At 44.3% G+C, this 285,528-nt stretch overlaps 8 protein-coding genes and 1 long non-coding RNA gene across 22 annotated transcripts in view; 3 read left to right on the forward strand and 6 right to left on the reverse strand.

Moving 5' to 3' along the window:
• Positions 1-1,425: 1,425 nt before the first annotated feature.
• NMNAT2 (nicotinamide nucleotide adenylyltransferase 2) lies at positions 1,426-32,615 on the reverse strand. The gene is made up of 11 exons (XM_005531298.3): positions 32,448-32,615; positions 8,602-8,690; positions 7,850-7,917; positions 7,071-7,149; positions 5,986-6,112; positions 5,281-5,361; positions 5,131-5,175; positions 4,268-4,344; positions 2,911-3,012; positions 2,619-2,686; positions 1,426-2,489 (listed from the first exon to the last, which is right to left on the reverse strand). The coding sequence occupies exons 1-11, from the start codon at positions 32,530-32,532 to the stop codon at positions 2,387-2,389; spliced, it is 924 nt and encodes a 307-aa protein (XP_005531355.1). The 5' UTR covers positions 32,533-32,615; the 3' UTR covers positions 1,426-2,386.
• Positions 32,616-44,213: 11,598 nt separating this feature from the next.
• On the forward strand, positions 44,214-103,456 carry SMG7 (SMG7 nonsense mediated mRNA decay factor). 6 transcript variants are annotated; one of them, XM_088060166.1, is made up of 24 exons: positions 44,214-44,527; positions 71,765-71,796; positions 73,068-73,185; positions 75,007-75,139; positions 77,900-78,071; positions 78,918-78,989; positions 79,910-80,060; positions 80,362-80,497; positions 82,566-82,728; positions 83,831-83,984; positions 86,207-86,277; positions 86,591-86,651; positions 87,049-87,168; positions 87,408-87,429; positions 87,514-87,843; positions 91,456-91,600; positions 92,829-93,211; positions 93,956-94,321; positions 95,785-95,934; positions 98,310-98,390; positions 98,955-99,114; positions 100,358-100,528; positions 100,641-100,792; positions 101,305-103,456. In XM_088060166.1, the coding sequence occupies exons 1-24, from the start codon at positions 44,499-44,501 to the stop codon at positions 101,416-101,418; spliced, it is 3,486 nt and encodes a 1,161-aa protein (XP_087916292.1). In that variant the 5' UTR covers positions 44,214-44,498; the 3' UTR covers positions 101,419-103,456. The 6 variants fall into 6 exon arrangements, with proteins under 6 accessions (XP_087916292.1, XP_014115507.1, XP_087916290.1 ...); XM_014260033.2 differs by having other exon boundaries at positions 44,216-44,527; positions 87,408-87,843; positions 92,829-92,969; positions 93,087-93,211; XM_014260032.2 differs by having other exon boundaries at positions 83,831-83,981; positions 87,408-87,843.
• A 1,047-nt stretch (positions 103,457-104,503) lies between these two features.
• On the reverse strand, positions 104,504-113,237 carry NCF2 (neutrophil cytosolic factor 2). Of its 3 annotated transcripts, none has more exons than XM_014260018.2 (15): positions 112,961-113,237; positions 112,431-112,513; positions 112,015-112,123; positions 111,670-111,804; positions 111,254-111,361; positions 110,230-110,289; positions 109,414-109,457; positions 109,086-109,227; positions 108,738-108,800; positions 108,305-108,383; positions 107,152-107,195; positions 106,482-106,633; positions 106,298-106,409; positions 105,914-106,076; positions 104,504-104,741 (listed from the first exon to the last, which is right to left on the reverse strand). In XM_014260018.2, the coding sequence occupies exons 1-15, from the start codon at positions 113,132-113,134 to the stop codon at positions 104,671-104,673; spliced, it is 1,539 nt and encodes a 512-aa protein (XP_014115493.1). In that variant the 5' UTR covers positions 113,135-113,237; the 3' UTR covers positions 104,504-104,670. The 3 variants fall into 3 exon arrangements, with proteins under 3 accessions (XP_014115493.1, XP_005531360.2, XP_014115494.1); XM_005531303.3 differs by having other exon boundaries at positions 111,670-111,807; XM_014260019.2 differs by lacking the exon at positions 108,738-108,800 and having other exon boundaries at positions 111,670-111,807.
• A 2,662-nt stretch (positions 113,238-115,899) lies between these two features.
• ARPC5 (actin related protein 2/3 complex subunit 5) lies at positions 115,900-120,820 on the reverse strand. Its single transcript, XM_088060298.1, has 4 exons — positions 120,645-120,820; positions 119,815-119,886; positions 117,934-118,110; positions 115,900-117,136 (listed from the first exon to the last, which is right to left on the reverse strand). The coding sequence occupies exons 1-4, from the start codon at positions 120,786-120,788 to the stop codon at positions 117,074-117,076; spliced, it is 456 nt and encodes a 151-aa protein (XP_087916424.1). The 5' UTR covers positions 120,789-120,820; the 3' UTR covers positions 115,900-117,073.
• A 2,666-nt stretch (positions 120,821-123,486) lies between these two features.
• On the reverse strand, positions 123,487-132,362 carry APOBEC4 (apolipoprotein B mRNA editing enzyme catalytic polypeptide like 4). Its single transcript, XM_088060487.1, is given in 4 exon segments — positions 123,487-123,962; positions 123,965-124,382; positions 131,804-131,956; positions 132,309-132,362. Coding segments are annotated over 4 exon segments (1,101 nt in total).
• A 25,624-nt stretch (positions 132,363-157,986) lies between these two features.
• RGL1 (ral guanine nucleotide dissociation stimulator like 1) lies at positions 157,987-212,659 on the forward strand. 2 transcript variants are annotated; one of them, XM_014260034.2, is made up of 18 exons: positions 157,987-158,224; positions 159,094-159,204; positions 177,855-178,063; positions 184,889-184,966; positions 194,636-194,820; positions 197,922-198,043; positions 198,621-198,836; positions 201,433-201,536; positions 202,598-202,682; positions 204,509-204,598; positions 205,754-205,840; positions 206,072-206,104; positions 206,809-206,930; positions 207,261-207,350; positions 208,572-208,755; positions 209,419-209,784; positions 210,861-210,975; positions 211,469-212,659. In XM_014260034.2, the coding sequence occupies exons 1-18, from the start codon at positions 158,198-158,200 to the stop codon at positions 211,564-211,566; spliced, it is 2,322 nt and encodes a 773-aa protein (XP_014115509.1). In that variant the 5' UTR covers positions 157,987-158,197; the 3' UTR covers positions 211,567-212,659. The 2 variants fall into 2 exon arrangements, with proteins under 2 accessions (XP_014115509.1, XP_087916858.1); XM_088060732.1 differs by having other exon boundaries at positions 209,509-209,784.
• On the reverse strand, positions 205,803-260,623 carry COLGALT2 (collagen beta(1-O)galactosyltransferase 2). 5 transcript variants are annotated; one of them, XR_001332029.2, is made up of 16 exons: positions 260,330-260,623; positions 231,364-231,474; positions 229,840-229,957; positions 228,483-228,617; positions 225,675-225,879; positions 222,556-222,675; positions 222,015-222,091; positions 220,500-220,606; positions 219,199-219,331; positions 218,239-218,366; positions 217,542-217,748; positions 215,698-217,156; positions 215,069-215,167; positions 209,066-209,185; positions 206,062-206,362; positions 205,803-205,937 (listed from the first exon to the last, which is right to left on the reverse strand). XR_001332029.2 is itself a non-coding variant. In XM_005531320.3 (12 exons), the coding sequence occupies exons 1-12, from the start codon at positions 260,563-260,565 to the stop codon at positions 216,880-216,882; spliced, it is 1,854 nt and encodes a 617-aa protein (XP_005531377.3). In that variant the 5' UTR covers positions 260,566-260,623; the 3' UTR covers positions 215,561-216,879. The 5 variants fall into 5 exon arrangements, 2 of the variants coding, with proteins under 2 accessions (XP_005531377.3, XP_014115511.1); XR_015773400.1 differs by lacking the exon at positions 209,066-209,185; XR_015773399.1 differs by lacking the exons at positions 205,803-205,937; positions 206,062-206,362 and having other exon boundaries at positions 208,780-209,185.
• Positions 260,624-264,643: 4,020 nt separating this feature from the next.
• The window catches only part of TSEN15 (tRNA splicing endonuclease subunit 15), a 46,900-nt gene continuing 26,015 nt past the window's right edge, over positions 264,644-285,528 (forward strand). Inside the window, exons 1-4 of one of the 2 annotated variants that reach the window (XM_005531306.3) lie at positions 264,644-264,914; positions 265,554-265,635; positions 266,967-267,102; positions 276,497-276,940. In XM_005531306.3, coding sequence (XP_005531363.1) covers positions 264,750-264,914; positions 265,554-265,635; positions 266,967-267,102; positions 276,497-276,701 — 588 coding nt within the window. In that variant the 5' untranslated portion in view covers positions 264,644-264,749 and the 3' untranslated portion in view covers positions 276,702-276,940. Of the gene's footprint in view, positions 264,915-265,553; positions 265,636-266,966; positions 267,103-276,496; positions 276,941-285,528 lie in introns of those variants that run through there. The other variant, XM_088060619.1, reaches the window with a different exon arrangement.
• Positions 278,531-284,200, reverse strand: LOC106628616 (uncharacterized). Its single transcript, XR_015773376.1, has 2 exons — positions 283,881-284,200; positions 278,531-281,403 (listed from the first exon to the last, which is right to left on the reverse strand). It is a non-coding gene; the product is annotated as an uncharacterized LOC106628616 (long non-coding RNA).

The following is a 285,528-nucleotide window of genomic DNA, read 5'->3' on the forward strand; positions in this document are numbered from 1 at the left end:
TCCCTTTTCCTTTTTCCCTTTTCCCTTTTCTTTTTCCTTTTTCCTTTTCCCTTTTTCCTTTTTCCTTTTTCCTTTTTCCTTTTTCCTTTTTCCTTTTTCCTTTTTCCTTTTTCCTTTTTCCTTTTTCCTTTTTCCTTTTTCCTTTTTCCTTTTTCCTTTTTCCTTTTTCCTTTTCCCTTCCCTTCCCTTCCCTTCCCTTCCCTTCCCTTCCCTTCCCTTCCCTTTCTTTTCCTTCCCTTTTCTTTCTTCCCTTTTCTTTCCTTGGGGAAAACCCACTGTCTTTGCTACCACTTCAGAGATGTCACTCCCCAGGAGATTCAGTCCCACTGTTTTGGAGGCTGGTTGCCCCCATTGCTGTTTCTCTGGCTTGGAGCTAAGAAACACAGGGCACAACTGACAAGGGGCGGGGGCTGCTGTCTGGGATAACTTGTGTGTTGGGGTAGAGGGGGAAGGGAAACTGACAAACAGAACATGTGAGAACAGCAGGCAGAGAGGAGTCCAGCGAGTGGCTGCCATACACTGGGTGTCTCAGAATGAGGTGTCACCATTAAGGGAGCTCAGTGGGGTGGTGGTGGTGACTAGCTCAGACTGGCTGAAGGCCTCCCTGGGGCAGAGTCCCCACACACACTCACCACCTTCTCTGTTTTGGCATATCCGTATCTTCTCATCCAATGGGATACATACTCAACCACCTGGAGATACCAGAGCTGATGCTGCCAAATGGGGTGACACTGCCAAATGTAGAACAGTTCCCAAACAAATCTCTCCATGCAGAGGGAAATCCCTGACAAGGAAAGACCTCTTCTGGCCTTTGGGTCAGTTGCATCACTTCTGTCCTTCTGGGAAGGGCTGTGCTTCTGCTCCTTGAACTAGTGTTCTTAAAATCCTGTCTGCTGCAAGGACCCTGTGGCTGTGGGTTTCCTTGTTCGTCCAAAGCAGCTTGCTGTTCCAGGGATGCCAGCAGCACCCAGCAGGTCACCAAATTTAGCACAAAGTATCACCTTTGGAGCTTGCCTGAGAGCTACTTGTGACCCTTTATAGGCTTTTAAGGGACAAAATAAATGTCACATATTCCCTTGAAAGGCCGTGGAGGACTCTCAGCCACAGGCAGAAGGACTCTACCCAAAGTGATACAAGTTTACAGGGAGGAAAGGAGAGAAGGTGAGGGCTAAACCTTCCTCATGGCTGTGACTTTCCCCATCAGCTGTTCAGGGTTCTTGTGCCCTAGGGGTGATCAGCAGGACAAGGCCTTGTTCCAGCAACCCTCCTCTCCACAAGACTTCAATAACTGCTCCACACCACATTACCTGTCCTGCTTTTACTGTAAGCATCTCCACTAGGGTTCATCCCTCACATCAGGGGGCATCACAGGCAGGAGCAGGAGTCTGGCTTGTCCCAAGAAATGTGCAAAGTAGCCATGGCTGGTTTGGGAGGGGGAGGTTATCATGCATTTAATGAACTCTTCAAGGAGAGGAAGAGAGTGGGAGTGGTGGGAGAAGATGGATGGAGCAGAAATGGAGATCTGGAAGGTAGAGGATGGATATGGACATGTCCGGGTTTGGGGCAAACTCTCACCAGAGGCTTTGGCTCACCACCTGCTTCTTCTATCCAATTTCTTGTCCCCATAAACGGCAGATCCCTTTCTAGGTGGTGTGGGATGCCTCTGACACTGGGTAAGAATAGAACATCACACCAACTTCACTTGCCTAGGGAGTGGCTTGAGTTCTTGCAGCTAAGGGAAGGTGAGACATGACATTCTCCCCATAATGCTTTGGCAGCACTGCTTACCAAGGTCTCTTCTCCCCTTCAGAAATGCCCTCTCCATGACTTTTCAGGGACAGGAGGATTTTGTTAGCTGGGTTTTCTCATGGCTGGCCCGAGGAGGTTCCCCTGCTGTTGGGCACCAAGCTGGTTGTGTTGTAACTGCCTGCTGCCAACCAGGGTTTGGTTGGTCACTGTATTGAGAGGCCCAAAGGGCTCACACTAAAGCTACTTAATAAAAAAAATCCACCCAGATTTATTGAGCTTAAGTTGTGTTAGATGATGCAGAACAGGCAGCCCCTGCTCTGAGCATGCTGGGAAGATGGACTAAGGGGACCATTTCCCAGGGACATGCTGGAGCACACGGAGCATGTCGCTCCCTGACCAGCCCTTCCTCCCTCCCCATGCACACAGGGCAGGGCAGTACCCCAGAAAAAGAGACCAAACCGTTCCCTGGACATGGCTGCACAACAGAGCATTGGTGCTGGGGGTGAGAGGCAGACATGGGCAGGAGGCCATGGGATGGGGAGAGAGATGGAGACAAGGACTGAGAGAGAGAAAAGAGTGATGGAGAGCTGTAGGCAGGCGGGACATGAGAGCTGTCTCGCTGCAAGATCTCGGGCACTTAGCCAGAGGCATTGATGTAGAGCTGGCTCTTGAGGATGTAGTCAATGACAGGCTGGCAGAGGTAATCCACGACATGTCCATCCCCATGCTGCAGGGCCAGTCTGAGGGCATGGAGAGAGAGAAAGTTGTCAGAGCCCATTTGGGTGGGTCAGGTGCCCCTGCAAATGGAGAGGCTGGCTGGGGGCACCCTGCTCCCCACTCTGTAGTGGGAGTAGCCCTGCTTCACCCACCTGCTTTTGGTGGAGCTGACAACTGACATGGGGTGGTTTGAGTCGTCCTTCACCACCAGGATGTTGTTCTGCAGAGGAACACAGGCGTGAAGGGATGGCCTGAAAGCAGATATCTTTCCCTCCAGCCTCCCCACTCTGCTGTGTGGTGACCCATTGCTCATCCCACCCATCAGCTGAGAGCACCTGACCCCAAGATGCATTGTGTCCCACGACAAAATTGTCCCCCTGGGAGAAGAGAGACTGTGAGTCCTCTCAAAGCCTTCGCATGCCACAGGTGCATCCACCCACTCACTTTGTACTTGCGCAGTATGGAGGAGTGGTTCATGATTTGCTCAGGGTCTGCTCCATCCCGGGGCACCACCACGATCCCAAACTCCCCAACAATCACCTCCATCTGGGAGCAAAACAAAGTGTGGAGAGCTTTATAGCCACCCCATGCAAAACCTGCCACTGTCTGCCAACCCCACCCTGCCCCATGAAAGCTGGACCATAGTCTGGAGGGAGATGGCAAGGGATTTTGAGGCTATGTCAACAGCCTTTGGCAGAAACATGGAATTAGGCAGGCAAGTGGTTGGCAGTAGATCAAATAAAAGGCACAGGGTTAAATCCTATTAGATGTTGAGGTCAGGCTTTGAGGAGAACTTGTGGTAGAAGAGGTTGCCCAAGGTGAATGTGACCTCTGCCTCGCTGGAAGGGTTCACGAGCAGGATGAATGTATTAGTCCTGACAGAGGTCTGGGAGGATGGTTCTTCCAAGGTGGTTTGGCCAAATTTGCTAAAGCATGGGGACCAGTCATAGTGCTCACACCATTCTCAGGTGAGACAAATCAGATTCATCCAAAAGAGCTTTGTGTCAGCAAATTTGGGCAGTAGGAGCCCATGAGGAGGTGCTGCTGCAGAACGCATCTTCTGCCTGTGCTTTGATGTCATTTCTGCATCCTTTGTGCTAGGCTCCAGGGCTTGTCTCATTTCAGTTTTTCCAGCCCTTTAAAGGAGATACCTTTGATGCCTTCAAAGTTAAGGACTGAAGATATGGTAACTGACTTTTGAAGGCTACGAAGTTCAAGGAGGGAGGTTTGTGTTGACTGACTGATTTCAGTGAGGAACCAGGGGAGGCCTCATGGCCAGCATGGCTCCAACTGCCAGGAGCAGCTGGTGGGTCAGTAGCCCAGCCCCTCTCCAAAGCTGGTGTTTTCCCATGAAAATATGACTTCTTCCAGCAAGGGCCAACAGTGAAAGATGTTGATTTGGCTATAATATGTTTAATTCCCACCATCTGGACCACTCCTATAAATACCTTATTTCCTACTTGCATACCTCACTCTGCTGGAGCTGGCATCTAGTTGATACTGGCTCCTTCCAAGGGACAAGGAGTGGAGCAGAGCCTTTGGAAATGCCTTAGGATGGGCCTACCCTGCCACCCCAGATGACATCCTTTGCATGAACAGTAAACAGGCTATAGGGCTTGGGACCGTAGAAGCCCTGTGGAAATGTGTAGGGGAGACGACAGTCAGGGTTGGGATGGAGGAGGCAGTGGAGATGGTGGGCGCTGCTCCTGTCATCCCAAGGGACCTAGTGACTCCCAGGAGCACTGGCTGTGGGAAGCAGAGAAGGAGGAGCATGGACGGGTGCCTGACACTGGTGACTCACATCTGCCTCATTCCAGAGGCCAGGGATGCAGAAGGACTCCAGCAGGTCGCTGCCACAAAGCAGCAAGATACGAAGCTCTGGAAAAGAGAGGAGAAAAGCTCAGAGGTGGGAGCACAAGGGGCTGAGCAGGGACCACCTCCCTCCCCCAACTTTGAGGGTTGGCTTTGCAGCTCAGCAAGAAAATTGTGCTGTGGGAAGGAGTCTTCTGCTCTGACAGGCCCATAAAGATTATTTGCACAGCTGCCAGACAAAAGCTATAAAACTCCCGGAGGAGTGAGAAGAAGTGGCTGCATGGGAAAATGCCTCCCTGTTTGGCATTCCCAGGTGGCCAAAACCTTTAGGCTCTGCATGGTGTTAGTGCCAGGATGACTGTAGTGCCAGGCTTTACATGAAAAGAGTCTCAAAACCACCAGCAAGCTCCCCATGCAGAGCTCTGGATGATGTCCGGTGGGGCTAAAACCCTTAAAAGTCTTTAGAACAAGGAACACCATGGCCGGTAAGGCAGGCAAAATCTCTCCTGCTGTGTGAGGCTCTGCAGGGAATGCGGGGATGGGGTGATACCACCATGGGAGGCCAATTTTGATGGCACCTGAGGGGACTCTCAGGACAGGATACCATGGCAGGTCTGTGTCAGTGCCAGGAGCTGTGTCCCCATTGCATGGTCCCTTATTTCAGGCAGTTGTCTGTCAACAGGATTAGGCTCAGCCCAGTTAGAGGTGTTTCTGTTGCATTCCTGAGCCCCAGTAGCTGGCACCAAGTTGAGATGATCCTGTATCAGCCAGAGATGTCATGCAGATGCTCCCAAGTCATGCAGTGCTGGCCCAAAGGAATGGGAGCAATGTGGATAGGGGCTGTGTACTCACCAATTTCTTCATATCTCATCACTGTCCCCAAGTTGGCATTTTCATCTGAGAAAGGGTAGCAAAAGAGAGGTGCTGATGCTCAGATTCGAAGAGGGAGGAAGGGTGGGGAGCAGATCTCTAGAGGTGAAGCTGGACCTTTCCTCTACATACCCACAAAGGTGAAGCTCTCCATGGGTGGGCGAACACAGCAAATCCGGCTCAGGCTTTCTCCCACTTTCCCCAAGATTTTTGCTAAAGGGGAAGAAGGAAAATTAATGGGAGAGAGAGGTTGTGCAATTAACCCATCCAAGGCTTCAGGCTTCAGCCACCCTGGTTCTGCAAAATGCTCTTGTGCCTGGGTGTGCATCTCCCAACACCTCTTCTTACGGTCTTAACTCCCAAGAGCGCTCCCCTGTGTCTTGAAGGGACCAGCTAAAATCATGAAGAAAATCATGAGATACCCATTTTAATGGGATTTAAGTAATGTTCCCTCTTTTCAGCTAATACCTTTATGGTTCACATCCCTCTGTCTTATAGGGAATCCCACTACATCATCTCTCCTGCCAGTTCATCCCTTGGTACCAGGTAGCCTTTCCTTTTGCTGGTCTCACTGCCTAGACATCATCCAGCTGAAGTCCAGGGAGATTTCATAGCCATCTTAAGCTGTTCTTGGCTTCTGCCCTTGCTGTGCTGGATGCTGACTCTTGCATCACACCCTTGCCCCATCCTAGACCTGGTGCACCAAGACTGGTAAGACACCTGTCCAAAAATAAGGTGATGGATCACCTTATTCTAATGTTCTAATATTTGGCAGCCCTGACTGGGAGGTAGTCGGTAAGTAGTCATCCCTCTCTTCCCTACAGCACTGCCACCTACCTGCGGTGGGCTTGCTTGAGATGTTGTTGTTCTGGTAGATGCTTTGTGGGGACTCATTCTGGGGCTGGCCAATCACAGGGGTGATGGAGGGTGTGTTGACATTGGAGAGGATGCAGCCAGTCACTCTCTGTAATCAGGGAAGGATGTAGTTGGAACAGTGTCTTCACCTCAGCACCCTCGCAAAATCTTTCTGACCCTGTAACAAGCCTCTGCACCCCTGGTTCAAGGTCATCTTTCATGACAGGTATGTCCCAGCTCACTTCAGGGTCCCCAGTCCCATCTGACCTCACCAAATGGGCCTGGGGCTTTCAGGACCCTGTGGATAATGACTCGTGTTTAAGGTGGTATCACCTTTTTTGTGTGGGCTAGCAAAGAGCAAACATGTCCTCTTCTCTTCCACCCATCCCTGCACGAGAAGGAAGGTATCACCAATAACTCCCTGGCTTCAACACCACAGTCCCAGGATGCACTGAACATCCTGCTGGCTAATGCTACTCCTGTGCCTCCTGTCTGGGCTGTCCATGAGCTTGTACAATGCTCTTTCATCCATTTCCTATCTTTAATTTTCTTCCTATATCTGAGTGTACCAGCAGCTCTGCTATCTGTGTAGGTCACCCAAGGGCACCTTCCTCCTTGGCTTTCAGGCCTGCCTCTAACTTTTCCTCCTGGGGTTGTGTTCCCTGGGGACTTCCCAGATGCTGAATTTTCCTGTAAAATCTCTCTGTCAGGTTCATACAGTAGTTCTGGCTCAGCTGGTGAACTGGGAGGCCCATCCACTCCTCCCTCCCTCTGGGAGGAGTAAGGGGGGTGTAATTACGTGGTTTATGCCCACCCTTGCTTTGACTCTGCCTTAAGCCCTGCTGCCCTCCTGGTGTTCCTGGGTCCAGGATGGCTGCTGGCTCCAGCTGGAGGGCTCCATTTCCTTCCACCACCAGGGCCCAGACCTCAAAGCAGCTGTGACAAGGTCTAACCCCTTCACTGTGTTCCTCTAAATTTTCTCACTGTCAATCTGTTGTATTTTGATTGGGTGCACTCCCACCCCTACATTCTCCCCATGCCCTCACCCTGTTGCACCCACGCCTCACCTTCATCAGGTCACGGTGGTGCTCCAACACACTGCAGGTGGTCTGCCAGGTGTCCTGGTAGCACTCCCAGGGATCAACCCTGCCGGAAGAACAACAAGGCAACAGTGTCGCTCATGGCCACTTCTGCCCGTGCTACTTCCTCCCCACTTGGTTGGCCAGCAGTGCCATGAGCAGCCATTACTGATGCCTCAGCCCTAGCATGGACCACATCCTTCCTCCAGCTCTTCTACACAGCATCCCTAACAGCTCTGGAGACCTGAATGTGTGTCTGGGCATCTCTCCATGCTTGGCACCCACCTAACCAGCTTTTGTTTGGCTTGGATGCAACTATGTGTGTCATAACCCTCTTTCTGAGGGCAGCCCAAGATGCTTCTGGTGTCACTTCAACCACCATGTGCCACATGGCAGTGCTGGGAAGGTGAAAATCTGCAGGCTGGTGCTACATGTGTGGACAGAGAAGGTGCACAAGGCTGGAGTGAGCAAAGTGACTTTGGGTATCACCCAGACACCACAGGCTTAGTGAGGGGCTCAAACGACTTCCCAGATCTTGAGGGCTCCCTTGAAGGGTAGTGTAACCCTCCTTGTCTGTTCTCTGCCAGACTGGGAGGGGAAGGTCTCTTATTTTTAGTCAAGCTTGGGCTGGAAGAAAATTCATCCTGGAGCTCTACCAGATGGTGGCATCTCTACGCTGCATGCAGGACTTTTCCCCCATGGTGCAGGGAAAGGGCAGGGGCTGCTGGTGCCATGGCAGGGGTGCTGGTGCCAGCTCTGCCACCCACCTGATCCAGTCGGAGGACTGCACAGCCAGCTGGCACATGGTCAAGCGGTGCCGGCTAGAAACTAGCCCCTGCATGAGAAGGTAAAGGAAGAACAGTTATGAAGCCTTGTGCTCTGGTCAGCCTGGGCTTGCAAACCTTTCTGAGGAAGAACATCATGTGAGACAGACCAGAAGGATTCCTTCCACAGAAGTTTATTAAAGCTCCTGTTTGCTGGAGGGGAGGAGGTTCTGTTGGGCTCAACTCTGGCTACATTCTTGGGTGGAGAGCTCAGCACTACCGCTCCCAGACCTGTGCTCCAACGGGGCCAATCTGAGGGGGTGGTTTCTTGATGAAATTCCTCCAGCTTTCAGGAGATAAGTGAGCTCACCACATCTAATTTGACAAGTGACTCTAAAGGTCACTTATTTGCATAATTTCAATATCCTCCAGAAAAACTCAATTGTTTTTGAAATAATTCAACCCCCCCACCAACCCTCACTTAAGGTATCACCACCACTGTTTTGGGTGGGAATGTTTCTCTTTGCTGTCTAGTACTTTGGCTCAGTTTAGGGTCTCACTGCAGTGTTTATCTGAAGAGCAAGAGGTTTCATCTTCTCCCCTCTCTCCAAGACTTTCCCAAGGTCAGGAGCTGCCCCAGGCAGAAGAGGGCTATGAAGGAACCACAGGTCAGGCAGTGCTGCCCAGTGCTCAGCCCTAATTTCAGAGATGCCATCTCACACAGGAGGCAGAAAGAGGAAATGGCAACGACCCACCGTTTTCCCATAGGAGTCGTGCACAGGCGAGACGATGCCACCAATGACAATGAAGCGTCCAGTCTTGTGCAGGTAATCCCGGGCTCGTTCTGGAGGGAGAGGACAAGGAAAAGGGTGAAGGGGAATTTAGCAGGACCTACTGAGCCCTGCAACACCACGGCAGAAACCAGCCATGGGCCAACCAGTCCCTCCACAGCTGCACAGCTATTACACCCCTCCCTGGCCTGTGTCAACACCATGTGCCACCTATGTCCCAACTAATGCTAAGAGATGTTCTGTTTCGGGCAGGTATTTCCTAAAGGTGGCATTTGAGGATAAAAATGCTGGTGACAAATTGCCCAACCCACCTTGTCTCCTACATATCTACCCCAGCTATTGAGACAGTAGCAAGGGAAAAGAAGATAGGGAAGGTAAAAGCAAAAAGGCAGATAAGATTGACAAGCCTTTAGAAAGATCATTTTTTCTTCAACTGGAGGATCTGTAAAATATTTTTTATTTGTAAATAAAAGGAGCATTTCTGAAACTTAGGTGGTGATTTCAGGATCCATCAGGCATCCCAAGATGTCACTGCATCACATCCTTCAGCACTGAATTCAGTGTCCAGCACTGCCCTGGGGAATGGTGAGAGGTCCTTCCTGAAGGGCAAGTGTTCCCAGTGGGGCAGTGGCTGCCACATCCCTGGAAGTGTACAAGGCCAGGTTAGATGGGGCTTGAAGCGACCTGGGTTAGTGGAACATTTCCCTTCCCGTGGCAGGAGCTGGAACAGGATGAGCCTTAAGGTCCCTTTGAACCCAAACCATTCCAGGATTCTAAGTCACTTGGGCAAAAATTTTCTTTTCTCCAAATTTTGAAATTTCTTCTAGGGAATATTATCCATTACTGTCAGTTAAAATAAATTAAGGATATAATAATATAATAATAATATAATTGCCATGGACCTTTTTTCCCCCCCAAGGGCATAGAGCAGCCTCAGGTCTCTGTGACAACTTGTGGGAAATTTGCCAGCCTCAATACAGCCTCTTCCTCAGACTCACCTGAAATCCTCACTCTGGCTGCCTTCCCAGCTCTTCTGCCTTGGACACACAAGCCTCCAGAGAAGGAAAAGTGGGCTTAAGTAATTTGATTGGTGCAGGGAGTAAAATGTGATTGCCTGAATTGGATGCACCAAAATTATCCTTCCTGCCCTCAAAATTCCATGAGAGCACATGCAGCAAAACACAGCATGCTTGGGTTTGGCTTTTTTGCACAGGCAGGGAGAAGTGAAGATCGATGGATCGCTGTTTACCTTTATGTCATAATGCAATTTAAAATGAGAATTAAAATAAAAAGGAAATTCCTTAACAAAAAAGATGACATTGCATTTTAAATGAACACATCCTTTCATTATTTCTTATTTTTCCCTGACTTGATTTTCCTTGTCAAAAGAAGATTAAAAACACTGATCTGTCTATCTTCACATATGGCCCCCTTATAAAGTTCATCTTTCAGAGGACATGAACTCTTTGCATGTAAGCTCTGCTTCAAGCTCTCAAGAATGGCTGATGGTATTAATTTGCCTTGAGTTCTTGATGGCAAAAGCCAAAGGTTTTTCCTGGCTACCAGTATCTCAAGGTCTGTATTTAAACAGCCTGGCACCATCTCCACACCTTCAAGCAATGTGACCCATGCTGCCGGCATATCATCTCAGCTCCAGCTTCCAAGAGATCACACCAAATATCCACCACTACCTCCTGCCTTAATAAAACATTTCCTCTGCAGAAAACAGGCACTGGCACAGGATGCTCAGAGTTTTGGATACCTCATCCTTGGAAATGTCTAAGGCCAGGTAGGCTGACGCTTGGAGTAATCTTCTTTAGCAGAAGGTGTCACTGCTCATGGCATGGAACCGAGAGGTTGCTGATGGCCTTGCAGCACTCAGGGAAGGCTCTGCTGCTGGCAGGAGAAGGGTGCTGCTGTCACTCTATTAGGACCAGCTGGGTAGAGACGACACAGACTCTCATGGAGTCAGAACAGGAGAATTCTTTTAGTTTATTACTTCAGGCTTGTTTTATAGACTGGTTCATGGAAAGTACAGAAAGGAAACTTATTGGTTAGTAAACCACTATATCACCATCATTGGTCAGTGGTGCACACCACCCCCTGACTTTCTCCTGCAAAGAAAACAAAGGACAGACAAACATCACCTGGCATGGCTGTTTTCTGTCTCTGAGGATTGTTTTCAAATCCTCCCGTGAATTTCTCAGGCTAGCTCTCAGGCAGGACTGAGCTATGTGGCCTGCAATAACTACAGACACTCTGGTTCAGATTTAGCATCCATAGTGCTGCTGCTCTGTATTGCCATCAAAACTGCTCATTCGGGTTTTAACCTGCACAATCTTTAGAGAAATCTATAAAAATGAGGCTGCTTTCTAAGTTGGGATCTGCATTTCCAAGAGCTTGTTGTCTACCTCAGAAACACCACATTTCATTTAAATATACATGGAAAAAATAGCACATTTATTGACAAGTAGATCCCTGCAAGGAAAGTATTTGAGTAAATGTAGGCTAAGACGCAGCAGTACAGTGTAGGGAATGGGAAGACCTGCCTCCTGGTTCCGTCTTGCCCACGACTTGCAGAGCACCCTTTCACATCCCATACTGGTCTGTTCTCACTTGGTTTTGGTGAAGAGCACATTGTTTGCCTGTAGGGTTGTGCCGATCAGGAAACTCTACAGTCTTGCTTTTTCGTACAACCATCAGCTAAGCCAGTCCTTCACACCTATCCACTTCAAAACAAAAGCCTTTAAAATCATTGCATTTTCTTAAATAACACATCAAATCCTGTTGGGAGAGGAGCTGTGTCACTGGTAGGGCTGGCATAGTGACAGGAGCACCTGCCCTTACTGCTGGGATGGTGGCAGAGGATTTGGGACAGGGGGCACCATGGCTTCAGGATGGCACAAGAAAGACACTGAGCTGCTGTAGCGGGTCCAGAGAAGAGAACAGCGCTGGGGAAGGGTCTGGAGCACCAGGAGTGGCTGAGGGAGCTGGGTGGGGGCTCAACCTGTAGAAAAGAAGTTTCTGGATGACAAGAGCCTTGCTGTGTTGGGGAGGGAAGGGACAGGGGTGACACCTGGACTCATCCCAAGCATTCGTCCCACACTCTCACTTTCCTAACCCAGCATTGCTCGCCTGCCATGAAAATGCACTTTAAGTATTTTCATCTCTGCTGCTTTCCTAAGAGATGATGATACAGAAAGACCAATCAGAGGATATGCTCCAGGGCTACAAAACTGAAAAGTGATGGTTTTGTCCAGTTTGAGTGAAAAAATAGCATCTCACTTCCCCAATAAGAAATCAGTCCTTATTTAAGAGATGTTTCTTTTTGGAAGTTCTCACTGAGTATATTTAATCACAATGTTTGGGCTCCTCTGGCACTACTCCATCACCTAAATTCGTGTTAATGAAATCTTTGATATTCCTCATGTTCAGTTTTTCAAGGTGTAATTACAAATTGTATTTTCTTTGCCTTTGTACCTGGTTCATTGGCACACTTAAGACTTCATTTTTTTCTATTTTCTTTTTTTCTTACAGAATAAAGCCACAGACCAGCTCTGATTTATGCCCTTCTCCCCACTGGGGACTGCTCACACTGTGCCAGCTCTCCGAAAACACACACAAGATAGCAGGGAGGCAAGAAAGCTTTGCACAGCCTTCATTGCACGTCCCTGAGAGTTGTGACAGTGAAGCCACAGGTGATGGAGAAGGCAAAACCATTTCCCAAGTGTCTCATTTTTATTTTGAGCAATTTGGCCTCTGACATTCTTGGACAGGAGGTGGGACATGGCCAGTTAGGTGCCAAGGGCAAGGGAGGCACTTTCTCACTGTCTAAAATCCCTTCTGCAGGACAGTGACCTAGATTTGCCAGCACACTTTGCTTTATTCTTAAGCTAGCAGCACTTGCAGGACCTAAATGGTCCAGAGCTCAGTGTGGGCAAGGACCCAGCAGTTACTCTCAGTCTAATTGAATGATGTATATGGATATAGATAGATATAGATAGATTAGATATAGATATAGATATAGATATAGATATAGATATAGATATAGATATAGATATAGATATAGATATAGATATAGATATAGATATAGATATAGATATAGATATAGATATAGATATATTTTTTGAAAGTACTCTGAATGCCAAATCAGGGATGAACTCATCACAGGTGTCCTTCTCCCAGAGCCCAGCTCTCCTGCTTACCCCAGAGCCTCGTTCTGGGTCCCAACCAGTATCTTCACCCACAGTCAGATCTTGGTTAGAGGTGAGGGAACTATTGGCATCTCCTCTCCCTGGGCTCCCAGAAGAAACATTTCTACTAGAGCAAGCCCTGGCTGCTCTTCAAGAGAAGTCTCTTCTTTGGGAAGAAGCAGGAGACTAATTCTTTACCATGGGATTGACCCTTCCCAAGGCAAGCCTGGGGAGATCCCAGTGACTCAAATAGCCTGTCCTACCTCATGATCAGTGCCTCTTAGACAATTTCAGTCAGATTCCCAGGAAACTTTTGGTTGGTAGAAAAATCCCATTAAGATTTTAATCTCTGAGGTAATTGCTCTGTTACAATTTCCCCCACCCCACTAGTCCATAGCTGTACCCAGGAACAGTGGAAATAACAAATATTGGAAGGGCTTCAGGTGTTGCTGCACATTAGTTTCATCCACTTTTCATAAATGCAGAAAAAGCACTGGCCACCAAGTGCCTCAAGATTTGTGGTGGAAGTGGAGGCTGTGTAAGCCACCCTGAGAGGTGATTCTGCAGGATTTGGCCCTGCCAGCCCACTCAGGTTCCCACTAGTGTCCAACTCAAAGCCACACAAGGGATGACTAATGATACTCATGCTGCCACCATCTGTTGACCACGCCTGGCTTCAAGCAGAAAGGTGAAACTAGTTGTTTAAAACAAACAGACTAACTAAGAATAATAAAAGTAGGAGACTGAGTCACAGTAAGATGACCTAAAAATAGCAGAGCACTTCCTGGAGCCCCAGTTAGATGGGGCCTAGGCAGGGGACCTGGCTGGTCCCAGGGAATCTGGGTTTCTTCCATGAAGCTGTAGAGGGACAACCTATTTGATATAATTGAAACTGAAGACATCCTATTTTTCCCTCTTTTATTAGGAGTGAAGTATTGCAAGGGTCTGAGAAGTTACACAGGAGTCCAGGAGGAAGAGCTCCCAAGTCCTAGACCTTGAAAAGGAGTGTTGGGGGTTAGGTGTCCTTTTAGTTCTGACTCACCCGTGGAATTTTTACCCATTAGTTGCGGGGAAAACCTGACTGCTGGTACTCGGTGGGTGCTCGAGAAACACAGAGTCCGGCTGGGCCCAGGGGGGAAAGGGGCAAGAAAATGGGAGGGCGGGGACAGTTTTGCTGGCTTCTTCAGCTTCAGAGAAGCACACTTTGCTGGGAGCTGTTGCTGCAGAGAGAAGGGAATTCGCCATCACCCAGACGGAGCTGCTGCTTCTTCTTCTCCTTCTTGTTGGTGTGTCTCGCACCCCCTGTCCTGCTGGCATGTGTGGCAATGCCGGCTACTGCTGCAGAGCTGCTGATACACCTCAGCCACCGGCCCAGGATCTCTGCTCATCCCTGCTGTTCCAGCTGAGTGTTCCTCAGAGCCCTGCAGGAGCACCGGGACTGCCCACCTGAGGGGGTTTGTGAAGCAAAGCCTCTACTCCATCCTTTCCAGTCTTGGCCGAGAGGACTGTCACAGGGTCCCTGGTTCTGTTTTGTTGTTAATGCTGTGGTTATTGTTGTTTGAGTGCCTCATTATACATACTAGTAAAGAACTGTTATTCCTATCCCCAGATCTCTGCTTGAGAGCCCCTTGATTTCAAAATTTTCATTCCAAGGGAGGCTCCTGCGCTCCCTAGCAGACACCTGTTTTCCAAAACTGAGGTGAGGAGCATCTGAGGAAAAGCATGGCAAAACAACCCAGGCCAAGATGCTTTTCCCTCCTGTAGCTGCTAATCCTGCTACAATGGAGTGGGAGGGAGCATGGAATGCTTCTTGCTGGTGAGCAACGTGAGAAGTACAGGGAGTTGCTTCTTGAGTTGAAGTGCCACCAGCTCCTCCAGGCAGGGACTGAACCTACTTTTCTGTCAGACGGGTGATCAGTACAGTGCTGCCACTCTCTCCACTTCTACAGAGAAGCAATATAACTTACTGCTTGGACATCTCTACTGTGGTATTGCAGGGAAAGTAGAAACATTCTCAACACCATGCTGGATCTCACCTGAGGTGTGGGCAGCTGAGTGGGTGGACATGTTAAATGCCTCCACAAGGTTTTCAACACCCAGGGCTACTACCTGGGTATCATAGAGGTCTTTGGGCTAAAGAGGTAAGGGAAAGCATCTAATGAGGTAAAAACAACTCTTATCAGGTAGTTGGATGGGGCTTGGAGCAACCTGCTCTAGGCAATGGTATCCCTGCCCAAGGCAGGGAGTTGTAACAAGACAATCTTTACGGTCTCTTCCAAATCATTTTGTGATTCTGAAAATGGATGAAGAAGAGGTCTTCACCTAAAGAAGGTTTTTTGAGCTCTCTTCTGCAGAAGAGCACTGAAACAACTTGCTTAGAAGCCCTTGGAGAAGGATTCAGCATCTCTAGGTAAGATGATTTTCTGTATGTGTGATATTGAAGTGGAAAGTGAAAGGTCATGTACCTTTCCCTGTCAGGTGCATTAACTGTCACCCCACAAATCAGCAAGAGCTGTCCATGTGTATTATGGTCGAGGGGGGAGAGTTTTTCTCTTCCAGTGTAGTATTTTCCTTGTTTTTAGGGAGAAATGTGACAAAATGTGTATTTGCCAGCGCTCAGTGTAAAATGCCCCTCTGAATGTCAGGATCTATTTAAGCACAAACTAGGGCAGTTAACATCTCTGTTGATGAGCTGGGAGAAAACAGTCAGAGCTACTTTGGCTGAAATCTGCCTCTCCTCTGGGATTTTTGAGGCTAATAGCTTTCCAGCTGGTGTAAGGTGAATGTAACATGCCACTCACAGTAAAGCAACATCAATTTGTGGTGTGAATCTGGCACATATCTGGCATTTTGTGGTTGTATATCAACTTTGATGAGAGTCTAAATATCCAGAGCAAAAATGTTTGGTAAACAAATAAGAGGGTATTCCATATAGTCCAAACTGCTCCAATTTGAAGTGATTTTTGTTATCCTGGGCCCATGGACAGAGTCACACAGCAAAAGGGTAGCAGAAAAAGACAAGATTTTCACTATTCTGCCATGGTTTTATATGTCACTTTCATCAAAATGTGGATAGAACATCCAAAATAGGACAGGCACCTTAATGTACATCGCTGGAGAGGTCCCAGTCCCCATCTCAGTCAGCAAATGGTGTCACACATTGCCTTTAAAAAAAAAAAAATGAAGGGGAAATAAAACTCGAACAGATTTCCACATTTGTTTTCCAGTGCCCTAATTTCCCTGTGGAAGCACTCTATTTGTTTTTATTTCCAAGCTGCGTAGTTGTCCTGGGGTGACTTTATGATACTGGTATCCCCAGTTGCCTTGTTTATGTTATATATTAAGTTCCGCACCTTTAAGACTGGCTCTGAGAGCAAAAAGGGGGAAAGAAGAAGCGTGCAGTTTGTGTTGAAAGAAAACCACTCCCCCACATCCTGCTCCTGGACTGTGGTGTCTGTCCGTTCTGCCCTAAACTAGGACAGTAGTGCATCAAAAGCAGTGCTTTTTACGTCCTGGCATGTGTTGTGCTGCTCCTTTGGGCTGACACGTGGCAAGACCGCAATCCTACCGGGAGCAGAGGATTTATGGTTCTCAATTCCCCACATAGCAAAAATGAGGAGCCTTTGCTCAGCAGCTCTTTGCTGCTCTTAGGCTGCCTTCACATGGAGCTGACCCGTGTGTGACCTGTGGCTTGCCTTTGCTGGCAAAGTAGACGCTGACCTTGTCTGGGATCTGTGTTGGCTGAACCAGGACTGTGCAGGCAGAAAACATCCCACCTACAGAGAGGCAGAAAGGTTGGGGGCATGCTGGTGAGGGCAGGGGTTGACAGAACCATGGTAAGATTTCAGACTCAAGGTGACACCAGAAGGATGTCACATTTCCCATTACTGCAGCTGTGTATCAGGGAAAACCACCCTCTTTGCAGACCCATTCTCAAGACCCCATTTTCCACAAAAAGAAACATGAACCATGTCTGTGCACAAAGGAAAGGCACCAGAAGCATAGTTATGTGTTTAAGTGTTGTAGTGCATCTAAAAATCTTGGTACCTCCCAAGGGTAAAACTCACCTCTGGTTTGTGTAATGTGAGTTCCTACCTGAAAACCTTCTTTTCCTTCCCCCTTCCCATTGGCTGTGACCTCCCTGCATCCCCTAATCACCCCTGCCCCCTGGTATAAGAGATGAGACCCAGAGCATTTCGCTCTCTCTCTTGCCCCGGATGGACGACAGACAATAAACCCGGGATTACTCCAGCAAGTTTGAGCCTCCTGTGTCTAGATACTTTGAGTCCGTGTTGTATCCACTCCAGGACCCCCTCCGCTGCCTGTGCCTTGAGACGAGCAGGCTCTCACCATGGGGGGTGAAGGATTACAACAGAGTGGCGCCCGACGGTAGGGGCTGTACAAGCCCACGTTTAAAGGCTTATTTGAGCCAGGGTGAGCCGTTCTTTGGAGACTTTGGATGCAGTTTAAAAAAATACAGCAAAAAAAGTTTCTGAAAAGGAGTCGAAAATCCTCCAGCACCAGAGGACCGATTCCAGGGCAACAAGTATCTTTCCACCGCCAGAAAACGACAGAAAAAGGTAAGATTGAACTCCGACACCGGGCTGGGAGGGGTGGAGAGTGAAACAGGCCCCGGGGGACTGCGTTCTGTGTAACTCCTTCCCAGCGGCAGCAGCCCCGAGTGTGTGGGGTTCCCCCAGCCGTGGGCAGAGACAGAGGGGGGGGAGAGGGAATTCTCCCTGCTGTCTGTAGAGTGTGAGTTTAATTGTAATCCTTTTGGTGCAACTTTGTTTTCTGTGGTAGGGAAAATAGACAGATTGTGTGCAGAGCTGCTGTGACCTCCAAAATGGGAGCCCGGCTCTGCACACAAGAAAGGAGTCATACACAAAAAATACAGAATTTTTTAAAAACCACAAACGTAAAAATTTCAAAACATAAGATAAAACAGTTTGTATCATATTTGACTCAGCAAAGTAAACAGATCGAATTGTTGAAATTAGATTCAGTAACTGCCTGGGATGAAATTGGAAATTTATTAACCTTAAAAATAGAAGGAGGAGACAAATCGGCCCTGAAATGCCTCCCGGTTTTTCTTTTAATTCGAAAAGAATTAGTTAACAGAGAAATAAAAACGGAAGACAAACAAGCACCACAGTATCCACCTAACTATCCTAACTTTTCCCCCAAAACCTCTGTTCCCCCAATGAAAAAGATACCCGAGACAAACAATACAAGTTCTAGTCCGGTGTGTCTGTTTCAGTCACCCAGTCCTGCCTCACAAGCCATAAAGGCTCCCTCCCTATACCCCTGCAGTGTTAAAGAAAATGTATCTTCCTATCCCCACATGGCTGAGAGCCAAGATGGCACTGGCCACGTGTTACCTGGCCACATGGCGAATTCCCCTGTGTATCCCCTTTCTCCCACCCATGATCCCTCCCACCCACCGGTTCCCACCCATAACCCTTATCACAACCCCTTTGTTCCCCCTGATGTTCCACCCTGCACCACCCCCCAGCCCTGCCTGGCCCCACCCTATGACCCTGTCCCCCGAGGCTGTAACCCTATCCCCTATCCCTCCGGCCCCTGTCCCACGGGGAGGAGGTGCGGGGAGGGAGATAGTTACACCCTTTGCTCCTGCAGAGGGGCAGGGGGAGGGGTGTCCCGGCCCTGCCCCCCGATGGGGGGGTGCCTGCCTACCGGGCCTGGAGTGGTGGGGCGTGGGCCCTCTCCCGGCTCCTACGGGGGTGGGGCTGGGTCTCTCCACAAGCCCGCTGAGGGAATGGGAACCCCGGGGCCTGGCGTGAGGGGGGGCCGCCCCCTGCCCGGCTCCTGCGGGGGAACAGGCACCCCGGGACCCAGCGTGGGGAGGGGCGGCCCACCGCCCGGCTCCTGCGGGGCAGGAGCTGTGTCTCTCCACAGGTGCGGGGAAGGAACGGGCACCCCGGAGCCCGGCATGGGTGGGGGCGGGCTGAGGAGCCCAGGGAATGCCAGCCCTGGAGAAGATGAAGTTATGCTAACAGCAGCCCCTGTAGTATACATTAACAGCAGAGGAGCAATACGATTATAACATCAGCCTTTCAATTATCAAGTAATCAAAGATATTTGTAAAATTAAAAATTATTTTGGTCATGATAGTGAAGTCTTAAGGGGAATAATAAGAACTACATTGAAATCACAGGATTTAATTCCTGCAGATATTAAAGATTTATTTCGGTGTTTGCTAACTCCCTCTGAATGTGATCTTTGGGAAAGCTTATGGAAAAGATCGTTAACAAAACTCCTAGCTGAACTCAAACAAAGTAATCAAAATGCACATGATACAGAGAACAATGAAATCACTTTAGAACATTTATGTGGGGAGGGAAATTGGATTAATCCTGCTGATCAAGTGAGAGTATTAACAAAGTTTGTTGCAGATAAAGTTTGTGATGTGGCTGAAAACATTTTTAACCAATTAGCAACAGCTGATATTCAAGTCAGTTATGTTAATATTAACCAGTTTCCATGTGAGAGTTTCTTACAGTTTGTAGATCGTCTGAGACTACAGATACAGAGACAAGTTAAAGAACCTGTGGCCCAGACGGAACTGCTTAAAGAAATGGCCCAAAGAAATGCCAACAAGGCTTGTTGTAGAATAATTCTGAGTCTTCCTATCAACCCTCCACCCACCATAGCAGATATGACTGAAGCGTGTGCCCAGAAAGCAGACTTGTACAGTGTACACGACAAGAAACCAGACAACCCAAGGACAGTAGCAGCAGTGACACCAGGAATGAACAAGCCACAGATGTCACCAGGACAGCTGCAGCACATTGTCTGTTTCCAGTGCAAGAGGCCAGGACATTTTGCAAGGAACTGTCCTCAAACCCAGCAACAAGGGAAACAGCAGAAAAAGGACTCTGTTTTAATGGGAAAAGGGGAGGAAAGGGAGCGGGGTGAGAGACTGCAAAAATATAATTGTGAGGAATGTTTGCCTAATAAGGTCTGGCAACCGCAAAAGCGATTCAGACTTGTAACTTCTAAAGCTTTTTGTTTCAGATCTGACCGCTGGACTGTCGTGGGAGTAGATTTGCAGGATAATTCACAAGACCTGGCTGGACTGGATAGTAGGTATTTTGTTATTGGAGACACAGCACACACACCAATAGAGATTGAGGTGGCTCCCATGACAATCACGGGAGACCTAACACACCTCATTCTCTTAGCTAGGTGCCCCCAACCACCTTTCTATGTAGATAAAGGGCAAGTAATAGCCCAGGTAATCCTTGTTCCAACAGAAGTCCCAGTAGATGACAAAGCACCGGGAGTCTACTGGGCAGAAGTAGTGGGTGAAAACAAACCCATTATGGGATGCAATTTAACACATAAATCAGAACATCTCAATGTAGAAGGGTTAATTGACACTGGGGCAGACGTGACCATCATACCGGAAAAGGTGTGGCCCTCACATTGGGACCTACAACCAGTGGCAGGAAAAATACAGGGTGTTGGAGGGATGAAACTGGCAAAAATTGCTAAAGATATCGTCCAGATCGAAGGTCCGGATGTTAGGATAGTTAGTGTCCGACCTTTTGTTGTTGACTACAAGTGCCCCTTGTGGGGGAGAGATGCCATGTCCCAGTGGGGGGTAAAACTAACAATCCCTGAGACACCTCAGGATTTTTGATAGAGGCCACTGTAGAGCGTCCTGACCAAAAATTATCTTGGCTAGATAATGATCCAATTTGGATGAACCAGTGGCCTCTCAGCAAACAAAAACTTGGGGCGCTAGAAAAATTAGTGGAAGAAGAATTGGCTAAAGGACACATAGTAGAAACAACCAGCCCTTGGAATTCCCCGGTGTTTGTAAAAAAAAAGCCAGGGAAAGATAAATGGCGTCTCCTTCAAGATTTAAGAGAAATAAACAAAAAAATACAGGACATGGGATCTCTCCAAACAGGAATGCCATCTCCAACCATGCTACCTCAAGATTGGCTACTAGCAGTAGTAGATATTAAAGATTGCTTTTTTCAAATTCCCCTGCATCCAGAGGATGCACCAAGGTTTGCCTTTTCCATTCCCACAATTAACCGGGAAGCTCCAATGAAACGGTACCACTGGACAGTTCTACCTCAGGGGATGAAAGCCAGCCCCTTCATCTGCCAGTGGTATGTGGGGTCTTTGCTGTCCTCAGTGCGTGCTGAAAAGAGAGAGGCTATCATTTTGCATTATATGGACGATATTTTAATATGCTGTCCCAATAACAACATACTGAAAGACACCCTTGACCTAGTGGTTAAAGTTTTAACCTCTGCTGGATTCCAGTTGCAGGAAGACAAAGTTCAAAGGATGCCACCTTGGAAATACCTGGGCCTGGAAATTACTGCACGGACTGTTCCACAAAAATTGGAAATTATTGGTAATCCTAAAACTCTAGCAGACCTTCATTCTCTATGCGGGTCACTAAACTGGGTCAGACCATGGCTAGGTCTCACAAATGAGGACCTGAGCCCCCTACTCAATTTATTGAAAGGGGAGAGAGAATTACTATCTCCCAGGGAACTGACTCCAGAAGCAAAAACTGTAATTGAAAAGGCACAAAAGGCCTTGACAGAAAGACAGGCACACCGCTTCAAACCTGAGCTGCCTTTCAAATTTATTGTCCTGGGGAAATTGCCACACCTGCATGGGTTAATAGTCCAATGGGCCGAGGGGCAGAGAGATGCACTCTTAATCATAGAGTGGGTCTTCCTCTCCCATCAAAGGCCCAGAACTATCACCAAGCCACAAGAGCTGATGGCTCAGCTGGTTCAAAAGGCCAGGGTAAGGCTGCGGGAACTGGCAGGTTGTGATTTTATGTGTATTCACCTCCCAGTCAGGCTCTCTGGAGAAGGCAAAAACTCCCCTGAGAGACTGACCAAAGAGATGTTTGAGCATCTGCTGCAGAGCAATGCTAACCTCCAGTTAGCTCTGGACAGCTATAGTGGGCAAATTTCAGTTCATGCACCATCACACAAATTGTTTTAAGAGGAATTCCATCTCATTCCTCGTGAGAAAAGGAGCCGGAGGCCACTCAAAGTGCTCACAGTGTTCACTGATGCATCTGGGACATCCCACAAGTCGGTGATGACTTGGAGAAATCCACAGACTCAGCTTTGGGAAGCTGATGTTGAGTTTGTGGAGGGGTCACCCCAGATAGCTGAACTAGCTGCGGTCGTGAGAGCCTTTGAGAAATTTTCAGAACCAATTAATTTAGTTACTGACTCAGCCTACGTAGCAGGAGTGGTGTCCAGAGCGGAACAGGCAGTTCTCAAGGACATTGAGAACAAGCATCTCTTTAGATTGCTTTCAAAACTGATTTATTTGGTTTCAAATCGAGAACAACCTTTCTATGTGATGCACATAAGATCGCACACCCCGTTGCCAGGTGAAATCGCTGAGGGGAACCGGAAGGCGGATTCCCTTGCTGCCCCAGCTGAAAAGGTATGTCTCCCAGATGTGTTTCAGCAGGCAAAAATAAGTCACCAGCAATACCATCAAAATATGCCAGGACTGATTCGTCAGTTCCAGCTGACATGAGATCAGGCTAAAGCCATCGTGGCCACCTGTCCCAATTGTCAGCTCCAGGCAGTGCCATCATTAGGCATCAGGGTTAATCCCCGAGGCCTTAAGAGCTGTGAGGTGTGGCAAACAGATATCACTCACATTCCCAGTTTTGGCCGCCTTAAGTATGTACACGTGAGCATTGATACATACTCAGGAGCGGTGTATGCCTCTGCTCATGCAGGAGAAAAGTCTGTGCATGCTAAACAACATTTAGTACAGGCCTTTTCCGTATTGGGAATCCCTAAAGAAATTAAAACAGATAATGGCCCAGCATATAAATCCAAGGAGCTCCTGGAATTTGTCCAGCAGTGGGGAGTGGAACATAAAACTGGCATCCCCCACTCCCCCACAGGTCAGGCTGTAATCGAGCGTACACACCAGACGCTCAAACAAGTCCTAGCCCGGCAAGGTGTAGCGAGGCAGTGTGGATGTCTCCACAACAGAAACTCTGTAAAGCTCTGTTTACCATTAACTTCCTAAATTGCTCATTTGAAAACATGAATCCTCCTGTAACTCGGCATTTTAACAGTGGTAATCAGTTTAAATTGTCACAGCATCCACCGGTGTTAATCAGGGACCCTGAAACTTGGCAAACCAAGGGTCCCTATGAACTTGTCACCTGGGGGCGAGGTTACACGTGTGTATCCACCCCTTCAGGCCCCAGATGGATTCCTCAGAAATGGGTAAAACCTTTTGTTCCAAAGAATCCAGCACCAGCAAGAAGAGAAGCAAGTGGCTGTTGCTTCCAAGAGAAGACGCCGCTGAAGAGAGCAAGAAGAAACCTCTCTAGCCTCTGACCTGCATACTGTAACTGTGAATATGTTTTTAAAAAATTTTCTGTTTCCTTTTTTTAGAAATAACCTACCTCTTACTCAAATCCATGTTTCTCATTTTTGTATAACAGAAAAGGGTGAGGTGTTGTAGTGCATCTAAAAATCTTGGTACCTCCCAAGGGTAAAACTCACCTCTGGTTTGCGTAATGTGAGTTCCTACCTGAAAACCTTCTTTCCCTTCCCCCTTCCCATTGGCTGTGACCTCCCTGTATCCCCTAATCACCCCTGCCCCCTGGTATAAGAGATGAGACCCAGAGCATTTCGCTCTCTCTCTTGCCCCGGATGGACGACAGACAATAAACCCGGGATTACTCCAGCAAGTTTGAGCCTCCTGTGTCTAGATACTTTGAGTCCGTGTTGTATCCACTCCAGGACCCCCTCCGCTGCCTGTGCCTTGAGACGAGCAGGCTCTCACCACGGGGGGTGGGACAGAGGGGTCCCATCGGGGAGAAGGATTACAACATTTAAGCATCCCCAACCCAGCTTGTCCTGGGAAAAGTGGATTTTCTGCTTTCCCTTGCCAATGAACTACAGAGAAATGTCATCTCCTCAGGGAAGGCTTAAAATCAGTTTGGGGCTGTTGGATTTTCAGTGAAAATAGAAACCGTTGTGTAGCAGGGGCTGTGCAAGTTCTTCCTTGCCTGGCTCAGAGATGGGTTCTCCACCCACCCCACGGGGACCTCCTCTGCCTGTGCTCAGTATTTCAGCCCTGAAACAGACTTATCTCAGTTAATCTCCTGAGGCAAGCCCTACAGTGGCTTTTGAAAATGCATATTTCCAAAGAACCTATGCTTTTCTTTTCCCAAATACTGATTTAGCAAATTTCTGCTACTATAACCAAGATACATCCAGTGGCTCAGGCTTACTGAAGAAAACTAGTTGATGCTTAAAAGGGAGAGGAAAAAAAGTGTTTCTGAGCCAGGTTGCTTTTTCTAACAACAACGGTGTTTCAGTGGAATGAGAGCTTGTGCCTTGGCCCTGGTTTATTTTCAAGGTTGTGATGGGCACTATTGACTTTCTCCACACGGCATCCTAAAAATCTATCCCTGCTTGGCTGGGAATTGATGGAATCATGGAAGTGCTTGGATTGAGGGCTTATTAATACCAGAGAGGGCATGTTCATGTCAAAATCCAGAGGTGCCCTGGCTTTGTCTCTATCTTATGCTGATTTTTCAGTCTTTAGAGATTTTTTGGGTCTTCCCATAGGTGGCTCCCTGGTCCCAGGTATAGGTTGAGGTTAGGGTTGAGGTTGGAGGTACTTGTGTTACACTTCAACACAGGTGGACTCCTTGGCTCAAAGGACCTCTTGCAGACCCCCAGCCTTGCTGCCAGAAGGGATTTTGGAAACCAAGGTGTTGCAGAGGTGAGGATGCCTATTTTGGGCCGGTTGCTGCTCAGATGCACAAAGATCAGCATAGTCATGACCCACTTCTACCCTTGGCTCCCATCACTGTGGTACTAAACCCACAGCAGCCTGGCAGCAAAAGGATGTGGCTCCCCCACTGCACCACTCAAACAGTTAAATGAGCTGCCCAAGGTTATGTGAGAAGTGTGGGCTGCAGGTGTTCAGCATGCAGCTAATTGATACCCTTGGCATTGTACAGGCTGAAGCTAAAGAGCATTAGAGAAGACAGTGAGGAAGGTGAGAGCATCACAGTGAGTGCAAATGGTTTTTAAATAGAAGCAGAGCTTCTGTTTCTTTCTTGAATAAGGTTGTAGGACTGTATTTCTCACTGACAAGTTTGTTTATAGTCAGTGGAAGAAGGTACGTGGCACATTTTGGGAGGTGGCATTATCATAGAACCAATGTGATGTCTCAGAGACCGTAATAAATACTGTCAAATATTTAAGAGCTTATAAATGTTTTAAAAGAATTCCTGAATAGTTATTGATGGAGTTTAGTCTCGGTTTTGTGCTCAGGAAAACTCCTCCTCACTCTGGGTCATGAAGAGAAGATGCTTAAGATGCAGGAAGCTGATGAAAAGGCTGTGAAAAACGAGTCTGTATGGGGTGCAGTGACATCAACTAACATGTAACAGTCCCCAGAAGAGCCATGGGTGCTGCAGTCCTGCCAGTGCTGCTTTGTCTTCCCAGCACACCACCCAAGTATCTGCAGTTTCAGTGTGTTTGGGGCAAGTGCTAGGCGTGGAGGTGTGTTGGTGACCCAGCCAGCATGGCACCAGGGCTGGGCTGGCAGGCGTCGCTGCCACACTGAGCCAGGGGCACTTGGCGCTAGGCACAACTTACCTTCCTAGACCCCTTATACCGAGAAAACCTTTCAGCTGTTTGCTGTGATTTCAGCAGCTTGGATGTCAGTAGAAGTTCCTCTGCTGTGTTACAGAGGGATGAGTAGGGATGCCGCAGTTCCCTGTGTCCAGTACATCACCTCGAGTGTTTTAAGCAATATCTGTCCTGGCTCTTTCCCGGTCAAGTCATTCCCACTATGCTCTGATGGTGCTGCTGAGCTCCAATGCTGTACAGAGCCAGGCCAGAGCTCAGCCATCCTCTCCCTGTCCAACAAGTCCTCCGAGAGCCCATTACACCACCCGCTCCTTCAATCGATCCCTCCAGCTAATTATGCATTCAGATTTCAGCTGAGGATGAAATGGAACCAGGAGGCAGCCTCACAGGGGCCTGAACTTCTTACTGCTGTTGCACACAGCAGAGCAAAGTCTCTCTCAAGCTCCTGACAAGCTTTTGTTAGATGGAGGGGGAATAAATTTTGCTTCTGGACATTTGCCAGTATATTCCTATTTAAGCAAAGGGGAAAGGGTGATGCTGTCATGCTACTCAAGCATTTCTCCCAGCTCTGTCCCAGGCAGCGATGCTCTCATTAAACTGCTCTGCAGTTCAGTCATCTCAGTAAAATAAGAAAAAGTGATTCTTGAACTTCAGGATATTAAAACAATACATCGTTAACAAAAGCCTCAGCTCCTGCCTTTTCATCCCTCTTTACTTAGTCAACTCCATCCTTTCATCTCAAATCCCTTGCTATGGGATCCAGCAGCCTTCACTGCTGCTCCTCTACAAGTATTGCAGTGGATAATGAAAGAGCAGCCTGCTGAGATTTTTAATTGCTCAAGTTTTCCTAAGAACCAAGCAAGAGGGTTTTATGTTTGATAGCAGTCCCCTTTCATTGTTTTCCACCAGAAATGGTTTTTACCCAGCTGTCAGTTGGGATATTAACTCTCTTCAATAACTGATGCACACAGGACTGAAGGAAAATTTAATTAGACAAAATGGGAAGGATAGTGGAGATTTGCTGATTTTCAGGATTCAGGCTATTTACAGGCAGTGACAAGTCCAAGTCCTGGGCACTGTTTGAAATGAGGTAAGTGGGGAAACTCCACAGTCAAACAGGTTTATAATATCTGAGGAACCAAAACTCCCTATGAGAGGGCCACATCTAAATGACATCTCACAAATCTCATCCTCCCAAAGAAGCTGACCTGGAGGAACCCATCACCCCATAAATCCCCATGCAGCAGATGAGGCAGTCTGAATAGATGCAGATGATAAAGATTTGATTAGAATCATCTGTTTGCCTTCAGGTGCTTCATAATACCCAAAAATAGTTGTAAAAGAAACCAAGTACCTGTGACTGAGTCAGATTACTGTCCCATTTTTGGGAGGGGGTTACTCAACCTGCTGCCTCTGAGACCAGCTCTGAACATCCCTATGGACCCCAGACTCCACATTGCTGGACCTGTGGGCACTGTGCATCCAGAAGGGTGGAAGGAAGGCTGAAATCTTCCTTTGCAAGAGCAGGGAGGCCCCAGTGAAGCTCTGTTTTCTGCAGGCTTATAAGCAGAGGTGGAAAGGGGAATTGAAGGGTCATCCAATCCCTAGAGATGAAGCTGTTCTTAGACCTGGGCAGAAATAAACTGTGGTTGATGAGCAAGGCTTTGTGAAGGAAGCTAGAAGTTTGCACATGAAAATAATGGATTATGAATAATTTGAGAACCTTAAAAGGCAAGAAAAATAAAAGTGTAAAATGCAAAAATAGGGGGTGTGGGCAATTCCAGAGGGGCCTTTTCTTTTACATTTGAAGAAAAATGAGTAAAAGAAAATAGAAAAAAATCAATATCAAAATACAGCACACTGATCAACCAGATATCATTTCACCCCACCAAAATCCTCATTTCAGTTTGAAGAAATCATCAGAACAATCCTCCAATTCTCACATATCCACAGGACAGTAAAAGCCCTTTCCACTGCAGAACCTACAAAGAAACTACTCTCAGCACCTTCCTTCCAAATCCAGCTATTTGTTGGCTCTGTCTCCAACCCTGAAATACCATGACAGAGAACTTGGATCCTCTGATCTGGTTCATCTGGTGCATCTGGTGATGCCTTTAGTCCCAGAATTTTACCCAAGACCATCTTCAAAACAAACTATATTTTTTTGATTGAAAATATTTGCTTTCTACCTTGCTCTACAGAGCTGCCTTTTGATTTTCAATCTCTGGACACAGTTGTAATTAGGGCTCCCTGAGCTGGGGCCACATAAGGAAGTGATTTAATTGTCAAAGCAAGCACAAGCTTGTTGTCTGGGGAAGTGCCAGCATGGGCTTTGGGGTGTTAGCAGAGCTGCATGGATTAGGTTTTGCTTTTGACATTGGTGCCTTGGCTTTTGTCCTGTGGATGGCATTGCTTGCATGGGAAGGAAGGAGGAGGCAAACTGTAAGGAAGCCAAGATGGAGAAGATACACTTTAGACAGTAGATCCCACTGCTGGGTGTCTGTGCCACTCAGCGTGTCCCAGTGCTTTGTCCTGAGATCCAAAGTGAGCGCGGGGAGGTCTCAGAGGTTGCCCTCCTGAGCTGGCTGCAGGGCAGGAGGGTTAAGCAGCGGCCCATGATCAGTGCTGCACTGAGTGGTGGCAAGAAATGAAAGTGAACTGCTTGGGGTGTTGGGGAGGATGAAACAGGGAAACTTTATGAATATGATTGTTTAGCAAAAGATTCTGAAAATATGAAGCCTAGAATCGAAATAGAAATGAGGGCTAGCTTTGAGTCATGGGATACTGAGTGCTAGTTAATAAATATCCGAAGAACAATAGCCTAGCCAGCTAAAGGAGAATCCCTGTTGATGAAACAATGTCCTTCTGCTGATAGAGAATCCAAAGGTCAAGCAGCAAGAGAGGAATTTGTAAAGCTTTTAGAGTTTGGAATGTAACACTGTATGGTAATACACCACCCTTTAGTGGGTGTATCTCGTAGTGATTGGTTACTGGGAATTAGAATATTCACTATAGAAAGACATATATTGAATTGTAACAGGAACTTCACTCTCTTACTCTTACTCTTACTCTTACTATGGTGTTTCTCCCTCGCTCCCCTACTCTCTCTCCCCCCACCCCCCTCTCTCTCTCTCCCCACTCTCTTGTTCCCCCTCTCGCCTAAGCCTCTTTTGCTCTTGATTCCTCCCTCTCCCGTCTTTAACCTCTCTTCTCCTGCTCTCCCCGCTCCACTGTCCCCCGCCACAACCGCATGTTCGCTAAGGCTGGTGGTGGACACGGGTCTCTCCTTCTCTTTACCCATATAATAAACTGCTTATACCTGAACAGCTTGACCCTGGAGAAGTCTCTCACCGTAAGCGAGTGTTTTGTACATCAATATTGGGGTTTGGTGTGTGTTGGCCAAGGTGAGCTGGTGGACTGCCTGCATCGAACAGTGGTAGGGGTTTCATGTGGCTTTAATGCAGAACTTTGTTCTGAATCTTATTTTTCTTCAATTATTAAGACTTTTTGCTTGGGCTCTGCTTTATCTTCTCAATACCTTCTTAGGCTAATAGATAGAGTTTCATTTTGGGTTAAAGGCCACCAATATTTTTGTCAAGCTTTGGAAACAACCTTTGCCCTCTCTGTCCTTCCATCTTTTCACCCTACCACAGTAACATCCCAAACTTTTTCTCATAGCCACATAAAGCTTGAGAATTGTGAAACTGAAATTTCACAACTGAAATTTGTGATTCAGAACACCTCTCAAAGTACAGCTGATACCACAAATAACTTGGAGTGTTTTCAGGACTATGTGTGGGTGTTTGCCTCAACCCCTTGGTAGGGATGGCTGTACATGACTGTGTCTCACCTACTTTTTTGTTATACCCTATATATCTTAGGCAAAGTATTAATTTATATATATGATATTCATTTTGTATACACAGACATGATTCAGCCTCGTTTGGGGAGCCCTAGTGATCCAGAATTATAACTGGCAGATAAAGCGGGGAGCTCTATTGAAGTAAGTTCAGCTACTCACAAGGTTCAGTGCTGGAATGCAGTTGCAGATTTGGGGTTGTAAGAAAAATCCCAGCTTTCTGGAATCCCAATGATAGTGATGAGTCTTAAATTCATATGACTGATGGAAAGAATAACTCAATGGGAATCTTTCCCCCACTAGAAGAGACTTCCACATAATTAACCAATCTCCTATTCAGGCAAAAATTCTATGGGAAAAAGTTGGGTTTTGGTTTGAATAAAACATGGCAAAATCTACACTGAGAAAAATGATGGTTGACATACAATGGTGTGTTAACAATGACATATGTGAGCAAATATTGTACTTCCTTTTGATTTAGTGCTGTATGTTAAAGAGATAAATTGTCTCTCTCTAAGTTAAGCAGAAAATCCTCATATTAGCTGCTCAAAGCCCAAATATTTTTCTGAATGATGAAGACAATATTTTTTTCCAAATTCAGGTGTTTGAAACGCATCATTTACAGGATAGATTACTGTTTTGTTTGGACTCTATAGTGCAAAGCTAGAAGAGTACCACAGATTTTGGTTGAGATTCCTATGGCTTCACAGGGTTACACTTTTAGACTTGGGGAGAAGTGTTCCTCAAACAAAAATGATGAGGGATTTAGAAACTAAATTCTGTGTCCTTTCCTCATGGAAGTCTCATTTGTTCCTATCAGGTATCTCAAGTTTTATATATTCCAGGAGCTCTAGGATGCATGCATAGAAAATTTCCACACCAAGCCACCCTATTTGAGCTAAAAGCTGTCTTCCTGAAAGATGTCTTAGTGTTCATTTACAGCCTTCATGTGACAGAGAATCCATCAGGCACCCAGGTACTTTCTCATATTACTTGATTACCTTCACTCAAACCTACACAACAGATTTGTAGTTTGAAGTGGTGCAGGATCCACTCTTGGCATCTCACCAGTACTTACTCTGCTGAATAAAGTTTCCCACTTTCATCACATATCACATATCCCTTCCCCAAGAAGAACAAGATGCCTCTTAACATATTTAAGGATGGATCTAAACTGAGCCCACTTAGTCTCCTGCCACAAAGCCTGGCTTCCAAACCTAATGTAATTCTTGTCACTGTTCCTCAGAGAAGGGGTTTGCTAGTGCTGTACACGAAAATAATACATCCTTTCTTCTTCTGCTTGATATTCCCCAGCTCATATCTACAAGAATCACATTTGCTGCTTTATTTACAGGACCATACAGAGTTTGCATTCAGTGGGTTGTGCACAATCCCCCCACAGTCCTTGACACCACTGCTCTTTGGCAGAAGACATTTGCCTTTTGTTTATATTTGACATGTGTTCTTCCTCTCTGGACATATGACTTTGCATTTGACTTTGCTTTTGAACAAGCCCTTTTTATCAAACAACCAAATCAGGCAGCACAACTGACTCATTACCAGCAGGAATTGCTGTTCTGCTCACTTTGGGGTCATAGCCACTTTTTACTGTCAGGGATTTTCTTTCACATCTTTTCACATCTTTGATAAAGATACTAAAGAATACTGAGCAAAAAGAAAATCTTATTGAGAGTGTGTAAGAACACACACTGCATACTAATATCTCAGTGATCCTTATTTTATAAAATATATTTTGTTACTTGTTGTTAGTCCACTGAATAAGGGCTGCATGGATACCTTTAGTGTTACTTAATCAAAATGAGACTAAATGTGAATTACAGAAGTCTTTTTCATCAGTGGTTGCTTCCATCAACAAAGTCTCTGTAATTTAATTTAGTAATTGTTTTTATTTTTAAATAGTTCATCTTGATCCTTGTTGGCAAGATCTTTTTACTTAGGGAATAGGATTTTTTTTTTAAATTTCAAGCATATTGATATCCAGGCCTACATTTTGCTGGCATTTATTAAATGGAATAACAATGTGATCCTTTGCATCTAGAAAACCATAATTTTCTAACCTGATGTGCAATTCATTATGTTCTACAAAAACAGGTCTGATGCAGAAGTACCCCAAGCTGATTTCAATTATTTTTATATAGTTTATGTATTTAGAAACTTATATACAGCTTTTAGAAACCCCAGGGATGCTTCCCCACTGGTAGCACAAAACCTTCAGTATCTGCTTCCCAGCCTTAAATCTCCTATCAGACATAAAGAATGAATCCTGTCTCTGCACTCCAAGGTGGTCTGCAGTGGACATTTCACCCTCACAGGACTCCTCCCCAGGCAAGTGAGACACTGTTTGCATAGGGATTTTCCAGGCATTTTGAGCTTTACCCAAACAGTATTTATGGCATGTCAGACTGCCTTTGATGGAGACTTCCCTTTCTCTCTCCCTCCTTCCCTCCCTCTTGTCTTGCCTAAGCAGGCTGTAGCAGTGATTTTAGCATCCCCATCATCCGTATCATTACGGATCATCAAGGGACGCTTGGTAATATGCATCATCTCACACAAACGTTTCCCATTCCTTCGACCTAGTATCAATCTAATGGTTGACTACTCCAATATCTCCATTAAGTGTCTGTATTTTTGTTGACTTTTGTACCTGGCTGTGGCTGCTTGGCTCTATCTCCTCCCTGGCTAGAGGAAATGGAAGTGCTGCAGCGGCTGCAGTCTCGCAGACCGAGGACGAATACCAGCGGACAAACAGCGCCAGGACCAACCCCGGAGACTGCGGGGGCGGGAGCATGAGAACGTGAGTGCAGAGCGGGGAACCCAGCCATCCGAGGGGGACAGCCCTAAAGGACTGGGGACAGCTGCCAGGGATGGGGAACAGGTTCGGGAGGCCCGGGCGGTCCCCGCCCGCGGAGCCTTCAGCACCACTCGCCGGGGACAGCGTCCGGCCCCGCCGCGGTCCCCGATAGCGGAGCGGCGCCCCTAAACATTCCCCGAACGTCCCCACCCCGGGGTGCAGCCCCAGGAGCCCTCCCAGGGCTCCCCCCGTCTCCCCCGGCCCGCCCCTCTGCCGTGAACACTAACCGAACATCTGGATGTGCCCCTTGGTGATGGGGTTGAAGCTGCCGCAGGCCAGCAGGATAACGTGGGTCTTGGTGGTCTCGGTCATGGTGCGGCCCTGCCTGGCCCCACCGCGGTCTGTGGCTCGGTGCGGCTGCGGGAGAGAGGAGGGCGGAGGGATGGAGCGGGGCCGGGCGGGAGCGGGGGTGGCGCCGCGGCTGCGGGAGCCGGGCCGGGGCCGCCCCTCTCCAGCACGGCCCGGGGCGCGGCCTCCGTGGAGTCCTACACACGCGTGTGTGTGTACATTCATGTGCACACCCACGGATACACATCCATCCCAGCGTCATGGAGAGGGGCACACGCCCTGGCACAGATGTGCCCATGCACACACACACAGATGGGCACACAGCCGCATCTGCTCTATGTACACTCATACTCATAGAGGTGCAGCAGAGACACACTGGCATCCCCGGGACTGAGGAGATGTAACAGGAGGTTTAATCTGCACATGAGGAGGCTGAAGGATAACTTTATTATGCCCTACAACTCTCTGAAAGGAGGGTAACCAGGTGGGGACACAGTATTTTCTCCCAGGCAAACAGCAAAAGGACAAGGAGACACAGTCTTAGGAGAGACTTCAGGAGGAATTTCTTCACAGAAAGGGTGATTAGACATTGGAATGGGCTGCCCAGAGAGGCAGTGGAGTCACCGTCCCTGGAGGTGTTCAAGGAAAGACTAGATGTGACACTTAATGCCATGATGTAGTTGGCAAGGTGGTAATCAGTCATAGATTGGACTTGATGACCTCAGAGGTCTTTTCCAGCCTAAGCAATTTTGTAATCTGCACAACTCAGTGCTCATGGGCAGCTATGTGTGTTTCCCCTGTGCTGCTCAGGTGGTCCCAGCCTAGGACCTGCATAGGTATCCCAGCTCCTCCAGTCCCAGCACAATATTGCTGCAGCGCCTGGGGTTCTATGGGGAAATTAACTTCAGCTTCACCCGTTGCCTGAAACACATACATTGCCTGAAAGAGACCAACATCAGATAGATGCTATGCATTTACCAAAAACCAGCCTTTACTGCAAGGTAAACTTGCAGACTACCAGACTACCCAACTGTCTAATTGTCTAAATTTCTCATTTTTAGGACTGCAGCATTGCTGTTCTCCACTAAAGATGCTCCTTGACCTGAACAAGGGCCAGCAGAGCCCTCTCTGCTTACAGCCACTGAAGAGGAGCTGCATGCAGCTCACTTCAGCCCCTTCCCAATGAACCTGAACAAGGTTCATTGACCTGAACAAGGGCCAGCAGATCCCTCTGCTTACAGCCACTGAAGAGGAGCTGCATGCAGCTCACTTCAGCCCCTTCCCAATGGCTGTCCTGGCCTTATCTCTGGCTCCCACACACAGATTTTCCTCTCAGCAGGGAGTTATTTGCCACCAACAGGTCTCCCTTGCTACCTTCATCTGTCTTCCTCCTCTGTCCTTAAGAGGATACTCCCTAGACACTCATTTCTGCCTTCTTATGGCAGAGGTTTTTAGCCCTACCCTAGCAGTGTGCTGTGTTTCTCCTTGTCCTGCTAAGATTAATTATTCACAGTCCTTTGCTTGAAAACTTTTTCCCTCACAGCTCAGTCAGGTGCTGGGATATTCATCAGCCTGGGTGATATGAAGGAGCAAGATCACTAGGGAATGAACCCAAGACGATGCTGAGTATGTTTGTTCAGGGAACACTTAAATGCTTGTTGTGGAGGCCCTGGCTGCACTCTCAGGAGAAACACTGATAGCAAGGGGTGGTCTGTCTCACTGGATAGGGGTGTGGTAACATCCAGGGTTATATTTCTATCCTGATTTTTAATTTGGACTAAGCTGGTGTTGAGGGAGAGATGCTGAGACAGGTGGTGTGCTCTGTCCTTTGTTCCCTGCTCTATCTTCTGACTGGCTCTGTATGGACATATGATGATTCAGTGGGATTAGATTTTGGGGATGTGTTGGGCTTTTTCCTGTGCTGCTCCTCCAAGCTTACCCTGACAAGGAGAGACTCACAACCTTAGGAGAAGAAGCATCTCGGCAGTTTACCCTTCTGTAGCTTTTACAACCTGCAGCTGTAGGAGCATTAAGTGCTGCTGCTGCAGAAGGCACAAATGAACTAAACTGCCTTTGGCCTAGTTCTCCCACTGCCTGGTGATGCCAAACACATCCCGCTGGTCCTGACAGCTCCTGCCATCCAGATGAATCTCTCTGCCTGCTTTGTTTCACACCAGGGTTTGACCTTAAACACCAGTGAAAGATCAAGATCACCAGTCCAGATATAGGTTATGCACTGTCTGACCATGGTGGGGTCAAGGTCTGGCCAGAACTGCCAGGCAATCATGAGGATGAGATCTGGGCAGCCCTGTCTGTAGCTCTCCCCTGGCTTTCCTGCTGCCTTCTGGATGGTGAGTGATGTGGTAAATCATCTGTCACTTAGCAACGCTGCTGGCTGGGGAGCAGCAGCAGGTTTTGGTGCAGGAGTGATGCCTGCAAGGCTGTGCAGTGGTTATTTCACCTTTTTTCCCCTCAGTGTTTTCCAACCCAGCATGTATTTTCTTTTACTTGCTGCTTTTTCCTGAACATGTGGGTTCAGACAACAGCCCCAGCTGCAGGAGCCAGATGCTCTCTGCCAGCCCTCCCTGTGATCGTTGTGCAGCACTAGAGCACCCCAAGACTCCCAGCAGATTTGAGGTCCAACCCAGCCCATGGTTGCAAGCAGCCATCTGCCACATGCAGAGCTGTTACAGTAGGGCACAGAGAGGACAGAAGGATGATTAGCTGGGGTTTATTCTCTGAGGAAGAAAGCAGCATGGAGAAACACAGGGATCTGCCTACACAGGCAGCTCATATCAGCACTGCAAAATCGTTGCCAGTGGGACTTCAGACTGGTCAAGCACACCTGAAACATGGCCTGTGGCTCACACCAAGGGTATTTCTGCACATGGATTTGTCCAGCTCTTCACCATCTGCACAGACAGACCCTCAGAGCAGGGGACCATGCAGCAGAAGGCAGGAAGATCATGGCTGTGTTCACTGGGGTGAGGGATGGGGACCCTTAGTTCTCCCAGGACTGCCTCTCACCTTGTCCCTCATCTTGGGCTAGGGAGGAGGAAGAGAAACCTTCCAGCTTTAGGCTTTTAAGCTGTCAGTCTGCAAACTCTTTGAAAGAACCCAAACCTATCAGAGAAAAGGACAATTAAAAGGGCTTAAACCATTTATTAATCCATCCTGGCACATTCTGGAGCCTTTTCTGACAAGGGCTAAGAAGCAGATTCAGTTCTGCTCCACATATGCCAGCCCTATGACTCTAAGAAATTTTTGTAAAGCAACAATGCACTTTAAAAGAAAGAAAGAAAAAAAAAAAAAAAAAAAGGATCTTGAATAAGGGAGTTGATCACTTGGTGGCCCAGTTGGATTAAAACCCCTGGTTCCCACAAAAGCAGGTTTTAAATTTACACCAGTTTTTGAGATACAATCTGAATTTATCTAGCCAAAGCTCAGGCTTGCAAACCTAGCCCATGGGAGGGAAAGGATTTGCAAATATAAGGAAGCCGGACTGAACTGGCAGATTGGGGCAGGCTAGATAGGCCAAGCTGAACTATGTGCTCATGGAACAGCATAGGAAAATAAATGGAAGCAATCGGCAGTAGCAGCTATGGTGGGAGCCCAGTTGATATGGAGGGAACTGCCAAACCCATGGCAACCAGGTCTGAGGCCACATTGGGTGGGACAGCCTGGCTCAAAGGGAGAAATCTTCCATTTTGGATGACCTGTTGTAGGAGGAGACATTCAAACAAGGAAGGCTGAAAAGCCTTCAGTGAAAGATATGACTTATAACTGAGGTTTGAAAATTTATGAGTAGCCTGGGGAGCTCTTCTCAGGGCTTGGTTCATCATGCACTGGGAGAAGATACCAAAGGGTGCCATGAGATAAAGCTGGGTATCTATCAAGGTTGAGGACTTAACACCCTGGTTGTGGCCTCTGAACTGACCCCAAGTGCTGTGCAGTGTTTCTGGGGCACTGGACTGACATTTGAGGCAATCTCCTGGGGAAGGTCAGTCTGGGAACCAATTTCTCTCTTGCCCACATTCAGTAAGACCAGCTGAACACTGGCCACAGATGCAATTAGCCTGGCAGCCTATTTAAAGTCTCTGTTTCTGAGGTTACAGCTTGATTTGATCTGCACTGGCAGGATTGTAGCTGGGCTCCTTGGATGGGGAGTGAAGCTGAGGCACGCAGCATGGCTCCACAGGAATGGCTGCTTGCTCTCTCCCTTCCAAAAGTGAGTTAGCTTTCAGTTAGCATGAAAGGATACTTCTGCCCTGAATGCACAGCACTTAATCTCAAAAATTTAAAAGGAAATCCATTACTTTACAAATTACAAGGATTGGGAGAAATTTCTCTAAGAAATTAGGCCTATTTTATAATTTTTTCTTCTGGGTGATATTTGCAAGGGAATAATGAAGGCTTAACAAAACCCTACACAGTTGAAATTCCTGAAGTTTTGCATACAGGCTATATTTGGGGGAAAGAGGCTATTATTAGATGAGGCTTTTGTCACTAACAATTCAAAATCTAAGTAGGATAATCTGGGATGACAACAAATACACTTTAATTATGATAACATAATTACTGATCAGGAAGAATAGAGGACAAAATTAGGATTGTTTAGGTATCTTCATTCTTTGTTTCTTCCTTCAAACGCTGTTGAGTGCTAATTTCCCACATCACAACATTCAGATTGAAATAAACACCAAACCTGCAGAGAATTTGATGTTTCATCATTCAGGTGTTGAATTGTTCACTCATCTTTCCTTGATCACAGGTTTTCATCCCAAGCAGCAGAAGAATGTGATGTCTCAAAGACATAAAAGCCGAAGTTTGGCACAGAGACAGAGGCCTGTCCAGTGCCACATCTGTGCATGAAAACAGGGGCAGAGTATCTGCACACAAAGGGGAGACTTTGGACTCAGCATGTCTTACAGGACAATTAAAGATGCTGATGTTAATGAAGAAAGATGGAAGCAGGTTCCACATGGTCCACCTCTCCATTGCTGTTTTAAATGACCTTGACAAAATTTCTTCTGTTCCCCTATCTGTTAAGTGGGGGTGGTCTTTGCTTGCCTCTTAGAGCATGTTTTGAGGATAAACACATCCAAGGTCTGTGAAATGCTGAGCTGGTGCTGTGACAGAGGCAGTTGAAGACGTTAAATGGATTCACTTTTGGAAGGCTTTCCCTCTGGAGAGCAGAGCAGCTTCACTCCTGGGCATTTTTGCTGCATTGTGGCTGAGGGCTGGTTTTTTGCAATGGGTTCACAGTGTCTGTGGTCTACCCTCCTTCTCTGAGGACCGGTGGTGGTTTGGCATTTAGGGAAAGAAGTGGGAAACACTCACGGAAGTGATTTCTCTGGGAGCTTCCTCTGGGTCTGAGACAGGCCAATGGCTGGCCAGTTCCGAGAACTGTCAGCATTTTGAACCATTGAAAATTAGGCCCACCTCTGTGAATACCACCTTTTAAAAACCACAAGCCTCGGAACTTCTGTTTCTTAGCTTCTGGCCTTGAACAGGTAACTGGGGGCCGGCTGCCCGCCTGGCCCGCGCGGCCTGCTGCGGTACTGGCCCCTCCCGGGAAGTCTGCCGGGTCCTGTTCTGGTCCTCTTCTGCTAGGGCCCCTTCCCAGGGGGCCGAGCCCTTCACCGAGCCCTTTGCAGTGGCACCGCCGGGCCAGGCCGGTCCCTGGCTCGGCTGAAATTCTGCTGCGGCTGAGTTTCACCAGAAACTGCCGGGCAGGGGGAGGGGAAGCTATGGACCGTGCTGCCTTTGAGTGTTAGCCTGGTTGCTGAGATCCTAGCTGTCCTTCCCCAGTGCAGCCACCGAAAATCCTCCGTAAACAGTCCCTGGCAGAGACCACGTGACCATCCACAGGCCCGGGCAATATTTAACCCTTTCACTACACAGATGAGACCTGCAGACCATGTCCCTCTCTCCAGGGAAAAAAAGGACAGAGTGATGACACATAGAAAGACAACATGAAGACATGTTGGTCAGTAAAGAAACAGTCAAGCCCCAGATGAAAGAGGGATAAGGAGATGCTGGATGGGGCTGAAATATTCTTTTGATGGGGCTATGGAGATGAACAATGAATCTCCTTTAATTAATGAAAGAGTATTGGGGGATGAAGTGTTGAAACTGTAGATCTGACCAGTGGTATCCATTGATGAAGCTAAGCAGATGTTGGAGTAGCTGTGATCCCATGAGATGCTTTGAACAGAGAGAGACAGAGAGGAGATGAGAGCTGATGAAGACCCTTTGCCCCCAGGGAGAGAAGAAAACCTCTTCCCAGAGATGATCACAGAGACAGATGAAGAGAACCTTTGCCTTTGAATAACTCATCCTTAAAATAATACCCCATGACTTCATAGCCCATGGACACACCTCTAGGAGGGCTGCGAAAATGGGAGGAAATGTCACAATGGCAGAATTTTTGCCTGGACAGCTGCTATTTGTAGAAATGAAAAGCCAGAGAAATCTGTTTCTTGTGGAGAAGTCTCCATGGCATGACAAAAGAAAACTCATCTCCCTACAAGGACTGATGAAAAGACTAATGTATGGTTGGTACTGTTTTAACATCCCAGGTTTTGTCTCTACATTGTCAGTTGGAAAAGGAAAAAATTGGGTAGGGGGAGGAAAGGTTTCTGGTGGTTTTATTCTGGTTTCTTATTCTTGTAGTCCTGTTAATAAAGTTTCTTTATTCCTTTTAAGTTCTGAGCCTGTTTTGCCCTTCTCCTAACCCATATCTCACAGCAAGAAATGATTAAGTACCCTGGTGATTTTAGCTAGCACTAAAACCTACCACAGGACCAAATTCTTTCCCATGCTGTGATATTAATAAAATTATAAGCTACAGTTATTGACCCATAGATAACAAAGACAATAATACAAGTTGACCTCTATGAGAAATCTGTTTCTTTTATCACAAATCTCTTGAAACAAAACTGAGGGGAGATTGACTTCGGGATTCCCCTTAAATAGAAGGAAAATATCCCCTTGCTGTGTGCAACAAAAGGTTTGAATTAGAATTTCATCAGAAATAGAGCAGAGCCATCAGCAGCAATGTCAAGCCCTCAAAAATATTATGTGGGACAATCTGACAACAAATCTGAAATTATGAAAGAGCCTTCTGAGAGTCAAGAAGAGAAGGTGTGGGAGAGAAACTCATGAACACACTGTTCTAGTGGACAGATCTATTTCAACAGTGCAGAAACTCAGAGGGAAGCAAAAGACCCCAGAATTCAGAGGAAAAAGCTTTAAAAATAAGGAAAAGTCTGCAAATATTGTGACATTCTTTGCTTCTTTGTCTGGAAGGTGTTAAAGAAGAGTGAGAAAAGGTGAAGGGAGACTTTGCGACTGGACAGGTTGTCCTGATGGACCACAGGTTTCCTCATGCAGCTGCCATTAGGTGTGGCTCTGCTTGGCAACTTATATTGGCATTAAAAAGTTAAATAGCACTGGCAATGACCAGATTCTCTCAACCAACAGATTCTCTTGAAAATATCCAGGGCTGCCTGTTCCTACTGCCCAAGACTCAGAAGTCAGTTCTGCCCCATGGGAACCTCTCTGGTCTTTTGAGGCGGCTCTGAAGTGGTTGGACTCAGACAAGACTAAACAAGACAGCCGCTGAGCTGATGCTTCCACTCTTTGTTTGTGTCTGACACAGCACTCCAGGGAGGCATCTTTGTGGTCTCCTGGATGAGAACTGTGCTCATCAAGAACAGATACAGGAATTGGAATTCTTCACCTGGAGAAGAGAAGGTTTTGGGGTGACCTAATTGTGACCTCCCAGTAGCTGAAGGGAACTGACTGGAAAGATGGAGAGGGATGGAATGGAAAGAGGGGAGAGATTTGGACAGGGGTCTGGAGCACCAGAGCAAGGGAGAATGCTTTTATTCATACTGACAGATGTTAGATGGGCTATGGGGAAGAAATTCTTTCCTGTGAGGGTGGTGTGACACTGGTGCAGGTTTCCCACAGGGGTTGTGGCTTCCCCATCCCTGGAAGTGTTCCAGGCCATGCTGGATGGGACTTGGAGCAAAATGGAATAGTGGAAGGTGTCACTGCCCATGGCAGGGGAGTTGGAATGAGGTGAGCTCTAGCAGTTTGAAGCCATCCCCCCTGTCACTCCAGGCCCTTGTCCAGGACCCCTCTCCATCTTTCCCTTCAGGTACTGGAAGGCCACAATCAGGTGCAAGATGCCCTGAGCATGCTGGATCAGGAGCAGAAGGATAAAGCTCCAAATCACACAGACAGTGTGAATGGTCTGGGGAGAGTCCTGGACAATGTGCCCTGCGAGATGCAGTTTCTAAGAGCTGCATTTGTACATTGACCCAGGAGATAAAATCCCAGAGTACAAACTCAGCCTGGTTTAGCACAGGACAGGCTCCAGGCAGGCAGGAGTAGCCCCAGTTTGCTCAGTGCTGAACCAGTTTGCTCCTGCTCTTCAGCTGAGAGGCTGGAAGGATGGAGTTGAGCCCCAGGCCCTGCTACAGGACCTGCCTGAGGGGCTGCACAGGATTCCATGGGAGGTTTGCCCATGGCTTGCTTCCCAGCCCTGGTTGCACTGAAACCAGGAAAACCATTCTGCAGCCTTGCAAGGCTCCCATTTGAACATTTGGGGCCCTGAAAATTATTTCCTTAAACACATTCCTTTTTTCAACCTGAAAAAATGCAGGGGATTTATTTTTGAAACATGATCTTTCATTTTGTCCTCAGGTCACTTACAGACTCAAAGGACTGTGGGTGCGGAGGAACCCACCGAGCCCGAGATCCTAGCTCTCCCCTGGAGGCAAGATACTAAGCTGTGAGAGACACAATGTATCGCTCCCAGGGGTCTTTGAGTTAGATATGTTAAATTGTTGTGCCCCATTGGTGTTCCCCCCTGCTGTCCCACCCCGATACAGGTATCTCGGGCTTCCCCCCGCCCCTCTCCTTCCCCATAAATACCCCGGGTTTTCCCCTGTTCGGCAGATTCGCTGTTGCTAGCTCCCTTCGCTGAAGCTCTGCCTGAATAAAGGTTTGTGCTTGGTGGAACGCTGGACCAGCTTTCTCGTCCCTGCTCCCTGTGTTGCCTGCCTGCCGCCGCCGAGCTGAGCTGAAATCACTCAACTGCTGCTGAGCCGAGCTGCAATCACTCAACTGCTTGAAGCTGCTCACACGCTTCGGCCCAGCCCTTCTCAGGGTTGTTTCTCTAGAGAAGTCGCGGTGCTCCGGGCTTTCCGTCGCCGCGGCAACGGACAACTTGTATTAGCCACCCACCTTGTGCTCATCTGATCCCAAATTTTCCTCTGCCTCATTTCTTCAGGCTGGCTCATGTGCTTGAATGGACACTGAACTCAGTGGGATTTTTCCTGCCATAAAAAGACAAATTGGAGTACAAAACAAGTCACCATGTGGTGACTTGTCCCACAGGAGGTGGGACCACATGGTATAAATACTGGAAAAACTGAAAATACTGGGAAAAAAATATTGAGCTGTGATAGAATGTTGTACCCAGGTGCAAGGTCACATGAGCCTGATGTGCCCATGTCCTGACTCCACGCTGAGGTGATCCTACCTGGAGCACTATGTCCAGCTCCAGAGTCCCCAGCACAAGGACATGGAGCTGTTGGAGCAAGTCCCAGACAAGGCTACCAAGATGATGAGAGGGATGGACCAGCTTTGTTATGAGGAAAGGCTGGGAGAATTGGGGTTGTTCAGCCTGGAGAAAAAAAGCTTCAGTGTGACCTTGCAGTACCTGAGAGGAGCCTACAGCAAAGATGGAGAGAGAATATTTAAAAGGGATGGAGTGACAGACAAGGGAGAATGGCTTCCCACTGCCTGAGGGCAGGGTTGGATGGGATATTGAGCAGAAATTCCTGTAAGAGTGGTAAGGCACAGGTTGCCAAGAGCAGCTGTGGCTGCCCTATCCCTGGAAGTATTCCAGGCCAGGCTGCATGGAGCTCAGAGCAATCTGGTCTACTGGAAAGTGTCTAATGGAAGGGGGCTTAAAAAGAGATAATCTTCAATGTCTCTTCCAACCCAAACCATGCTGGGATTCTATGTGTCAACTCCAAGGCCATGGGCCACATTGCTGGTGTGGAACCCATCCTGTGCCTGACCTTGCTGCCTCCCAGGCAGTGGGGGCTTGTAGTGTCAGAAGCTTTGGGGTAATGGAGGGACTCTTAGATGAGACACATTTGGGACATTTTGAAGTGATCCTTGGGGCCAGGCACCCAAGCTGGCAAACCTTGGGAATCCCCAGTGTGGCAAGCAGGCAGGGAACAGGAGGTCTGGTTTGTGACTCCCTCTTATTTTCTTCTCTTGCCTAAGGAGGTGATTGAGACACCATCTCTGGAGGTGTTCAAGAGGTATCTGGATGTGGCACTGGGTGATGTGTTTAGTTGTGTAGGGGTTACCATGGCAGTGCTGGGTTGATGGTTGGACTTGATCCTAAAAGTCTCTTCTAACCTTCATGCTTCTATTCTGTAATTGCAAAATGAGTGTGATTCCCATTCATGCCTTTATTCCTTACCAATGTATTTTTGCTCCCACTCTCTTTGCAATGCTAACTTCAGCTTGTAAGTTATGAAGAATAAGAGTCAGTTAGTGATAATGGCCTTAATAAAAACAAGTTTCCTTTCTTTCCTTTTCCCCCCTCATTTGGTATGTGCTTTAGCAACAGTGTTGATGACTGACTTGATGACCTTAAAGGCCTCTTCCAAGGCTGATAGTTCTATGATTCTGTGTGGGAAGTCCAAGGCTACATGCACTTTTTCTGCTGAAACTTTTCTTGTCACAAAAGTGCAAGGCCACTACCACGCTTGCGCTGAGGGCCTGAGCCAGCAGTGTGCCCTTATTGGCCAAGAAGGCAAACAATCCTGGTGTGCATCAGGAAGAGCATTCCTGGTGGTCAGAGAGGTGATCCTGCCCCTCTGCTCAGCCCTAGTGAGGTATATCTAGAGTGCTGTGTCCAGGTCTGGGCTCCTCAGGACAAGAGAGACTTGGAGCTCCTGGAGCAGGTCTAGTGGATGCCGTGCAGATGAGGAAGGGCATGAAGCAGCCCTCTCACAAGGAAAAGTTGAGGGATCTGCAGCTGTTTAGCCTCGAGAGGAGGCGCAGCTGAGAAGGGCCGTCATCCCTCTCTGTCCCTGTTTGCAGTGAGGGTTCAGAACAGGGACCAAGCTCTGCTCCCTGGGGCCCAGCAATGCCCAACCATAGGCAGAAATGGATGCCTAGGAAGTTCCAGCTGAACATGATGAACTTCTTTCTTGTGCAATGACCGAGCACTGGAACAGAGACGAGAAAGGGTGTGGAGTCTTTCTCACCGGGGATACTTCAGACCTGCCTGGACACAATCCTGTGCCATGTGCTCTGGGATGACCAGGCTTGAGCAGGGAAGTGGGACCGAGTGACCCACTGTAGTCCCTTCCAACCTGCCCTGTTCTGTGTTTCTGTGACTGGGGCTCCCGCCAGCGCCATGGGCCTCTCGGCAAGCCGCCCCTCCGAGAGGGCCGAGAGGGGAAATGTGATAAAGACGGCTGTCGCTGTGCGGGTTCGCGCGGGTTAGGACGCGGATGCAGGTCCCGGGATGCGCCGAGGTTACCATGGGGACGCCCCACCGCCCCCTCGGTTGCCGTAGGGGCGGGGGAAGGGTTTGCCGGTGGCGCCGCCGGAAGTGCCGGTGGGGGCGGGGTCCGGCCCGGAAGCGCAGCCGGCGCGGCGGGAGGGCCTCGGCGCCTCAGCGGGGCGGGAGAGCGGCGAGCGGACGCTGCCGGTGCCGGAGCAGCGAAGCCGGGGCTGCCTGGGCCACCAAGAGGCCGGACCGGCGGGGCGCGGACTGTCCTGCCCGACTTGTGCGCAGAGCGGAGACACCCCGCCCCTTCCTCTCCCGCGGGCCCTGCACGGGAAGATGGCGGCGGCGGCGGGAGGTGGCGGCGGCGGTGGCGCGGGGGCGGCGGGCCGGCCCGGGCTGTGAGAGCCGCGGCGGGACGGCAGGTGAGCGGCGGAGGATGAGCCTGCTGTGCGCGCAGTATCTCCGGTGAGTATCTCCGGAGCGCGGCGAGCAGGCGAGGCCGCGGCCGGACGGTTCGGGGACGGCGGGGAACGGGCGGACTTCGAGCCCTAAGGCCTCGGAGCGGCAGTGAGGGCTGCTGGGCGGTGAGCGGGCCGTGCCCGGGGCGGTGTGGGGGACCCAGCCTCCGAGCTCCCGAGCCCTGCGGGCGGGTGGGCTTGGCTGCCGCATGGCTCAGGGCTCCCCAGCAAGGTCACGCCGGTACCTTGGAGCTTCGGGGAGGGTAGGAGAGTCCACCGTCTTCCCTGCCGGAATTCTGTATTGCTTCCCAAGGAAGTGGAAGGGTAACCCGCCGCTGCGGAGCGACCGCGAAGTTTGACGCCGGCTGTGGAGCGGGACCAGTGCTCGCAGCCCCGGGAGGTGCTCTGGGAGAACGGGAGTAGCAGGACTCGTGTTTCAGCCCTCGCCATCAGCTGGAAGTCCTCAGTCACGGCTGACACAGGCGGTCGGTGCTGGTGACGGTCAGCTGAGGGGTTGGGAGGGGAGTGAGGCTGCCAGGGCTGTGCTTTGAGACAGAACCATTCTCGCGTCCCTCAAGTCGAGAGCAGGAGATACCTCACATTGATACGAGCAGAACTTTGATAGGCTTTGGGGTGAACTTATACCCAAATGCTCGTTCTCTAGTGGTTTTGGAAAACAGCGTCTACAAATGGCTTTTCAGTAGCTGTAAAGTACTAAACGTCCAGGTTAATTGTGTTGTGTCACCCCTGACTCTTTGAGAACACCTCATGGAAAAGAAGTAGGTATGCAAAAAGGGCATGCACATTCTTTCTGAGGAGTTCATGGCTTGGGAAGGATTTAGAAGGAGTGAATTTAATGAGGATTTTACATTTTGAAAGCACTTTCTATACAAAGTTCTGAAACACTTCATTGGTCTCTCCTTGCTGTTTCTCCAAATTCCTCCCTTCTTCCTTGTCTTGTCATTTATTTCTGCTTCCTTGTATTATCCCAGATCTTACCTCAAGTTTATATCTTCAAAAAAGAAAAAAAAAGTAATCTTTTTATCTAATAGTGAGTTTATGAGCCTTTTTCTCTTCCAGGTGAGTAGACCTATGCTGTCATAAAACTTCATTCTTTCTTTCCTCTTATATTATGACAGATGCTTAAATGCTTTTTTATCAGCAATCTTCTACCAGTAAAAGACTTGCTTTTTTATTCTACGATGCGTCTTTATAATCTTGTAACCTCTGGCTCCCTGTTCCTTTTTGTGACTGCACATGTCCTTTGACTGCTTTGGATTGTGGGATGCTGTACCATTGAAGTCACACATGTCCCTGCTTCTGTAACCCTCCTGCACCACCAGGCTCTTCATTAAGCATTTTGCTGTGCCAGGCTGGAAATCCTGCCTGCAATCTGTGGACAGGAATCACCTGTTTCTCCTCTCTTTGTTCCTCCCACACTTCAGCTCATCCTGGGTTGTTCTTGCATTTTCCTGACTGCTTTGTTTATATCGTGCTAAAGGAACTGGACTGAAGCGTGCCTGTGTAACAGGCAGTGTCTCTGTCACCAAGAATCTTCTCGTCCTAAAACAACAGGACAGTCCTCCTAAACTTTTTAAGCTCTCTGTAGTCCATCATCTTCTTTCTGCCTCTAAAGACCATTTAGGTTTGTTCTCTGTGTAGAAGGTATGGATGGGAGAGGTTTGCTTGAAAAGCTGTGAAATGCTTTTTGCAGCCACAGAACATACATTTAAATTGATTTGCATAGGGCAGAAATGCAGTTGCAAGTTACTGCAGCCCAAGCTCATAAAGGGAACTGGGAATAAAACCTTAAGACTCTCAGAGCCAGTTCTGTTAGTCCTCTGTCTTAAGTAATAGGACATCCTCCTTTTTACTGTGGCAGGACAGGTTCAATCCAACTAAAATGAAGAAGGAATAGACCAAAGTGTAACAAGGTGAGAGGGCAGCTTAATAAAACATTGTACCAAATGAAGACATGAGACAATTAGTCTCTGCTGTTCTTCATTGTATTAACACTAAGGATGGATAGAAAATTTCTGCAAGAAATCATTTTTCTGGATATTTGAATTTTAGACAGAAGTGAGACAGATTTCTAAGGTGAACATGTAATGGTTGAATATCTAGTGAAATAATGACTCTGCAAGATTGAGCTACTGAAAAGATGAGCAGGGAAGAAGGGACTTTTACCTGGACTTCCTTAACTCTTTTACTTCTAGGTTCTTGCTTTCTGTATGTGTGTGAATAAGCTATTTTAAAATGCTGTCCTTGAAGAACTGTGCCCCTTTAATCAACCTGTGAGAACGGAGGAACACATGAGCCTCCTACAGAAGTCTTCCAGGAAGAGCAAATAAGGTCAGGCTTCATGTACTGAGTCTTTGAAAAGTTGCAGGAGAGTCTGTTTTTAAGTCATCTTTCTATGTTGCAATAGATTTTGGGGATTTTTGCTTTCCCAGTCTTATCCTTTTCAAAGTCACCTGTCAAGAGTATTGGAGTGTATTCTTTCCCATCTAATTTCCTACATTTCTCTCTGGAATCATTGTTTGAGTCACTTCTCAAAGATTTGCACTGCATCTGGTAAGGTGAGTAGACTTTTCAGAGGGTTCTTTTGGGAGATAAGATCCTAAATGATATTTTAAGAAATGGGCACTGTTAAGTCTCCCTGTTCAGGTGAATCTGTTCATTGTGTCTGTCTGAAAATTTGTATCCATGCTATTTGTGCTACTTGGGGAATCTACAAGTACTCCCCATAAATCAAATTAATCTCACAAGCCACTTGTCTTGAAAGTAGGCATTTCATGTATCCTGCTAGATATAAAAGAAGTCACTTTAAAGCAAACTGTCACTGATAGGATTTCTGACACAATAGCACAGAAACTTCAGAGCACATCCATTTTATAAGCCAGTGTTGAGCTTTAGTCCATATTTGTTCACTTCAGAGAAATTATCTTAAATGCCAATCTTATATGTGTTCAAAATGGAGTTAACTAGGATTCAGAAGTTTAGCAGTTTGACCTATGACTGTCTCAATTGCATTTCAAAAACATGTGAGCTCAGTTACCAGTTAAATGTGACATTCTCTGGTAAACTGTGGCTTTTAGCACAAGCACAAATGTAGAATAAAAAGTGCTTGAATTACAGGGCTTGAACATTGCTTAGAAATTCCAGTGCTGATGAACCAGTAGGTAGTTTTCTATAGCCTTATGATGCGGCTATAACCAACTTTATTAAAGGTTTGGCTGCTTTAATAATTCAAATTGTGGGTGTCTTTTCAAAGACTCATCAGTAGCTCCATTAACTTCTGCCTCTGCTGTGTCTCTTCATTGTTGCTCCTTTGCTGTCTGCTGGCCTGTGACGTATCTGTTGCAGTGTTTCTTCACTGTTAAACGGAGGAGGGTAGAGCAGAGGTAATTGCAGTCTGTGTGTGAGCATGTTCTGGTACTGATTCCTAGTCAGGATGATGTAGAGGTGATGCTTGTCTGTGCTGGCAAGACAGCAACCAGAATACTGTTTGAATGAGTCTCAGCAAGACTAAGTTAGTTATTTTAATTATCTTGAGAGTATATGAAGGAAAAAGTTTGTAAATGTAACCTCTTAATAGAGAAGCCTGTGTCCCTGCAGTGGGCTTCCTGGAGATGGCAAGATCACAAGGCTGGAGGAGAGGCCTCAGGAGTCTCCTGTCCAGTGTCCTGCTCACAGCAGGGTCAACTCTGGGGTCAGACCAAGTGCCCAGGGCTTGAAAGCCTCCAGGGATGGAGACATCTCAGCCTTTTGGGGCAGTTTGAATGTCTTCGTGGTGGAAAAGATTTTCTGTACATCCAGTTGGAACCTCTCCTGTTTTAACTTAATGCCTGTTGTCTCTTGTCCTCCCACCACATGGAGAACCTGGATCCATCTTCTCAATCCCTTCCCTGGAAGCATGTGGCAGCAGTGAGTGCCCTGGAGCCTTCCTTACCTCAGGCTGACCTAGCCTGTCTCCCACAGCCTCTTTTCCAGTCCTAAATGCAAGTGCTCCAGCCCTGACTGCTCTGGAGGCCTTGCTCCAGTTGTTTCACAGCTTTCTTGATTTGTCTTGGTATCTGAACAAGACCGAGTCAGTCTTGAAAAGTACTCTGTCCAGCTTTTTGTTTTCTGATATGCTTAATGCTACTTTCATACAGTGTTTACTCTTGAATTTTAAACGGAAAATGTAGTGGGGCCTGCTTTGGCCTTCCAGGAGAGACACCTCAAAACATCACCTGATGTTTTCTTTGGGGGAGCATAGTGTCTCCCTTCTAGTTTTGTCTTTTTTTTTTCCCTCTATACAAGATGTTTCCACCATTTGATAACTAGAATTTCTGCCAATATTTAATATGAGCAACACTTCTTATTCTTCATTGCGGGTAAGAGTAATGATTTAAAAAGGCAAAGATTGATGATGGCTACTATTTACTTAGGATCAGCAAGCTTTTTGTGGTGACCTATGAAGTAAAAAGAATCACAATAAAAAATGTATTGAGCAATTCCCCACTGAGCTTTCTGCTGAAGGAAGTGCGTCTTGCTGAGAGCCCCAAGACACATACCGTACTCCTCAGGTGTCTGGTCAGCAATTTCTTGTTCCTGTTTTCCTATCATGGGCTTCCAAATTATTGAGCATCCTCCTGTCACTCCGGGACAACTTGTGCTAAAGTCACTGTCAAACCTGTGATACTTTTTGTTTTTCAAACCTAGATTCCCAAGGAAATAAGGCTTGTTCAAGTGTGCTGAAATTGGTTGCTGCCATTATAACTTAGTGAAAGTTGTCTGGTTGGGTGATCATGTTTGGGTGATCCAAATGAGTGCGCTGGTGAGAGAGAAGCAGGCAGAGCCCAACTGGGGTAAAGCAGCACTTTGTTTCTGTGCTGGGGTTTGAGCATGCTCCTCTGTAGGGAGGTAACAGCAGGGATGGGAGTGCCTGTGAAGGTTAGCAGATGCTGGGCATATTTTCCTTCTGGAAGGACTGGCAGGACTGGCAAGAGGAGCAGAGAAGAGGGCTGCAGTAACCAGAGAATGTGACTTGCTTAGCACTTGGCAAAAGCTTGACCATACGGACTTAGGGTGGTTTTAAAACTTGAACGGAAGTTTCTCACTGTCCCTCACCCTCGACCCTGATGTGATGGCATACATTTATGGCCAATTCTAAAGTAAGCTGAACTGGGGAACCACACTAGGTTGAAACTGCTTTAGTTTTGTTTTTTACCTGTGGGGTTTGGTCCGAGTTGGTTTCCTGATCCCATTCATTGTTAATACAGATGTGCTGATGAAATGGTAAAGCTGTGTGCAGCAGGATTGAAGTACTAATGGTTAAAAGCAGGGTGGGACTGCTGCTTGGAGTGATAGTGGTCGTTATCATTAAAGTGCTCACTGACCCAGAACCCTAGTAGTGTCCTCTTTCCTAGAATATGGCTGTAGCTATAAATAGAATATAATTCTTATAGAATGTACCTGGTATCACTGTCAACAAACCGTACCCCTCTTTACAGTCTGGACTGAGAATCTTCTCTTGCTGCAGAACACAGCTTGAGTGCTGTTACTGCGCTTTCTTTGTGCTGTGCTATGAGGTTACTTGCACAACAGTGTTCCAGTGACCTAGAAGTGCAGGTTAGTGTAAGTAAAGTTACAGCTGTATGTATGTATTTATTTATTTATTATGGCAGGGATGATTCCGGTAGCAATTAGTTCTTGTTCTAACCTGCATATTCCTATGTAGCTTGATCTTTATTGGAAAAGAGAAAGTTCTGTTGTGGCAGTAAAACCAGGTGATACTTGTCTGAAATTTTAATGAGGGAGTGCACCAAAGCATTTTGAGAAGGCTGCCCCCATCCCAGGGTGTTGGAGGGGTTTTTTCCTGTTTCTTCATTTCAGCGCATGGTAAGAAGGTACATTTTCTTGGTGAATTAGCTATATTTAGTGTGAAGTACACTGTGATATTCTGGCTACTTCTAAAATCTGTTTCTTCTATCCTAAGAAATTGTAACAAGTAACCATAGTGTGGTTCAGTGAGGTGATTTTGGCCTGTTAAGAAGTTGATCAGGGCACAGAATTGTATCACAAACTTTTAGGTTAAGCAACTTAAAGCTGTGCTTAAATCAGTCTATCTGGAAACTTTAGCTGCCCTGCTGTTGTGGGCATTTTCAGATGTCTTGGTGCTTCCTATTGGAGAAAGAAAGGTTGGGTTAATAGGAGGAGACAGTGACTTGATGGATAAATGCCTTGGCATCTTCCCTGCCCTACTCAGCCAGCAAAAATGAGTGTAGGAATGAAGAGGAGTAATTGCAGTTCAAGTACGTGGTGGCTGGGGAGGGAAGAGAGGATAATTTGCTGTAGGAACTGATTTTGTTGGATGAGGAGCTGCTGGAGATTGTAGAGGTTTAAGGGTTCTTCATCACTGCTGTTAGGTCTTCACAACAGCAGCAGAGATTCACTCATAGCGGCAGGCTGGTAGAAGAGCAGTTAAAGAATGCAGCTATAATTTGTAAGGAATATATGTGGGAGGACATTAGTTACTGCTTTCATTACTTTGAACCTGAGGATTGTCCTCGTTTTACTGGAAAAACTGCACAGCTGCTGTCAGGCAGGAGGGGAATAAACCCACAGATTTTTTTTCCTTAAAATCACTAGCAGAGATGCATACTTTGATTCTGTACTTTTTAATGTATTATGAGGGAGGTCATAAATTTCAGTGGTGTTTTGGAAAACAGGTTTTCCTGTGCTCAGGGAGGGATATGGTATCTTATTTCTCCATCTTACTGCTGTGGACAGAATAGAGGAATAACAGATTGTTTGTTGTGAAGTGACATGAGGAGTCTGGTCCATCATTTCTCATGATTCCATACAGGGTGGAGGGCTGGTTGCTTTGTTTATTTGTGCCTTCTGAGCCACTTGAGTTACTGCATTGGACAAAGTATTGCTGGAAGTGTTGCAGCTGTACTGGAGTCATCACCAGCTGCCACTTGTGCAGCCCTGCTCCAAGTCCTGCTTTTGGGCCATGTTTCTAGACTTGTCTGCCTGCTGCTGCTCTTCCCATTTGAACTTAAGACAAATTTTTGATTGCAAACTTGGGGACTTCCCAGATAACCGAATGGGGGGGGAATGGCTTAAACAGTGTTCTGAAGCTGAATATTTAAATTCCTCTGAGTTAAATCAGCATGTACTTGTTCAGATCAATGTAGTCCTGTGAGCTGCGGTGGAATAAACTTTTTTGAGTGACATTAGGCATGCTTTCTCTTCTTTCTGTATTCCAGTCGGACTTCTCTTGGATTATTCACACTGGCTTCTACACTCAAGGGATTATCATCAAGAACCAGAAGGCTGATGAGTCTTTGAATCTCTTGAGATTGTTACAGAGCTGTAGGTGACAGACTGAATTTCACTGATGAAACTCAAATCAGAGATACCCTTGAGGTACTTAGGAGTCCTGCTGGAGTTAATATGCTCTTCCATCTTCAGGGAAAAGAAAGTTAATGCTTGTGAAAGTACTTACGATGTCCTGAATACATCAGCAGTCTATTTCTTGTCTTTTAATTTCACTGTTTTTGGTGATAAAATTGTCCTCTAGTGCTCAGCTTGATTGAACAGTTTTCTGCTTCATCTAATGGTGGTATGGGTAAAGATGATTTTTATTTTATTTCTTCCCCTTCTCTCCTCTGAAACATTGTCTGTTTTGAGTCTGTGGGCCCTGCTTGTTGTACAGCAAATTTATCTGAGAGCTACTCTCTAGCTGTTAGAAAATGAGAAATTAATTCTGAGTGTGGAACCTTTAAAGTCTTGAGGCTGATTCTGCCAAAATAGTTAGGGGAACATTTCTTGACCTACTTAAAGGAAACTACTTTTTTGTTTGGAAAACAAAAAAACAGACCTTTTGGGCATTAAGCATTTTTATTTCAGACTTTGGTGTCTGGACCCCCCTGTGGTCTGTGCTGTGTTATTTACCACATCTTAACTTCCCTACACTCGAAGAATAAATGTATTTTTGATAAATCTGTTGGGAAGACCATTTTCTTCCTTTCTTTTATGATAGTCCTGTAAATTGTGCTACTGTCTGTTGCACTGAAATTTTCCTGGTATTTGATTTGCCATGTCCTTTGTTGGTCTCATTGTGATATGAGGAAAGAACGTGGATATTGCTATGTGTCTAACAGCTGTGACTGTGATGATATTTTTTTTAATCCAAACAGCCTTTGAATAGCTTTGGTTCTTTCTCCAGACAGTACTGGTTTTGGCAGGGCCTTTGGACATTCCTGCTCTTAATTCATGGTATACTTGAGCTATTATGAGGGCTCTTTAGGGCAGATTTTCCAAACTAGCCTAATAATAACTGAAAATGGAAATGCTAATCCTCTATACCTATGGAGAAGGAAGGATAGGACAAGACTTCTGGCTGTTGAAGTTGACTGTCTTGAAGTAGTGTAAATACTTGTTGACAATTCCATGACCAAACTTCTGAGCACAGAGACTTGATCCAGCCAGATATTCTCAGGAAAAAGCCAATCTGTTGGTAAGAATAGTGTTCAAAGGATTTAAGCCACATTTATAAGTAGTAAAGAAAGACCCAGAACCAACAAAAGTGTATAAAGACATGAAAATTGTAGAAGCTCTTAGAGCTCAAACATGCTGCTTCAGTTACTAGTAAAATAAAGGCAATATTATTTCAATTTTAAGAAAAAGGTTAGATTTCTTTATTCTGATTGATTGTAATTAAATTGTTTAATGATTGCAAATTAAATTATTAAAATATGCAGAGTAAACTTGCAGTAAAAATGTAGAAGGTGTTTCAGTTTGTCTTAATACCATTGATAGATATAATGTTGAACATATATGTGAAATCTTTAAGTAGGAAAGAAGTGATAAAATCCTTAATATGCATTGTCAACATGCATTTGAATTATTACAGCAGGCCTTAATTTATGAGCATGTCAGCTAGATTTTGCCAGGGCATGAATGTCTGGCTTGTTTTCCACCCAGCTTGAACATACCATGACTATTTAATTTAGAGATTTATTTTGTTTTGAGGTAAATGGTAGGAGATGTGGAGCTTGGGGCAAAGACATCTATAGGGGATTGTATCTTGCTCTGATTTCAGCTGACGTACTCATTTTCTGGTTTTGATATCAAAGACTGAAATAATCTAATGCTTGAAAGTACCCAGAAAAATATTTTCAGTGTGTTTCTAATGAAGATGTCAACTGCTTTCTGATGCTGCTTGTGCAACTACAGACTATTTTGGTTGCTTCCATCATAGGTGGCCAGTCAGAAGTCAGAACTAAAAAAAGTGGTGTGTCTGCCTGTAACATTACTTTACGTGGTACGAATTTGGGCTACTTATTCAAGATCAGTTAAAATTCTGTACTCTTTGATTAAAGATGGTTACAAAAATGTATCTTCTGTCCTGCATAACTGATTTTGTTAATTCCTGAAATAATTCTTTGAGAACAGCTATGCTGGAGCATTTGGTGATGTGGGTCAAGAGTATTTTGTCTTCAGGAAGGACAGATCCAAAAGACATGAAGATCTTTGAGCCTTTAAGGACTCAGGTGCAGAAATTTTTTTGTGTATAATAGGAAATGCTGTTGAACATACAGATTTCAGATTTTGGTAGTAAAGTAGCATGATTCACCTGGTTTCCCTGCTTTATTGTCAAATGCTGAAGCACAGTGCCAAAATGATTCTATTTTCAAACTTCTTTTGGACATACTGGTATACTACATGAAACAGGGGACTATGAAATCCAGCCTATAGTTGATTGCCAAGTGGAATGTAGGGGATGCATTGGCTTGTGCAGCCTGAGAACCACACAAATGTTAATAACTGGTAACTGTGTAGTCACATGTCAAAACTTTTGATCGCATTGTCTCTTCTTGCTTAATATACCTCAAAGATTCAGAAAATGTCTTCTCTGAGTGAGGACAGTCACTACCCTTCCCCACCTTCAAAAAGTAGCAGTGGGTTGAGCAAGGCTGTTGATTTTTGCTGCAGGATTTGGTGGGAGGAGGGAGCTGGGGTGGGTGAACCCGAGGTATACAGCAATTCCTGAAGGCAAGACATAATGCAGTGTGGGAACGGTTTGTCAGAGTGTTCGGGATGCAGCTTTGGGCTATAAAATGTATCAAAATGTAGCCTGAAAAGGCTACATAACCTTTTGAGGTCCTTTCTAGCCTTACGATTTGGTCTTCCATTGATATGGAGCCTTTTCCTCAGCCTTTGCAGCAGATAATGAGGTCTGGTCTGACTGCAGAAAGGGAGACTGCAGTCTGGAAAACTGCATTCACATTATTCTTTTCTACAGTTTATGTTTAGTAAAGGCCTGCTAAACCACCACATTTTTCCGTATATGATTCATGAAGCAGATACTGATTTGTAGTCAGCTAAATGTCATGTTGACTTTTCTGACACAGAACTAGAAAGAGCTCTGTCTTTAGGTACTGGGATTTAAATTTGAAATCAAACTGCTTTTTATAAAATAAAAATATTTAGGCCTCACAAGTAGATTTAATCTTGAGAGTTAAAAATTTTCTCAGATGCTTGCTCCTAACCAATGCATAGTCTTCAAAATGGGAGAGGTTACTGGTTAACTGGGAGTACCTTGGAGCACTCATTGGGGCAATGGTGGCAGATCTGTCTGGAGGCAGTTTGGGCAGAGCTGCATAGGTCAGCTGGACTTGGGCCACGGAGATGCATCTCTTCAACTGGGCTAGATTTCCTTCAGACCTGCTGGTGTTTGATGGGCCTTAGAACTTCAAGATGCACCTTTCCTGGAGAGGACAGTTCTTACAGTAGTGTATCCATCTGCTTCCCTTCTTCTGTGCTAGTAACATTTGCTAGATCTGAGCTGGTTGGATTAGTCATAGGTTTCTCCTTCAGCTGAACACAGAACAGAGTCACTTCCCATATTCCAGGAGTACCATGTGTTTTGGTGATGGACTTGGGTATTGTAGTCAACAGCCCTTCTGGATGAACCACTCCTGAACTGAGGGAGAACCAACAGCAGATGATTGCGGGAGAGTTCTGTGTTGCTAAGCCAGAAAATATTAAAATATTCTCTAGCGGGAAAGTAAGTTTATCTCAGAACAGTATTGCCTGTGTGTTTCTGATAGAGAATGGGGAGCAGCTAATGAAACTCCTGTAAATGATTGACAGTGATGTACTGAATACCCATTTAATTATTGTAAATGGAGGATCTAATTCTTCCTCACTGGTGTTCAGCCTTCTGCTGTCACTGTGCTTTCAGAGCACGGTTTGCATGCAATTTCAAGATGAAGAATTGAAAATAATTTCTAAGATGCAGCTTGAAATTAGGATCATACCCACATGTAATCTGAGTGTTTTTGTCAAGGCGTGTCTGTACCATGTGATGTCCTTTCAAACCTCTTAATAATGAAAAGCTGTTTAAAACTTTTGGGTATGTCATGTTTGTGCATAGATGTTTGTTTTGTGTGACGTTGATGTGATTGGGAGTTCATAAAATGAATGGGATTGGCAAAAAACATTTTACAGTTACTGAATGACCACAATATTTAAATATCAGTAATTTTGTTTTAAGGCTTGACTGTCTGGGCATAGATCTTTGTATTAGGACTTGGAGAGTGCATGTTTAAAACACTGAACTCCACTGTATCTGTTATAGCTAGGTTGCTATAAACACAGTATGAGGGATTACTTGTGCTTTATTTCTGTCACCTCTGATGGTACTGTCTAATGAATTTGCTCTCTATCCATCTGCTGCTTAGCAATGAGGACAGTATCTCAAATTCCCAGTAACTGACTCCTCTTAAACGATCATTTCCTCTATGGTGGAGTCATTCCAGCCTTACTGAGCATAAAGGTGAGCATTTGCCACTGTGCAGGGGGCAATTTGAGGCAGGAATTGAGAGGAAGGGGTTCTCTAGGGAACACCAAAAATGAGCAAGAGTTAGGAGTTTTATGTCCCATGCTGTTAGTGGAGGTTGGAGGCAGCAGGAAACTTGTAAAACTGAAAGTCAGAATTTAGATGCTGTAGTTATTGCCCTCTTGATGCAAAGTGTAGTGGCCTTCCCAGAGGGAAATGTGTGTCACTGTTCTCCAGCTCTGCAGGCAGGTGAGAGGGCACATTTTGTCCGCATTGCAAGTGTGGCACTGAACTGACTGTGACTTTCTTCCTTTGAAATGGATTCTCTATGCTTGTCTGGGATATCCCATGCAGTGTCCAGGGAGGGCTGGTATCCGTTGCGTGACCTCATCAGGCTTCTGCAGGGCTGACTTGAAGAGCAGAACCTTCTGAAGCTGATTTGATGATACCCATCTGAAACTGATCTCAGTGCTCAGATGTCTGCATTTTCTGTAATTGTAATTCTTGAAATGGTTTTCATTGTGCAAAAGCTGTTAAAAGAAGTAATGTTCACTTGTTCTAACATCTGTTGCCTGCAGTTTCCAGCCCCCCTTTCACTTAAAAAGTGAACGTTTTACCAAGTCAAGAACGGTAAAATACAAATTACTGCTGTTATTACTATACATTTATATGTCACCACTGACACCTGATAGTGTATGCTCTCATCAGGGTGAGTTTGAAAGAGAAAAAAAGGGTGTGAGAAATAACACCTCACTTCTTAAAATTTTAAAAGGTTTATTGAACCACAAAATGGGATTGAATAAGAAAAAAGGGACAGTGATAGGTGCTTAGCTGCAGCCAGAGGCACGGCACCCACACGTGTAACAATCCTTATAAGTGCCAACCCCCAGCAAGACAACCCTCCCCACATGTGCACATGTCACTCTTCTGACCCAGCTCCTCCTTTGTCCCACCTCTTGGAGTCTGTGCAGTCCTTCCTGCTTTGACTTTCCCAATTGTCAGAGATCAACTTCCAGCATCACAAAATTTATATAAAAAAACCATGACATCTTAACAGAACTTATTTTAACCTTGTACATTAAATATTTGCGAGAGCCAGCATCACACTATCAATTTATTACAAGGGCATAGTTCAGGGGGATTTTGTTGTTGTTCAGAAAATAACTCTGTTGCTTCTCCTTGCTCGGTCTCAAAACCTTGTGGGAATTACCATGGCAAGTCCAGCTGTAAACCTCTCACATTCCTCTTAGGGATGTAGTCCTAAGAATTGGTAGTCCTTCTGTGTGCTTCCCCATAGTTCCTTATTGTGGGTAGTGAGGGAGCAGAGCTTTGTTTCGTGTCAATCTTCCTGTAAGGGAGAGGGGCTGTCAATGGCTGAGAGGATTAGAGGGCAGTCTTGAAGTTTTTGTGCACTTGTACCTTTAAGATTGCCTTAGTTTTCAAAAATCTGCTTGTCCAAGGGATGGTGTAAAGATTGGAGGGGATATACAGATGGATTATATATTTGATCTTAAATGGTTTGCCTTTCACTTTGTCCTGGGGTGACTTTATGATACTGGTATCCCCAATCGTCTGGTTTATGTTATATATTAAGTTCTGCACCTTTAAGACTGGCTTTGGGAGCAAGAGAGGGGGAAGAAGAAGCGCGCAGTTTGTGTTAAGGAAAAACATCACTCCCACACATCCCGCTCCTGGACTGTGGTGTCTGCAGCACGGACAGACAGCGGGACAGAGCTTCTCTCTGGCTTTTAGTTAGTTTTAGCTAGCTGAGGCAGAGGAGTTCCCTGGACCTTTGTTTGGTTTTTTTTCCCAATTTTCTTGGATCTGTGCAAGCCTGCTCTGGACTGAACACCCAGCCAAACCCCGGGAGCTCACGCCTGTGGCCCACCGGGGCCTGGGCCTCGTCACTTTCCAGCGCCGGAGGGACTGATAAGAACCTGAGCGAGCTGAGCTACACCACATGAAAAGGACTTTTCTTCCTAGACTTGCCATCCCATCGAACAGCAAGAGGTTTTATTATTTAATATTACTCAATTTCTGTTAAATAAACAGCTTTTTCCACTTCTCTCTAAGGAATTTTTTTCTTTTCCCGGACCAGTTAGTGGGGAGGGGCATTTCCCTGGGGAAATCCCCATTTGGAGTTTTCCTTCCTAATTTGCCCTAAACTAAGACAAATACAGTTTTTTTTTGGCGCCCGAACAGGGACGAGAGAAAGTGGAAAAACCTGTACTGAGTGTTGGTTGTATTTATTCTGTATTGGGATAAAGCAGTCAGTAGCCATGTTGTTTGGATACATAATGTCTCTTGGGGTGGAGGCCTTCATGTGGACCTGGTCCCTAAAAGTTTTTGAGGTTTTAATACCTGTCTTTGCCCTCTTTCACAGTAGAGGGGCACGGATTAGAATGGTTATTGTGCTGGGCTCGGTGATAATGATTTATAGGAAGTTTATAGAACTACTGAAGTTTCTGTCAGGTATGTTTGGTTTATGGTTTCTTCGCCCGACCCTGCCTCCCAGTCCCAGTAGCACATTTTGGGAGTTTATTGGTAATTGCACACAGTTTGTTAGAGGAAGACCAGGGGATGAGGCTTTTCAGCCTTTTCTTTCCTTCTTCTCCTTTGAATCTGTTATGTCCCTCTTTGAGAATATCCAGTTTCCCCTGAGTGTTAAGGATACCACATTCCTGGTCACTTTCCTGGTAGTTCAGCTGTTGAGCTTCCTCTATATGGTCTGCAACTTCTCTAGAGTGAGGGCTGAGATATCCAGAGGAGCCAACGAGACCCCTGCCCCAGAAGTAGACTCAGGTGTGGGAAATCCTGAGTGGTGTAGAGAATGGGAGAGAATGGGCCGGACTCTGAAGGAATTTTCTGATCCCCCAGCCTGGGAATTTTCACGTGAACAAATTCAGAACCCAGATGAAGTAGGGAAATATCTGGAAGAGAATTGCTGTGATGATTCTAAGAAGAAAAATATCATTGCAATAAGCTGGGCCCTAGCGTATGCTTATCGCACGCTGCTAGATACTGTAGGGCAGGCAGATAAATCAGCAGCTACCCCAGTCACTCAGGCTGCAGCCAAGCCAGCAGCCAAACCAGACAGTGAGCCTAAGCCAGTGTCTGTTGCTCCTGCCACGAGAGGCAAGAAATTCAAAACCAAAACCAATCGGCCAGTAGATGATGATAATGGTGATGCGGGGGAAGGACCCTCAAGACCAGCAACTGATCAAAAATCAGAAGGCACTGGTGAACCTTTCTCCCTGAAGGACCTTCGTGGCCTGAGAAAAGATTACACTCGACGAGCTGATGAATCTATAATTAGTTGGTTAGTCCGTCTGTGGGATACTGCAGGTGAGGCTACAGTTCTGGATGGCACTGAAGCGAGGCATCTGGGGTCCCTGTCACATGATCCGGTTATTGACCAGGAGATGATGAGGGGGGCTGACCCTTATAGTCGCTGGGAACGGGTCCTAAGAAGCGTGGCACAAAGATATCTGTGTGCAGACGATCTCTATATACAGCAAACTCGTTGGAAAACCATAGAACAAGGCATTCAGCGTTTGAGAGAAATGGCAATAGTAGAGATTGTCTTTGTTGGTGACTTAGGTACTAGAAATCCAGACTTGGTGCCATGTACATCTGTGATGTGGCGAAAACTTGTTCGACTTGGGCCACAAGAATACGCTTCTGCTTTAGCAACAATGAAGCGGGATGACCGGGAGGAGACCGTGCTGGATATGGCGAAGAAGCTTCGAGCATATGCAGATACCGTGCATGGCCCCATGCAGGCAACAATTGCAACTGTGAGAACAGATATGCAAAACTTCCAAAACAAAATAGAGGAGAATCTCAAGAAACTCAGGGAGGACCTTCTTCCAGTCTCGGCAGTACAGACCAGGAGCCCTGGTACTCAACGCAGAAGTTCCCCAGATAGAGAGAAAAAGCTACGAGCTGAGCTATGGTTTTTCCTACGTGACTGTGGAGAAAACATGAAAAGATGGGATGGAAAATCTACTGCTGCTCTGGCAAAACGGATGCTTGAATTGGAAGACAGCAAGACTCAGGGGGGATACTCTACCAAAAAGAAAGCCGCTCCAGTAGCCTGTAGTCAAACTGACAAGTATGATGATGACATGTCTGACTCCCTTGAAGGAACCTCCAAGACATATACCCAAGAAAAGAAGGATAACCAGGCTTAGAGGGGCCCTGCCTCTAGCCAGGTAGAGGCTAGGGAAAACCGTGTCTTTTGGACTGTGTGGATTCGTTGGCCTGGCACATCAGAACCACGAAAATATGAGGCCTTGGTTGACACTGGTGCACAGTGCACCCTAATCCCATCAAGATATGTAGGGGCAGAATCTGTTTCTATTGCTGGTGTGACAGGGGGATCACAGGACTTTACTTTAGTGGAAGCTGATGTGAGCCTGACTGGGAATGAGTGGAAGAAACACCCCATTGTGACTGGCCCAGAGGCCCCATGCATTTTGGGCATAGACTACCTCCGAAGTGGGTATTTTAAGGACCCAAAGGGGCTTAGGTGGGCATTTGGGATAGCAGCTGTAGAGACAGAGGGCATCAAGCAATTGAACACTTTGCCTGGACTGTCAGAGAACCCATCTGCAGTAGGACTCCTAAAAGTGGAAGAACAGCGAGTACCAATTGCCATCTCAACGGTGCACCGCCGACAATATAGAACAACTCGAGATGCTGTGATTCCCGTCCACAAGATGATCCGAGAGCTGGAGAGCCAAGGGGTGGTCAGCAAAACCCACTCACCCTTCAACAGCCCCATCTGGCCTGTGCGTAAATCTGAAGGAGAATGGAGATTGACTGTGGACTATCGTGCATTAAATGAAGTGACTCCACCGCTGAGCGCTGCCGTGCCGGACATGCTGGAGCTCCAGTACGAGCTGGAGTCCAAGGCAGCGAAGTGGTACGCCACTATTGACATTGCCAATGCATTTTTCTCCATTCCTCTGGCAGCAGAATGCAGGCCTCAGTTTGCCTTCACGTGGAGGGGAGTGCAGTACACCTGGAACCGACTGCCCCAGGGGTGGAAGCACAGCCCCACCATCTGCCATGGACTGATCCAGGCTGCCCTGGAAAAGGGTGAGGCTCCAGAACATCTGCAGTACATTGATGACATCATTGTCTGGGGAAAGACGGCTGAAGAGGTCTTTGAGAAAGGAGAGAAAATCATCCAGGTTCTCCTGAAAGCTGGTTTTGCCATCAAGAAGAGCAAAGTTAAGGGACCAGCTCGTGAAATTCAGTTCCTGGGGGTAAAGTGGCAAGATGGACGGCGTCAGATTCCTACTGATGTCATCAACAAGATCACAGCAATGTCTCCACCAGCCAACAAGAAGGAAACGCAAGCTTTCCTAGGTGCCATAGGTTTTTGGAGGATGCACATTCCTGAGTACAGCCAGATTGTGAGCCCTCTTTACCTGGTCACCCGCAAAAAGAACACTTTCCAGTGGGGCCCTGAACAACAACAAGCCTTTGCTCAGATCAAACAGGAGATCGCCCATGCAGTAGCCCTTGGCCCAGTCAGAACAGGACCAGACGTGAAGAACGTGCTCTACTCTGCAGCCGGGAGCCACGGTCTGTCCTGGAGCCTTTGGCAGAAAGTGCCTGGAGAGACTCGAGGCCGACCACTGGGATTCTGGAGCCGAAGCTACAGAGGGTCCGAAGCCAACTACACTCCCACAGAGAAGGAAATCTTAGCTGCCTATGAAGGAGTTCAAGCCGCCTCAGAAGTGATTGGCACAGAAGCACAACTCCTCCTGACACCCCGACTGCCAGTGCTGGGGTGGATGTTCAAAGCAAAGGTTCCCTCTACCCACCACGCCACCGACGCTACATGGAGCAAGTGGATCGCCCTCATCACGCAGCGTGCCCGTATAGGAAACCCAAATCGCCCTGGGATTTTGGAGATAATTACAAACTGGCCGGAAGGTGAAAACTTTGGTCTCATTGATGAAGAGGAGCAGGAACAAGTGACACGAGCTGAAGAAGCTCCACCGTACAACCAACTGCCAGCAGAAGAAACACGCTATGCTCTGTTCACTGATGGTTCCTGTCGCGTCGTAGGGATGAACCGGAAGTGGAAAGCAGCCGTATGGAGCCCCACACGACAGGTCGCAGAGGCCACTGAAGGAGAAGGTGGATCAAGCCAACTTGCTGAACTCAAAGCTGTTCAACTGGCCCTGGACATTGCTGAAAGAGAGAAGTGGCCAAAACTCTACCTCTACACTGATTCATGGATGGTAGCCAATGCTCTGTGGGGATGGCTGGAAAGGTGGAAAAGGGCCGACTGGCAACGCAGAGGAAAGCCAATCTGGGCTGCTGATGAGTGGAAGGACATCGCCACCAGGGTAGAGAAACTGTCTGTGAGGGTCCGTCATGTAGATGCCCATGTCCCCAAGAGTAGGGCTAATGAAGAGCACCGAAACAATGAGCAGGTGGATGAGGCTGCAAAGATAGAGGTGTCAAAGATAGACTTAGATTGGCAACACAAGGGAGAGTTGTTCCTAGCTCAATGGGCCCATAATGCCTCAGGCCATCAGGGTAGAGATGCCACCTATAAGTGGGCACGAGACCGAGGGGTGGATCTAACTATGGACAGTATTTCCCAGGTTATCCATGACTGTGAGACGTGTGCCACGATCAAGCAGGCCAAGCGGTTGAAGCCGCTATGGTACGGTGGGCGTTGGTCCAAATATAGATATGGGGAAGCCTGGCAGATTGACTACATAACACTGCCCCAAACCCGCCAAGGCAAGCGCTACGTGCTCACAATGGTAGAAGCCACCACTGGATGGTTGGAAACCTACCCTGTGCCTCATGCCACTGCCCGGAACACCATCCTGGGACTTGAAAAGCAGGTCCTTTGGAGGCATGGCACCCCTGAGAGGATTGAGTCAGACAATGGGACTCATTTCAAGAATAACCTTATAAACAGCTGGGCTAGGGAACATGGCATTGAGTGGGTGTACCATATCCCCTACCATGCACCTGCTGCGGGAAAAGTGGAGAGGTACAATGGACTGTTAAAGACTACCTTGAAAGTGTTGGGTGGGGGATCTTTCAAAAATTGGGAGCAACATCTAGCAAAGGCCACCTGGATAGTTAATACCCGAGGTTCCACCAATCGAGCAGGCCCAGCCCAATCCGAGCCCCTGCATAAAGTAGACAGAGACAAAGTCCCAGCAGTACATCTCAGAGGTTTGTTAGGAAAGACAGTTTGGATCAATTCTACTTCAAGTACAGACAAACCCATTCGTGGAGTTGTTTTTGCTCAAGGACCGGGTTGCACATGGTGGATAATGCGGAAAGATGGAACAACACAATGTGTACCTCAGGGAGATCTGATGGTTAGGTGAAAATCATGAATAAATGCCCTTGTCTGTATATAATGTATGTGTTGTAGGGTTAAAATATATATATATTAATTTTGATAATAAGTTGACGATATGGGGATAAGGGGTGGAATGTCCTGGGGTGACTTTATGATACTGGTATCCCCAATCGTCTGGTTTATGTTATATATTAAGTTCTGCACCTTTAAGACTGGCTTTGGGAGCAAGAGAGGGGGAAGAAGAATGCGCAGTTTGTGTTAAGGAAAAACATCACTCCCACACATCCCGCTCCTGGACTGTGGTGTCTGCAGCACGGACAGACAGCGGGACAGAGCTTCTCTCTGGCTTTTAGTTAGTTTTAGCTAGCTGAGGCAGAGGAGTTCCCTGGACCTTTGTTTGGTTTTTTTTCCCAATTTTCTTGGATCTGTGCAAGCCTGCTCTGGACTGAACACCCAGCCAAACCCCGGGAGCTCACGCCTGTGGCCCACCGGGGCCTGGGCCTCGTCACTTTCCAGCGCCGGAGGGACTGATAAGAACCTAAGCGAGCCGAGCTACACCACATGAAAAGGACTTTTCTTCCTAGACTTGCCATCCCATCGAACAGCAAGAGGTTTTATTATTTAATATTACTCAATTTCTGTTAAATAAACAGCTTTTTCCACTTCTCTCTAAGGAATTTTTTTCTTTTCCCGGACCAGTTAGTGGGGAGGGGCATTTCCCTGGGGAAATCCCCATTTGGAGTTTTCCTTCCTAATTTGCCCTAAACTAAGACACACTTGTTCTCAGGTCAGCTGCAAAGCTGACATATAGTCAGCCAGTGCAGTAAATGCGGTACTGTATGGATGTGCCATAATGGTATTCCAAAAAAGTATTACTTTTTTACTGTTTGCTATTAGAAATTTTCTTTTGAAGGTATTCCTTCAAAAATGTGTCTTGAATCGCCACACATATTAAGTATCTGGTTATTATTTCCTGAGCATGCCTCTTTTATAATTAATAAATTCTTTTTACTGTTACTAAACCAGAATTTTTCTATACTGAAAATAGTGTCAGGTTACCTATGGAGCTGTACTGTCAGGTCCTGGAAGGTAAAAAAGGTAAAGGTGACTGGAGTTTTTGTGCTTTTCCTTGTTTGGGCAGCATCCATTTAGAGGTTATTTTTATCCTTGATGGCTGTAGTAAAATTCCACATAACTAGTAGGCCAATATGATGAGTTAAAGAACAGCATAGTCAGTATTTTTAAAAAAATTGCTATGGAAATACAGCTGAGCTTTCCTGAGCTAGTCCTAACACTGTATATTTATTGCCAGCTATTCTTGCTTGAATTGGAAAATACAGGTTGTTGGGTATATAGTTTTCAGGTTACTCTCCAGGCTTAAATTTTGGAGTTCTATGGAACAGATCCAGGCATATTGCTGATCCTGAATGGCTGGACTCTGAGGCATTTAGCTCACGCTCTGACTCCAGGTTGTAAGGAGAGGGAGAGCGGAGTGTCCAGTGGAGGCAGTGGAATGTCAGAAGCCCGAGCAGTGTAGGAAGTTTGTATTTCCCTCTCTGTAGATTAAATCAGAGATTAAGAACACATTAACTTCCCTTAGGAGTTTTTTTACCTTTGGGGCACATAATTTTAAAATCTGGGGACAAAGAAGCTGATTTCCATGAAACTGGACGAAGAAAATGAGTTTGAATGAAGCTGACTGCAAGGGTACTTCTACCCTTATCCAAGGAGGAGGATTGTCAGCTCTGATCAAACTGGGAAAGAGTTGCTTTTGGTGGTTGTGTTTTGAGGCTGGCTATTATGAATTGCTTCTAATAGAGAAGGAGGGAAGATGAGATTAAGAAAAACTGTTCTGTGTCCCCATCTCTCAACATCCTTCTCAGCTATGGTGAGAACACAAAAGGAATAGAGCAGGATTCCCTGTGGAGGAGATTTGTATTCAGGTGGTGCTTTGCTTTAATATCTGCTTGCAGAAGTGTAGTTTTGGGGTTTTTTTTTACTGGTGATGAAATACTTGTTTCTGTGGCTTTGATCTACAGCTATAATCTGATTAAACTGGAGGTCAAGGAAATTAGCTGTCCCCTGACTTCAGCTGCCTGTAAGAGGAACAATAAGGTGTAAACTACTAAGCACATAAAATTGACAATAAGATGATTCTGTTAAAGGTGTTTTTCATTGGCTATTTCTTTTATTTCTTTTTCATTGGTATGCTAGCAGTGTTCTTCCAAGGCACATGGAACATTTAATTCCATGACCCACATCCTGAAGATCTCTTGCTACCTTCAGTAAGAGCTGACATCACCCAAACCTGCCAGCTGCCAAAGCAAGCGATTCCAGAACTTTATGCAAACTATGGTGATTTAAATTAGATAGCAACATTTGAAAGTTTGGAACACTACAAACTTGTTCTATAGAGGTAAAACTTCAAAGTTGTTTAACAGTACACATCCAATGCGCAAACAGGTAGAGTCTGTACACAAATTAATAAGTAAAATCTTTGTTGGATGCTATATACCCCTGTAAAATCCTGATTCCATCCATTTGCCCTTTCAGGGAAAGGTGTGTGAAGCTGTTGTCTGGAGCCTGTTGTATTCAGGTCATGTTGAATGAATGGGTGGAATCAAAATGAAAGATGACATTTACCCACAAGTTTGATACTACTGTTATTCAGGCATAACCATCTAGGTTTATGCCCAATCCTAAAATTGCTGTAAAAATATTCCCTTTTGACAGGTCACAGAGATACAGTTACTGTCTACTGTACAGTACAGTACTGTACAGTTCAGGGAAATCAAAGTTATGTTTCAGAATCCAACCTCTAGCGAAGTGTACCAGCTGTAAAGGATTAGTAAGCAGAAAGCCTCTAAAAACTATAAAGAAAGCTTTCAGTTTTAGCAAGTGTTAGTGGTAACTCTTAGGAATTGAAGCAAAAGTACTTCTTTTCCAAAAAACTGTTAACCACTTGTATCAGCAAGTTTTTCTCACATCTGAAGTGCTAAACTCCAGATGTGAATAATGTCTTGGATACAGTGGTTGGAGGCTTCTGACCAACCAATCTCCCCTAAATATGGTGTGCAATATTCAGTGTCCATGCTGTTAGTGCTTCCTATTGCTTCCACCTGCCCTGAATCAGCACAAGTATGCTTACAGACAAATAAAGAAAAGAAACCCCACTGAGTATTAAGCCCATTATAAAATTTTGTTGAAGATAACTGTTACTTTGAGAAAAATCTAAAATGCTAGTTGCAGGTTGTTGATTTGAAGTTCCTTCTGGGTGTGAGCTTTGCCAAATATTGAAATTATGAAATTATTGATTTAAATGTGTTTGACTTTTAGTATGCTAATATAGAAAATCTACCTTTTCAACCCAAAATGAAAGATTTCCCGCATTTATTCTATATATTCTCAGTATTTTTCTGTTCCCTTTCAGAAGAATGAAAACTTTCTGGCAGTGCCCTTGGTGAGCCTTGGGATCAGTCACCTCCTGCGAAGGCACATTAGGCTGCAGGTGCTTTTTATTGTGGTACAGTTTTTGCACACACTTCCAGGAAATAGAAATGCAGGAGTATGATTTTTTGCTTGGAGTGAAACTCCTGGCTATTTAATGTTTTTTGGTTTTTAGAATCACAGAACATGTGATTGGAATCTGATGGCTTTAATAATCCCAGCTGCCTGGATTCATTGCCCATTTTAGTCATGTGAATCCTCAATTCCTTATCGGAGGATTGTGTTGCTGAGATTTCATGAGGGAACCGATAGGGTTACTGATGCTTAGGGGAAAACTAGGTGGAATTCCCCTTCAGGAACAGCTGTGTTATGTGTTGGCTTTGTGAGGTCTGGGGTTTTCCATGTATTTTGTAGAACTTGTCATGCTACAGCAGATCATGTCTGGCACATCCTGACTGTGAGAATAAGAGAGGTGTGGTGTGAGGCTTGACTTCCAGAAACAGAGGATGTTAGCTGGGTAACACAAAACGTCTGCTTTGAGAAGTTTGGCTTAATTTTATTGGCTTGTCTGTGCTTCATAATGAAGGGGGAACAATGTCTTGTTAGCAGACCCCTGCTTCTGTAGAATGGATATGGTCCTATTAGAGATGCAAGGTGGTGTATGTGGAACTGAAAATTCATGATTGAATGCTTTGAATTATAGCAGAACTCAAGACAGATGTTGGAACAGAAATTAGTTCTTTTGTGGACAGTTGTAAAATAGATCCATTTGTTCAGTGATATGCAAATAGAGCTGGAAGCCAGATGGCAACAAGAGGAAAACTTGAATAGAATAGTTAGCCAAAGAGGTTGTATGATCTTTTCTGATATGATTTTAACACCAAATTAAGCAAACTTGCTCTAATGTTAAAGAGTAGGTGCAACTGCATGATCTTTTGATGTATCTTTCAGTGTGATGGGGTAAACTCTTCAAAATATATATACAGGAGAGACATCCCAATATTTGTGGGATTTTCTTACTGTAGTGCTTACCAGGTTAAGGGAAACAGCTTGTTCTCTTACTCTGCTTTGGGAAAACTTAATTAACCAAGAATGGTAAAAACTTGGAAGAGGGAAAATGAAATGTGTCTTTCTTGTCTTCCTTTGCCAAGTCCACTGGTTCATTCTAGATTAAATGTAGCTGCTGAGTTCCAGCAAAACAGAACTTTATATACAGTCAGGTTCTTAAGAAAAGTTTCTTTTGTCTCCTGTGGGGACTTAAATTTTTATTTATCCTATACCTTTAGAACATGGAGAGATGGTCCTGACTACTGTATTTTAAAGTTTTAAAGCTTTTCAATTTTATTAATAAAATGAACATTCCTTTATTTATAAAATGTTTTTACTGAATTGGATGGGAGCCTGTTGTATTTCAGTTTAAAGTTTGACTAAAGCACAGAGCTGAATCTATGTATTTGGTTATGAAATGATAACGAGTAGCTATTATGATATATCAAGGTGGTATATGGAAATACTTGATATATAATTTTTTGAACTATGGTTTGTCCTTATTTGGTTTTGGACCAAAAAGAACTTAAGGAAGCTTGACTGAACTGCTGAGTCCAACTGGGCAAGGAGGTACTTCAGAATATTCTTGAAATGATACAATGTGTAAACAAGCCCAACCAGCTTTTCTGGCAGGCAACCTTCTTTGCCACAGAATGAGTAATTCTATTGTAAATTCAGTATGAGGTGATGCAATAAAAGATATGGCCAGAAAAGTTTCTTAACAATGTTGGATGATAAAAGGAACCATTGGCACTGAGAAACTCCTCAGTCGTTACCAGTGAACTGCAGTTGGTGTCCACTAGGAGTCCTTGAGCACCAGCAAAGGCCCATTGTGAAGTTTGTTTAAGGAATGGGCAGTGCACCCCTCTCGGCCCCTCTCTCTCTCTTGGCCCCTCTCTCTCTCTCGCCCCTAATACTTCGCCATGATGCAGAACAAGTTTTGTACCCAGTTTTGCCCCCTATTATCCTGGCTTAGAATGCAGCTATTTGAAATAAATTGTTTCTAGGTGGAAATGAAAAGCAGCATACTAATGTTAGATCGACTTTCCTAATTCCTTTGACCTCTAGGAAGTACTGAAATAATTTCTATACATATAATTAAAAGTTACAGAGACAATCCCTTCAGTATTGTTTATTGCAATTTTATAAATTACACAAGACAGTGTGTGTTATGGCTGTGAAGCGACTGGTGCTAAAGGCTCTTGTTCTGTGAGCCCATGAGTCTTGTCTTCCAAAAAAAAGTGTTTTTAAATAAGTATTTTCGGTAGAAGCTCTGGTCTAGTCATATGATTGGGTCTGTGCATTTACGAAAAGTCTCTTGGCACTTGCACTGATACAGAGTCTGAGACTTTCTTCATGTGAATTCTCTAGGCAACAGTGAGGGCAAACTTTCGGGGGAAAAAAAACCCCACTTTTATATTTCCCCTTTTAAGGATTATACTTGGTGGAAGGTAGTTCTGCACAAGTAGTTTCCAGAGGAGCAGTTCTTGGCTTTTAAGGGGCAGAGCCTTTGTGCCTGTAAGAGAATTCTGGGCTCTTGTCTGTGGGCGCAGTCCTGCATATCCTGCTGGGGCTGAGCCTCTGCATTCATGGCTTTGGCAGCACAGATTGTGTTCTCAGCTCAGAGGAGACCTTCACAGCACTGGAAGATGTTTGAAGCATGAGCCAGACTGTAGGAACTTGGCTGGCTGTTTTGAAAAGCGATATTCCAGCACCTGAGCAAGTCAGCTTTTCCTTGGGAGCAGTGGCATTGCTGGCTGCCAAGTCCCAGTGCCACAGATCTGGCTCAGCTCTGTGCCCAATTGGATTTGTGCCTCAGCAGCGCAGGGGCTGCTGAGGCACAGCACACAGAGGAGATTCCTGTCCCTTCTTGGCTCTGTGAGGGCAGGATCTGTTCATTCCCATCCTGCTGGCTGCAGCTACAGAGCCGCCGTCACTTAGGTGCCTTCACTTGATGCCTTTTGTTACCTTGTTACCTCTGTGTGGATGAGGAAGAAATGTTTCTTGGGCTTTCAGCTTTCGCCTGACACAGTAGCTAAAATTTGCACTGCTTGTCTCTGTTATCTCTTCTTCCAGTGTTCCCCGCTCTTAGGAGTTAAAACATATTAACACCTTCTTGAAATAAATAAACTGAACAAAGTTGTCTTAAAGGCATTAAATTTGGATCAGGTGAGGAACATACAAATTCACTTGTGATACCAGTTAAGATGTACTTGTCTTTGACTTTTGTTCTTGACAATTAAAGCTCTTGGGGGATCCCATTGCTTCTTGGGTGGAGGTGGCTATGGTGAGCTGCTTTAGATAACGCTTGCATTTAGTAAACAGAAATTCTGTGTAGGGACCTACCAATTTACATCTTCCTAGTAATGTATATCCTATTCTGATACCTTCTTAATTCTTGTGTGGACCTCAAAACCTTCCCTATAATTTGTAGCTAGTAGGTAGATCCCAGAACAAACTGGAAAACTGTTTACAGTCACCACAATTTCACATTGGCAAGAGAAAGTAAATGCTGGTTTCTGCAGCCCCTTTAGGGATTAGGTGGTGCTTTCTTCTGGCTCTCCATTCTTTTCCAAGCTGGCATCTGACCTTCATGTTATGCACAATGTGTCTTCCATCTGTGGTTTTTGGTGGGTTTTTTGTTTTTTTTTTTTTCTGAGGCAGGTGAAGGGAGCATTTCATATGCTGGGAGGATTCCATGTCCAGTGTGGAAAGCTTGCACTCTCCAAATCTACATCATCACTTGAATGCAGCAAGAGCAGAGGGACATGTCCCAGCCAAACCAGGCAGCCTCATGTCTGCTCTGCCAACCCTAGGCTAATTGTGTCCATCAGACAGGCCAGCAGTGCTGCTCCTTGAAGCTTTATGTACTGCTGACACAGTGCTTAAATGTAGCACCTCCATTGCCTGCTCCAGCCAGACACTGACCATTCAGTCAGGAATGTTTATATATTGAGGACTGTCCCAGTGTTTCTCTTTTTGGGAAGCTATTTGCCAACCTCCACCAGTAGTGGGGATTTGCAGAGGATGGTCAGTGCAGGAGTTATAGATAGTCACCTATAGTTGCCATTCTTTCTGTGTGTACTGTGGGTTTTTTTTCCTTGAAAACCTGATCAAAGCATTACTTTAGGGATGCAGTTCAAGGAAGAGAGGTTATTGGGGAGGCCATAGTCTTATCCCTTCTCTCTATGAAAACTTGTCCAGCATGGGGACAGGAGGGCTGTACTAGGGTGCTGACAGACACTGATGAGAGTTCATGTTGCTCTGACCCTCTTGGCTCCTGCCAAGTTGGACACTGCTGCCACATAAAGCTTTATTTATAAAATATAAACCGTAATGTAAGCATTTTTAGTTTGTTCAGAAAGAGGCATAAGCAGGGAAAATTGAACAGTTGACTACTCTTATGGGATGAAATAAAAGTAGTCATGCTGTTGAACAACAGTAGCTCAAATCCTGCACAGGGTGAGTTGTAAGCAGATTCACCATCTCATGAAAGTGTTATGGCATAATTCAGTTATTTTGATCTGTTTCTAATTTATTGTCTTACTATTTTCTTACAGGCAGGCAGAAGTCCTGAAGGCTGACATGACAGGTAATTGCCTTTATTATACAGTTGATATAGCTTATTAATATTTGATTCCTGTTTTTGTTTTCCTTTTGTGTTCCTTTTGCTTATCATTCTTAAGAATTTTCTGGAAAGTGTGTGACCTTATGTTAAAGGCTTGTCCTCTGTATATAAATAAATAAATAGTATTTTAACAACTGTTTGTCTGTATCAACCCTTTTGTCTGTATCTAATACATATTTTTGAAGTTGACTTTGGATGTTATAAATATTTGGCGATGAAGGTCCTGTCTATGCTTGTCTCTGTGACTCCTGCCCAGACTGGCACAGGAATTCTGCACTTGGGATTAGCCATGATAAGGGTGGATTTAATGAACCTGGGTGAGGAAATGCTGATCTGAACATTATTATGTGTTGTGGATGTAGTAAGTTCATAATAAGCACAACATAAAGTGCAGCCCTAGAAATGCTATGAGCTGGGATTTAAGCTATATATATTAATAGGAAATGGAAATGGTTTCTATTAATGAATCAGCCCTGCTTCCCTCATGAACCTTTGCTCAACTGTGCTTGTCACGTTGGTATAGTGAAAGTAGTAGGCTGGTGTAGTCCCCATAGGAATATTAAAACCGCCTGGATCCACCTAATCCAACAGGAATGGCTCCACCATCAGCATCAGGGTGGTTTCTCTGGGGTGAGGCCCATCCCTTGTGTTCCTGCAGCCCCAGCTCAGGTGGTTGTAGAAGGCACAGGAAATTGGACTCAATAGCAGGGGGCAGTGTTTGCACTCACCCTCTGGGATGGGGAGCAGATGACTACTGAAGAGATGGAAAATGGCAAGCATGCAGCAGTACTTGCCCACAGTGTTCTCTAAATATCAACAGTGTAGGTCCATGCACTGTCCTATTTAGCATCCCTCCATGGATTTATTGTCTGCTAATTATTTTCAGGCTACACTGGAAATTTTAGTAAATTCATCCAGTGGCAAGAAATTCTGCAGCTTACAGAGGATCACATACCTCTTACTTGTTTTGTTTTTTAACTTGCCATCTGCAAACTTTGTTCACATCTAGTTCTGGTGTTGTAGAAGAGTCATCAGTTAATCAGTGAGCACACAATCCTCAACCTCTCTGTAGTTCTTGTATTTCACTATTCTGAGGAAACTGACAAAAGCAGATATTTGGTGGTGTGTATCTTACACTGAGCTCTATTCTTTCATTTTGTAAATGAGTGAAAAATCAGATTAACTCCATAGATTTGTGTGTATTTGTTTTGTGTTTTTTCTTTCTTGTTGCACAGATTCAAAGCTGGGTCCAGCAGAAGTCTGGACATCCAGACAGGCTCTACAGGACTTATATCAAAAAATGCTAGTGACTGATTTGGAATATGCTTTAGATAAAAAGGTGGAGCAGGACCTGTAAGTACCTCATTGAATTTGTGTGTGTGTATGTATGTAGTATGGGCTGGGGAGCAGGGAACCGTGAGACTTTGAGAAAAGCAATTGTATCCTATGGAATGATTGTTTTATTTCCTTTAAAATGAGAGCTATGTAATGGGTGAAACATGAGAATGCACTGCAGAGCTGATGAAGAGCATTCAGTAGGTTAGTGTTTTACCTCTAGCAGTTCAGAAGCAGCCATGTCATGCAGGAATGGGTTTTAGAGAACCAGATGGGGGCAGAGGAGCTAAGGAGCACCAGTCTGCTCTGCTGTCAGGGAAGGGCAGAAGGGCTGAAGTCTGCACTTTCCACAAAGGAGGAAATATGCCTGGTGCAATCACCTGGAGCTTTGAGCAAGGTCTTGACACGAGCCAGGGAGCCCGGCTAGCTTAGATGGTTTTTGTTTTCTCTCCGGCTCAGTGCCAAGGAGGGGTCCTTGGCTGGGCTGCTGTTTGAGTCCTGACCTGGATTAGAGCTCACAGCTCCACTTTGAACACGCGTGCATGGATCGGGCAAAGAAGCAGAGGAGGACTTTCTTCCGTTTTGCAATTCACAGATTTATTCTGCAAGGGTAAAGTCGGAAGAAAAGACAAAGCTCAGGGGTTTGACTGTCTCCTTTTAAAGGGTTAACGCCTCGGGCATTTGGAAGTCAGGAGGACAAGTTAGGAAATAGAGCCGGTGGGCATACAAACTTTCTACAAATCAGGTACAGACAGGTTAAGATAAGCGGTAACAGACATGGGAATTTTCTAATGAACTTCCGAGGATTAGGGGATATCCAACGGCGGGACAAGGACGGGGTGGAGCAGCGAAGGGGAACGCAGGGCGAGACAGAGTTACCTGAGCCGCTTTGGTTGGGACACAGGCAAAGCGGAAATGCACGGCGGGGAACTGCGGTGGCACCGGCTCGGGTATTTCCCGAAGGAAAAACGGAGCCGAATACGGCTCTACAGAGGAGCGGGTGTCCCGTGGCGGCGCGGGGGGGACACAGTGGCGCCGGGCCCGGTGGAGGCGCGGGGCCGGGGCGGACCCGGCGGGAACGGCAAGCACAGCCGTGGCGGGGGGGGAGGGTGGAAGGCTGGGGCCGCGGGCGGCCCGAGCCCCGAAGGGGAAAAGCAAACACAAAAACCTCTAATTTTGCTAGCAACTGAACACTCGCCGCAACAAGGTCTAACAGGAGCTGAGTAGCTGCTGAAGAGCTGTGTTTTAAGCCTGGTGAGATAGAGCTGGGCAGAGGGAAGAATAATCAGGGGAGAACTTAATAGGTTGCTTATGACACCTTACGAATTCAGCTGGGTTTTCTCTATGCCCTGAATCCATTCCCTGTTATTTAAGGTGCGGACATGGGTTGTAATAAGTTTAGTTAACAGAAGCATGTGGTTCTTTGAGTGTTGAGGGAAGCCAGATGAGTAAGCTGTCTGAGTTGTCCTCTCCACACTTCCAGTTACAGAATGACTTTTAACCCTCATTTCTGTACCCCACATCTTGTTTTAGGGAGGTACTTCTATGCTGCTTAAAATAGAACAATTGCAAGCAATATTAATGATGTGTTAGCCATATGCATCTATACAGGTATATGTTAGCTATATATATATATATTTCAGGATCTGTTTACCTGGATATGAGAGGTGAGGAAAAGTGGTTATTCCATATTTAACATTTGTTCTCATCTGAATGTTGTCTGAATTTGAATAGTCTTCATGTCTGATGCTATATAATTAAACAGTTCTTTCCTGTTGCTTATGCCATCTGCACAAGACACTTCCAAAGTAAAAACATAAATGCTTCTTTTATTTTCAGTTGGAATCATGCCTTTAAAAATCAGATCACAACACTCCAGGGTCAGGCGAAAAACAGAGCAAATCCGAATCGGAGTGAAGTTCAGGCGAACCTTTCTCTGTTTTTAGAGGCAGCTAGTGGCTTCTACACACAGGTGAGTTGCACAAAGTAGAGGATGGATGGAGGATCAGTTTTAAGGGGGGAAAATCTGTTCTTTGCCCTTAGCTTGCTGCTGTATTGGATTGAGCAGTACACCTTGCTGTGTTGTTCTCAGTAGGAGATATCTGTAGAGCTGATGATGGGCTTTCTTTTGAATTATCTTGAGCTGAAATTTCTGTTTATCTGGTAGTTGTTTTGGTGCAGTTTAGGTTTTGTTATAATAGAATATGCTTTAAAGCCTAAACCCCACTCTTTTGGGTAAGGTCAGAGGGTCCATTTCTTACTGTACTCTACTGTGACTGCTCAAAGCAAACATGAAGCAGCAGGAAAGGGTAGAATGGTACTGCTTTGCACTGTCTCTTGCCTTCTCGATGTGCATCTGTTGCCTTCTTGAATTACTGCCTGTGTGAATCCTCTATTAGGTCTAGCCTTCACTGGCTCTCCAGTCCCTCTTAAAGCCACTTACTCTATCTCTGCAGTGACCTGTGGTGAGGAATTTCAACTTTTAATTGTAATGTCTTGCAGAAATGACGATACAAAAAACCTCAAGCTCAGCAGATGAGTTAACTGATGATTGCATTGTACTCTTAGTTCTTTTTCTGTCATTTCTCTAAAAATTCCCATTTGGCTTCTCATCCCTATGTATGTGTTTGTGGGCCATTGCCTTCATTCCTTTTCATTCACTGTAAAGTGAAGGATAAGCAAGGATAGTCAGTTTGTTCTTGGATGAAGTTATTCAGGAACAGAAATATGCGCAGAAAACACAGATGCACAGGATGTGTGTGATGACCTAATGTTTTGTTCTTTGCCCCTTCCTTGTGATTCCTAAAACTGATGATGAACATTGAGATACAAGTCTTTATTTTTGACAACAATTAGTTCACTTCTTGGAACTTTCCTTCCCCTAGAGCAAAACTATATTGTTGAGTGCTCTTGGGCTAAGAATCTTTTGCAAGGTTTTCAGTTAATTGCCAAAGGAGTGTTATTCCTATTCATGTATTTATTTCTTACTGACATATTTTTGCCTACACTCTTTCCTACATTAGATTTCATTAGATTTCAGCTTTAAATTATGGAGAATAAGAGTCAGTGAATGATAATGGACTTAGAGATAACTTGCCTTTCTTCTCTTTTTTCCCCTCATTTGGTGTCTGCTTCAACAGCATTGTGGTTGCTGAATCCTCTCTGTGTTCAGAGTAAACTTCATCATGGCTAATTTACACTGTCTTCAGCTAACAGCACTCACAGTAGGTATTCATACTGTATCATTTCCTAGCTGGATTCCAGACATCTGCAATGCCAACCCTAGGGTACCCTTTTGGCTACCCAATTTTTTCCCTTCTGCATTTTTTTTTTTAATTTTTTTTTTTTTTCTTTTTGAAAGCTGCTTGTTGGAAGCAGACATTTTGACAGGCTGTCATGGTTGCCACAGGTATTCTGCTATCTACACTGTTTGTCTTGCAGAAGCCTTGTTCTTTCTGGCAGTGGGTCAGTTACTTCTTTCTGAGTTTGACACTACAGACTGGGTCATCTTTCTGTTTGCTGTGATGTTAATCACATTTTCAGTCTAAAGCCTTGGCTCAGTCAAGGTACACGTTCTCCAGCTGTGAGGCCTTCACAAGTGACATCTTTGAACAAGAGCGTGAATTTTCTTAATTTGGTGTCTTTGAAGGTGTCAAGTTGCTCTCTTTTATCCAGCTTTCATCTGCGAGATCTCTCTTTTTTGCTTACTGTATAAAGACAGACCCAAAGGGGAGAGAGGTGTGACACAAGTCTCTTTCTGCAGCAAGCAAAAGCATTGCGTCACATCTTGTTGACAGAGTGTGTGTCTCTGTCAGCCATGGGCTTTCTCCATGCCTTTATCTGGAAGTGCAACCCTCCCGTAGATCTGTTTTATTTGGAGACTGAGCATGTTCCCAGCGGGGAGAAAGTCTGTTACTTCTTAACTGCACTTTTTAACCTAGAACTCAGTCCAGTACTCTTCGCTCTCTGGTTGCCATTACTCTGCTGAGTATTTGCTGGAGACTGTTAGGAAAAACTTCAAAAGTGCTTATTAGAATGGCAGAGTTGAAGTTTTCTTTCAATCATCTTTTGAAATACTTGATCAAGTAGCTGATGCCTTGTTCTTGAAAGAGTCTCAGTGTTGGATTAGCACGAATATTTACTGACACCTCAGCCACTGAACTGTTAGTATTGCCTTGCGTTGCTCACAAACTTGCATGGTTATGTTCCAGCTTCTTTCTGAAGTTTAAGTTGGGATTGTGCAGTTTTTTATGTTGGAACAAACTGCCTCAGAGGGTGAGGGATGTTCCTTTCTATTATTTTTAGAGAACAGTGTTGCTTCATCAAGGTATAAAACCCACTGTGTTCCTCTTGGCTGTCTTACTGAAAAACTAAAGCAAAAAGACAAAGCAAAACCATAAAACCTAACTATCTGTAGACCTCCCATACTCAGTCTCCACTGATAAATCTTAGTGATTTAAATATCATGAGGATTGAGTTGTTTACTGGTCTGGGATGCAGAGCTTTTCTTTACGGGGCAGATGAACAGTGGACACAATGGAAATCAATGAATTCCATATGGAGAATGTATTTTAAAATCTCACTTTCAGTAACTTGAGGTTTTTCACCTCAAATATGTTTAGCTCATCTGTGGTGACTACACCTCCAAGTGGTGCTGTTAGTTTTGTGACTTGGTTTTATGTCTTTCCAATGCCTGTCTTGAACTGCTGCTGACCCAGCCCCATGCTTGCAGTTATTACAGGAATTGTGCACAGTTTTTAATGTAGACCTGCCGTGCCGTGTGAAATCTTCCCAGCTGGGGATCATTAGCAATAAACAGACGCACACCAGCGCCATTGTAAAGCCGCAGTCCAGCTCCTGCTCCTACATCTGCCAGCACTGCCTTGTCCACCTGGGAGATATTGGTGAGTTTCAGAAGGAAAGGGCTGGGACATGAAGTTCTGTCTGTGTTCAGCTTCTAGAGATCTGCTACTGTGGCAACTTCTGGAACAAGTGTGCTACACTTTACTACTACTTTACTACTAGTACTACTACTTTAGTAGCTTATTGTGCCTCTGGTGGTTGCTGCAGGGGGAAAGATCTGGAAAGAAACTGTTCAGATTTATCTAGTGCATGTTACACATTGATACATGGAGACAGTTAATCACTGGCTTTCTAGTAATCTGCTAGAGTCTGTCTCCTAGCATTCTAATCATGTTCTAGCTGGTAGGCACAGGGAAATGCTGAAATACTACAAAAGCTTGTTGCAGCATGCTAGCACACTTCTCCATTCCAGAACACTAACATCTTTTGTACAAGGGCACCAGTTAGAAATACAGTCTTTCATAAATGGGGTTTCTTTTTTACATTAAGTTCAGCAGGTTTCTTTCTTTTTTGATTTAAGTAAAACTTTGTGTTGTAGAAAGTTCTCTTTTCACAGAGAACAACCTAAAAATAGATCTAGTTGGTGATTGTGCAAAGAAGGATGAAAAATACTTTTTTAGCTCTCTGTGTGTGGTGTTCTTGGCACTATGTCCGTAAGACAGTCTTAGGTCTGAGGCAAAACGGGCACCTCAGAATTGAATGTGTCAAATCTTGGTGCTGTGTGGTGTGATTGCACATTCTTCTCATGCTTGTTCCTGAAATACTAGTGAAATGCTCTTCAGGTAAGTTTTTTTGAAACTTTTTGAAATTTTGAAAATTTTTTTGAAAGTAACTGCGGGGGAATGGAATTTTGGTCCTCAACTTGGGTTTTTTTGCTGTTTTCTTAGCTCGCTATAGGAATCAGACCAGCCAGGCAGAGTCTTACTATAGACATGCAGCTCAGCTTGTCCCTTCTAATGGTGAGTCTGGGATACCTTTTCAGTTCATAATTCCAAAGGAAGATTTGGGGTATTGTTTTCTTCTGTGGCAGTTGAAAACCTAGGCTTTTATATATAAATATCCCTCCCCATATTCTCCACACAGCCATACAATAAAGCCTTACATGTCAGTAAGTCATTTAGGTAATGATTATTTGCTTGATCTGTGTTGCTTCCTTTTTGTGCAGATTTAGAAACAAGGAGAGTAACACACAGCTTTACTCCAAGGCTTTGCTACTGCTGTACTCTGTTACATTTATACATTATAAAGAACAATTAATGAAAACTTGTTTTACACCAGCATTGGTTTTTATCTTTTATTGTTTATTCCCATGCCAATTTATAAAGTTTAGTAGCTAAAATGGGATTTTTCAAGTTGCTGATAGGAGTTAATGAGTTCTTTAGTTCAGGGATCTAGCTTTTTAGCTACTGTCTTCCAGTGGCCCAAAATGTAGGGATGGTGATAGAAGTATAAGTCACTTTTGAGCTGGGCTATTCAAACCAGTAATTCAGTTTTTTAACCAGTAGCATTCTAACCGAACAAAATGAAAACTTAACCCTCTGAAACAAACAAGCAAACAAAATCAGAGACCTCCCAAAATGAAAAACCACACAAACCCCAAACAAAACAAACAAACAAAAAACCACAAAAACAAAGCAAAACCAAAAAAACACACACACAAAAAACCCAAATAGCTGATGCACCACAAATTTAGAAGCTTTTTCACTGAAGTGGTACAGATCCAAGGCTGGAGTGAAAGGATCAGCAGATGGATCTGAGCCTTGTCTGTTGAAGAGCTGAGGACTTCATGCTCGCTTTCCGAGTGACAACACATACTCTGAAATCTAGCATGTTTTCCACCAGGACAACTTGTTGGATAACTTGTCTTTTTCTCTCTTAGGTCAGCCTTATAATCAGTTGGCTATCCTAGCTTCCTCCAAAGGAGACCACTTGACCACAATTTTCTACTACTGCAGAAGCATCGCTGTGAAGTTTCCTTTCCCAGCTGCCTCCACTAACCTACAAAAAGCACTTTCTAAAGCACTGGAAAGGTGAGACTAAGTAAATTATTGTCACTCAGATAAGCTGAAAGATATTTCTTCTAAAAGTACCTGCCTAGTCTGAGCATCCTCACAGGTGTATGGAACAAAGAATAATTTATGATGCTCCTGACTGTGATTAGTGAATGCAGGAAATAAGCACATTATGCCAACACAAAAGGTAGCTTTGCTTCATGTGTCATCACAAAAAGTAGCTTTTTTCCCCTCCCTCATTTTGGAGTAATTCTATAGTGTTACGTGCAGGTGTGTGTAATTCCAAAGACTGAATGAGGTGTTTCTATTCTAAATGCAGTCGTGATGAGGTGAAGACTCAATGGAGTGTGTCTGACTTCATCAAGGCCTTTATTAAATTTCATGGCCATGTGTACCTGAGTAAGAGCTTGGAGAAACTGAGCCCTCTTCGAGAAAAGCTGGAAGAACAGTTCAAGGTTAGTTCTAACAACATATTAATTAGTATATTGACAATATTTTTAACAGCTAAGTTCTGTAATTACAGCCCAGTAATCATTCTTTCACATGATGAAATACAGGAAGCTCAAGTAGCCAGTTGGGGAAGGTTTGCATTGCAGCTGACATTGGATAGTTCTGGTAACTTCTGCCAAGATTAGGGATTTTTCCTATTTGACACATGGTCTATTGTTGGTAGAGATACAGGGGAAATCATTGACCACTGTTGATTCTCTGCTCTTTAACCTAGATGATTCTTGGATACCTGTGAAAAGGACTTGATTCATCTGTCAAGTCTGGGCTTGGTGGCCTGAGGATTTCTGAGAGCTTAATTTTTTGATGGCTTTCATTCACTCCCAGTGGTTATTAAAGCAGCTTTTAATCTGCTTCAGAAAACTTGCCTCTCCTGTTAACAGTTTGACCTTGAAAAGTGTCCCATACAACCTGAATCTGTGCAGAGTAGAACTAGGCAGAACATGTGTTCCATGGAAAATACAGGTGTCCCATTGATTATATACCTAGTTCATTTATGTTGGACAATACAGCAAAGATCAAAACAAAAGGATTTTAAAAGGAAGGTATTTATGCAAAGTAGTAGTTTCAGAGAGGACATAATGTTGACTGGTAAGTGCCTTTTGGAAACTGCTCTGCTTCAGCTTCCTAACTTGTGGAAAGAAGCAGGGAGGATGGGTATGTTCAGTGGAGCTAGTGGATGCTTTTCAAAAATAGGAAAGGGTAATGTGGTCTGACAATATAAAAAAATCACAAATGTTCTTTACATTTACATACACAGTGTGCTTTTACACTTCTTTGTCTTAAATTGTGCTGCTACAGCTAGGTTCACACTGTCTTTAAAATAAATTTCAAAAACCACAGAACTTGCTATGAATTTACTTTCAGTGTGGGCTGCTCCAACCCTGGCAGTTTGTTGTTTCAAAATGAACTAATTGTATCTCTCTTTCCATATGTGATGCTGGCTGTTGAACAAGTACTGTTTTTTCCAGAGTGCTTATAATCAATAATTATGAGCATTGCTCAGACATATGGAACAGTCTTCATTTTCTGGACTGATCCAGAGTGTTAAAACAGCTAATTGAACCCTGCTTTTGTTGTTCAGGTTACTTTTTTTGTTGTTGTTTATATTATGCAACATAAAGCCTAATCTATCAGAGAGCAACTTTTCTGGCTTTAGTAAGTTGAATGTGGATATGAAGTTTGCTGTATGGTAGTGAATCAGTCTAACTTTGTGACTCATTTGAACTAAGGAGAGCAGTTGGAGGGTTGGGAGCAATCAATCAGGCCCTGGGTGGTTCTGCTGGCAGCTCTGCCTGTCTGAGTTGTCAGCTGTACAGTGCTTCATGCCCTAAATGAGAGAGCCAAGGGTGAACGTGCAGCTTAAACCTTTTCCTGATGCTTACACTAGTTAATCCACCTGATTCCCTGATTGTTGTGTCTGGAGATACATAGGCTGAAATTTAGGATAGCTCCTTTGTTCCCCAAAAAAAGCCTTGAAGTCTCTTTTCCTGTCCTGAGAAAGGTGTCTTTTCTGGCATAGTTACTGAAAGGCATTTTTAAATAGCTCTCACTAATTTAGCAGGCATTCCGTGACCCATGAAGTCAGATACGGAATTAGTCTTTTATGCATAACCACGCAGTAGTTAAATTTTCCTGGGGTGTTTTTTAAAAATGTCACCTTCATGCTGGTTCTTTGAAAGGCAGACAAACCCAGTGGATCTACAGCCCTTTGCAGTGCTGTCAGTGCACATTCAAAGTTGCATTTGCTCTGGAAGAGAACCATATGCAAAGGGGATGTTGATTTCTTGTGTGTCTGTGCTGGTGTACAAGCAAAAACCTTGTGCTTAACAGTGGGGTCCTCCTGGGAAGCCCAGTGCTGTGCTGGAAGGGATGGCCAGCATATAAAAATAAAATCCAGAATGAATGTTGCCTAAGGGCAGAAACATTAGTCAAGCAGTGAAGGAGCAACTGCCAATCCTTTCAAGCATGTGCTTTGCCATCTAAAAATACATACACCCTGTGTCTTTGCTGCAGAAGCTGTTGTTCCAGAAGGCCTTCAACTCTCAGCAGTTAGTCCATATTACTGTGATCAACCTATTCCAACTCCACCACCTGCGAGACTTCAGCAACGAAACAGAGCAACACAGCTACAGCCAGGATGAGCAGCTCTGCTGGACACAGCTCCTGTCTCTCTTCAGTAAGTGTGGGAGCTAATTGATTTTTGTAATTCTCTTGATTTCAATGTGGAATCCATTAGTAATTTCCTGTTATGATGTAGCTTAATGGCTCTGTGAGGTAAGTGCTGAGAATAGACATTAGGGAGAAAGTTGTGAGAGATGATGGTCACACAGGATCATTTATGTCAGCAGTGCTGACTAATACTGGATTTCTGTGTCCAGCCTTACTCTGTTTGAAGCTTTACAGAATTCTGCATCATTTTCCTGGTTCTGAAAGAACATTTTAACTTGGGTACAAAACTGGATCCAGCTTGGCGGTGAGTAGTACCCCTCTTGAGGGGCTGCTCCCCAGTTGGCTGCATACAGTTGGGAGTTGCTTTGAATGTAACTGGTTCTGATTCAACAGGACTGAAGTTGAAGTTGAGTCAGCAGGACCTCAGCTACTTCTTTGCCTTTGGGTAATATCAACCAGGAGATAAGTGAGAGTCCAGAGCATTTTAGACTCTAGCCACATAATGCTGATTTGCTTAACCTGACTGAGCCTGTTGTCAGCTTGGCCTTGTTTGTCAACACCTAAGTTTCTGACTAGCTGGATTTCTCCAAATTCCAGCCTGGAGTTGATTCTGAAGGCACCATGGTCACACTGGTATGGTTAGTCTTTCTAGCTTCTGTGCTTTCTAGCTTCTGTGCCCTAAGGGGTCTGGGCTGGGTGCCTGCCTGCAGAGCTCCAGTACATTTGTGTGCGTGCTGGTTGAAGTGAATAAAGTGCAGGTAGGTAGTTGAGTTGATAATTTCTAATAAATAAGTGAGTGAATATTTTTGCACTGGGCTTATCTCACCTGATTTTTTAAACTTATCAAAATTACTTGCCATGACAGTTGAAGGGATATAAACATCAAGACTCTGCTGCATAGTAAAAAACTATTAAAACCCTGTGTTGTGACCTATTGGTGGATTGATTAAGATGAGGTAGCTGGGCTGCCTTGTTCTAAAAAACTAGCTCTTAGAATAGGGGTTTATGGGGTGGATATATTTGATTAGGTTATTTGGTCAACATTGAAGCGTCATTCCCACATCATGGAGTTTTTTTTCTTTTGCTTTTTCCTCTTACTCTGTTTGTAGTGTCATTTCTTGGAGTTCTGTGCAAGTGTCCTTTACAAAATGACTACCAGGACTCTGGGGCTTCATATCCTCTTCCAGCTGTGAAGGTTTCGATGGACTGGCTGAAACTTAGGCCCAGTGTTTTCCAGGAGGCAGTGGTTGATGAAAGACGGTAGTGAGTGTTAATCTTTCTCTTGTTACATTTTCTTGAATGACCGTCCTAATTACTGTTGATCCACAAATTGTGGCAAAAGTGATCATACAACTCATCATTATGGATACCAAAAGGATAGAAGGTTTATGTGCCAAAAAGTTAATGGAGCAAAACATGAGACTTGTTGGTTACATGAGCAGATTGATTCTTTTAATTGTCATTAGGTTTGCTGTAAGTTTTTTACAATCAGGGGGATCTATTTTATAATGTCCAATTTGAGCATAACTACTGAATGTTCCTGTAGTCTTATCTAGTATAATGATTTCTCAGATTACTGGGGGAAGTAGCAGGAGAATACTCGCCTTCATTTCGTGCCCTAATCCATCACTTGGGCAATGCTGGAATGTAGTCACCTAGGAATTAAATTCAGTTTAGTAGAGGGGCTCTTTAAATGTCAGTGCAGGCATTACTGTTCCGGACTGTTGCTCTGATTTTTCACTTTTGCCACTAATCTCATAAATTAAGGCTTAAATTGCTCAGAACTCACCTTTTTTTTAATAGTCTGTTAACTTTTCTTGAATTACTGTTATTCAATAAAGTGTTTCTGCAAGGTGATTTCTTAGGATCAGAGTGACTGTTACTGGTGCATCTGGATGAGTATTGTTCCTAAGATGGGTACTCCGAGGAAAGCAGTGTGATGCATGGGGAACAGGGGTGCCTGTAACTTTGGTTTGTTAAATAAGAAACAAAAAACCCCGTGGAGTTTTGGGAGCTTAAACCACAGAATTCCTAAAGGCAAGATTAAGGAAAAGAGTTCAGATACGGTTTTGAGGTGGTGGTAACAATTGCCATTCACACATCCTGAAAGAAGACTTATGCCTGTATTTTAATAGGCAATATACCTACTTGATATCAGGTAGTCCCTGCAGAGTGGACATGCACATAGTAATTCATGGAGTAAATGACTTTAAGCTGAAAGAGTGCAGATTTAGATTGGTTGGAAAGAAATCCTTCGCTGCGTGGGCAGTTAGGCCCTGGCCCGGCTTGCCCAGAGAAGCTGTGGCTGGCCCGTACCTAGAAGTGTGCAAAGCCAGGTTGGATGGAGCTTGGAGCAACCTTGGGGTAGTGGAAGGTGTCCCTGCCCGTGGCACAGGGTGGGAGGTTCCTTCCAGGCCAAACCATTCTGGAATTCTCTGAAGGAGGCCATTTTCTGGACAACATATTGGCTTTACTTGCCTCATTGAAAACCTCTGGGGTATTTTTCCTTCTTTTGCTCCTTGTCAGTGATGGGAAGGAGATGTTGCTCAGTGTAATGTGGAGAATAATCATGAAGATCATGCTGTCTGTGCCTGCAGCCATATGGGAAAGCATCTGAGGGTGTACAGTGCTGTTGGGGGCACAGTGCATTCTCCAGGCTATGTGCTGGATGATGCTGGAAGCCTTGCTGAGGAGGACACATTCATTTCTCCTACACTGAGCACAGTGGGCATCCTCAAATAGTTTTCTGTTGTTTCCATGGTGCCCATCAGTAAAGCAGAAGGATTTTTGGACTTTTGGGTGGGAGCTTTTAGCAAACAGGAGCAAGCAGCCTGGTGGTAGGAGTTAAATGTTAACCACCTATGCAGTGATCAGTGTGATTTTAAAATTGCTTGCTCCGGGGCCTTTGGGAAGAGTTTCCAGTCATTGCTTGTTACTGGTATTGTGAGGGCAAGGCAGGGGACTGCAAGTTCCCCTCTAGTTTAATGATCTTTCTCAGTGCAGCTCTTACTTAGAGTCTCTTCCCTTGGTGGTAAATGCTCCAGCACTACAGTGCAGTGTTCTTGTTCATGGAGCAGAAGTACTTCTGCACAATTGTGTTGTTTTTGCTGCCCAAACTGATTCATTGACTGTGCCTTGAAAGCCATCAGCTTTGGACTGGAAAGCATGAATTTCAGACAGGTGCTCACAGAACTGGCTCATGCTCTAGGTTTATCTGGTTAAATTCATAGCAGGCTCTCTGGCCTGTTGGATAATGAACACTGTGCTGTGGGCTGGTTTCCTTAGGAACTTTAGGTTGGCTTTTTAGTCGTAGTAATTCTTTCAAGAAAGTGGTCTTTTCACTGACACTGTGAGAAACTTTTCTTGGGAATCAGAGGATTAATGTAAACTGTGGTGGTAAGAGCATTCAGTGTTTTTTTGGTAAAGCAAACACATCCCATGTTTTGCAGTTTTCACTTAGGGTTGTCCTATTTTCTAATTTTTAGCATATGGCCCTGGCTGATCTCTCTTCTAAATAGTTTCCAACCTCATGAAGAAGATCTATCCAATAATAATGGTAAGGACGCTTGTAAAATGTGCTGTAGAGAACTGCGAAAGCCAATGTTTATCCTGCTTATGTGAGAAGTTACAGTTGAAGAGCAAATAAGGAACCAAGTTGTCTTGTACTAGTTCATGTGAATACTTTGCAAATGATTTTTCTTGTTCTGAGCAGACTGCTCTGCTTTATCATTCCTGAATTCCTCAGATTGCGGGGTGGACCGGTTAATAGGCGGCTTTAGTATGTATAGAGACTGTGCTGTGGTATCTGTTGTGATACCATGCTCAATGCTTTCATACTTTCCTTACGCTGTTTACTGTCTGTTTGTCAGCAACTCCCCTTCCAGAAGAATTTGAGTTGCAAGGATTCCTGGCTCTGAGGCCCTCATTCAGGTGGGTTGCAGTTTAAGGATCCTGCATTCTTGCTGATGTCACAACTTCTACAGACATTGGCCTGTTCCCTACAATATCTTATTTATGTATGTTTACTGCTGTATGGATTGATACTGGTCTCTTCAAAACAACTGCAATGGACAGTGTAGCCCTAAGAAATTCTTGAGGTTATAATACTGCTCATGTTCCTGCTGAACCTCTTTAATGGAGATGAATCTTACCAGATGAGAATTACATATGTAAATCAGACATCTCTTAACAGCTATGTTTTGAATAATATCTGGTAAAAGTTCACAGCTTTTAACAGAGCAATGCTGACACATTATATTTCTAGAAAAATAGGATATTGCAGATGGTAATTGTGTAATTAATATTCCCTCTTCTGTGTCAATACTAGGAACTTGGATTTTTCCAAAGGCCACCAGGCAATTACAGGGGATAAAGAAGGGCAGCAATGTCGGATACGTCAGCAGCGCCTGATCTTCACAGGCAAATGGATTGCTGATAACCAGCCAAGGTAATTGCAAATACTTTGTGTTTCCCATGCTACTGGAAGCTGAGGTGAGACAGGTGCCAGTATGGAATGTTATTTTTCTCTCTGTTCAACACAGCAATTAGCTGTAATGTGAGCAGAAGATGCTGACAGCACTAAAAATATGTTCTGTTGGTCAGCATACTATTCCTTCACAGACTGATCATGATAAGTAATGTAGTTTATGATGTACTTGCTTTTTAATTCCTTCCTGTCTTTTTCAGGTTGATTCAATGTGAAAATGAGGTAGGAAAGCTCTTGTTTGTGACCGAAATCCCAGAGCTCTTACTAGAGGACCCTAGTGAAGCCAAAGAGAGTCTCGCCTTACAGGAGACATCCATGACAGAGCTGCTGTGTGCTGATGGGAGCCCTGGACTTAAATCAGTGCTGTCCTCTGGCAGAAGCCTGAGCAACAGCTGTGATGCAGGCGAAAAACCAATGGTCACCTTCAAAGAGAATATCAAGCCCCGGGAGATGAACAGAGAACAAGGGCGGATCTACCCCCCAAAGGACATGGCGAGGGAGAGACGGGACTTTAGCAAAGGAATAGTAGCAAATAAGAATGATGGGAAGAAGGATAACAATAAAAGAAAGAATGAGACCAAGAAATGTGGCCTGGATAAGATGCAGGAAGCAGGAAAGCAGAATGTGGCAGTTCAGGTAAGCCTTTAGCTGAGAGGGATACTGTTCCTGAGGCAGTGTCATGTTGTCAGGGCAGTCACTGCTTTTGGAGAGTATGGTAGAGCTGAGGTCTTGCTTTGGACCGTGCAGCTAATGCTCAATAATATAAAATATTTCTACCTCAAAGACCAGGTGATGGTGATCTTGGGATCTCTTTGCTTTTCCTTGATGCTATCTCAAAAAGAGAGCGAGGGTGAAAGAGTGTAATGAGAGGTGCTGTATGTCTTTAATAACAGATTTCTACCCATTCCACAAATTATTTAGGCCACCAGCGCAGTTCATGTGGCTAGGTTGTAGTCATGCTCTTGCCATTCTGGGGACTGTTGTGAAGGAACTGGGTACTCTGCATTTTCACTTCAGTTGACTGGTGCACATTCAACAAACTGAACATGTCACAAAACCACCAAATTGTATATATGGGGAGTAAGATCCTCTGTAGTCTGGGGATAATCAGCTGTCTCTCTGTTGAAGTAAGGAAAGCTACTATGCTCTTAAATCATCAATCTGTGCTCAGGCACTTGGCCAAAATGGTTTGTTTTCACATTGGCTGCTGTTTTACCAGTTGTATTTTTTAGGGACATGTTTTTTTATCTATTTCTTTGAGCATTACAAATGAAATATATCAAGTAAACACTGAATTTGCTAGTCTGCCTTCCACTGAGTCATAGTAAATGATGGTAGAGAGTTTCAGGGCTGATCTGATCTGTACCTGGACAATTTGGCTGTATCTCTCAGTCATTCCCTGATAATGACTGGAACCATTCAGTGATAGTGGTGGAGATTTCTGTTATTTCCCTAGAGAAACTGTGTTAGTTCTTCACTGTTCTTGCAAATGGAAATTATTTGCTAATGCACTTTATGTCCCTTGTCTCTTTGTAAGCCCATTACTGCTGCCTAGGACAGGTCTGCAGAGTAACTCTTCCTCTTTGCAGCTGTTCCAAAGGCCTGTGCAATTGAGATATTGTCCCCAAGCTTGACAAACCATCTCTTTCAGTTTTTCCAGCTTGTGTTGTTTAGGAGCCTTGGATTATTCTCCCTGTTTTCCTTCTGATGATTTGCTGTTAAACATCATGGTTGTGAAATGTAATGTCTGAACTGGCAGCATATTATTCAGTTGGTTTTGCAGGGGAACCATACCTTGGGGTACAAAGAGTTTCTGTAAAGGCTACAGAAACCAGGGGGCAATCATTTTTGAGTTGTGGAACACTATTCTGGTACCTGAAAACCAGTGTAGGTGAGTTAGAATAGCAAGCTTCTTATTTATTTGTCAAATGCATCTGGAATGTCATTGCAGGTCTGAATGTAACTCCCAGTTTTGATCTTTGTGCCCCTTTCTTGCAAAATAAGGACTTCAGGTGGATAAAAACCAACCAGATCTGAGGACTATGTGTAGCTTTCTGGATAGGGATGATAGCTTATTTGCTTGATTTACTCAGCTGTAGCAGAATTTTCTCTGATGTTGTTTGTTATTGTTTGTCTCTTCTTGAATAGAAACTAATGTTGGCTTTTTAATGCCATCAGCTGTATTTATGGCAACAAATCCAGTGAAATGCCTTTTATTTTGCATAATTTGGTGGACTTGCTTATCCAGACTTGCTCCAGAATAAAGGGAGGGCTTGCTTCCCCCTACACTGAGAAACCAGAGTAGGTTTCATACCAGTTGGTGGGCTGTTTGCATTCTGCTTTGGCACTCCTGGCAATTTCACGCTTTATATCCTACATAGTTCATTGCCTTCAAAAGCTTAAATGCTGCAATTCCTACTTGGCAGAAATGTGAAGAATATAGTAGAGAAGTGATCAGTCCTGCTTTGTATTTACTTGGGAAACTTGCATGCTCAGGCAGGACGTGATCTGGGTTGAATTTCTGCTCTCTAGGGAGGATAATGGTAGGAGCCAAGGAAGTTGAATGCAGACTAACTCAAAATGTAGCACACTCTTAAGAGGTCCCTGTGATAAAATGGTGCCTCTCTCAAGCCTCAAGCATTGCCTAGGAGCATTTAGGACTATTGTGAGGGTCAATATTGGGTAGCATTGACACTTTTGAGGTGATAACAAATAGAAGCAAGGAAGGAGCTTAAATTTGTCTTGATTAATCTATTTTAGTGATTCAGGTTTTTATAAAGTTAACTATAAATCATGCAATGGGGAGTTTTGAAAGCCATCCTCTGGAAATATGTTCTAGCATACTTGAGTTTTTGATGGATAGAGCTCGAGTTGTAAAATGCCATGGCAGTAAATGTGTCTTTGAATTCTCCAGCATTTCCGTAAAAGAATGCATTGTGCTTGATAGGGGTTATAAAAATATTTGGCTTATTGTGGAAGGAAAAGGGACAGCACAATGTAAGTTAAATATTCTGAATGTGATGGAGGGTGAAGAGATGTGTCATGAGCAAGGGCCTGCATTGTTCGTGGCGTTTAGCATCAGCCAGAACCTTGAGGTAGAGTTCCGTCCAGACTTTTTCTATTGGGAAATGAAAAATCCACCCAAATCTCCCAATTTTACAAATGCAGAAAGAACTCCCTTAATTTCTAAATGGGGAAATTCAATTTGAAAAAGAACTTAGGAAAGGATTTGAATGCATATATCCCTTTACTACTGTAATTTGGCAGAAAACAACTGCCCTGTATCTCCTTTCAACTCAGCAGCACTAAATGTCTAAATAACCTCACACAGTTATGGTGTGGGGATTATTGTTATTGTTTGGTTTGGATTTTTTTAATTTGATCCCTGACACAACCCCTTCTTTCACTCACATTTGAGGCTTGGTGTCAGGTTTGCTCCTGGGCCCTTTCTGTATTGCCCGGGTTCCTTGCTTGCTGTCTTTTTTCCTGCCTGCTCCATCTTGCATTCCAGGCAGTTCTGCTGAGCTGAACAGAAAGGGAAAGTAGTCTTCCCCTCTGTCTTCCTCCCCAGGAAGACCCAGACTGCGGGAGACTCAGAATAAGGTAAACATTACATTACATTCTTCTCTCTGCCTTTAACTGGTGCAGCTCTTTTAACAGAACGCCCCGCAGTTACACAGTAAACTGAATGAGGTGAAGCACTTCTGCTGTTTGTCTTATATGCTCTGGGTCAAAAGAATTCCATAGTGTGGAGGAGCATGTGCATATGCATCACCATATGGATTAGGCTGAGAGAACTCCCTAGGAAGAATGTGCCAGTGTTTGTTTTTTAAGGTGCTGCAGGTAAGTAGCATGACTTTGGTTGAAGCAGTGCCCTAGGAGAAGCATAGTAGCATCTGGACTTTCTATTTTTAAACACTGCAGGTGAGCAGCATGGTAAGTTCCTTGGACGGTGTGAGATACTATGTCTGCTTCTCACTCTCATGCTAGAGGAGGAGCCCCTTGCATCTTCTGAGTAAATATCCTTGAGTGCTTTTGTGAGGGGAGAAGTGCCTGAGGACATGCTGGGTAATCTGCCTGAGGTCAGTGAGGAGGACTCTGTGTTCCAAACTTCTCTCAGTTACTTAGGGAAAAGAAAATAATCGCTTAGACAATCTGAGAGTTTAGTTTTTGGCTTGAGACATGATATGGTTAATGTGGAAATTTAGGAAAAATGTTTTAATTTCTTCATACTTTCTTTCGCATCAGGTGAAATCCCAGACAGAGATGAGGAAGACTCCAGTATCTGAAGCCAGGAAAACACCTGTAACTCAGACTCCAAGTCAAGCCAGCAGTTCCCAGTTCATCCCTATTCATCACCCAGGAGCCTTCCCTCCCCTTCCTAGCCGGCCAGGTAATTTGCATCATTCTTTTGAACTGTCAGCTATTGTTGACTGAAGAAAATCCTGTAATTCTGGTTGGTACAGCCTCTGGAAGTTGGGGCTCTGTTAATGTACATGGATTTTCCTGTTGAACATCTTATCAAGTAGTAAAAAGGGGCATAGCAGAACTGAAATGAGCTAAATAAGATTCCTTATGCTTTGGAATCAAAGTTTGTCATGAAATCTGCCACCTGCCTTCTAGTTTAGTGGGTGTGAGATCAAGGAGCTTCACACTAGGCTCTTCCTGTAGTTAGTCTGAACATGACAAAGCTTTCTGCTAGCACTGCTTCTGAAGCATTCCCTGTGCTTCAGACTCCATTGCAAAAGATCAATCACACTGCTTGCTTTAAAACTCACTCTTTTTATGTAGTGGTGCTCTTGCTTCAATTTGAAGCTGTAATTTGTGTGGTCCTGCTTGCTGCTGTTGCTGCACTGCATGTCCCATTTTGCTGTGGTGTCTGCCTGTCATGCCTTGCTATCCCTCTTTGCTTATGGAATAACTGGAAGCTGTATCTTCCCTGCACCTGTTACATGGAGCTCCACTATAAGACAGATGGGCATGTTCCCCGTCCCAAAGTCGGCATAAAATCTGTCCTGTGAGACATAGAATTAAAGCGTGCCTTCCAAACCTGGCTTTTCAGTGTAAACTGCTGGGAAGGAATTGATCTTACAGATACGAGGATTCATTTGGTTATCCTCTATTTCTCTCTAAATTGATCCAGGGACTGGTGATCTTCTGAGAGGAGGTAGTGCACTTACTGTCTTGATTGCTTCTGTTTGTTCCTACAGAAGTTTAGTCCCTGAAAATTTATTCGAAGGGGAGGAATCTTTGGGGGTAAAGCATAAAAGACCCAAGAGCAATGAAAGAAAAAGGTAGTGGGGGGTCAAAAAAAGCATGGAGGCTGGGGGGGCAGGGAACACAGGGATGTGGAAGCATATGACCCTCAGATGCTGCCATGGTTGACTGTTATCAGTGCCTGAAATATTGCAAGGAAACTCCAAAACAGACTCGGAATCCTTGTGTGATCACAGCTATGCACATGCCAAGGTGAGGAAGGACATTGTAGTGCATGTGTGTAGACTCGTGCCTCCTTTCTTAAATGAACAGCATGGGAAGAGAAACCCCCACTAAAAATTTTCTGGAGGGACTTGTATACTCTGACAAATTGTGATTAAAGGTGTTTTTTTCATCTTTTCCAGGATTTCCTCCTCCAGCCTATGTTGTCCCCCCTCCTGTGGCTTTCTCCATGAGCACGGGGTACACCTTCCCAAGCGGTGTTTCTGTCCCAGGAACCTTCCTCCAGCCCACAGCTCACTCACCTACAGGAAACCAGGTGCAAGGTGGGAAACAGTCCCACATTCCTTACAGCCAGCAACGGCCCTCTGGACCAGGGCCAATGACCCAGGGACCTCAGCAAACACCACCTCCTTCCCAGCAACCCCTCTCATCTTTACCAGCTCAGGCAGCAGCACAGTCCGCAAGCCAGTTACAGGTCCAAGCTCTGGCTCAACAGCAGCAGTCCCCCACGAAAGTTGTCCAGGGCCTGGGGAAGAGCCCACCACACCACTCTGGATTCCAGCAGGTAAACTTGGCCTGTGCTACATGCTGGGCTTTATTTAAAAATAAGTGGCAACATTCAAGATTTGTCTTCCTGGATTACCTTTCAAAATGGTCATTAAAGAATTTTTTTGATTGTGAACTTCTGGGCAAATTTGAAAATGAGCTGAAGTTTGGTGGGTGTGAACATATGATGCTGTAACTGAAAGGAAGGTATGTACTGGAATGGAATGTCTTTTCTGTCATCTGTTTGCTGTGTGTTTCTGATATAGACAAGCTATTGATGTGGTATGTCTGTCTCAGACCTTTCTAGTTTTCTTGTGTGATGAGGACAGAGTGTGAACCTCCATCTGCACTCTCATTTTGGCTAACTGGTTGCAGTGTTAGTTCCCTTACAGCTCTTAGTTCCTTTGCTCACATTGTGCTGGAGAAAATCTCCCTTCTGGCAAATCTGGACCCAATGGTGAGATCCTGTTTATGTTCTGGGCAGCAAAATGCTGGCTCAGTACCTTACTAAAGGTTTAGTTTTTAGGCTTTTGGGTTAAAAGGTACTAGATAGAGTAAGGATTATACTTGGCTGTTAGTTTAAAGCTTGACTAGAGAGCATTAGATGCCTATGGAAATTGCTTTTGATGAATAACACAGACATTCCACAGACATTCTGATTTGCTGTCACAAATAAGCTAGGCTGACAGCTTGGATTGAGTTGGGCATTCAGGTAACCTGAATTTTTCCTCTCTGCTGCTGAAATCCTGTGTCTTTGCCTCAGTATCCACAGACAGATTCATCGAAGCAGCTCTGGAACCCCCCTCAAGTCCAAAGCTCCCTGGGGAAGATCATGTCTGTAAAGCAGCCCTATTACCTGCAGGCCCAGGACCCTCTCAAACTCTTTGAACAGTCTTTACAGCCTCCTGTGATGCAGCAGCAGCCTCTGGAGAAAAAAATGAAGCCTTTCCCAATGGAGCCATATAACCAGAACCCCTCAGAAGTCAAGGTGCCAGAGTATTACTGGGACTCTTCCTATGGCATGACTGACAACAGGGTGATGACCCAGCAGTCGAATATGGACCGCAGGGGGAAGCGGCAGGGAGTCTTCTGCTCTGAGCAGGATGCTGTCTCCAGGATGACCTTTGAGGTAAGATCCACACTACAAGTGGGAAAAACTAAGGCTCTGGTATTCCCGACAACTCTTGGCATTTCCCTGTTTCAGGAATGCCTTGTGGTCCCAAGTAGGTCAATGTGAACTTTAGAAGAGACCTGAGCATCAGTACCTGGGGTTCCAGCACAAAGTAATGAATTCTCCATTTTAGTAGGCTGTGTGTAGGATCACTCTTTTGAAGATTTGGTTTCAAGTAGATGTAAGTCTTGTTCAGTGTGGATGTGACATCCATCTCTGCGCTGTGTCTGCCAGGTGGAGAAACATGGCAGCTGATAGTTTTGGGGAAGATTCTTGTCTGGCAACTGATGAAAACCATAAAAGCCACCCAAATAATTGCAGTTGGATTATTATACTTTAGGTGAACTCCGAACACTGCTATAGTCAATTGAATGGCTGAGACTGCAGTAGGTTGAGCAATAAAGGATGGTAGCAGTGGTCTTGTCTTGGATTTTTTGTTTGTTTGTTCTTCCTGAAAACACCACCGCACTAAAAGAGCTAAATGGTTTCCTTAGCCCCCAGTTGCAGTAATGGAATACTTCACTTCTGTTTATGTACTTATGCTTCATGTTGCTGTTTATAAACCCACCAGTCTGTCTTACTTATTAACAGCCCTGGAGTCTGAGTGCTTTTGGTGATGTTTATAAGAAGGCTTAAACAAAGGCCTTTTAAACCTGGTTGGGTGTGCCTCTGTAAATGCACTCAGGACATGGAGAAGGTCAGCTGATAGCACTTGGCTCATCCTTCCAAGAGAAAAGCCAGACAATGTACAGGAGTCTGCTCCTACCCTGATGTCAGGTTGTGTTTTTTAGATGGAGAGAGGGTCAAAGCCTTGTTCTTATTCCTAAAAAGGAAAGCTTGCCAAGGTGCCAGCACATTGTGCTATAGAGAGAAGCTATGCCTGTGATGCTTGTGCTTTAAGCATCCTTCAAAAAAGTAAATATGTCCAGTCTGACCAGCACTGAGCAGATTTTACTGGCCCAGGGGGCTGGTCAGCTGTGTGTTGGTCAGCAGCTATCACCAGTGGAAAGAAATTTCATGGGATTTAAACTTCACAAGCAGAGAAAATAACAAGATGTAACGTAATTCTACTTGAAACCTAAATTACTCACAGGTCAGCTGTAGAAGAATGATTATAAGATTTTGTTTGTTGTCCTTGCACATGGTAATAGGTTTAGTATGTAGCATGGAAGCAAGGGGAAGCATATGCTCTGCTAATTAAAACTCCCTGCTGTCACTTTGGTGCGTGATCCTCTCCCCATGTGCATTTGGCCGTGTGGCTACTGGTTGTTTCTGCTCCAAGTTCTCTCAGTCTGTGCCTCAGCACCATTCTCACCTCGCCCTCTGCATGCTGCTTTCTGCCCTCCTCTTGCTGTTCTCTCTCCTGCTCTGGGTGTTCTTTCTGCCTTCTGTTGTCTCACTGTGCTCATTTCTGTCACTAGGACCCCAAGAGCTCCCCTCTGCTTCCTCCGGACCTGTTAAAGAGTCTGGCTGCCTTGGAGGAGGAGGAAGAGCTGATTTTCTCTAATCCTCCTGATCTTTACCCAGCTCTGCTGGGGCCTCTCGCCTCTCTTCCTGGACGAAGCCTCTTTGTATGTATTTGATGTAATACTGCTGCTTCTCACTCTTAACTGGCATCTCTTTCTTCTGTGAAATTATAAGAAATATGAAATTCCTTTCTCTCCCCCATCCCTCCTGTCCACTTCCCTGCCTCACCTTAGAGCTAGTTTTCACAGGGGTGAAAACTACAGCTTTTTGGCTGGATCCTGCTAATTTGTTCAGAAATCAGAATAACTGGGGTTTTTGTAAGTACAGTCCGCAGGACTGTACATCATGATACATCATTAACTGCACTTGCTCTTCCGCAGTTGGATGGATTTAGTAATAAAGGGCAGGGGGGGCACTGATGGGGCTGTGGAGAGCCATCAGAACAAGGGTGTAGTGACAGGATAAGGGGGAATGGCTTCAAACTGACAGAGAATAGGTTTAGATTAAATACTAGGAAGAAATTCTTCCCTGTGAGGTTGGGGAGAAGCTGTGGTTGCACCATCCCTGGAAATGTCCAGTGCCAGGTTGGATGGGGCTTGGAGCAACCTGGGATAGTGGAAGGTGTCCCTGGGCAGTGGGGTGGAATGAGATGAGTTTTAAGATCCCTTCCAACCTAAGCCTGTGCTTCTGTGATACGATTCTATGATTATAATCTGCATATTAAAATTCCATAGAGGCAGGGGGATGCTGCCCTATTCAATGCAGAAAAGATTGCAAAAAGAGAAAGATGGATTTGGAAGAAATTAACTGGATAAATACACAATAACTCTCATAGAAACACAGTCATTTTTGACAGAAGGATTTCTTTTCCTACATTTTTTTGTATTAAAACCTTCCTAGTTCACTAGCTTGGGGGAGGTCTCAGAGCCGTTCAATTCTTTAATCACCTCTGAAAGTGCAGCGTGCCTTTCTGCTATGTTCATTAAATCATACTCATTCAGATAAGTAGCTGTAACAAAGAGCTATTTGTGACTACTCAAAATCTCTGGTTCCGTATCTTCCTCAGTTATTTTACCTGCCATCCCAAGGAGCCAGTTGCAAAACAGACACTCATTTCTGTCTCATTAGATAATTTTGCTAAGAAACTAATAGCTGCTGCTTTAGCAGCTTCCTTTGAAGCTCCTACTGTTGTGTCTGCTGACAAATGAAGGAAATCCTTTGCTGTGCAAGCTGTGTGGTTATTCAGAGTGGGAATTTTGTCTGTCTTTAAAAATGTGCTTTCAAAGTGATGAGCTGTCACTTTGAAAAATGTAACAAGCTAGGGACCACTTGCTAAGAAAATTAGGCTGTTTGTCTTAAGTTTACAGGATGAAAATAAAAATATTCCAGGTACTGTGGCTATGTTAAAGACAGAGGGACGCTAGTTCTCGTTTTTGTGGTTTGAATAATAAATTTAAAAACATCTGACATGCTGAGCTGGTGAAAGAGCAAGAGGGGGTTTATTTGTAACAAGACTACAGCTTTTATTTTGGTTCACACGTGTTTTTACTTGTGGTTTTACTAATTCTGTGGCTTGGTGATCCAGATCCTGGATTTGGTGATGTTCATCGTCTACCAGCCAAGCTTGGTAATTTTTTTTTTTTTTGTTTCTGTCAGTGATAACTTAGCTATTTCTTCTCTGAATAGGCTCTTTTCAGAGACACTGTTTTTCACTCCTTCATCATAGTAAGAACCAAACAGAAAGACAAGAAATATGCTGGAAATAACAACTGTGTGAGAGGGAGGTGGCATGATAATGGAAAAAAGGTCATGGTCCATAATGTCTTTACATGGAAATAAAAAGTCGTGGAGAGTTTTGGAACCTTTCTTTTAGACATTTGGGTTGGGTTTTTTCCTTCTTCTCTACAAGTAATTTGTAATGGAAATGAGGGAGTGCTAAATGACACTTGGGCTACTAAACTTAATTTAAAAAGTACTTAGCTGCTCTAACTAAGAACATCCCTACAGCAGAGATGTTCACAGAACTGAAAAAATACTCTGTCCATAGCCACATACAAGAGTCTAATCTTGTCTGATGGAGTCCTCATGTCACTGGGAGAGATCCTGTCTCACTTGTACAAGGCTTTCTCACTTGTACAAGGTTTTACACAACCATAAGGTATTTTTGGCAGGAGTCTCCTCTTTAGATGTATCAGAGTATTAGACTTTGCATTTGAAAACCTGTTCTAGCACTGGGGTTTGTCTGAGTCTCTCAGCTATCATGTTTGTTGATTGGTAGATTATTAATTACAGGTAGTAGGAAAACTACTGATTTTTTGCACTTGTTAGCTCGCCTCCCCAGTCCTCCAAGGTGCTGGAGCAAATTCAAGACACATTGTAAATGTGACCAAAAGCACTTTGGCAGTTTCTGATTACACACTTTCCCCCTGGTCCCTACACTGAGTACTAACTGCGCTTTTCCCCTTTTTGGTTTCTGAAGAAGTCCCTGCTGGAAAAACCATCAGAATTGATGTCTCAGTCATCATCTTTCCTGTCCCTCAGTGGCTTTTCTCTAAATCAGGTGAGTGACAACCAGAGTCCAATACCTTTTTCTGCTTCAGCTTGTGGTTAAGCCAGTGGGAAACATGAAAGAAATCAACATGGATGTGTGATTTCACTCTGTATCAAGCTTAATCTTTGCCTTTATCAGTTTTCTTCCCAAATTCATCTTAACTATATCTCTGCAGATGTACTCTTGAATCTTGCTGAGTTCATGAACCCTTTGCTCTCAGTGAAGTCATGAAATAGACTGAAAAGGTGCATCTCAGGGTGCTGTAGTGTGTAGGTTTTTATTTCCAGAGCAATTAATTATCTGTTCTCTTCCAGAGAATTGAGCAGGGTCTTGATACAACTTTTCTGAGTACTGGGAATCTGAAGATTTTGTGAAGACTTTGCAATCCAGCCAGGAGAAATCTGTCCTGATTCAGAATGTGGTGGATTTAATGTTAAATGGTCAAAGAAGATGGGGCTGGGAAGTGAAAAAGAAATTAGGAAATATTTTGAACTATAATTTTTTCCTTTGTACAGTCTCAGTATTTGAAATAAGTATAACACATAAGCTCTTACATTTTTTGCTTTTTTTCAGGAAAGATATCCAAACAACAGCATGTTTAATGAGGTATATGGAAAAAACATGAATACCAGCACAAAAGCAGAAGTCACCCCTTCAGCTGCGCATCAGGAGACTTCACTGTATTCTCTCTTCGAAGGGACTCCATGGTCTCCATCCATTCCAGCCAGCTCAGGTAATCCTGGTACGGCATTTCTTGTGTCTAGCAATTTAAGAGGATTTGAATTAATTCTAAACCAATTGCAAGTTATGGGTAACTGGAAATTAAAAAAAAAAAAACCCAAACTTACTTGACAAGGTCTCTGAAGGTTACTGTTTTACTTTGTGTCTTCAGAAATACAAGGGGATTGTGTAATTAATATAGTGTAAAAAGTGGGATTTTAATAAGTAGTTGAGCAGGATAAATGCTGTAGAAGGTGATAAATCCTGAAATCTCTAACTCTGTTTCCTGACAGCCATTTGGAACTAGTGCTTTAACTCAGATATCCATATACTTTGTGTTGCTTTTTTTGGAAAAAGGAGGAACTGGATTTCATAATGCAGATATTTGAAAAAGAAACTGTCTGAGGGAAGAGTGGAGGAAAATACAATAGTGGGTTTTGTTGCATTCGGTTTTTACTGTTAAGAAGCACATAAAACAAACCAGCTTCTTTGTTAGTAATTATCTTAAAGGCATAAACCATAACTATTATGTCATAATTTTATTCTCACTAAAAATCCAGACGAGTGTGAGAGGAATTAGTTGAATCTAAGAAATTAGTGGATTTTAAATAACATATGCACTGGATGAGATGTTTGGTGGGACTTTAACAACCAACCAGGAAAAGCTGTTGTGGGTGAAATGGAGGGAGTTGCAAAGTGCTTTTATTCTAGCAGGATTTTTTGGCTCACGTGACTTCAACTCCCTCTCCCTTCACCTCTTCATTTGTTCCGTTCTGCCTGTTTCATGCTCCCTCTCCTCTTTTGCTCACTATTGGGTTCTGGTCTGAATTTTAAGACTCATATAAGTGTAGAACATTCTCAGACTTGGGAGTTGAAGTTGTAAACTTGCAAACTCCTCAAGTTCTAATCTAATTTTTCTATTGGTTTGTCAAGCTTGGAGACAGTTACTCTTTTAGTTTGAGACAAGTTCTTCAAGAGACATGGGGGAAACTGGCTTTGCCTAGTCAGCCCTCATGAAGTTTCCTGAGTTTTGTTTTTCTGGTAAGCATTAAACACAGTTATTCTATTCTTGTAGATTTTTCACTCAGAATTTAGGAATTTTCATTACACTTATGCAATGGAGGGAATAAAAACTGACTTTCGGCATTGTAGCAAACTGGGTGATAGCAGAATTTGCAGCAGCACTAAGAAATTCAAAACTGGGATGCTCCTGCTGTCTCTGCTGACCATTTTTCCTCTTCCCTTGTAATCTCTAGATCATTCAACACCAGCCAGCCAGTCTCCTCACTCCTCCAACCCCAGCAGCTTGCCAAGCTCCCCTCCAACGCATAACCACAATTCTGTTCCTTTCTCCAACTTCGGTCCCATTGGGACTCCAGACAACAGAGACCGGAGAGTCACAGACCGCTGGAAAACAGATAAGCCAGGCAAGTGCTGGGTTCCAGGTTAGCATGGAGCTGTCAGACACCGTCATCTGATGATGTTTGTTTTGCACTGTTTTTGCCATGTCACTTTGAACTTGCCTTTCTGCCATTTTAGCAATGGGAGGGTTTGGTCTGGACTATCTCCCAACAACGTCATCCTCTTCGGAGAGCAGCTGGCACCAGTCCAGTGCTCCCAGTGGTACCTGGGCAGTCCAAGGCCCTCCCGCCATGGAGGACTCCTCAGCTGTGCTTATGGAGAGCCTGAAGGTGGGTTTGGTTGGGGCTGTGCTCAGGGACAGGTCTGCAGGCTGGACAATCAAGTGATGGGCATTAGCCTGTTGGAAGCGTCAGAATTCACTGCCCAATGCCCAAAGTTTTTCCTGGAGATCACTTACACAGGCATTGTGGGAGGTATCACCAATGCAGGAAGATGTCCATTTGAGATTTTGTAGAACAAGCCCAGGCTGGCAGAATTGGAAGAAATTCTAACATTAGCTTTTTTCTAGCATTTAGACTAGTCTAAAATTAGTAATAGTTAATGTGGGATGAATTTTTGATGAGGGTTCTGGGGGAGGATAAAGTTCTTTTTAGAAGAAAAAAAAAAAAAGCCTCTTTCTAAAAAGCCTCTTTTTAGAAGGTCTTCTCTGAAGCCTGGTTAACTTTTTGATAAGCCAAGTATGACTGATGAAGAGGGAGAATATAGAACATGGTGTCTGCTTTCCCATCTGGCAGAGGGGCTATGTAATGCAAGGAGGTACTAGTGTTGACTTTGTTTTTAGTCCATCTGGTCCAGTTCCATGATGCACCCTGGCCCCTCGGCCCTGGAGCAGCTGTTGATGCAGCAGAAGCAGAAGCAGCAGCGCGGACAAGGCGCCATGAATCAGCCGCATTGAGGCAGAGGAGACAACCTTTACAACGACGGCTCCATAAACCATGGCATGTTGGGTCTGTGGGACTGGCACACACAGTCCTGTGCAGGTGGCAGCCCTCTCTTCTGTTCTTGCTGTCAGGAGGGTGTAAGTGCTCCACCAACCCACTGAGTGTGCGCAAAACATCTGCAGTGCAAGCAAACAACATCAGGAATTCTCCCATCCCCCGGGTCCTTCGGAGGGAGAGAGGAACTGCTGTTTGGCTCACTCAGTAACCCAATATCACCGCCTCTCACCTTCTCCATTGTGCATGTCCCCAGCCACATGGGAAGTAAAAGCTGAGAGCAAAGGGCAGATGGGAGAAGCCAATGAGAACTTCTCAATCCTTTTTCTCTCTTTGGGGAGATACAATAGGAATCCATTAATGATTGCTTTGCTGACTGAGAATGTAGTTGAAATTACTCCTAAACATCTTTATTACTATCTCAGTAGTAAGATCACACTGAATTCTGTACACACATGTGCTTCATAGTCAGTGTGTAGCAATGAAAGCCCCAGTTGCTGCTCCGGTCACAGTGGCTGGTGATGAGGTGGGGCTCTGTGTCCTGGACTAGCAAGGAGTTTCATGAAAGAGTCTGGCACTTGGCATCACTTCACCCAGAGGCTTTGAGTGGGTTTGAGACTCCAGCATGAAATGCCCTTCTCTCAGTAGGTGTTTGAGCTATAAGGGGTGACATGGGGCATCGCAGCACTCTGCTGAAAAGCGAGTTAACTGCCATGGGGTTTTAAATTAATGTGTAATTCCTGTACATTTTACTGTAGCATAGTGGCTAGCCTCACAAAGGGCAGGCTAGTCTGTGCATTCACAGCCTGACTCATTTTAATAGGTAGGTAGAAAGCTTTCAGTGTTTTGTTTTGTTTTTGGTTTTTTGGGTTTTTTTTTTGTTTTGTTGTTGTGGGGTTTTTTTTTTGTTTGTTTGGGTTTTTGTTTGTTTTTTCTGTGTTTTGTTTGTTTGTTTATTTTGGTGTTTTTTCTCTTTCCATCCTCCCATCTTCACTGAACGCTTATAGTTTCATTACCATGGCAGAAAATAATCAGGGGTCCAGCAGGGCTGGGTGAATCTGACAGTCAGCCCAGATAGCATGGGGCATACACATGCCCTATGAGGCACGGGTTAGCTCTGCAGAAACCTGTCCCAGCTGCAGCCCCAGGCTTTCAGTGCCAGAAACAAATCCAAGGCACCCATGGACACACAGAAACAGCACAGTACTGTTCATAGATGAAAAGGTGCAGAAGGGAAAAGGAAAAAGACATTTTATTTGCTATTTATTAGGGGGAAGGAAGACTGGAAGTTTTGTTAAAGAAAAGGACAGTGTTTTTGTTAGATTTCCCAGGGAAGTTACAGAAACAGATTCAATGTCCATTTGCTGTTTTTAGCAGTAGGGATTTTTGTGATGATTCAGGATCTCTGGGCTAGAATTCAGCTGCAGAACAAAGCACATGCAGGAGCTGAAGTGACACTGGAGTCTGGGCAGCCCCAGAGAATGCAAAAAGGGAAGGTGGAGGAGACACAATACCCTCAGGGGTACAAGAAGCTCCCTACAAGCTCCACCTTAGCAACATCACTGTTCTGTGTTGCATTTCAAAGCTGTATTTCCTTTAACAAGTCCAAAAAGTGAAGTTCCCACTTGGTGGTAATCTAGCCCACCCTGTGTGTCCCTTCCAGCCCTCCCAGTGTGTGTCCAAGCTGTGCACCCAGGCAGCTGTGACATTCCCGTGTTCGCATCATCACTGACTCTTGCACCCCAGACGAGCTAACCAGGAACACCATCTCACTCCCAGCTGTGCCAGGTCCCAGCTGCACCGTTCCACTCGTGCAAAAGCACCCGGCCTTGGGAATGCATCTGACCCTGCCTGCCCTCCAGCACCTGGAAGAGCAAGGGAAGGGGCTCCCAACAGAAACTGGTTTGTGTTGTAAGCTTTTTGTGTTTTCTGTCTGTCTGTGCAAGAACTGCAGCTGCCGAAATCAGCTTTGCCTTTAATTAAACCATGTTCTCTCCATCCAGGTCTGTGTATAGCATTTATTTCCTGGGTGACTTGGCTTCAGGCCTTTAAAAATACATTACTTTTCTGTAGAAGCCAGAAGAATGTTTGAAGTTGATTTTTTTTTTTTTAATTTGAAAGAGACCTTTCATATATAACATAAAGATTCTTGATTATAAATAAATCACAGCAATTCTGGCTTGGGCTTGGTACAGATAATTTTGTTGTGGTTTTGTGCTGCCTGTGTAGTGTGTTTTACATACTGAACTAAGTATGTAGGATGGGAGCAGCCTGCAAAGCTCCTCTCTGCTGGCAAACTCATCCTGGTACAGTGTGTGCAGTGTGCAAATGGAGGGTACAGATCCTTCTGGCACTAACTTGCCTGCAGACCAGGGTGTTCACTGTTTCTATGCTTTCAGGTATATCATAGGAAACTCCAGAGATGTTCTGGTTTTGAAATTTTACAGGTGTTTATTGTCTCCAGAATAAGTTTATTTAAAAAGAAATGTGATATTTAGGCCAATGGGGCAGTGGGGTTTTCTGGACTTGTGTGATAGAATCCAGAGTGGGGATGCCATCTCTTAGCACCTTTGGAGTAAAGCTCTGGGATTCCAGGCTGTGTCTTTCAAAGTTACTGTATCTTCTGACTGATCAGGAATAGCTTTGAAGCAGGGGTCCCAGTGCTGAAGAAAATGTCTGTTTTTATTGGTGGGAGTTTTAAAGTCCCTGTGAATCTGAATTGTGGGTTGGAGCAGGGTGAGGCTATGTGGTGTCTTCCAAGATCTTGGGGTCGGCACTAATATTTTAAGGAAGCAAATGCGTTCCTGGTCTGTAGCTTCCTGAACTCACTTCCCCTTTGGGATCTGCTGGCTGGGCTGTAAATGCAGGTTGCACCACCCTCTTGTGGTTATTCCCAGCTTCTGGGCTGTCTGTAAAAAAGCTTTTTTAAGGAGGGGGGGAACATGACAAGTCCCTTGGCAAGCACAGTATTTAGGAATGAATGTATTCCTAACAGAAATTAACAACTTCTTAACAAGTTCCTGTTTAAAAGAACAACGCAAAAGGTAAGAGAAAAAATAAAGCTTTTAATACAAGTAGCGATAACATTTAAAGTCCATTTTCAGATGCAGGGTTTAATATGCAGACTACATAATGGCAACAGTTGAATTCGTAGCTTCTTTTCACAACTTCAAGCTCTTCTGAAATCACTTCTCTGGGTGTCCAGTGTTGAGCTATTGAACAAATGCAGATGGGAAGATGCCAGTTCTCCCCTTGCATTTGCCTTCGAACCAGTCTTCATTTACTGGAACAGAAAATTGACACAGGTCTTATGATCCTAGGAACGTACAGGAGCATAATGTGCTGCAGACAGGCCTGAGATCACCATTTTATGATGTTTCTGCTGATAAAACTTAGTGCTGTGCTACACCCAGGAGGGAGTGGAATGTGGAGGAAAGGGAGGAATGAGAAAGAGAGCAAAGTGGTAAGGTAACAAGAAATAATACCAAATTTGGGTTAGAAGTTGGATCAAAATAGAGACCAGGGTGCTTGGAAACTGCCTTGAGTGGAAACAAAGTGAGTGTGGAGAGTAAGGAAATTATCTGAGACCTTGGTCTGTCCTCTTCAGGATACATCTGAAGTATTTCGTCAGCTGTTTCCCATGTTCACATACAAACCCTAAAACAACCCCCCAAAACCTCTGCTACCCTGGGTTAAATAAAGCCTATGAGCTCTGGCAATTTTGCTCTGGGGGAACCAAATTAGGCAAGAACCAGCTTGGTATTGGGAAATATTTAGCTCAGCAATGAAGGCGAAGGTAGGATTTTGGGGTGGAGGGGGTCATCAGTATCACATTGTGTAAAATCTAACCTGTCAAAGGTTAGATGGGGGACTGATTGTGTGCTGCTGCCAAAGCCTGCCAGCCACCACGAATTAGTGGCATAACTACATACAGCAAAATGTAAGGGTTTTTTGCCTTTAAAACTTATTTGTGATGTCTTGATTTCACTCAGAGGCTCAAGTGAGATGGGGAACGTGCCCTGTATATGTAATTCTTCATTGATCTTCCTGAGATTTAGTCTGTATTTAAGCCTCAATTCCCATAGAAACGCTAAGGACTAATACTGAACAAATAATGCAAGATTGTACCCTTAACAAGAAAAGTAGATGAAAAAAGGTTCCAGATGGAAGGAATAAGAGTGAGAGCCTGTGATCCCATTGTGGGGATGGCAGCTAAAATGAGGCCATCTTTCTCCTTGAAAGAATCCACTGTGATCAATAAGTTAAACACAGCCCAAGTGTAACTCCTGTCTTAGATGTTTGGAAGGTGTGCGGTGGAAATGGGAGTGACGAAAATATGTTGGGAGAAGTGTGTGTAAAAGGGATATGTGGATGGGAATCCCAAGGCAGAGCTGGAGGAGCTCTGCTGCTGCCACATCACCCTCCCCTCCCCTGTCCCAGGAGGAGCACAGTTACCTTTGGATAAAAGAAGGATTGTGTCTCCTGCCTGAAATTCCAGGTCTTCAGGTTGGGTGGCTTCATAACTGTACTGAGCTACAACATGGGTTGTTCCCGTCTCTCCCGATGTTGCCTCCTGCGGTGACTCCTCTGGTTTGCTGTCTGGTACAAACCCCTCTCCCTAGGCAGGAAACGAGCTGGTGAGGACACGACCGCTTGGTTTCCTTTCTCTGTACCAGGGTAAGAGAGATGAGCTCTGCTTCTCCTCTCCGCTCACTCTTTGCTCCTCTGCCTTTCATGAGGTCAGTGGCTTCTGTTGAAAGCCACAAACCCATGCTTGTGGCAAGGAAAACAAAGGCAGGAGGGATGACAAGGTAGCTGCTCCCTGTAGCTGTCACTGACCTCTATGCTATTGCACCAGACTGTCAGGCAGTTGTCCTTGCTCTGGTTCCAGGCTGCCTTCACATTCTCTGCACTCAGAGTCACCAGCTCCTGGCCCTCCACAGGCTTGTACCTGGTGTACAGGGGATGCAGGTGAGAAGCCCTGGAACACAGCCCTGGCTCACTGGGACTGGCAGTGCCTCACCTCAGCTCCATGTGCTCAGGCTGCAGGTCCAGCTTCTTGCAAACCAGCTCCAGGAGCTCCCTGTAGGAGAGGACTCGATCGACTCTCAGGGCAACTGTGAATTTGTAATGCACCTTGAGGACATGGGGGCTAGAGACAGTTGGTTCAGCCACCTGCAGGCAGGAAATGAGATGTCACCTTGGGTAGCTTGGCAAGCGCAGGGACTGGTTGCCTGAGTTAGATTGTGCCTACCAAGCTGTGCTTGGACATTGGCTGCTTGTCAGCCCTAGGCTTGTCCCAGGAGAGAGCTCAGTAATAGATTAGGGACTTGGTACCAAATTGTGGCTTTGGGGTGATCAAATTAGAGCTGTGTCCACCCTCCAAGCTCCTCATTCTTTGTTGTTTTTTTGGGTTTTTTTTTGAGCTGGAATTGCTCTATTTTCCCATCTCCTTTCCCAGTGCTACTTTATGCTGACCCTACCCAGGAGCATATGTATTCCAGCCAAGCTCTCTCCTATTTCTCCCTTCTCAAGTGCCTCAGGTTGACTAAGATTAGAGTCATTCAGTGGCTCTGGTCACAGCCCTGGGTTCACCTGGGGCCTGGAGAACTCCCAAAAAGCAGCCCTAAGTCTGGTAAATCCAGATTTGTATGACCAGCAGGACATTGGAGTGTGCACTCTCAGGATGTTACCTTTGCTGTGTCTTTTAGCTGCGCCACAGTTGCAGGAACATAGTCTGGGGAGGAGGAAAAAGGTGGGTCAGGAGGTGAGATGGGATAAATATTGTCTAAACACACATTCAGACCTCCTGCAGCCCATCATGATCTCCAGCAACACCAACCAACCCTGGAGCCAGCAGTGGTCCCTCAAATGGATACGGCATCTGCCACAGGGGTTATTCGGTAATATCTAGACACAACTACTGAACACAGGTTTTGGCTCTGTGCCTTCCCTCTTTCAGGGATGGGAGCATGAGGGGTGGGATGTCTTTCATAGGCGGATTCAAAAAAGATGAACATGTAGCTGCTGGTTTTAGTGTCTTTTCTGATCTTCCTGGGTCCGCCCTGAAAACCAAAGGCAATGTCTGTCCTTCAGTGGGGCTGTAAAGCTAAACTCAGGCCTCCAGGCAGGGTGATTTCATGCAGCTTTGTGGAAGCCTATTCATGAGGTTCCGATTTACATTTTGGCAGTGCTTTGACACAGCTGTGCTCATTCTAGGAAGAGCCTGAGCTACACTGTTGAACATGGTCTCCCTAATAGATCTGAGATGGCTTTTGGTGCTATAAAGATGATCACTGGGATTGTTGTGTCCATGAGGTGTTTGTCCTTAATTCCATGAGCCACAGCCTTCTTCTGTGTCAAATCTACCCATGGACTCCTCTGAGGCTGCTCTACTGGGGACATGAGCTTGGGATGTGGGACCCTGAGTCGCACCAGCCAGGAATCCCCTTCATACAGCTCCTTCAAGCCTAACTCAGCTCACAGCAGCACTGAAGCTATCATGGATGTCCTGCTTGAAGGAGAAGCCTGTAAGGAATCCTTTACTCCAGGCTGGTTCTTGCCCCATTCCTATCTTCAGACCCTTTTTCTCATTAGTCACTGTGCTAATTAAGAGCACAGAGGGACTTGCTTTCCTCAGGGACCCCACAGACACTATTTTACTCCATCCTCAGAACTGCAGTTGCTGTCTCTGCCTCGTGCTCCCAGTCCTTGACTGGAAATGAGGCTAGGAATGAGATGGACATGAACCCTAGCCCTGGTCTTGAAGGGTGAGGACACGGCATGTCCACCTGCTGTGGGTGATGTCACCTTGTACTCCCCATCCCTTCAGCTCCCCACACTGACCTGGTGCCAGCCGTCGTGGCTTCTCTGGCACAGTGGAAGTAGGTGACTCAGAGATTTCAGCTTCCACAGGGGTTTCTTCCTGTGCCATGGGAAGAAGATAGTGTTGTCAGTCCCACCCTTACTGAGGGGCTGTGGTGCTGCTGCCTTGTGCAACCTGCTATTTTCCCTAAGTCTGTTTGGGATCTTGAACTGTAGAGGGGTGACTTTGCTATCTGTTATATCCCCAGCATTGCCAACCACCACTAGGATGCCACCAACACGGATTTTGCAGATCTCTGAGCTCATAATAAGGTGACAATGAGCCAGAAGAACCAATCCCAGCATCATGAGCGGGAGGGAGTCACATATATGGTTTTTAGTGGGAGGCAGGTGTTGGGTAAATATGTGGAGATCTGCTCTCCCCAGGACACTATTTCCTCCTGGGCCTACTCACCTGGATATGCAGCTTATTCTGGAGCTCCACAGGCTCGAGGAAGTTGCAGGGGACAATCCCTTTCTACAGGGGGAGAGATGAGTAGTGATTGCTTGGCAAGAAGGCAGCCTGTTGCTGGAGGACACAACTGGATGTGTCCTCACCCTCCCCTGCATCCAGAAGGGCTCCTGAGGCTTGAATTTTAGTTTCTGCAGGTTGGGTGGATTTCACTAACCATGTGGCCTAAGCCAGGGTGGACATAAGAGACTTCAGTCAGAAACTTAATTACTGTTGGCAAGCCTCTGCCTCTATAGAACCTCAACCATAATCTGCTTTCTGCCCCTCCTGTCCAACACACTCCTGGTATACCTTTCCATTGAACATCACTGTAGCCCAATTGTCCTTCTCTTTCTTCAGGACAAAGACAATGTTTCCTGGCAGGACCTGCAGTTCCTCAGTGGTCTCAGGAATGAACTCGTACATGACACGGTGTGGCTGCCCTCTGAGGGCCCTGGGTGTGGGAGCAGTGGACAGGTCAGGAATGTTGGTGGTGCTATTGTTTTATATTGTAGGGAGAATCCAGACCTCTGCCTCTGTATTCCTACATTCCCCATTCCCCCCGAGTTCTGGGTGCCAGCTGGATGCAGGATGGGGTTGTGCTTGTCTGTGTGGGTTATCCACCTTTCATCCATCTTACCTGAGGATTTCTGGGGTCTTGGGCCTGGGTGGAGGACCAGAGGTCTGCCAACAGGAACACAAAAAGGAAAATACCAGTAATCCAGAGGATTTTATTTGCATTGCAGAAATGCTCTGCTGCCTTTTACCCTGCCTGCCCTCACCCCAACACTGTTCCTTCATCCACGTGCATGTGCTTTAAGTGCCATGAGGACTATCACTGGCTTTGTTGCTTCTAAGGAACAGTTTCCCCATTCTTCAACATACAGTTTACAGAGGCACAATCCTCTTTTCACTCCTGATTTTAGTTTCAGTTCACAGAGGACTGAGATTGTCAACACCTGTCTGCGTTGAGAAGGTTATAATTTATCTTGTGCAATGGTGCTGTGCTTCCCCAAATTCTCCCAAAAATCTAGAAAATCTCTTGTCACGTTTAGGAATGGGAAGATGCCACTACATCTGGAAAATGGCACGGGAAATGCAAAGTAGTTCTGGAATGGGCAGGAGGGTGCAAAGTGAGAGCAGAACTGCCATTGTTTCTCCACTCACACTTAGGCAGACCGAATTCTCTGGGGAGGGTCAGAGACAGCTCCCTGCAGAGAGCCATCACCCCACCCACTACTTCCCCATGCAGGGAATCAGCTTGACCTCAGCCACAGCTTTGGATGGGTTTGGGATGAGCTTCTTGATGCTGGAGGAGCAGCTGATCTGTGGAAGCAGCACCCACCTCCTCCCCACAGCGGTGGCCCAGAGTTCAGGTAAGGATGCTATTTGCTCCCCACTGTGGATGACAGTCACCCCATGTCATTTTGCACTGAGCATTACCAGACAGTCTTACCTGTGGCTGTAGAGGAGCAAATCCTGAAAAATCGTCCTTGTCCACTACAGATGCCACCACCTAGAGCCAAGAACAAATAGTGACTTGGTGCCTGTAGACCTCTCTCAGACCTCTGATGTTCACCCTCCTCCTTTGCTGTTGGCCAAGCCAAGCTCCTCAGGATGCTTTAAGCTCAGGAGGGGCTATGATTTTAGTCTAAGCATCTTGGTCTATAGGCTGAGTGCCTCTGGCACCAAAGCTTCCTGCTCAGCTGTGGTAAGTTTTCTGCTCTTAGCCTGGCTGTTTCTGTGGTTTGAGGCATTATAACCTTAAAAGTTTCCCTGTCTTAATGAGAAATGTTGAAGGGAGCCAAAGTGTCCAGCTCAATACCTGTCATGTCATACCTCCTACAGGTAACCTTTAATTTAGAAAGTTGATACATGTTTTTGTGCATGTTTCTGGCACTCAAGGAGTTGCTTTGGCTCTAAACTGTCTGATTCCCCAGTGCCTGGTTCCTTTTCTGGACAAGTGCTGCTTCCCAGGGTCTGAGTCCAGGGGTGGTATCCCAGTGACTGGATTTTGCACTCACAGGAGAAAAGCTTGCTTGCTTATCTTGAGCTGAAAAGCCCTTTTCAGAGCTGTGGAAGAACTGGAGGTTGGTTGTGGGTGTCAAATGTTAAATAGCTCCTTTCCCCCACCCCTGAAAATTCCTTGGCTTGAGTTGAAGCTCCAGTGGTATCTTTCCAGCTGACTATTCCTCATATCTCACTAAGGAGACCAACTAGAAATAGGCCATGCTCAGCAGGAACATGCTTTTAGCTCTGGTATTCTTGCAGACTCCATGTTTCCCATGAAATCCCTGTGTGCCATCCCTCTCTCCATGTCTCTCTCCATGTCTCCCCCTCTCCCTGAGGCAGAGACCAGCTCCCTGTCTCTGGCTGCCTACCAGGCAGCAGACAGCAGCTCAGAAGGATGATGAGAAGGCAGTCACAGCTCTTCTCAGCCCACAGGCTTGGCCTGAATAAATAGTATAGATTTTTCTTACCATTGCCTTTCCCAGGTAGTCTTTCTTCTCTAACTGAGCCACTTGCTTCTCATTTGGCCTGAACAGCTTCCCTGCAGGAATAGCCACCAGCTCATACAGCTTCTGCTTCTGTAGGACAGAGAAGTCATGGAGACTTTGGAGGTGAGAGCAGGGACTGAAGAATGTCCCTTCTGCTCCGGGCTTGGGGCTGCTCCATACAGCCAGATCACCACCATGACAGCCCAATCCCAGCTGTCCATGGTATGGTCCATTGAATCCTGTCTTCCCATCCCTGCCTCCCCAGTGACCCAAAGCTCTTCCCATGGACTTGTGTCTCCCACTACAATATCTATTGCATTTTAATCCTGCTAAAAGGTGGATGTGCTGCCAGTGGGATTTCCCTCCCTCTCTGTGGGGCTGTGAGACCTCCTCCATACCAGGACGGCTTCCATTGCCCTGTCTATCTTGTTGTGCTGGGGCTCGCTCTTCATGCTTATGGCCAGGGTCAGGTGCTCCTCAGCCTTCTCCCAGTTCTCCATTGTGGCATGCACCAGTGCGATGTTGCAGAGAATCTGCTGGAGGGATGGGAGCAAAGGAAAGAGCTCTTGGAGCAGCTGGACTGCTGCCAAGATGGCAGGAAGGGAAAGGACAGTGGGGCAGTGGCACTGCACCCACTTGCTTAGTTTTTGCAAGGTACAGAGAGGCTGTCTGTCTCCTCTTTAGATTTCTCATGCTGGGGAACAGACCTTTGGCATCAGAACAAGTGGCCAGGTGTGTCTCACCTCGCAGGCAAAGAGCCGGTAGCGCAGCCCCAGGATCTTGTAGTCAATGAGTTGGTTGCCTCGCAGCTGGGCCAGTGCCTCTTTGAAATCCTCAATGGCCTTTCCGTGGCTGCAGAGCAGAGGATGAAGGTGTCACTAGCTTGTGGCAACCTGCCTGCCTCTAAGCCTGTACTCACACTTGGTGAGTTCAGTCGGGTCTCCTCTCTATTCTTGAGTGGTTCAAACACCCCAGGGGAGGAGAGAGGTTCTGAGGCTCATGTTAATCCCAGGACCGCAGTGCTGAAGAGTAGGAGCCTGTTTGACCTCGAGGGGTTTCAGTCTGGGCTCTGGGGCACCAACCTGCCTGGGGCCAGCCTCAGAGGAAGGCTGGCATCTCTATAAGTGGCAAAAATGAAACTTTAAACCCTTCCACTCACTTTTGCCTCTGGTAAAACACAGTCCCCCGCTGGAAATAAGCCACTGCCAGGTGCTTGTCACAGCTGATGCTCCGGGTGAACACCTGCAGAGGTACAAGTGGGGCAAAAGGCGGGTAAAAAAAGGGTCACCTTAAAAAAACAGGGTGTAGAGCAGTTGCACCTGTCCTGACTTAGCCGAGTGGCCTGAGCTGGGCTCGGTGGGCTGTGTCTCCCTGCAGCACTGGGTATTGCATTGGGGAGAGCCTGTACCAGGCTCCTGGTTCTTTTTGAGCTGGAGCCATCTGCCAGCATGGTCACCTCACGGAGAGAGTTAACAATGAGCCGTGTATCACTGTTGCTGCCTCACCCGATTCACTGGCAGAATAGGTTTGGCAAGCCTAGGCTGTCCCACCTTCCTCACAACATTAAAAGGCCCTGAATCCATCCCTTAGACCATGATCCTTTCAATTCCTTCCTTCTCTACCATGTTCAAGTATCTGGGCAAGTCCCAGAGGTGAGAGGATGAGTGGCCCTAGGGCCTATACCCTTACCTCCTCCGCCTCCGCCAGCTTTCCCAGGACAAGCTGGATGCAGCCGATGTTAAAGCAGATTTTGGCAGGGGGGTTCTGGACGGCCATGAAGGCATCCAGAGCAGCACTCCACTCCTTCCTGTCTGCTGCACACACCCCTTCTTGCCACAGCCGGATCGTCTCCACCAGGGACATGGCGTGGTGGGAGTGGGAAGTGGGATCCCTGTGTCGTGGGTCTTGCCCCTCTCCCTGTCTCCTTGTGGCGCAGCTCGGCCTCTCTGGCTCCCTTCTGCCTGTACTTCTGCTTTACCCCCGCCCCTGTCACAAACCTGGCAGGAAGTGGCCTCACTCGCATCATCAGCCCTGCATGGGGAAGTGGAGCAGAGACTGCCTCTGACACAGTAGGTTTCCATGGGATTCATCCTTGCTCCTCTTGAGCAGCCACTCTTTGCCTACTCAGGTTTTGATCTTCCAGTTTTTACATTAAAAGCCAAGGATTTTGTCAGCTGGGTGGTTCATCAAGTCAAATTTCAGGTTGCAAAAACCCAGGGTGAGTGCTGGGCTGAGCCCTTGGTGCCCTGCAAACAGTTCCTGGTAGGCACAGTTGGGCTGGGGCTCCCCTGTCTGCCTAAGTGAGGAGGTGCAGTAGAGCCCAAGGTACTGCCTGGGAAGCCCTTGGTCCTTCCTGACCCTGCCGTGTTGTCCCAGTGTGGAGTTTCTCTTCTAAGGGCACATGGAGCTGCCCATGGATGAGGTTCCTGGGATAGTGGCCATGCTGCACCATATCCCCAGGGCTCAGCCCAACATTACTTCTGTCCAGGGTATTTTAGGGCAAACAAAGCATAACAGGCTCTGGAGCACTGCTGGGAACCCAGGGACAAGATGAGTATGGGGCACGTGGCGACAGCAGGATTCTGACCTGCTGCTGACTCACAGGTTTGAAGCTGGCTGCTCCACACATGGTTTTTAAGCCTTTTTGGAAGTACTTTGCCTCTGCCCCATTTACCAGCAATGTGATGTGTGTTTTTTGTAAGAGCTCAAAATATGTCAGCAAGACTCAGCCCTTGTGCCTTTACCAAAACTTCCCCAGCAAATTAGGTAACTCCAGCAGTGGGAGGGAGGCTGGGGAGGTGACTTCAGAGTACTGCTGATGGAGAAACCTGAGCCCCTGAGCAGCAAAGACTGGGGTTTTAATCCAAAGTAGGACCAAACAGAACTCTGAATCTAGGGCTCTGGTTCTCCAGCTGTATGTGTGCCCTCAGCAACCCAGCTGGTTCCTATGGACTTCTCATGGAAGCATGGAAGACTGATCTCCAGGAAAGCAGGAGATGCAACCAGCTGAAGTGATGCTCAGGTAAAAGGGTAAAAACACCTCTCTAGATGCCTTTTCTGATTCCTGTGAGGGATGGGAAACCCCACGGAGCAGCAAAGGGCTTACCTTATTGGAGGCATAATTTTCTGTTCATTTAATCATCTGAATTGATGCACTGCTTCATCAGGTTTATCCAAAACTGGTACAAGGAGAGCTGGAAAGGAATGAGATCATCCCCATTGGAATACTCACAGCAACTGTCCTTCTGTCTGGATATTTGTAATTTAACAGTGAGATTTCCGAGCTGTGATAAACACAGCCCTTTTAGCAAGAGTGAGTCTCTTGTTCCCCTTTCTCTGCCCCGAGCTGACTCAGTAAGTAAACTTGTTTCTTCTATAACACCCAACAGGAAGTAACAGAGATGGTGACATTTCCTGTGGAAGACTCATGGAATCCAGCAAACCCAGATTGCCAGAAATAGGGAATGTCCAAAATCCAGCTAGTGTGCGGTGCACATTTTGACTTTGTATAGCAACAATGTGTACAAGTTTATAATTTATGAAAAGTCAAAAAAAGACTGACTCGGGCACAAAGAACTCCCCATTACGCACAAGGGAAGCCCTTTTTGTGAGGAGTTTTATTGGGCAAGAGAAGTGGAGGAGCATGTCCAGCTCATTCCCATAAAGGTAAGTCGGAGCTCTCTGCACAGGACCTGGGGGCTTTGGCTCTTCTCCCAAACAGTGGCAGACACTGAGGTGGACATGAGGACAGCAGTGACTCTCGGCTAGCACAAAAACAGGATGTGACTAAGAAAGTTCCATTGCCATGCACTCTGGCTAAAGCTGAAGGCAGCAGAGCTCTGCAAACCCTGTCACCCTTCCCACTCTTACCTGTGTGAGGCTCTCCATAGAAGGCTTCCTTCACCTAACAGGAATCTGAAGCCCTGTCATGGTGTCCATACCATCCACCAAAACAAGAAAGGCAGGATTTGGAGGAGACTGTTTTTTAAAACTAGATTTACTTTTTCCCTTCCTGTCACTCATTATCAGCAGGGCTGCCCTGGCAAATCCTGCCCTATCCCCACATCAATGCATGTTTTAGCACATCCCTGAACAGAAAACACAGATGTACATGTTTTGTAAATGTTCCTAAATCCATCACAGCCTCACCAAAAGGATCTACAGAACCTTAAGACCACTCTTTTTATTCACTTAATTTATCTAATGCCATCTAGAAGCAGCTGATCTGCTTTGGCATCAACTTCTTTGGAAAATACTTTCCACTTCTCTGGGATTACAGCTTATTTTTTTAAAATGAGGTTCACTGATGTCTTAACCCAAATCTAGGCAAGAGGAAAGAACCAAAGAAACCAATCACAGTCCCTGGCAGAGCTGTAAGGACAGAACCCTCACTGCACAACCAGGAGAATTTCTGTACAGATCCATGGGCAAAACATGGACACTTTCTGTAGCTTCTGCAGCAAGCCTGGGTCTCCCACTTGGTGATCTCAGTGCCCCCCCCGTGGTTGTGCCTGCATTCTTCTGGAGGCAGTGAGCAAGGAGAAGCATCCTAGGAAGAGAATTAGGGAGGCACTGAATGGTTTATGGGTAATCATGCTGGTTGCTGTCTCCATATGTCAGACACTGAGTAAATATTCAGTGATGGTTTATTGTCTGGTCTTTATTATTATTACAAAAACAAAGCAGATATCAAAAAACAGCAAAGATTTCTCAAGGTCCCTAACAGTTTTACACAACTGAATTGTAGTAAAATAGTGAAATTAAAACACATGTAATTTAAATCCTGGCCTTAAACCTTCTATGGTGATCTGTGGTTTGGGATGTCCTGGGCTTTCCTAATTCTTTAAAATACTCTTCTTTATTTGGGAACCTGACTGGCCCACTAGCTAACATGATGAGGCACAATGCAACAGGAATGTGAGCTGTCTGGTTATCCTTACAGACCCTACACTACCAGAAAACAAAATAGGGGAGGCTCTGAAAGGATGGTATTGATACCAGAACATGTCTCTCAGACTACCTCAAGCAGCCATTTAGTTGTGCTTGACAAAAACAAATCACTTTCCAGTTGCTGAAAGATGATTTGCTGTGTAAAAGCTGCTTTTTCTTCTTTTCCTCAGGATCTTTGCTCCCCAAAATAAGAAGAGTTCACTGGGCTGGGCTCCAATGTAAATGGACCACTGACCTTTTAAATTCCACTTTCCAAACTGCATGATGGACAACTCCATCTCACTGTGACCTTCCCAGTGTGGACCCAGCATCAAACTGATGGCAAGGAACCTGGGCAGCCTAAGGAAAATACCTGGCTCTCTGGAATGATAACTGGGATTGAAAAAGAGCTTTTTTTCTCTCCTATTCACCCTGTAGGGTCAGAGGTTGACCAAATGTCCAGTTACCTGTGTTAGTAATAGCTGCCCCACTTCTCAAATATCAACATTTTAACTCAAAACAATGCTTGACTAGCAAAAAATTAAGACATTGCCCTGTGTCCCTCAGCATTTGCTCAGAGTCAGGTCCAAATCTGCCACGATTACACACAAATGCAAATCACCCTAAACACTGAATTGTTTACATCACTGAATATATCACTGAAAGGATGGTAGGTACCAAATATTCCTGTTAGAAGTAAAATTCCACCTTCATAATTTTCCAGAATTTAACTACAGAAGAGATCACAATGTGCATAATTGGTGGGGTATGACAGAAGCAGCAGGGCAAAGGCAAAGCTGGGGGACAGGGCTGCCCAGGGGTGGCCTTGCTGGGAGGGGGATCAGGGGTTGTACCAGCAGCTCCCTGCTGGAGTTACACTGTCTTCCTCGCAGTCAGAACACGCACAATGGACCCAACTCCTCCAGCAGCCAGCGCCTGCGAAGGGAAACATGGCAATGAACACCAAGCCAGGGTAGCTACAGCCTGGAGCTCCCTTCCAGGAGCTGAACAGGCTGACAAGAACCATAGAGAGGTACTTTGGACATGGCCTGGAGTGACAGGATAAGGGGGAAGGACTTCAAACTGACAGGGAGTAAGGTTAGGTATCAGGAAGAAATCCTTCCCTGTGAAGGTGGGGTGCCCCTAGCACAGGTTTGCCAGAGAAGCTCTGGCTGCCCTGTCCAAGGCTGGGTTGGATGGGGCTTGGAGCAAGCTGGGATATTGAGGGTGTCCCTGCCCATGGCAGGGGAGGAACGAGAGAAGCTTTAAGGTCCCTTCCAACTCAAACTATTCTGGGAGTCTATGCAATTACTTGGATCACATTTATATTGCACATGAGTATATGCCTGCCCTCCACAAAACACCAGCAGCCAGGGTACGATAATCATACTCAATTACAAGAAAGCTGTTTAACTTTAATTAGGCTTTCATTTCCCTGCATAACCAAGCTGCAAATTTTGCTTCCTTCCGGGAGGGAAATTCTCCTTCAGTCTACTTGAATCACTGGATGAAACCATTTGCCTCAGTCTAAGAGAAACCCACATTTTAACTGTTGAGTGTTTACCCTCAGTAGGAAGCAGAAGTAGGCAGGAGATAAAACTCTGCTATGACCTCCAGGGCCATACCCTTGTCACAGCCTGAATCTGGTACTTGAGTCTCACCAGACAAGGCAGGGGGTTCTTGCCAGGCTCAGGGCCTGGGCACTCTGGCAGGAGCTGTCCCCATGCACGCACCTTCTCATGCCACTGCAGCAGCACAGCACTGCTGTTGTCGGAGGGGCTCTCAAAGCCCTTGTAGATGTACTTCATGAGCAGGTCCACCCCGTTCTTGTCCAGCGACTGCACTGCCTTCTCAATGTCATTGGCTTTGAAGGAGATAAGCACCTTCAGCACGATGCTCTCAGCACGGTCCTGTCAACAGGCAGGCACAGACACAGCCATCCTCATGTGAGATGAAGCCAAACACTGCTCCTCTCCCAAAAAAACTGAATTAGAGCATTTTTCACTTTAACAGCTCTGAAGAGGACTGTGTGTGAAGAGCTTGTCATAGTAAAATATAACAGATATGTTCTCCCAAGGATAAACAAGGCAAAAGAGTTTAACATATTTGCCCTGCTTTAGTTTTTCTAAAGTTTTTAGTTATCTCTGTTAGTGTTTGCAATTCTCCATCCCTTAATTATGGCTAAATAGTAAATGCTCATATGGAAGCTCAAGAGCTATCAAGTTCCAAAATAATTATAACAATCAAGTGCTTGTCTGGCCCCCCTTCCCACCAGAGCCTTTTCCATACCTCTGTAGTGTTTAACGTGACACAACCATTATAATCGAGGGAAATGCCACTGGTAGCCTAGAAGAGTTAACTGCTGGAAGCCATGTGTTTTCCAAGCAGTCAGCTGCTGTCCCAGGCACACTGGATGCAGACTGGCCATTAATATTGAGCATTAATAACCATTGATCTGGATGTCATTTCAGGGCTGGGAATGTGTGTGGTATGCTTACAGCAGCAATTAGCCATGTAATCAGCAAGAAGCAGCTCTTCCTTTTCATCCATCACTAACTGAGGCAGGATGAGAGAAGAATGTCTCAGGGTTCCTGGACTTTTGAATAATTCCATCACACAAACACTTCAGGCAGCTTCCCCCTACAGAAACTATGGATGTCAGTTTTCCTGCCCAATTTAATATCCCATAATCACTTGGCTTAGCAAGACTTCTCACATGAGTGTAAGTAAAATTATTTAATTTCCAAAGATAACAAAAAATTAAGGCAGGTATTAATGTTCAGTCATTCTGCCCTTTACAATTCCACCACTGAAAGTATTCTTAAATCCTTCAATAGAGGGCTAATGGAAACAAGTCACTAATGTGAGGACAAAGCTATACAGCCCTATTTGTAATAGCTGATTCTCAGAGCTCGGTAAAACCCTTCAGGAAAGGGCTGCAGCTGCGGGAACAGCTCTGCCAGGAACCATGCAGCAGGGAACCATGCCCCTGGGCCTTTCCTTGGGCAGGGAGAAGTGACTGCAGACATTCACCAGCTGGGCAGTGCCCATATCTAATCAGCCTGTTCCTCCCACTACTGCAATCATGAGCTATTCAGGATTCATCCTGGGGATATTCAGAAATCCACATATCCAGCAGACTCCCACACTCTGTCACAGGGGGAAGGCTCACATTTCCTGAGTTTTAACAGCTTTGTTTTGATTGGATATTCTAAAAAACAAATCTTCCTTTTTTGTAGGCTCACTGCTGGTGCTTTCATTACTCAGAGGTGACAGCTACAACCCTGGTTCCCTGCGCACATGATTACATCCGTGAGCTGCCACATCTGGTCTGAGTCAGACACAGGCACCTTGTGACACCTGGGCACACAAAACACAACCAGCACTGGTAGGAGAACCACACCTGATCTAGCACCAAGGTAAAGGTACCTGGTACTTGAACTATAGTATTTTGAACAAGATTAAAACACTTGTCACAGATGTTTCAATATAAGGGAATAACCTAAATTCTGCTTCTCGCCTCCTCCAGGAGGCCACAACTAGTGGCACAGAGGTAACAGAGACCGGAAAGGATTTTTGGGGAGTAATCCATGAGAAAACAGTCACTATTTTACCTTCACTGCCTGGTTCTTTGTGTTGATGGGAGGGTTCTTCAAAGCTGCCTGCAGTGCAGCCATCATGTTCCCTGTGCCAGATGGTTAAGGACCAGATAGCAAGTATATGGACATCACATCCCAGGACAGTCAATACTTGTGCATGACTGAAAACACTCCAATGAAAGGATTCCCTCACCAGCTAAGAAGATATTACAGTCTAAGACAGCAATTTTCAGGTCATTTGAGTCAGGAGCAGCATCAACAAGCAGCTGTATAGTTCCAGGATTGTTGAATGCTTCCTAACCCTTTCCTTGAATCAGGGTCCAAGTAAAAGAAACCATTCTCCATCACTTCTGCAATCTGTAGCCTTTTGAGAACAGGTCTCAGCTTGGCACATCGAGCCCTAGCAGCCACCGAGACAGCAGCCCTTGGGAAGAGTGACCAGTGGCCAGGTGGGCGAGGCAGCCCTGCTAGTGGGCAAGGGGAACTCTTTGGGCACAGGAAACTCCCTGTCTACATTCCTCTGGACACCTCACTGAGCGCAGCCCTGGGGCACTGCGGCTGCTGTGGGCAGGGAAGGAAGCTGGGCCGCCTTCCTGCTGCCAGCCCCTTCTCCCTTCAGCCTCTTCCTCTTCCCTCTGCCAGCCCCCTCCCCCTTCAGCCTCTTTCTCCTGCCAGCCTCTTCCGCCTTCAGAGTCTTCCCTTGGCCCGCCAGCCCGTTCTCCTTCAGCCCCTTCCCACCGCCAGCCCTATCCACTTCCAGCGTTTTCCGCCCACCGCAGTGCCCGCTCGCGGATGTTCCCGTCTAAGGCCGCGCCCGCTCCGCCCTCGCCGCTCCCTTCAGGATATTGCCGCAGGCACGAGTCCACCTCGCCCTCATCGGGCCCCGCTTGCCCATCGCCCCCGTCCTCCTCATCCACGAACTTGTTCTCGTCGTACTCATCCACGTCCACCCGGCGGAACCGCGCCGAGGACACCGTGTGCTTCGCCATGGCCGCGCCCGCCCCGCGCAGCCGCCGCTGGCCCGGGCCCAGCCACGCCCCAAGCGGCGCCGGCGCAGCGGGAGCGCTGTCAGTGAATACTGGAACGGCTTGCGCTGGAAGGGACCTTAGAGCCGATCTCATCACACCCCTGCCCCGGGCAGGGACACCTTCCACTATCCCAGGTTGCTCCAAGTCCCATCCAGCACGGCCTTGGACACTTCAGGGATGGGACATCCACAGCTTCTCTGGGAAACGTGTGCCAGGCCCTCACAAACAGGGAACAACTTCTTCCCAATACCCAATCTAAACCTACTCTCTTTCAATTTGAAGTTTCACAGATTCACAGGATATTCTGAGTTGGAAACGATGCACAAGCATCATCGCATCCAATTCTGGAGTAAATGGCTGATACTAGAATTGAACTCACAACCTTGATGTTAGTCACCATGCTCTGACTGACTTTGAAGCCATTCCTGCTTGTCCTGTCATTCCAGGCCCTCGTAAATAGTGTGTCCTCGTGATTCCCGTCAGCTCCATTAGCTACTGTAAGGCCACAATGAGGTCACCCCAAAGCTTCTCTTGGCTGCACAATCCCAACTCTCACAGCCTTTCGTCCCACCAGAGCTGCTCTATCCCTCTGATCATCCTGATGCCTCCTCTGGACTCTCCCGCAGCTCCACATCCTTCCTGTGCTGGGCCCCAAGGCTGGGGCAGCTCTGCAGGTGGGGTGTGTAATAAATGGAATTGATTCGTGCCAACTAAATTGTAACTGTTATTAAAGTTATTATTAGAAACTATCAAGAATCAGTGTTACAAAGCAGATGTACCCCTTTACAGATGTTACATGTCAAAATTAAAGTACAGAATGTGGTTTAAAAGATAAGTGGTGTCTCAAGACCAAAACAGCCTTGAGATAGACAAAATTAGAACGACTTTAGGCATTGAGCCTAAAAATCAATAAATATAAGACTAATTAATGGACTAACATAACACAACGCTTAGTACGCATGCGCAAACCTATGAGGTTATCCAAAGAACAAAGAAAAAGAAAAGCCTTCGCCAAAAGACCACCAAAAGAAGACTAAAAGCCCCCTAACAACACGTGAAGCATGTGCCATTAAAAAAATAACGTAAAGTCAGAAAAATCAGAAATAAAAAAAACAACTTACAAAAAACCATTAATAAATATGTATAAACATACAGTATATAAGTTTAGCTTAAAGTATCTTGTTTTGTATGTGAAGCGAGGTGAAAATCCCCCCCATACCCCAGTCGGTTTTGCTTATGCCTTAACCATCCTTAACCATTAGCCAACTATTTTCACATATATAGAAAGAGATATATACCTGAATATATTTACTAAATTGTACTTTTTTACTAAATTGTATTCTTTTACTAAATTATATTCCTTTTATATTATATTGCTATTTACTATTCCTTTTTCTATCAAATTTATCCAATTTATTAAAATATACTATCAATTAATTTGACTTAGTTGTCTAAAATTTAAAAGTCATTTTTAACAGGTGTCACCTGAGCACAGGGGCAGAGGGGCAGAATCCTCCCTTCCCTGCTGCCCAAGCTGGGGGCTCAGCCCAGGGCATGAGGGGTTCTGGCATGGGGCAGGTCCAGCTCTCATCCACCAGCACCCTCAAGTCCTTCACCCAGGGTTGCTCCGTCTGCTCACCCTCAGCCAGGATTGACCCCAGGGGTTCTCCCAACCCAGGTGCAGCACCAGGACTTAGTCTTGTTAAATTTCATGAGATTCCCCTGAGCCACTTCCCGAGCTTGTCTGCGTCCCTCTGTCCTTCCCCAGGACAGCACCAGGCTGGACAGGACCCTGTGTGGGATAGAAGTGAAGTCAGAGCTGCCCTGGTCAGACAGTGTGTCCTGCGAGGCTGCACAGGGAGCCCCTACTCCAACAGCACCTAGTGACCTTGAGAGTTAAAAAATAGCCACAGCCTGATCATTATTATTTTTTTAAGTTACACTTGGCCTGTGTAGAAAATAATTATCCTATTATTAATTAGGAAATGGCACAGCTTTGTGAGGTTCCTTTTAATAGAAAACAGCAGCCCCAGGAAAAAAAACAAACCACACACACATATATACAAATATGTAAACACCATATATAAACACACCACCACCGCTGCCCTTATTAAGAAGAAAACAGCTGGTGGGAAAATTTATTCCTGTATCAGTCCTACCTGCAGGACCACACACCTTCTTGACAGAGAAGGAATTTAGGATATGTCACATGTTCCACCAAAGCTGCCTCAGCTCGGGAAGCTGCAATCCAGCTGTAACCGTGGTTGTGGGTTGGGGACTGCTGGAATTTTTCTGCTGGAAATTGGCTTAAGGGCAACAAAGTAATTTCAGGAGGTAAATAGACTGTCAGTCTCAGAATGATTTGGATTGAAAGGGACCTTAAACGTCATGTAGTTCCAACTGCCTTCTGTGGGCAGGGAGTACTGAGGTTCAGGGTTTACTACTCTGGCTTTTAAGGTAGAGAATTAAAACAAAAATATGTTCATAATCCATTATTTGAGACCCCCAGTTATTCCATTGGTTAAATTTGGCAGGAGGGGACTTCATTGGGGTTTTTTTGCCATCTGTGATCTCAGTTTCACACCAAAAAGCAGATGGATCTGTGCCATCCTCAGCGCAGGTCTGTGCCTCATTCTTCAGAATGAGGACTTCTACTGAATTAGTCCTTTGGCATTTTTAAATGCCTTATCTTTCTGAGTCTGGGATACAGCTGTTCCCTCTCAAAGGGCAGAAATGCACCTGGGAATAGCCCTCCTTGGCTTGAAGACATCAGAGGAAGGAGACTGCCTTCCATGGCTTGAAAAGGCTCTTGGGAGGCTGGTCTGAGAGAGGAAAAAGCCTTTAGATTCTGCTGTCCAACTGAGTTCCCTTGCATTCTCTGGGGAAAGGCCATTCTAAAGTATGTTTTAATTCCTGTTAGGTTAATTTGATGTCAGTTTTGTGTACCTGCTGGCGAGCTGGGTGATGAGGGGTTGCCCCTATGATGCCACACAAAAAAAAAGTGGCAGAGCATGTATGGCCATGCCCCTTCTGGCAGCTTCTGCAGGATCACCCAGGGCCAGAGGGTGCAGAGGTTGCTCAGGGTCCCAGGCGGACTGTCCCTGCAGAGATAGGGCTAAGAGAAGTAGAGGTGAGGTACCTCAGCAGGAAGCTGAACATTTTCCTCATGCAGCAGAGTTAACGCTCGTTGCAGGATGAGAAATTGGAGTAGAAGGTGATGCAGCTGGTGCTTGCACAGGTGGCTGTGGCTTCACCCAGGTAAGCACCCGCCTTGAACAGCACAGCCTCGGGGTGCTTGCCTTGGGTACTGCAGTTTGTGATGTGGCCTTTTTGAAGGACTTTGCTCAAGAAGCTCCTCAGCTCATAGAAGAGGTTTTGGAGAGTCTCTGGGGGTCTGTGTGGGAAGCCAAAGACCCTGTGGAATTACTTATATGGGACTCTGGCTTCTTCCCCCATCCATATGTGGTAGGCACACACATGGGTCTGCCTCAGCCCTCTGCAAGTCTTTACCACAGTGCCCTGGTGTGTCAGTAATTCTTGGAAAACTTTTCTCTCCTGTACTCATATTGTATTAAAAAAATTCCCAGTTTAGGTGCTATAGAGCTGACAGTCCTAAATGAAAAAGAAAAGTAATATTTTAATTCAAACCTTCATTTCGTTTTGCACTACATAAATAATAGTGAACAGTCTCTTCAAAAAGCTACTGAAACTTGCAGCAGCATATGGAAAATTGGTTGAAGACAAAGAGAACAAAACTCTTGGAGCCTGGGGGCATTATTCACAAATCAGCCTTTTTGCCAAAAAAAATGAGTAAAAATTTCTCTTTTACCCTAGAGAGGAGAAACTGCACAATAGAAACAGCCACACTTTCCAGGATTGTTACAGGTGATCGATGATTCAATCTGTCAAAAAAACATGCAAACACCATAAAAAAAAGAACTTAAAAAGGTGTAATTACCATGTCAGCAGATCCAGCTCAGGGTAATAGCAAATATTTACCTGATTTCCTTAAGCGGCTTTTTAAGTTACCACTTTAGGGCTCTTGTTGCCGCTGGCACTGAATAGATCACACAGACACAGCTCGAGGTTTGGTGAAAGGAAAGAGAAAGTTTATTTTTCCTCCCAGGATTTATAGGTTTCTGACCATGGCCAGGGATTGGGCGGTCAGGATAACACTTTCCCACTCCACTGGCCATGAGAGATGTCCATCACAAGATGTGTAACAGAAGGAATGTATACCTATCTCTATGTTTACAGTTACTGTCCTGGGAAAGTCTTAGAAAACTATGTCAGCAAGCTCAGAAGCTGAGTTTTCAGGGCGACAGGCTCTTGCAATTTTTCTTTGCAAATTCTGTAGTGCAGAAGAAGGTTCCTCCCTGGTTTGGGCAGTTCAGTGCAGAAGAATCTTTCCCAGTGCAGGGGTTTGGCCCCAACTGAGATGGTGGCAGCAGGCAGGTTCTTTTAGGTGTTTCCAGGTGCCAGTTGCTGGGAAACAGGAACACAAACAGAATTTGCCTTTGCAGGGCCGGGCAACTGTGGGAGCTGAGCTGCTGTTCTGTGCCTGTCAATATTTTGTTTAATTTCTCAATTGATACCATTGCCCTTTTTTATTAGTGAAGTTTTGCTACAATATTGTTATAGCTGAAATCTGGGTGTTCTAAGGAACATCCAACAGAGTTTCTTTACAAATTATTTGTGTGTTTATCTGCCTGGTGTGCCAGCTGGACAGAAAACTCCTGTTATATTTCTGCATCAAGGTTTTCCCTTTCTTAGGAAGTTTGTGTCCCCCTCCCTGAGGCTGTAATTCCAGGAAACAGTGGGCCATTCTGCGAGTAAGCTAAATCATGCTTTGTACCATGGTGCCAGAGGAGGGCAAACATAAATTTTGTGTGGATGAACAGCTTTTTGCTCAAGCATGAAATTATTTGTCTTTGCTGCTCTCATTGCCCCTCATCATTCCTAGATTGTGTTTAATTCTGTTGCTGCTCCACTGTCATCTGCATATTTTATCACAGCTCACTTCTGCATTCCACCATGTTTTGTGCTCTGTCAGTATATTTTTTTTTTCCTTAAATTCATCATTTGGTTAACTTCCTTTGCTTTCCACTCCTGACTCTATACTAACTTCTGTATATTGTCCTCATATATGTTCATATATATATTTGCTCTATTTCCTTCCTGATCCAGGCCATTGTGCTATTCTCATTCAGATTACTCCTGAAGACTGGCTTCCTGACATCAGGAATGTTCCATTTGGCATTTCTGGTGTTTCTGTTCATTTTGGATGGTCAGTTGTGCTCTATTCTGTGCAGTGCAATGTCACCCTGGCATTGAGTGCAGTGCCTTGGGAAATAGAAAATGCTTCTTCTCCCTGGCATAAAGGAGGGCAGGTCTGGAGAAACGAGTGTTTTTCGTTGGAGAGGGATGTCAGGAGAGGGCGTCACCCCCTCACCAGTTCTCGTGTAGGCTCTTAGTGCTGAAGACAATTGAAAAAGCTGCAAATCTGGGATAACGTTCCGATTCCCTGTCCCTGCTGGTGTTCCTGCAGAGTTGGGATGGCCACATGATGGCAATGTCGCACCTCAGGGATGTGCGTCGTTTTCTGCTGGATGGAGCAGATTGCTCTCGAATTCAGTTTAAGTGCCTCTAGAGGCTCTCCACCAGAGACACTGAAAATTTTACATCTCCCTCTGAAACTTGCCTCTCTTTCTTTGGTTGGTGCTTTGCCCTGATCAAAACCCTTCAAATTTTCAATCTCCTTAATCAACAGTGTCACATCCTTACAAGGATGGAAGTCAAATCCCAAACTACCCCATTGGATGGATTAACTGGAAGAGTTTTCCCACAACCAAAGTGCATTTCTGGATGTGCAGCATCAGCCTTTGGCTCCTTTGTCAGTGCTGTCCCTCTTCATGAGCCACCATTCTGATACAGGAGATAGTGTCTCATGGATCCCTAGGAAGTGAAAGCAAGGGTTAACAGATCCATGTTTCTCTCTATCATCTCTGTCTCTATCAATCTCTATCTCTCTCTCTATCTCTCTGTATCTCTCTCTGTATCTCTCTCTGTATCTGTATCTGTATCTGTATCTGTATCTGTATCTGTATCTGTATCTGTATCTCTCTCTCTCTATCTCTATCTTATCATATCTAATTATGACTTTAAGAAATTAATTCACTTTTTGCTAAAATGTCTCTCTGGGGCAGAGGGCAGGAGATACTGATTAGTGCCCCACAACAGGGTACAAATGTTCACAGGAGGAAGTGGAGAGGAATGCTTTATCCAGCGAAAACCACAAGGAAACAGGAGGTGAGCCAGGGTCCAAGCCATATATTCTGCTCCTAGGGAAAAATATCCTAATGATCAGGGCTGGGATTTTCTTTTTCTTTATCCAAATATTAGATAAACTCTCGTATCTCTCCAGGCTATAAAGCATGCAGAAATTGTGATCTATCCCAACATGGTCAGCTTGAACATGATTTTACTGATTTAAATGTGTGATTTTGGGACTTCTGAAGATTTGCTTTAGGAAGCAAAACTGTGTGCATTAATTAGACAGAAGCTCATGCATCATTATATGGAATCAGGATGTTTTATTCCCCAAACTAAACCACAACCAACATACTTCCATAGGCTGATATAATTGTTGCTGTTGTATGGGGGAGGTGCTCTGGAGCCTCCCCCAAAATGCTGCACACTGGACAAGGATGGTTCTTCTCTTCTGTGCCTCTGAAATGTAAGTGTTGAAATTCTGTTGCATTTCTTAGTACAGTCTGGTGCAAAATAGTCTTTGCTGGAAGCATTTTACACGTTTTCATTCAGTAGGGAGTATATCTGAGTTCAAACTCCAGGGTAGTCACATGGTCCCATAATGAGCTGGAGACTTGACATTCCTGTGCAGCCCTAAAATTTTAAAAATAAGAAACAAAGGATATGAGGGAAGAAGCAAGATCTGTCCACAGCTGCTCATGACCATATCTAGACAATTTGAACCCGTGCTGTGGTGGTGTAACCTGCCTCCACACTGCCTGGTCTCCAGCTCATTGAACACAAGATGATAAGGGACATCTCGTGCTACAGGAGTGCTGCTCCTGGCTCCAGAGCAGGGGGGCCCTGCTGCTCTGCACTCTGCCAAGGGGCCATAAAGATTAGCCAGGTTTTAGGTCCTGAGCTGGGAATGTTTCCTGCTTGAACTCCTGTGAAAGTCAGACCTTCACAAAATCGTTCCACCAAATCTGCCTCATGTGGCTTGTTTAGCCTCAAAGTGATTGGAATTATCACCTCACTTCCAGAGATTTTTCCAGGGCTTCATTATCTTGATTGTTTCCCTTTCTCTATGCCTAAAAATAAGTATTTTTCCCTTTTCTGTCTATTAAGAATAGACTTGAAACCCACAGACCAGAAAGCAGTTTGTAAGGGGAATGACAAATAAGGACATTTACATGCCATAGACAGGGTAACCAGGTTAAATTAAATTAGGACAGCAAAAATCATAAGGAAAAATTACAGAAATAACCCAGGATTTTGATTATTTAAAAGAAAAACAAACCCATTCTATTGAGTATGGTCACACCAGAGATTACAGGTGGAGAAATTCTTACATACTAATTACAAAGTGTTATCAGGATGCTTTGTTTGTCAAACAGTTGGACAGATCTCCTCTTTCCCTAAGAAAGAGCCAGAGAACTTGCCGAGAGTCTGTGTTTACAGATCAAAAATATAGAGGAAGAAAATGAAAGTTCAGAGATGGAAGGAGAAGTGACCTTTCCTATATTGCGCATCTGTATTGCATAATATAATATACATATGTATTTCACACACACACACACACACACCATATATATATAAAATATTCTGCATCATCTTTTTTCCTGTGAGCCTTGTATATGTAGAATATTGCACTAAATGTTCAGTCCAAATCTGATCTCATTTTCACCTGTCTCCTTTTGGGCCCTTCTCTAGGAATGCGGCTAGAGGTTTCCGTGCTGGCAGAAAACCCACTGGAGTTGTGACTCTGTTCACAGAGTAAACCAGGAAAATCCTGATTACCAGTTCAGTAATTATACCTACCATCTCCTCCTTCCAGAGCAGCTCCCTGGTGACTCCTATCAAACTGGAAAATGCTGGCTGTATGTCAAGGAAAAAGAGAAGGCAGAGTCTGATGTTTGGAAACACCCAGAGCTGCTGGGGATGTTGTGAGCCTGGGCATCTAAACAACTCACATTTCTCTATCTGGATACCCCATTTTCTTTCACTATGCAGGGATGAGTGTTGGCTAAATAAAATTATCTAAGACCTGATATTTTCTAATAAAATAATTTTTTTTACAGTGTAGGAAGATCTGCTTTCAATTGCAATTGTTGGGCATTAGTTGATGAAAACAGCGTACTTGGGAAGCTGCCTGGAAGCCATATGATTTCAGGGTATTGCTATTTCCCTTTTTAAGAGGAAGGAAAGCCAACTTTTTTCTTTTATGTCATGGTTGAATACAGTGATGTATACATACAGAGGAGGGGAAATCACTCTAACTCCTGTAATATGTGTAGGGCAGCTCTATGTTTTGTCTATCTCATTTTCAGGCATTTGGAGACTCCCAGACCCACCAGAGTTATATAGCACCTGTGGTGGGCAAGTCCTGTCCAGGAGCTGAGGATCTGGCAGACCCTACTCCATGGCTGCTGCAGGTGTGATCCTTATTTACATCAATATGGAATTTGGATTTAAGCTGCTTCTGGCAGCTTTGCCTCTGAATGGAGTCAGACTGCACAGGTGAATGCAAGATTTATTTTTTTTTTCTATATGTATGTTTTACTTGCTGTGTGTTTGATTTAATGAATGTTTTTCTTCAGACAGTTTATTATATTTGGATGTTTTGGGGTCATTTTAACTTGCTGCTTATGTACCAAAAACCAGGCCAATGCTTTTCAGGTATTTCTCTGCTGCACACAGAGCAGCTCTGTTCCCCTTTACAAGTGAGTCTAAGTGATTATATCCCATTCCTACATCACTTCCATCCCTGGAATTGTCCAAAGCCAGGTTGGATGGGGCTTGGAGAAACCTGGAATAGGGGAAGATTGGTAGAATGAGATGATCTTTAATGTCCCTTGTGGACATGATTTTCTGAACCTGAAAGAGTTTCAGGCTCTCGGGCTGATTTGTGTTCCCAAGGGAAAGTCTTTTGGGAAACTTTTTCTCTCTCAAGGACTGTTGTGTAAATAAGGTTTTGGTTTCTCAAAATAATGACACAGATATTCTGAGAGTGTTTTTCTCTTGTCCCATCAATGGGATAAGGGAGGTGTTGTTCCTTGTACCAACCAGGTTAACCTGTATCGGAACACTTTATAAAAAGGGTTGAAAACCCCAAAATAAAGGCCTTTGCCTCCTGAAATAAACCTTGGCTGCTGTGTGTGCTAAGGACCGTCGCTCTCTACTTTGTGTCCATTAGTGACAGTCCCTTCCAACCCATTTCATGATTCTATAAAAGAACCACTGTTTTCTGGACAACAACATTCTATATTTCACTTGTCCCACTCTACATGACCTTTTGTATATAAACAATGTTAGTGAATCACAAAGTGAATTCTGCTCTAAAATATAAAAGTATTTTTACTTGGCCTGTGTAGATAATAATTATCCTATTATTAATTAGGAAATGGCACAGCTTTGTGACATTCCTCTTAATAGAAAACAGCAGCCCTGGAAAAAGAAATAGACACACACACATACATATACACGTATATTACACCCACCACTGTAGCATCGGGTGCAATGGTAAAGTGACGCTACCTTCCTGAAAGTGACTCCAAGGAGGAAAGCATCTGGGCAGGCTGCAATCACACTCACACTCACAAGCACACCACGGATAGATGATCAACAGTGGAGAGTTGGGAAGGGTTTTTGTATGGCGTTTCAGTGGGATTTATTACAGCCACACACTGAAGGGGTCCAGGAACACAGACAGGGAACAATGGAGGGTCCAGGGTTATATATGGGTTTGAGGGGGTGGATCTGCAGGTCAGGGTCCAATAGGAACAGGGTAAAATGGTGCATAGGTGGGGTCAGGGAGAACCAATGGGATAACAGGGGCAGAGGATTGCAGCAAACTGGTGCCAATGGGGACACACAGGAGAACTTTCTAGAGAAGGTAAAAAAGGTGGGGGATGGCCAACTGGATACATATAACTGGCGTACAGTGAAATGGTGGTGCAAAGAACTATGGAAAAAGATTTTTTCCTTCTCTTATATGGGGGGAAACCTTCCTTTTATGCTTTGACTTCATGCATTAGAGGCCTCCTTCCACACCATTACTGCCCTTGGCTCCAGAGCCTCCACATACCACCACCGCTGCCCTTATTAAGAAGAAAACAGCTGGTGGGAAAATTTATTCCTGTATCAGTCCTACCTGCAGGACCACACACCTTCTTGACAGAGAAGGAATTTAGGATATGTCACATGTTCCACCAAAGCTGCCTCAGCTCGGGAAGCTGCAATCCAGCTGTAACCGTGGTTGTGGGTTGGGGACTGCTGGAATTTTTCTGCTGGAAATTGGCTTAAGGGCAACAAAGTAATTTCAGGAGGTAAATAGACTGTCAGAGAGTCTCAGAATGGTTTGGGTTGGAAGGGAGCTTTGTAGAGAATATTTTAGCAGAACAAGGACACGATATTTTAGTAAAAGCCTGTCTGCACAACAAAGCTTTCAATCCAGGTGACAATTCTAAGGACAGTGTCCTTGAAACTCTCCTGGAACAGCGAGAATCAAGAAAAACAATGGCATTGTGTACATGGAAAAGAATGTAAATATGTATTAACCAACAGTAGCTTGTTAAGCCCTGCAAACCCTGTAGGACCCTATAAAAGTGTGCAAAAGATAGAAATAAACGACGGTCACTATACCTCTATGAGGACTCAGTGAATAGTCTGAGCAGTTTTCCATTACCTGGCGCTCTGAACACGGACCCTTTGCAGGCAAAGGGTACCAGCTCGGCAGGTCCGCACGGCGGATAGACGTGGAAGCAGACCGGGGCCAGCAGAGCGGATTTGAACGGCAGATAGATGTGGAAGCGGATCGGAGCTGGGTTGGCAGGTTCGCATGGCGGGTAGACGTGGAAGCGGACCTCAGCTGGGGAAAGCTGGGGACGGAGGGGCCTGGGAAGAAGACTGAAGGCAGGTACGCTTCGGCACTCAGGGAGAAGGAGTCGGGACCCTTCCCCTGTCCAGGACTGCTAGCATGGAAATTGAATTTGCAGCAGCACAAAAACTGCTTCAAAGCATTATCATTAAATGAGGGGAAGCAGTCAAGGATAAGGACCTTGAAAAGCTCGTTGTATGGGCTAGAGAACACGTGCGCCTGCAGGTGCCGCCACTGCTTTTTTCAGTGGAAGAATGGAAAGATATAGGAGACCAGCTGTAAGAAAAATCTATTATGGGGAAAAGCAAAGACACTCTATCATTCAGTCCGATCTGGGGAGTTGTAATAAATACCTTAAGAGACATGAAAGTGGAGTCTACGGTCGCTGCCGCTGCCTTGCAAGCCATGACTCGGTCCAAGAAGGACGTGTCGCAGCTACCTCCTGCCACGTCAATCAGCCCTCTGGATGCTTTCTTTGGAGTTAGGCATGTTCGGCCTGTGATAAATGTAACCTTGGATAAAAAAATTCGTGAAAGAATAAATAAGTATATAACTAGATTTGTAACAATGTAAAAAGTATATATATATAAGAATTTCCCCAAACCCAGCAGTAACTACCCATTCAGGCGGTAACGACCCTAGGCAACGTTCATCAGCCTGAAAGAAAAAGCAGGACACGAACAATTAAGCCAAACAAAGAAAGGAGCCAGGCCGAGATGGCCATCGACTCCACACCGCACCTGGGCACCCCTTCCTGCAAACCCCGACTGAAGATGCAATCAGGCCGGACAATAAGTGGAAGCCCAGCCGAGATATCTGTCGACTCCACACCGGACTTGGATACTGTGATAAATGTAACCTTGGATAAAAATTCGTGAAAGAATAAATAAGTATATAACTAGATTTGTAACAATGTAAAAAGTATATAAAATATAGTGTGGCCGAAGAATTTCCCCAAACCCAGCAGTAACTACCCATTCAGGCGGTAACGACCCTAGGCGACGTTCATCAGCCTGAAAGAAAAAGCAGGACACAAACGATTAAGCTAAACAAAGAAAGGAGCCAGGCCGAGATGGCCATCGACTCCACGCCGCACCTGGACACCCCTCCCTGCAAACCCCGACTGAAGATGCAAACAGGCCGGACAATAAGTGGAAGCCCAGCCAAGATATCTGTCGACTCCACACCGGACTTGGATACTTCACTCTGAGAGCCCAAACCGAAGATACAATCAAGAAGCACTCAGAACTTTTACATACGAGAGGACTCTGCCCAGTCGTCTATTGATTCAGTTCCACGGTTCCAGGAAATTCATTCAACCAACCATCTAAACTCTTTGTTGAACAGTAACTGCTCAGAGTTTTGGCCTCAGGACACAAAATCCCTATAAAAACCCCGGACAGTCTACCCTCCTTCGTGGATTTGGGAACACCTATACCTTTGGGTATAGACCCCTGTCCACCCAGCGCTGCGCTGTTTATTTTATTGTGGTTTTTCCTCGTTGTTTATTTTTATTATAAAAATTGTTTTATAATAAACTGTTCTTTTATTTAACCTAAATTTGCCTTTGCATTTATAACAGATTGGTGCCGTGACTCGGATCGGAGAAACTGCGGGGAATCTCACTGCCCAGGATGGGTACCCCCGCTGATTTTGGCGGCCTGGTGAGTTGAGAGCCCCCGTAGCTCGTTCCGACGTCCGAACCAAATTTAGGCTGAGATAAAAACCACAGTAAAAAAGAAAAGGATCTGGATCGGAGAGCTCGGGAAGGCACGGAGCCTTCGGGAAGCCGCGGCTTGTTTTGTTCGTAAAACGTCTATTGTTCACAAAGACACCCACGCAGGAAAATAGCTGTAAGTACTGCTGGTTGAGTGGGCGATCGGGCGAGTGTGTGAGACGTGATCTGATCACGAAGCGAGTGCGGACTTCAAGGCCGCATTTCCATCCTCCCGCGAGGGAATTGGCCGGCCGCGAAGGAAGCGACCCAGAGTGAAAGCTTTTTTTCTCGACACACACTTGTAAAAACCTGAGGCCAAAGGGTGTCTCAGGGGACTGATCGCAAGGAACTAAAAGGGGAAGGATATGTCCTGTCGAGCTTGGGAACTGGTAAACCCTTTTAGTTAACGGACCCAGGTAGAGGTCCGGAAGAGGATCAAAAGTACCGATTACAAGAGACCTCAGCTCAGTTCGCTGAAGGGTGAGTATCGGCAAAATTTTGATTCCTAGAGTAAGTACACAGCGCAGAAACTGATATCGACTCACGGAGAAGTCGAAGACAGGTAAGAAAATATATTTGCGAAGTATGGGGCAGAAAAAGAGTAAGCTTCAAAGAAGAAGCACAGGGAAAAATTCCTCTGATCAGGGGGAGGAATCACCAGACATCCCACTGGAAAGTCCCTTGGGGTGGATGCTAAAACACTGGGAAGATTGTCCCCAGAGGAAGGGGAAATCAAAGGCAAAATTGATACATTATTGTATGGAGGTTTGGGGAGGACAGGAGTTGAGAAGTCATCTCACTTGGCCAGTGTTAGGCACATTTGAAAAATGGACGTGTAATAAGTTATTCTCCTATCTGAAGAACAAGGTCCCCTCAGATCCTGAGGAGAGGGAATATGCTAAGCTCTGGGTAAACGTCAGAGTAGGGCTATTCCTAATAAAACAAAAAGAAAAACGTGAGTCGAGAGCTGAGTCCTGGGAACCCCTCGACCACTTACCACCCCCATATCATGGACCGGCTGGACCTTCCTCTGCAGATCAAGTGGTGCCTTCAGCACCCTTGGGCCCCCGAGACCAACCCACTGAGATACGTGTGTCTCAAGTGGGAGACTCGGGGCCGGCAGCAATGCCGGCAGCCCTTCCCCTTTCCCCGCCTGCAAACACCTTAGCCACAGCAGCCTCTTTGGAGGTTTCTCCTGCACAGGGCTGGGGATCACCCTATCCGTCCTTGCCGGTCCAGCCGCCACAACCGGGACCCTCCCATACAATGGAGGGGATCCCTCCCATCAGCCGGGTGGCGGCGGAGTTCCCACAATTGATAATGGGGAGGCAACCCACAATCACCAACTCCCCTCCCGCAAGTAGAACCCGTTTGAGAGCGAGAATGATGGATAATGAATGGGGAGAGATTGAAGAGGGGCACCGGTTGTTCCCTCTTAGGGAAGTACCGACGGCCCCGGGAGTGATCGGTTTTGTGAATGTACCCCTTAACTCTGGAGATGTAAGGGCATTTAAGAAAGAGATGGGGCAGTTGTTGGATGATCCTTTTGGTGTGGCTGAGAGGTTAGACGAATTTTTAGGGAGTAGTATTTATACCTTTGACGATCTTATGGCAATCCTGAGATCATTGTTTAATCAGGAGGAAAGAGAGATGATTAAACAAGCCGGTATCAGAGACTGGGACAGACGCAATCCACAGGGGACACCAGGTAACCAGAAATGGCCTAGCATAAGCCCGAGCTGGAATGCACAGACGGAGGAAGGCAGACGGAACATGATGGATTTAAGGAGCATAATTGTACAAGGTATAAGAGAAGCAGTCCCTAGGGGCCAGAATATTAGCAAAGTTTTTGGAGAGTGTCAAGGGAAAGAGGAACCACCCACTGAATGGATCGAGAGATTACGGCGAAGTTTACAGATTTACTCTGGGACTGACCCGAACTCTCCTGTGGGGGAGGTTCTGTTAAAAACACAATTCGTTGCTAAATCTTGGGAAGACATTAGGAGAAAATTAGAAAAGATCGAGGGGTGGCAAGATAAAAGCCTCCAGGAGCTCCTAAGGGAAGCTCAAAAAGTATACATGAGGAGAGAAGATGAGAAGCAGAAATTGCAAGCTAAGGTTTTAGTAACTGCAGTGAAAGAGGTCCAGAAACAAGAGCAGATGCAGGGTAAGTTTAAAACACTACCCGGAAAAAGTCGAGGTTCTCACCGGGCAGCCCCGTCCCCACGGAGAGAACCCCCTGAATGCTACTACTGTAAACAGGTAGGACACGTTCAGCGGAATTGTAAACAAAGAATAAAAGATGAGAAAATTTTTCAGGAAGATTAGGGGTGTCAGGGGCTCTTTAATTTGGGGACCGGAACATCCAAGGAGCCCTTGATAAAATTAAAAGTGGGACCCCAACGACAGGAGGTAAGTTTTCTTGTGGATACTGGGGCAGAGAGAAGTACCCTGCAGAAATTGCCATACGGATGTGTGGCTAGCAGAGAAAAAGTTTTTGTAATCAGTGCAAAGGGAGACCCCTTTGAAGTGCCTGTAATAAAAGATGTGGAAATAGAATCTGAAAATAAAATTTGCTTAGGGAATTTACTATTAGTGGAAGAAGCAGATTACAATTTGTTGGGAAGGGACATCATTGTCGCTTTAAGAATTAATATCATGATTAAAAATTCTGAATTGGTGGTGAAAATATTTAAGTTGACTCCTAAAGATGAGGAGAAAATAAACCCTGAAGTATGGCATTCAAAGGGAGAGGTAGGAAAGCTAGATATCAAACCTATCAAAATAGAAATCGAGAACTCTGAGGACCCTATAAGGGTTAAACAATATCCCATCCCGATGGAGGGGAGAAGGGGGTTGAAACAAATAATTGATGACCTCCTAAAAGGGGGTACTTTAGAACCTTGCATGTCTCAACACAACACCCCCATCCTGGCTGTAAAGAAGACGGATGGCAGTTTCCGATTGGTCCAGGACCTACGAGCGGTAAACGCTAGGACCCGGACTAGATTCCCGGTGGTGGCCAACCCCTATACTTTACTAAATAGACTCTCACCAGAAGATGTGTGGTATAGTGTGATTTGAAAGATGCTTTTTGGACTTGCCCTCTGGATGAAAGGAGTAGAGATTATTTTGCATTTCAGTGGGAGGACCCAGATACAAACCGTAAGCAACAGCTAAGGTGGACGGTCCTCCCCCAGGGGTTTGTGGAGTCTCCAAACCTTTTCGGACAAGCTTTAGAACAAATGTTAACCCAATTTGCTCTTGAGGACAGGACAAAGCTTTTGCAGTATGTAGATGACTTGCTAATAGCTGGACCTACTGAAGAGAGCGTGAAGAAAAGCATGATTGTCTTGTTAAACTTTCTAGGAAAGAAGGGTTTGAAAGTCTCAAAATCCAAGCTGCAATTCACAGAGCCTGAAATAAAATACCTCAGACATTGGCTATCTCAAGGGAAAAAAAAATTGGACCCAGAGAGGGTAGCAGGCATCCTTGCATTGCCTGCACCAAAAACAAAAAGGCAAATTAGACAAATTCTAGGGCTCTTGGGATATTGCAGGCAGTGGATTGAGGGTTTCAGTGAAAAAGTGAAGTTTTTGTATGAAAGATTAAACACTGACAGGCTGAAGTGGACTGAACAGGATGAGTCTAATTTCCAGAAATTGAAAACTGTTCTTATGACTGCCCCCGTACTAACTCTACCAGATACGAATAAAGAATTCCAGTTGTTTGTGGATGTGAGTGGACAAACAGCACAGGGAGTCCTGACTCAGGAATGGGCAGGCAAAAGGAAGCCTATAGGGTTTCTTTCAAAAATCTTAGATCCTGTTAGTCGGGGTTGGCCTACGTGTTTACAGGCAATTGTAGCAGTGGCTCTGTTAGTGGGAGAAGCGAAGAAAATAACTTTTGGGGCTCCCCTGGTAGTTTACACTCCCCACGACGTGAGAAACATATTGCAGCAAAAAGCAGAGAAGTGGCTGACTGATTCCAGGCTTCTAAAATATGAAGCCATCTTAATCAGCTCACCCGGTTTAGAATTGAAAACCACTGCACAAAAATCCTGCTCAGTTTCTATTCAGAAAAATTAGTACATGATTGTTCTGAGATCGTAGAGCTGCAGACCAGATAAGTTACATCAATGCAAACTGTGATTGTTTTCCATTTATACATTTTAAATGTGCTTATTGTAAACAAATTTGAGTAACCCACTGTTGGGGAGAGTACAAGCCTAAGGGATTGTGTACCGATTGTCTGACTAAAGAACAGGAGCTGACTAGCCGTTTCTTAATACTTGTCACCCGGGCGGGGTTTTTAGAACTTGACTCTCCTGAGTGGTACCTGCTTTTTCAAAAGGGGATTAGAGGTAAACTAGACTCCAAGGCAGAAACTTTAGAAATTGAGTGCCGAAAGACAGTCAAGGTACCGTGCAGGACAGACAAGATTAAGTCGTCTCGGTGGGCTGCTTTCAAGAGAAGGTACGCCATTAGGACTACAAGGGCCCCTGAAGAATATCCTTGCTGCCGAGAAGATGGTAATCCCCGCCGTATATTTCTATACGGGTGAAGGGCAAGGCAGAGGGATACACCGGTGGGGAATCCTGACTGTCCTGAGTCTAGCCGTGTGCTTGGCCGAGGGAATGATTCCCGAGGTACCTCCGGGGGAGCGTCTCCTGGGGAAGTGTGAGCAGTGTCGGACTGCCACAGATACCAGACGAATAATTAACTGTCCTCCGGAACGTTGTTTGTCTAACGGCACTCAGTATAATCTTTGTGAATTAAAGGGGGAGGTCTAGTGTTACCACTCAGGGGCAAGTTTTAAGGACGGGCAGTCTAAGACTCCTATGAGAAGAAAAACCAAAGCTACCCACTTCAGGTATAGGAGAGAAGTGGGAATGCTCCCTCCAATTCCAATCTGCAGCCAATGTAACAAAACTGTCTGGATAGGAGGAAAAAGACAATCCACCTTTTTAGCATATTATAAAGTCAACCCTTTATGTTACAATAAAGCAAACTTAAAAATGTGTACCATAAGGGGGAAAGTGTATTGAGAAAGTAAAAATTTAAAACATAAAGAGAAAGCCTCCTTTAGTAATGAACCGATAATTCTTGATTTGTTAAAAAATGATGATGACCGAGTATGTTTACAATTCGATCAAGTGTTCTGCTTCTCCAGAGATGAGGAAGGGATGGACCCTGAAAACAAAATAAAACAACTAACCCTAGAATTAAAGAGGCGAGAAGTGGAAATTCGGAAAAAGAGACTAGAACAAGAGAGGCTTAACTCTCTTAGTGAGCACTATGAGCAATTAGAGAGACAATACAGCAATTGGGGATTGCCAGCCCCCAACCAGAATCTTTTCATAGACCTAATGCAAGAAATAGCCACAGAATTAGGTCTATCTAACTGTTGGATCTGTGGCGGTTTAAAATCGGCTGAAAGGTGGCCTTGGAAGGGAGAGGGACTCACCCCAGAGCAACTCCTAAAATGGGAAGGCTCTAAAATGTCAAAAACAAAATGAAGACCAGAGGGATGGGTTATAGACCAAAGGATAATCGGTACCGTCTGCATTAGCAGAGAAGGAAAAGAATTCACTGATTTAGTAGGCTATACCCCGTGTGTAAGCACACTCACAGTGAATTCTGACAGTAAATCAAAAACTTGGCAACCTGAACCACCCGCGGGCTATTGGAGTCGCACCCGGGGTAATCACTGCGAATGGGTTGAAATAATTGAACTATGTTGGTACAAAAGCTCTGGGGCCAATCCCTTCCAAGCACTAGAAGGCCTGAAAGAATATTGAGATGATCCGGCAAGAACAAACAAAGGCTGGGAGCTCCCCTCTTTGAAACATTAAATAAACAAAAGAAAGAATTAAAACGGGAACTACCCATGGCAGGAAGCAGTTCAAAAATGGAACTCAATTCTGCAAGCCTCCTGGTGAGACCAAATATTTGGACAGGGAGCTTGGTGGAAAAGTTAGTGTTCTTTATATCTTGTTCAATTGCCGGAATCATCTTTCTCCCGTGTCTGATTCCTTGCTTCATCAGGTTGATTCATTCTGTTGTGCAAGGAATGCAAATTGCCACTCTTCCAATTGACCCAGAAAAAGCACCAGGGAAACCCACTCTTTTCTCTAAACTAATGAAGTTAGAGGAGAAAAGAGAGAACCAGAAGGCAGTTGAAGCCTTAAAGAAATTTGAAAATAAAAACAAACCTTCTCAAGAATACTGTGAGAATTCACTTACAGACTGGGAATAAGACAAATATAGTTAAAACTACTAGAAATGAATGAAATAACACGAATTTTAAATGTGATAAATTATTAGGCGGGGGACTGTGATAAATGTAACCTTGGATAAAAATTCGTGAAAAATAAATAAGTATATAACTAGATTTGTAACAATGTAAAAAGTATATAAAATATAGTGTGGCCGAAGAATTTCCCCAAACCCAGCAGTAACTACCCATTCAGGCGGTAACGACCCTAGGCGACGTTCATCAGCCTGAAAGAAAAAGCAGGACACAAACGATTAAGCTAAACAAAGAAAGGAGCCAGGCCGAGATGCCCATCGACTCCACACCGCACCTGGGCACCCCTTCCTGCAAACCCCGACTGAAGATGCAAACAGGCCGGACAATAAGTGGAAGCCCAGCCAAGATATCTGTCGACTCCACACCGGACTTGGATACTTCACTCTGAGAGCCCAAACCGAAGATACAATCAAGAAGCACTCAGAACTTTTACATACGAGAGGACTCTGCCCAGTCGTCTATTGATTCAGTTCCACGGTTCCAGGAAATTCATTCAACCAACCATCTAAACTCTTTGTTGAACAGTAACTGCTCAGAGTTTTGGCCTCAGGACACAAAATCCCTATAAAAACCCAGGACAGTCTACCCTCCTTCGTGGATTTGGGAACACCTATACCTTTGGGTATAGACCCCTGTCCACCCAGCGCTGCGCTGTTTATTTTATTGTGGTTTTTCCTCGTTGTTTATTTTTATTATAAAAATTGTTTTATAATAAACTGTTCTTTTATTTAACCTAAATTTGCCTTTGCATTTATAACAGGCCGGTAAAGGAGCTCACAGGAAAGCAATGTAGCTCGGTCTCAGAACTTTTAAAAACTCAGGAAAGTACCGGCGCGGGTGGTTCCACACCAGGGCAGCCCAGCCCGGAAATAACCCCACTAAATGTGGATGTAGAAATGTCTCCTGAAGGAGACCGCGTCAGCCCCAGCCAGGCGGAGCTCCGAATGTCAGCGGAAATAAGAACCCCAGAGTGCAAGCCGAAAATCTATAATTCGCTGCCATCTACTGTTCACTGGGGAAAGCCTCAAGACGTCCCTCTCCCCGCCAGACGATGACATGTCGGTGCATTCAGATGGGTGACCACCGGCAGGAGAAGAACCAATAAATTGTAACGATGCATTGAAAAAAGATCTATTAGAGTGTCAACAACAAATGGAAAAACTTGTGCAACAGCTGCAAGCTCATATTGAGCAGTCATTAAGTACAAGTGGAGCTCAGCGTCAAGAGAAAGCAGCTCCACAGCAAACGCTGAGACAGCAAGCAGAATCTGTTCAGCAACTACAGGATATGATACGTCCTGAACCATCTGCTCCACCTTTAGAGACACTGTTAACACCACAATCTTATTCAGGCTCTAACCCTACTACCCTAGAAGAAGAGAACAAGAAACAAAAATCAAGCCAAAGATGGACTGGCATCATTTGATATGCAATCCTTGAAGGGGAATGGCAAGCAGCAGGAGCAATAGCTTGTCCCATTTTATATGACCAGCAAAATCCACAATATGAACAGCATGACTGGAAAATCCTGCAGCAAGCCAAAAAGACAGTTACTGAACATGGCATGAAGTCTGAAGCTGCAAGTACTGCATTGGATTAGTTATTCACCTCTGATGTTAATAGTCCCACAGACAGCCAGAACTTAGCACGTTTACAAATAATCTTAAAGCAACAGTGGTTGCAACAGCCCAAAATAGTGCAACAACCAGTGGAAGGCCTTACAGTATATACTGATGCGGGAAATCAACAGAAAAATGCAGCCTGCACCTGGCAAGAAGGTTCGAGTTGGAAAAGCAATACCATAGATGAAGATGCACATGACTCACTGCAGATGACAACTTACAGCTGTCTCATGGGCATTGTCTTGTTGACAAGACAGAAAGCTGAACATTGTATCAGACTCATTATATGTGATAGGTGTGGTCCAACGTATCGAAGATGTTCTCATCAAGCCACCGAATAATAAGCGACTGTGTCAACTATTCTTGCAAATTAAGAGAGCTATTGAAGATATAGAAGAATCTTGTTGCATCATTCACATCCGCAGTCATCAAACTGAGCTAGGTCTTGGAGAACACAATGCAAGAGCTGATACGCTTGTCAGTCCTGCTGTTGCAGCACCAAGAGACTCTTTTGCAGCTGCAAGAGAGAGTCATGCTCTCTTTCACCAAGCCGCAAAAGCCTTAAAGAGACAATTTGATATCAGCTCAATAGATGCACACGACATTGTAAAATCCTGTCCACAATGTAGCCAATATGGAACCAGTCTAGGCTTAGGTGTTAGCCCTAGAGGTCTTTAAGCCTGTGAGATCAGGCAAATGGATGTAACACATGGGCCTGAATTTGGTCGCCTCAAATGTGTACATGTTACAGTAGATACCTTTTCAAAAATGATTTGGGCCACTGCACAAGTGGGAGAGCGAAGCATACATGTAATCTGACATTTAGTAGTTTGCTTTGCTGTGATGGTAGTGCCAAAAGAGCTGAAAACAGACAATGGGCCTTGGTTCTTGCAAAAATGGGGAGTTAAACACGTAACTGGGATTCCCCATGTGTCAACTGGATAAGCCATTTCAGAAAGAGCCCATAGAACCTTAAAAGAGTATTTAAGTAAACAAAAAACACCAGAACAATCAGACCCTGTCATTCAATTGCAACAAGTGCTATTTACTCTAAATTTCCTCACTTTAGTTGGAGATTTAGAGCAACCCCCTGTGGTAATTCATAATAGTCAGATAAAAATGCAAGCTACCCCAGAAATTAAATTATATTATAAGAATCCAAAAACAGGTATCTGGGAGGGACCAAACCCATTGCTGTTTAACGGGTGAGGATACAGTTGTGTTTCCACAGATGCTGGACTGCTATGGGTGCCTAGCCAATGGACAAAACCAGCCACGAAGGATGTGAAGAACAATCCGAACATCGATGTCCTCAGTCAGTCACTGATTGACTGCCAACTGACATCATAGGAGCAGCGGATGTTCCAAGACTGAATCAGATTAAATCATAGTCTGTTTGTGAGAAGAATTTTGTAGAAGATCTAAAGAGTACAGAAACTCCATCTGACTGTATATAAAAGCAAAATTGTAACTGTATTTTTTACCCTTTAGACAAATTGCTTTCATGCTTAGATTGCATGAATACCAGAGCACATGCGTTAAAAGTAGTTAGAGAATAGTTTAAGACAAAAAGTTTAGCTTGTGTGATAATTGTTATTTGCAAACTATTGATAGTTTTAGAGAAGATATTAGTACAAGGTATAATTTTTCCCCTCTTCAAGAGTTAAGGTGAGCACATTTGAAAGTCCATTTAAACTTGAATTATATTAACCTTAAAGAAAATTATTCAGCAAGTTACAAAAGCCTGATTGATTCTGAAAGTATGGTGTTGTTTGTGTGGAACAAACTACTCATAGTAATTGTGTTGTATGTAATCCTGACCAACTGTCGCCTAACTAACATCCAAAAGCGACAGAACATATGGGTCACTCTGGCACATTTAACAGGCCAAAAATCAATGTGTTTAAGCCTAGCCACACCTGGAGATCCTTTCTGCACCTGTCTCACAGGAGTTCCAGAATGGGATCCTCAAGCATTTAAAGGTTTAGTTAGCAATGAAACTCAACTGAATCAATTGGCAATGTTGCAGGAGTGTAATCGCACTGTTGGCTTCACGTCAAGACAACTTGAAGCTTGTTGGCAAGCCAAAATTATTGAAGTTCTCAGTGGTACCGTAGGGCTCCCAGAAGAATTGGACTTGTTAGGCTCCACCAGTACCTCAGGTGGATGAATAATGTTTGAGCCCCAACAAAAAGCCACTCCAACAAAGTGATGCAACACTGGGCTATGTTAACCCTATAGTTGATCTTATCACTAACACCAAAAGTAAAGCCTTTTATTCACAGTGTAATCTCACAGGACAATTACCAAGGTGATTACCTAATGCAATATTTTTAATCTGTGGAGATAGAGCATGGAATGGGATTCCTGCTAGCCCACATGAAGGACCCTGTTACTTTGGAAAACTTACTTTGTTCCATCCAAATTTACACCAATTGCTGAATATAGCTGGTAAAGTAAAAAACATCAAACAGTCAAAGTGAAGCCTGAATGAATTACAGTGTGATGATGTTAAAGATCCAGACTTTTGGGGTTGTGGTATAGTATGGCTGGCCTCCTTCTTTACCCTAGGAGCAGCTGCTGCTAAAGGCTTATCAACTCTAAAAAAGGCTAGCTTGTTGGACCACGAAAGAACTAAATTTGACATCAACCATGCTAAGTGAACTTTCAGCTGACGTAAGTAGTGTATGTCATGCTGTATTAAAAAATCGAGCTGCAATTGATTTCTTGCTCTTGGTACAAGGACATGGTTGTGAGGAGTATGAAGGTATGTGCTGTTTGAACCTTACTGACCATGCAGTTTCAATCCACAAACAAGTAAAACAGCTACAGAACGGGTTACATGCCCTGAAAGAAGATAGTGACCCCATTGGAGGTTGGTTAGCCAACTGGGGCATTACTGGATGGTTGAAGTCTCTTGTGCTAGAAAGGGGACAAATTTTGCTTATGGTATTAATAGGAATAGTTGTTTTAAGCTGTACGTTATCCTCTATCCGTAGAAGTCTAGAACAAATAGTGGAATTGTAGAGAATATTTTAGCAGAACAAGGACATGATATTTTAGTAAAAGGCTGTCTGCACAACCCAGCTTTCAATCCAGGCAACAATTCTAAGGACAGTGTCTTTGAAACTCTCCTGGAACAGCAAGAATAAAGAAAAACAATGACATTGTGTGCATGGAAAAGAATGTAAAACAATATGTATTAACCAATAGTAGCTCGTTAAGCCCTGCAAACCCTGTAGGACCCTATAAAAGTGTGGTAAAGATAGAAATAAACAATGTTCGCTATACCTCCATGAGGACTCAGTGAATAGTCTGAGCGGTTTTCCATTAGACCTTTAAGATCATGTAGTTCCAGCTGCCTGCCATGGGCAGGGAGTACTGAGGTTCAGGGTTTACTGTTCTGGTTTATGGCTGAAAGATGGGAGATTAAAACAAAAGTATATTCATAATCCATTATTTGAGAGCCACAATGGCCTTCTTGAGCTATGACTGTGTAGTTCCTCTCTCAGCTGTAATAGCACCTTTATTTACAATGAAAACATGATAAACTGGGAAAATTCCCTTCTGGTCTTCATTAAGCATTTTTGAAGACGCCCTTCTCCCCACTCTGCACTGTTGCTGGCCTGAATACATACATCAAAGGAGACTGTAAAAGAATTTGTCAAATAATTGAGCAGAAAAAGACAAAACAGTGATCTAGATAATGCAGCACAATAAGCAAAATAATGTCCTAAGAAGGGATTCCACAGTCCCTGGTGTCTCCCTCCCCTGGAGAATAATTAAGTTTTGCTGTGAATTCTCTTTTTTTAGCATATCTATTTATTATCTGTGTTTGATCTGGGTGGTGTATTCTGTTCTTGCATGAGCACAGAGACCAACAGGCATGAGCACAGGCAGAGGATTTGCTGCCATAGAATTGTTCTGGGAGAGGGTATGGATGCTAAATGCAAAAAGTAAGCAGGAAACGGAGCCTGTGTGAAACTGTCACACAGGCTTCTCAGTCTGGCCTGAGAAAGCATGAGAAAGAATCCAAAAGAATCCAAACAGTCCTTGGTAAAGGACAACAATCTGCAGGTGTTGTTTAGTCAAGGGGTGGTGTTCCACTTAACCAATGATAGTAGATGTGTTGCTTTAATGACCAATGAGAGTTGGTCTTGGACCTTCTCGAACATGCGTATAAAAGAAGATTAAGAGTAATAAACTTTGCTCTCTTAAACAATGCAGCCAAAGGAGTCAGTGTCATATTGCTTCGCTGTTCCTAGTATAGTGTGATAAGAGGGCTGCTCCTGGAACTAGTCATAACATAGATGTGGTACATATATTTTTTTCAGACTTTTGATTAAACATGAAGGTACAAGTTCATTAATGCCCTCTATGTTATATGCAGGGCATTCCATTAAGGTATTTTTATTTTAATCAATATTTAATGAGTTGAATATTCCTTTGGAATATTTTTTCCATCCTTCTTGTCTAAATACTGTTGGAGGAACTGCTTTCCTCATCCCTCAAATCACAGATTGAACCAGAAGAATCTGTCATTTGTACACTGAGTAGGCTGAGAGCTGGAAGCAATGTTACAGGGAAGGAAATCCATGGTGATTAAATAAAAGGAGGTGTGAGAGGAGGAAGGGGACCCATCCTGTTATGGAGATACAACTGATGAGAGTGTTGTGGTGACAGCCTCAGGAAAAGGCCAGACCTTCAAATTGGAGGTAAATTGCCTTGGAGGGACAACACTGTTCCCCTCTCTCATCCTTCCCCCTGTCACTAAACCTTCAGTAGCCAGGCTGTTGTAGGGATTAGTTAGTGTTATCTAGATCTGATTAGTGATGAGAGAAAAGTAAAAAGATCACCTTTTCTTAAAAGGAAAAAATGAGTAAAGCTGAAAAAGAGGGGAAAATGCAAGGCTGGAGTGTTATCCAGTATCACTGTCATAAAAACCCAAATATATATCTCTGTCTGAACCCAATTGCCTGACTTCCCTGGAGATTTAACTCTTGGGTCTTTTCCAGAACTCAGCTATGATCTCAGATTTTGGTATTTAATCATAAGGAAATTGCAAGTCATATATGGATTTTCAAATTAAAGCTCGAGGAGCAGTCTGATTGAGAATAGGAGGATTTAAAGACTGTAATCCTTAAACTTTGGCTTTCCATGCACTTGTAAACAGATATCATGTTTCTCAGGAAAAAAACTTAATGTCCATCAGAATAATCTTGAAGGCTTGGGAGATCTGGTGATAGCTGCATTATTAGAATTGCTTGTGGAAAGGAATTTGAGTAAATCTCTTGGTGTTAAGATTAAACTGGATAATATCTTTAGGTGTCTGCATGGCAGTTGCTGGGATTGCAGTCACAGAATTATCCACAACCATCCACTGGCTTTTCAAGGCCTCTGGTGGTTCAAGTTGTTACTGAGTCCTGTGTTACTGTGAGAGCACTGGAAATAACATCTTACCAGAGACCTTGTGCACTTCTTTGTCAGTGATTCTCTGTTGGTTTTAGCCTCTCTTTTTGTAAGGTTTGTTCTGAGGCTGCCAGCTGCTTTCCTCGTGCTGGCATTCTGAGCTGAACAGGAATTGCTGAGCAAAGAACATCATTTCCCCAGAGAGGTTTGCTGGGGTAGCACAAAGGCAGTCTGGTTTTTGTTTTTTAATTAGAAATTACTGCCAAATACTGTCATCAAGGGTTGGGGGAGAAAGGGAGAGAGGGAAAGAAATATATGAAGTCTAGAGTCCACTTGGAAGAGCAAGAAGCCTGCCAAGGAGTGTAAGAACAGAACTCTTGCTTCTTAATTTATAACATCTTATCCCGAAAAGAGGGCTGGGATTATTTTTCTTTATTCCTTCCCTCTTCCATAGATTTTGGTTCTGACTTATTTCTCCAGCAGAATTGGAGGGCTTATGCAATTTTGCACTTGGATTTGGACTAACCAGTGGGACAAAAATAAGCAGAATTCCTTTTCTTAAGTGGGTGCCAAATTCTCAAGTGACACATCACGCCACATTGTGGTGATGAATGCACGGCTGGCTGCTTGCGTGGCTGGAGCTTAAATTCTCAATTTTTTCTTAGAAGAAAGATAATAAGTTTGTGGCTTCTTTGCTTTCATTTTTCTTTGCAAAGGAAGGGTTTAGAAAACAATCCATTAAGAATAATTGACATGTATTTGGGGGAAGAAGAAGATATGGAGCCATTTCACTTTCTGTTGCAGGTTTAATCCAGGATAAATCTGTAATAACTGAAACATACTGGGACCTGATGCTGCCTGGTGCTGGATGGGGAATGCATTGGGTGGTTTATTCCATTCCTCAGTGCACTGGTGACCACTTTATTTGTACTTTTGTATTATTTTGTAATATTTGACTCTTTCTTGTGTTCTTGCTGGCACTTTTACCAAAGTCTTTCCTTGAGCAGGCCTCTCTAGCAAGGTGGCTTCAGGTCAGAACTGATTCGTGGATGAAAGATTGTATGTTTAAGCTAATTTTTTTGATGATGTTGCAAAATCGCTGTAATGCAGAAGGCAGATGTGGGTACACCAGGACTGAAAAATTGCCTAACTAGTGCATATATATGTTCTGACAATTCAGTTATGGACAAGTAATGAATAACTTTACCAGAAATGTTCCTCCATGGATCTCTCAGTGTTCATCTTATAACCCAAAGCGAAAGAATTTAATATTCCTTTGACTTTTTGGTGTGTGGTTTAATGGTTTTTAATGCATATTTTATAATTAGCTACTCTAGGTTTTAATTTCCAATCCAGCTCATCTCCCTGAGCATAGTACCATATTGCACAATTAATTTGCTGTTTATAATATGCCCCTGAAAAGAGGGTCTTCCATCCTGTTTATTTTTGTGTTTCCAGGTGATCTCCACAGAATAAAACAGTGGCTTCTGTGCCAGCTTTTGTTACAATTTTGCATTAAGTGTTCAACTTCTGCCAATTTTGAAGGTCTTGGGTTTTGTTGAGGAAGTCTTTCTGTAAAACCTTAGAAATACAAGTATGTAATCCCAATAAAATGGATAAGGTTTGAGTTTGCTAAGTAAGTTGTCAGTAGGCTAGATGCTAGAACTGAATTTTCTCTAAAATTTTCCACTCTGTTACCACCTATACAAGAGGATTTCCTCTTCACAGGGTTTTGGGTTTTATTTTGATTTTTGGACTTTGTCTAATTCTTTGGTAAAGATCATCTGGAAGAGAACTGGGGGAACTGTCAAAACACAGGTTGTTTCCTGCCATTGTCTAGAGCATTGTGGGCTTCCATCTCCTTCCTGCCTTTTGTTCCTGGGTTGATAATGTTGTCTTTAAATAAGTTCAAACAAAAATAGATGTAATAGAGCTGAAAATAGAAACTAGTATCTTTAAATTAATGTCTTTGCTGCCTGAGCACAATGTGCCAATAATAAGAAAGCCAAGTGATCCCAGAGGGAAGTGTTTACAGCCTGTGGGTCTAATCCTGTCACCTTTCCCTAGCAAGTGAATCTGCTGAAGTCACCAGCAGCACTTCAAGGAAGTGATGGATGACACTTATAGCTGCCAAGTAGCAAGATGGGTTTCTTTTTATCTGGAGTGTGCTGCTCCCAAAAATTCACAGCATTTTTAATACGTGTTGATCATTTGTTCAAGGGAGTTGTGCTCTATTACTCTACATCCCCATGGCACCAGTGGCAGGAGTGTTGGATGTTGGATTTGAGGGAACCATCGTAAAATCTGTCCTTGCACTCTAACAGCGCCTAAAGGTCATAACAAGGGTTTATGCCCTGTCCTGGAACATCTGCAAGTGGGCAGGAGTCTGTCTCAGAGCACGGCATGAAAATCAAAAGGCAGCACAGAAGCAGAATAAACAAGGGGAAGAATGTAGGGCAAAGGATGAGGGTAAATACCAACAAAAGCAAGTACTTTTAGATCACTAGCGATATGCCTCAAAAAGGGCTGTGTATTTTTTAAGCCTCTGTTGGTAAAGGAAATATTGCTTGTTGTGAACTACAGATGCATTTCTGCTATCAGGATAAAGGTGGACCTCAAAGCTGGGTGTATAGTTTTGAAATACATTATGAAGGGTATAGTGATAGTATATAAAAGACAAAGCCTTTATCCTTGGGGAGCTTCTGGTAGGCATTGATCTGTGAGAAGAAGCATCAGTGGAGATGAAAAGCTTTTAAAAATAAAATAAGGAGAGTCAAAAAGTGAGACTGAGTTTTGAGTGGTCTTAAAAGTGAGTATTAAGTAAGTGAATGAAAAAGAAAGTCTTAATGTTGCATTCTTACTGATCTGGTGGGTAGGAATGTGAGCTTTGGAAAGCTTGGAGTCTGCAGTAGATAGAAGACAAGAGTCACAGCAGCAGAAAGGGAAAAAATGGGAGTTGACTTATGCTGATAAAGGCATTTTTGCCTCCCTAAGCAAAATAGGCCACTTGCAGAAACATGTTTAGCACTCATTCATTAAACCAGAGTGCCACTGTGTGTGTGGCTGGCATGGCATCTTATGGACATGACTGAGCCTCTTCTTTATCTGTGTTGTGACTTTACTCAGTTGTGTTTCACCAGAGAGAGAACATCATGAACATTAGAAGTAAATGTGTTGCAGTCTGCACTTCAAAACTGCCTTTGTCTTGTTTTCAAACAGTTACAGAATTTATTATCCAAGGGTGGAACTTGCTGGAGAGGTTTTAGGTTATGAAAGAACAACTCTCCTGAGGAAGATTCATGGAAGCTGAAGAAGGCAAGTCACTGTTGTACAGACTCTTGTATGTAACTGTAGGATATTTTAGAGATGGAGGAAGTAAAAACAATCAAAGAAAAAGGTAACTCCAAACCCCCAAACCTCAGTCTCCGCAAAGCTGGATTTTATTACACTGCACTCAAAAGATAAAATTTCTAGTTTAGAGTTCTGTGCTCAAGGCTGCAGTAGTTAGTAAAGCTCCGAAATTTTAATTGTTTGAGGAGTATGTATTACGAAAAAAATTTGTGTGGTTGCAGAGGGACCACTATATCAATTTCTAGAGTTATCTGTTACATACTTGTTTACAATTCTCTTGTTTGTGGCTCCTCCCTGCTCAAAAGCAATCTGTGGGGAACCTTTCTGATTTAATAGGAGTCTGATTTAATAGGGCCTCCTGGGGTCTATAGAAGAGCTATAAAATCTTTGTAGGATTTGGTGAAGTCAGATAGAATGAATGTAGCATTAAAAAGATCAAGATAGCTACAGATAAGATGAATTGCTGCTCCCCTTCCCTTCAACTATTTCCGTTTCAGCCCAATGAAGAGGAGAAAACATTATAACAATTCTGACTTACTGTTGCCTAACTGCTGGGAAAAACTTTGGGTTAGTAAAAAACCTTCAAGGCTTTGTTTAGATCTGGCTGAGAAAATAGTCCATGGTATGCAACTGTGGGAGTCAGGCCTGCTGGGACCGAGGGACAGAAAGATTTCATCCCTGAAACCCTAGGTGTTAGCTTCAAGCTCTGGGAAACATTTGTTAGGTTGAGGCAAGCTTGAAAGACCTGCCCATCATCCCCTAGTGTTATTATATTAAATTATGTTGATTATTCCAAGTTCTGCTCCCCTATTGGTTACCCGTTTCCCCTATAAGGTTATCTTCCTGGACTGTTCCACTCCCAACGTTATAAATTGTTACTTCCCCTTGATTTCTGGTCTTTGGAGCCTGTCACTATACGTGTGTGGTTTGTGGGTCTCATCCCTACTTTATTTTCCTTATTAAAGTTCTTATGTTTTCGGGCATTCCATTGGACCTGCTCTTTTTATTTTGTGCCTCAGTTGCCCTGGTGTCAGGGGACTCTAGAGCTTTAAGGATTGTTGAAGCCACTCTCACCATGACATGCAACCATCTCCAGCATCCAGAAGATCTCTCTGAAATGACAGGCATTCAGCAGGGTCCTTAAATCAGGTTATAGGAACTTCTGAGTATCCTGAAACATGTCCCACAATAAAGGGGGGGGGACATAGTTCTTAAGTTTAATATGGATCATTTAGATATATAACATAAACTATAAGAATACAAGGATTTATGATTAATTTATCCCTGTTATTTTAATCTTAGAGGTCAAGAAAATGCAGGCACTAGGACTTTTTGTAGGAACAGCATTTAAATTCAAACTCTTAATTTACCCGTTGTGGAAACTGTGTGCATGAAGAGAGTGAGTCAAACCTAAGACATGCTGCCATCTGATTACAACCCAATGAGTGGGAGGGACAAGGTCTTTGGGCTTTGAACTAGTTAGATATAAATACTGACCTCACTGGCAAAGGTCTGCTCAGAGGGACAGGCAGAGGGACTCCCCAGACAGAAGGGGAAATACTCCCAATATCCAAATATCCCAAATAACAGGCACTTCAATATAATTAATAAGCCCAGAGTATTCTGGGGAGTGCTTGGATTAAAGGATACTGGAGTGATACAGGCTTCTAGGGGAGGAAATATTTCTCTTTTAAGAGGAAAAGTGAAAAAGACTCTGTGCCACAATTAGGAGATGAAGATCCTTATAGCCAACAGAGATTTATCCTGTTTAAACATACTGTAACAGGGCCATAAAAACATATGTGCAGTATATCTGTAATCAAATCAAAATGAAAAAGGGCACAAGGGAAGTTTTGAGAACTCAGTCAAATAGTTGAATTTCTTATTCTGGAAACTGAAGCTTGCTGAAAAAGAACAGGAACCATGGCAAGTAATTTGGGAATGAGGGGGAGGACTTAGTACTAATTAGCCAATAATATAAATGATAAATTTGTATTGAAAGTAAGAAATGTCTTATGGAGAATAAGCCTGTGTATGGAGACAAGAGAGCAATGAGAGAAAATCAGCATTGTGCTAAATCAACCCAATATATATTGGTGCAATGGCAAATTTAATTATTAAACCTGACTTAGGTGCAGAAAAAGATCTGAAACACAGTGAGGACAGTCTTTTGAGTAACAATATGAGAGCCATTTGATTTATTTCATATCTGACATGAAGATTTTGGCTTAGCCATTTTGGTATGCTCTGTTATGGCACTGTTGTGTTCTTGTACAGATGAAATGATTGCTGGGTATATTAGCCTTCTGTTCTCAGTCTTCCATAATTTTTTGTTGGAGAAGGCAGCGATAATTTTTATTATTTCTGCATAAACACTGAGGTTGATTCAGGTCCCATGACAATGGAATTGATGTCAGGAGAGTTACCCACAGTCAAATTTTTAATTGAGCAGTGCCTTTTTATATGATTAAAGTATTTATTCTTTGCAGAGAGTTTTAAAATTGTTCAATAATGCCCTTGGCCTCTGCTCAAAGGTGAACTTTTTGGAAAGTTTGAGCAAAAACATTTCATCCACGTGTGAATATGAGGAGAGTGGAAAACTATTTTTTCTTTTCATGAAGATTTTTGCTGCCTTCTTTTGAGCAGTTCTGCAGTGTGAGTAGCTGAGGCCTGTGGGCTAAAATATGACATTGAAATAGCCATAACTATGAAGAACCTTAGTTTTAGCTTTGATTTGACTGAGTTGTGAGCTCAGAAAACAATATTCTCAGCATGCACTGCAGTATGTTGTTTCTTCCTTCAAAGCTGCTGAAATGTGCAGTAGAGAGTATTTACTGTGAGCAACTGAGGAGTTCTGCAGCACAAAATATTAGAGAAGGATATTGCTCTGAAGCTGCAGGGTCACGTGGCCATGGAACGGGAACAGAAAACCTCTCAAAGCACTTATGGTTTACAAAAAGTTTCTGCATGTTTTGTGATCCATGAAACTGAAAGTCGAGTTCTAGGACCTGAAGTCTCTTCTTCTGCAGGTCATTTCCAAGGAGCCCAGAGAGTGAGTAGGGATAAGATATGGATGAGTAGGGATAGGGCTAAGCCCAGACTCTTACGCCCTATTTGCACTCCTCTGTAGGCAGAGGCTCAGGGCACCTCTATCTAGTAGTAACAATCCAGTAACAATCTGCTGTTGTTACTCCCCACGACATAGCAGGGGTGCACTTTCCCAGCAATGTGCCCCTGGCTTTACATGCAGGATTGCTTTGAAGGCTTTCCCAATGGGAGTCCAGGGACTTGCTGATCCTGAAGGAGATATGCCCCCCAGATCTGAGATTATGTCCCTTTGGACAGCACAGCCTGTGAAACAGTGCATGACTATCTAATTGCAATCACATGTGAAATCAGAGGGCCAGGGATGGCTGAATGTGCTTCCTTAAGTACATAATTTTTTGACTTAGCATAGTTAATTATGCAGCCTTAAGAATCATTAATTTAGTTTTATGTATGGGAGCTCTGATGCATTTCCTCTGGCAGTTTACAATGAAGCTGGTTAATATTTGCAATTACTCGAAGGCTTTTGTTTAGTTCTGGTTTCCAGGAAGACAGATTATGATGGACTTGTGTGTCTGGCTCTTTACTGAGCTGCAACTGCAATGTCACATCTTTCAGAGTGAGGGGGGAGCAGTGTTTTCCCTTTTGCACAGGAGTGAGGCTTGCCAAGGTTGTAGAAAGTAAAAAAGCAGACACACAGTGTGTAATGTAGCATTTTGTTCGCTTTGATTAGTTAGTTTGTAATTGAAATTCAATGTTTGATGCTAACAACTTTTCTGACTGGCTGATGTGTAATGATAGTGCATCTCAGTCATTTAAAGAATATGTTTAACCAAGTTAATTAATCTCAGCTGAGGCAGATGGAAGACCTGGTTTACTTCTGCTCCCCTCTACATCAGCTCACAGCATGTGCATTAGCATTGCCCATACTGATGGAAATGTGAGGTAATTGCCTGTGAGGTGCTTTGTGCCATAAAGGACCTTCAGGAGATTGCAGTGCACTGAATATTAAGCAGCTCTAAAGCAGCTCATGACAAACTGTACAATGGAGTGGGAAGCTGGAACTTCGGTGTGCACAACGTAAAGGAACACTCCTAGGTGAATCTCCTGTAGTGTCTATGGTGAAGAGCTCTCTGCAGCCAAGCTACATGTCAGAGTGGGCTGTCAAAAAAACACAGTACAAAACTGATTTGTGTTTGGATTTCTCTAGTGTCTGCATTATCTAGCTTTTGTGGTTCACCTGCATATGATTTTGTTTTTTTCGTTTCCATCTCCAGAACTGTAGGCAATGGCACTTGTTAGTTATTGAACTGAGAGCATATTCCATAAACAGAAAGCAAGAACTTAGTATGGTTTAAAGAAACCAGATGAATAACAATCAATAAGATAGTCTTAACAGGAACAGTATTTATTTTCTTTTGTATGCACTCACTTCAAAGGCATCATCCATTGCAGGGGTGTCTCTTTGGACAGGCTTTATTCTATATGATAGATTCTTGTATTTCCTACGGAATGAACAGTGTCTCATGGAATTTTCTTTTTCAGTTATGGGTTAGGTAATGCCCTTGAGGTAGCATTGCTTTGGAGAAAAAGGAAATACTGTAAAAATGTTGACTACAAAGGCATGGTTACTAGGAAGTGTCTCACATAACCAACACACAAGCAGTTCTGTCTCCCAGCCTACTCAAGCACCAAGGAGTGGAAATGGCTTGAGCTGGTGCTGCCATTAAAAGGACCTTCTTGAAACCATGGCTTAACTTATGGCTTTTGTAATGCAAGGAGTGTATTTTTAATTTTTTTTAAAGAAGGAAAAAAAAAATTATAGTGGTGTGGGTTTTTTCCCATCTCCCAGTGAACATACTTCCCCAGTGAAGGTGAGCTGCGTGCACACCTCAGATACATGGCTTTGTCCTTTCAGGCTGTGTGATTTCTTTCTCTCCTACAGAAGCTGTCAGTAATCATTCTTGCTTCATCCTTTTCCTTTGCTCTCCCAAATATTTTCCATATTCAGATATCTCTGACTTCTGGTTTCTTCCTCTCCTCCTGTCAGGCCCTGAGCAGAGACAGTAAGACAAGCTGGGTTTTATTTCCAGCTGCTTTACGGATCTTGTGCTTTGTCTTCCCATGCAGGCATCTTCATGCCAACTCTAGCAACAGCTCAAACCAAGGGAAAATCATCACTCTGCCACTGCCTTATTACTCTGTGGACAGTCAGCCAGTTCTTGTTGGGCTGTAAGTGGTCAATGATCTGCAGTCTGAGAGCTTTCCAGACCCTAAAGTATTTTCTTTTTATAACATTTCACTGTAAGAAGTGTAAAGTTGCATTCACAAGTAGATTTGTGTTTCTCTCTTGTTGCAGGTGGGAGGGACAGTGTGCTCAGATATATTAGAGGAACAATTCTGCTTTGGTAAAAAAGGGCAGGCACAGGGCTTGATTATGGCAGGAATGTAGTTATTACATGTGAACATAATTTGGAAAGAACGAAATGTTTAATACAGTGTTGACTGTATGGTTCATTGGAATGATCTATGATCATTTATAGATCAGTTTTGTGATTAAAATCTGCTAAAAGAGCAAACCAGCAGTTCTACTAAACTGAGTTGTAAACTCTTCTTCCTCATTTTCAGGCTTTCTTCTGTCCTTGAAATCTTTACAGAACATCTTTTAGATTAATCAGTCTGGTTGCTCTTCATGTTTTTCTGTGCATTTGGACTCTCTCTTGGTCTCAAATAAGTGGTTGTACAGTATATAATAGATTTTAAATGTAATTAAGTGTTACATATGCTTTTTCACTTTTCCAGTATTAAATAATCAGTCTTTGCATATACAAAGCAGATTTTTAGGGGCCTTGAAATATCCTTTTCCCAAGGACAAGACAGTTATCAATAGAATGTCTGATTACTGCCCCTTCTGTAACCTTTCATTGTGACATGATTGGACTCTGTGATCTCAGACATGGTTTCCAATCTAAAGAATTCAATGGTTCTAAAGTCTGGGCATTGTATCTCCCTAAAAATAATCTGTGAAGAAAATCTAATTCTGTGCAATACTAATGGCAAATCCAATAAATAAAAATGGTAGCTTTCTGCTGCTTGCTAAACCATATGAGATCATCTGCTGGTCCTTCCTGATGGAGGTTCTCTCTGTCATTTGTCAGTGGTCAAGAGGATTCAGGAACATAATTTTTGAGAGGGCTTGTACTCTTCCTTGAATGGAAAGTCCTGAGGTTGTCTGTCCATAAGGTGTTCTGTAAGGCTCCAGTCTGAAACATGTAATTCAAGAGAAACAAAATAGCATCAAATAGAGGAGCTCCTTCCCACTGTATTAACTCACTGCCATTTTCTTTTTAGTGAAGAAATGGAAAGATAAGTGCCATTTCTTTGTGACAGGTACCCAAAGTGATGGTAGTGCATGTAGTGTGGCACCAGGACATCATCAAACAAAAAAGCTTTTATTTCAGAGTAATTTTTTGGCTTTGGTGTTGTATTTCTTGTGGCTGGATATGCATTTGCATATGCTGGCATGTTGGTCCTGTTCAATGGCAATTTGCTCTGCAGGTACTCACACATCTACTGAGCTGGCCACGAGGGATTCAATGCACACTCTGCTTTCTACACATTAAAATTATGACGTGGAAGAGCGGTTTGCAAAATCTAAAACATTCAGAATGCTCTTTGCAGTTTTACAGGAGAAGCCACAGGACTCTGAGAAATCTACACTTCAGTTTGTAGGTGCAGTATATTTGAGTCAGGTTATCGATGTCTGTTTATTCCAGATCAGGATCACACATGTAAACTAAAAGCACAGCCTGGCAAGTGATCAGATCAGGGCACCTTGACCACACAGCTCAATCTTGGTTTTATAGCTGAAAATAATCTTCCTCGCTTCTGTATGATTCCTCGTTTTAAGAGGCATAAGTGCTGACAGCCCCTAAGCCTGCAATGCTCCTCAGGTCATCGGTACTAACACTGGAGGAAATAAAACAGGAACATGCTGGAGATCAGTGTCGGGATTTGGGAGGTCTGAGCTCTGTTTCAATTCTTAGCACTTTCGTTGCCTTGCACGGCAATTTGTGCACTTGAATCATCCCTATTTTAAGTCCCAAAAAGCTAACTAAAGGTAACTAAAAACAGCTCAGGAGGCAACAAAGTTAGTGGGGTTTTTAGGGTGTCTTGAGATCGTCGTGTCAGCACGCAGGTGCCTATCATAAAAGCATCCACAGGTGCGTGGCTCACGGGTGCTTCTTTGTGAGCGATAAAAGTCGAGGTAAAAGTGAGGACAGTGTCGGCGATTGCCGGGCAGAGCTTACTGAAACCTTTAATTTCCTTACTTTCCAACTGGCAGAAGTAAGTTTTTTAAGTTAAGCATAGCTTAAAACTCATTGCAGCCCGAACGCCGGACCCGCGACGGCCCCTGCTCCCCTCGGCCCTGCCCGGACACCGACAGAGGAGAGAAGGAGGGGAAAGAGGGGAAGAGAGAGATGAGGAGGAGGTGCTTCTGTGGGAGGCGGGCAGGAGGCGTCCGCTGCATGCGGAGCCGAGCGGGGGCTGCCGGGGCAGCACTTCCAGGCAGGGTGCTGTGAGCTGGGCTGCGGCCATAAACAGGAAATCCTGCGCGGGCCTGGCCGGGCCGAGGCGGCGCCAGGAACGGCCGCCTCCCCCTGTCCATCCGTCCGTCCTGCCCCCGCTCTATCCCTCCCGCGCCAGCCAGGAGACACTCGGCTCGGCCCGGCCCGCGGCGGGCGCAGCGCGACGCGTCCGGCCAGGCGCCCGGCAAGACACCGAGGATGAAACTGCTGTGGAGAGCGAAAATGGTAACCGCCTGTCCCGTCCCCTGCCCTGCCGCCGGTCCCTCTGCCCAGCGATGCTCAGTGCCAGGGATGCTGTGCCCGGTGCCGGACGAGGCCGTGCCAAGCGATGCCGTGCCCAGGCCCGGCGGTGCTGTGCCCGGTCCCGGCGATGATGTGCCTAGTGCCAGGGGTGTTGTGTCCGACCGATGCCGGCGATGCCGTGATCAGCGGTGCCGTGCCTGCTACCAGGATTTGCTGTGCCCAGCGATGCTGTACCCGGTTCCGAGCAGAGCCGCTACATCACACGTTTGCTGGAAGTTCGAAAGACATTGCACTTTGCTTCATTATCCTTCAGTTTTTTTCTTGTTCTTGAAAGAATGGGTTTTTGTGAGGGCAGATCACGAGCGTTTCAGATCACTTCTTCTCAAGAGAATTAAAATGTCGCTGTGTTTTAAGTGCTCTGTAGCTTCAAAGATTCAAGGCTGTCTGCCGAAGTAATTCAGCAGTTTTAAAAGTGCGAATCCTTCCCTAAATGAAAAGCCGAAGAGATTAATTGCTGTAGAAACGCGGGGAGGAAAGAGACGACTGTTAATCAAAACCAAACTATTTCCTTAGAAGACTTTATGCAACTTTTTAAAATATGTGCTAGTCTGGGAAAAACAGTTGTATGGAAAGTCAGGGTACCTCGATACCACAGGAATCTTGCCAAGAATATCTCCAAGTGCTCCCACAACCTAAGGGCATCCTGGATTGCTTTGAATGTTGTGTTTACTTTGTGCTGCCCATCTCCTCTGCTCTGCTCGGAGCAGCAGAGCACCTGGGATAGATTGTGGTCAGCAGAAGGAGGAAAACGTTCTTTTTCATGTTATTTTTCTTTCTCTTTTTCCTGGCAGACCACATTTCAGGATGGGGGTGAAGAGGTAGAAGATGGAGCTGTCTACAATGTCACCCTTAAAAAAGTGCAGATTCAGCAGGCTGCCAACAAAGGAGCAAGGTGGCTGGGGGTAAGTGAAGCTAGCACGGGGGCGTTGGGGGCAGGCTGCTCATGGACTTCGGAGCAGTCTCCAGGGAGCTGAATTCCACAGGAATTGTTACAATATTAACTTTTAGCACTGACTGCTCTCATTATTTAAAAACAAAAAAGAACAAACCAAATGCTGAACTAGTCTGCCTGCGTGGTCTGAAATAACACTCTCCTTCTGTTGACTTTTCTTGACCTGTAAAAACAATTTGACCAGCTGTGGCCATGTATCAGGTGATTCTTGGTGCAGAAATAAGGATCCTAGCTTATGGCCTGAGAAGCTGAACATTTAACAGTTATTTCAGACTGGACTATGGCTCGTTTCTGCTGTCAGGAACCTATCTCAGGTCTCCAAACAAATAGTTACATTATTTTGACTGGTGAAGGTCCCTCAAACTCAGCAGAACTTCCTCTGAACTTAAAGGAATATTGGTTTGGGTCTTATTTCTGTATTGCTTTCTTAGTGTTTCTGCAAGAATTACAGCTTTGTACTATTTTTCAAAGCATGAAGGCTTTGAATGGTAAGTAAAATGAGCTTAAATGCACACTGTTGATTTGACATGCTGCTGAGTGCCTTCACCTTTTTCAGGCCAAGTCCCCAGCTGATAAAAAATATCCTCACTTCACTGGAATCAGTGCAGCTATGGCAGCTGGGACCAGGTCTTCAGGAGATGTATATAACTTTCATAGTATTTTGTTATGTTTATTTTTTTTCTTTAGGATCAAAGACAGTAATATAAGAAGTTGGCTTGATGTAGTATCCATGTTGGTATTTTTAAGACTTTTAAAACTGCATTGAGATTTATATCCATTTTCTTGTGAAGCTTCTGTGACATGAAGCAATACAGCAGAGCTGAAACCAGAGTCAGGAAAAATAAGCAAATTCTATCCTGTATACAGAACGTGCTTAGAGTCTCCCCTTCCCATGTTTCCAAGAAGTACACAGAGTACTAATCAGAACAGATACTTTCAAATCTGGTTCCCTGAGTGGCAGATTTCCCATTTCTGGTTCCTGTTTTTTACCAGGAAAAATACTACCAAGTATATTTGAACTCCTGCAACTTTCCTGGCTCGTTTTGTGTAAGAAGTGAAGATCATTTTGAGTGTGTCTCATAAACACAGTTCAGAAAAGTAGAATTTTTTTTTTCCTGCTTGGGCTGTGTTGTTCCTTGTAATAGAAGGAGTTTGCCAGACCTTGGTCCTATTTCTCGAAGGCAGCATGTATGTTCCTGCAGTCATCCCCACAGCTGATGCTGCCCATCCCAATAGGAGGACTTGGGACTGTCAGGTTCCTGTGGATGTTGTTGGTTTTTTCAGGTTAGAATGTTTGTGGGGAAGGAGACAATGTGTGAGAAATCCACACCTGTTCTGGGCATAAATCTGTGACTTCAGCTTCCAGTCTGGCCTCTTTCATGAGCAAAAAACCCAAATCTTATGTATATTATTTAAAAATATTTTGGAACCTTTGAGCTGTTTGTTTCCCCTAAGCTCTTCAGAACAAAGTATTTTAAGCTCTTCTTGATGTCTTGTTTTATTAATGTTTTTTTTTGTAGTCCTGAAATCAATAAATAGCCTCTAACCCAGAGGACTATTTATGAAGAGCTATCCCTGCCCCCAGCAGTTTGGCTTTAAAAAGCCAAATTGTCTCTTTTAGAACTATCATCAGGTGACTTTTTTTAATCTGGAGTTTATAAGGGTTTATGTTTTTTTTCCTATGCTTTGAAACTCATTAGCACTAAATTAACAAGGTGTTGGATTTAGCAATATTGGTCTTAATTTTTTTGATGGTGCTCTAAGGCTTAGGTTGAAGATTCAAGGTCAACAACCTATTTGTACATCAGCAAGTATTGAGCCTACACAGTAACTCTCTTATCAATCATATGCATGCCTGGATTTACTTTTTAAAAAACTTTTTCTCAGTGTCAGTTTGTGGCCTGTAAAATTCCACTTAGCAATATGACTCCTTCTGAGGCACTGAGCTTCTGGTTTGTTGTGGCAGGTCAAGTCTAATTAACCTTCCCTAAAATTCTCCATCCTAAGAACCCATCCAGGGTCACTGAATGGTTGGCCGTGTAATGAGAGAATGGATTGTTTAAAGGCCAATCATAAGATTCCAGCTAAAGCACCTTAGACTCTTGCCTACTGAAAGACAAAAATGTCTTTCTTGTGTTTCAAACTTCTACAACTAGCAAAAGTAAAAGAGAAAAGGATGTGACTTAAGCAGGCATCAGCAGTTCTGAAACTTTCAGAAGTATGAGGCTTTTGGATAATCACTGAATTTCTTGGCTTTAAATTTAATATTAGACATCAAAGGATGCTAATAATAGCCACTGCTTTTGTCACTACATACTTAGTCACTAAATATTTAGTGTAGCTTAAGACTTTAAGCACTAGAGTATTAGGGAATATTAAAAGCTCTAGTGGGAGCTCAGTATTGTGAGAGATACTGCACAAAAACACTGTTTTAACTTAAAAGAATGTGCAGATGAGATATTTAAAGAGGATTGTCTGTACATATGTCTTAGCTGATGATTGGTATCAAAGCTTCAAAAGTCAAGTGTACCTTCAAGAAATATTGAGGGAGAATCCCTCCCAAACACATCCTGGATTCAACCAGAGAAAGCATGAATGCATTTTTTTGAAAACAGAGTGGGTTTTTGTGTTTCCACGATAGATTTTGAGAAGTTTCCAGGAGAGAGAGGAACAAGCTACAAAAGCCGTGGAAGCTGAGATACATGGGCTGACATCCTTCTGAGAGAAAAGGATGGAAAAGTCGAGATTTGTACATATGGATGGCACACACTCAGAAGAGGGGATGAGGAGGATTTGGGGTGGACAATCATCATCAGTTTGGCATTATGTCAGGCTAGAAGAAAAGGCAGGTTGATAACTGTAAGGGAAGGTTTGGGAGCACAGTAAGGAATTTGAATGATGTGGTTAGAAAGAGAATGTTGTGTTTTAAAACTTAATTTTCAGAAAGAGCCTGAAAAATGAGATTCAGCTTCCCTCTGAGGATGTGAATCCAGCCCATAGAGAGGCTGGATGTCAAAGAGGATGGTGCTATTGTCTGTGAAGAAAAGGCCCCAAAGCATAAGAGACAATTTTGGGGGGGCGGGGGACGTGTTTTGATCTTGGACTGACAGTCAGGTACGCGTGAAATGAAATCAGATGAGCTGAGTCATACTGTAGCCAGAAGTAGGTAAAAACAGCCAAAGAGGGGATGTAAAAGTAGATCAGCTGCTAAATACCTGAATTTCTGTGGCCAGGAGTAATATGCTGATAGTGTGAATGGTGTGGAGAGGTGAACTCCAGCTGGTGATCTATGGGAAATAGTAAACAGTTGAAGAGAAGGGAAAAAGCAGCAGGTAGAGAAGTATGTGGAGAGATGGGGGGAACTGGGGAAGGAGGAGGAGTGATGCAGGAAGAATAGATGCATGGTTGTGGTGTGGGCAGGTGGACAAGATTACTAAAATAGAAGCAAACCAAGTTTTGAAATGCTGTGGAGTAACTATTGTTGAGCCCCCTGTTAAGCAGCTAGAGTGTTTTATCTCCCCATTACAGGAGTTAGGGACGGATAGGCCACCTATACAGCCCTGGGAGAGGAGGGAATGGTGAGGAATGAGCTGGTCAGGCAGGAGTGGCTTCTGAATACTTGCAAATGTCTTTCCTATCAGTCCTTTATCTAGGAAGGAGTGAGGAAGAGGGAAGAGACCTACAATGTGTGAGGTCATTGGAAATGTCACAGGAAATGAAACCAGGAACTGGAGTTCCCCAAGTCTCAGTGCTGATTCTCCACACCTGAAATGATTGCTGGGCTTTTGGGGTGCCATCAAGTTTCTTGCTTTACTGATGGATGACACGAACTCCTCTTCCTTTGAATCTTAAATATCCAGACAGCAGATAAATAGTCTGCTCACTTATGGCCAGGGTACCTGGTTTCATTAGGCACGGATTAAACATCTAGAAGAGATTTTAGAAACTTGGTTTTTACTTTTTGCTTTCTCTTTTTAGCTAGAGCTGAACTTTGGGCTCTGGGGTTTGTTCAGGCAGAGATGGGTGCAAAATATAGCTTTTCTTAAAGTGTCTTTAATATTACAATGTTTGGTGTATAGTAGAACATGTTCTTCCAAAATTGTCAATGAACTACTCTTAGAAGGGTGCTTTTCAGTACCTTAAAATGTTAAAAGAGGGGAAAACTGAAAAGCAGCAGATGTATTACTTAATATTTGTGTGTTTTCTTAGCACTGTTATTACTTGGCAGGAAGCTTGAGTTGGAGAGTTCAGACAGAAGAACATTGCAAAAACTTGTGGCTAACTAATCTGTATCCCAATTGGGACCTGGGATGCAGCCATCTGTATGACTCAATCAATATGTCAAAAAAGAAGCTTTAGTCTGGATTTCTTTCTTTCCAGCACAGACCTCGTAACTATGGGTTAAGTGGTGCCTGGAATCATCAACATATAGGAAGAAGCAAAACCTCACATTTTCTCTGAGCCTCCTTCTACCCTCCTACATGCCCTTCTGAGCCTTCTGTGATCTCTTTTTCATCTTACCCGTAGATCACAGATGTTCTGGTTGAGTGTAGTTTCCTGTGGAAGCAGCAGGCAATGGCTTGGCTGACCACAGTACAATTGCACAGCAAGCAGCTTGCTGTTCTGTCTCTTGATTTAGAGCATGTGTTGGTCACTTGGCTAAAGCAGACTCTTTAATCAGGTTCCTTCAGCCTATCCTGACTGCCGAGATCAAGGCCAGGGTGTAGTTCTGGCTGTATATTTGGCAGAAGCAGAAAAACAGCTCCCAAGGAGCTGACAGGCTTCCTATGGAAACTGAGCTGTGCTACTGTCTGCTCCAAAGTCTCTGAGGAGCTATCTTGGAGAAGGAAGAAGGATGAGGTGTGCTCACTTTGGTTTTGCTTGGGGAAAGATGCCTGTTGCATGCTGGAGACCCACAAAGTAATGTATTCAGAGGGAACTGAATGATTTTATCTATAGATGTGTACACAGTTATCCAAAAGAAAGCTTTGGCATCTCATTCAGCTTGTTTTTTTTGGTTTGGAGTAGGCTCCTCCTGTCCTTCCTTCAGTTGTGAGTGTAATAGTACCATGGTACTATTCGTAGCCCTTATTAATGACTTCTTATGGAATATTTTTCTCCTCGCTTCCTGGTTTAGGCTCCAGGGATATCCTAAGTAGCAGTCTTGGATACAGTCATCAGATGGTTAATAGAGGCTGTGTGTGCAACAGACACTCAAAAATGAAAACTAAGCCTACTAAGAGTTTTAAAAAGGAAGCTTGAAAGATTACTATCCATTACTTTCCCAGTTCCAAATCCAAAATGCATAATTAGAAGGGTGACTGGCTTTGTAGCACAGTGTTATGCTCTCAGTTGAAATTAAAACCTCCAACTCCAAACTGCCAAAGCATGACAGGGTGGCAGTGCTTTAATCCTGTGGTGTTAGGAAGACTGAGTAAGGGCTGAAATACCCTGGCACAGCCTTGAGGAACTAGGGAGAGACAGGGGCAGCCTCCCTTCTTGGGGCTGTGCAGCAGCCCCTCTTGCTAATGGTTCTTATATCAAGTGGAATAACACATTAAGGGAGCCTCTTGAGTAAAGCTGCTGGAGACTGTTCAGTTGCTTCACTGGTTGTGTGTATCTGCATTTTGGATATCTCCCAGCCAGCCTGCTCATGGACAAAACTTGCCCTTGGCATTTTACCTGTGTCATGCAGGATTAGAATGACATCCTGTGCTGTAATTGCTTTCACCTGGGAGTTCCTCTGACAGCCAGGATGACTGTTTTTTTAAAACTGTGCTACTTGGATGCTACAGGTTCTCTCTGAGTTCCAGTGCCTTAACTGTCTTGCTGCTAACATCACTGAATGTTATCTTGCTTGCTCTTTAAAGGAGCAGTAAGTGAGAGGAATAACCCCCAAATTTTGCTTGCTCTGCAATGGAACTGGCACTTTCTTTCTGAATGCTAGATCTAGGTCACTTCTTAGGTTAAGGAAGAGTTGGCAAGGAATATAGCTATGCTTCATTGGAAAGCCTGTGAGATGCAGCACATGAACCTGACTGGAAATGTTGTGCAGAGAACAGCCCTGGAGAAACGATTAGTTTCACTGTTTGGGTTTTAAGGAACAGGCTGAAGCATTTCAAGTATGTTAGTCACACTTGGATTTAAATTTAACCTTTGTAAAGCTAATAAAAATTTGTGTGTAAATGCATGCTTTGAACTTGCACCTTTTACTACTGCTGTTTTTTAAATATATAGTTTCCTTTAGCCAGCATGGTAAGGGTGCATCTGTGTAAAGAACCCAGCACAAAGTAGTCGACAATGGCTTAGCCCATTGGAGAAAACTGGGTTATTTTGTGTAACGGGGTAAATAAACGATAACTCGATCGGCTCTTGCTTGTCTTTGTGTAGTGTCACTGTGTAGTGTCTTGTAAAGCAGGGGCAAAAGGTGTGTTACTACCACATTAAGATAGTATCAAAGGTTGTAAAAGATGATTCCTAAAGGGAATTGGAGCCTCACTCCTGAAGGGTTGAGCATCTCACCAGCAGTTGTCTCTGGAAATGTCACGGTTTGCTCCTGCAGTCTCCAAAAAGTACTTTTGCACTTGGTTCACCCCAAAAAGTGCTATGTTAAGCATACAAGCTTAAGCCATGTTACAAGCTTAAGCTATGTTAAGCCATACGAGCTCTTCAGAAGTGACTTGTAATTCTTCCTGGGTGGTATACTAGCATGTAGGGCTCAACTATAATGTCTGTGTAAAGTTTTTAGACCTAATGGAATAAGAATTTTATTGATGAATGAGGATGTATGTTTAGTTTTAATTTTTAAAAATTATTCTTTAAAATTTAAATGAAGTTTTAAAGCCTTAGTGAGGAATTATATGTTTTGCACATGGAAATCCATTTACTGTTTATGAAAATCCTTTTACTTTGGACCAAACTGATCTCGTGCTAATGCCTGAACACTGTAGTTCAGTTTAGCACCATGCTACTAATAGGTGGCGATTTAGGGACTGCAAGGAAAGCAGAAACATATCCAAGTGAAGTGATAATGGTCTTGCATTCTTAAAGCACCTTTCACCCAAGTAACTTTCAAAGCATGGCTACAGATTTTCTCCAGACTGACTGTGTTGGATGTTGTAATGTAACACAGCACAAAAATAGGATTTGGATAGGGATTAAAATTCAGCTTCAGTGGTGTGGCCTGGGTTTGGGAGATTCCCCTTTCGCTGGGGAGGTGGGAAAGAGATGGGGAAAAAGTGTTTCTGGGACAATGTGACTTCAAAAACACTGAGGTTTTGAGGCTGCTGAAGGGTTTGAACCATTAAAAAAGTCGGGGGAGATGAATTAGGTGTCAGAGCTGCATGGTAATATTTATTTTGTGGCTTCATAGTGTTATCACATGGATAGCTTCTTCACATGTGATACATGCAGCAGGGAGCAGCTGCTTAGCAAGGCACAGCAGCACATGGAAACAATTTAGGACCAGAAGTGAATTAATTAAAACCATTTGAGGAGAAGACCTGGACTTCTGAGTCCAGAGTTCTGTGGAGGCATTTTCTCCCCATGGAATAGCAGTTGTGAAAGGAAGCTCAAATACCAAGTTACAGCAGGGAAGGCGGGAGTGAAGTAGCTCCTCGCTTATTCCCCCGTCTCAAAGTAGGAGAGCTAGAAAGGGGATCCACAGGTGGAAAGGGATTTGGAGATACCAAAAAGATGAGAACTGTTATATTTGTGTCTTGGTGCAACTGGGGTTGACATGCAAGTTTAACAAAAAATCCTCACAGGACTGAGGCTCCATTTTGGCAATGAACAGGATATTGGAAAAGCCTTCAAAACAGTGAGTAGAGAAGGGACATGTTGTCTCCAGGAGAGAGCAAGGGGGGAAAGAAATTAGTGATTCTACATTGCGTGTAATTAACCTGAAGGGGCTTGCTGCTAGCAGAAGTAATTGAGTCCAACTAAATCCAGGATTCAGAAAGGATTGAACATTTTTATAAATAATAAGAACAAATGCATGAGATTCAAATCACAGTACATTAATTTTTGTGATTTGGGGATAAAAGAAATGCGTCCTGCAGCTGGGAAGAGTCTTCTCATTTAGACTGGGTGTTATTTCTTCATCTTCCTCTATAGCACCTGGCCATTGTTAGAGGAGGGAAAACCTCTAGTTTAGTTTAAAATGGCAATTATTATGTGTGGCTGTTTGTAAAGTTCTAGTTTCAATTTGTTTGCAGCAGATGTTTAATGAGGGAGAGTAAGATAGAACACAGGTACTTACCAAAAGAATCATGAGAACTTTAATGCCCAGGAGGTGTCAGGGCCATATTGCCACATGCTACAGGAGTTTGGTGTGGGCTGGTTTTCCAGCAGCCCTGCAACCTCCTCCTGGTTAAGGAGTGCTCTGGGTGCTCAGAGCTTGCTTTTTTAATGTGTGTAAAGCAAAACTTTGCATCTGTGCAGTTTTAGACTCTGCAAAAGTAGGAATTGTGTGGATTGCCCATTCAGCTTTGCAGTAGCTACTTTAAAAATGAGGCAACTTGAGCAGAACAGGGTACTCTACATGTGGGCTCCTCAGACATTTTTTTGTCTGTTTTTTGTTGTCGCTTCCAAGCATTGCACTGAAATATGTAATGTTCTACGTACTGCAACCCTTCAGGTCTTTTCTCAGTTTTGTGTGCCACTGTGGGATGTCTGAGGGTAGGACTTTCAGCAGACTTTTTTTCTGGCCTCTCACATTAATCTCTGTTTAGTTGCATAGGCCATCTGTTGCACATCAGAGTGTAGCTCCCCTTCAGCAGCTTCGGCAATGAAAATGAGATTTGGCAGCTCCACCTCAGGTGTTTGTGCCACTTTGCATGGTGACATTCACTAACCTTTTGCTCTGTTGGGTTGCAAACTGATGGAGTTCTTTTTCCTATGTGCCACCTCCATGGCTGTCCTGCACGTGGCTATGACAGCAGTCACTGCCATGTGCTGCCCCTGGGCCAAAACGGCACTAAGGAGGTATAGGCATTTCAAGTGCTTTTGTAGAGTAATCCTGTTACTACGGTGTATTTAATCTATTTTTCTCTTATATTCTTCCCACCTTTTTTGGTCTGAAGGCAGTTTAAAGGATTATTTTCTTTCCCCTTCCCACCCCCTCACCTGCTTTGTACTGCTTTTCGCCCTACTCAACCTTTCTTCCAGTCAGTAGCTGTTTCTTCCTTTTTGGGGAGTCCATGGGCTCTTTGTGCAAGTAAAACAACATGTTTTTATTACCAAGTGGCATTTTCCTTTGAAATATCTCAGAATGATTGAACAATATGGAATGATTGAATGCTTTGAAATAGCCCTTGGGCTTCAAACTGGAGACTTGTGGTAGATCTTATTAGCCTGCCAGATCCCAGTGGCTCCTTGTTAGTATCTGTAAATCCTAAAGCAGAAATAGACCATCACATTAGAGCTAGCTGGCGTTTTCCTCCCTCCTAAATATGGTTTATGCCCTACAAAAGCTTGCATGTGTAGGACCTGCTTAGGGTGAGGCAAAGAGTTACATTGTCCCACCCCAAACTCCTTGTGACGGGTGGCCCAGGTGTTCTGGTTGGGTTTGAGTCCCTGGTGGTTTCTCCCTTGGTGTGTTTCTAGTGGTCCCTCACCCTGAACTCCACCTTCAAGGGTGGAGACCCTCAAGAGTCCTGTCCCTCAAAAACCCCAGCTCTGCCTCTGTCGGGGCTCTCTGTTCTGGACCTGAGTTTGTTCTCATGCTGAATAAATGGTTTAATGAACCGGGAGCCCGTCTCGTTGGCGTTCCATGCTGGTCCCCAGAACCCTGCAGCTTCCCTGGACGCGATCCTGAGGTTGTGGACTGCAACATGCATGCATTGAGTAAATTGAGTTTCTCTTTTGACTCAAATTGAGTGCAGAATGTCCTTCAGTTGTTTAGAGGATTCCTGTGGATAGAACTTGTCAGATGAGTTTCATAACATTTCAGAGATGTGTTGATGTTGGGGTGCTGTTATCTTCAGTGCAAAAGAGATTAATTAACTAAATGCTCCTGAGGTGCATTTGAAACTTGGTTTAAATATTCCATGCAAATACAGGAAGAAAATGATTATGAAGATATACCTCTGCTTTTGTTTGCTTGGTTTGTAGTAATCTCTGGCTGTACCTCTGACGTGTTTTGTTTCTTAGAGTAGAAGCCCTTTAGGGCAGGGCCGGTGTCTTTGGTTTGGAGATGGCAGCCATTGCGCTGCTGTTGGAAATGCCCCATGAGTAACAACAATGTGTTTCTCTTGGAAGGCAGATCTTAGGCCTTTGTATTCCTCCAGTGGAGTGCTTCAGATTGATTCTGACTGTGCTCCGGACTCCTGGCTCTCTGAAGCAGAGAAAATGTGAATGAACAGTTTTTACATTTCACATTCATTTGCACACTTAGTTAAAGCATGAGGTTTGCATCCTTCCTGCAAAAACAGGCATTTTGTTCAGGAAAACATCAGGTGGTCAGGGAGAAGAGGACAGAGAAGAGCAAAGGTATGCTATTAACTCCTGGTGGGTAATTAAACAACCCCCTCAAAAAAGAAGAAAAATCAAACCAATGTGGACAACTTCTGATTTATCTGTCATTTTTTCCCTTTTTTCTCCCCTTACTTGTAATCTATACTTACTTTGCATACTGACTCAATACTTCCACATAATTATGTGTTTTGATTTATGTCCATCGCTTAAGGATTTCAGTTCAAGTGCAACGTAGTGTTTTTAAACCAAAACACAAAATATCTGCAGAGGGTTCAGGGCCAGCTTGTACTGTTTGTGCTGGGGCAGAAGAGGAGGTTTCATGACTGGTGCTCTGGTTAGGAGAATGCAGTAATTTGTGTAGGTGTGTGGTAGTTTAGTTGTTACACACTTCTGTTGGTCCGGTGAAATGCATAATTTCTCATAAAGAAAATACCTGTACAACTGGGACAAGGATGTTGCCATTGCTTGCACATGTAGCCCAACACAGTCACAGCCAGGGGGCTCTATAGCGGGGTGTGTGCATACAGGAGAACATCAGGAGATACCATACTCTATCCCTTGTGATGTCTAGATAATATAGTATAAATGCAGTTTGGTCTGGACTAATGATTGAGTTAATATTTTTGGATTCTTTGAGCATGTAAATAAATATTCAAGCTGGTAACACTTAATATTATGAAACATTAGCTTCCTATTACTGCATTTTTTACTCAGACCCCACCCTGGATAGGCTTCTCAGTTTCAAAACAAAGGGTACTAGAAAGCACAGCTATGGAAATGAAGTTTATAAAGCAGTTTAGGTATGTTTTCATGCTGTGTTTTTTGACTACTAGCCTATTTCTTTTAAACTTGGCATTAGAGATTACTCACAGTAATTATTATGAGACATGTAACAGCATTTCTTGGGTATTTGTTGTTGCACAAAAATATGTTGTTCTGAGTTCAGTTTACTTTAAAATATCAAGCAGTCTTCTGCTAAGTATTTTCTCCTCTGTCAGAAGGTATTTCATCTCCCCTCACTGACATGTTTAATTTCCAGCTATTAATACTATTAGTAATTTATCATTCTTGCTTTGTTGTTTACACTGGATACAGTGGCAGTTTACACTGTTTTCCTGACGTGGTATAGATTTAATTTCTGTGTACTGTGTGAGCAAACTTTACAGTGTGAAAGGAGACCCAACAATACAATTAGGATGAATAAAAGCATTTTGGGTTATGTAATACGCATTTGTAGTACTATTATGCAACAGAATTATTACTTGTGGCATCCTTAAATCCATTTTGAACTTAGCCCTGTTGCCTGCTGCCTCATACAGGACCTTCATTGTTTCTACTGACTGCGCAGAAAATGATGATGAGCTCCACAATTAATTTAAATTACTTTTCTCGAAGGAGATAGAAAATAGTGTGACTTGTCACAGGACAAGTATTCTGTTTGTAGTCAAAAATCATGATACTGTATTAAATCTGTCAGATTGTGTTAGTGGTAATATCAGTCGTCCCCTCTTTTTGCTATGCTTGGTATTTATTAAAAAATGTCAGTGTATTTTAGTATTTTTCATGAAAGAAACATGGCAAATGGCTTTGCTGACCACCATTTCACAGACATTTTAATAATAGCTTTACTCTGGCATTTCTTAGGGGGGCCACAGAGTTGATATTTTTAACATCAAAGCAGCTTTGAAATATCGAATATAAATACAGAATTTGCTGTGCTATGAGATTGATCCTCTCAGTACTTGTCAGATGGCAGGTGCATCGTACCTATTCCTGTAATCTATAATCAGAATCACAAAAATCTGTTTCAGACTCAAGTGAAATGTTTGAGCTGTCTCCTACCTTTTATGCTTGTTTTCTCTGCTCAGCACCTCTTCTCCCTTATGGTTTCCTGTAATGGTTCCAGGGTGCTTTGACATCTCCAGATTTCTAGGGCAGACTGGAAACTGTGTGAGTATGGGGAAGAAGGAAGAGGAGATAAGATAAAGGCTGTGAGCAGAAGCAGCAGTTACTGTTTCTGGGGCACAGGGGAGCTGCCCCAGATGCCTTTACCTCCTTAGGGACCCTCTGTAATCCATACCTGGGAAAGCTATTAGTAATTTTCACAATTAATCACTGCTTGCTTTATGCAAGTCCCTGGAGACTTTGTAGAGCTCTTCTCTCAAGGAGACACAGGGTAACACTTCCTTTGGCTCCAGAAGTCAAAATACTTAGAAAGTGAGCTGATTGTACTGCCAAAACGGGCAGTAAAACCCATTTCCTTGCCTTCATCCTGATGTTCTGCTTGCTTAGCTGTTTATTATTTTGAATATTTATTTACTGCTTTGTTTGGAGATTAGACATTTTGGTGTTTCTGGGCACTGAAGAGAGGAGAATGCTGTTTTACAAATAATTTTCTTCTAATACAGAAGGGCTTTGGGGAGATGCTAAGTACAGAACACATTTGTTTACTGGATTATAGGAGTGTTTGTAGTAAATGTTGTTTGATGACAGATACTCCTCCAACAATGTAAGTTGCACATGACTAAGAGTCTTACCTGATTTACTGGTTTCTTTTTCTTGCTTTTCAGTTTCAAATTAGGAACTTGCTACCTTCAGTGTCCAATCAAAGCCACCACAAGGAATATTTCATAATACAAGTTATGAAAATAAAACATCATTGGCATGCCTAAGAGGGAACAGGGTTGTGGTGAACTGCAGATCTGTGAAACACGACAAACAAAAAAGAAAAATCAGTAATCTGGTGATTTAGGTTCAGTTAACTCAATGACGACACCAAATCAGCCAAGAGAAGAGGGTGAGAGGCCTTCTATTGGTTTTGTTAAAAGTCTTCCTAGCAAGAGCAGAGGTGAGAGGCAGGACAAGAGGGAACTTTTTGTAGGTAGAAAGCAATGAGAAGGTAAGTGCATAAATCATACAAGGTAGAGATGGAGATACGGAGCTGTTCAGGTGATTTTTTTCTTCTTTAAAAATCTTGTATGCTGCACAGTGAACCTTTTGGACTTGTTTTTCAGTGAATAATATGGCTATGTTCCTTCGCTGCATAGATGCTTCTGAGTGGGTAAATTCAGAGCAAGAATTTCTATGTTCCCATGGCTGGATAAGCTCCAACATTTGTAAGAGCTGCACAATGCCATTTTAACCTAGACCTCTTTGAAGATTCAATTTAGCAATGTACTTGCTAAAACTCCTTTGTATGCATGCAGGGAGAGGTGATTTGTGAATTAGACTTATTTGCTTTTACTTTGATTCATATAGAGCTGGTCCTACAAAATTCACCAATATCCAAATTAGTCTAAATTTGCATCACTTCAGAAGGTGTGAGATTGCACACCTCAGCACCATGGAATGCCTCTTGTTTCTCACTTCCCCCCGCCCCCCCCGCCCCCCCCGCACTGGCTTTAAGTAGCTGCAAGGTGTCCGAGTGAAAAGGTCCTAACTGAGCAGCAGCATTTGTGTAAGAGGCTTTTTTCCTTTTCTCTTTTTCCCTCTAAATCTGCCCCACAGCTTTGGTGACTTTGCCAGTGCTTCAGACAGATACCAGCCAGGTTGTGAGCTCTGAAGAGACAACAAGAATGCCTTTTGTGTCATGGTCATGGAATTAATTGGTCCTGGAAACTCTGTGTCACTGCCAAGAATGGGTATTTATGTGGCAAGAAGGGAAAGGAAAAGGGCAGAGCTTTGGGAATCCAGGAATACCTCTCCTTTTCGGAGTTCAGGAAAGAGTTCATAAACTTATTTTGGCTTCTGAGTTTAGTGTACTCAGTATGCAGAGTTTTGTTTTTTGGTGGGTTTGTTTTTTTTGGTTGGTTGGTTTGTGTTTGTTTGTGTTTTTTGTTTGGTTTTGTTGTTTGTTTTTTTAAACAGTATCCAAGATGAGGAAGTGAGAGTTAGTGTTGAGAGTTTTGTGGAGAGCTCTGGCATAATTTTATTTAATTTCCAAGTGCACTGTAGGATAAAAGCATCATGATGGCCTTTGTCTACAGGACATCCACCACTGTCCACCCTAGCCATGCACTGCCAGTCACGCTTTCCTAGGCTGGAAATTCTGTTCCAAATTCAGCTTTCCCCCATGCAGACTGATTTCTGTGCTTGTAGCTGGGTACAGAGTGCAGTGGTGAGATTTGCAGGGCTAACTCTGGCGGGCCCACAGAATTGAGGGCAGGAGGCAGTGGGGATGGGAACAGCCTGGCCCAAAACGCTTGAAATACTTGTGACTCTGTTTGATAAGATTAGCCCAGGCACTGCTATGTGGCATTGTTTGGGCAAAATCGCCACTTCTCTGAGGATTATTTTGTTCAGCGGTCATGTGGTGGAGTTGGGAGTCAGTGCAGATGAATGTCAGCTACTGTGGGTCTGGCTGTCCTGCACCTGTTTCTATCCACTCAGTTATGAACTCCATCAGGGTCTTTGTTGGAAGGAAACACTTAGTCAAAAAAGTTGTTAATGTCTTTGCAGAATATTTGACTAAGACAACTAAACAACTTCTGTTTCATCTGTCTTGCTGTTTTCTTTAATGATGTGTATCTGCATGTTAAATGAGGGATATTTTAGGTTTTTCCTCTCTTAGACTGACATTATGGATGCTTATATTTCTGGAGCTTTTCAAGTTTAATCATTCCATGATTTGATTTTTTTTCCTTTTTTTTTCCCCCCAAGCATGAGTGTTGATATTAAAGATATGTGTTGGAGAACCCGTGTGTAAGGAAGCAATGTGAAAAAAATAAGGTTAAAATCACAAAGAACATCTAATTCCTACTTTCAGAAGGTTAAAGCAGACTCATATTTAGACAAACTCTTGATTAGAGTGCTTTATTTTGAGTTAATGTACAAGTTACTGCACTTCAGGCACATGTATTCCTGCATAGGGTGCCTGTCCAGTAAGTTAATAAAAACAGAGTGGAAAACTCTCCATCTTGAAGACAAGGAAGTAAGTTTCAAGGAAAATGAAAAGCATTTAAAATTCTGTCAAAATTGGTAAAAATGCATTTAAAGTGTTAGTTAGAGGCTCCTGAAAATAAATGTAGAATTTCTGAATAAAACAAATCTTTAGTGGAGGGGTAATGTTTCAAATGACTGACTCTGAAGAGTATTTGCTATCTCCTTTTCTTATTGTTCATCCCAGTTGTTTTAGTATTATTTCCAGCCTGCATAATAAAAACCAATTTGATTGATTCTTACTTCCAGAATCTCAACAGATAATGTTTGCATTAGGAAAAGCCTGCAGAGCAGGCTTTTTTTTGGATGAAAGCAGTTGTTTCCAGTGTTATTTCTAAGACAATGACTACAGTCTTGTATGTCTGATTGGGTACCAGCCTGGTTCTGAACTGATCTGAGTTTTATCTTGAGACTCTAATCCCTATTGCTAGGCTGTAGCATTTATTTAGGCGATGGTGGTGTTTATAGTTAATTCACACTTCCACTGGAGCTTAAAAGGTAGTGTTTGGAAGAAGCTTTTCAGCCTGGATGTGTTTTGGTCTGCATGGAGTTCTCCTGTTTCAGCAAGATAATGTTTTGTGCTGTAGAGCTGTAAGATGATCACCTTAAAGACAGTGGGCCCCTCTGAAGGTACAGCATTGCCAAGGGTTAGTAAAGCTGTTAGAATTGCACATCAGTACACACACAACCTCAGAAAATAAGGATTTGCAAGGATATACCTCCATTTAATCTTTCTACATTTGCTTTAGAAAGATGTTGTCTGTCTTGTAGGAAGCTACTTGCTCATTACTTACACTTGCAGATTATCAAGGTTATAATCTGTTGCCTGAAAAATCAAAGCGAGATTTTAAAAGATAAAAATCAGACTATAAAATGCTATATCTATTTATTTTAGAGGACCAGGAAAATGTTATGTAAGCCCTGAAATGTTGAGGTCTCTAGACCACTGGAAACAATGCTGAAGGAGACAAAGAGGAGCTGGAGAGATTTTTTTGTTCTTTGGATGCACAAAACAGTGCAAAACAGGTGTCATTTATTGATACCATTAACAGTGCATGGTCACCATGCACCTATGTCAAAAACTGCAAAGAGCTTTAGGAGTGTGTTTTCATGGCAGTGAGTAGAGTGTTCCTCTGAGCAGAGAGCTCTAAAGGAGACATGAAAACTCCTTAGCCTTTTGGTTGCCTGGTTGTGTCAGTGAAGAGATGCCTTCTTGATTAAATCCAGACTGAGCAGTTTCCTGTTAGCTTGAAACTCAGCCCACAAGGTCTTCTCAAAGCCTGTTATTGAGCTTGTCTGCCAAGTCCCTTTTCCTTTTAAACTTACAGGCAGAATTGCTAAAATAATACAAATACAAGCAGTCCCAGAACTCTCACAATGATTTCTATCAGTTTGATATTTTGTTGACAAAGTTTTAGATTTTTCAGAAACTGTGTTGTTTTGTTTTGCTTTGGTGGGATTTTTTTGTTTCGCTTTGTTGTTTTTTTAACATTTTCCCAATGTGATGTCTTGGGGAAGTTGTAGTGTTAGAATTAATGGAAAATTTTGTGCATGTATCAGTCTTGGAAGCAGATTCTGCCCTTGTTTTGAATATACTCACAAGAGTGAATGAGAGGTTTTATGTGCCCTGAGTAAATATGCCCATAAACCATTAAACTGTGAGTGGGGCAACTGCTGGATCAAAAATTAAGAGTTAAATACAGTGGTGCAGACTTTCTACCCTGTCTGAATGTGGTTTTATTGTGTAACTAATTATTTTAAAAAGTTATCATAATTGTAAGATAAAGAGTTTATTTTTTTTTTTATGCAACCAAGTTTTGCTTAAGGAAAATTTGAATGAAGAGAGTTACATAGTGGTGACAACATATCCTGTTGATAACGTTGCTGTAATGACAGTGTCAAACATAATTCCAGATACAGTTTTAGTTCATTTTTATAATATGTTTCCAGATGCACCTTTAAGTCAGATATATTACAAGTTATACATCTTTCTTTTAAAAAGCCATAAGATCCATGGAACAAAATGTAGCAAAATATTTCCATGTCTAGTCTGTTTTGTTGTTTTTGTTTCTTTTTTAATACAGACAGTAATGTTGTATTTTAATGTTGCAGCAAGGGTTTGTTTGATCTCTTTAATCTGTGAAATAAGATAGCAGAGCTTTGTAAATAATATTAGAGTTTTAGAATGATGTTAAAGATATCTATATTGTTTAAAACTGAAAAGGATGTCTATTAGAAACAATTCTAAAGCAGTGGAGGGTAATCATGTAAATAGGAAGTGGGTGGGGTATTTCTTCTTAATTAGCCTATTAATAGATTTTTTTTTTTTTCTTTTGTGTTTCATCAGTATCCTGAGCCAGGGTTGGTGGTGCTGTCTTTGTGTCCTTATTATCAAGGTGTTTGAGTAAATATTGGATGATTTTTATTTATAATCACATTTTTTTCCCACATACTTTACAAAACAGGATTTAAACCAGTCACAAAAATACTTTTCTGAACTGTCCTCTAAATAATGGCATAATTTAAGGAGGTGTTCTTTCAGACTTAAAGCAGGCTGTAAGCATTTAAGACAAATGCAGTTTAAAAAACATACCCACACACAATCCCAAACCGTAGATTTATGGACAGATATTGCGCCAAGTGGAAACTCTAAGAGAAAACTGGAGCATTAGAAGGCTTTGTTTGTGAGATGAGTTTGACACCCTCCTTATAAAAGTATCTTGAAATATTTTTGCACCAAATGTGTTCTGACCTTGGGTGCTGTGTGGCACCCCAAGCTTAGTATTTTCAGCAAGGGAATCACAAGTGCCAGTGCTTAAATTATGGTCAGTTTTCATGTTTATTCAGAAGTTAAATGAAACACTGAATTACCACTTTTGTTCCCTTCAGTAATATTACTCTTTGTGGGATAATGGATTGTCTTTTAGGTAATAATATATGGTGGAAGCATGACTTAACTTGATAGTGGTCACACTGTAAAATGTCTTTTTGAGCATGTCAGAGAAATGCTTTAATATAACTTAAAAACTCCTTTACTTGATACAGTGTTTGGTGCTTGTAGAGCACCAAAAATTGACAAAATCATTTAGTAACTGGTGATGGCCATCTCCTGGCCAAAGATAGGACTTTATCCGTGTCAGAGATCTGTCTCCTGCCTGACTTTTGTACTCTTCTTTCCTTTTGTAGGGTGAAGGAGACCAGTTACCCCCAGAGCACACTGTCAGACAGTATGAAACATCCAAGATCAGGGCTATAAAAGCTGGAACTTTGGAGAAACTGGTGGAGAACCTTCTCACAGCTTTTGGAGATGCGGATTTTTCCTACATCAGCATCTTCCTTGCAACATACAGGGCATTTGCATCTCCCAGGGCAGTGCTGGAACTTCTTCTGGACAGGTAAGAGCCACTGCTATGCAGTGGAAATGGACCCATCATTTACACAACAGGGGAGAGTTGTCAGGAATTTCTTCCCTTGCTTTTAGTGGGTGTAGATTTAATAAGCTGTTGTTAAGAATATGCAAAATTTAGAATTTCAGCATAAACATCCAGTCTATAAATACATTGGTGCTCCCAACTCTCCTCAAAGGATACGCAAGGAAAGTGTGCCATGCCTGGGCTGCTAAAGAACCCAACTGGACTAGCACAGCAAAAGTAATAGTTTCCTCCAGAAAACTCAACAGAATGCATGGGCTGCAAAGTCATACCTAGAAGAAATTCTAAAATTTTGTTGGATACCAATATTCTCAGACCTAGCTCTTCTGTTTGGGGGCTGCTGATTCAGAACAGGAATTGTACAAACACAAGAAAGAATTTGCTCTCCTGTTCTATTACATCACATGAATGTGCAGCTATAAATTTTTGCAGACAGCCCAAGAACTGCTAAATGTTCTAAGAATAGCTTTTAGGGTCAGACTGTTAAATCATGGCTGCTGTGTCTGCATAAATGCTTGGAACACACAGCATTAGTTTCTCACCCTAAATTCTGACTGACACACGGCTGGGTCAGGTGTGCTCTTATTTTGGGCATGTCATATTTGCTGCACTTTCAAAATCTGTGATTCACAGAAATGGTTGCTCTGGCATGAGGTAATTAGGACAGAGAAGTGGCATAAGAACTCTTAGGGTTTCATTTTGGCTCTCCCACTAGGTAGATGAGGAACAAGGCATGGACAAATTATCTGTGCTTCTCTTTTCTATCTGAAAAGGATAATCCTGGCTGCTCTGTAGGAATGCTGTCTGGTTTATTTAGTCAAGATAATAATAATAACAACCTGACAGTCAGGTAAGCAGTCAGCTGAGAGAAGAGCAGCCATCCTGGAAAGTAGAATTGGTTACAGTTACATTGACTGTTCTCTCATTCCATCCCAATTCTAGTTCTGAGTGTGAGAAATTATAAAAATTGCCAGTGGATACATACAAGAAATTAAAAACATTGAAGCTCTAAGGAAGCTGACCCTGCCTTCCTCCTCAGAGAGGACAGGAAATCCCAGGAGAACTGTCTCCATAGAACAGAATTCTCTTTTCTAAGCCCTGTTTTGATCTTGTTGGCTTGTGTATCTCTCTGAGCAAGCTACAATACCCCCTTCAGAGGAATGGGCTGCCTGATCTTGTCAGCATTGTCCCCACCCTTTTATAATACATGACAGGATCCACAGAAAATCCTAGGAGATTACCACTTCCTTCCCTTCGGTCATGGTTTTAAAGCATTAGCTACAAAATCACTAGAAAACTTACTTATTTCTTGCTGTGAGATATAGATTAGGAGAAGGGCAGAACAGGCTTAAAACTTAAAAGGAATAAAGAAAATTTATTAACAAAACTACAAGAATAAGAAACCAGAATAAAACCTCCAGAAACACTTTTTCCTCACCACACAACCATTCTCTTGTTCACATGACAACATAGAGACAAAAAAACCCTGGTGGTTAAACCAGTCCCAACTTTGCTATAGTCTTTTCATCAGTAGTCTTTGTAGAGAAAAAGAAGTCCTCGTTTGTCAATCTATGGAGTTTTTCACAAGAAAACCATTTTCTCATGGTTTTCTATTTCTCTGATGCCAGCCGCCCGGAAAACTCTGCCATCAGTCCTTTCCTCCCATTTCACACCACTCTGAGGTGCATTCATGGGCCATAGGTCAAGGGGTGTCATTTTAAGGATGAGTTATTCAGAGGCCAAAAGTTCTCTTCATCTGTCTCTGTGAGCCTCTCTGGAAACAGAAGTTTTCTCTTTGTCTCTTAAGGGGCACAAATCTTCAACAACTCTCACTTCTCCGTTTCTGTTCCAGCATCTCATAAGATCACAACTACTTCACCATTCACTCAGCTTTATCAATGAATTACCTTTGCTCAGATCCACACTTTGAAATACTCCATTCCCCAAAAAATACTCTTTCATGAATTAAAGGAGTTTTTTTCGGGACATTATTGTCCATCTCCATAGGTTTAACAAAAGAATATTTCAGCTTATTAAGGCATCTCCTTATTTCTCTGAAATATATTATACTGTCAGTTCTCAGAAATGGCCAGTTATTGGCCGGGAGAAAAACACCCATCAGCCTCCAGCAGCTTTAGCTTCCTCAGGTGTTTCTCTTTGTTTCTTAAATGCCAATCCATCATGCCTTCTCTTCTCACAAATCATAGGAGTGTAGTGCTTAAGAATCCATGGATGTTTCTCATGGCTTTTTGTACATAAGGGATAATCTTGAATTTTATAGCTTGGGAAAAATTACAGATTAAACTTAAGTTATAAAAGTTAGAATGATTTACATGTAGCTGAGAAATATGGATTTGTGAAGAAAAGCAGATGTTTTAATGAAAAAAATAGAAAAAAATAAAAAAGATCAATAGTAATTGATTTTACTAGCTTGGGTTTCATCTCTAGATTAGTTGAGAATAAGTACCCCAGAGCCTGCATTTTTGCAACTTTGTTTTAGTGATACTTGTTAATAATCAGAGTATAGAGACTAAAGTGGGTATTAGTGCATAATTTGTATTTTGTTTTGTGTGCCAGTGAAGTAATAATGAAAAATAACTTTCCATCTCTTAGAAAAAAAGTCTCTTAAAAAAAAGAAAAAGAAAAGTGGCACAGTTTTGGCATTTGTTGTCACTTTCAGTTTCATCTGAAGAGCTTGAGCCCTGTCTCTTATTCTTGGGGATAGAGCAGGGTTGTCGAGTAAGGGAACAATTAGAAGTGCTGAGCTCTTGTTGTTTGGTCCAGTGATATGACCAGATCAAAAAAGGCCCTTCCAGCTTTTCATAGGTGAGCAGCTCCTTGGGAGAGGAGGAGGGAACAGCATCCACATCATTTGCAGGATATTTTGTTTTGTAGGTATATACTCATTGTAAATCTTCCTCCACAATTTACTTGTGGAAGGTGGATCACCCTCCAGCCCGGTGCATTCAATTCATGCTGGATTTGCTGTGGATACAGCGCTGCAGAATTGTCTGATGAATGTGTTGGACTTAGACAAACCCAGCTTACACAAAAAGTCCTGGGACTCTTGGGAAAATGTCCTGGGAAATGTGCATATCCTGTACCCTAAGTGTGTGGGGAAACCTCTTGGTCATTTGATGCTGTCTGCAGAGTATCCTGTCTAAGCAGTACAGTGCTGAGTTTGGGGAAGAAAGCATTTATGGTGTCCAAAAGCAGGTGAGGCGCTCTTCCCTGAGTCAGGGGAGCAAATAAAAAAGCTGATGCTGTGCTTACCTGGTTATTGCATTTTTTTATTTTCTTTCCATCGGGACTTCACATTACCCTTTTGCTTTTGATTAAATTTGAGACAGAAGCCATATGATTTTTTTTCAGCCAGATTCAGCCTATAAAGGTTTTCTTCTAAGATAGATTAGAAGTCACTAGACAAAATCTTGAGCATGGGCTGGTATGTTGAGAAGTGAGTAGGACTACTTGTTTTCCCACATTTATTTATTTAGGAGTAATTGAACATCCACATCCCTTTAGCATTCATGGGAGTTTGGCATCTAAGTGCAGCAGACAGCTTTGGAAATCTGCTAAGCTTTTAACACTGTACCTTCTGATATTTTCTAGCTGTTTGGTACAAGTGGGCAGGGAGAGTTAAAAGAAAAAGATCCTGGTGGCATTTTTGATGTGGAAGCCTTCCATGGAAGCTCCTGGAGGGAAGAAGAGCGGCTTCTCCTGGCCCTAGATATGTGGATACAGTGTGGTGCCTTTGGTATTTGCAGGGGGTTATTCCAAAGGGTGATGGAAGCCAGAGTTGGTTAGCTATCCAGATAAGGTTAGAAGGAGGCCAAATTCCTCTCTTCCATAATGTATTTTGCCCTGATAACCATGTTCCTCAGAAGTGGAGCTGTGCTGTTCTTGGCACAGGCAGAGAAAGTAGCAACCAGTCCCTGTCTGAAGCAGTTTACAGAGGAGGGAATTGAAATTGTTTGGTGCGAGAGTTGGAGCTGGTTAATGACAGCAAAGAACAAGTTAAGTTTATTTTTATTTTTCCGGTCATTCCTTTTGCAGGAGGATGGTTTCCTGGAGGGCATGTGGAGAGGACAGGGGAGGCAGAGAGAGAGGGTCAAAGGAATGGGTCCTGCAGTAGCAGAGCCACTTGTTTTGAGACAGCAGCTTTGTAGTGTTTGACTCACTTCTGTTCCTGCAGCATCTATTATTTTGTCTTTTTTTCCTTTATATCAGGTGGCTTGTCTATTCAGCTAAAGAAGTGATTTCACTTCCACGACTCCCATGTGTTTAAGATTCAAACCATCTTATTTTTCCTGAGGATCTGGCCTTCCAAATAGCTTGTTTCAATGCTTACAAGCTTATTTAGAACTTTGGGGCTGTTGCAGAGACCACCATTCCTTATTATTTCTGAGTTATTCAGGGTATTTTCCTCCCTCTCTCTTAACAGAGAGGCAGGGATGCATTTTCCACTCTATTTTCCAGTATTTAAACGTTCAGTATTACCCACTACATTCTAGTCTCACTTGCTTAGTCTGTTTGAGTGTAGTCTGTAACTTCCCAAATGCAAGGCTGAAAAGTTCTGCGGGCTATAGGATCCTTTTGTTTCTCTTGTCTCTTTTTGTATGCAAAGCATTCCTACAAGCCTTGGCAGTGAAAGGCTCTTTGTCTGGGAGCTGGTGAGAGGAGAGTGCTGGAGGGCTGCAGAAAGGCTGTTCTTTAAACCAGTTGTGTTGTTAACTCCTCCTAACCCGTATTTAATGATCTGTTGTTCATGGAAAGATGAGAGATAGGCAGAGATTTATATCTGGCAACATAAGGAAGAGGAAGCATTATATCCTTCTCCAGTTTTGCCCAGAAAACTGCCTGCTCTTTATTGCTGTCTTACAGATTTCTCCTGTAAAACCCAGCTTGTGTCTCTAGTGGGATTAAAACACAAGTGCCTAATGTTCTGCAAAGACGTATTTAATATTTCATGCAATAGTAGGACAATGATATTGGGACACATCTCAATAAGTTTTCCTCAAAAAATTAACTGCAAGGTTTGAAAACTGAATATAAAAATTTAATTTTTCTTTAAAAAAAATTCTCTAGCAGGGGAAAGTGCATTTTTTCTACTGGCTAAGATGTGTTTTAGGCATCTTACAGAGTAGGTGGCAGTGGAGAGTGAAATCCTATCCCTTTTAACAACAGGTCTGTGATTCTTATATACGAAGATGATATGCGGATAGAAAAACTCTATAACTCACAGAGTAATTATAAGAGTAGGTATGAATTTATTCAGCGCTGAGGTGCATGGGGGATATCTCCTCCGAAAAGCATGCACACCTTTTAGATTTGGCTTTCTCTTTTTATCCTTTACAAACTAGGGTTGCACAATACGCCTAATACATATTCATTTCCTAACTCCACCTGTCCTCACTTCATATTACAATTAGCTCCACGCCCCTTTGCGGCTGCGCAGTGGTCGGTTTTGGTCAGTTCGGTGGTCGTCTGGAGGGGGGTCTTTGGGATGAGGTCAGCAATTTTCTCTTTAGCTGAACTCTTCACTTTGTCTTCTTGTGCATGCTCTTTTTAGTCCTTTGACCACCTTTTGGACTTTGATACTGTTCCTTCCGGCTTAGGGGTCCATAGAATCCCCTTATCCTGTGATGCCTTTGTCTTTGCATCCTGTTTGTGTATTCTAGCTCTTTATCTTACCTTGCTGTCTCAGTCTTTTCTTGCTCTTGTGGGAGCAGTATAGGTTTTTGTCAGCTCCACCCCTTCTTCCTTCTTCTGGTCAAGCATTCCTTTATGCTTAATTCCTAATTCTTAATTTCTCTGTTTCAAAGCCTTAGACCAATACTTGAGAGGAGCATAAAACTACCACCACTTCCATGCATTGAAATGTTTTTGGATCAGTTTGTGACAGTTCTGATATGAACATTTGGAACAAAAACTGTTCTCTCTGTCTGATGTTATGAGGTTGTTGTAGCACAAGCATTAAGGATGCACTTGTTTTAACTCTTCAGATTAATTGAGATGTATAAACGTATATGGATGAAATCAGCTTGTATTCTTATTCTTAAACCTGCCTGTAGGGAGCCATGGAATTCTTCATGGATAATTATGGAGCTGTAGATCTAAAACAATGGGCACTCCTGCTGAAAATGAAGTGCATGATCTTGCCTGCAAGGCACAGGGTTGTGCCTTGTAGGTAAGAGATTTCTGTTTGGCACTGTTGGAGTTGTGCCCAGGGTTCTCTGTTTCCCAGTGGTGTTTTCACAGCATTGTGGGCTTTTCTCACTTATGTCAGGAGTTTGGGCACAAAGTTAGCACTTGTCACCTAGGAAACCTTGAAATAACACTTGGAGCTGTTAGGAATGGCAGGTGCTAAAGACACAGAAACTGTATTGGGAAGGTGGTTTTGTTACAGTCCTGTTGCACACTGGAATATTGCCCTGGGAAAAGATGGAGTGAAAACAGGCAGAAGGGTCTTGGAGCTGTGAGCAAAGACATTGTTTTGGTTGATTCCTCCTGTGTGCAGGCTGATTCATATAAATTAACGAATTAGGTTGGAAGATACTGGCTGTTTCTTTAGGATATTTTCCCTCCTAAATGAAATAATCTTCAAGGTCCTTAATTCTGCCCACCTGTTAAGATTCCTTGTAGTTTGAGCTGGAAGCACTTCGTAGTTGTTTATGGTAATTGTATACAAATTATGCTGTCTTGGTTTAGGGCAAATTCGGGAGAGAACTATTTGGGAATTTGCTTTTATTCACTAGAGTTTTTTCTAAAATCCACCTCCTTTTTCAGGTTTGGAAACCTGGAGACCTCAAGCCATGGAGAAGTGCCAAACCTGAATTCCTTGGACTCTGAGATGGTACTCAGAGCGTAAGTTTGGATTTCACTGTGCAGCAAGCCCAGGCAGGATTTGGTCTTGGAGGAGGATGTGAGCAGCAGAGCTGTTGTTTCCCTTGAAAATTCACAGCACTGTTTGCATGCTTAAACAAGCATGTGGAAAGGCCAAATGTCCATTATCTTGTAACATTTCCAATAATACAATCCAGTCATCTTTTGCAGTGAAATTATTTTGGAATTAAACAGGAGATGAACACATCTAGGCCAGCATTTTGCTAATTAAACAAACAAGGAGTGTTTGTTTCCTCTGCCTTATCTGTGGCAGTAAGTGGTTATTGCTTATGAGTGATTTTATTGTCATTACAGCAATGCCTGCATAGCAAAGCTGAGGGTGACTCAGGCAGCATGTGTGCATGGATCTTTTCCATTAGTGCCCTGTGATTTACAGTGCTTTTAGAGTGAAATTTAAATTCTGAGGTCATCTTCATTTGCAAAAGAAATATCAAAGCTGTTCTGAACTGCAGTTTAAATGAGAAAAAAGGTGGTTTGGCTATCCTCTTAGAGTTTTATCTTTAGACATTGGGTGTAAAATGTGCCTTAGGTCATCAGCATTCGTACTTTGACATCTGTGGTTTACATGCACTGTGGCATGTGTAGTTATATTTGATTACAGAATGAAAATGCTTGATTCTTGTCAGCATTACTGGTTTTCTGTTCCTCTTGCCCCATGGGACTTGATGTAGTAGCTCAACCCTCAGTCCTTCCTGGCTGGTAAAATGGTTTTTTTTCCATTTTGCTATGAGAACTCCTCAAAGAACAGCTGGTAATTAAAACTTGGTTACAGGCACCAAGGCGGCAGCATTATGTCATGGGTAGAAGCAATAACAGACAGCCAGTCATTCCCACACTTCCATCCAGATTGAGCTCTAGGGTCTCTTCCAACTTTGGGCAAACCATTTGACGTCCCCTGATTTCAGTCATAAAACATGAGCTAAAGTTGTATCCTTCATGCAGAATAGCTGAAAGATTTGTACTGGGTGTGAGGAATTAGTTTCACCAGTATAAACCATGGTGGGATTAATCCCCCAGCTGACTTTTTGTGGTCGCAGAGGACTTTGATGGTGAGATGGAGAGAAAAATGGTGAAAGTAATGGAGATGTTACCTGTGTCACTTGGGCTTTGGGAAAAATGCATCAACTTTTTTGTTATACCTGCAGGTGAGTGCAAGCAAATAACATTTAGTAGGAGAGTGTTTGTTTTGGTTTGTTTCTTTCTTTGTTTGTTTTTAGTGAAATTATTTTCCTCCTGATATACATATAGTTTACTAGCCTTGTCAGTTGCTTCCTGCTGCATCAATGCTTTTTTCCCTCTTGGCACATAAGACCTTTGCACAGCCAGGGACAGACACATGGATGGAGCCTGTGGTCCTATTCCTGTGATAGCTCAACTTCTGATGAATTTTCTGACAGATTTTTCATTAATGTAGTTCAGAACAGCTGATTTTTTTCCTTTGGCTTTCATAAGATATCCTTTATGTGTGAATTTGATACCTTTCCTCAAATTTGTGTCTGTAAGAAGTTCAACAATGAAGTTGTCAACAAAGTTGTTTGTCAGGTATGTTTAAACAGATCCCATATAAATATGAATTCATGTTCCTTCTCTGAAAATTTCCATTGCTTTCAGTTGGTCTGGCTTCTTGTCTCTTAGATACGATTAATGGTATCTGGAAAGTGTTTGGCTTTGTAGTCATGTTGTGAAACATACTTCTGGTAGTTCAGGTTTTCTCTTGTTTGGAATAATTCCAATATGATTGCATTTGCCCTCTTTTCTCATAGAACAGAAACATGATGTAATTGTGCTCTTGGTTTTATATGACTTGGAGAAATAGGAGGAAGCAGCAGTGGAGCCTTGTTATTTCTTGCCATTAACTCTTTATTTCTCAGAGGAAAAATATCTCATGGGGAAGCCTGTGGTCTGTGGCCAGAGATCTTCTGCATTTATCAGACTCCTGTTGTGACAGCTTAGAGGACTTAAAAAGCCAGTTGGGCCATTAGAATTGTGATGCAATTTAAAGCATTTCCACTGGTTTGACACAAAAAAAATGCTGCAGAAGTTAAAAACAACTGCAGAAGGAGAGTTTATGACTTGTTAAGTACCTCATAGAGCCTGAAAGAAGGAGGAGTAAAAATTGAGGGTATGTGTGGAAGGAACATTTTCCTTTGTGGTGCTCTGTAAGCCCACAGGTTACTACTGCATTCTACATCGAAATTCTCTGTTCTTTTTGCACTTGTAGTATGGAGTTATGATGTATTTTGAGGAGAATGCCTGATGTTAATGATCTGGTTTTTTTTAAATTATGTGAATATCCCACACAGTGTTTATATACCTGCTTCAGTGTTCAGAACCTGCAAATCCTAACCTAGGGCTTGAGTACATTTGTGGCACAGCCTTGTTAGAGGGGCTTGTGGGAGCTTTAAGCCTGCCCTTCTGTTCCCAGATCCCACAGTGATTCCAGACTGCTGCTGTGATGTGTAGTTGTTACTGACCCAAGATCACTTCAGCTGTGTTCAGAAATGTGCCCTCCTATGAACCCTTCTGTCAAGGGGATTTTCTCTTCACTTGAACATCATTCCTATCATTTTTTGGGCTGCTGGAGTGGTCAAAAAATTGTATTTTTCAGCAGGGATCTGACTTAATTACATCTAATATGTGGTTTAAACAAAGTTACCATGCTTTTCAAAATACTTTGGATCTTAGAGTTGTGAGTAAACTCATCAAAACCATCAAACATTTTGTAAGCTTCTAACAACCTGCCTTTTTCGTTCCCTATCAGGACCCACCTTAGCTTTTCATGTTCAGTGACTTGCTTTTCACACTTCTCACTACTTTCAGTCAGTCAGACATTTCATGATCACAAGTAACAGAAGAATAAAGTCCAGAAAGGGTCATATTTTCCAGCTAAACATCTGAGTTAGGTGGACTTCAACCTGTGTTTCCAGGAATGTGATGCTGTGTTTCTTAATTGTCTGATAAGGGAGTTGAAAGGAATAGCTTATTTGACCCTCTACCTCTTATAAGTAATTTTTTTGTTCTTCCTGTTAACGTGTCAACAAGATTGCCTTGTGCTGTGTGTCATGCTGCATGTTTTTATGTCAAGGGGTGACAGACTTCCCTTCTCATTGTGGGTTGTTGTTGTCTTTGGAGTCTTCCGTCTTCTCTGCATGGTTTTTAGTTCAGGACTGACTTCTGTTCACATTCAAAAAAATGTGAAACACACCAAGGTGTGTGACAATTCAGAATAAAACCATATATATGTTAAACACAAACAAATTATCAGCATGATTAATTGTATTAAAATTTAAAGAGAGGCTCATAAAATTTCTGCTATAATTCGGTTATGTTGTTGCCTTTTAAATGAGGTTGTATAGTTCAAATGTGTTGTTTGGTACATGTCACCTGACGAAAAGCAAATGAGGAAAGAAAGCAAAAAGTAGTTCTTTCTCTTACCCATGTCTAATGTGAAGGCTTGTTGCACCTTATCAGGCAGAATCATGGAAAACCTGAATGGGATAGTCACCTCCTTGAGATCTTCAGCCACCTTTATGTATTCTGGGAAGGGGGGTCAGCAAGCCAAGCAATTGATGCAGTGTGGGGCCTTCAGTCCTCCCCAAATGGCAAAATGTACTGCCCAGGAGATAGAAATAATGCTTTTGGTGATAGGACCTATCAACTGATTTCTCTTTGGAGTAGACCAGTTCCTCAGTTAACTCTGTTAAGAGGTTGGGTTTTCTATGCAGGATGATCTGTGGAACAACTCGTGCTGTTTTCCTTCTCTAGTGAAGGACAGTGTTATTTTTGATTTCTGGAATTTTGATTAGTGGGCAATCAGTCCATTTCTGGCAGATAGCTGCTCCCAAAGGCTCCATGAATTTGAAGAGGTGATGTGTTAAAAGAACAGACACTGCTTTCCCCAAAGGTTGATGTTGAAGACCGGGCAAAAGACTGGAACTGAGAAAGGAACATAAAGCCTTCACAATATAAAATATTGTAGCAGCTTGTACCTTCTGGGATTCAGTGGCTCTGCAGGATCCTGAGATGTCTCTGGGCCTTGTGAGTGTCCCAAGCCAGGCCATGGCGCTTGAATCCCTTGCTAAGCCTGTGACACCTGGGGAGCTGAGGCAGTACATCAGTGAGAGGTACTGAGCTGGCTGCCACCAGTTTTAAAGATTTGTGTCAGTGCAGTACCCAGAAGTGATTCATTCCCGTCCAGACACAAAAAGCTGTCCAGGCTGGCAGTCCAGGCTTGCCTGCGATGTTTGCATTTGGTTTAAAAAGTTTAATGGTAACTGAATCTAGTTCCTTGGAGACCTTACTCAAAAATACAGGAATATAAACCTGGGGTTACATGCAGGAAAGGTTTTTCAAGAGACCCACAATATTGGTCTGTAAACTTGAACCATAATTGTTTGTTTGTTTGCTTTCCATAGGTCTATCATTAGTACTGCCATGGCTTCTGAATCCTTGAGTAACAGCAAAAAGTCCTTTCAAACCTCCTCTTGGATTACAAGGCTGTGGTTTCCTTCTGTTACTGGCTTTGGTTTGCTGGTTTGGCATCCATTGGTGGTGCTTTCCCTTAGATGGATGACAGGCCACAGAAATGAATTAAAATACTTGGGGATTTTTTGCTTGTCTTGACTATCAGCTCATAGTTGCATCGGCTTTATTATCAAAATGTGGAATTTATTTGTTATTAAAACTTGGAATGTAGCAGAATTGAAAAACACAGACAAAGCAACTTTAAGCTAAACTGAAACCTTGTTTCATTCCCCAGCATTTGGGGGAAATAGTTCAAATAGAGAAAATTAAGGAATTACTCAGTGACCACGTGGCATGTCTTGTTCACCTCCCCTCTTCTGTATTAAAACAGCAAGTACCAAAACCTTCAGTGTAGTACCACTGCATTTGGAGTTTTTCATAGTGACAAACATTCTCCCATGGCTTTTTATGCGTTCAGATCATCCTGACCAAAACCTTGTCTTTTGGTTCCTTCTGAACCAAACAGTCCCACTGGAAAGCAATGTGTACAGTTACAGCACTGGAGAAGTAAAACTGGGCCTGAAAGATTGTACTCAAGGACAATAGACATCAAAGGAAAGTGAGACAAATGGAAGTAAATTGTCTGGGAGCTTCTGATGCCTGGGAAATCCATGGTGGGGAGATGTATTTGGGAGAGCAACAAGCATTCATTCCAGTAAAGAAAGTTAAGCTGAAATAACATCAGAAACTAGTGTGGTTACATGAGAGTCAAACAAAGGGCAGTGGAAAAGTGGGAGAGTTATGAAAACAGCCAGAACCAAGCAGAAAATCACATAAATAAAAAATAATGATTGGCATCTCAATTAAAATAAGGTAGCAGAGCTCTTCCCTTAGTGGCTTTATGTGCGTCCCAGCAAAAGTCTCCCATATGTTATTTAACAAGTTTTTTCCAAATCAGAAAGTGCTGATCATTTGCTGGAAGTCATCGTTAGGATGGTATTTATAAACAAACTGGGTATGAGAAGCCACCCTCGGAGCAGTCTCTTCTTGTGGTATACTTACATTTTACCTCTGATTTAACAAGCAAAACTGAGAAAATACAGGTGGCTTAATTTAGTCTGTGCAAGCAAGCCTGAGAGTTACTGCCTGGACATTGGAGGAAAGGGAATAGCTGCCTGTAATGAGTATTTTCTTGATGGACTTAAGAATGCATTTGGAAAATTATAAGTAGTTTTGTGCATATTCTTACAGAATTTTAAAGAAATTAATCGTTTAAGCTCTTCTTGCAGTTGAGGTTGCCCTTATTATCCCTAAATGTTGAGATTCCCTTCTCATTCTTTAGAAATAATTGTTTTGGGATGAAAACACTGCTTTTGCCTTTTTGGTTGGAAATTGTGGTTTAACAAGTGTAAGTGCCAGGTCCTGCACTTTGGCTACAACAACCCCCTGCAACGTTACAGGCTGGAGATAGTGTGGCTGGACGGTGCCCAGGAGGAAAGGGACCTGGGAGTACTGGTCAACAGCAGCTGAACATGAGCCAGCAGTGTGCCCTGGTGGCCAAGAAGGCCAATGGCCCCTGGCCTGTATCAGGAATAGCGTGGCCAGCAGGAGCAGGGAGGTCACTCTCCCCCTGTACTCAGCACTGGTGAGGCCTCACCTGGAGTTGTGTCCAGTTCTGGCCCCTCAGTTTGGGAAGGACGTTGAGATGCTTGAGAGCATCCAGAAGAGGCAACGAGGCTGGTGAGGGGCTGGGAACACAAACCCTGTGAGGAACGACTGAGGGAGCTGGGGTTGTTTAGCCTGGAAAAAAAAAAGGACGCCTTTTATTAAGGGAGACCTTACAACTTCCTGAGAGGTGGTTGTAGTCAGGAGGGGGTCAGTCTCTTCTCCCAGGCAATCACTGATAGAACAAAAGGACACTGTCTTAAGCTAATGCCAGGGGAAGTTCAGGTTAGATATTAGGAAAAAATTCCTTACTGAAGCAGTGATTGGGCACTGGAATTGTCTGCCCAGGGAGGTAGTGGAGTCACTGTCCTTGGTAGTGTTTAAAAAAAGACTGGACATGGCACTCAGTGCCATGGTTTAGTCGCTGAGGGGGTGTTAGGTCATAGGTTGGACTTGATGATTTCAAAGGTTGTTTCCAACCTAGTTAATTCCATGATTCTGTGAAATTCTGTCATTAATTCCTGTTGAATCCTGTCAGGACTGTTAGAGTTGTCTTCCCCGTAAGAGACAAGGCCAGGCAGAATTCCAGTGTGGTGGGAGGCTCTCATTGTAACCTCCAATGTGCCCTGCTGAGCTGGCAGAGCTGTAGGACTTGGAGCTGCCACAGCCCTGTTGCCTCCTGTGCAGCTTATGGGTAGAGGAGGGTGGGTGAGTTCTTGGTCCCACTTTGTGAACAACAGGCTCAGATACACTTCAACTACCTGGATAGGTTTTGGAGACTGAAACCTTCGGAGATGGGATCCAAGAAAAGCTGGTGTAGAAATCAGAAGGCTTTCTGATAGGTGTGAAACTAGAAAGCATTGCTTAGCAGAGCCTGGAGTCTGTGGCCAGCAGCACAGGAGTTAAGCATTGAGGGTTTTTTTTATAGGCAGGAAAGGAAGAATTTATACCTCATAATCAGTCCATGAAAAATGTAGTGTTTCTTGCCTGTCTGAGCTCTGGGAAGGCCCCTGTTCCTATCTGAGTCTGTTGAGTACAGAGTTTCTTTGCAAGGGCAGCAAATATAAAGCTACTGCAAGATATGGGCAAGTGTCCAGCCCATTTCTGGAAAGCTGCACTATTCCTTGCTCCAGTAGAAAGGCTGGGCAGCAGGAGATCACTAGGGCACAGTGTACCTCTTCTCTCTTTCCTATTTGCCCTCTTGACTGAAATGATTTTGCTGGCAAATTCAGTGTCTGTAACTGTGAACTCTTCACCCTGCTCTGGGAGACTGTATCTGTCTTAAGCTCTGTTTATTGTTCAGTTTAAGAAAGTGGCCACCAACCAAGCCTCTGGAAACGGAGTTTAGTGTAGGGAGTGTGTGAATAATATTAGTACAGGAACTTGCCCCATGGAGAGGCTCTTCCTTCCAAATAATGTCTGAATTGGTAAATAGTTGTAGGAATAGAATACCTAGCCTAGTTTTTGGTGTAGGGACCAGGGGGGATGATGGTTTGTGATGTGGGCGGGGAAAAGGAGCATGGAGCAGGAGGAAATAGACTGGGCATGGAGTGAGGCACAGTGTTCCCTGCCTGTGGTGGGAGCGAGAGGAAAACACTGGGCATAGAACAGTGGTGTTTGTGACTGTTGGTGCTGATGTGACAGCATTCTAGGTGTGTGTGTGGGGCTAGAGAGGACAAATGAAACTGGGAGGGTGGCAGGAGAGTCTGGGAGCATCTACGTGTTGTCGTCTTTCCTGACCTTGGCATGTGGAGCTGGTCTGGCACTGTTGGTTATGCTAAAGCTTGCAATGAAACCTGAAAGACAGAACATGTTTGCCTGTTAATTTTTGATTGTAAATACATTTCATTCCTCTGAAATTGCAATTCCAGCATTTCTCCTGTCAGCAAGCCTAACCAAAGAATATTACCAATAGATTTCCAAATACTTAAACTGAAAATTCAAAGTTGCCACATTATCAGAACAAGAAGGGAAAGAAACAGACTTAAATGGATGCAACTTGTGTTGTCTGGTATTAAAAATTAATTGAGTTCTGCGGAAAACCTACACAATTCAGATGAGACACAGAGAGTGGGAGAAACTCTCTTTACCATTTCTTAACTATTAGTTTATTTTGGGTGCTGCTGAGCAGCTGAGTTAACTAGAGACTGATATGGTTTCTTAGCTTGCAGCAGGAATGTGCCAGTACACAGCTCCAATACAGTTTCCTATGCTAGAAGAGACTTGAGGTACAGGAATGGTTTTGGAGACATGGAAAGTTCAGGGCCTTTTTCTCAGGAAGTTTAGGTGTTCATTGTGGCTTTTATTCTAAAATAAGGAGGTTAATGTTTTAAGAAAAGTGGTTGTTTTTTAGTAATTTTCTATTTTTGCTACACTGAGTTGAAAATTGTCAACAATATTGCAGATTATTTCTGGAAAACCATAGCTTAAATTGTCTTATTTTTTTTACAAAATCAAGTTGAAATGATGATAAATCCCTGCAAATATAGCATCTAAGGGCATTCCCACAAGCATATATTGTGCAGTATCTAAGTACCAATCTAATAGACGGGTGTGGATGAAAACCTACATAAATCAGGAAGAGCAAACAAACTGATCACCCCGCTTCAGGCAGGGTGGAAACCACGCTGAATCATCAGCTCTGCTTTCGCCTCATCTCCCTCAGTATGTACAAGGATTGTTGATGGGTTGGTGTTCTTTTAGCTGCATGTATCTAAGAAAGTCTAGGATAACTTCCCTGAGCAAGGTCCAATGGTCCTACAACTCCTTAAGTATCTTTTTCCTGCTCTTCCAGCATGACCAGGATACCTTTTTTGCGTGCTGTAATTTGACAGTCCCTCCTTGGTTTGTGCTGAAGATGAAATCAAGACTCTGCTGATACAGTTTTAATCACTAAGATTAGCAGGATCACTGTGTCTCCTAGGCTCAGCTCTCTTGGCACTCCCAGACTGACTCTGACACAGGCAGCCTTGTGCTGCAGCGAGGGTTTTATCCTCCCTGATCAGGCAATCCCACTCACTGTGTGTGTGCCTGTGGGGGTTAGGTTGGGATTGTCTCCTTTTTCTTCCATGAAAACCACAGTTTCATGAGCAGGCAGGCATTGTAGATTGTAGATAAGGGGGAAGTATGGCATGGAGGGATATGCAGCTCCTGTGTGGTCCCTAGACTCTGCAGCTGATAAAAGGCCACAGAAGAAGCATTTGATTTAGCATTTCCACTGGGAAGGAGCCATGAATACCTTGTTTCCTCCCTGCTTTTTTCCCACATCCTAGGGAGTGGTTATGGAGCAAACATTGAGCTTTTCCCAGTGGCCCAAGAAATTACCTTGTGTTTTTGATAGTGTGTGTGTAATGTCTGATGGTTGTTAAGCATGGCTGTGGTACAGCTCAGCACAGATACTTCAGGTGGACTGTGAATGTCTCATGTTTGTTGTTCTATTGGATACAGATACACTTAGTTCCATCTGGATGCAAACACTGTGTTCTCTCTGTTTACTTGTAGTGAAATAGCATCAGTTTTACGGGCCTGGCTTGATCAGTGCTCGGATGATTTCAGGGAGCCCCCTGACTACATGTGTTTGCTGAAGTTGCTGGATTATCTGAAGAACAATATGCCAAATTCTGACATGGAGAGTAGGGTGCAGAACCTCTTGAAGCAGTTTCAGAACCAAGAAGTAGAAGCTGTTGGTGAGTTACCATTCCCTTCTCTCTTTCTGTCCTCCCAGACTGTAAGATGCCCCAGGAATTTATGTGTAGTACATTTCACCACTTCTCATGCTTATCAATAACATTGTGAGGCTCACCAGCCTTTTTGTCTTTTTTTTTGGTCTTGTTTGGGTTTTTTTTGTTTTTTAAAAGGAAACACAATCTGTGTGTGAGGCTGCAGGCTATGTGAGGGAAGAAATAGTGTTACAGTGTGATGTGCCTATGTCTGTTGATCCTGGGGTGACTTGGAAAATCCAACACTTCTCTAATATTTAACCAATGCTTTGACATTCCAGCAGCAGCCCACTAGTTAATTGTCAGCACACTTCCCATGCCACTGAGTTAAAACACACAGCTGCTCTCCAGCTGGGCTTCTCACTTAACCTCCTCCCACCCCTTCCCAAAAACCCCAAGCAAACAAGAAACGGAACACAGAGCTGTGACAAAATACAGCTTGAGTCACAAGCTTTGTCCTGCAGCTTTTCTTCCTAGTTACCATCTTGTCAAAGGAAGTGCCTGTGGATGTTTTTTCCTATTGGAGTGGCTGGGTGCTGGTATCCAAGGACAGAGGAAAATCTTACGTTATAGGGAGTCACAGTCTGCTAGAACAATAGTGAACTGTAGTCACACAAACCTCACACATCCCCATATCCTGGTCAGAAAGCTTCCTGTGGCAGAGCTGGGAAGTGGGAAGAGCTCACGTAGGGTGTGAATGAGAACTGGAATCAACTTCTAGCTCTGGTAGAGGGGTGAGAGGGAATAATTCGTGCCATAAATCATAAAGAAAATGCCAGAAAAAAACCAGCTTTCATTCCATAAAAATTATGTCTGCCGAGTGTTCCAGAAATACCATGTCAATGCATAATACTACGAAATGCTAAAATAACTCTGACAGGAACAGAAAAAGAAATGCCCAGGCCTTTATTGAGCACAGGTAAGGGAACAGGGTGGCTGAGATACTGATAGTGCTGACGTTTCCTGGGTTGGGTTGCCCCAGCTCAAACAAGGACGACTCATGAGAAGTATATTTGGGTTCATCTGTTCTTCAGAGTGAACAGAAGTTCCCATCAGCCCAGCTTCTGTACTTGTTTACTCAAGTGATAGCTGAAAGCATTCTTTTTTGAGTCAGAGGTGGGCCAGTAGTAATGATAACATTTTCTTAGTTGTGGCAGAATAGAGGCTGGTTATTAGAGTAAAATAAGAGGAGGGCAATGAAATTAAGCTGTGGGGTCTGCAGAGAAGAGTTTTAGGGTTGTCTAACTTTTATCAGAGCTCCATCTTTGTACATTTTCTTTCAAAATTCCTGATACATTTTCTGCAATCATTGATAATTACTGTCCAAAGCATTCCTGCTGGGTTCTGAATTTTGAAATTTGGGCTCTAATCCTACAGCTTGATTTGGGTAATCAAACCTCTGTTCTGTGCTTCCAATCAGCTATGCTAGTAGATTAGATTGCAGTACTAGATAGGAAGATAAAAGCTGCTTCTAGCCTCAATTCTTGCAGGTTGAGCAAGCAAAACAAGGAGAGACAGAGGCTGAAGGGTCAGAAGGAGCACATGTTTACTCTTGATGCAGTTAAGAGGCAGTCAGACTTTGAGAGGGCTGAGTGGATCAGAGGGGTCCTAAGATGATGAGATGCTTGAGTACAAGGGGATTCCAGCTTGTTGGACAGTAGGGTTGGTTACATATCTGTGAAGGAGAAAAAGAGGAATGAAAAAAAAGTTACACCGTGCTTCAGGACCTCATTTTAAGCATGCTGTGATATTTTGGATAGGGCTGCAGCTCAGTGGTGAGGATTTTCAGTTGAATTTCAAGAGCCAAAAGGGAGGTTTTACAAAGGCAGAAGGAGTGAGATTCTTGTAGCAGTCCAGTGCATGTCCTTTTAATTATGCTAATTATTACAAAACAGGAAAAGTAGCACTAGAACAGAGGTCTCCATTTACCCCAGTGAGTTCTGCCAATAAATTGTGCAATTCAAATGCACAGATGGAAATGAGCCTGTAGACATAACTTGTTACATCAAAACTGTAGCAATTTACATTGGTGTTTATGTTCTCTTAATTACTGGAGGAAGGAACAATGAAGTATTTTGAAAAACAATGATTCTCTATCACATTATCTGCTGTTGCTTTAATGCTCTGGTTTAACTAGGTATGAAGTCTTGCATAACACGCTTTGTTTTTGTAAATGAAATCTCACCAGTAGTAAACTCAGTACTTTGGTTATTAGTCTTCTGACAAGTCCCTATTTTTTTCTCTGTCCTAATGGAGTTTCTTTTGCCCTACAGTAAAAGGGATTGGGGTTTATTTTCAGAGTTTCTGTTTGACTTCCTCCTCTGCCATGGGAAACAAAGGCATATTTCTTGGTGCTTGAATTTTTTTCTTCCCAACTTCCGGGAGCCAAAAGGTGACATGGCAGCAGCTGTGGAACCCTTTCCTTTCTGTACTGGGTCAGGTCCCTCAGTGAGGACAGTTCTCTTTCTTACCTCCTCTCTGCTGCCTAGTGCAGGTTTAGAAGAACCATTCAACAGAATATTGTAGATGCTTACTGTATTCTATTTCCTGGGAAAAATTCCCTGAGAGAAAAGGTGAAAGTTGCTGAAATAAACTCTCTTCAATATGTAGCCACAAAGGGTGCCACGAAATCAGGTATCTTTGTTTATTTCTGGATAGAAGAGCATTCCTAATGCAGTATTTTGGGGGTATAGCTACAGCCTCATGCCTTTGTAGTTTGAAAGGTTTTTTTTCAGATTATAAATACTGAAAAGTAGATTAACAAAACTGTGCAGTGTCAGTAAGGAATTTTTGTTGGGGTGGTGGTTTTTTCTTTCAGAAGAATAATTAGCAAATGGGTCAATCCACTTCTCTGCTAAGATTTGTTCTATTTCTTTTTATTCTACTTTTTCCTTGCCAGTTTAATCTTCTGGTCATTTTTCTCACTCAAATGGCACAGTGGGGCCATTACGTCAGGCAGGACCCTTGGGGTGTTCTGCTGTAATACAGTGATGTTTCAAAATAAATACCTTCTTTGACTCATTGTTTGCTGTATAAATTTACCCAGTGTTGTTTTCCATTCTGGCCAGATTTTTGTAGCACTTCCTCCAGTGACCTGGTTGATGGAGAGGAACTGGAGATCAGCAATCCAGAAGAATTCTCCTCTTTTCAAGACCACATTGTGGCAGAACAGTTGACATACATGGATGTGGTATGTAGAGTATTCCCTAACTTGATAGAATAATAATTTTTTTAAGTTATATTGCTTTAAATATAGAGTTCCAGAACAGGACTGCTGCTGGCACACAGAACACAGCTCTCTGGTTGTTCCAGCTATTTCAGTCATTGGGGTTTTTCCTTCTGTAATTTTTTTTAATGTGTAGTTTTTTTGCAAAAGTTATTGGCACTGAGAAATAGCATGTTTTAACTATATCACTACTTGGCTTAAAGATGTCTAGGTACTCTGGAGTGTAGTGCTCAGATTTTGCTTTGTCTGTATCAATTTCCTTCTAAATATCATTATATAAAGAAAATTTATCTTGGTTATGCAGCTGATATAAAGGTGTCCCTTATTTTCCCGGTATTGCTTAGCTGACAGTTCTTTTGGGGCATCAAACTTGTAAAAGAGTATGCCAAAGTATATTTTAAACTAAGAGAGAACTAATACTTACGTTTAAGTATCATATTAGATTTAGATCAAATTTGTCCTCTAAACCTGTATTTCTTCTTGTAGATAAAAGAGATTTAGGAGAAACCTGCTGGCTTACCACACCTCTGTTTCACTCTAGATGCTCTTCAGAAGAGTTGTGCCCTACCACTGTTTGGGATCCATCTGGTCTCAAAGGGATAAGAAGGAAAACAAGAACCTGGCTCCAACTGTCAGGGCCACCATCACTCAGTTCAATGCAGTCACTAAATGTGTCATCAGCACTATCCTGGGGACCAGGGAGCTCAAAATCCAGCAGAGAGCCAAGATCATTGAGAAGTGGATTAAAATTGCACATGTAAAGCATTTATTCTGTTTAATGTTTTTTGGGTGTCTTGGAGTGAAGGAGTTGGGAGAGGAGAAAGGGATTGTATACATTGGTCCAAGGCCATCTTAGCTCTTTCAATTTTTAACTGATTTTTTTGTGATACCAAATGAATATTGCCCTTCCTCTCCTCACTTCTTTCCCACCATGGAAATGGGGTTGATACTTGGCCATGCCAAATCTTAGAGAAGTCCAGATAGCTGATATCAGTAGTTCTTCCCTTGTCCACTGATGGAATCACTCCATCTTGGGAGGCCACTGGCCTGGACAGGCAGAACTTCAACAGCATGTGGAATCGCCTCCCTGTCCTCCATGTGCATCAGCAGAGCTTCCAAGAGGATCTTGTAGCAGATTCTATGTTTTTATCATGTTTTTCCTAATCTTTGCAAGAAGGGTTTTTTCCCATGCCTGCTTTCCATAACTCTAGTTTGCTAATTTCCTAGGTTTTAATATTTTACTGTAACTTTCCTAATTCCCCTCAGGCACTGGGCAGCTGGCAATAAACAAGACCTCTCTGGAAGAGATGATTTCAAGCACTTCCATGTGGATGTGTGTTGACTTCTAAGAATCATGTGGATTCTTTTTGAGCTATGCAGAACAGTCAGAAAAAGTGTGGCAACTTATATGCTTCCAGAGGCAGCATTCAGTCCTGGCACCTGAGCTCTGGCAACTGCATGGTTCAGGAAGCTAGCATGGTGAAAGTTTTGGACCTCTCCTGTGGCACTTATATCTGCTTGTTTTTATCATCATCTGATGGATGCTTTATTGCCTGTGTGAAGGGATTAGGAAATTTGATTTCCAATATCTACATGCAGATCTAAGTTGCAGAGGGCACCAGCTAAAAGGGCCTTCTTCCTGGGGCAGGCTGGACAGAACTTCATCATCATCCCAAGGCAGAAGGGAGTCCTGGGGAAGTCAGGAAAGGCACTGCCCTCATTCCTCTCTTTGTGGATAGAGAACTTTGTTCTACACCCCTGTTGATTCTGTGCATCTCCCTTTACTTAATTCATACCTTCTGTGCTTCTCCCTTTACTTAATTCATACCTTCTGTGCTTCTCCCTTTACTTAATTCATTAAATGCTCCAGTCCTAGCATGAAACGCATGAAAAATGTATGTGCACACTGCAGAATAATGGCACATGTACAGCAGCTGGGTGCACATAAATTTAGCTGCCCACTTCTGAAGAAAGATATATGCTTTGTGCATGCAGATGAGTGTTTTGAACAGTTAGGTGCCTGAAGTAGAAAATAATCCACACATTAAAGTGGAGTTATTCACTGACAGCTAAACTCAGCAGCATGGAGTCCACATTTGTTCTCCTTGGCTTTCGGATCCATTTTCTCAGTTCAAAAGATAAACTGAATATTTTCTCTACTGCCACCCCTTTCCACCTAGATCTAAGGTTCCTGAACAGCCAATTGCATTCAAACAGTATTTTCTTTAAAAATTAGAAGTAAAAATGAAATAATTTATGTCCTGTTATGCTTAATTTTTTTTAAATCAAAGCTGTTTCTGCACAGGATTCTTTCTGGTTTTCCTTCTGTGAAGGACACAACATGAAACTAAGTTATTAAAACCAGTCTTAAAAATTATTCTTACATGCAAATGGAAGCTTGCTCAAGTTTAGTCTGCAGTCAGTTGAATCACTGAGAACACTAAATCCAGTATTAAATAAAATTCCTACTGTGCTCTAAATTTTGCAGCATCCAGTTAAGTCAGGATGGTTCAAAATTAGATCTTCCAGTTCAAACTCCTGTTGTACTGTGAAGAAAGAAGAAAAATTGATAATTTGTGCCTCTAAATTCATGTTTTCCCCAACCTAAATTTCAGGTTGAACAAAAAAGAAAGGTCTCATTCTTTAACATGTCAGTCTCTGTAGAAGAGCTGTTATGTGATTTTTTTTTGGCCCCAGACTTTCCCTCTTTCTTCCCTCTGCTTTATGAGTAATCTGTGCTACTTTTTTGAGTTTTTCATTATCCTTTTCCACCCAAGCTTTTGCCACAGAGTAGGTGTATAAGACACGTCCATGAACCAGTATCTCTGTTCAGATTTGATCCCAACTCTGTAAGAGCTGGGAAGGTTTTTCTCTTTTAACAGTGTGCACATACTTGAATAACAGGTTATTCCTTTGCATATCTTTATTTTTAATTGACACTGAGATGATTGAGGGTTTACATTTTAAATACCACATATAAAGAGGCAAAGCCTGGTTTTCTCCCAAAGGGGTAAAAGGGATTAGTACTTATAAAGAGCTTTTTAAGAAGTGTAACCTTTGTGCCTTTCACCATGCCTTCATGAACTCAGTTCCAATTTTATTTTTACTTGGCAACTGGAAGCTGTGACACCACAAGTACATGAAAGTGAGGAAAACAAGACCTAGATGCCAAAGCTTGTGATGTGTTTAGTGGCTAGAGTGAGGAATGATATTTTTGATGCTCAGTATTTGCACAGCTGCTGCTCAGCAGTGAGAATGTGTAGCAGGCATGGCAGGGCTCAGAAAGAGGAATACTAAGGTCTGCGTAGTGCTGACATTTGATGCTTCTGTGTTTCCAACTGCTCTTTTCACAGGAATGTAGGATCCTGAAGAATTTTTCCTCCTTGAGGGCCATCATTTCAGCTCTGCAGTCCAACTCCATCTATCGGCTGAAGACCACCTGGATGTGTGTTTCAAAGTAAGTCTCTCCCTCAATTCCCAAAGGCCACAGGGCTCAGTGCTCTTTATTTTCATCTTCTCATTCTTCCTGTTCTGTTCCTTCACTGATATGGGTCCTGTCAGAAGAACCTCCAATTCCTGGGAGGCTCAGACCCCTCCTGTGAGCTCTTCTTTCCTGTTGAGGGGACAATTGGCCCTTGGGGGTACTGGATTCTGTCCTTTTTAGCATATTGGGTCTTTCACAACCTCTCTAGATAAACCATGGCACTGACTTCTCACCCAGCTTATGCTCACTGCTCCCAGGTCACCATGATCTTTGCTTGTTGTCTTCTCTCCCATAAAGTTTGAGGAGATCTAGCTTGCTACAAATTGTCCCAACTCTTCTCCTGGTGCTGATATTTGCATAAAATATATTCTCAAACTACAAAATCTGGTATTGAAGACAGTATTTCTTCCAGGGGAATACTCTATTGTGTTAATAATATTTACTGCCTGCCCCACAGATGCCAGAAGCTGCTGTCTAGAAAAGATGGTGCTTTGCTCATTTAGTTTGGGGGAAACAAGATTTCTTGCCTTTGATAACTTAAAATATCACTCTGCTAGGCAGTATCCTTCTGTATTTCCTCTCCACAGAGGTGTGATTTTCCTTCTGCTGCCCTGTGTTTCTGATAAAAATATTGCCTACCTTGTGTTCATAGTGTTGGGCAAAAAGCTACTCACTTAAATGCTTCCAGCTTTCCAGAATGCACGGAATAGGGCAAAAATTAATACTTGGGTTCCCTCTCAGCTGTTTTTCTGTTCCTTTGTATCCCTTGATCCATTCTCACACTGCACAGACAGTTGAAAGCCCTGCCAAGGGACTGCTGATGGTGTTTCTTTGCTGTCAGATAAGGCTCAACTGGAGCACCAGAATATCCCACCAGGGCTCCCCGGAGATGTGCAGCATCTCACTGGATGTATTTTGGTGTCGTTATCTTTTATAAGTTGAATTGTTAACGACTAATGAGCGAGAAACAGAAACTTGATTGGATTCTAGAGTGCTTGGTAATGACGCAAATGATTTAATCTTCTCCTGTGCAGGGACATCCTGCTGATGTATGAAGAGCTGTCTGAGATCTTCTCAGATCATGACAATTATCTGACAAGTAGGGAGCTGCTGATGAAGGTGAGAACCAGTGAATTCAAAGCTTGTGATCTCAACAAAATCTGAGGTTTAACCCTTTTTGAAGCCAGCTGCCAAAGCTCATTTCTTCCTTAAGGATCTTATGTGGTGCTTTAGGGAAGAGCAGTCTGTAAAACCTGAACCTTTTGCTGGGCTGAAAGTTGATTTCCTTGTTCCTGGATGAATCAGTAGCTTTAGCCTGGATAGCCACAAGCAGCAGGTTTTGGCAGCATGATCTGGGTCAGCAGCATGTCTTGCAGCCCCTCAGCCCATGAGGTCACTGGAACAATGCCACAGCTTCAACTGAGGAATCAATCCAAGATATTTATCCCACTATCCTCTACCTTTCTTAGAACAAGGAAGCAGGGCTGGGAATTCCAAAGGAACAGGCTTCCTACCCTGTGTGTGGCCAGATGGACAGTAAAGCGGGCTCTGTGTGGAACATTTTGACTTACCCACTCTCGTGGGTGAACCTCAGTAAGCTCAGGAGCCTGAAAGGGGTGAGGAGAAATGGCAGGGAAAGGTTATATTCTGCAAAAACTAAGGAATATTTGTGGCAGGTTATTCCCATTTACATAAAACAGTTCCTATAAACTCTCTAACCAGTTATTCTTTGGCAGTTCTGTCCAGCCAGTTTGGCATCTATCCCTCAGCCTCTTGCCTTAGGATCCGAAACACTGTTTTTTGCTCAGGAATGGTGGGTGAACACATTCGCATCTGTCAGTCTGTTTTGTTTATAATCATTTATCAACATCTGTCGGTAAATTTAAAAGCAGGTGAGACTATAATAAGCATAGAGGGAAACTGCATGTTCAGAGCAGCCTATTTAACTAAGTATTAAAAGACAAAACAACTCAGACTGAGCCCAGACCTCTGGCTCCCAGTAAATCACCCTCCAGCTGCCCTAAGTAGATTTGAAAAACATTTTGGAAGCAGTGAGAGGAGAAAGATCCTACAAAATAGCTAGAACCTCTCCCTACTTTTAATCTTGGACCATTTGGAGGATTAATATTCACTGAATCCTCAAAGACTTAGTTTCCCTTTTGCTATAAATAGCCCCTGTAAGGGATGTAATATTTGACCTTGCCTGTCTCTCCTGCAAATCCAAGTGTGGAGCAAACAAAATGTCACTGGAAACAGATTGGGTGGCATGGAGAGCAGACAGTCTTCTCTCCTCCTGAACAGACATTGATAATGATTTGTGACACATCTATGCAACCACTGGAAGAAATATGTAACTCCAACATCCCCCATGCATCCAGGGAAATAAAGGTTTAAAGAACTACGGTGAAATATCTCATCCATTCATAGGAATGCTGGAGTTGTGATGGAAACCTAGTCCTTTAATTTCCTGCATGGTTTTGGATTAGTCAATAAGCCACAGTAGCTGGATCTCAGTGTTGCAGCTTAAGAAAAACAACAAAGCATTACATAAGATGGAGATATTTACTTATAGCAGGCCTGATTAGGTAATTAGCCAGAAATCCTGACTTCAGGAGTGTTGGATAGATCATCAGGACCCCTGAAGTATGTCTGAGCTTCTCTGATTTAAACTCCCAAGAGATTTTCAGCAGCACTTGGATTTGGCCAAAGTCATTCTGCAGAAAAATTTCCTCACATTCATCTTGTGTAATTTTTGTCTGAAATTCTCAATCAGCATCCGAGTCCCAGGAAATCAATATGTATATAGACACGTGTGTCTGCACAGCAAGTATTTTTTGCTGGCTAGTCTGGTTAAATGTGCTTAATATTTTGCATGCATGTAGTTGGCAGTTTATCTACCACTTGGATCCTCCATTAATTGCCTTTAATTCTCTTCCACCTCACAGGAAGCAACATCCAAATTTGCGAATCTGGACAGCAGTGAGAAAGAAAATCAGAAAAAGTCACAGAAGCGACTTCAACTTCAAAAAAACAAGGTGTGTTTGGGGGGTTTTCCTCCCCTTTTTGAACTGGTAACATGATTAATCCTAATTGGTCAATTCTATAAGAATCGAAATCTAGAAAGGTCTTCACCAGAGTGAGTGGGCAGGAGGGGATTGATGGATATAAACATGCGGTCATCACTTTCAGCTCTCTTGTTTCGGTCCTACAAGAAAGAGTTCCATTATCTACTCTTGTTACACTTCAGAGAGAAACACAATTTCCATGTAATAAATTATGTGCTGCTGTGAATACTGAAGTTCTTGTAAATAAAGAAAATTAGTTCTGCCAGAGCAGAAGTCTCATTTACTTTCAAACATGCTGATGAAGCTTCTGACATACCAGCTTGAAAACTGCACATGCTTCTACAGAGATTGCTTTGTAAAACGTGTCTGGGTTCAGGTCTGCTGGTGAAAATGTTTTTTGTCTCCAAGCTGGCAAAGATTTAAAAGGACAGGGGGAGAGAAATCTGGAATAGGGAGGCAAAAGTGCTGAATATGATTTTTGTCTTTTTGTATTTGTTTGGAAAAAATACAGATCCTTCTGGATGGTAGAAACAAGTGTTTGCTTCACAAGTGTATAGCCAGCCGGAACTCTTTAAGTGCTGTCAGTCTAGAAGTTTAAAGTGTGAATACTTAGCATTAAAATGCACTGGATGGCTGGGGACGATGGTCACTTCTTGGAGAGAAAAAAATTGTGGATTGATTTGACTTCACTATCACAAGATATAATCACACATCATTAAGTAAAAATCCATGGGGATGAAACAGAAACTGCTCACACAGGCTAGCCAGGATCATTCCCCAGCTCCTTCTCTTGCAGCAGGTGGCAGAGGGACCCTGTCCCTTCTCCTCAATGCTTCTCCCAAAGGCAGGGTTTCCTGGGGACCCACTGTTGTGAATCAAAGGTGGCAATACTGTAATACAAAACCAATGGCTGATACCTATGAGAGCCTTGTGGTTTCACTGGAATTGGATTTAAATTCTAGATTATCTAATGAAAATTATGTAATGGAAGAAAACATAATTATAAGACTGATGCTTGGTTAAGCAGATTACTTTAATTTCATTTTCTTACACAGGAATGTTAAGGAATTCTAATTATTCTCATTTTTCAGTTAATTAATCGAGAGCTGCTCTGCTCACTTGCAGGGAGTGATGCAAGGCACAGTCCCTTACCTCGGCACCTTCCTGACTGATCTCATCATGCTTGACACAGCCCTTCAGGACTATGTTGAGGTAACTTGTGGCAATTTTTTGGAATGCTAAATACCTTCTCAGCCTTCCCAACTCAGATGACTTGTTTCTGTATCTTCTTCTGCAGCTCTTAAAATATCTGTTTACAAAAAGAAAAGGGAAGCAATATGCAGTATTATTAACTAGAACTTGTGTGCTTGTGTGAGTTTTTGTGCGTTTATCTCAAGGTACAAGTCTGGCTCTTCTCTGATCCCTTCTCTTACCTTTCAACAGGGTGGCCTGATCAACTTTGAGAAGAGACGAAGGGTGAGTTGAATGTTCTGTGATTTTTGGTTTATTGATAGCCTCTGAGCATTTGTCTTTAGGAGCTGAACCAAACCTGGTGGCAGAAGACCTTTGCTTTCCAGAACACACAGTTAAGTAAATATCTTCCTTCTCCTGCAGGAAACTCTTTGTAGGTAAAAGGCTGCAGATAGCAAACCAGGTACAGAAGACTGAGAAATAAATGCTGTCAGTTCTTCTCCTTTCTGGCCTGATCTTTGTTGGTCAGAGATAAGTAATGTCCTGTAGGAGTAAAGGTGTTTGGGTTACTTTGGGCTGAATGAAGTGAGGCCAAATCTCCATCCTGGGGCTTGAAAGCAGACTTGGACTTGGCTGAGATGGAGCCATTTCCTCCCCTTAACTGCTCAATAACCTGCCCTAAACAATCCAGGGTTATTCTGGTAAAGTGTGTGTACAAGTTCAATTACAGAAGAGCAGCTCACTCTGGTCATGTGCGTTAAAGGTAGCATTTTACGTTCCTATGGAGCATGTGAGTGCACATTATGGATCCTAGGGAAAAATCCTGACCTTTATTGTTAGAAAAAATTGGTTCTTGAAATACTCGACTGAAACTGAACTTCACATCAAGCTAAGTTTGTCCTGGATTGCTTGTTGTATGTTTTCAGAGTATGAATTAATATAATCTTGTTTTCCAATTTGACTTTCTGTTTGATTATTTATTTTCTTAGGAATTTGAAGTTATTGCCCAAATCAAGCTCCTGCAATCCTCATGCAACAGTTATTGCCTGATACCAGACCAAAAATTCATTCATTGGTTCAGGAGGCAGCGACACTTAACAGAGGAGGAGAGGTAGGTCCTCAGTGCAGCTGACAAACCTCTGTTCTCTAACCCTAACCCTAACCCCACACACACACCTGGGCAGGTCATGGCAGGAAAATACAAATACTGGAGAGCACTAGTTTTAAAACCCATTATAAGGTGAAATATCCTCGTGGCCCTGGTAAAATGCAGGCAGAGCAGTGTTCCTCTTTGTGGTGCTGCAACCTTCTGTGAGGCGGGAAAAACTGAAAGATTCTTGGATTTCTTGAACATTGCTGCTGTGAGATGTACAACTACATGACACTGTACAACTAAATAACATTATCTGCAAATATTCACCTGCTGGCCTCTGCCCTGCAGTTACAAACTCTCACGTGAGGCTGAAGCAGCTGCTGATACCAACATCCTGTCTCCAAAATCCCAGAAAAGCATGGTGAAGAGGATCAGCACGTGAGTATGATGGGGCAGAGAGGTCTTGGGTGGGAGTATGGACCTGGACAACTCAAACAAGCAGTGCCCATTTAATCAGCTGTGGAACCTGGCTGGGGATCCACAACGCTGCACTGCTTTAAGGAGAAATGCAGCCTTGTGGCTGAAGCTGCCCCTTTGTGTTGCTAGAAGCAGTCATGAGGATTATTAAAGATAAAAGAGACTAGAATAAAGAATCCTTCCTATGGTGTCAAAAAAAGGAACCATTTTAGTGCTGATCGTAATTCAGTACCTATTGTGTAATAACTTTGCTGATTGCAGCAGGAAAACAGAATAAATGAGGATAAAGTCTGGTCTATTATTAGTCAAAATTGCTATACACATGTAAAAATTCATTGCAGGATTTTAACATGAAAATTAAGGTTAGCAAAAAGGCATTTGATAGCAGAAACAATCTGCCTTCCAGCTGGAGAAGGGGAAAAAAAAATCTTGGGGTATGGTCCACTTTGGTGTAATACCATGAAGATTCAAACGAGAGGTGGGTAGAGGATAGGGCCATGGAGCTGGACATGGGAAACAAGAGGCTACCAGGAATGCAGGGAAAGCTGCATGGAATAAAGCAGAGCTCAAAGACTGAAGTAAAAATATCTTCACTCTGAATGTGTTTTGCAGCTGAATACTGTAGAAAAGCAGTGAGTGACACCTGTCTTAAGCTGTATGAAATCATTAACTGCATGCTGTTGCTCCCTGCTCCTCCTCTTGGTGGGTCAGACCAGCCTGTTTCCTTTGACATTTCTTTCAAGTCACTTGACCTGCATTTAGAAATGAGTCTCAGAGAGGGAGTGCCTTTAATTTATACTTTAGAATCTCCCTATTGTGTGCATCTCCAGCCTTCTAGAGAGAACCTGGTACCAGTGGTGCCATGATTGAGGGCAGGAATTGGCAGTGGGGTGAATTTACCCTTGGAAGCCCTTTTTTCTATTAAATGAGCCTGAAAATATGAAGAGACTGTTGTTCTAGTGAGGCATGAGCTGGTTGTGGCCTTGTAGCTGTGGGCACTCTGGGTCAGGAAGGTGTGTTAGCCTGTAACAAAGCCTCTGTATAAACACCACAGAGGAAGTGAAAACAACAGGCCACTCCAGAGAGGAAAAAACTCCAGAACTGTAAGAGTTCTGAACCAAGGGACAGCTTTGTTCAGCCCAGCTCTCACTTACTGGCTTTTATGCTTTCTTTCTATATTAGACTTTTTCTGGGCACCGATGTGTTCACTCCACCCAAAGAACAACCCCCAAAGAGCTCTCCTGTAGGAGGGAGCTCTGGGGAAAGCACGGATTCAGCCAGTGTTTCATCGTGTGAGTTTAATCACTCTGAAACTGAGGATGTGTTTGTGACTCCTGTCTCTAGTCCTGAGGACCCTCTGAAAAAGGTACAGCTGAGGCCACTGCACACTGCAGGCAGGCCTAAGACACTTATCCAAGGCTCTTGGTCTTGACTAGAGCATTGGTTTTAGTGAAATGGAGAGAGAAATTTGTAAAAATGGAAGTAATCCAGTCAGGGCTCTCGCACAATGTTCTGTGTTGTCCCTTACAAAGCGGGTTTGTTCCTGTTAGGAAGCCTTTGAGCAAGGCAGAGGGAGACAAAGGCAAAGGCTGAGCCTGGGAAGGAAGGGGGCAGTTTCAAGCAGAATGGCAGAGAGGGAGGGGTGTGTGTATTTCCACTTGTGTAAAGGCTCTCACCTGGACGAGGAGTGCTTGTGACACCCCCTTGCTCATTCCCAGCCGGTCCCAGTTCCTGGCTGGCTGCCTACAGCCTCATGCTGTTCCTTGGATCTGCTGCCACCTCCTGGGCTGCTCTTACTGCGAGGCCAGACCAACCCCCAGCAGGACAGAAATTGTCATTAAAATGCTGTAATCAATCAAGTAAAGTTCAGTTTTCTTGGAGGCAAGGAATCTCCCTGCCAGCAGGCTGGGCAGAGTGTGGGTGAGGTTTTGTCTGTGCCTTCTGCTTTCTCTTGGTCCTCTGGCACAATGAAAAACCCAGACACACCAAATGTCCCCTTCATGACAGCACTTTCCTTTCTGTTGTGCAGATCTCTGACTACCCCTTACCCTGCTGTTCTCCTGACTCGTCCATGAGCACACCTTCCTCAGGGATGTCATCTTTACCCTCATTGCTGCAGGCCTCCAACGACGACAAGAGCTCTGTGGGCTCTGACAAGGGCTATGACTCTGACAAGGGCTCCATCAGCTCTGACAAGGGCTCCAGCTCCAGCAAAGTCTCCATCTTTGACCCTGGCTCGGGCTTGGACAGTGGCTCCATTCCCACCAGGGACTCGGGCTCAGTGGCAAGCAGTGCCACCAAAGTGCTGCCTGTGTACAACCGACAGAGTGAGGGCTCATGCATCATCCGGGTCAGCATGGATGGGCTCCATGCTAGCGTCTACAAGAGCATCCTGGTGAGTGGCACGGCTCTGGGCTTGGCAGATGTGTCCATGGGGGGATGACTGAACCTATCACTGTGTTTGGAGAACACCCCTTCACTGAGCTGGTTCATCAAACCTGGCTGGAAACAGAAAATGGCACATGGTGCCATGCAGAATGTGTGGAGCCTGGTAGGAATGAGATATTTGGCAACAGCTTTAGGGAAGTTTCTAGTCTGGAAATGGAAGTTTGTGTTCTATCAAAAAGCTCCAGATGAAGCACTGTGAGCACACTGAGGTTTTGACATAAGGTAGTACATTTTCTCTGGATCAGCTTTCCCCAGGAGCTGGTTTCCGGAAACGGGGAGCTGCAGGGTAGGGAGTTGACAAGGCCTTTAATTCTTCAGCTTCTCCCTGTGAAGGGAGAATCGCCCTCCTCTCACCAGACCAGCAACCCCAGAATTCAGGCATTTCTCTCTCTGCTTATTCCACAGATACATCCCAGCAGTGCCACTGGTACTGGACCATGGGTGATGTGGCTTAGCTCAGCTGGGGACTCTCAGCGCCTGCTGGGGGAAAACAACTGTGGGGTTTTCAGCACCTCCAGTTCCCGATTTTAATGGTCTCGCTTCCCCAAATCCAGCAAGTTGTTACCTAAGGGCCTAATGGATTTGGCTCTTGGTGAGACTGAAGGAGGCTCTGGAGGAGCCCTGTATCTGCCTCAGATGCATTTCCACAGCACACAACAAACAAGGCCAGAGAGCTCTGCAGGATGTCTAAGGACACGCTTAGCACAGGAGCCTGTAAACAGCAGCTGGGGCAGCTTTTCATGGGGACTTTTGTGGCTGGTGAGAATGAGGTCTCAAAGGGAGGAGACACTGGGATTTACTGCTGCCTCTATTATACTGTATCTTTCAGCTTGAACTAAAAAGCCACCACCTCCAAATGTCATAAACAGTAAGTTTAGTATCTGTCAGCACCTGCCCCTTTGTTACTGACCTGCTTTTTCGGTTTTGTGACATCTCTTCCAAGAACAAGCAGTCAGGTTTTTGCTAACTACTAAATCATGAGAGTGAATGAGAAAAATCTTTCATTGCACCTTATTTTTCCAGATAACCAACCAAGACAGAGTCCCTAATGTCACCCAGCGAGCCTTACTAAAGCACAACCTCGAGCCTGATGCAGTTGAAGATTACGAGCTTGTGCAGGTCATCTCTGAGGACAAAGGTAGGGAAGCAGAACTCTGCTGCTGCCTGGAAAGTTCTGTTGGATTTCAAAGGAAAGATTAAAATGGGAAGCATTAGAAATGCTGTGGACAGGTCACATTCAGTGACAATCCTCTGGCTGCTCAGGGTGGTTTCTGTCAGCACAGGCAGAGCCAGCTCCTGGGGTGCCAGGCTGACTTTGTGTGTGCCTTGCAGCCATAGAATGATCACAGGATCATGGGTGGGGGTGATGTTCTGCCTCCCCTGGGACCAGGCCTTCGGATCCCACCCATCATCAACCTTCTCCAACAGTCTGCTAGGGCCTCTGCCAGGCTGAGCCTGGCCTAAGCCTGCCACCCCCCACCCCCCACCCTGCTTTCCTGCAGGAAGCTGCTCCCAATGCTGCTGTGGCAGAACGGGGAGACAGCCCTGCCCACACCATCCTGCTCCCTCTGCTCCCTCAGCTTTCCTGCCACTGTGCAGCCCACTAATGCTGCTCTGGCTCTGTTCTGCAGAGCTGGTGTTCCCCCGTGATGCCAACGTGTTCTATGGCATGAACAGCCACGTGAACTTCGACTTCATCCTGCGGAAGAAGGCAGAGCTGGTTGGCTGAGGCTGCCCCTGCGCTGCCCTCCTGGGTTACAGAGAATCTGTCAGAATTCCCTGTTGAAAATGTGCAACTGGAGCAATGGGCAGCCCTGGTGCAAAGGCTCCAGCCTGCTCCATTTGTTTCGAAGACACTCAATGAGCCAACTCTGTTAATGAGAGAAGAGTCTCCTTCATGCCAGTATTATATAGAAGATCATCTGAACTTACAAATGAACTGCACTTGCCTTTGCATGACCATCATGAATGGGACAGACACTACTTTGTGTTGGATGGAGGTCTTAACCATCCTAAACAGGATGGTTTCCCTTGGACTCGGTTAAGCGATGGACCAGAAATCAGTGCCTTTTGTGTGCATCCCATGTGATGGACAGACATCCTCCCAGTGTGCAGTTCCTCTGTTGGAACTGAACGTTTAAAAGCCATAAGTAAGACATTGGATTGTAAGCAGCCCTGATTTGAGATATGTGAAATACATACAGTATTTCTGGTTCTGGTGGTAGCACTGTGCATCCCACTGTGCAAATCTAGAAGTTATTATCCATGCAGATAGCTTAGGATTATTAAGGATCATTAGTTAAAATAAATTGTTATCCACGCCTGGGCCGTTTTCCCCCAATTCTGTGGCACTAATTTGCAAAACAAAAGTTTTACACTACATTTGGATTTATCACTTCTGTTTACAGGCAGGTAAAACAGACTGTACAGTAGGTCTACTGTACATCCAGGAGTCCTGTGGTAGGTCCCACAAGCCTGGTGTAGGTCACACTCTGAACAATTTATGAATTCCAGTTATTTGTTTAGAGAGTGACAGATGGGGGGGTTGTTACTGAGCCTTAATCTTTGCCCAGAGTTAGGGCAAAAGTAGAAGTTCAGTTTTCTCTGCTTTTGGTGCCTGGACAATGCAGTTGCTTGTGTACATAGCATTGCTCCTACTGTATATAGTACTGCTCACTGAGAGGGTGTATGGCAGTATTAAGCTGAAACATGAATGTTCTGGATTTTAAAATTACACTTTCCAAATGTTTATATATGTTACATTTTTAACTGCTTACCTGTAATCTTTATATGATAAGTATATAAATTGTTTTTCATTAATATTTGCCTGGAATCAGTCAATTTCCTTTTATTAGTGCATGTCAGATGTGTAAAAACACCTCATACTACTTCCCTTGCTATCACTTTCTTCAACTTCTCCACTTTTACTGTTTAACTTCTCAACAGCAAAGCCAAAACCCACCCAGTGCATCAGCCACACACACAGCCTGTGAAAGATAGGGATATTGTGTGCTATTTCTTGAGGTTTCAGCTTAAAGATTTCTGTAACTGGGTAATAGAGATTGCACACCAATTTTATGTCTTCTGCATAAAATCATACTCTCTCAAGTTACTGAATGACTTCTGAGGCTAGATACTACAAAAGAAGGGTATCCATTTATCCCCATTGTCTCAATCATGGTGTTTTTCCTCCTGCTAGCCCAATCATTGACTTGTTGTGTTTTTCCCTCCCTGCATATAATGCCAACATTCAGATGAACAATTTACACACAACAGCCCCTTTTGCCATTTCACAAATCATTTTAACATGAGGGGAGGCTCCTAAAGCTGCCCAGAAGTGTCACACTCAGTCCCTGAACTATAGCTGCTCTGGCCACTTAAAGGCACTTCCCATGTTACACTGAGGAAGACAAAACAAAGACTACCTAAATCTGATTTTTAAACTACCTCAGGCCACAAAACCCAACACCAGAACCTCACTCCATTTCCTTCAGGATCCATTGGTGAACTTGGAATTTCACATGCCATATTGAGAGTCATTACAGCACTTCACTTACATCCTTAACCCAAAGCAAAGATCAAGCTGGTGGGTTCCAAGCAGGCTTATTGCAATTAATCATTTTTAGGGCCTGCCACCACAGCCTGCTTATGAAGAAACTGCCAGAATGCTGGTTCAAAGCTGGTGTTCATGCTCAGTTTTGAAACCCATTAGATGAATAAAAAAAAATTCCAAGTTGTATCAGGGACCCAAGTTGCATCTAAGGCACTGCTGTATTTGGCCCATGGTTGTACAAGTCAACAGAATAATGAAGAATGCTTTGATGGTGGGAACCTGACCCTTGAAAGAGAAACAATGTATTGGTCAGTTGATAGGAACTTAACCTGTAAAAGAGGAACAATGCACAATGGAGCTGTTGTTAGCATGGAGGTGGTATCAGGAACCATTGTGGCCTCATCTCACACACTGGCCATGTGTGAGATGACGTCATAACTAGAAAAATTCCACTCCAGAGGAGGAGATATAAGGCTTGGTTCTGGAGTGGAGGAGGTGAGGAGAACAAGATGCACACCACTTCGATCCAGGGGATGCCCTCTGAAGATGCACAGGCTGTTTGCCCCTCCTGCCTGAGCACCATGCTCCATCTCCTTCATGCTCAGCAGCTTTTCACTAATTCAGGAGTTGGTATGTGTTATTTCCTACCACAACTAATAAAATAAATTTGCTTTGCAATCACAATTGCATCCCAAGTTTTTTGTGTACAGGCATCCTCCTCAAACCGTAACAAAAATAAGTACGTGGAAGTAGAAAAACACCAGAAAAATCCAGAGGTGTTTTAAGTGGCTCCTACTTTTCAAAAAAAACATTTAATTCTCAGAGAGCAAAGCTTGAGCAGCACCAGCCAAGGAACTGAAAATACACCCAGGGAACAGCACTTGTCACACGGGTAGAACCACTGGCAGCACCCAGGTCTTGCCTATATCAATAAATGGAGAACTGTGGATGTATAAACACACACATAAACACACACACAGACATGGTAAAGGACCAATCAGCAAGATTGAGTCCTTGTCTGCTCTGAAATGGACACAGGCATTTAATTCTTATATCTTTCATTTGTTGCCCTCCCCTGAAACCATCATCAAGTCCCCAGTGCCACTCACTTCTCAAGTCAGTTAAAAGGAAAAACATTCACAAAACCCCCAAGCTAAAAACCCTAGCCCTGTTGTAAAAGTTGTTTTTCATAAACTACTACTCTGCTTAAGGAAATCAGAGTTAAAGCAAACTCGGGTTCCCTGAGCTCCCTAACCAGCTCCACTTTTCAGCAGTTCTGTCCCAGGCTGACACATCCCCACATGCATGTGTCCCTGCCCTGCCTTGGCTGCAGGGGCTGGCTATGAGGCCAAGGACCCCAGATGCTCCAGTTCAAGGCTGTGCAAGTGACGATGTCCATCTTTCATTATTTGAATGAAGTTAAAAAAACAAAACAGGGATAAATACAGGTATAAAACAATTCAGATACCTTGCATTTTTTAAAATCTATGCTTTGTTTGCTGGTGAGGAGCACCCCATGCTGATGGAGGAAAATGATGTCAGCACACAGCAAGGTGGAAGGAATGAAGGAAGGAGAGGCTGCTCATAGGTGCTGAGGTGGGTCATGGAAAAAAAAGCATGAGGGTGGAAGAGACATGGCTGTCATATCCACAGTGACTTGACAGTGCTGGATGCTCACCTGGTCACAGAGCCCTGCTCCTGCAGGAGCTTCTCACCAACACCTCTGGGACTTCCAGTGTCCTTCACGCAGGCCATGTGGGCTCATGAAGTGAGAGACCTGCAGAAGAAGCAAGAGGGATTGTGAGGAAGGAATCACCCAGGCTCTGTTTGGGCCCATGGTGCCATCTTTAGATTCACCAGGTCATGTGGGCATCTGCTCCCACATGGACACCAGCAGAAATTTGGCTTTCAGGTGGGAACTGCAGAATGGGCACTTTTATACAACCAGTGACTCCAAGGGGGAGGGACACAGCCAAGAATCCCTTGAGCTGGACTTCTGTTAACCTCCAGTTAACATTCAGGGTCAGGCTGGAGGGGGCTTGAAGCAACCTTGTCTAGTGAAAGGTGTCCCTGCCCATGTCAGGGGGTTGGACTGGGACCTTTAGAGGTGCCTTCCACAACCCAAACCACTCCAGGACACTCCCATGCAATGAAAAACACAAACAGCTGCTCATCTTGCACCAGGTTCTATGTATTATCAGACCGGCTGACAGGTAATAGCATGTCTTCTGCAGCAGAAAGCACAACATTGATCAGTAATTATTCAAAACAAACAAAAATTAAAACCAAAACCCCAGCCACACATACTCAATGCACAGATCTGCCAACAGGTGAGTCCCCAGATGGCAATTCCAGGAGGGAATCCTCCCACTGTCCAGAAGTTCAGGGTCTGTGCCAGTATAGTCTGTTGTCACCTGGCCTCTGAGAAAGGTTTTTTTAAAAAAATAAACACCATATCCTGCTGGCATGTGAGCCAACAGCAAAAACATCAGAACTCATCCAAAACACAGAAAAGTTTGCTCCTCACATGAGAAATTATCCAGGCAAGTCGCCTTTGCGTCCTGTAACACACAATTCTATCGGGCTGTAGAGAGACTAACGTTGTAGGTTCTTTTGGTTTTATAAGGAGAGTTTGTAGCCCAACTTTTTACATTTTAAGTTCTCAAAACTCCTACACTTGCTTTTATGACCTAAATAAACAGGTCTACCAATAGGTCATGGGGGTTTTGTTTTCCTGAAGGACTAAGTTGAGGCAGGGGTGAAGCAGGATGTGACATGGACCAACTCTGCCTGCGTTCCCTTCAGGCAGTGCAGAGACAAATAAATCCAGCCACCACCACTTGCATGGCTTCCATGACTTCAGACATTCCAAGACATCCATTCTGGATCCAGAGGCCTGTTTAGATGGGATGCAGCAAGATTAAAAATGAGCTGATGGGAAGCCAGCACTGGTTTTGTACAGGAGTGTGATGGGGAGAAGACACAACAGGAGCACTGCTCTCTGCATTGAACATTTTGGGGAAACATCCTGTTTCTGATAGGGATCCCTTTAGAATACAAACCCGAATCTCCCAGATGCTCAGCAAACAGGGTGGTAAAAGCCTACAGATCTACAAGGAGGAACAGTGAGGGAGCAGCCCAGGTACAGCCATCCCAAAAGGCATTGACATTTGTACACCTCTATATATTAATCTTTATAAATACAGTGTTCTTCTACACAAGGAATTGTGGAACAACATAATTCTAGGCTGGTTTCTTCTAACAAAAGCTTGCCGGGGCTTTTGTTTGGATCTGGAACGCTTGTTCTTCCTCCTTGGTGTCCCACCCTGTCCTTGGAGGCCTGGGCAGGTGTCTGGTCCAATCCCGTGCACGGCCCTTGGGAGTGGTGGGAAGGAGACCACATGAAGAGCTGCTCTACAACTTTCAAGGGTGAAAAGCTAAAGTGTGAGGCAGGTTCAGCTGTCAACAGAGTCCCAGGGAGGTGGGCAGTCATAGCTCATCCCTGGATGACGGCGTGTCAAGGGATGACTGCGAGGGCAGGGCGTCTTTGTTCTGGGCGTCACTGTGGATCTTGCCCTGTTGCCGGGACTTCCAGGAGTGTGTTCTGTCCCAGTCTGTTGACACGGTCTCATTGTCCCAGACGGTGGAGGTCTCTGTGTCACTGAGGTAGCCCGGCTGCCCAGTGTAGTGTGTGGGGTAAACAAGAAGGGGTTCTGCTGAAAAGGCCTTCAAGTCTCTGGACTCGTAGTACTCCATGTACTTTGTGCTATGGAGGAGAGAAACACCATCAGCAACAGAGAAATCTTCACTGGTGTCAAGCTTGTCCCTGGGAGACATGGCCAATCCAGGGAGCAGAGTGATCTGGGAATGGGGGTAGGTGCTGGGGTACAGCCAGTACCACATCCTTACAATCACACACACCTGCGCAGTCAAAGCCTGTTCCCAGAGACAGGCAAGTGCCTCAGACAACCAGCCCACAAGCCCTGCTCCAGGCAGGCTCAATTCCCCTCTATCACCTCCTCTGACCTGTGCCAGGAGGACAAAACCAAGCACCACAAGGAGTCCCCACCAACCAGGCTACCAACAAGATCTGGTTTAAGATCAGATAGCAAGACCCAGCCTGTGTCCCCCCGGGCCACAGAGGGACTCACACAGGGTGCTTGTTGTACATGATGGGCAGGAATTCATCCACGGGCAGCATCTTGCTGAAGGGCTCAGCCCCGATGAGCTTCTGAGCCCCATGGAAGGAGATGGCGTAGCCCAGGGTCCAGTAGGAGTAATCAGCTTCCACCAGGTTTCGGACATTGGGAATGGCTCTCTCAGGCTCCTGCACCTGCATCCTTTTCCGGCCAATGTAGCTTCAGGGGTGAAAAGATAAAGGAGATAGGAACCAAAGTGAATCCATAGCAATTACGACAAGACTATTTGTGTCAGCCAGGCCAGGGCAAAGGGTCAGTCCCAGAAGCAATCCCTGACTCAACTCACAGTTTTCTTATCCTACACTACTACCAGACATCCAAGTCTTAACCCAGTGGCTGGGACAGCTGTGAAAGGCTTCCTAAGGGAGTTAAGATGACACAGTCTGAGGCTCAGGACTGAGCTGTGCTGGTTCCTCTGTCAGAATCTCCAACACAGTAAAACATTGTCCACCATGCACAGGGTTGGTGCCCACGGGGACTCTTGGCAACAGCCACCCCAGAGGGCAGATCTGTCATGATGGGAAGAGCCACCAAGACGACTGTGCCACTATCGCCTGCACTGCAGCATCAACCTGCACCTCTGCCATTACCCAGCAGTGCTGGCAACCTCCCCATGTGCCCACAACCTCCCAGAGGAGCAGAAACTTACATCAGCTCCCAGTCTAACTGGGCTTGCTTGATGTCATCCATCAGCTTCATGAGCTTCCTCTTGAACTGGTGCTCAAAGCGCACATCGTCCTCAATAACAAGTGTCTTCTCCAGGCCCCTGCTCACCACCTGAAACACAAGTACTCCAACATGAGCACAGTGGCCCCCATAGGTGCCCTGCTTTCATTGGGACCACCCTGACCTGGCATTGCCTCCCACACCATGGAGGCAGGGAGGCTGGAGAACCAGTCTGGGACATACACATGTTATGCCAAGCCACTGGAACTTGCTCCTGCTCAGATGTAGAATAAGGGGAAAAAAAAACAGGAGTGTTTCTTTAACCCCATTTGCTTTTCAAAACCTTCTTGCCTTTCTTCTAAGCAAGCTTGCCCCAAGCAGGATATTGGATGGACTGCAAAAACAGTCATGAAAATGTCCTGATAAAAATCACTGTGAGCTGAGGGCAAATGAATCAGAATCCTCAAACTGTTTGGGTTGGAAGGGACATTAAAGCCCATCCAGTCCCACCCCCTGCCATGGGCAGGGACACCTTCCACTATCCCAGGTTGCTCCAAGCACCATCCAGCCTGGCCTTGGAAACTTCCAGGGATCGGGCAGCCACAGCTTCTCTGGGCAACCTTTACCAGGGCCTCAGCACCCTCATGACTCGAATGGCAGTGGGAAGCCATTCTCCCTCATCCTGTACCTCCATCCCTTGTCCCCAAGTACCTCTCCACCTCTCTTGAATCCCCTTTAGGTATTGGAATGGGAAAGGGGAGATGTGAAAGGTGAACACTGCATCCAAAAAAAACCCTGCAATCCAAGGTAATCAGTTCTGTCCTACACTTCCAGAAACCTGGGCTCCAATGCTCTGCACCAGGAACTACATCACAGCAAACTGGCTGTGAACTAGGACACAGCACCTTCCTGCAGGAACCCCGAGGTATCCCAAAATCCTCACCTCCTTCCAGATGTAGTAATGGCTCAGGAAGCAGCCGATCTCTCCTCTGGTTAGGGGCCTGGAGGAATATGGGTCCCGGTATCCTGGCAGCATTTCAATGCTGAGAGCTTTGAGCTGACTCGTGTTCAGTGTTCTGGGAAACAGAGAGTATTTATCACCACTGCAGAAAAATAAGTCAATTCAAGCCAGACACAGGCACAGCATGGGGAATGCTGCTGATGTTCAGGGAAAAGCCAGACCTTGAGAAGTTCCTACATTTGTTTTGATCAAAAACACAGGGGAAAATTAACTTCTTGATTAACATCTCTAAAAATCAAACTGATAAATTGTATCCTTAACTCTGCTGAAGACTTCTCATAGGACCTTCAATTACCTTTAATTCTGCCAAAAACTTCCTGTGGGACCATCCACTTGCCCGGTGCTTGGCTTTGATTAATTTTCTGAGGCCTTGACAGGATCCCAAGTCTCTAAGACCATTAAATGGTACATGGGCTCCTGACTCCTTGAGGTCTTTTTGCAACTCACATACTCAAAATTTCTGCCTTGATTTCTCCTTATAAAAAGGTCTGCATACCTTAGAATCATAGAATCATTAAGATTGGAAAAGTGCTCTAATATCCTCAAATCCAAGCATTAACCCAGCAATTCTCCCAGGGATGGGGCCTCCACCACTGCCCTGGGCAGCCTGTGCCAATGCCTGACCACCCTTTGCATGAAGAAATTTTTCCCAGTGCAGAAAAGTTTCCCAGTCCAGCCTGACACAGCTTGAGGCTTTTTCCTCTCCTCCTCTTCCTTGTTCGCTGGGAGCAGAGCCCGACCCCTCCCTGGATGCACCCTCCTGTCAGGGAGTTGTGCAGAGCCAGAAGGTCCCCCCTGCCCCTTTTCTCCAGGCTTAGCTCCCCCAGCTGCTCCTCAACAGACATGCTCCAGGCCTTAGAGCAAGCTTGGAAAAGGCTGTGTCAAGGTTAATGCTGTAGCACCACAGCTCTGTAGTGCTAGGATAGACAATATTCCCAGGAGTTAACTGCTCCATGCACAGAAATCTGTGATTTTAACCTGATTTTGACCCTAGCCTGAACCTCAGTGCCCTGGTTCTCTCACAGAGATTGACTAATTGCAAAGGAGGAAAGAAACAGAGCAGAATTGCCCCAAACAGATGATCAGGGAGATCCAACTGGTGTTCAGCTCCTCCACAGCCAACCCTGCCCTGCTCGAAGTAGATCAGGGTATCCAAGGAGATGCTGTGAAGCAATAAAGTACATCGCACTCTGAAAACATCCTCAAGCCCAACCAAAACTCACTTTCCATCCACAGCCTCCACTACCTTCACTGCAATCTCCTGCTCATAGAGTGTCCGCAGCATCCGATCCCGCCGGTCCTTGCGACGCTTCAGGTTGATCATGAAAATCTGTGTAGAAGAGAAAGACATCAAGACATCAGACTCCCAGCTGGGAGGGAGGGAGAAGGGAAGTCTTGATCCACCCCTTTCCAGTAGCCCCACTGGAAAAGCAGGTCTTGTGAAAATACCGCATGTATGTTTGCTCCAAGTTGCCTAGAATTTGTCAAAAAGCTGAAGTTGGTTTTGAGTTGGAAGTGTAGAGGCTTTTTCTCTAACAACTACTTTTTATGGATGTTCATGGGGGAAACTTGCTCTTTGAGGATGAAGAAAAGTGAGTTAGAGCCAAGTCTCTAATTTCCAAAGATACAGGATACTTAGGTTTATATCAAACAGAGTAACATGACCATCTGGAGCATCAATCTTAGAGGAACACTGACCTACAACACTGCCACTGCCTGGGTTTAGGATTATCAGTGGAGCACCATCCAAGTACAAGGCCATAGTAAAGAAATTTTTGTGATTATTTCAGACACTGAAAATCCACTGTGATTCCTGCCATAGCAGAGAGCCAAGGCTGAGAACAGAGATGTCTGGGCAGGGCTCTATCCAAAGCCTCAAGGAGACTGGTGGAGGGCTGAGGACTGCCCTCTTTGCAGGTAACGCTCAGGAGCTCAGGGATATCTTTCAGTCCTAAGCAGGCTGGTACAAGCACAGCCTTGTAGCCCATGGGGCAAATCCTCATCTCAGTAAGAAGCAGAACGAATTTCAGCTCAGTACAAATGAAAGAATAATAAACTGGGTAAAAAGAGCACAGCCACAAAGGACAACATGGAAAAAACCGGGACCAGCTGTGCCTTAAACACAGATGCTTAAAGACACACAGCTGGATCGAGTTCAGCTTCAGGAGCCCCACAAACAGATGGAGCAGAGCACACCAAGATGAAAAAGGCTCCCCTGATCCCCACAACTCCCTCGGTCCCAGAGCCACCCTGGCAGCTGCACACACAGGGGCTGCTGGCTCTGGGAATAACACAGACACCAGGCAATCAAAGCCTGGCACATCCCTCTCCAGCCTTCTCCCCAGGCATGGTTGGCATCCCTGGGGGTACCCAAGGTGGGCCAGAACTCAGCTGTAAGCCTGGATCCCCTACCTGCTCTCAGCTCTCCAGTGTCTCTCTTAAGTGAGAGAAATCCTTCCCTCCTGCCACTGGAAAGTTGGAGAGCAAAGACCCAATTTCTGTCACAGATGGAAGGGAGGCCAAGCTGCTCTGCAGAGTCAGATGCAGAGCAAACAGCACAAGATCGGGGTAGTTAACCTGCTTTTCAGCCTCACTTTCCTTCTCTGTCTCTCCTCTTCCTCATTGCCTTCTCTTTCTGGCTGAATTAAAACAGAATCATGGCATGGTTTAAGTTGGAAGAGATGTTAAGGATCAGGTGATGAGTGAGAAGACAATAAACAGGAGAACAGGTTCCTTACTTCATCAAACCCCATCTTGTCAGGGTGCTTCGGAGGGACAGAGATGTACTGAGAGGGCTCCACGGGAGGGCGATCGACTGAAAGAGAGGAGAGACCCCAAACGTCACCCTCATTCACACTCTGCAGTGGACATAATGTGTCAGAAGGTGTCTCCTTCACAGGCTCCCCTGGAGCCGGGATGAGGAGCCACTGCAGGATGGGAACAGCGAGAAGCATCACATGGCAAAGCCAAAGCCAGCAGCCACGTGCCAGACAGACATCAAGAAGAAAACATGGACATGCAGCACCCTTTCCACATGAAAGATGCATTTGATCTGGGGAAGTTGAGGGATTTTGTGAATGGGGTTGACCTGACCATGAAGCAATTACATCCCTAAGCAGAAAAGTGGTGGAAAATTTCGGAACACTGTGTATCAAAACAATATTAGTGCAGACAGGTCAGGATGCAGACTTCCAAGAGAATGAGAGCTGAGATGCTGGCAGGAGAGCTCTATAGGCATTAACTTGGAGGGTCCATCATGGCAAGGGCATAGCAACTCACTCATGGCCTCAATCAGGGTGTGCACAAAATTCTCAGCTTCCTCCTGCAGCGATTGCTGCGGCTTCAGGGGCATGGGAAGGAACCCATAGTGGTCACGGTTGCAGATGAACATCTGTACTCCTGGGGATCACAGAAAAGCAGAAACTATAATCAGGCCTGCTACCAGGGCATTTCACTGCTCCGTGGCTACATAGCCACAAACACACTTTTGCCAGGACCTCAGTCCCAAAAAGTTCTGCTTCATAAACAATCAATTCAAAATCATTCCAGTTCCACTTTCTGTTTTGCCTGGCTGGCAGCAAGTGGCCTCTCTCATAAAACCAATCCTTACTGTCTGCCCAGCTAACCCTTCAAGGGCCTGGGATGACAGGTCAAGGAAGAGTGGCTTCCCACTGAAATATAATGGGTTTAGATTGGATATTGGGAAGAAATTGTTCCCTGTGAGGGTGGTGAGGTCCTGGCACAGGTTGCCCAGAGAAGCTGTGGCTGCCCCATCCCTGGAAGTGTCCAAAGCCAGGTTGAAGTGGGCTTGGAGTATCCTGGGATAGTGGAAGGTGTCCCTGAAATGAGATGATCTTTAAGGTCCTTTCTAACCCAACCTATTCTATTCTTTATCACTGCTTCCTTTTGCCTTGGCTAGGAAGTAAAGGTGATACATAAAGGTGATACAGCACCTGTGCTGGCAAAGGACTTTGAGGAATACATATGACAATGACCTTCAAAATGTCAAGTCACTGTCAAATACAGTCCTTTTCTCTCTCCAGAACTAATTTTTACCATGCCCTGAAGATTAAAGGAAAATCCCAGAGCAAGACACCAGTGAGGAGAACAGATGTGATAATGTTTAATGTCCTTCTACTCAAAAGCTTTTGCAACTGCTTGTTGAAGGTGGGAAACAGAGAGGAGGTGCAAAGCCTGTCCTTGGAACAGATGCATTTGCAGGGCACAGACTCACCCAGTGGAAACATCCCAGCATCAGCAGAACACTTTTCCTTTTGGGATGACAGGGATTTGCTAACCACTGTAACTTTGTCTTTCACATCAGGCAATACACTCAAAAGCCACATCCAGACAAGCCAAGGGAAGCATTTCCATTGTTTTACACTGAGTTCTGGTAAGGTCCTTTATTAACTAACCCAAATCAAAGTTGCTAGAACCCAAGAAATTGGCCAAAAAATGCCTTTGTCTTTTTTTATTTTGTCTTTTTAAAATTTTTTTTAATGAAACAAATTTAACCAGCCCCCTCTCTCGAGGAAATAAATGAAAAGCAGACACTACCTGGTGGGCTGATGCCTTCATCTATTAGTGCCCCCTATCCATGGTATTTTTAGCAGAGTGGAACTGTTGGCAGTAATGACTGGTGTTTCTCTCATTTTAAGTTCTACAAGTAAACTGCTTGCTATGCTATGTGCCAGAACACATTCAGCTGTCAGCTGCAATTTAGGTAAATGGCAGAATAAAAAACTACTACCTGCTGACATTAATGGATTTGGCACTGATCTAATCAACTGATCTTTTCTGGCTCACTGATCGCTGTTCTTATCTTCTGCTGCCTTGAACATATTTAATCTGCACAGATTCACACCAGTGTTCCTGTTCTGTTTGGGATAAAAGGTACTTGAAAAAACAGTAAAGCTCCTGTAAAGTGGGGAGGGGGACTCACTCTCCAGCTCTGTTTTTATAATAGTTAAATGATTACTACAAGGGATAGAAAAACTATAGGTATTTGTATTATTATTCTTAATGGGCTTTAAAGGCACTGTCCAGGATTTACAGTCATGTCCTAAATCACAGCTACAGGTAAAGAACCAAAATTACACCTGCATCCCTGTGACCAGACCTTCCTGCTGGCTGGCTCAGGGCTTCAGAGACCCAGGCTGAAAGGCAGCTCAGGAGATCATGGAATCATGGAATGGTATGGACTGGAAAGGACCTTAAAGCTCATCTCCTTCCACCCCTGCCATGGGCAGGAACACCTTCCACTATCCCAGGTTGCTCTGAGTCCTGTCCAGTCTGGCCTTGGACACCTGCAGGAATGGGGCAGACACAACTTCTCTGGGCAACCTGTACTGGAGCCTCTCCACCCTCACAGGTAGCAATTCCTTCCCAATAGTCCATCTAACACTGCCCTCTTGCAGTAAGAAGCCATACCCACCCCATCCTGCCCATCCCTTGTACCAAGTCCCTCTCCAGTTCTCTTGGAGGCCCCTTCAGGCACTGGAAGAGACTCTTAGGTCTCAACCGATTCTCCTTTTCTCCAGGCTGACCTGGCTGGCTAAAAGCTCTCCTGTGAGTGCAAGGGGCTCTGCAGAGTCCAGTGCTGGCAATAACACACCCACTCTAAGTTTTGTTCAGATTCAGGACTCCCACACAGGCCACGTCCTCTCTCAGAGGCGAGACCATCTCTTTGGAGCATAACAGAACAGCTGCTTCCAGCAGCAGATTCCCTGTTGGAAATCGATGTTTTGATCTGAGGTGTTAAGCACAGCACTTGGCCTGGACAAAAGCCAATATAATTTCTGACTTCAGGGAAAGTAAATGAAATTACTCTATAAAGAAGTTTACCTCGAAGCTCACACATTTTTCACATTTCTGAACTTGGATGTCATCACTTTATCCTGGGTGGCAAAACTCAGACTAGGATACAGGTCAATAGTCTGAGCATATCAACAGGCCAGACAGCTGGAGAAAAGCCTTTCATGTCATGGGTCAGTCCTGTCAGATTCTACGGTTTAAAAGTCTCTTGTCCTCACCCCTTTGCTCAAGGATCTTTTAGAACTGGTAACTTTAGATATCTCACTCCCAGACCACCTTACAATCTCCCAGAACCCACCTGTGTTCACCTACTATGACACAAACCAAGGGTGGAGTCACACTTTTTGTCTCTGAAATATTGCCCCATCCCAAGAACAGCCTCCACATCCTTTGAAATTAGCAGCAATCCAAAACAGCCTTTCCAGTCACTTGCTGCTGGTTTTCCCTGACCAGATCCCAGAGAGGAAAGGGAACAGGGTCTGAATCCACATGAACTCCACCCAGGACTTTTGGGCTGTGAACCTGCAGTGGAGGTCTCTGTGTCTCTAGGAGTGAACCCTCCCCAGCAGAGGCCCTGGACACACCTGCTTGGCGACTGGAGAAGGCAAAGACCATGATATCATCAAAACTCCAGGTGTAGTCCTGGTGTGGGGGGTAGAATGTCAGCTTGGCGGAGGCCACCTTCCTTAGGTCAATGAGGAACGTGGAATGGATCATAGGGACAGCAAAACAGCCCATCCTCTTCCATTCCCGAATCAGGGGATACTCCAAGGTCCTCTTATAATAACCCTGAAACCACAAAGAGGGGACTGTTGTTAACAAGAAATTCCTGTTTCAAAGCTGCTCCTTAGCAAAAGCTCACACCCTGAACTCTCCAGCAGAGGTTCACCAGGGCTCGACTCTCAGCTTTTTCCATGTCTCCCATTTGGAAACAGCTCAGTCAAGTATTTAGAAACAGTCTTCATCCCGAAAGTAAAGACTGACCTTCTCCCTGCTTTTTAGGAGCTCTTGGATAGCCCAGCCTTTCCACTGCAAAATTCCCCTGCAATGGAGCTTCAAACCTCAGACTATTTTTTCCTGGTTCTTCAAATCCCTTTTTGCACTTAAGACTCTCCAGACTGATCCTGGAAGCTGCTGAGCATCCATGACATCCTCCACATTCAACAGGCACAAAGTCCATTTAGTATCTCAGAGAGCAGGATCTGCAAATTCATTCTATTAATGACTTAAAAAAAAAAACATTTATTGCCACTGCAGTGAAGGTAACATCTCAGTCTCTATCAGCTGTGTAAGAATCCCTGCTTCCTCCATCCTGGGGCAAGCAGGTTTGATACTCACTCCTGTCTCTGCGTAGAGAGGCACTTCAGTCAGCTCCTGGGCATTTCCCTGTACCCTGGAGCTCTGGTAGCCTTCAAGCACTCTGGGTACAACACCCACAGTGTGTGGCTCATGTGGAAATAAATACACTGAATTCCTCCAGGAAGAAAACCCTGGAGCATCAAATTGACATCTGGAGGGTTGAATCCAGAACAGATTCTGGGCTTTACAGAAACAATGAGTCACTAAAAGAAGTTAAAGCTCCATTTACGTTCTATTTTCCATGAGCATTCAGGCACTGGCTGAGCAAATGCTTGCAGAACTGCTCTGCCCTGGGTTATGTGGAACCACAAGGTGGTGCACATACCTGGTTATGGATCTGCCATCTCCCTCTGCCTTTCAGATACACTGTGACCATACTGTGAAGACGGGATACCTCAAACACAGCCATCCCAACTGCCACAGGAAGGAGCAGGTGGGAAAAAATGTGATTGGCATTCCCACCAAAGGAAGGGTTAACACACCCACTCTTAAACAGACACCTGATAATCCCCACAAGTGAAGATACTGGACACTCATCTTTCCTCCTCCAGTGGCTCACTCCTGGATTTTGGGGCTGTCCCCTGCATATAAATCACATGTAAACAAAGAGGACTCTAACTCCCCTGTGTTGCTGCTGCACTGCTTCTCCCAGGGTTTGCTCCGTGACAGATAGATGTCAGCGTGTCCGGAGCTGGGCTTGGCTCACCATGGCTCCATTTTGGGGGGAGGCCACGTTTCAGGATGTGCTCCAGCTATTATTTACTCCCCAGGTCTCCTGGGAGAGCAAGGCTGAGAACATGAAGCTCTGGTACCGCATGCAGAAATAAGACAAAAGGAAAAATAAAGAGAGAACTTTCCTGTTCACTCCAGCAGGATTTTTCTTTTTAAACCAAATTTTGCATGATGCCTTTGCTGGTTCTCGTCTCCCCTTTTCTCAGATAGTGCTGGTAATGGTGGAAACTTCCTACTGAAGAAGTAGGGCTGGGGCTTGTGCACATGGGCAGAGATCCACTTCGGCTTGTGAAGCAGGGCTGATGTACCCCAGTGGAAAACCTGGCTGACTCAGGACTTAGCCTTAAAAACTTATAGCACAATCAATACCTTTGCTATGAAGTCTGTATCTCCATTTTCAAACAAAGTAAACAAATCTAAGTGAAACAAGTAAACACACCTCACCACACACCTTTCTTATCTCTATATTTATTTCCCAAGAATTTGGAAAGTTCAGGACCTTTTCCTGCTATTTTTTTATCCAATTATTTAGTCTAAACTGTGGAATTCCTTACCAGAAGATGGTGTGGATGTCAAAAAGCAAGTTCAGACAGGCATTTCTCTAGAATAAAAAAATTACTTAGAGCTTTAAAGACAAATATATTCCTCAAAAACCCAAAGGGGATTGCCTGAGGAAAGAAAAGTATTTTGGGGAAGTAGCACTCACTTTTTTGCCCTATCCTTATACTATTCCCTAGACATCTGCAAATGAATCTGTGCTCTGACCCAATGCAGTTGTTATGTGGATCAGAAGCAACGTGAAAAGGGAACATGAAACTCTAATTTTTAGGCTCAGCACCAGTACCTGTTACATGAATACTTCAGCACACAAACTCCCTACGAGGCAAAGGATGTTGCCCCACTTCAAAAATCTTATTCATAGATGAGAAAGATAACTTAGACACAGTGGAGATCTGTGGAAAGAAAAGCAAATTCCTCTTGGATTAGCATCACTGTACAAAAAAAAAAAAAAAACTTGCCTGAAATTACACACCAAGGGTTTTAAGGCCATTACAGACACATGGGACCACCTTAAAAAAACTTCTGACCTGTTTATCAGTATTTTTTATGTGTTAGTGGGATCATACCACATGTTAACACCACCTCAGAGCTACAGCAGCTTCTGTTCAGAAGAAGGCTACAGCAGCAGATGGGAAAGCCCACAGAACAGGAAGGATGCCTGCTGCTCCAGAGACGGGGGCAGGAGCCCCTTGAGGACACCACTCACACAGCCTCCCAGCACCCTTCACGAGGTCACCTGCCTGGGGAGTGATGCCACACCAGAAGTTGGAGTAGAGGGAGCGGGACTCGAGCATCGGTGCCACCAGTGTCTTGTTTTCTGCTATCAGCAGGTTCAGGGTCTGGGGGTTGGTTAGTAAGTTATCTGCATCAATAAACTAGAGAAGGAAGAGGGGAAAAAAAAATTGTTAATAAATGAAACAGTATGATTCCCGTGATGCTTTCTTGGGAATGAGGCAGCCAGAGGCACATGACTAGCCCTGGTGTGGCCACAGGCCCATTGCAATGCCTGTCCCCTATGCTGCCATTGCTAGGGTACTTCTGGCCCCACACAATGAGAAAAGACCTTGAGGGACTGGAGCATGTCCAAGGAAGGGAATGGAGCTGGGGAAGGGTCTAGAGCACAGGAGCGGCTCTGAAGGAGCTGGTGGGGCTCAGCCTGGAGAAAAGGAGGTTCAGGGGGGACCTTCTGGCTCTGCACAACTCCCTGACAGGAGGGGGCGGCCAGGGGAGGTTGGGCTCTGAACCATGGGAAGTTTAGATTGGATATTAGGAAAAATTCCTTCTAAAAGAATGGCCAGGCATTGAAATAGGCTGCCCAGGGCAGAGGTGGAGTCACCATCCCCAGAAGTGTTTGAAAAATGTGTGCACCTGGCACTTGAGAATGTGGCTTAAACATGATGAACATGGCAGGTCAACAACTGGACTCACAGACCTCAGGCCTTTTCCAACCTTAACAATTTTATGATTCCATGAGGTCAGCAAAAGAACACCCTAAAAGCAGTGAGCTGGTGAGCTTGACTCCATTGGGCACCAGGCTGTCACAGGGAAACCTGGGGGCGGCTGCTTGTGGGCACAGCAATGAGATGGGCAGAGAGCCTCCCTGACTCCACACAACCTCTTGCCAGCACAGGGACCAGGGAGCTGCCAGGGAAAATAACATCACTGAAAATTCAGGACGAGTTCATTCTGTGAAGAGCATCAAGAACAACTCCTCAGCTGCCTTCATACCTCACCTTGCTTGGAGGCTTTGGGAACACCCCTCTCACTGTGACCAAAGGCAACATCTTCCCACAGCTGCTCTGCACAACTATTCCCTTATATTTCACCAGGTGGGGGTTCAATCTGGGGGACCCTTTCAGGTACCTTCCACCTCCAGGATTGTGTTCAATCCTGATGCCTGTGGAGAAAGCTCCAAGCTTAGCCAAGGACTCACTTCCCTCAATGCAAAGTATCTGGCTCACCAGAACAAGAAATGATCCATGACATCTCAATTTGTCTTTAGATGGAGAAAAAACTTTTTGACAGCCTTCAGTATCCAAGTGAGCACCTGGAAAGCTTTTGCCTGAGGCCAGGCAATAAATCAAACTTTGTACTTACCAGGATATAGTCTGACCACTTCTCCCGGGCAGTGCGCAGGGCAGCCTGTCGCAGCTTCATCACATGAGTGAATCGGGAGCTTGGCCAATGTTTTGGTCCAATTTCTTCTGGGTAAGACCTAGAAAATAAAAAAAAAAAGTGACTGTAATCCATGTCTGGGCTTTATTGCACCAGAAAAAGAAGGAAGAAGGAAAGGAAGGAGGAAGGAGACAGACAGGAGGAAGGAGACAGGAGGAAGAAGACGAAGTTCCATTGTTGCCTTCATTATGAAAGCAAAACAGCAAAGAGTCACCTCAGGTAACCCAGGAGAGGTTTTGAGAGAGAATAATTCAAAGTTCTGTGCTGGCATGAGCACAGAAGGCATGAGAAAACAAGCAGTGCCCCAGTTTTCTGACAACCCAACAAAGCAGCACCATCCAATGCAGAAGCTGCTGTGGTAGCACAAAGGGGACCTCTCCAAACTGCAGCTCACTGACCCTGCTTGACCTCAGGTGCAAACTCATCTTCCCTCTGCTAGGCTGCAAATCCAGCTCCCCTCGGCCTAGCAGAACCAGCAGAGATGGGATGTGAAGATGAAGGCAGCCTGCCTGGGCTCTGGGCATTAGGAACTGTTAACACATCCTGGGAGCAGCTCCTAAATCTCCCAAAACCCAGCCCCACAAATCCCAGCATGGCAGCAGAGTCACATGCATGGCTCTGCCTTCAGGATCAGCTCCAAAAGCAATGGATTTTTAACAAAGATGGAAGGGAATTCAGGGGCAGATCCCAATGAGAAATAAAAATCCAGGACTTGGAAACAACACCAGCAGAAGTCAGAGATGGAACTAAGAATTACAAAAGCTTTTTGCAGAACTTAAGCCAAGCTTGGCAGGATGAAGAAAAGTCAAATGAAAGGATTAAAATTGTCTATAAAACGAGCACTCCTCATCACTGCAGTAAGGAACTTGAATATAAAAGCAAGCCTAAAGGAAGGGGAAACTGATGTAATTTTCCTCGATGGAAGAAACTGAAAACAGAACAAACACAGGAACAGCTGATCTTAAAAATGAAAAATTAAAGTAATAAAACCCAACACGCCATGTTTCAAAGCAATGGTCCTCCAAATCATGCAAAGGCATAATACATGGAATTAAATCCAGTTCTCTGGCTCAGCACTTAGTGAATATTTGATGTCTCAGAGCTCTCATAGATACTATGGAATGGGCTGTAATTTCTCTGCTTCCCTGCAAATAAAGAATGATAATTTTAATTCCCTGTAGCTCTTCATGTACTTTGTTTACCATGCAAAAAGAACAGCTACAGATGCTTAATAAATTTCCTCCACAAAATTCTGCATGAAGTAAGAGACCTTTCTACAGAGACTTTATCTCACCTTTTTCCTTAAGAACACAATTTTAATGGGACAGATTCCAGAAAGCAAATAATGCACATTTTAGCACTTGGACATTTAGTACACCTCTTGGTTTGGAAACAGAAAACCTTGGCAATTTGGGCTCTGCAGCCAAGGTACTCCCAGGTACTCACGGGGGTTCCTCCATGGGCCTCCATTCAACATCGTGGTACAGGTGCTGCACATTCTTCAGCCACTCCCTGAGGATTGCTGTGGTGTTGTCAATGTTGTGGTCAGTGGCTGCCCTGGCAAATCAAGAGTAAAGGAAGCATGTTAGCACTACGTTTGTGACTTTGCCTAAATCCCTGCTTTACCAGGGAGTGCTCTGTCCAGTCCAGCCACCAAAAAAGACAAGACATGCAGACAAGGTTTAACCCCAGCTGGTAACTGAGTACCACCACTGTGGAAAGGGGAAAGGAACAAAGTCTGTGGGTTGACATAAGAACCATTAATGAACTGAAACAAATTACTAAAATGTGGCATTAGTGGAGGGAAGGGACACAGTGCTTGCTGAAGAATGATTTTTTTCCCCTCAGGGTTGAGCTGAACAGACTATAAGAGGAGGCACAGATTCAAATCCCTGACAACAATCCCATGGAAATGCTCCCACAGGGGCCACACACTGCTCTCTGTCTGGGATGCTCAAGCCTCCGGGTCACAGGATGAGTGAGCCAAGTCTCATCCCAGCTGCTCCTCCCAGCTGCCTTCCCTGGGACCAGGGCTTTGCACACCCAGCATAGGGCTGTGTCAGATGTCACCACAAACTCCTGTCAATGAAAGGGCTGCTCATTTTTCCTAGCTGGAACGGGCAGGAAAGCACAGTCCCATGGCAAGCTCCACTGGGAATTTATAATCCCTTCATATTCCTCTGAGAGTATAAACAGTCCCACAAGGTTTGCTGCAGACAGTGAAGAGTGTGAAACATACTGAGGGGAGGTTGCTGGAAGCTCCCCATAACTGCTATACATTTCTTGTTTCATCCTCCAGCTCCAGAGACCCAAAGGCACTTACCAGAATATCCTCCACCTTACTCAAAGCCAGAGCTCCCTGTAGCCAGGGGAGGACCTGTGGAAAGGAGCCACATCCCAGACCCTACAGCTACTCCAAAGCTATTTCAGGAAAATACCTCCACTCCAAATCACCCTATGACCCTATAGATGATAACCACGACATGAATCCTTTTCAGTTTGTACAACAGGAACATACCATTCCCATGGGGTTTAGCCTGCTTTAAAGTAAAAAAGAACCGAGAACTTGGATTTTCAGTTTATTTATAATCAGAACACCACAATCACTTAAGCCAGGAGGCTTATTTGTTGAATATTTATTCATGTCTGCTGAAAAAATAATAAATAGTGAAAGTTCAGCAAACGTTAGAGGCTGATTCCTGTGTCATTAACTGTTCTTCTGTGACAGAGCAAGGCTGGGCTTAGTCATGGCTTCAGGGTTTGCCTTTGACCAAGACCTTGGCTCATGATGCACTGTAGATCTAGCCTGCAATGATGTTTGAACTGGACTAAAACAGTCACAATGCTGACTTGGTGTAAGTCCAACTTGCTCCATGTGTTTTATGGATGAAGCTCATCCCCTGGAGCCCATTTTCACACACTTCTTTGGGCTCCCACAGCCACCAATGCATTTCACAGGTCTCACTGTTTTCCTCCCATGTTCCAGCTGCACAGTCAGCGAACAGCTCCAGAATTCCTAAAATACCAGAGAACTGGGGAAATGGCTTCTTGTTCATGGTCATCACCGGAGCTCCAGTAGCACCAAGAATGTGGCACTGGGGCACACTGCAATTTGGCATCACACAAACATGGCTGAGAAGACAGTGGCCACCCTGGGGAATGTCACAGCTCATCCCAAAATATCCTCTTTTCCAGGTCCAGACCAGCCTTAAGGACCATGAAGACCCTGTAAAGTAAGCACATAGCTCTCACAGAGGTCCATGTGCCTCTTTCCCTCAGCAAGCCTCATTCCATTCTTTCTAACCTCATGCCAGTCCTTCTAACCTCACATAGTATCAGTAGGGACATATGAAGGGATTTGCTGCAGTCTGGGCAGGGAAAGGGGAAGCTTCAGCTACAAGCATGTCAAACTAATCTCAGTTTTATGTTGGCTGCTCCTATCTCAACCAGGAGATCCTTCTCCATTCAACTTTGTGCAAACAAAAGCCCAAAATGTTTTAGATGGGGAGTTGTTTGCAGGGCAGTGCAACAGAAACCCAGAGCTCTCAAACAAAACACAAATTTCTGTGACAACACGAAAATGTAGAGTCATTCAACCTCAGAGAAGAGGATTACCATGATGGAGCGCTGTTTCCTCAGTTGCTCAGAATTGCTTCATGAAGCCCAAATCTCTGACTAGGAGAAGAAAACTTGAAGTTGAATGGCAGCAATTGGAAGAGTTAGAGGAAGATCTTTGCCTCCCTAAGCACAATTAGGGGACTGAAGTATGCTCTTCCCATCACACCTGGAGTACTCCATCCTGCTCCTGGGTAGGACAGTAAGCCCTTGACAAAATTCACCCTGGATGATACCATCAGCCAACATCCTCCAGCCAGAAGCAAGCTGTGTGAATGGGAGCTGAAGGGACCTCTAGATCTACCCACAAGGAATCTGCTGGAAGAAACTGGCATTTTCCAACCCAGACCATTCCATGATTCTGTGACTTTACTGCCCAGGCTGTCATGGTGATACACAGACGGTAAATTCACACCCCAGTAGACCTCTTGAAGACACGGATTAGCCAGTGCTCTGGCATAAAGGAGGGACAGCTCTCTCCAGGACTATTCACCCAGCAGCATTTTGAAGCCCTAAAGTCCTCAAAGGCAATAAAGTCTGTTCCACCCCAGACAAAACATGCCTTATGACTAGCAGTTTAGCAAACCTTTGTTCTTCCAGCTTTGAGTTAAAAAAACCCAACAAAAAAGACCCAAACCAAACCAACCCTCTAAAAAACCCAAACAACCCAAGTCATTACAAGAGCAGTTATCACTATTAGTTACAGAATAATTAATTTAAGATCATACAGCATCAGCACTGACTCCTTTTGTAGTATCTGAGTCCAGTCCACCTTTCCTCCCAGAAAAGAATAGCAGCTCTGGTGCAATAGCACTGTGGAAAAACAGGCACATACTCTGTTTTTCCCTTTTTTTTTTTCCTCTCTTTTTTATTTTTTTTTCCTGAAATGACAATACCTGCACAAGAAAAACAAGCTAATTAAAATGTGAGCAGGATTTCTCACTGGGAGCAAGAGCTCCTCAAGCCCTGAAAGGCATATCAGGACACTCCTGATTATAAACACTTTCCTCTGTAGTGCTCTGTAGCATTTCAAGAAGCCAAGTACACAGCTAAGGCTTCAGTTTAGTTGTGACAACATCTCACACTAGAGATACTATCACCTCTTCCCACTTTACTGCCCTGTAAAAGTGTTTTTATTCCATCCTCTTATCCTTACTGGTCAATGATCTGCACTTGACAGGATGAAGAGAATGGATAACTGTAACCCAGCTTCACTCAGCTCACCAGGAGCATGGCTTGTCCACATGGCCCTTAGACTAAGGCAGTGCCTGGATTTTTGGATGTATTTTCTGAAAGCTAGTTGATGAGCACAGTGCCATTTTCTGTGTGGGAATCTATCAGCAATATTGTTCACCTGGCATCAGGTTCAAATCCTGTTTTTTGAGTGGATCAGCAACTCCTCTTTCAAGAGCTGGTTAAAAACATATAGGATTAATTAAAGAAAAAAGGCCCCCTACAAGATTTACAACCTAAAGCCTGTGCAACACAAAGAGGAATAAATGGAGGAAAAAAATTCTAATTCCTCCCATTCTTTTCAGAAAAAGTTTAATAAACAGACCAGAGCATACCTCTATTCCAGTAACATGGCAGCTTTTTTCACTCAGATTTAAACCCATTTCCAATAAACAGAAGTTAATTTTCTGAAATGTTTGAGTGAGAATGTTCATATAGGGGCTTATGTCGACAGAACTACAACCACTTCAATATTTACTCTGGCTTTAACCAGAAGTCATACCATGGACACAAGCCCTCATTGTTTATGCTCAGCAAAATACCCCCTCCCAAAAAAACTCGTGGATTGTGCACAGTGGAAAATCAAAGCACGATGTTAAGCACCTCCTGTTTTAATTCAGTAATGTGAGTAGCAGCATATGCAGAAAATAACTCCATTCACAAACTGCTCATATTCTTAGCTTGATAATGTCTCCTTAAATTATGTTTGCAAGGGGGAGTTAATTTAGGTTTTGATGGTTGTTTTCTTTTCCTCCCCAAAAAGAGAATTAAAAATAACAATCCCCCTTTTTCACTTCTTCACACCCTGGCCTGTTCTCCCAAGATATTTAGTTCATTTACCTCAGGCACTGGGTCAGAGGAGAAAATTTTCACCTTCACCATCTGTATAGGAAAAATACTAGACGACATAATGCATCCTGTGTGCTGCTGGCTTGTCAGAGTACGGGGTCATACTGTGACACAAGCTGAGGCAAACTCCACACCCAGGACTCTGCAGTAATTTTCCTACTGAATTTAACATTTACCACCTTCACCCTTCGGCAAACAGGGTGGGAGGGACAGCTTTGAACAGGGGTCAGTGCTTTACTTCCAAGCAGTGCAGATCTGAGTCAGGACTGGAGGCAGCCAGCTTTCAAAGACAAAAGCTGTAAGAGGCTCCTTTCCCTTTCTGTCAGTGTTTTGAAGACTGCTGGGCTTGAGGAGGGTATTTGGTTCAATCTTCACGGCTGTGAGAGCCAAATCTGGACATCCAGATTCGAGTGGGCCCTGCTCATCACTCCACTGAGAACATGCAAAGGATAACAGTGGTCAGGAGACTGCTGATGCTGGAGTTGCACTGAAAATGGTTCACAGGAAGAGGACACACTTAGGTGTTCAGGGCTCCTGCTGCATTCTCCACACACTGCAGAACTAAGTAGTGAATGCAACCAAATTCCAGGAAGCCCCATTTCAACTGCCTCCCTTGGATCCTCTTTGCCTGCAGCCGGGGACTCAATTCACCCATGAGGCTTGATATGGTATGTGGTCCAATACTGAGTTGCACTGAAGCAAGAGTCATAGGTTTACCATGTGCCCTAAACCCACAGGGTCTCCTCCAAAGCAAAGCCCAAAGTCAATGGAGAGCCTGTTAGTAGATCATTCCTAACAACTGTAACACAGAAACTGGTGACAAAAGCACCAGTACCTCTCCTTGGCCTTTTTCCTGAAAGCTGAGCAGCAATAAAACATTCAGAGAGAGGTTACAGCTCATACACAGTGATGGAGGAAGCACATTTCTGTGTGCTCTGTTAAAGAACTTGTGCTAACAGAGGTGCTCAAATGTTCTAGGAAAAAGCTCAGCCCTCAGACCAGGATTCAGCGTCTTCCTGAGCACCTTCTGAGCTGAGCCAGCAGCAATAGGTGCTGCGCGGGGAACCCAGTGCTCTGGGGAGACTCCAGGGATTTCAGACCCCAGAGCACTGGAAAAATCTGCACCACTTCATCCAGCCCCAGCCACTATTAATAATTTACTCCAGCAATCTCATGTTTTCTACCACAACACTAATGACACAGGATGAGAGTTTTAACCTCCAAATTGTTTAGATCCTGCATAAAAGCCTTTGGCTTTCAGTCTCTTGAGGCAGCCCCAAGAGCTCCTGGTCCAAGTGGAGCTGACTGAGCTCCTGTCACCCAGGCTGCCCTGCTCATGCTGGGTGTGAGATCAGCCCAGCCAAAAATAACTGAGAAAGCAGAGTCCAGCCACAGAGCCCTAATATGAGTCAAACATAAATTTGGATTTAGATTTCCCAAAACAAGTGGTAAATAAAGTAACAGACGAATAATTTCTCCTTGCTCTTTTTGTCTGAAAGCTGCCAGGCTTAGGAAACCAAGTCAAAATATAAACCTCCCTGAAGCAGCAGTTTCCACTGTGAGCCAGGGATGAACTACTTTGACTAGAAAACAGCTAGAAGAGACTGGAAGAGAAGGGATGGATCCTAAACAGTAAGGAAAAAAACCCAAAACAACAAAAGCAAAACATTTCTGAAGCACAGTAAGAGGGCTTTAACTTCAGCTGTGAAAATGTCTGTTTTTACCACAGATCAAGTCCCTGGAAGTATCCAAGGCAAGGCTGGATGGGGCTTGGAGCAGCCTGGTCTAGTGGAAGGTGTCCCTGCCCAGGGCAGGGGGTGGAACAAGACAAGCTTTAAGGTCCCTTCCAACCCAAACCATCTGATTAGTCTATTGTAATGATTTTAAATGGAATTACTGTAAACTACTATGTGTTCTCCTGCCCAGGATCTTCTCAAAAAAAGTGATAAATCAAGCAGGGCTCCTTGTATCCTTCCAAACACTCCCCCACCAACAAGCAGATATGGCTCTTGCTCATCCAGCAGAGATTCAAGTAATAGATGATTTTGAGGTCTACCAGCCTGACCTCACATCTGTGAATTTGAGACTCGGTATCTCTAATCTCACAGGTACCAATAGGATGAGGGATAACACATCATGAGACAGCTCCCAACAATGTTGTCCAGAGACTCTGAATAGATCCAAACCATCTAAATCACTTATTTTAGCACAACTGTGCTCACACACTTCATTAACAGGGCCTGAACATTCAGCCCAAGTCCAAAGAACTGTTTAAGCATTTAAATAAGTTGCCAAAATTCAAATGTATGTATAAGACTTTTTGGCTTCACAGGGACTTGGCATTTGTTCTAGGGTTTCTTTAATTAAGGACAGACTTTTGGAAGTACCTTCTTTTGTTTTTTTATTGTAACGGTCCCCGAGCCACCTGGGCCCAGATGGGTGGCAAGAAGCTGCGTGGGAGCGTGGAACCAGCAACATGAGCAGCGCTGTTCCCCAGGCTGGGCAGCTGTACAAGAACAGGACCTCACAGCACAGGAATGCAGCACACAGGGCTCCCCTCTAACTCTTTCCCTGTGCTCTTCAGCAGCTGTGGATAATGGATTTTGCTGGCAACAGCACTGATTTTAAATCTTCAGTGGTCTTCCAAGTCCAAGTGAATGACTCGCAGATGTATGTATGTGAATACTTCTGTACACACCACGATCTCTGCTCTTTCCATGTTACCTCAAGAAATCACTCATTTTCTTGTTCCTCACCCCCCATGACTGAATCATGGAATCCCAGAATGATTTGGGTTGGAAGGGACCTTAAAGCCCATCCCATTCCACCTCCTGCCATGGGCAGGGACACCTTCCATGATCCCAAGTTGCTCAAAGCCCTGTCCAGCCTTGGACACTGCCAGGGATGGGGCAGCCACAGTTTCTTTGGGAAACCTGTACCAAGGCCTTACCACCCACATTGTAAAAAACTCCTTTGTTATATCTAATCTAAATCAATCCTTATGGCTCTCTTATGCTGAAAGTAAAAAAATCCCTGTGTAACAGCTTCCCTGGCATCCATGCAATGGGAATTCTCTCATAATGCAAAGGGGGTTCCTGCTGCTTTCCCAATCCCAAGTCCTCTCTCTCTCTGTCTTGTTCTAGTTCTCCTCATGCTCACCCTGCTGCTAAGCTTTAAAGGAACAAAAAAACAGCTGCATCTTGTGAGTATTTCCAAGCAGACTTGGCTTCAAGTGAACATGTCCCCAAAGAGAAGCCCAGGAAATCCCATACATACAGTATCAGGGTGGTGGCTGGCCTCTGAAATCAATTGTTCAAAGGAAGAATTAATTGCAACAGCTGTGTAATTTCTGAAAGGATAGCTTAATCCCAACAACTAACTCAGACACCAGCTGATGCAGCTGTTTGAGATTAATCCAAGTGTGTAAGCCACTGGAAAGGAACACTGGGATTTAGAACTATTCTTGCCTCTGGTAACAAAAAAATGGATGGGTTTCATATTTAGGTGCTCAGCATCACTGATTTTTCCATGGTCACATTGAATATAGACCTGTTCCACATTGCCAAGGGTCCCCCAAAACAGAAACACCTGAAAAGCTCTGGTCTCTGCACCAAGCCTGCAGACAGAGCAGTGCAAAGGTCCCAGAGCCAGCCCCACCCCTGGTGAGAATACTCACACCATGGACCACCAGACACCCAGCAGGGAAGGAAGAATAGACCCAAATCCTTTAGTAGCTTGCCTTTTTAACTTACGAGCTTCCCCCTGCCAGAAAAAGTCAGAAGCTTGCCCTACAAGTAGCAGTAAGTACCCAGTGCTTGCCTCCCTGTCCCACACCACCCAACAGGAGCTTTCACCAGTTCTACACAGAGTCATAGAACCACAGAACCATTGTTTGAGTTGGAAGGGACCTTGAACTCATCCCACCCCCTTCCATGAGCAAGGACACCTTCCACTAGCCCAGATTGCTCCAAGCCCCGTCCAGAGACAAACAGGATTAGCTGAACATAACCAAATTATGTGGGTAAGGCTGGTATATTCCATTCTTCCCAACTGTGTAAGAATGTATTCTTACAGGAGAGACTTTTTTAAGAACTCTTGACTTAAAATATGACTTCATTACGAATCAGTTTTCATTCTAAACATCCTACAAGACTAAATGTAATTTCAATACACAGAAACACATTCTTGCTGGAATACTGTATAATCAAATTACTACAAACAAGGGATTTTTCATCTCTTGTCCAGCGCTGGCTGAAAGAAACAATATAAGCAATTAGGGAACAAAAAAAGAATATATTAATCCACATCATTAATTAGGAGTTCAAGCAGCAATAAGAAACACGCCAAGCTAATTCTGGAGCAAAGGACAACTTCTTTCACCAACTGAGAATATGCTCTGTGATCTGGAAGCCGGCAGGATGTTCTGTGTGACACTGGAGACCTTTACACAGTAACTGACCCTTTCATGTGAAAATTTTGCTGATAAGCAACAATAAAGCCATTCTTCACAAAACTTGTCAGACAGCTTTTTTTTTGGGCCATCACAAACCTAAAATAACAGAATAAGAGAACAAGAAGAGCTCAATGAGTGCCAGCAACAGTGCTGTCTAAGATGAACCCCAAATTTACCATTTGGGGAAGAGGTCCAAAAGGATTTGGAGTAGAGAAATTTAAGAATAGGCCATAAACTGCTCTTCCAACAAACAAAGTGGCAAAGGATACCTAGCTATTCAAAAGGATTTTGCCGCTGGAGAGAGAAAAACAGCTATGTTTAGAAAGGTAGGAGATGCTCAGTGTTAAACAGTTAATGAAGATCAACACTACTCCATATTTTCACATCAGACTCCCTAGAACTTTCAGTCTTTATCCACAGCTTGATGCAAAGGTCATTGAAACAGATCTCTTTCCCCTGTAGCACTCTTCAGAACACAGCTCACCAGCCTCCAGCTCACTAGAAGGGCTGAAGGAAGCCCTTCACTGAGTAATTTACAATTTTTGTTAGAAGTCTTTCAACAACACACCTGTGCAGACCCTGCAACAGGACTGCCACCCCAATAGGTCTGTTTGAGGTCAGCTCTGCAGTCAGGGTGGATCTCCATCCACACTCTGTGCTTCTCCAGTGGACCAGGAATTCCTTTGTTGTTGCTGCAGGCTGAATAGGACTGTCAACAGGACAAGAGCAGCAAGCCCTCCAGAGCTGTCTCCAGCACGTTGCTACCTGCCTACATACTCAGGTGCACAGAGATCCTTAAGAAAACCTCAACAGTAAAGCATTTGGTATATGCATGATGACAGCTGAAAAAATGTGGCACAAATGCTGGGAGACACCTTCCAGCTCAGCAGGGCTGGATGTGTGCATCCAGGGATATGCTTACTAAATAAGAGCTTGAAAAATGCCACCCTTGTAGGCTTTGCAGTCATTTTGCAGGGTCCACACTAGACCTGCAGAGTTGACCTGCATGCTTTTCTGTGCCCACTTCTGAGAAGGCTCCTTTGATCAACAAAGAATATGCTGAGTTTGAAGGGACCCTGAGGATCATCCAGTTTAACCCTGTCCCTACACAGACATCCCTATAATCCTACCCTATGCATCCCTGAGAATGTTGTCCAAATGCTCCTGGAGCTCTGGCAGTCTTAGGGCTGTGTCCACCCATTCCCTAGGGAGCCTGTCCAGTGCCCCAGCGCCCTTTGGGGAAGAACTTTTCCCTGAGCTCCAGCCACTTCCTCAACTCCTGTTACTGGTCACAGAGAGTGAAGAGCTCTGTACTTGCTCCTCCCCTTCCCCTTGTGAGCTGTATAGTCAGAGAAAGCTGAGGTCCACATGTGCCCCACCGGTACATGCCCGTTCCACCAGAATAACAATCTGCCCTTGCTCACAAAGGCCTGGAAAGGGGGATTAGAGGTGGGAAGAAAGTCTGGACTCAGACAAGGTCCCAAGCTCAGGACTGCCCTAGTGCAGCAGCTTCACCGCAGAGTCACCCAGCAATGCATCCCAGGAGCGTCCCAGCAACCCCCAGCAGGTCGGGACAGCTCCTTAGCACTCCTAATGAGCCCAGTGTGAAGCATTATACTCCTGATGCACCACCCTATGGAAAAGTCGAATTGCAGAAACAGCAACACACATTAGAGGATATCTGGCTGAAGGACTCTTGGCTCTGCATGTAAGCTGTCCCCCAAGAGAGTGAGGGGGCCAGCCCTGGGCTCCCCCATCTGCTGGCAGCACACACACAGGGGTGTCTGCCCACACCTTCCCTGCTCCAGTGCTGGAGCTGCTCATAGAAATGAGCTTGGCCAAGCCCACACTACTAACAATCCCCTGGCTAATTTGCACTCAGAAATATGACTCTGCACTTCTCCATGAAAGGGCTCACTGTCTGAGCACAGAGAGGGCTGCAGCAGGAGCATGTACCAGATGAATGGATTGTTACAGACGCATGGAGAAATCCCAGTACCGCCGTCAACACACACAGGGTTGTTGTCAATCCAACAGCTCTTTCTGCCGTGCTCTCACATAGGGAGATATGCCAAGTTCAAAGGTTTGGACCTTGAGAGAGAGCTCCAGACTTGCCCTGCACAGGCAAAAGCAATTAGAACAATTTAAGTTTTTTCCCACTGCTTATTCAGGGTAACTCTTTCCACCCCAAGGATCTGCAATGCTCCCACCAGGAATGGATGATACAGAACACAGACCAACCCAGTAAGAAGGGTAATTCCATCCCTGCACCTAGAGCTGATTACCCTCAGGGTGTGTAGTACCAGGTATCTTAACTACCAATGTTGCCCAGAGCTGTGGCTGCCCCACCCCTGAAAGTGTCCAAGGCCAGGCTGGACAGGGCTTGGAGCAACCTGGTGTAGTGGAAGGCGTCCCTGCGCATGGCAGGGGTTGGGACCAGATGGGCTTAAAGGTCTGTTTCAACCCAAAGCCTTGTGATTACAGAAGCAAAGTCAGCAAGACTTTTTCCAAAGGAATTTCACCTCAGGGTAGCTTAAGAACAGTAGTTTTCAAACTGTGATCAGCAGACATCTGAAAACTAGTTCTAGTTTGCTTGTGAAAGGTAATAAAAAAATCTGTCATACCCAAGTCAAAGTTTGCTATGCTGCACAGGAAAAACATGTTGGGTTTACACTCAGCCAGTGGAATACCATTCCTTTTTCAGTGCTGCTGGAAGGTTCAGAGCCAAAATCCTCCCCAGAATCAAGACCGCCTGCTAAAACCTCACTGTGTGATCCCCAGCACTGTCTCAGCAGGCAGCACAATGAGCTGTGTGCACCCAGAAACTCACGAAGCTTTAGACATTAAGAATAACTTCAGTTTATTCTTACAGAGCAAGATAACAGGGCCAAGGCTGGCACAGACACATCATAAACACTTCTCCTCAGCAGGCTGTGAATTACTGGCTGCTTGCAGGAAAACTGGGCAACTTTAAGGATGATAAAATCCTTATGTGTTTATAACATGTAGTAAGTACAGACACAGAGGAATAGAGACAGAAGTAAACTTCTAGACTGCTTCTACAGCTTCTGTATAAGCAAGTCAGTTACCTCTGGGATGAAAAACGTTAGCACAGAATCTGCTTTCAAATTACAGTCAAGAGGTACAGCAAGAAAAGTCAACCATGGGTCTGTAACAAATTCTTCACAAGGAGAAGAGCTGCCATGTTTTACATTTTGTATCTCACAAGGGACCCAGGCACTGCCCTAGATCACAGCAAGCCAGCAGGCAGGCTGAACTTCCTTCTGCTGCTGGAGCACCTCCTCTTCTGTCCCAAGGAGCAGCCAACCCCACTGCTGTACAGGGGGTTTCTAACATGAACCCCTGGACTGGTAATTCAGCACCACGAGACAAGAATCACAGAAAGAACCTTTGGAGGTCATCATGCTCCCCTTTGTCTAGCAGGGCCACCAAGACCAGGTTACCCAAAATCACATCTGGACGGTTTTTGAATGTATCCAAAGATGGAGATGCCTTTCTCTAGTGACCAGTGATAGGACATGAGAAAATAGAGTGAAGCTGCACCAGGGGAAGGTCAGGTTGGACTATTAGGTTCACTGAGAGGGGTGTCACTGGAACTAGCTCCCCGAGGGAAGCCATGTCACCAACCTTGTCTTGAGTTCTGGGAGGTTCTCAGTGAAGGTCTTTGTCACACAGTTTTAGATAACACTGTGAGGAGCAGGGAGTGGGACTCTGTGTTTCTGCAGGGATCAGTCAAGTCTGCAGGCAAGGGAAAGGTTATCCTCACTTTTACAGCCATACCACTGTGTCCATTAAGTCTTTTCCAATCTTAATGATTCTATGATTCAAGGCTTTGTCTAGAGCAGAGCATGAGGTGAGGCAAGGATTGATCTGTCCATGGCCAGCCTGCCCCCTCACCATGCAGCCCAGCTGTCCTGGGCATCCCAGCTAGCCTCTGAGCCAAGAATAAAGAAACAAGAACACACTGGTAGAAATCAGGAGAAATGCTGGTCCAAGAACTCCAGGTGAATGCTGGGGAGAGTGCAGCTCCACAGCTCAGACATGGATCCTAACCTATGGGCTCCAGGTGGCATCTCACACACAAGTCACATCACAGCCAGCAAGAAATTTGCATTATGGATCCCACTAAACACTGTCACCTGCTGAGGCTTGTTCTTAAATCACTCAGGTGCATGGCTGATGGGAAGCCAGAGAATCCTAAATGGCTTGGGTTGGAAGGCACCTTAAAGCCCATCCAGTGCCACCTGCTGCCATGGGAAGAGACACAAGGGCTTGGAGCGACAGGACACAGGGAATGGCTTTCCACTGCCAGTGGGCAGGGTTACATAGGATATTGGGAAGGAATTGTTTCCTGTGAGGGTGGTGAGGCCCTGGCACAGGGCCCCAGACAAGCTGAGGCTGCCCCATCCCTGGAAGTGTCCAAAGCCAGGTTGGACACACCATGGAGAAACCTGGGATAGTGGAAAGTGTCCCCATCCATGGCAGGGAATGAGACTGGATGAGCTTTAAGATCACTTTCTGCGATCTTACATAACATTGCACTCACCACCCAGGTTTTAGGGACTTACTCATGCCCCCTTTGTGGACCTAATTAATTCAGACTCCGTTTGTAAGCACTTTAATGCCTCCAGGAAGCTAAGGCTCTTCACCACACTATCTTTACTGCACTGTTAAACTGAGTTTGACGTTTGAGGCCTGACCTTCCTTCTGTGTCCATCTTCTAAGCAATTTGCAGACCCTACTCTTCACCACCTGCACAAAGCATGGTCCCCTCCACCACCCAAGCATGCAGCGGTTGTGTGAGGCACCAGCCAGGGTGATGCCCAGGGTGCAGTTTGCTCCACTCACACTCCACAACGTAGCACAGCCAGAAGATAAAGCACCCAAGTTAGTCACAGACTCAGGAATGCCATATTTTTGCCTTTTCAAGGATCATCAGAGCTTCAGAAAGCACCCATGAAAAGTAACCCAGACAGAAACACAAAACTCATTTATTTAATCTCACATATGCTGGGATCAAGGAATCAGCAACAAAAAAATCAGAACTAAAGTGTCAACACTGGAGATCCAACCAGCTCTCTCCTCTCAAGAATCAGTAACTTAATAACCAGACCAAAACATAATCCCTGCAAAACCTACGAGACACACCTACAACACAGAGTATTTAACAACATCAGACCAGACACTCCTGCTCCAGACATTCCCCTGCTCCACTGCAAATTCAAAGCACATAAACACAGCAAGGTTTCATTACCCTCTTCCTGGCACAGGTTTCCCTTGGCATACAGGAATTTATGCCAAACTTTGCTTTCACCAACACAAAACTAACACACTCATCAGTTAGTTATTTTAGAGTTAGACTTTGCTGAAGCCAGCACAGAACTTGAGACTTCGTAATTTCGGCCTAATTTTCCTCAAGTAGCCAACTACCCTGGAAAACAGAGGTTCTCTGAATTGCATGGAATGGTACACTGTTTGAAAATAAATGGATTACATCATATTTGCTGGCAAATGGCTGAAAATGTTTTATACATAATTAAGAGAGTAGAAAAACAACCACTGCAGCCAAGCAGGTAAAAATATACTCAACGCTTACAGATGAAGTAGAGAGTTTTCCTGGATGTATATTTCCTGGATGATAATTTTGTCCATCCCATTTCAGATGAAGAAACAGCTGAAAAGATGACAACCTCCTGTGTTGACAGGAATCTGAGTAAGAGGGGACAGAAAACAGCAAACACCACTCTGCTAGGATGAAATAATGAATTTATCAACTAAAATCTTCTGAAGTTTTTCCAGATAGATCTTATAGTGCTCTTTCTTTGAACAGCTAAGTGTACTCATCTGCAATGTACCTCTGGGAATGAGGCAATGTGAATCACAAAGGCCATGCCCAGAGGCCCTCAAAACCCACACCAAGGGTCTCAACCTTGCACTGAGACAGCACTATAGCTTAATTTTACAGAGAGAGAAACAAAACCAAAAAGATTAATGGATTTTCACAAGTCACAAAAAAAGGAGTGGGTGTCAGGCTGGGAATGATAAAATAACCTAACTCTCCTTCCAAAATATACACTGAAATAAACTACAGATACTCAGCTTTTGTAGAGCAGTTTACTTAGCACATTCACAGAGTATTTGTCAGACTAGTTGTATATTTCTGTCCATGGCAATATCAAGAATAACTTTTCCTCTAAGTTGCTTTTTAAGAAACTCTTACAAACTCACAAACAAAATCCCTCCTCCCATACAGGTATTTTGTCTCCAACACTGGAAAAAAATAACACTCTGAGTTTTTGGATAAGGGGGTTCCTGATTTTTAGGGTTTAGAGTTTTAAAGCAGTGAAGCACTAGTACAGGAGAGAAGAAAAAATTAAAAGCTAAGTATTTCTGCTTTAAATTCCAAATACTTTGGGCTAGGTAAAATTTCTGGATCCGAATCGCTTCAATTTGTGAGAGGGATACAGAAATCCACACAGTGTCTCCTATGGACACACATGCGCTGGACACATGGCTGCTGTGGGGTCAACACACAGAACATACTACAGATGTTAGGGTCAGAACACATTCTCTCTTGGACAAGACTGACTGGAATCAAACTGATGGAAAACTGGTGCTGTGCTGATGGCTGACTTACTGCTAAAGGGTAGACAAAGAAAAACAGTGAGGTCTTTAATCTTGTAAGCTATAGGCTCTGCAGCCCTCTGTAAGTAATGCTGTACATTTCCCACTCCCAGCTAAGGAAATGGGATCATGAAAACAGAGGGACACTTGGAGGATGGGATTGCTTCCTCTGCAGTACCCAACATCACAATTCTCCCTTCTGTTGGTCTGTTCTCTTTGTGTGGATTTCAGGGAGCAATCACTGGACAGGGACAAATCTCAGGGAGAGCCAAGCACTGAAGGCTGCATCATCAAGTGTGGTGTGGAGAAGAATACAAATGCACAATTTATCTTTTTAAGGTTTAATCCTAACCACAAATGCACAGTTTGAGGATAGGTAGTATGCTCCCCCATCACTGCCTGGATGTAAATAAAGAGAGGAAATGGGCACTTAGGTCTTTCGGCAGCCAGTTCCTAGGAAATTGGGTTACTGGAAGCCCCGAAAAATGCACATATGCCTTTATTCTGCAGAGCATGGTTCCTCATCATGCTGTTTTCCAATGGGAAAGAGTCCCATCTTAGCTATCTCCATTCCAAAGGATGAAGTGCATGAGATAAAGTTAGTTCCAACCCCAGCACACAGGTGCAGGTGTTGGACTTGACTGTTCCCTCAGGGGACAGGGACATGTCAGGGACATGCTCTAGTCCAGGAGCCCTTGCATGCATCACAACACTTACCCAGCAGCGTGCCCAGCCTGGACATTTCAGCTCCCTGGGGCTCTGAGGGAACTTCAAAGACTGGAAAACTGAATTTTTGGAATACCTCAGCACAAGGCATTGCTGTGGTTGGAATGAAAGAGTAGAGAATGTTCAGCTTCAAGGAACCCACAGTCCCTCTGCTGAGCATGCAGGAATCCAGTCCCAGGCTCTCTCTTTGCCAGGGGTAAACACCATCCTAACCCCAATGCCAGCACTTCACAGTGAATAGCAGATAATATGCCACAGCTTCTTATACACTACAAAATATGCACCCACATACAAAATAACATAGATTGTGTTTGAAGACTTTGGGGTTTACAGAAATGTGATATATCAGCAGATAAATTGAAATCTAATGGCTTACTTTATTTGCTGAATCTATTAAGTTTCTTAGGAGTTATGTTCAAAGGTGTTCAACAGATCATTTAATATGATCTACTGCACAGTTCAGGCAAAGCATCAGCTAATGGCCCCATATGGAATTCAAAGATTTAGCATCACCTGCCTGACTCAAAAAAACCCCAACAAAACAAAAAACTCACCAAAAAAACCCCAAAAAACAACCCAAACCAAAAACCCACTGAAAAAGCCCCCACTAAACCTCAACCCAAACAAAATAAAAATACCCCAAAAAACCAAAACCCCAGCACCTTTTTAAAAAAAATTATTTTCATCTGAAACCATCTCAGATCCTTCTTCTGAAGCCTTTCAAATAATCCCTCAACAGCTCCATCTCAAATCCACACAATAGCAGCAACAGATGTTCAACATCAGCTTGCAAGGGAACAGTTGATATATCATTGAAGTATCAGGCCACTAGAGGGACTTCTTAAATACATTAAATAAAGATAGTTCGTAGAAAAACAGAGGCTGGTTCTGTCTCCTTTGAGAAATCATTCTGCTCTTAAACTTCTGCCAGTTTATCAGTGGCTGCAGTTGGGTGGAACTCTTTTAAAAAAGAGTTCCATTAACCTCTTTAGATCATGTAACCCAATACAAGATCTAATGAGCTGAAATCTAGGGTTTTGGGCTCTTTATTCTGGTTTCTTCCAAGTATATTCTTAACTTCTATGCCAGCACAGAACTGGAAGAAATATACCTTTCTTGGGTCAGCAGACCTGGAAGAAATACTTCCTCCTTAGTAGGAAAGGCTGGATGTTTGGTCCTGTTATGTATCCAAACTATTAGATGTTTTCCTTAGCCTCTGGGTTATCCCAGAGGTGTCTTTGTAGTACCCAAGAAGCCACACATCTGCAGGAGCTAAAGGAACCTGGTCACCTTTGTCAGGTACCTGTCGCTCTATTAGGAACGGCTGGGATTGAGCAACACAGACTCTCTAGGAGTCGATCAGGAGAATATTTCGTAGTTTATTACTTCAGCCCTGTTTTATAGACTGATACGTGGAAAGTACAGAAAGGAAACTCTTATTGGTTAGCAAATTACTACATTACCATCATTGGTCAGTGGGGCACACTACCCCCTGACTTTCTCCTGCAAAGAAAACAAGGGACAGACAAACAGCACCTGGCAAGGCTGTTTTCTGTCTCTGAGGATTGTTTTGAATACTCACATGGATTTCTCAGGCTAGCTCCTCAGGCAGGACTGAGAGCTATGTGGCCTGTAATTTCTGCAGGCTCTCTGTTTCTGAGTTAGACACAGAGTCCACAGGTACCCACCTGATTACTGACCCGATTACTGCTGGGAGATGTAACACACCATCATTTCTCCTTGGAGATCTCACTCTATTGGAGAGGTAAAAGACCTGAGACACATTTCTCCTCAGCAGATCTCTGTGGGACACTGACTTTATTCTTGCTGTCATCTGTGATTCTGATCCACAAGCTCTGCAAGCAACAAGAAGTTCTCCACCTTGCAATAGTGCAACAGAGCAAACCTGAAGGTGAGTGAAGCTCTCCACAGGTAGACTTAACCAACACCACTGCACAATGAATTGGTGAGTGTAGAAAAAACTCCTGCTTAAGCCCAGCCTAGCCCTGAACACATATTCCTGCCCCTCTTAAATCTGCACCACATACACAAAGACAGGCTGATCCAAAAAGCCAGATGGGAAGTTTGTAGGCAAGGCTGCTGGAAAGCACCACTGACAGCAGCTCAATTTTTGCTCTGTGAAACAAAGCTTCCTTCAAGGCTAAGGTATTAGGCAAAAAATCCTGGCAGCAGCCTTCATTTGTATGAAGTCAGAGCAAAGTTCTGCCAGTAGGCCATGAGCTCACTAGTCTGAAATAACATCTCATTGACAAGAGTTTTTGTGGGAGCAATAATTTGTTTGTGTGAAAAATAAAGGGAGAAGGGGGAGTGAGTGTACATTAGGAGTGATAAAACATGTACCACAAACACTTAACTCAGTAACTTAATTTCTGTTTAAAATTACGTATGATAATTTCCATTTAAATCCTGCTTCAAGTAAAAAGAATTGAATTAAAAAGAAATCATAAATCAAGAAACAGTATTCAGCACCAGTGACATTTTCACATTCTAGTCACACCTGAACTTATTTCAGACTGGTGTTTTGAAAAACTAGTGCAACCATAGTCTCTGACAGCCAGAGCCAGAGGAAGAAAATATTTGAGGAGGCAAAAGACCCAAAAGCAATAATTATTCTCTACCAACCAATTTAGAAGAGTCTGGGTAGGCTCCTCCAAAACCCTGGAGCCCATCTCAAAGACAAATAAATGGAAACCCCATCCAGGGCTTTGTACTGAAGGAGCACATGTTATCTGGAGCAAACAGGGGCAGCATCCAGAGACTGATTTATGTGAGTGAGTCAAGTAATGCTAAGGGAGTAAGACTGGGAAAAAGGAGCACAGTACTGGGCTACTGCTCTGTTGTTCCAAGAACTGATTGTGCTAAACCAGATACAAACAGCACAGAGCAGTTTGTCCAGCACATCCAGTGCTTGGTCCCTACCAGTAGCTGGCTCTTCTGAACCTCCAGGGCCTGAATAACCTGCTTGTATCTCAGTCTACAACAGCTTGGAACTCCCAACCCCAACCCTCACCTAAGATGTCCTGTGTAGCAAAAAGGAACAGAAAGGATTCACCTCTACCAACATCCCACCCCCATCTGAAAATGCTGAAGGAGTTGCAGCCAAGCCAAACTAGAAGCTATCGAGTTCCAGTCACTAAAAGTACAGAACTCTAGCTAAAGTACTTAGAGAAACCCTCTGCACATGCTAAGAGAGAAAAAATGCCATCCAGCCAAGTCAACACCAATCTGCTTCCCAACTCTGCCAGCATGCCGACTCCACCAGAAAATTCACATATCCAAATCTTACTCCTCACCACAACCCTCTAAGGAATCCCAGTTCAATCCAGGGACATCACAAGGTCCTATCAGACACTCCACTATCATCAGCCCTTTTCTTCATCAGTAGCATCTGCAGAAGAAACTGGAGTTCTCAAACTCTTCCTGCTCCCAAGACCTAACTTCATTTTAATCCCTTGGGCAGCAAGGGATCATCTCCATAACACAGGAGATTATCTGACCTTGCTCCCTACTGACACCACTACCCCTTCTGACTTTTTAAGCCTGTACAGCCCATCAGTAAAACAGATCCTTGAATATTTAGATTTCCAAACCTGAAAGCTATTCCAGCGATATTTCCCACTGGTAATTCTAGCCAATTGTACCCAAGAATTCAGGAGAAATAAAATGCAGGCCAGTAGTTCCTGAAGACACTAAGACTCCTTTTAATCCTTCAGCTTACAGAAAAGAGAAATAGCTTGCCCTTTACTGTTTTTGCAAAATTAAAACATAAATCTTTACCCTAATCATGCAGTTCTTATGATGACATATCTTTCAATGTCTTTTTTAATTAGGATTTTTGTTAGTCTAGTGTAGTGACTTTTGCATATAACTGCTGTGCTTTTCACTGAATTGTAAATATTTTTGTCATTGTCTTTATGAGTTACGGTGTTAATTACAAGTTCTGGTTAAACTACAGGAATGTACATGTTGTCTTCATTTAAGAAGAATTTGTGGGAATAAAAACACACCCTCGATGGACCATAAGGGGGACTCCCAGCATTAGGGTGCAGTGACCAAGGACACACTCTGGAACAACCCAAGGAAAAGGCAAAACAGCTCCCTGGAGCAGTTTAGCCAAGGACAGAGCTCAGCACCTGCTCTGCACCCACAGCACACACCAAACCACATTTCAATCTCACTTACGTACTTTGTTTTTCTGGTTCTCTTTTAGATGCGAACAGGATGTAACATTCCTGCTTCCTCATGTGAACTGAGGAGTGCTGATGCTTGATATAGAGAGGAGAGTCTTGCTGCAAAGCTTTACAGGTCATGTAAAGCTCTTTGCCTCCTAGACATAAACTGTAGAAACAGAAGACATCTCTCACAGCTTTTCCTATCCAAAATCACACTTCCTAGCTAACATCTTTTTACAACTTGCCTGAAGCAGGCTTTTGGTTACCTAATGTCCAGCTACAGGAACTTCCTTAAGTTCACTTGGCTGAAGTCTGGTAGGGAATAATTCACATATCTGAGCTAAAATACAGAGGAAAAAAATCAACCAACCAACCAACCGAAAAAAACAAAACAACAAAGGGTTTGCATTTGTCAGAGTTTTAACATTTACCTTCCTCATCATAATTAGCAGCAATGCTGGAAAACCATCTTTTCCTCCAATCCTGAAATGGTCTGGGTGAGAAGGACACTTTAAATGTCACCCAGTCCAACCTCCCGCAATGAAGAGATACATCTTCAACCAGACCTCCAGGTTGCTCAGAGCCCCATCCAACCTGACCTTGAATTTTCTCAAGTACCTTGTAAGGACAAGAATGATTGAAAGAACTGAAGAAATAACTCAAACAACCTTAAATTCTCATTCTACCCTCAAAGGTACAACGCAGCACCCATTTTAAAAACAGCTGCTGAGCCAGCAGCAAAACCAAGGTTCTGACCTGCTAACTGAAGAGGTACACACCTGCTATCAGCTTCAGGATACAAACTAACCCTTCACAGGTAATACAACCTCACTGTTGCTACTGGGCAAAATTCAAACCAGGCTGCAACCATACATAACCTTCCCTCTGCAGAGACATCAAAGCAGCAAAACTAAGCAAACGATCCTTTTAGAGTCAAGGGAAGCCTGTACTCCATGTGAGGAAAGGAGAAAAAAACATAATTATAAATCATGTTTTTCTTCCTCACAGGAAAAAAATCTTTAAAAAACCGAAACAAAACACCAAACCAACAAACAATTCCCTTTTGAAGCTGAAGCCTTACAAAACTGATGTGAAAAAGCTTAAATGAGCCCTACCATGGCACTGTAGTTTACATGGACTCCCACTATCTTCTGCTTCAGTATGATCCTCATGAGCCTCAAAATCCTGATCAAGATCTGCTTAATTTAGAACAAGTACGTAATTCATATCAGTCCATCCAGACAGAATTAAATGTAAATAGCTGGAAATCTATTAATTCCATGTATTACAACCACTCAGGCACCATGGATGATACAAAGATCTCATCAACATCTATGTTTTAATAAATCTCTGGAAAAAGAGCAAGGGCAGACTTTGGTGAAGGCATATTTCCATCCCAAAACCACATTATCAGCCTTCATGCTGTTTTACCTGATTCTATACAGTTAGTTACATGTTAGTAAGGGGAAAAAACATACTGACAACTTAAATGGTCAGAATGAATGCAGCCTTCACTCCTGAGTAAGGTTTCACTTCCCAAAATGTCTAACAGCAACCTTAAATAAGCAACCACTTCTCCCAAAGAAATATAAGAAATTCTGCTTTACAGACCGTTAACATAATTTCAGTCCTCTGCAGTGAATTCAGTCTAGTACAAAATTTAGCCTTTTTTCAGCAGTGCCACATCATGTCAAGACAAGGAACAATGTATTATGTTTCAAACCTAAAGCATAAAATTTTAATGACTGAACTCCATTCGAAAGTATATACCAGATCCACAGTCAGATGGAAAAAGTTTAAAATCAACATGGTGTTATTAGGCTCCCTGTCAACTTTTTTTTTCCAGAAAGAAAATTTCAGTCATTTTACAGTAACAAAAGTTCTCTGGTCCAAGGACAAAAGATAGAGATATATAGACAAATGCATGTGCCTGCACACACAACCAAAACTAATAATTTCATGCCTAAAAATTGGATTCAGGCACTGTATGAGGCAAATTGTACAGAAAAAAAGGAAATTGTGTTTTTTTTTAACTGATGAGCTTATTAGCAGTGCCACATGCCAGTATGAAAGAGCCGGGCATTTTACAGAAGAGGGCGAAAAATCCACTTCATAGAGACCATCAAAATTTCTTTTTATTCCTATCTTTCTTTTTCTTGAAATTTTGGTGCATATGGGTCCCATTTAGCTGTAATCCACCCCTGGCCATAAGCACCATCAACGTGCATGATGCTTTACCAGAATAAAGGAAATGAGATGCATAGAAATAGACTGCAATAATATGAAGTCTGAGACATCATCCTACAGGAAGGAAATTCCAGGCTCTAACAGACAGCACCCCACATCACCTTGGTCCTCTCTTGACCCTGAAGCTCAGATGAGCCTTCTGGGATGAGAGATGGCAGCAGTGCTGGGTGACGTTCTGCACACCATGTGTATCACAGATCTGTTTTTAGAGAATTTTGACCCAGTGCATGAAGACGTTTAGTCCCAGGGGACTCAGATAAATAATTGCAGGTATGTGATAATTTATGTAAGAGACAAAAAAAGCCCTTCAATCTCTGGCTCAGGACAAATCCGTTGGTCTCCTCAGGAAGGGCCCTGCCAAACCTCCCAGAGAATGACCCCTCTCTAGCTGCAATCAGACACCTGGGTCTCTTCCTCAGGAATCTGATGGGCAGTGACCAGGCAGCTTTCTGAAGAGATTACATGTTCCATTTAAGAGAAAATGTGAAAGAAAAAGGAGAAAAAGTAGTTGGAACAACAACCTTTATCCCACAGGTCTGCCACCCTCAGCCCACATGAATTCCCAAGACAGTCCTTGACAGTGACAGACTGCCCAGGGATTGTAGAGTCTCCATCCCTGGAGACATTAAAACCTCAACTAAAACAGTACTAGGCAGCCTTCACCAGAGCTGGCTTTCAGCAGGGACCAGCCAGCCTTTGGAGGTGCATTCCAGCACCAACCATCCGAGAAGATCCATGCATTAGTTCACCTGGAAAAGCACTGGGGAAGGGGAGACGGCTTTCTCCCTGTAATATGAAGACGATAGCAAGAATTGGACAGGCTTCCCCTGGATCAGACCTAACTGATCCCTACTCCCAGATTTGCCAGAAATAAGGAGCTGAAATAGCTGGTGTGCCAAGTACAAGTGAAATTGACCATTTTTTTTAGGGGCCAATTAACAGGAGCACTTAACAGCCAATTTTGGTTGCAGCTGGTCCTTAGATCCACAGTCTCCCACCTTCCCCGCAGCTGAAGGTGGTTCGAAAGACAGGCCAGTGCACAACCTGGGCAGCGTGGACTGGATGAGGAATCCCAACCCTGCAGGAAAGACAAGTAAGGGATGAAGTGGGATCCTGCCCTGGACAGAAATTAACCAGGTGACTCCTTGAGGTCTTTTCATCCCTACTTTGTAAATATGAAAAAAGACAAAAATATCTTGAAAACTGTATCTTCCTAATCTTTTAAAATATCCAAAGGCCTATCATAAACAACAGCCTCTGCTACTGACCTCTGTCCTGCTGTTTCTTTTGGACAACAGATCATTTTATTGGATTCCAGTCTCTAAACCCACAAGCTGCACTACAAGGCACCAGGCAGCCTATGACACAAGGGACAGATACACAGGTAACAGGGTAGACCACTGTCTCAAAAGGTGGGTGCAGCCGAAAGACTGCAGCCACAATAAATGGTTGCATTTTCAGAGATACAGACCATGCAGGATTCAGATATAAAAAATAATTAAACACACACAGTGCTCACTATGCTTACTATACAGAACTCTTACACATTTCAAGACATCAGTTTTATGGTATTATCCCTGTACCTCTGGAGGGCTATTTATTCATTTTATGGTTATAAATTATATTTTCTTTTTGCTTATAAATACCAAATTATATTTGCTTTTTTCTTTTATCCCAATAGTCACACTGCTGTCTAGTGGATCCTAATATAAAGTGTGGGATAAGATGCTTTTTAATGTCATCACAAAAGCATCAGAATCTGGCAATTTGTGACAACAACAGGGAAAAATAAAGAAACTCCTGCTACCCTGCACATTGCCATCACACAGCTCACGCCTCTTTTATGGCTTCTCTGCAGAACTGCAATTTTTAGCTGAAGAATGGTTTGTGTCTTGCCATGCAGATCTCAGCAAGGCACAGCAGTAATTTTTCACTTCCCTTCAAATGTTTCTGCTGAATAATTTCATTATATCATTTGCTTCAGTTTGCCAAGACTGAGATGAGGGAGAGAAACACAAAGAACAAAAATAAAAATAAGTGATTATGGATATTGGGATGGAAACAGCCCTTTAGCCTCCCCTGGTTTTCCATTTTTATGTAATTTTACTGCACCTTGGTGCAAAAATTACCTTAGCACAAAAGTATTCATAACTGACATTTCTTGATTCTTTTATTCCCAGTCTTGATAAATTCAAGAATTTAGTGTAGGTTACTTTACCCTTCTACCCCAATCTCCCCAGCTATAAATTGGAAGTATTCACTCCTTTCTTTTGATGCAGTCATCTAAATGCAAGTTCTCTGGCAGAAAGATTCTCTACAACATCTTGCACAACAGGAATGTGATCTTAATTGCAATTCCAAAGCTGTGCAAATCTCCTATCACTCTTGACCCTTCTTAGTCTATGACTATTATTAAAACTACATAATAAATAAATTTAAAGTATCTACAAATACAAACAGGAAACTAAATCCCACTAAAAGTTAAAGGATGAGCCAAGTGAAAAGTCAGTTAATTTCTAAAACCTATGTTTAATATTGCCACATGGAAGTCACAGCACAGGTGAGCACATCTGAAATGGATGCAAAGCACCAGTGGACAGAAGCAGGAGATGCAGAGCCAGCAGACTGGAATGTCAGCATTCCTAAGTGATTAATAGTGACCATGAAGATTAAAGTGACCTCATTGCTCAAATGGAGACAAGCACAAAAAACACAGGGTGTTTGAAAGCTAACACTTCCCTGTGAGTAGTAACAACCATTAAAGTTTTAACTGATGCCTGCATCTCACTGGAGTTTGCTCTATGTGGCATTTTTTTACATTTGAAAAGTAAACCGTTAAAGAATAAGAAAATGCTCAGATATCATCAACTAGTTCCAGTCTAATAATATAAAATTATTGAATACAATTATACTGATCTCATCAGCTTATATTTTGAGCTTCAACCAGTTCTTTTAAGTTGAAATTATTCCCTCACTGGAGCTGCTACAGTACATCCCTTCATCTCTCAGCTGGGATTTATTCCACCTTTCCACCTGTCTCACTATTGTTGACATTATCATTTCTGGAATATAAGCATACTCTGATCCCAAAAGCAGGCATGGATTTTCAAGCACAAAAGGAGCTAATTACTGCTCCCAAGTACCAACTCATTTATGCAGGCATACCATCCCCAGGTTACTAAGAGAGGAGAGAACAGATAACCCACTAGGATGAAGCAAAAGATGAAATTACAGGCAACTTTTTTTTGCTATACCATCACTTAATATGAGACTAAGGAAAGTGTAAGGCAACATGATCAACTACTGAATACATACACTTTTAGACTGTCTACTGCAGCCAAGATGAACCTGCCTGACAAGCAAACACTCCATACCTGTAGCTGACCAATCTCAAATAAACAATCAGCATTGATAAAGCTCAAAATAAAACCCCACAACCTCAGCCCACTAGAAGAGAGGGTTGGGGCACGTTGACTAACTTCTGGGTCAATTTAGTCCAAGATACAGATCTCGTTCCCTCCCTTCACAGTTCTCCAAGCCCAGCACAAACAATGCTGTACACTTCCCCAGCAAGTTTCCCAGATGGGCTGGGAGCACAGGGAGCCCTGGGAGAAGCTCAGCCACACAAGCAGCACATCAGAAGAACCCTCTGTGGTTATGAAAAAGCGGGACTTGGGTCCAACAGCCAGGTTTTTTCTTTAGACTCTCACCTGTTACAGGCCCCAGCCCATTACCCACAGCACTGGGTATTTGAGTACTTGGAGGGGATGGCTGTGACCCCTCCTCCTCCACAAGAAGGGACAGCTGTTCCCTTCAGCATTGCACCTCTATGATGACATGAGACCCACTTCAGGTTCTGTGGCTAAAGCAGGCAGACTGCCATTCCCACTGGGATGGCTAGGTCCAAAGGCTCCCAGACTGCCTATGGCAGTCTGCCCCTGGAGGCTCAGCAGGACCAGGACAGAAACCTGAGCTGACCCAAAGAAACTCCTACTGTGAAGTCATCAACACAATCCGAGGAATCCAGAATGACCTGGCCTGCTGTCCCAGGCAAGGACAGCTGGGGTTAACACAGGCCAGGGACCGGCCCAGGAGGCAGCTCAGATGCAACTTCCTGCTTCTTGGGAAGGGAAGTAAGAAGGGAAGGAAGGGTTTAACTGCAAGGCCATGGTTCCTCCGTGCCAGCTGGCCCCACACCAAATGGCCTGCTCAGCTCATTAGTAGTCAGCAAGTCCTTCCAAAGCTGCTCACAACCACTTTCAGAATTAAGTCATAATTAAGATCAAAGGTAAGAAGGGAACACAAGGCTGCCCAGCACACATCTTTTGCTCAGTATCAGGATAACAAAGCTTGAGATTAATTGATACAGACTACACAGAGGAAATTCAGTGCCTGCTTCAAACTCATTATCTCTTAACCCATCTTTACTGTCACTCATAAAGCTTCCACCGTATAGATTGGTCAGAGGAATCCACTGTTCAATTTCAGCCCTCTAGCTATGCAGAGAGAGCATATGGGAGCCTGAGAGATGTTTTTAGTTTTCATTCTCAAGATCTACAGCTGGGCATTTTAAAATGCTGACTTACTCAAGAAAATGCTTAAGTAGAATATAAGTGGCAATGGAAGAATGCAAGTCCATGACAAACACCACTCACCTGCCCTCCTCCCCAAGCTATCCCAGTAACACAGGGACACAGGTAAATCTTGGAATTCATCTGCTGAAAGGACTCTGTCTGAAATACAAGATGCTTCCAGAAACTGACTGAATGGTTTCATTTGTTCTCAAGAGACTTTATAGATATCGTGAGCTTGCTCTGAGTGGGTACTTTGTGTCCCAAACATTTCCAGCTCTGGAAAAGCTCGAGTCTTATTAAGGAACGTCTCCAAGGGATTACTACCACCCCACAGGTACCTCTCACTCTCTGTGGCAACTCAGTGCATCCTCAGAACTTCTTTTTCAGTAGCTGTGACTATTTTAGTCACTCTCATTTAATAAATCTTGACATTTTTATCAGCAGATTTTCCAGCTTAGCCATGCCTTGTGTCTGTGTACAATCCTCTTAAATAGGGAGTGATTTCTTATAAGAACCTTTGCATATTTTAAATTATGTTAAACTAAGTGCCCACAAATACTTCCACGCAATATTGCAGAAATCTTAAGTCTACTGAGGATAATGCAAGTAATGCACAGTTGTACAACAGGAAAAGTTGTAGAGCCAACCAATCATCTGCAGGACTTAAAAGAAAATGAAACAAACCCAAAACTTTGCACTTGATACAGCGAGAGGCAATTCAGGATGCGCTCTGCTTTGGTGATCAGGACTGTATTTACAACTCCCACAAGTCTTTAAAAACACCGAGCTCAGCTGAATCACAGGCCATATGGGGTCTGATAATAGCTGTTTTTATCCACATCTGCTATGAGGAAATCTCAACTGGCAAAATTCCTACTGATACAAATGAATGAGGAGTCACAGATCTACACAGAGAGGAATGTGAAATTACCTACTGCTACACACTAGCTTATGATTCCACAGTTGTGTGGGACCCTGAATTTGGCCTGAGAGCACAACTTGCATTGTACACCTGCAACACGAAAAGAAGGGGGAAAAAAATCAACCAAAAAAAAAGATGATCCATGCACTGATGTTCTGCAGAGCCCTGTACCTGGAGACAAATTACAGCCATGTTACTGAAGCACACACAGAAAGATCTGTTCAATGACACTTCAATGATGTGACTGGGAGGAAGGTCCCCTCATCCCTTCAAAGTAAAACAAAACTTATATTAACTTTTTAAGTTAAAAGGAGCCTCACCATGGACTTTAGCGAACTTTCAATCAAACTCTACAGAGAAAAAAGAAAATCTTTTCGGAGTTCTTCCAAGGAATCCTGTTCCTTCCAACACTTATGTCAGGTTGAAAGACTTTTTTTTTTCTTTGGCCCCCTGCAAAGGCAGACTGACCAGTTCCCAAACTGCTTTAATTCCTCCATCCCGACCCCTGTTTGACCCCCGCAGCTGCCCCCATGCTGAGATTTCTGAATACATCTTTTAATCCATCTTCCAGCCTGGCAACAATGCTCCTTTCAATGCCCACCAGAACCTACCCAGCCCGCCCGCTCCCCAGCCCTGGAACATCCCGACCAGCTCCCACAAAGGCCGGGATTTACCAGCTGGGAGCCGGCCTGTGGAAGTTCTCCGTGCCTGTGGATTTGGACACATGCTCCGGCGGTGAATGTTCCCAGGCTCCAGGCCAGCTTTGCTGGGATAACTCATCACCCTGCCATCCCAGCAGACACCGGAACGGACGGCGAGCTTTCCCCGGCCACCACAGCACAGCCCCGGCTCCTCGGGAGGGCGCAGCCCCTGCCCATCCGCGCTACGTGGGCGGAGTGCCCCAGTCCCGGCTGCCTGCAGAGGCCCCTCTCCCCGCACCGCGCCCGGCCCCTACCAGAGCGCGATGCGGTTCTTGGGGTAGCTGAGCCTCTCGATGCAGCCCAGGACGTACGGCAGCGTGTGCGCGGCGTTGCGGGCGAGGATAGCGAGCAGCACGGTGGGCTGCAGCAGCCTCGACTCGGGCAGCGCGGGCGGCTCGGGCCCCGGCGGCTCGGGCGGCTCAGGAGCGGCTCCGCAGCCGCGCAGCAGCAGCGGCAGCAGCAGCAGCAGCAGCGACGCGCTCGCAGCCATGATGGGCGAGGGGCAGCCGCGGAGCCGCCGGCAGTCCAGGCTCCAGCCCGTGGAACGCGGGAGGAGGAGGGGCAGGGAGGGAGGAGGACGGAGGAGACGAAGGAGGAGCTGAGCAGCGCCACTGCCCTCCCTCCAAGCGCCGCTCAATGGCCCTGGGACCGCCCCGACTCCGCACTGCCGTCGCGACTTCAGGTGCGGAATTTGGTGCGATTCCCGCCGTCCCCGGGAGGCTGCGGTTAGCGTAGCTGCTCGGCACCCAGGGTGAAAGCTGCAAACCCCACATTTCTCCCCTCGAGTTTTGGGCTTTAGAGAGGCTTTCGGAGTATTGATGCTAACTCTGAGACATTCGTTTGCTCAATGCTTACGGGAAGATCGGAATTAAAGTAACTTTGAGGTTTTATATCAGAAAGTTTTTTACAAACATCCGCGGAATATCTGTACGAAGTAGCTGCACACCCCACACGCATCCCACGTTGCAGGAAGGATGCACTGTTCCAGCTGGAACGCAGCTGAAAGATTAATACTGTTAGAGTCATAGAAAGGCTTGGGTTGGAAGGGCCCTTAAGGATAATATCATTCCAACCCCCTGCCATGGGCAGGGATACCTTCCACTATCTCAGGTTGTTCCAAGCCCCATTTAAGTGTGAGAAACAACGCTCGCTTTTTAAAGGTTTATTAAACCGTAACATTACAAAAGACTGAATAAAGACAAAAAGCAGCGCTGGAAGTCTCCGTGACCAACAGCCACATGCTCATTTACAAAATGGATGCTCTGCCTTTTATACCCCTAGCTCCTCACAGAGTCTTGTCAACTCCTTCTTTGCTGTCCATTGGTGATTATTTTCTTACATCTTGATTGGAGGTCAGGTGACATTATGCCACGCCTCCTAGTAACAAGCCGGCCCTCCCCAAATGTCCTGACTACCAAGGCCATGCTGTGAAAACAGTACAAGGGGGAGGGGGAAGAGGGCTATGGGACAACATATTACAGTAACAAAACTATACATCTACAATACTTCTCTTAACATACACATAATAATCGTCACTTAATTGTGAGAGCCGACTATCGCATTATTCATCTATAACACAATCTGGCCTTGGACACTCTCAGGGATGGGGCAGCCATAGCCTCTCTGGACAACCTGTTCCAGGGCCTCACCACCTACACAGGGAAGAAATTTTTCCTAATATCTAATATAAATGTACTCTCTGTCAGTTTAAGGGTGTTCCCCTTGTCCTATCACTATCTGCCCATTTAAAAAGTCACTCTGCCTCTTTACTATAAGCCCCTGTTAAAAATTTGAGAAACTCTCTCAATTTGTACGCATCTTCCTGAATAATTAGTCCAAATGTGTTCCTCCTGTTTGCCCTTCACAACGCCTTTATAATTGTCCTTCTAGAATGATACATTAATGAGGCTTTTCTTTCATGGTTAGTTTGCCACATGTTGCTTTTATGCTTGGATTCATTAACCAAATAGAAGGAGCAGCTTTGCAGCCTGTGATTAGAGTTTCACAGGAGCCAGCACAATCCATGTGCACAGAATTCCACTGCTGCCCATGGGACTGCTCACATTTGGAGGGTGGGGACTAATGCCACCAAAATATATTTGATGTGGAGGTCTGGAAACTGGCAATTTCCATCTGTTGGACACTCAAGCTGGGTCACAGTCCCGATTTTAGGCTATGTCAGCAGAAATAAGCCCTCCTTTGTCTGCCTTTGCCAGAACTCTGAGTGTGCTTTTACCCTGTGCAGCCCTTGATGTCCTCAGTGAAATCTATACTACCTTCAGCTCTTTTCAGACTCCTCTCTTCTTTTTATTCTGTGAGCAGCATCAGAGCCATAATGATTTGCTGGGGACAGACAAAAAGACTCCAGCAGCATCCCAAAGCCAGTAATTCGCACTCCAAAGGGAAGTTCCCTCACTCACACAACTCCTTGTGCTGGCTGTGTGCTGTGGAACTCAAAAGAGGGAGAGCAGCAGAAGCCTGAAACATGAGATGTTCTTCCTTGCAGAAAAGGAAGGAGTCAGCTTCATCTCCCAGTCAAACACAGCTTGGTACAAAGTTTGGAGAGCTCAAGTAAACAGTTACCTGACAATTAGTATCATTCCAACACCTGCAAATGTGCATGACTTTATGTCCACATACAAAGAAATCTGTACTTATTCTGACTTCATTATTGGTGGCCAAAATTATATCCTGTGGGGTTTTTTAAAACCCAGACTCCATCCTGCTGTGACAAGACAATGAGCCACTCTGTGGTGAAATACTTTAGCTTTGAGGAAGAAATGGCTTTTTGCAAATATAAGTCCCACAGAAATCAGTTTAAGGCATTTGTTTTGAGAGGAATGATGGATTTCTCTTTACAAACAAGCTGTAGGTCTGCTGATAGATGAAACTGAGAGATAAAAGAAACAATAGGAAGGATTCCACTGATTGATGAATGGAAAAAAGATATTTGCCTTTACAAACTGTAGGTTTGCTGATAACTGAAATTGGATATTGAAAGATGAAAGAGATAATGGGGAAACACCATGATTCTATAAGAATTAAAAATTAAGAGGGAGGGTTATGCATTAGAGGAGAATCTTAGGTATCAGGCATTCCGGGAAGTCTGTGCCTCGCAAGTTCCTCAGCCAGTGGGGAAAGAGTGAGGGACACGCAGCCGGGAAATTAGGATAAAAAGGAGGCTGCATCCTCCAAAAATCGAGAGACCCCAAGGGAATGCCCCATGGCCTCTCCTTTTATTCAAATAAAGTAAAAGGGCTCCTCTGTCTCCTTTTTGGACATAAACCTCTGGTGTTTGTGGATTATTTTTTCCAGCAGTTTCAGCCTTCTTTACACCAAACAAAGAGATTCCAGTTATGACAACTGTCTCTGACAGCGGCATAATCCCTCGGTTTGGCAGGTGACAAATTCTCTCTGAGGCAGATTTATTTTAAATTAGATTGTTTCCCACACTGAGGAAAAGAGAGGCTCCATCCTGCTCATGTAAATTGACTCATCTATAGGTTGATGTGGATCCATCTCCTTTCACTTGGTTTTTCACCTCTAAGAACTCAAACCCATCCAATTATTTTCCCAGCAGCTGAGTGAACCACTGTTGCCAACTCTTCCATGAAAATCTTGGAGACTGGATTTTTTTATCCCATCTAGCTATCTATTCTGTGTCCAGGGAATTTGGAGTGCTGGCTAACACAATCCTTTTTTAAGCAGCCAAAATGGCGGCTCATTTTACCACAGAATTCCTTGAATTAGATGAATTGATTAGATGACTTCCTGCAGCTACAAACCACATACAAATTTATGCGTTACATACATATAGACCAATTTTCACTGATGCTTTATTATAGAATAGTCAGTGTTTGAAATTTATTGGAAGAGTCACTGAGACAGATGTAGCTGATAAGCCAGACCTGGGACACTTGGCATTAGGCAAAGCATGTTCCCATTGGAAGTCAGAGATATTTCTAGTAAAGCAGTCGTTTTAATGGCAATACCTTGAAGGCATGTCCCTTACACAGTCCCCTTATGCAGTCTATAGAAGCTCTGGACACTGCAGATTGATAATGCATTCCTTGCTTTGGAGCATTTAGAAGAAGACACTGTGAAAGGAATACATGTGGGGTATATACATACATACATATATATATATATATGCGTGTGTGTGTGTGTGCGTGTGTGTGTGTGTAGTGTGTGTGTTTGTGTGTGTATCTCTGTATCTCTGTGTGTCTTTGTGTCTGTGTGTGTCTGTGTATCTCTGTGTCTCTGCATGTTTGTGTCTCTGTGCATGTCTGTCTCTGCGTGTCTGTGTGTGTGTCTGTGTCTGTTGGTGTGTGTCTGTGTGTCTCTGTGTGTCTCTGTCTCTGCGTGTCTGTGTGTATCTCTCTGTGTCTGTGTCTGTGTCTGTGTCTGTGTCTGTGTCTGTGTCTGTGTCTGTCTCTGTGTCTGTGTCTGTCTCTGTGTCTGTCTCTGTCTCTGTGTCTCTGTCTCTGCGTGTGTCTGTGTGTGCGTGCGTGTGTCTCATTTAAAGGGTTTAAACAGGCGCCTTTGGCGGTGGGGGCAGGGAGGTAGGAACGCAGCGCAGGCGGAACGGTCGGAGTGGTGCGGCAGTTTCCGGGGGAGCGGTAGGGTGCGCGGCGCCGCCCGGAGTGAAGCCGCGTTGCACACAGGCGGGAGAGGATGGAGCCGGTGGCTGGCCCGGGCTGGAGTGGCATTTGCCCGGCGACGGGGGGCGAGGGGGACACCGATTCGGGTCAGGAGTCCTCCGCGGCCGGGAGAGCCCTGGGGGCACAGGGCAGCTGGTCGGGGGCGGCTGGCTGCAACTGGATCACGATTCACCCCACGGTAGGCCGGGACGGGGGTCCCTTGCTCTCTCGGGGTCTCGTTTTCCCACCCCGACCCCTCAGGATTCCGCCCTAGCGGCTCTCGACGTGCACGTGGGGGGTCCCCCCAGGAGGGTTCTGCGGGGAGATGCCAATATAATCTATTATATTGGGTGTATGGAGGGGGACTTCGGCCTGTAGGGTAGTTGGGGGATGCCACTGCCAGCAGGGGTGGAGGTTATAAATTGTGGAATCGCAGTTGGGAATCGTAAATGCCTTAAACTTCGACTTCATCTTAATTTTACCACACCGAAAATATGGAGGTGTTTTATTTGGCCATCGTCTTATGTTGATGTGTTGTAGCAAAAATATGTAAAATTATTTACCCCCAAAATAGGTAAAATTCCCCAAAGCTAATGCTGTTCTAGAAATAGTTGTGATTCCTCTTGTGTTTGTTTATTTTGCTTGCTTTTCCTACGTGCTAAAATATGGGGAATGCAGAAAAAAGGAGCTTTTGAGATACTGTTAGGAAACAAGTCTGCTTTTTGATTGCCTTAAAACTGGTTTGAAACTCCAGTGGCTTCGCTGGCTATAGAGATGTTGTGTGCATTCTTAGTTTAACTTGTGCCTTCCTTTGTCAATGTTCCTCTTTGTGTCTCAGTTCACAGAAATGATGTCACTTGATGTATCTGATAGCACTCAAGTCTACTCTGCATTTTTGGTGTACCTGGACCTCTTAGAAGGTAAATCGGGGAAGTGACTGTATCCCAACAAATGTCTTTGCCCTTAGGAGCTGTTAAATTAAATTAATTGTTTGCACTGGGACAGGACCTTTCCTTACAAAGTTCTTGGTGCCCATTTTGAGACTTTTTGTGCTGCAAGTTTCTATTGTCTGCCTTCCTGGAGCCTGTGCAAAGATGAGGGCCCATGTCATCCAGAAGTTCCAGGGCAAAGGCAGTCAGCATGGAAAAAAAAAGTGAAAGAGGATTAGGGGAAAGAAAAGGAGTGTAGGAAGGTGAAGTGACAAGTTCAGTGGTTGAGCTTGTAATAGTTCTCACTTGTAGATTAATGTGAAGTTACTCAATTATAGTGTTTCACAAAAGTCACCATTTAGCAAATGGCTACTGTGTGCTGGCCTGTTATCTGGAAAGGCCAATGATTCCTGTAGCAAAGAAGATAATTTGTAAGTGTGGTAGCAGTAATTTATAACCATTGTAGTAATATTATGTAACAATATAGTAATTTATAATAAACTGTAGGTGTTGTGCTTAGGGCCGTGGCTTGGTGGAGGAGCTGGTAGTGTCAAATCAGTGGTGGGACTCCATGATCTTGGAGGGCTTTTCTCACCCAAATGGTCCTGTGAAATCCAGTGTAGTCTTCCGGTGTCTGCTCAGAATGGAGCAGAGTTATGTGATACATAAACTTCTGCCTGGCTTCTTCCAAGTTGGCTTTATTGAAAAGGGACTGTGAGTAGGCAGCCAGCCAGCCTAAGAAAAATTTTTCAGTTTTGCTTGGAGCCTGGCGCTTCTCAAGGTCAGGGAAGGGAGGGATTTTACAGTCCAGAAATTGCTGCATCTGTTGCTGTTACACCTCTGAAGAAAATGTCTTAATAGTCTTTAAAAGAAGATTTCTGTAGTTCTGCAGCAAAAGCTTCATCCTTATCCCTTCAAGCAGGAGATTAGAACTGTGTGTGATTGCTAACCATGCTTTTAGTACCCTGCTGCTTCACAGTTCAGGGTGCCGATGAAGTCTAAATTTGAGTTACAGTGCTTCAGACGACAAAAGCTGCATGGTTTTACCTTATTTTTGCCTTTTGTAGAATAGTTTTGTCAGCCAGATTGCTGTTCACCATCCATCAGTGCAACTCGAGCCAGCAGGCTGATCCTGCTCCATGGATTTCTTTAGCCAGGATTGCTTCTCAGGAGGGGAATTTGGCAGATGAGTGGAGTTTTCCTGTGAAGAGAGGGAGGGAAACAAAACCTTAGATATTAACTTAGATACTGCATTTATTATTTGAGTGATTAAAACTTGAGTTTTGTGTCCTGCCCTTCCCATCTCCAATGAACATTTCTAGGGAGGAACTGGCATGAGGTGCAGCCTGTGGGAGTTGAAGAGCTGCAGCTGGTGTGTTTGCATGCCCGTGCCAAGGAGCAGGAGGCGCTCCAGGTGATGGTGCCGGTGCCTGCACACATCCTGATCAGCCATGAGAGGTGAGAGCATGCTCAGTGCTTGTCTTGGGTTACCACTGACAGAAAATGGAGCACAGATACATTTTACAGGCTGGTGATGGCTTGGTTAAGAGGGGAAGGAGGAGGAAATAGAGGAATATCAGAGGAAAACAACTTGTCAGCCTGTAAGCAGTGTTATTTTGGGTTCTGCAGACATACAGGCAGCTTGGAACGTTAAGGAAACCTCAGCTTTGCATCAGTCTCTGCCTCTCCCTGTCTGGAAATCATTACTGGCGGTCAAGCAGAACGTGATGCCCACTGATAAACACTTCCTGTTGTCTGGAGTTGCATACACAGCTTATGTTTTGAACATTCTTGTTCTGATTTTGTACTCTGGGAAATACACAATGCTTCCTGAGTTGCTGGACTTGAAAGGACCTAAGTGGAAAGAAATCCTCTTGGGGCTGCCCAAGAAGCAGCTTTTTTTTATTGTCAAATTTGTGGATAAGCCTTGTATGGTTTACTTTGCTTTTGTTTTCAAATTATAATTTGGCTACTTTGAATAGGAAACTCCTCTTACTTTACATCTAGAGTCTCATGTGCCTGTGATTTTTGGCTTAATTTCCTCACACATGCAAGAGCAATTCTTCAAGCAGAAGACAGCACAGCCATTGATTTGTTACATTAAAGATACAGCCTAGAAAATTTCCACTTCAGTAGTTTTACAGTCTATTTTAACTGGCCCCTAGAGCAGCCACAGACACAATTTACTCTGATAAAGGCTGCCTTCTCTGACTGGTGTTTACTATATGACTCTGAAGACCTGAACTATTTCAGCAGCATCATATGATTGTACATTTTTCAGTTTCTTCTGTTTCCACTCCTGCTAGGAGCTGGCTCAGGGCTGGCTTTGCAAATCTTACTGTTTTTTGCTGCTTCCTCTTGCTCTGTGGGCAGCAGCCTGACACAGTGGTAGGTAGCTAATTAATTGCACTTACTAGATGTGTGTGTGCACTCTAAGATGTTTTTGCTTTTTATTTTGGGTTTTAGAAGTGACAGATCAATGTCTTGCTAACAGACTTTTATCATAATTTTGCTGTTTGTTGGGTGAGGGGGAAGAAAATTATTTACTAGATATTGATGGGGTTTAGTACTATTTTTGTGCTGAAAAAAGTATTATATTTGCCATTGGTCAATCATTCCTGGGGGCTTGGTGTTGCAGAGAAATATGATGTGATCTCCGTAGCAGAGGAAAGCTGCTGAGAGGCAGCACCTTGCAAGGTGAAATGCTGAGTGTCATCCAGCCTGTCTATAAGTAGGAGGTGTGCGTGCGTGCGTGTGTGTGAATGTGAATGAAAGGGACATGCTGCAACTCTCAGCTCAGACAAGATTTTAGGTGGAAATAGAAGGCAGCCAGTGAGGATGTGGGATCTTTGAGGAATTCCACCTACGTGCTGAGCTGTTGTGCTTGGTTAATATAGTGTGTTTCCACCTGGGCTGAAAACTTGGATTCCTGGCATTGGGTAAAGGCTAGGAGTATGTTCTGATTGACTTGTAATGACAGATACTCCACTGCATGCATGTCCTATCTTTTACTGTGTCATTGGATCTTTTCACAAGGAGCCTCTGCACTTGTTTGTTCTGTGGTGATGCTGTTTGCTCTGCCTCTGGCACCGGAGTGTCTAGAATCCGGTACTGGAAGGATGTGTGGAGAGGCAAAGAGTGAATGCATCACATTGATTAAAAGTACAGTTTGTGACTCGGGTTTGCTGCAGAGCAACAACATAGGGTGTATTGTCACTAAAATTAGCTGAATCCCAGGCTGCAGTGCCAGGTATGTCCATAAAAGCCTGTATGTGTTCAATATCCATGGATGTTGTCAGGCAGGGAGGTTGTATTTGTGTACAACACTTATATTTGTGGTGTTGAACGTGCATGTGCATTTTGGTCAAAGCAGTGCTTTGGGTTTTGTGTTACTTACTAAAAGCAGGGGAGGAGGTACGAGTACAAGTGAATGCAGCTCGCTTAGTGTTGAAAATAAGCCCTTGGAAGGATTTGGGATGGTGAAAATGTTCTGTCTCTATTCTGGGCCTGGAATTGTGCTAACTGCGAAAGAAGCCAGTAACAGCATCATTTATGGGCAGCACTTCCTTGTTTAACTAGTAAGATCTTGGTAGGGTTCGGAAGTGACACCTTGAAATCAGACTTCCATCTTCATTCTGCTCTGTGTTTTTCTTATTGGTAGAAGAAAGAAAGTGATTCACTAGAAAACAGTGGATTTTAATACTATGTATGTGCTAAAAAAGATCTCACATTTTGCAAATATTAGTCACTATTGTGGGCTTGGTCTTCCAGAGAAATATAGCAGTGGTTCTCTACATCAAATCCATGTCAGCCAAGCTCTTCCTTCTCAGGTGTCTCATGAAGTTCTCTACTTGGTTGCTACTGAGAAGTGTGTCCTTAAAAGGCCATAGGAAAGTTGCTGTGGAAATTACCAGCAGGACATCTAGGCAAACGACAGATATGAGTGCCTCAATGTTTTTTAGCCTATTACAAAATTTCATCATGTCCAGTTTGAGCATGACAGTTAACTGCTGAGGGCAAAAGCTGTTCTCCTTCATAAGCTCACTGTCCGCTTCTGCAGAGCTGGGTGGAAGCTACTTATCCAGCTGTGACAGGGTAGGGCTGCAGAGGAGTCCACCAAGTTACAGAATTATGGGCTCTGGAGCAAAGAGTAAATGATCTTACACAGTCTTGAGAAGTGGCTTTGTGCTCTGTATGTTCTTCAGATGAAGACTACTGAATCTTCTGTGAGCAAAGCCCTGGGGAATACAGTGCAATTTCTGTCTTGGCTTGCTCTGACCCACACACAGCTGGCTGAGGCTTGGGGAGCCTCTGAATTCAGCAGGGACTCATGCTTGTGGGAGGAGTTTGTAGGTGCGTAGGCTGAGGTGTAGTTGCTGCTCAACTATAACACCTTAGTGCATGCCAAGTACCTCATTTTCAGTACATTCCAGAACTGTGGCTCCCCAGAGTGGAGGAAGCAGTCAAATTCTGGGAATACTGCTTCAGAGCTGGCAGAAATGACTTGCATAAACTAAGCTCAGCAAGTTGGGAGAGCTCACAGTGTTGACAGTTGAATTTTTAGATAGCTTAGAAAGCCTTATCCTTCAAGGACCAGGGCATTAGGTCCACGATCTAATAGAACTGGGCACTGTCTGTCTCAGACAAATAACTCTGTCTAAGCAAAACACTGCAGATAAACAGATTAAATGACATGTCACTGCTCTGTTTGTATTTCGTGTACAAGTGTTGTAAATGAAGGATGAAGTTGCCTGAGGTTATGGAGACCTTACAAGTTTGGGAAGGCTTATTCTGTTAAAATGCTAACTTACTTTAGAAAAAAGCAATACATAAATGTTTTGTTTTAAAGCTGATAAGCATCCTGAGAAGGAAATGTGAGGACTGGAATTTACTGTCTTCAAAGTCTGTAGACTGTGAAATAAATCTCACTATAAACTGAAAAATCTTGTTATTTTAAAACTCTGGAAGTCTGACATGCATCTTGCATCCTTGGCACAGTTTTGTTAGTAATCCTTGCTATAAGCGTAATTTATTCATGCAGTAAATCACCCACTGAAAATGTAATTAGTGGCTCCTAAATGCAAGTTCTTTATTAGTATTTTTAACTTTTTTTTAAAATTTAATATTTTAAATGAGATTGCAGTTCCCACAGCAGAGTTGATTATGCAGTACTGTGGCTGAACATCCAGTAGTAAGTGTGTCTGTAGAACTTTGCAGAACTTTGATATCTCCCTTTTGTGTGGTTTGTCTTGTTTTCTTCTTGAACTTCCATGGAAAAAGATCTTTATATTCCTCAGGGTTTCAATTCCTTCTCTTGACCAGTGTGGCATGTGATTTTTTATTTGCATTTATTTTTTTGTTTCCATTACAAAAAGTGAGTTTCTTCTAGAGTTCCCTGTTCATGTGTTTTGGAAAAAAATCCCAAGGAAAAGTGGTATGCATTTATACCTTCTCCCAGCCCCATGTGCTCCTTCCCACACATTTCAAGGCATTGGGTTAATGCTGCTGCCTGCCCTGGAGCAGGGTCTGGAGCAGCATTCCTGATGGCAAGCTGTGCTCAAGTTTACAGTGCTGGCTAAATCCAAGGAATTGTGCTCTCTGGGAGGTTCCTGTGCCTTGGTCCTGACCTAGCCTGGGACTATGGCATGCTCCAATGCCTGGGGTAATGATCTCTGCAGTGGCACAGAGACCAACTTGTGTGCACTCTGCAGCCCTGCCTGGCGAGCAGGGGAGGGAGCTGTTCAGGCTGGCCAAGCCTGCAAGGAATTATTCATCCAAGTATAAAGGGCAGATTGAAAGCCTTTGGCTTTTATGGGATAGAAGGCAGTAGTTCCATTTCAGCTGAGTGGAGCTCTGTGAACCTCCATAAAACTGCTCTGAGCTTGCAGTGATGCTGCTTCTCAGAGGCATTGCATGGGATGTGTATCTGAAATGCTCTTTTGTTCATCACAGAACTTGCTGCTTGAATTCTTTATGATTCTGCCCTTGGTTGGTTTTTGCAGAGTCAGTTGAAACCTCAGTGTCACCAGCTGTACATCTGTTTCTTTCTCCCAGAGAAAAGGGCAATGTTATTTTGTTAGGAGCAGATATTGGGAAACACAGCACAGATTTGATGGGTATTGAGGGCATATAGTGCAAAATTAAGATGGGGGAAGGATGCCACATTCCCCTCTACACTCTGGATGAATTTGTGTGGATTTTCTTGTTTTGCTTTTGGATTTGTTTTATTTTAAAGCTATTAATTGTCACAGTAATAGAAGACCAGGTCAGTTCACTGCTATCATTGAGTTTGAATGCAGCAGTAATGACAGATGCAGGATGACATTGCTAGTGCTATTCCCTTAGCTGCAGTGCTCCTTGCAAATGTTAAGTAAGTTAAACCTGCTTCTATTATTAATTCTTCGGTAGAAAAAAGCAATCCCTGCTGACTGGAGATGTCTAGGAAACCTTTTCTAAGCCCTTTTTCTAATGCACAGTGTTTTAGAAATGCCAGCTCTTTGGGCAGCAGTGTTTGAGGTGAAATACTTTGCATCTCTTGGAGAATGAGGTGAATGTGTGTTTGCTTCCAGGGTAGATAATGAGGGCTTTGTCCTGTTTGCATTTGGCCTGGTGGGAGCAGATCTGTATTTGAGTGAGCATGCAGGCACCATGAGGTTTAAGAACTGGGCTTTCAGATTACACTGGAAACATTGCACTGCATGATCTCCAACAAATAAGAATTCTTATAAAAAATACTTAGTGTTATTCTACTTATGTGGTTTTTATAAAACTTTAGAGTGTTTCTTGTGGTATCTGTATTCCTCTAAGTTCAGTTGTTTTTCTTTCACAATGCTTTTGTTCAAGAGGTACTTTCTTTGTGTGGGACACCTAAAGCTTCTGTGCTGCCTGTTTTAACATTTCCTGGCTTTTCAGCCTGCAGAGGGAGAGGAGGCAAAGGAGTAGTGCAATGTATTTTGGCTTAGATTTCTCACTGTGCATGAAGCAGCACACTGCTGGATTGTTCTGTGCACCCTTTTGGGGCTCTAGATGTTTGTTGTTTTTTTACCAGGCAGTCATTGGCATAAATCACAAGGAGGTGGCACGGGTAGCAGTGTCTATCCCTGATATCCGTTACCAGGCTGAGCCTGTGGGTGAACATGTGCTCAGGTGATGGAGTATCTTGTCTGCTGTCCTTGAGGAGGTGATGAAGTGACACAGTGCATTCTTCCAGCACAGGCTTTACTTGAAACTAGTGAAAATGTGCTGAGCTTTTACTGAGACCCTGCAGAACAGCAGGAACTGCTTCTCAGCTGCACTTTTTCTTGTGTCAAGTCTCTCCATTCTGCTGAAAACTGGCTGTGCAGACAGTGGAGTGTGCATGCTGTTATTCCTGTGGAAAAGGAGGACCCAGGGAGAGCCAGGCCATGCCAAAGGTTTGACCCCACAGCTTCTGTGGGGCTCACACTGTTGGAACACAACTGAGGAACCAAGCCCAAAGTGGTCGTGAGCCCCTTGGTGTCAGTGTTCCATCAGTTATCAGTAGTTCCAGAGTGTGTCCTGACACAGCTGTGACCCAGAGGGAAAGGCTGCTCAGGGTGCTGAGGAATGTAGGTGGTCAAGGCTGCTGGCATTTGCCAGACTACTGGATGCACTGAATTCCTCTGTTCCACTAATTTTTGACACTTTCAGAAAAGTTAAATCCACTTTTATTTAAGCAAATTCATATTTTATAGTTGTCATCACCTGTATGGTGTAGCAGATTGTACTGGTCACTAAGGAGCTTATTGGTAGCCATTGACTGGGTAATCTAAATCAGCTGGCTCTGTTGGGGAGTGTTACCACATGGGCTTCTTGCCTAGGACTTTATTTCCATCATTGTCTGCAGCTGTTTTGTGAGAAGGGCAGCCTTAATAGCTGTTTTCCTTGAAGTAAAAGCTTCTTGCTTGTTTAGGATGTCAGACATGCATTCTTTGTATTTCAGAAGGCCACCAACAGTTTATGCTTGCTTTATTTTTCTATAGACAACATTAAATGCATTAAAAGGATTACAAAAGCTATACCTTTGCTGCAGTATTTCATCTTCCTGCTCGTGGCAGGCAGCAAGCACCGTAAAATCAGAGGTTTCGTGGCTCCTTTGCAATGTCTGCTGGTACAGAGGAATGTTGGGAGCAGGCTTGACACAGGGGCTGCTGGGGATGCCTTCAGGGAAGGAGGTCAAGGGATGATGTCTGACACAGACTTCCTGAATTCCAAAGCTTATCCCACTAAAAGATAGCCTCTCACCACTTTGCAGATGTGCTGCAGTGCACTGTGGCTCTTGTGGTATGCGTGAATGAGAGTCCTTGTCTTGGGGCTGCCTGTGTGGAGGAACAGGGGAAGAGGAAAAAGAAAACATTTGCAGTTGTCATTCTTTATCTCTGGACAGCAGAGTTAGCAGATCCTCCTGATGCAGTGGCATGTCTTTGTGCTCCTTACATAAACCCTGGAACTCTTGTCTCCTGAAAAGGAAGAAGAAATGCAAAGAAATGTTACTAACGTGTTGTCAGGACTGGCTGCTTTTGGGATCATGGGGCATCTACGAAGTCCTAGTTGCTAAACAGGGGGAAATAGTCTCAGGTGTTTGTACTTGGCACTATAAGAAGAAATGAGTATTAGGAATGTAGATCTAAGGCCTTACTGTTCCATCCCTCCTCCTAATAGACTATGAGGAAAACCTGTGACAGGTACTAAAGAAAATAGGAGGGCGCTTCTGCCCTGGCTGACAGGTGAATCCAGGCCTCTGCCCGAGTCTACTCTCAGATACAACACTGCCCACACTCAACAGAAGTTCTATTTCTTTGGCTCCCAAGATATCTCTCCTGGGCAGCTGTGCCCTTTAATTTGGCATTTTATCATTAATTCTATATTTCATTCCCAGGAGAAAGAGAGATTAATTTCTACTGCTTCATGTATAGTTCTTTCCTCATGGGGTCTCTGCCACCGGTCTGGCCTTGCCAACTTAGAGCTTTCTCCTGACACTTGGCTGCTGAGGTTGTTGAGGCCCTGGCACAGGCCACCCAGTGAAGCTGTGGCAGCCCCATCCCTGGAAGTGTCCAAGGCCTGGTTGGACAGGGCTTGGAGGAAACTGGGATAATGTCCCTGCCCATGGATGTAACTGTCTGAGCTTTAAGGTCCCCTCCAACCCAAATAATTTCATGATTCTGCATGAGACAATTGGATTCTTGCTCCCTGCTTGTGTCAAGAAGGACGTCTGTAATTTTTTCCCAGGCTCTTGTCCCCTGCCAGGGTTTTGGCAGGACATTGTGGTGCTGGGGGTACCTTTGCACAGGGGCTGGAAGTGACAGGATCTGGAGGTGCTGAGCACAGAGTAAGTTAACCACCAAGTAAATGCGCAGACAGAGGCACTGCTGAGGTGGCAGTGAGGAGTAGATGTCCCATTACCTGAAGGAGTCTTACAGTGTCTGGCTCTCCTCTGCCAGTGGCCAGCACAGTCTCTCTCATCTTATTTGCTGTGTTAGAGATGTGCTTATGTGGGAGGGCTAGGATGGGGCTTTTCTCAGCCGTGGTATCTCTGTTGCATGAAATAACTAACTGTTGTGTTGCCTTGCTGTGTATCTCTGCCAGTGGTGCAGGCAGGAGGAAAGGCTCTCCTGAATTTACCAGACTAGATTATACACAGCTCAGAACACAGATGGATCCTTAAGAAGGTCATGAGCTTAACAGCGAGGCTTTCCAGGCTGCTGCTCATTCTCTGCTGGGTTCCATTTGGCTTTTATTAGAGGACCAAAGGGATTCTGAGGGAAGATGGTGATTGAAGCCTGAAAGCTGGTGCCTTTAGAGAGAGCCTTGTTTTCAGCTGCAATGCCCGGCTTCAGAGCTGCCTGTACTCTGCTGGATGAACTCTCCAGGGTGCATGAAGCCAGGACTATTTTTTCCTGGTGCACAGTTGAACTCCCCCTGGAATGTAACCTGTCCCAGCAATCTTAGAGGAGCCCTCTTGCACCTGACATAAGGGGGAATCAGGAAGCTCTTTTGTTGGAATGTTCTGTGGGAAGTGTTACTGTTCTGTCTCCCATCACCAGACTCCTTCAGAACTTACTCCTCAGTCCGACCAGGAATCCAGGGATTCCAGGGATCAGTGTTGTCCTGAGCTCTGAACCGAAAAGTAACTGGCATGTTACTCCTAAAATAAGCTAAACAGGAAAAATTGCATAACTTTGTCTTGAGCTTTTAGGGAAGACATTATTTGGGCTGACTGTTCTGAAGAAGAACATTAGTCTTGTGGCTTCTAGTCTAGATAGGGAGGTAGAGAAACCTGGCTTGGGCTCCTGGGCCTTCCACAGTCTGGCAGAGACCTGTGGCACAGGGACTGGAAGACTTACCTCTGCAATTGGAACAAGTCTTAATTATTCAGTTCTCCAGCTGAACACCAGGTGTTATTTAATTAGATTTCTTATATAAGTCTTATATAATTATATAATAAGTCTTTTTTATATATATATATATTATTATATAATATAAGTCTTATATAATTATAACTTATATAATTATAAGTCTACTGAAAACAAGGCCAGTAGAGATTGCCATGCTAGGATTGTGGTGGATGAGTCACATGCACACAAGTGCACATAAACAAAGCTTAGAAGCATGTGTTGAGCCATTTCCAGCAGAGATGTGTGTAACTGATCCTGTTATTTTCTTTTGTTGCTTGATTACACAGCTTTAGATTTTTATTAGAGCAGATACCATGCTCACTTTAGTGAAGACAAGTTGGCAGAGTGAAAATAGGCTGAATAAAAATGACACTGTTCTACCTTTGTGCCATCATAGGTGGTTGTGGACTCCTTTCTAAGTGGTTTTTTTCCTCTCCTAGGTTAAGGGAAATACTGAAGAAAGCCTCTCTCCCTGCAGAGGATCCCGACACCCTGGTGTCAGTTACCTTGGCTATAGTTGAGACAGACTCCACAATAGTCTACTATAAAATGACTGATGGCTTTGTAATGCCAGATCCTCCTGATGATACCGAAGATGTGGATAATAAACAGTGGAGGAAGAAAAGAAAGAAACTTTTCAAATGATTGGGACAGAGAAAACAAAACGTTTCTTTAACTTCTGTGCTCAAGCCCAAACAAATGTAGGAACTGATCTGAGTAAGTGGTATGCTAAAGTCTGCCTTGGCATATCAAGGATGCGTTCAGGGAGAACAGAGGCTTGTGCAACTGCACTGTGATGAAATGCCATTTGAGGTATGAAGTTGGTCATGCTTTGACATAGATCAGTCCTGGCTAATAAATACACTTGGGAAGTGTTTACAAAGCCTGTGTTCCCTCTCTGTCTGGTCAGGTATATAACAGAATAAACACATCCTTACCCATACTGTAAATATTGGTTACAGGTAAGTCTGAAGGGCTTGTGATAGGACTGAAGGTTTTTGTAGTTTACAGAGTGTCTTTGTCTTAGCCCTGTCAGAAGCAGTTATGCTGCCCCCCGGGTTACATTTCTTAACGTTGCTTTCTTCCCTCTGCTTTTGGAGAAAAGGCTCTTCCACAGAAATACCTTATTTTAATTTTTTCCCTGCAGAGGAAAACTGATTATAGCGGCACCAGAGGCAACTAAAACACCAAAGTATGTCACCATCTATGCTGTAAGAGCACACTAGTTACCTGTTTCAGGTACCAACCAGGTTTCAAAGTCATGGTTACAAAGCCATTTTCATTCCTAGGATTTATTTTATTATATCTTTGGACATACCTTTTGCATATTGAAAGTGATTGCCCAGGAGGTGCTCCAGCTTGGAGTTAAGAGGAAAACACCTGATTTTTAGTTTCTTCTGCAGGAATTTTCTGCATCTTTTGCATGAAGATCTCCAGAGTTCCCTGGGAATCAAATAACAACCCAGAACAGCTTCTTGAACACAGGATTGTCTGTGTGACAGCTCTATGGCCAAGGATCACACATTCAGAAGGTGAAACACAAGAGGTTTTTTTCTTGCATGGGTAGAAGAGTGGGAAAGAATCCAAAAAAACAAGCTGGAAATGAAAGACCATTTAAGCTTTGCTATCCGTGGGACTAGAGTGGGTATTTCTATGGCTGTGGAGCTTGATGCTGGCCAAATGTGCTGGGAGGCAGAATGATCCCACAGGGAGTCCTGCACATCCTTGGAGGAGGTGTGTCACTGTCACGGAGCTCTACAGGACACCTTTATCCCAGTACAGCTAGGGGAGACTCAGCATCTGTGGGTTTCAGTCATGGAAAAAAGAGTTTTTCTTTGCCTTTCTCAGCATTGCTCCCCTTGTGGAGGAAACCCTTATTTTACTTTGGTCTGATGCTGTCCTGCCTTGAAGGGGTCCCTGTATGCTGACCCCTGCCATGTTGTGTGTGAACTTGATGTTGATATTTCCTGGGATCCATGGCTTATTCCATAAAGTAAGTGTTACACCTGGCTAGGCTACCTGCCACCAGGTAAATTGTCCTTTTTACAAGCTGGGAAATACTTCATCCCCACAGGAAAAGAGCTGGTTTGTGTGAAAGAGGCTGTAACAGATGTGGCATGTGGCAGATTTGGTATTTAAGCAACACATGCTTAACCCTCAAAGCAAATTCCTTTGCATTTGCTTCAGTTTCTGGGAAATACTGCCAGTTTGCAGTTTGCTGCATGACTGGTGCTTGGATTTACCCTTCATCTTATCATTTCTGTGCACAGAAAGAGGAGCGTAACTTGAGCCTCCTTTTCTGTACACTGAAAACTGCTGACCCAGACTTCATAGGTCAAGTTGGAGAAACTGTCTGAAAGCTTTGATTTCTGTTTCATGTCACACTGAGAAATGATTATATGGGCCTTTTTCCAGCCTCCTTAGATTGTGGTGATTCTTTATTCCTGAGGAAAAAAACCACACAGAACAACAAATAATATCACAGCACTGTTTGTCCCATAGGTATTACAGTGTAAACACAGGGATGTTAAATAAATTTGGAGCCAGCTGTGCTGCTCCTTTACATTCCACTGAAGTATTTCTCTCTGTCAAGTCAACAACACACAGACTGAAGCTTCTGGTCTTCCAGGCAGTGAATTAAAGATGGGAGGAGACTTCCCGTAGAAGTGTATCAGTTCACAGCAGTAGCACATTAACATTCCTGAATCCATAGCATCCTGGTGGTGTGCCCAAAGTGTTCAAGCATAACTCTGTTTTAAGTGTTTGTGAGACACCCATAGAAGTGTGAGCCATGGCACTGCTGCCAATCCTGCACTTACTTCAACCCAGAAGATTTTGCAGGTTCCATACAGCTATCTTTTAGAGTTTTTTTAGGTCTTACTGGCAAAGTGCAATTTGATATGTTTTACTGAATGCCCTGACCACCAGAAGGTGTTTTAAAATCTAGAGAGTTCCATTTTGCAGTAGATTATTGTTCCAAGCCTTTCCTCTCTGCAGAGGGATATTTGCATTGATGCTTCCCCACTGAGTCAAGAATGACGGAAAAGCAAAGGGCTGTTTTGGCCTGGCTTTGACAGCAAGACTCTTGCATAAGGGAGCCTTTGATTATGCAGACCGTGTCTCCTTGAGGCTGCTGGCACCATCACCCACCTCTCCTGGAGGCAGCTTCACTGTTTGCAGCAAACACAGAACATTTTTTGCAAAGAGATGCTGGTGGAGAGGCAGGAGAGCCTTGTCAAGTCCATGAGAAGGAGCTGTGACCAGCAGTGACCAAGAGAGCTCCCAGAGTCCTTCCTGAGCCTACACTGAGGACCGGAAGGCGGGGAGGGGGCTCTTGTTGTTTGGGCAGCAGCTCCTCCCATGGGAGTCTTCCAGGCCTCCATGGCTGTGTGTGCTGCACAAGGATCTCTGGCTCACAGCATGCTTCTCTGCTTCCCAGGCATGCCAGCAGGGCAGAGGCAAAGTAAAGGGACGTTGCTTCCACATCTTAAGCACAATCCCACCCTCTACAAAGTGGCCCTTAGGATCTGTACAAAACACTTCAGTTTCTCATTGGAAGGAAAATGAGGGCTCTTGTAACCCGTCCTTGATCTTGGTACAATTTTCCACAGGATCTCCTGCTGGGACACAGCAGTGTGATGATATCAATAATACTGCTAAAGTTAAGCCATCTTCCTCTTTCTTGTCAGAAAAAGCTTTTTTCTTTAAAATGTTTTTTTTTTCCTAATAAAGAATCCATATTAATTTATTAATCGGCCTACTAGTGTTGCAGATCTATAGGAATTAGATCTTTAATAGCTTGTCCAAGTAGTTTTCAGCAGATTTCAGTAGAATCTAAATGCTATCAACTAGCTTGCAAGCCCTGTTCTATGTAAATGTACTATGTGTTAGCCTTCTCTAGGCCTCCAGGGACAGGACCTGAGGGAAAGCTGGAGATCAGGAAGAGGTTCTACCCCAGGAAGGTGCTGGGCAGGCACTAGGCAGGCTCCCCAGGGAATGGGCAGGGCCCCAAGGCTGCCAGAGCTCTAGGAGTGTTTCGACAGTGCTCTCAGGGATGCACAGGGTGAGATTGTTGTGGTGTCCTGAGCCAGGAGTTGGACTGGATGATTGATCCTTATGAGTCCCTTCCCACTCAGGATATTTCATGCTTCTAAAAATAGCTGCAGCTGCACCTCATATTTCAGAGTATCCAGGGAGCTGATGGCTTTTCCATTTCATTCCCTTATTTTTTAGATGCTCACAATGAGACCCCGGATCCCTGACTGCAGCAGACCTGACTGAATTAATGATGCTCTGACTCCTCCTTGGCTCCATGCTGGGTTTTGTGTTTCCAGCACCTGACAGACAGAATTCATTGCCTGATGCCTTGTTAGTCATTCTTTGCACGTCCACCTGGCTACTAGTTTCTCCTCATGTATATTGTCCAGCCATCAAGCTCTCAGTGCCAAACTAGAGTGACTCTGCTCATCTTTTTAATTGCTTTTCTCCTCACCTTCTTTCTCACTGCTTTAGTCATCTCAGCATATTTCTTACTATTGTTCACTGCCCTCTTGACCCACATTTCACACCCTTAGTTACGCTCAAATTTATCTTTCCATTCTATCTGGGAACGCCTCTTTTTTTCTTAGCTTCCTGTCTTCTGCTGGAGTGCCTGAATGGTCTATGAAGAGCCATCTATGCCTTTCTGTGCTCCAATCCAAGTACCAGCTCATCCTCTCTATTTTACCAGACTAATCCCATTTACCACTAAAAATTCAGGTAAATTCTGAAGCCAAGTCTTATGAGCCCTGTGCCAATGTCCAGCTGACACAGATTCACAAAATATCCTGAGCTGGAAGGGACCCACAGGGATCATCCAGTTCAGTCTGTGTCTCTGCACAGACACCCCAACAATCCCACCCTGTGCATTCCTGAGAGCATTGTCCAAATGCTTCTGGAGCTCTGACAATCTTGGGGCCATGGCTATTCCCTGGGGAGCCTGTTTGGTGCCCCACCACCCTCTGGGTGAAGAACCTTTTCCTGATACTCATCCCAACCCCCTGACACAGCTCCAGCCTTTCCCTGGGTCCTGTCCCTGGTGACAGGAAGAAGGGATAAAAGGCCCTCTCTTCTGGAGAGCGCTGCCTTCACAGAGCAGGGTGGCTATCACTCCCCTTTCAATCCCAATCCCAAACACCTCCATTCACATCCGGCATGGATGCTCGCTGGATAAATCTGCCGGCAGAGCTGGCTGGAGCTGCTTGTTGTATCTGTGGCAGAGGGCCCTTGAAGACTGCCAAGCCAGTCTTCCTCCTCTGGGAATGCTGGAGCTTTGCAGAACTCCCCTTACACGCATCTCCTGCTTCTCCTAAACAAAGGGAGGGGGAAAAAATGCTGTCAGCAGAAACACCCGTGATGGAAATTCTTCCTACCTAAAGGAAATGGTATTACTTAAACCTTCCTGGATATGGACTTTGGACAAGGGAATGTTGTGACAGGACAAGGGGAATGGCTTTAAGCTGACAGAGGGCAGGATTAGATGGGATATTGGGAAGGAATGGTTCCCTGTGAGAGTGCTGAGGCCCTGGCTCAGCAGGTTGCCCAGAAAAGCTGTGGCTTCCCTATCAGTGTCCAAGGCCAGGTTGGATGGGGCTTGGAGAAACCTGGGATAGTGGAAGGTGTCCCTGCCTATGGCAGGGGGTGGCACTGTGTAACGTGCCAGCCGTGGATGGGGAGACAAAACTCACAACTCGTGCTCCAGGTGCTCACAAGACAAAACAGCCTCGTTTATTATTCAGAACTCACTTAAATACTGAATTGAAATTTCCCGGGCTAGACAGCCATTGGCTGAGATCTCTCTCCCTGCCCAGCATCCTGGCCAGTGGTGTGCTTTCTTCTCAGCTTGAAGGGGTCTGGCAGAGGGTCCCCTGTAACTTATCCAGGGACATGTTCAGACATGAATTAGGCTAGCTAAATTAGATTTGTGTTATGGTCAGATTTACTTTGTCCAGACCAGCTGTACTGTGACAATACTGTGACAATTCACCCTTTTTGGTGAAATTAAAAAATATAAAACGCTCTCTCTTATCCTATCTGAAAGGGTCCTTTGCAGACATGATAACAGGGACAGCATGGGTTTAACTTGAATGAAGTTTTCCAAGTAATTTGACAAAACTTAGTTCTCCTTGGCTAGCAACATGCTTTGTGTACTAAATTGAGTTTGCAACACTCACTTCCCGAGCTGGCAGGTAAGATCACAATCCTTCAAGCTAACATGCAACAGGTTATAGTTATATATAGTTATATGCAACTACTTATAGTTAGAAGTTACAACTTAACATTAAAAAAGAACCTGTTCAGAACTGAGATTATACCTGAACTCTGTAACATTCAACATTTAGAACCATGAGAAAACCCAACTTAGCAGAAAAACAATTTGTAAACAAAGTTTTTAAGTGAACTGTCTTTCCAAGAGTCTCTGATTTTCATGAGGTAGGTGAATAAGTTGTTCTGGTTACTCTTCTTCAATCTGCTCCATCACCTCTGTTGAGGTTCTGTCAGGAGGGTGTTGTTTGTGGTCCAGGCAGGATACAGAGCAGGATGGACACATATGGCAGATACCCATTATGTTCCAGTGTCCATGGAAACACAGGCATATCCCCTTCCCCAGGTAATGAAACTCCACGGGCCTCCCCACTTATTAGTGAGAAGGTCTTTCACCATTACCTTGGGCTTAGGCAACTGTTCATCTCCAGATGATTGTAATGATAGATAGTGATTTAAAATGACTGGGTTCTGGGACTTTTCTGATACTGTTAAGTGATGTAGTATATAAATAGCCTTAGCTACCTTGCTCTGTGGTATCTCACCAGATATTCCTCCCTTTTGTTTTTCAAATATATACTTTAAAGTGCCATGTGCTCTTTCCACAATGGCTTGTCCCGTTGCTATTTGAGGAATACCAGTGTGGTGTGCTGCACCCCAGAGCTGTAGGAAATGTCTTGTTTTCTATGAAGTGTATGCAGGGTCATTGTCTGTTTTGATGGTGTGAGGGATGCCCAAAACAGCAAAGGCTGACCGCCAGTGTACAATGGCATCCTGACCCTTTTCTCCCACGTGCACTGTAGCCCATATTGCTGATAAAAAGGTATCAATAGATAAGTGTACATATTTTAAACATCCAAATTCAGTTATGTGTGTGACATCAGTTTCCCAGATTTGTAAGGTACCCAGTCCACGAGGGTTTACCCCCATCTGTAGTGGTGCAGTGTGGCCCTGGCAATCAGCACAGGTGCTAGCAATATTACGAGTTTCTGTGTTTGTCAGGTGGAATTGCTGTTGTAGCATCTGAACACTTTGATAGAAGAAATCATGTGACATTTTTGTTTGTGCTAGCATGTCTGGCTGTGGTGCTGTCTTTTTTGGTTGATGAGGTTAAAATAGCCACTCTAGGATGTGTATATGGTCAGGCCAGTGGGTGTTCCACTGCCCTATAATAGCAGTAGGGTGCAGATTTACAATGGGAACAAATACAGTGCAACACACTTACGGGCATATCTGGTGGACTCGTTGGTTTGAGATAGCTTGCACCACTGTTTCAAGAGCAGCTTTTGCTGCTGAGGTTAATTTTCTAGAGGAAGTTAATTTTGGGTCACTTTTTAGGACGTCAAATAAAGGTATTAATTGTGAGTTGGTATCCAGTTTCTCATTTTTGAGGGACCATTGTGATACCCTCTGACTAATAATTCTTGTAGGATGCAAATTAACAATGATAATAAACACTGTAATACAGATTAGAACTCTCGTGCATATATATAAAACAGGTTTTGTTTCAAGTTCGAATACCTGAGAGTTAAAGTAGACAAGTTTGCATTTTTCATCAGGGTTTGTAGTCTGAAGCTCACATGCGTTGGGATAGTGTCTGACAGGAGTGGTGTTGGAGCTGGAGCTGGCGTCAGGTGAAGACTCTGGTTCTCTCTGTGGAGGTCTTGTGAGTTTTTTTCTGCTGTGTGTCTGCTTGTGGCTGTGAGCGCTCTGGTTGTAGCTGTGGTGAAGCTGGAGCCGCGCTGGGTGCTGTCCCCGGGCCGGAGTCCGTCGCCGGTATGCCTTTTCTTACTTCTGGGGCACTTCCGGTTTTGGATCCGGGCATTTCACCTGACGTCACCTCTGCCCCCCACCCGCAGCAGCGGCAGGCAGGCGTGGCCAGCGGAGGCGGGACGGTAGGCGCGGCTTCTGGTCTGAGCCAATCAGCTCTGGGCAGGGGCGGTTCGGGCGTTTCCCTGGCGTGGCCAGCCCCAATGGCTAAGGGGCGGTCCTGGGGACACCGTGGGACTAAGGCCTGGCCCCGGGTGCTGTGGTGCTGGCTGTGGTGTCTGGCTGTGGTGCTGTCCAAGCAGGGCTAGCTAGCTAATCTGCTTGAGCATTGCCCTCTGCAATGAAACCTGGTAAATTTGTATGACTTCTGATGTGTAAGATGTAATAAGGGCAAGTTCTGGCCTGGATGGTGTGCCACAAAGTTTTTAGTAAGTCAAATAGTGGTGCATTGTCAATTCTTCTTAATAGTGCTTGGTGTAATCTCTGTGTAATATCAACAATGTAGGCAGAGTCAGTCACAATATTAAAAGGAATATGGGGAATATTGGAAAGCCATAGCTACAGTACATAGCTCCACCAGCTGAGGTGATCCACTCTCACAACCTTCCAATGTTTGCTGTCTACTTTCCTCTTTCCTTGTTACAATGGCTTTTCCCATTTTTCCAGAATTATCAGTAAATACTGTAACACCTTTCAGGGGTGTGCAACTATTTAGTGGCTTTAGAGATAGTGCAGTGGTCCCACTCAACTGCAGTAATCTATGGCTTGGTAGACGGTAAGCAATTTGTCTTGAGAAATTTTGCAAGGCACTTTGTAAAGCTGTGCTGTTGGCAAAGCACCATTCAAAGTGTTCTTTTGGCACAGGTATAGTAAATTTGGAAGGATCTCTTGCATTAATTGTAAACATCTCTGATGGCATTTGATGATTAATTGTGCAATTAACTTGAAGATGATAGGTGCTATCTTTTTAGGTTGGTGAGGTAGGAGAATCTGTCGCCCTGAAAAATAAGCCTTCTGATTTTGTTTTTCATAGTTTTAGACACTTTCCCAGGAAAGTAACTATAAACATAGATGTTTATACATTCCTTCTAAGAAGCGTCTTTTGATGTATGTTTCGCATGACCAGTGTGATTGGGAAGGTGGTAACTTAATTATCCAATCCCTGGTCATTGTAAAAAATCTATAAATACTGGAGTCAGGAAAATAAAGCTCTCTTTTTTCTATCACACCACTGAGATGTGTTTGTGTGAATCATTCCATGTCCTCTAGTGACAGAGAATTCACTCGAAAATGTGCAATGGGTTGGGGTACTGAGCATCCCACTGTCCAGTAATACTGGTAGGGTGAAAATCAACAATGAAAATGAATACAGTAATGCACACCTCTGGCCATATCCGGT

This window comes from Pseudopodoces humilis, chromosome 10, assembly GCF_049639895.1.
Source record: "Pseudopodoces humilis isolate 2021_Gansu_Grassland_sample_001 chromosome 10, ASM4963989v1, whole genome shotgun sequence".
NCBI lineage: Eukaryota > Metazoa > Chordata > Aves > Passeriformes > Paridae > Pseudopodoces > Pseudopodoces humilis.

Excerpts from the sequence above, each read along its gene's own strand:
- NMNAT2 (XM_005531298.3), bottom strand. The coding sequence starts at position 32,532 with ATGACCGAGACCACCAAGACCCACGTTATCCTGCTGGCCTGCGGCAGC. Across the intron at positions 3,013-4,267 it reads GCCTCTGGAATGAGGCAGAT|ATGGAGGTGATTGTTGGGGA; the intron begins GTGAGTCACCAG and ends TTTTGCTCCCAG. Across the intron at positions 2,687-2,910 it reads CCATACTGCGCAAGTACAAA|AACAACATCCTGGTGGTGAA; the intron begins GTGAGTGGGTGG and ends GTTCCTCTGCAG.
- COLGALT2 (XM_005531320.3), bottom strand. The coding sequence starts at position 260,565 with ATGGCTGCGAGCGCGTCGCTGCTGCTGCTGCTGCTGCCGCTGCTGCTG. Across the intron at positions 225,880-228,482 it reads GGTGTGGCATCACTCCCCAG|GGTTATTATAAGAGGACCTT; the intron begins GCAGGTGACCTC and ends TTGTGGTTTCAG. Across the intron at positions 222,092-222,555 it reads CACCCTGATTGAGGCCATGA|TCGATCGCCCTCCCGTGGAG; the intron begins GTGAGTTGCTAT and ends CCTCTCTTTCAG.
- ARPC5 (XM_088060298.1), bottom strand. The coding sequence starts at position 120,788 with ATGGCGAAGCACACGGTGTCCTCGGCGCGGTTCCGCCGGGTGGACGTG. Across the intron at positions 119,887-120,644 it reads TGGACTCGTGCCTGCGGCAA|GGGAACATGATGGCTGCACT; the intron begins TATCCTGAAGGG and ends CCATCTGGCACA. Across the intron at positions 117,137-117,933 it reads TGCTGCAGTGGCATGAGAAG|GCGCTGGCTGCTGGAGGAGT; the intron begins GTGCGTGCATGG and ends TTCCCTTCGCAG.
- NCF2 (XM_005531303.3), bottom strand. The coding sequence starts at position 113,134 with ATGTCCCTGGTGGAGACGATCCGGCTGTGGCAAGAAGGGGTGTGTGCA. Across the intron at positions 111,808-112,014 it reads ACCGGCTCTTTGCCTGCGAG|CAGATTCTCTGCAACATCGC; the intron begins GTGAGACACACC and ends CCATCCCTCCAG. Across the intron at positions 107,196-108,304 it reads GCCACGACGGCTGGCACCAG|ACTATGTTCCTGCAACTGTG; the intron begins GTCAGTGTGGGG and ends CCTCCTCCCCAG.
- RGL1 (XM_014260034.2), top strand. The coding sequence starts at position 158,198 with ATGAAACTGCTGTGGAGAGCGAAAATG. Across the intron at positions 184,967-194,635 it reads TCTGAGATGGTACTCAGAGC|TGAAATAGCATCAGTTTTAC; the intron begins GTAAGTTTGGAT and ends GTTTACTTGTAG. Across the intron at positions 202,683-204,508 it reads GTAGGGAGCTGCTGATGAAG|GAAGCAACATCCAAATTTGC; the intron begins GTGAGAACCAGT and ends TCCACCTCACAG.
- SMG7 (XM_088060164.1), top strand. The coding sequence starts at position 44,499 with ATGAGCCTGCTGTGCGCGCAGTATCTCCG. Across the intron at positions 44,528-71,764 it reads CTGTGCGCGCAGTATCTCCG|GCAGGCAGAAGTCCTGAAGG; the intron begins GTGAGTATCTCC and ends ATTTTCTTACAG. Across the intron at positions 80,498-82,565 it reads AGCTGGAAGAACAGTTCAAG|AAGCTGTTGTTCCAGAAGGC; the intron begins GTTAGTTCTAAC and ends TCTTTGCTGCAG.